The sequence below is a fragment of the Diabrotica undecimpunctata genome, chromosome 10, assembly GCF_040954645.1.
Source record: "Diabrotica undecimpunctata isolate CICGRU chromosome 10, icDiaUnde3, whole genome shotgun sequence".
Classification (NCBI taxonomy): domain Eukaryota; kingdom Metazoa; phylum Arthropoda; class Insecta; order Coleoptera; family Chrysomelidae; genus Diabrotica; species Diabrotica undecimpunctata.
This window is the reverse complement of record NC_092812.1, coordinates 18,032,349-18,320,706: the sequence shown is the minus strand read 5'-3', so window position 1 is coordinate 18,320,706 and position 288,358 is coordinate 18,032,349. Positions and strand designations below refer to the sequence as shown.

Here is a 288,358-nt window from a genome sequence, read left to right as displayed (position 1 = left end):
GGTGCTGGAAATATATGAAAATGTACGGTGTAGTCAGGAGAGTAGGAAAAAGATAGTTTTGGCTGAAACTAACCTGCAAAGAACAAGTTTTAAAATGAAAGGTGTACTAAACTGACTATATATTTCCATTGTCACAAAAATCTATTTCCTATTAAAAAGTGAATATATAAAAATAAACAGAAAATATGAGCAACTTGATTAATTAAGTCGGTGTAATTTAGAAAGCAGCTTAGAAAATATTTGACTTCCCGACACAAAACAATTTCCTTTGAGACTTATAAATGATAGTCCCAAGTATCAGAAAATTACTTTTCTGTGAGTGTTTATCGTAGGACCACCCTTTGCATCGCGATGTTATCCATCCCTGTCTTCGTCCTTTAACCGCTTTACTTTGCTCCTCGCTTATGTGTATCGCTTTGCATTATGTACATTTTTCACTTGTTCTTATCGGAGGGTTTAATTAAAAAGTCATTATGAATTATAACTGGAAACCATGCACTTGGGGATTTCTGATAAATTACCTTCACCAAAACATCCTAAGATATTATCTTGAATTCACTTTATAAATTTTTTACAGGAAATTCTCGACACCTTTTGGGGTGGGTAATATCGATAACCAAACATTCACTCTACTTTAGACGATACTTCATGAACGTTTCTTTTTATACAGACTTTATTTATTAAATTATAATAAAATATGTTAAATTAAATTAAATTATATTAAATTATATTAAATTATATTAAATTATATTAAAGTATATTAAATTATATTAAATTATATTAAATTATATTAAATTATATTAAATTATATTAAATTATATTAAATTATATTAAATTATATTAAGTTATATTAAATTATATTAAACATATAATAAATTATATTAAATGACCTCTTAATTAGACCTAAATAATGTGATTTTCATTGAAATTGAAACTAAATTTTAGTGGAAACTTACAAATTAAATCTATACAATTATTTAATAAACTAGTCGGCAAAAACCAAACTTATTTTAAATCACTTGTAATAAAAATATTGTTTAATAAAAAAGTGTTAAAAAATCGAAATTTCATTAGTAGCCCTTGACATGCTACCGAATGCATTTTCTAAAGTTCTCCTTATTCCTTGAACCCTTTCCAGGGTGTGGTGATACTCTAAATATTATTAGCTTGCTGTCTCCATTGACGGCTTCATGTAAGGATTTTCCTATCAGTGTCTTCATTTGGTCTGCCCATCGTGTTGGAGATGTTCCTGTTGATCCTCGGCCTTCTGTCTTTCCTTCTACTACCAATAGTTCGCCGTATGTTTCCGTTCTTCTAGCTATGTGGCCGAAATAAATTAGGTATGCTTGATTTACTTTTATATAAAGCTCTTCCAGAATTGACAAATTGGTCGTTGGTTCTATGTTCTGGAAAAAATAGGGTATTGACCAACCTGAGCTTAGTATTACTTGTTATTGTTCGATCTTTTCATATTTTAATTAATTTAGCTGTTGCGATGTGGGCCATTTCTAATATATGCATAATTTCTAAGGAGCAATCGCCATTTTTGGTTAACAGGGAGCCCAAGTATACAAATCTGTCTACCACTTCGAAATTCGCTAATTGGTGTATGTGCGCAGATTCTTATTTGCTCTGTCTAGGATCATTAGTTTTGTTTTTCTGGTGTTGATCTGAATTCCGAATTCTTCGCTTATCCGACTTAGTTGTTCAGTGATGGTACCTATTGTGACTTTGTACCTATGTGTACCTATTTGCTGCTAATATCAGTGTGTCATCTAGTATTTTTCTCATATTATTTTCAGAAACGGGGTGGTTAGGTGCTCCCATATTTCCATTATATTTTACTGAATCTAAAACCATTGTGTAATTTAGAAAACAGATCAACATCGGCTGTATTTGGAAGTAGAAAGTTCTTTAGCCGTTCATTAATTATATGTAACAGGATTTTGCTTGCATAAGGAATAAGGGCAAAAGTTCTGTAACTGCTGCAAATGGTTAGTGATTCTTTTTATGGATAAAGATTAAGGTTGATTCGTACCACTCATCAGGCCATTCACCTAAGATCCATCATGTTGCACGTATTCAGTATTATATCTACACCAATATTGCCCATTGCTTTTAGAGTTCCGCTGATATGCCATTGATCCCTGAGGATTTTTTGTTTCTTAGTTGGTTGAGAGCCATAGTATGCTCCAGACATAGCTTTTACATTTAATACTGAGGTTTGCCATCTTTTCCTTACCAGCATGTAGGCGATTTGATTTTTATATTCTTTATTTGGACTAGTCCATGTTTAGAGCCTTCTTGGGTTTATTATTACTATATTGTTTTCATTGGCAAACTGTAGGAAACGTTTTCCTCTGTTGTTTTGAATGCCAAAGATAAATGACTCGACAATATCTCTCATTTTAAGTTTTTCTCACCTAGGCGTTAAAGTCGACAATAATATATACTGGCTCTTTTTGTGGAATTTTCTTCAAGATGCTTATTGGTTTTACTTCTAATGTTATTTTTATGAATCTGTCGTTTATTGTTTCATATTGACTTAAATATTTCGATATTCTATTATTTATAAGTATGGCTACTCCATTGTATCCTGTGTTTTCAGATTCTGATATGTAGATAGTGTGGTTTTTTGTTTTACTCTGAGCAAGGTTGGTCTCTTGAGGTGGAGGCATTAACTTCCTCGTTAATTGTCAGACAGTTACAATATTGACCGAAGATCACCCATTATCAGCAATACAGGATAGTTTGAACTATGTATCACCAATCATTATATAAAAATTCTTGTACCGGCATGTAAGTAGTATTTTGTTTATTTCTAATTTATTACAATTCAATAGATTATCTCTTACTAATTTGTGGGTTGTTACTTTATCTGCTAAATCAATTGTATGCATATTAATAAACACAGACATGTAATATTGGCATAATTATTATAACTTTTTTCATCTATATCTTTATAAGACAGCACCCTAATATGGGCTTTTGATAATTTCAGCATTTAATTTACTTTGTACCGCTTGACCTGAAGATGCTTTGCAAATTTTAGAAAGTGAAACCGGTCGTTTTGGGTAGTAACATTAAATTGATTGTGAGTAAGTCTAATTTATTTGTTTTACCTATTTAATAATTATGAATTCACAACCAATTGTTTTGTTTCTGATATAGTATTATGTATAACCTAGAATTCTTATATGACTACATTTTCTGTGATGATTTTAAAACATAATTTTACTTAAATGTTTGTCTCTAAAAGTTTTTTAAATATGTATTTTGTGTAAAAACTTTTAAAACAAACAATTTTTTGGATAGTTTTCGTCATTATTTGTAGGAGCTAGATGAGTTCTTTATTCCATTTACTTAACACCATGAGACCTAACCTCAATTAGTGTAAGATACAAAATATTCCTTATTCTGTAATTTGTACTAATTTTCTTTATTGTAGCACCTTGATGATGCAAATAAAGATTTGCGAAAACTTGGTAAACTAAAAAGGGTAGGTACTTTATTGTCCTGTCTTCCGCTGCATACCCAAATAGTTGTGTTTGTAGGATATATATATATATATATATATATATATATATATATATATATATATATATATATATATATATATATATATATATATATATATATATATGATATGGCAAAAAAGGTGGTTCATTGGGTTAGCATCTGAATATTAAAAGCCCTTATCAACGATGTCGTTATATTTTGTTAGATTTCGTTATCTTCAGTAATTAGTCTAAAATAAAAAGGTTTTGTTTATTTTGAAATACTATTTTATAAACATCTTTTTATTTGAAAGTTGAGATATAAAAATTGGTTTAATTTTTATAATTTGTTTACAACAACTCAGTTTTCGAACAATTTTACCATATTATTTACTATTCTGGGAATATCTTTACTATAAGGAACCACTTACTACATTATTCCATTTACTATAATTAATCACAATTTCAGAACGATTTGCGAAGTGGAAATCGAAACATTACAATAAACGCATTTTTAACTGAAGAATAATATTTACAAGCCACAAGAAAATACTTTCAGCTTAATCGTACCATTATACTATTTAATTACTGGAAGCAGTGTTTATATTTACAAGCATTATTACCGCAGTAATCTTTCAAATATCTAGAGCAATTATGTTTCCATAAATTTCCGCCTAGATTGTGTCGATTTTTTAACGCTCTTGTGACTTTACCATGCATATATGGCAGTAAAGAGGACGAAAGAATGACAAGGAAAAAACCATCCATCTTGGTGAGATTAAGTGTCTGGCATCGAAGCATTATTCATGCCATTTTGTTGTTAGGTCGCCGTTGCCGTTTCCGTAAAATAATCTTGTCATACTTGAGACTCGTCCATCATGGGAGAAATCAAGCCGTTTCATCTTAAAAAATAAAACACTTCTCAACAGTCACTGCGTCTTTCTCTTTTCCCTTTGTCGGGTCTAGTTTTTAATATGAACTACGATATGTTTAATACTAGGCACTGAAAACGGTCAGAAAGTCCTCTACAGTGTGTCTCACTGTAATAAAAATATATAATAAATAAATAAATAAATAAATATATATATATATATATATATATATACAGTGAAAAGGAGATAATGCTGGGAGATACCCTTTTATCCCTGAGGAAGCAAAATAAAACTCGGGTGCTTCGTTAGATGTGCTTTTTAATTAATAGTCTAAGCTTTCGTCAATGATTATTGACATCATCAATAGAATTTCACTTCAAAAACACTACTTAAAAAACTTGACAGAATTGTGATACTGTTTAATTCTTTTAATATGCTTATCCTCCCTTTGGATTATTAGTAGACATTGAAAGAATTTAAATTTCGGGCCTTAATACACTGAATTACGGCGACTCCGAGTACAAATAATTGTTTCGTTAAATGTATCACAACCGCAAGGCATACACAAGTCACATAAATGTATTCAAATTTTAACAAATCCAATATTCTTAAGCAAATTTGGTATGGGTTTAAATTTGTTAAAATTAGCAAGCATTCTATTAACAAGGAGAGTGGAGTTCCAGGGGCGTATTGGGAGATATTCACTTATCTTTCTAGTTTTCACTGAATTTATTCGTCTTTCATTTGTATTTCCAATTATGTTTCGCTAAACCTAGTTTGCTAAATCTTATTTTTACGTTTACATACTTATTTAATATGAAGTACCATCACGTAAAAAACTTCCATAGATCATTTATTGTTACTATATTGGATTAATTTGTTCGGAATATTTTCAATCCCATATGTATCTTATTTGTTTCATCTTTGCATGATGCTACCACAACTGTCAGCTAGTTTCCTTATCTATTGTCTAATATTAACGAGTCTTATCTTCTCCAACATATCATCCACTGGATTTTTCAATAATACTCAAGCCATTTCCAAATAACCAAGCAATATTTTCTACCTGTAGGTTTCCATGTCGACATGATTTTTTGCACTTCACATATCTTGCTTTTTCTTCGTCAATGTTCAGACCAAGTTCAGAAGCTATTTATTTTAACTCTATAGATTTTTCGCTCAATATCCTTTTGGTGTAACTTACTTTGGTAATACAAAAGACACTGTTTACATTGGCTTTCTTTATTCATTTTTAATACCAAATATATGTGTCAGTTTAACCAAATTTTTTTAACTTCTTTTGTACGCTTGTTTGCTTTGTTTGATCGCTTGAGATATTGCACTTAAAACGTTTTTTATATACATGTAAATAACACAACGCCACTTACTTAATCTGAGAGAACAAGACATGTGCATAAATCACCTTTTTAATCAAGAAAAAATGCACACCTGGATGAGTAAACCTCTGCGTAGGAGACATTTCAATGAGATCAACCAAAAATATGTCGACAATAGAGCGTCGAATTATTGGTTGACATCAGGAAAGACTTTTCCCGAGACAGAGAGTTTCCTGCTTGCCATTCAGAATAAGGTTATTCCAACTAAAAATTACCTAAAATATATTGTCAGAGGCCCTCAAGTCCAAAACGATAAATGCCGATATGAATGTTAAGCCCAAGAAACTATCCAACATCTTACCGGGGGCTGCCGGGCGTATTTTGGTACTGATTATAAGGAACGCCATGACTCAAACTAACTGGGACTTGTCCAAACCGACCATATTCCTTATTATCAATACGTCAATATCAATAGTGACAACTATAAACTTTACTGGGACCGTTCTATGTTCATAAATCAACCAGTGGCACATAATAGACCGGATCTCATACTAGTTATTAAACTTACTAGACAGACAACACTAATAGATGTTGCGATACCCAGCAATAATAATCTGCCTGTTAAATACAACAAAAAAATCGCCAAGTACAGAGATCTAAAAATAAAAATAAGGAGACAATGGAGAATGAAAAGTACCCAGATGATACCTATTATTCTCTTTACTGCTGAAGTTAATCCGAAGAGCCTATTACAGAACATAAAACAGCTGGGTCTTAATGAACATATCTTTAAGATCATGCAGAAAACAGTAGTGCTCTCAACATCTAGATGTGTAAGAAAATGTTTGGGAGATACTCCGACGTACCAAGTCACCTAGGGCTCGATAACACGGAAAGAGTCCCACTATAGCTCAATTTTTTTGATACCGTAAGTATCTGGAATAAGTGAATTTTTCCCTTAGAGGAAGTGTGATCCGTATGTCTAAATTTCGATAATAATAACTGGGACTCCAAACAAACCATTTTCCGTATTATTAATATATGCCAGAGATAATGCTCGAGAATGACAATTTCAAGCTATATTGAAACCGCACTGTGCTCACAGACCAAACAGTAGCAACCAGGCGTCATACTAGTTAATAAACTAACGAGGCAAACAATACTAATCGATATGGCAATACCTAACAACAATATTTTGCGTGTTAAATACAACGAAAAGATCGCCAAAGTACTGCGATCTGATCAGACAATACTTACTGGAGTCTACTACTGGAGTCATTCCAAAGAACCTCCCAGAATGCATAAAGAAGCTAGGTCTGAAAGAACAACTCTATAAGACCATGCAAAAAGATGTACTACTCTTAACATCGAGATGTGTACAAAAATTTTTGGGAGATACTCCAGCACACCAAGTCATCTAGAGTTCGATAAAACGGAAAGCTTCCCACCAGAGCTCCATCCTTTTGATACGGTAGGTATCTGGGATGAGTGTATTTTCCCCTTAGAGAGAGTGTAAGCCATGTGGCTAAATCTGGATAATAATAAAAATAAGAATTTTGCCTTTATAATTGTCGCAGACTCTTTTGTCCTCCTTCTTGTATATAGGAATTATGATTCCTAATTTATTGTCCTTTAGGATGACTTTACCATCTAAATGGGCAAACGAATGCATGAATACGTCCCCGTAGTATACATACCCCTTGCTTTATTAGTTCTGCAGTTATTCCGCTAATGTTATGGCACTTTGTTATTCTCTAGCCGCTTTATGAGATATACCCATTCAATTCTTTAATTACATACGTGATTATCATATGAGAATTTGAACAGAAAACTAGTTTGTTATATACGGCTGTCAAAAACTAATGTTGTATGCTCTCGACACAATTTATCCAGCCTCGTATATAAAGTATAAGAGGCGGTATAATAAAATTCCTTTTTATGGATGATCTATCGCTAAAAAATTATGCAAAGTTGGTTTCAAACGTCGCGTCGTAATTAACAGGAAAGTAGTGTAACCAACGGAATTTGAACGTGCTTTTATTTTTATTAAAGTTGATCCACCTTAAAGATAGCCAAAAATCGAAATTTCAGAAAAAAATATCGAAAAAATAAAGAATGGAGCCTCAGAACCTATGAGATTAGATACAAAGTAAAGATTGTAAGCATCTTAAAATGATAAAAGTTAATTTAAATATGAAGTTACTACTACAAACAAAATAAAAAAACTTTAAATGGTAAAATGATTGAAAAGTTATAGTTTCAGATATCTAACATTGGTATTACAGATTAATGGGGACATATAAATAGATCAAGATCTGCGCAACAGAGTTAGAACGAGATGGATGAAATAGAATGCAATCGATGGCACGTTGTGTGGCATAATAATTCTCGTGAAACTAGAAGAAAAATTATATTCTTCTTCTTCTTAAAGTGCCTATCCGTTCCGGATGTTGGTGATCATCACGGCTATCTTTACTTTGTTTATTGCAGCGCGGAACGGTTCAGTGGTAGTCGTGTTATACCACTTTCGTAAATTTTGAAGCCAGGAAATGCGTCTTCTTCCCGGTCCTCTCTTACCATTTACCTTCCCTTGGAGAATCAGCTGGAGAAGGCCGTAACGTTCTTGATTTCTCATTACATGTTAGATATTCCAACTTTTTAGTTTTGACGGTCATGAGAATTTCACATTCTTTCCCCATTCTACGCAGAACCTCCACATTAGTAACTCTGTCGACCCAGGATAGCCAAAATTATATAAAGGTGCTATAAAATTAGCTATGGCGTACGGCACAAAATGTTGGCAGAACAAAGATCAACTAATCCATGTGGTGGAAATGAGAAAGCTTAAATGGATAAGTGGAGTAACAATAAAGGATTTTAAAAGTGGATATATTAGGAGAAGACTAGGGGCCGTACCAACTGATGCTAAGTTATATTCAACGTCGAAATGATAATAAACTAATTTAAAGAATTGCTAAGTTTTAAGTTCCTACAGGAAAAGATAAACGGAGACATGGTGGAAGAAGCTTAGGCAGGCCATGACAATGAAGGAGGTAGATATTGGTAGGGTGCGGGTAAGGGTACTGCATCATAGGCCTTCTCTAAGTCGACAAACAGTAAATGAGTCGGTATATTTCTGGCTGCTCTTTTCTCTATAATTTGTTGAAGTACAAATATATTGTCTACACAAGGTCTGCCAACACGGAATCCACTCTGATCTTCTATTTTTTCCTATTCGTTTTCGATTCGTTCTTTTATCAATCGGCCGTACAACCTCCTCAAGAAGCTAATACCGCTTATACCTCTGTATTATTTGCATTTCTTTTTTTCTTTTTCAATTAGACATTTATTAAACATCTCCTCCAACAATTCTATTAGTATATTGAAGGTCCGAGCTTTATTAATTTAATTGGGGTGCTTCCAGGCCCTGTGGCTTTTCCGCTTTTCATTTGCTTTAAGGTTCGTCTTATCTCATCCACACTGATTGATTGTACTTCGTCTTCGTCTATTGGATCTGTTCCGAAGTCTCTGTAATTTATTTCGCAATGTGCTCTTGTTTCGTGAATAGAGATTTGTAATATTCTTCCCACTCTGACATAGTTATGGGGTTTAACCTCCCAATTCCTTTTTGATCTTTTTTGGGGTTTCCTATAAACGTCCATGCTTGGTATGACCCAAGATAAAAACTATAAGGATGCCAACTTAACTTAGGGATGAAAGCAAACAGAATTATAATAAGTCTTGATTTCTGATCTACCATCCAATAGTCAGGATATTTAGTTGATGACGTAAATGTTTTCTGTTGATGAAGATACTGCCACCAGAATTCAAGTATTTTATTTCTTTTTGATGTGGTAGGTCCGATATAAATAGAATAATTCATTGCAAGTAGGAAAGAGTACACGAAGGAAAAATTTTTCTAAGAGAAGTTTTTCTATTCTTGGCTTTAAAAATTGCTGTCGATTGTAAATTAACATAAATATTCTGTCAATGATGTATAATAATGAATTATGTGCTCACATATATTTAAATATAAGGAAAGGGAGTGAAAGAGATAAAGAAAGTACAATATTAGAACGTTTTCTAATCAGACTGATGCAGAATTGGTTTTTTTTAGAAATTTTTTAGTTATCTACATATATTATAAGAGGGAAGCAAAGATTATAGTATTATAAAAACATTTTTTTAAATAGAGTAAACACATTAACAATACTTTGAATCTAGTTTTACTAAAATTCTAACAAATATCGATCTACACCTTTATTTTATTTTTTATACAATAATACAACGGACAAATTTTAGTCTCAAATAATATTGCTCCGTCTCTGAACGAATCCAAAATCTTGTATAGTATGTAAATAAGCCGCCTCTCCGCTAACTACCTTAGACAATTACCCTAATACTGATATGCATTTGAATTAAAGTGAGAAGGGGTAAAATTTTGAGTTGCCGCCTCTCGCTATTCCGTGTAATTTGACTATTTTGTCTCTAAATAGACACCCCTTGTTGTTGAATTTTTGACAACAATAGAAGCCCTAGCTACGATTGTATTTTAAATGCAAACAAATTTTCTGTTTGCGCCTTTTCTGTTTTTTTTTGTACAGAAAGATTTGGAAGAAGTTTTTTAATCGAAAACAAATGTAGAAAAATACAAAAAATAGTAAAATAAATATTAATTCTTCAGTACTTCTCTTTCCCATTTATTTTTCTTTCTTCTTCCTTTTTTTTTCTCTTTATAAGAAATTCTGCTTGTTCATTGGGGAATTGATACCTCAATGGAAGGTTGTCACTTCATCTTTTGCGCGGTCGTCCTTCTTTTGCCGATTGTTTATTTATCACTATTTTGACTAAAGCCCCAGGAGAAGATGGAATTGTAATAGAAGCTGTTTAATCTATGTTTGCAGCAAAGATAGGTGCCCAAAAAATGGAACAATGCTATAACCATCATTTTGCATAAAAAAGGAGATAGAACGGACCTAGAAAATTAAAGACCTATTAGCCTGTTGAACCACATATACTTACAAGCTCTTCACTAGGTTAGTGACATCAAGATTGGAGAAAAAATTAGATTTCTACCAACCAAGAGAAGTATGCAGGATTCCGTTTAAATTATGGGGCCAATGATCACCTCCACACAGTAAAGGCACTCATTGAAAAGTCTATAGAATACAATAAACCTCTTTTTCCTCACTTTCATAGATTTTTAAAAAGCGTTCGATACGATCTAAATAGACAGCCTTATATGTAGAAGCAATGCATGACAGCAGGATTGACCATAAGTATAGTGAACTTATTTACAATATTTACAAAAATGCCACTATGACTGTTAAGATGCACGATAAAACCCGACTAATAAAAATAAAACGTGGGATAAGGCAAGGAGATACATTGTCACCGAAATTATTCATAACGGAATTAGAGTAGGCCTTTAAGATGGTCAATTGGGACCACAGATGAGTAACAATAGACGGCGAAAAGCTTACCCATCTCCGTTTCGCAGATGATATTGTCCTTATCACAGATAATTTAGGAGAAGCCATAGATATGTTAAGTGAATTGGCCTTTGCATGTTCAAAGGTGGGCCTCAGAATGGACTTGACCAAAACTAAGTTTATGACAAATATGGTCCCCCATAACCATTTAAGTATTCAAGACAAAGTGATAGAACTGGTAGAGATATATATGTATTTGGGTCATAAAATTAGAATCAGCACGGGGTAACCCAACATGCGAAATGGACTAGTAAAATTATAAATTGGAGGCCAAGAGCAGACAAACGTAGTAGAGGAAGACCACCTACACGTTGGGCTGTCGACATCAGGCGTATCACCAAAAATTGACAACAAAAAGCACACAATCGTAAAGAATGGAGAAATTTTAGGAAGGCCTATGTCCAGCAGTGGACGTGATAAATGAAGGCTGGATGATGATGATGACGGGTTTCCCCCATTCTGCTCTTGTGGTTATTCCATTATTTTTTCTATTTAGTGTCCATTGGTTTATACACTGTACACTGTACGTTAAATTCTTCTAATGTCTCCACTCCTCTTTCAGCGTATTTCTAGTAATTCTTCTCAGTACTCTTCTATCTGCCGTTTCCAGTAGTATTGGTGTTGTGACTGGGTCAGGTCTTGTTTCTGATGAATATGTCATTATTGGTGTTATACTCGTTTTATAAATTCTTGACTTCATCTCAGTGTTAATATGTCGGTTTTGTCATTTTGTCATATAGTGTTGTGTGTGTGTGTGTGTGTGTGTGTGTGTGTGTGACTGTGCGTGTGAAAAAATTGGATGGTATTAGAACATGTCTATTTGCCACAAATATTTGTATATTTTTGTTTATAAAACATACTTGAATAAAATATTGAGTATTTCTTTCCCTTGCTGTGCTAATAAAGTAGGAATGTTAGTTAATAGAATTTTTCAGTTCTTGGTGCAGCATATCTGTATGTGTCTATGCAGTATATTTTTGACATTCTAATAAAACTTGATTTATATTACCTAATTTTTTTCTAGGCAGTGATGACAAAACGGAGAATCTAAAATACCAATTTGAAACAGATGTGCTAGAAAGCATCCATGATTCAGTTTCAAACGTGATATAATAGATGACTTATACCTATTATAATCCCACGAATTTATGTGAGGAATGTTTGTCGATAAAACCGGATGAATTTTAAAATAGGGACTCTCTGATGTAGTTGAAGATTTTCTGTACTGAACTTCCCTTCTAACTTTAACATCAGCCTTCACTTCTTCTTCTTTTCTTCTTAGCCTTCTGTCGGCCTCTTCCAACTCCTTCCATCGGTCTCTATCCTGAGCAACATATTTCCAATTTGTTCCGGCTATTCTTTTAATGTCATCAACCCATCTCATCTGTAGTCTTCCTCTTGGTCGTTTACTTTCGTAAGGTCTCCAATGTTGTATTGTAGTATTCCAACGTTGGTCTTTTTGCCTAGCAGTGTGGCCCGCGAAGCTCCATTTAAGTTTGACAATTTTTGTTGCTATGTCCTCGACTTTTGTTTTGGATCTTACCCAGTCGTTCCTCTTTTTATCTGACAGTCGTATACCTAACATTGCTCTTTCCATTTTTCTTTCTGTTGTGGCTAGTTTATTCATGTTTGCCTTGGTTAGGGTCCAGGTTTGACATCCATATGTCATGATAGGAAGGATGCATTGGTTTAACACTTTGCTCCTCAAGTATTGGGTAATTTGCGGTTCTTAAGTATCTAACTAAGGTTTCCAAATCCTGCCCATGCTAGTCTTGCTCTTCTAGTAATTTACGCACTTTGGTTCTCTTTGTCAAGTCTCAGGATTTGGCCTAGGTAAATATATTCCTGGATTTGTTCCATCTCACTGCCATTTATAGTTATACGTCTGGGGTCATCTGTGTTTGTCATTATTTTTGTCTTTTTTATATTCATTTTTAGGCCGACGTATTAACAGCTAGCTGCTAGTTCCCCATCATAATTTGCAGTTCCTCTAATGTGCTCGCTATAATCACTAGCCTTATATAAATTAATAATATCTGACGAGTTGCACATGTTTACTCTCAATTCTGAGGAAAGTGCTTTTTTAGCTGCAAGATTAACTGCTTCATTCCCAGTAATCCCTTAATGACCTCTTACCCAGACTAATGTAACTGCTACACCATACTCTTGCAGTTTATATATACCATTTTTTATAGATAGTATAGTATGGTTTTTATAATGATTCAAAGGAGGGCTTTTAATGGCAGGAAAAACTGAAAGAGAATTTGACAATTACCACGGATAAACGTAAATAAATCTCACACCAATCTCATCATCATCATCATCATCATCATTTAACCCGGATCTATCCACTGCTGGATATAGGTCTCCCTCAGTCTTTTCCATGTATTTCTGTTTTGTGCTGTTTGCATCCAATTTTTGTCGATCCGTTTTATGTCATCAGACCATCTTGTTGGTGGACGACCTCTACTTCGATGTGCTTCTTGTCTCGGTCTCCACTGTATTATTCGCTGTGTCCATCTGTTATCCGATATTCTAGCTATGTGCCCCGCCCAGTTCCACTTAAGGGTTATAATTCTTTCTATGGCATATGTCACTCCTGTTCTCCTTGTTCGTGATCCGATCCCTACGAGAAATGCCTAACATCGATCGTTAGATGGCTCTTTGGGTAACACAAATTTTATTTCTTACTTTCTTGGTTAGTATTAATGTCTGTGCACCATATGTAAGTACTGGCAACACGCACTGATTAAAGACTTTTCTTTTAAGACACATAGGCAGTTCTGATTTAAGAACATAGCTTAGCTTGCCGAATGCCACCCAAGTGAGTCCTATGCGGCGGCTTAGTTCGCACGTTTGATTATCTCTTCCTGTGCGTATCTCATGTCCTAAGTACTTATATGAGGTGGTTTCTTCAATATGCATGCCATTTACTAAAATCTTTTCGCTTAACACAAGATTTGTCATGATTTGTGTTTTTGTGTGGTTGATTTTTAATCCTACTTGTAGGGAGGCTAACACACCAATCTAAAGCTTTCCTAATAGCAGAGCTTCTGCACTAAAAATTAATAAATAATGTGGGACTTGATATTGCTCAACATGGTTAATATTAGAAATTAAGAATGCACAGCCTGTTTTAAATTTCGTTTTTGGTCCATCCATATTTTTTTAAAGATGATTATTTTATTCTCTCCTAAATTACACAGTATAGATTTGAAAATTAATTTTGATAGAAATATATTAAACGGATATTTTGGAAGTATAATGATTGGTTTAAATATTGTGATTTCAAAAATAATTTCGTAAACAGGATATTTTGTTTGGCCATGTATTTTTATATTTTATTATATATTTTATAATTTTTTAATTAACATTTTTTAATTTTATATTTTATACGTACCAAATATTTGCCAAATAAAACAGTATAAATATAATTTATTTAATGATTTTTTAAGTTCTTATCCTGATGTAATGACCCCTGTTCTTTCAATTGAAAAAATGAACTATAGGTCAGGTAAGTAAAAGTAAAGATGTCAAGGTTAATTTAGATGCAACGACTCAATTTTCTTGACCCTCGCATTTTGGCCGCCCTTCTTTTGCTGAGTGGCCTTTTCCACAGACGTAAAACATCCCAAGGGATGATATTCAATATTATTGCTAGACAGGAAACCTAATCAGCCTCTATTGAAGCTGATATATCTCGATATGTGGTGGTGGAAAGTTTTTATGAATGTTGTCAGCCAGAAATACTGCGTTCATTGAAAATGTTAAATAAACACAAAGTTCTCTTGCCGATTTCATATTTTGTTCCTAGTGTTTCATTGGTATGTTACTTCGCTATATATATATATATATATATATATATATATATATATATATATATATATATATATATATATATATAGCGAAGTAATAATTAATTATATTTATATATATATTTATATATATATATATAAATATAATTAATTGCTTTGTCAGAAGACTGAATAAGACACTCCTTTTATGAGTTATAGGTGTGTTGGTATTAAAATTTAAATATCGTCCAGACCAAACATCTTTTGTAGACAAGAAAATTAAGTTTTTCATTGTAAACTTTTCTGACATGTACTTGTATTAGATAAAGATTTCTCTTTGTCGTTACTAATATATGGAATAAAAAAAAATATTAACAAAAAAATTATGTCTCAACAAAATAAAAAAAAAATAAGTGCATAACACCTTCATCCACTGTAAAATTATAGAAAAAGTGAAATAACAACTACTGTTTTATGGAAGAATCATGTGTTAAAGGAAAACTCATTCAACAAGATAATATTGCTTAATATAAGATAACAGTTTAAGATACATTATTTGTTTTTTAAAATTGGTTCATAAAAATATCAATATTCTGGTTTTACACACTTGTTTTATAAAGATGTTCTTGGAGATTTTTTTTTTCTCTTGTGCCTTTTCCTGGGACAACTCCCGCTTGCTCTTCTGATATTTGAGGCAATAGAGAAGCTTTTAGTCTTTTATGTATTACATGAAGTATAACCTCGCTTGCATGTGATATTAGGGTTACCGTTCTGTAGTTGCTGCAATCTAGCGGAGTTTCTTTTTTGAATATAGGGATGAAAGTGGATGTTGTCCAGTCGTTGGGCCACTCTCCGGTTTCCCAAATCTTTTTGCAGATCATATGCATAACATTTACAAAAAAATATTATATAATGCGGTATTTTGCGCCTATAACACCTTCTTTCACTGTTCGCTGAAAATCATGTAACATAACTCATTAATATATTAAAAAACCTAGACTTGTGTTACGAATTTTAGAATTTTTATAGAGCCACGTGATAAATAGGTACAAAAGACCTTCATCCTTTAAAAAAACGGTTTTTAGAAAAATGTTACATAGCACCTTTATCCACTCGTGTCTTTAATTATTTAGTTATAAATTTATTATGTTACTAATGTTATGTTATATACAGATTGAACGAATTTAAAACGGAACATACGAAATCAATGTATTTCGGCTCAACTCCGCTCTAGGTGGTTGGCCAACAAAAGGTTGTCAAATAATTATATTATAAAAATCCAATACTTCAGCGGGCTGCTGGATTCTGAATTCATTCAAGAACAAGTCAAAACTCCACCCAAATAGGTTGCCTAGAATCACTGAAAAAACTAGACTACACAAGCAGTTATTATGCTGTCAAACCACTTATCGCTTCCTTATAGTCCAAGAGATAGAGCCGAAATTTTGAACTGATCAGTAATATGACATTTCTCTATTGGAATATATTCATTGTAACTGGGTTAAGACTTTGTCTTACAGGCGGACGCCCCTCGTGGTACAGGGGGTGGCTATACAGGGATGAAGTTGTAATTTTTTTCGGAAAAATTAACGATCGATAATATGGCTGAAAATTTGCCCAGAGTAAGATCTTGGTATAACGAGACGAAATGCCAAAGGGCGGACGCGAGAGTGAATACATAAGGGGGGCGGACAGGGGTGAAGTTGCAATTTTTTGGGGAAAAATTAACGATAAGTAATATGTCCGCCATTTTCATGGCTCATTATTTAGCCCCTAAAAACTCTAAATCCAAAAGGGCGGACAGCTGGGTTGGTACATAGAGCCATAAAACGGGGTCAAATGTACCACTTGCCTGCGCATTTTAGGTCTCGGTAACAATTTTTAAACTGATTTTATTATGATATTTTTATACCGATTGATTTGAAAATTTGTATGCTCACTTCTGTTACTATTCTGAGAAGCGTCAAGTAGAGTTTTCCTCAAAATTTTCCAAAAAAATTTCCGTAAATGAGAATTTTCGTAAAGGTAAAATCTAATTTGTAGAATCCTTTCGATTTTCTGTATGTTTTTTTTACAAACTAAAGTCATATTTACTTTACAAATCACATTTTTTTCTTAAATATAAATATTTTACGAATGAATTTTTAATTGAATAAATGTTTGATATTTGATATTTTATTAAATTAAAGTAATTTTATAATGTTAAGTATTAAATATTTTTAGTATAACAAATAGTAATTTTACTTATTTTTTATTACAATAAAAAGGTTTTTAAATTTATATTGCATAAATAATGGTTGTTCAGATATAAGAAAAATTTGATTTATTATTACATTAATAATCAAATACAAAATATATTATTTCTATTTATCAATAGGTAAAATTCAATTTGTAGAATTCCTTTAACATTTTACAAATAATTATTAATAAAAATCAATTTAATAGTGGAATTATCAATTTTTGAAATTTACTTTGTAGATATTTTCAATATTTTTTTTAACTTTTAAATTGATTGAATTTTTTTTTTCATTAGTTAATTATAATTTTACAAATTCTGTTTGGACATTAATTTTGCATCATTATTATTTTAAAATATTAAAATAATAATGATGCGCGTTCCATTTAGATCAGTAATTCTAGACGCATGCGCTAAATGTAATAAGTATCAAGATGCTTTTATCCAACTTGGTAAAACTGACTTCGATTGTAATGAAGTTTTTGAAACCTTAGAAACTTTCATATGTCATTTATATGGAACAGGACTGACGAGAACAATTCCAAAAAGAAAAGTAAACGATGTCAGATTTTCACTATTTAACCGGCAGTATAAGTTGCATGATGTAAACGAGCCTTTAAAAAAAAAACTAAAAAATTTCGATGCTTCAAGCTTACCACCATGTCAAGATGAATTACACCAACATCTACTGCGAGCCCATTATATTTCAAATATTTGGACAAATGCTCATAAAAAAGTACCAACAGAATTGATTGTTGAAGAACATGGTTGGGAGTTTGAAGATGAAACATATAAATTCAAATGATTTAGTGGACCTCAGATGCCAGAATCAGTTCGAGAAGTAGTGATTGAAAATGAAGCAGATAATGAATGTGATATTATTGAAAGTGAAAGTGACGAAGATGATGAATGTGATGACATCAATGAGAGTGAGAAAAATGACGAAATTTTTAAAGTTTTTCTAAATTTTTTTTTCTTATCGGAAAAATCGTTTGAAAATTTTTGGAAAAAAATCATGGTAGAACTGACAGAAAATCGAAAGGATTCTACAAATTAGATTTTACCTCAAAAAATTACGAAAATTTTCATTTGCCGAAATTTTTTTGGAAAATTTTGAGGAAAACTCTACTTGACGCTTTTCAGAATAGTAACAGAAGTGAGCATACAACTTTTCAAATCAATCGGTATAAAAATATCATAATAAAATCAGTTTGAAAATTGTTACCGAGACCTAAAATGGGCAGGCAAGTGGTACATTTGACCCCGTTTTATGGCTCTCTGTACCAACCCAGCTGTCCGCTCTTTTGGATTTAGAGTTTTTAGGGGCTAAATAATGAGCCATGAAAATGGCGGACATATTACTTATCGTTAATTTTTCCCCAAAAAATTGCAATTTCACCCCTGTCCGCCACCCCTTGTGTATCCACTCTCGCGTCCGCCCTTTGGGATTTCGTCTAGTTATACCAAGATCTTACTCTGGGCAAATTTTCAGCCATATTATCGATCGTTAATTTTTCCGAAAAAAATTACAACTTCATCCCTGTATAGCCACCCCCTGTACCACGAGGGGCGTCCGCCTGTAAGGCAAAGTCTTAACCCAGTTACAATGAATATATTCCAATAGAGAAATGTCATATTACTGATCATTCCAAAATTTCGGCTCTATCTCTCCGACTATTAGGCAAGCTCCTCTTTCCTTTAAAGGAGACAGATAGTTGAACGATATTTTATACAATGTCTATCACTGGGTATGGATTTATTTTTGTCCAAGTTTTATATTGGTCCACTATTTCAAATGCAGTTCAAACAGACATATATTAAATTGTATGTTCCGTTTTAAATTCGTTCAATTTGTACATATATTTGTATTAATAATAAGTTAATTCACTTTGTATAATAAATAATAAAGTTATTTGCCTGTATGTTGCCTATATATAAATGGCTGAGTCATCGATACAAAGTAGGTCGTTACTGAAATCCTCACTTATGATTGATTTATTTAATTATACATTTACCAAAATATTCTACTGTTCTATATTTTAAAAGTATCACCATATCCTACCTGTTATCAACCGTTACTTCATCTCAAATTTCAAAGCAATAAACTTTAAACCTTGAAAATATTTTATCCTTCCTGGTATACTCTCATTTTCTAGAACACACGACCAGAACGGTCTTCGCAAATCATGATGCTTTTGATATAATGTGTAATTCAGAAGTAGGTACCTAATTAAAAAAACCCTTCATGGAAGGACACCTCAAAAGAAATATTACGCCACGGACGGATGATCTGATAAAGCCCTTTTTGACTGTTATAATGGGTGTTGCAACAACCTGACGCATGGGCGGCTCGCTTTGATAGTGGGGTAGAAAAATGAAATTGTGAATTAATTTAGTTGTTTAAAAGGAACCAGATTTTTCTGGACTATAGTGTTGTATATTATATATATATATATATATATATATATATATATATATATATATATATATATATATATATATATATATATTCACCTATATATAATCTTATGTTTTATGTTTAAGACATCTCAATGATTTTAATTACAGATACCAAATTGTAAATTAGATATTCATTGTATTAGATTGTAAATTAGATATTTCTTTTCAGGGTTCTTATGTGGCTTCAGAAATAATTTAATAAAAAAAATGCCAAAGTATTTAATACCATTACATATAATGATAAAATCCCTTGAAAAAATTTATTTACACTTATAAACCACTCAATCATAAATAATAATCAATTGCTATCCTGGGAACTGAAGCTGCGCTGTCCAAATTAAATTCGTTTTACTAAATAACATGTACTACTTTACAGAAATTATGAAAAACAACTTTATAAACTACATTTTTTCTGTTCCGTTTCAAAAACTTTATATCTCTATATTATTGTTCTCCAAATTTAACAAAACCTATAAAACTTTTAATTAATTCCAATTATAAAATTTACCCAGATATTCTATTGTCAAACTCGCTAGTAAACTCCTTCCCTGGTTCTGCTCACAAAACAGAATCTAGATCACACATTCTAACAATTCTCATATCTCCTTTTAGATACCAATTCTCCTAGCCTAAGCTTCTGTTGATGCAAGTAATAATTTATTTGTACTTACAAATATTCTTCTTCTTTAGATGCAAATGTTAGCGATCACATTTTCCATTAATTCTCTATTTCTTGCAATATGTATCAGAGATTGTATGTCGTTAATCCCTGTCCATTGCCTTATGTTTCGGAGCCAGGACATTTTCTTGCGTCCCATTCCTCTCTTGCCTTCAATTTTACCCTCGATTATAAGTTGGAGGAACTGGTATTTTTCATTTCGCATGATGTGACCTAGATACGCCGTTTTCCTTTTCTTGATGGTTTCGAAAAGTTGGCGTTCTTGGTTTATTCTTTTAAGGACATCTATATTTGTGATTTTCGCTGTCCATGGTATTTTTAGGATACGGCGATAGAGCCACATTTCGAAAGCTTCTAATCTGTTTATATCCCTCGTTTTGAGTGTCCAGCCCTCTACGCCATATAGCAGCACTGACCACACGTAGCACTTAGTAAACCTTAGTCTCAGTTGAAGATCGAACTCTGAACAAGTCAGTACCTTCTTGAATTTTACGAAAGCTTGTCGAGCTTGCTCAATGCGACATTTTACTTCCCTGTCCGATGCCCAGTCTTCAAAAAGCCACGATCCCAGGTATTTAAATTTACTCACTCTTTCAATGGACTTAGTATTCAGTGTTATGGTGGAGTTTTCAAGTGCATCCAAGTTTCTGGAGATGATCATAAATTTGGTTTTTTTGGTATTAATCTCTAATCCCATTCGCTTACTGTATTCTCCGATTATAGTGACAAGTTGTTGAAGATCGACTATGTTGTCACAAATTAAGACACCATCATCAGCATATCGTATGTTGTTGATCAGTACTCCATTCATTTTGATTCCCATCTTTGCATCCTCCAGAGACTCTTGAAATATGGCTTCCGAATAAATGTTAAATAAAAGAGGGGAAAGCACACATCCCTGTCGAACGTCCCTTCTTATATGTATGGGTTTGGATATAGAATTGTCTATTTTTAACTGTGCCGTTTGATGCCAGTACAAGTTTTCAATGCATCTTATGTCTTTTTGGTCTATATCAACTTTCTTGAGGATCTGCATTAACTTGTGGTGTTGGACACGATCAAACGCTTTTTGGTAATCTAAAAAGCATAGGAACACATCCTTCTTCTGATCGTAACAATTTTGGACCAGCACCTGTGTTGCTACTATTGCTTCTCATGTTCCTAAACCTTGCCTAAACCCGAACTGGGAGTCACTGATGTCCCATTCACATTTTTTGTATACTCTTTGATGTAGTATTTTTAAGAATATCTTTAAAGTGTGACTCATCAGGCTAATGAGTCTGTGATCCTCACATCTTTTTGCATTGACTTTCTTGGGCAGGGGAATAAAGGTAGAGCGTAACCACTGTTGAGGATAGCAACCAGTTTCATAAATTAAGTTAAATATTTTGTGTAGTGCTGAAATTCCCCTTTCATCCAGTAATTTGAGTATTTCTGACGGGATTTCATCTGGTCCAGGTGCCTTATTGTTTTTTAAATTGAATATTGCCTTTTCTATCTCCTCTTTGTTGATTGAAGAGCCAGTCAGCTGGTCGTCTGTATAAACTTCACTCATGGGTCTTTCGTCATGGAAGAGCTCCTGGATATAATTTTCGCATATATCAATTTTTTCCTTTTCACCCAGCACTATCTGGTTATCCTGATTAACTATGGTGGTTGGTCTTCGTTTTCTGTATATTCCAGCAGTCTCCTTAAGCTTTTTATGTAAATTACGGTCGTCGTGCTGTCGTTGTAAATGTTCTAGATCGATACATTGTTGCTTAAGCCATTCATTTTTTGCTATTTTTATTTTTGCTTTTATTTGCCTGTTAATGTTTTCATACATATTGCTGCCATCTTGTTTATTCTTGTGTCTTTGTCGTTCTTCCATTAGTAATAGTATTTCGTCTGTCATCCATTTTTGCCTCTTGTTATTTCGTTTGTACCCTAAGTTGTTTTTCATGATGTCTGTTACAGCACTTGTAATCGTATTCCATGTTGGTGTTAGATCTTCGGCAATGTTTGTCGTCAATATTTGAATTTGTGCGTTTATTTCATTGCTTATTTCTGCTTGTATCATTGGGTCTTTCAGTGCTATATGTTGTTGAGTTTCAGGCTTGTTCTTGCATGAAAGAGCGATCTTTATGACGGCCACTAATAGTACGTGGTCAGAAGGGACATCTGTTCCAGGGTATGTGCAAGCTCTTTTGACAGTTGTGCTGAATCTACCGTTGATAAGAATGAAGTCTATTTGATTTCTTATTATGTTCTGAGCTCTATCGGCTGGAGATTTCCAAGTATAAAGGCGACAGGGGTGGAGTTGGAACCATGTGTTGGTAACTCTCATGTTTTCTTCTTGACAAAATTGTATAAGTCGGTCGCCCCTTTCGTTCCTTGTTCCAAGACCATAGGGTCCAACTACGTCTTCAAAGCTGCCCTTCCCTATTTTGGAATTAAAATCTCCCATAATTATGTTGACATCATGTTTCTTTGTCAATTTAAGTAGTTCTTTGATTTCACTATAAAAGTTTTCCACTACTTCATCTGATGTGTCTGTAGTTGGTGCATAAACCTGTATGATGTTGAAATTATTTGGCTTCGCTTCAAGTTTTACTAAGGCTGTGCGGTCGGAATATGGTACAAACTCTGTGACAGCTCTCACCAATCTTTTAGTTATCATAATCCCGACGCCTTTTCTATGATCGCGGTCATCATTGCCTGAGTAAAAGAATGTTCCGCTTTCTGTAGTGCATTTACCGGATCCAGGCCACCAGGTTTCTGAGATCCCAAGGATATCTAGATCAAATCTGCTCATTTCTTGAGTTAGGTTAGCCAGCTTCCCGGCTTCAAATAAGCTGCGTGTATTCCAGGTGCCTATCTTTAATGTCTTTCTTAAGTTTGCTCGTACGTTTGAAACATTCAAGACCGCTCCCCCCGGAGATCCGATTGGGGAACTATTTATACCTCCGGATAATTTTGAGTTGAATGTATTCATGTGATTGTCTTGGGAAATATAATGAAGGTGGTATCCCGTTGCCTTCCTTCATGCCGCTTCAGGGCTTAGTTTTCAGCCGCCCACTATGGAACAGACGCCGTTTGCAACCGCCCATTCTGGGTACAGACGTTGCTATTTTCACCATATCTGGCTACCCTCACTTAGTTTAGCCTGCAGACCAATGCAGTTGCCCAGGGTGTGGCACGTGGAGTCATAAGTGAGAGTTGGGTGTCTTATGAGGACCAGTTATCAAGAACCATCTCCCGTCTATGACGCTCGATGTGGTCGTTCCGATGAAAGGTACTACCTCTATAACACAACCCTACAACCCTTACAAATATTGCAAACATTAATTTCTGCACTTTTCCCAATCAGCATCTATGGAACAGCCACTGCTACCACTTCTTCAACAAATTACTTTTACTTCGCACAAATTACTTTTTCGCTGTTTAAAACTACCGGCACGCGATTTCCTTATCAGTATTAGATGTTTTTTCTCTCACGGACAACAAACGATTCTCTTTTTCTTCTGCTCCAAAATATCTGTCAAACATACAAATATTTCTTCCCCTCTCTATTTTCAACTAATAATATCAGTATTTTAAACAAACAAGCAGAATTCCCAGTTCCTACGAAATCCATCAAATTTATATTTTTGTTCATAAAATCATATTTTTAGAAAAACTGTATATATGACTAAAAAAATTTAATAACTGATGATTGCATTTTAGCTAAAAATAAAAGAGATTTCCATGTAGTGCAGACTGAATTGGACCATATGGGAAACTTTTTTATTTTTAATTTTATTAGAAAAAGTTAGTCTTAAAAAGATATGAACAATAAGGAATACGACCGTCCACTAGTACTGCTTTTTGTTGATTTCCAAAAGGTTTTCGATACGATAGAATCAAACAGAATAAACAGGGCTCTAACCCAGTGTCATGTGGATTATAGATTCAGTCGCTTAATTTTTAAGGTCTACAAAAAATCAACAGCAAGTGTGTAACTCCATGAAAAAACTAATAGGTTTCCATTGGAGAGAGGTGTTGGACAAGGAGACACGATCTCAGCCAAGCTCTTCACTGGAGTTCTGGAGTTTACTTTTAAAAAACTCAATTTGTACAAGACCGGGATAACTATCGATGGAAAAATGCATAACAACCTTCCATTTGTCGATGAACTTGTCCTCATTGCTGATGATTTACACAAAGCCGAAGTAATTCTTAATGAACTTTTCCAGGTAACCAAAGAAGTGGGATTGATCTCATGTGAAGATTTCTTATCTTTTCTCAGCGGTAATATATTGTCAGTACGTAATAAAAAATGGTCACTCCTACTGCTTGCTCCTCTGCTAGCTTTTGACTTTTAATTCTCTTTTAAAAAGAAAAATAGTTTTGCATGACATGGTACAAGCATATTTTTGATAAAAAATACCAAGATATAAAGAAATGCGTGAAAATACTTTGAAAAATTCTTTCTTGAAAATCTATCCTTGACGTCGCTATTTTTTTGTACAAAAATGTTCAGTAGAAACTTTTAGATAATTGAATATCAAATTGCACAATTCTTATGAAAGCTGTCAGACCGCGGCCATTTGCAAATTTTCAAAAAGTTCACTTTGCTGCATTGAGATAGCGCTTTATAACCGGTTATACGAAATATGTGCTCTGTATGGACATGTCTTGTATAAATACTTTAAAATAAGATTTGATCTCTATCGGTTAGGTATATAACTAATTATTGTGCCATATATGACCCACTATGCAGTAAGGGGTTAATTTATTTTGCGTGAAAGTTATGTTAGGTAAAAAACACCGAATAAATACAATGTGTCCGGTTTGCCGATTATTAGCGTTTCTTATAAAATATTAGTAATTTTGCCGTATTCTTCAAAGTATAGAAATTGTTCTAGTGACCATAGTTTACGCAAGTACTTAAGATTATACAGAACATTTTATGTTTCTAGGCACTTTAAATGGTAATTTGCTTATAAATGTAATTTTAATCGTATTTAAATTTTAATTGTAATTAAATAATATTAGGTTTGTATATAGATATTAGATTAATTATTAGATGGAGTTATAATGAGATTAATATAATTATAATATATAAAATAAATTAAAACTTGGAATTCCTGTATAGATTTACTGCAATTACAATAATTTTATATTACACCGAAAAGTCAATTTTAATTATTTTTTAAATATGAATTACCCAGCTCCTTTCAAAGAGTGAATTTTTAAAATAGTCGATTTTGAAAACTTAAAATTATTAAAATCGCAGTCAACAAATATTTTTTCTAAAGTTCCCGTTAATTGTATATTTGTTACGCCGCTGACTGGAGAAAGCATCAGGTAAAAGATAGCATTATTTTAAATTGTTTAAATTTAGGGCTGTGGCAAATATAGAAACCATAACAACTCTTTTAGGACAGTGTCCTACAATTTTAAGTAAAGATAAGACTGGAGTATAACACGAAAAGATAAGGTTTTTACAAAGTATGTAAATTTCGAAACTCTTTTACATATTTATCTCTTTATCTTTTGTAATTTAGAAGTAACAACAAAAGACTTCTGTTTTTTTAGTTTCAACTGTAAGCTGGTAGAAAATATAACATTTAATTTTTGTATAAAATATAAAATAAAACTATAAAGCAGAAGAAATGACCGGAAGATGAAAAGAAAGAGAATGAGGTCGGCTGCAATAGTTGAAGAGATAAAATAAAAAGAGTAGGTATATACTGGAATACCACAACATGTGTTAAAAGAATACAACAAAACAAGATAATTAAATAAAAAAAGAGATGTAAAAGGAATTACAAAAAGAAGAGGAGGTCTACCTTTTAAATAGAGTTTACTATACAGATTGAACGAATTTAAAACGGAACATACGAAATCAATGTATTTCGGCTCAACTCCGCTCTAGGTGGTTGGCCAACAAAAGGTTGTCAAATAATTATATTATAAAAATCCAATACTTCAGCGGGCTGCTGGATTCTGAATTCATTCAAGAACAAGTCAAAACTCCACCCAAATAGGTTGCCTAGAATCACTGTGAAAGCTAGACTACACAAGCAGTTATTATGCTGTCAAACCACTTATCGCTTTCTTATAGTCCAAGAGATAGAGCCGAAATTTTGAACTGATCAGTAATATGATATTTCTCTATTGGAATATATTCATTGTAACTGGGTTAAGACTTTGCCTTACATGCGGACGCCCCTCGTGGTACAGGGGGTGGCTATACAGGGATGAAGTTGTAATTTTTTTCGGAAAAATTAACGATCGATAATATGGCTGAAAATTTGCCCAGAGTAAGATCTTGGTATAACTAGACGAAATCCCAAAGGGCGGACGCGAGAGTAGATACATAAGGGGTGGCGGACAGGGATGAAATTGCAATTTTTTGGGGAAAAATTAACGATAAGTAATATGTCCGCCATTTTCATGGCTTATTATTTAGCCCCTAAAAACTCTAAATCCAAAAGAGCGGACAGCTGGGTTGGTACAGAGAGCCATAAAACGGGGTCAAATGTACCACTTGCCTGCGCATTTTAGGTCTCGGTAACAATTTTCAAACTGATGTTATTATGATATTTTTATACCGATTGATTTGAAAATTTGTATGCTCACTTCTGTTACTATTCTGAGAAGCGTCAAGTAGAGTTTTCCTCAAAATTTTCCAAAAAAATTTCCGTAAATGAAAATTTTCGTAATTTTTTGAGGTAAAATCTAATTTGTAGAATCCTTTCGATTTTTTGTCAGTTATACCATGAATTTTTCCAAAAATTTTCAAACGATTTTTCCGATAAGAAAAAAAAATTTAGAAAAACTTTAAAAATTTCGTCATTTTTCTCACTCTCACTGATGTCATCACATTCATCATCTTCGTCACTTTCACTTTCAATAATATCACATTCATTATCTGCTTCATTTTCAATCACTACTTCTCGAATTGATTCTGGCATCTGAGGTCCACTAAAGCATTTGAATTTATATGTTTCATCTTCAAACTCCCAACCATGTTCTTCAACAATCAATTCTGTTGGTACTTTTTTATGAGCATTTGTCCAAATATTTGAAATATAATGGGCTCGCAGTAGATGTTGGTGTAATTCATCTTGACATGGTGGTAAGCTTGAAGCATCGAAATTTTTTAGTTTTTTTTTTAAAGGCTCGTTCATATCATGCAACTTATACTGCTGGTTAAATAGTGAAAATCTGACATCGTTTACTTTTCTTTTTGGAATTGTTCTCGTCAGTCCTGTTCCATATAAGAGACATATGAAAGTTTCTAAGGTTTCAAAAACTTCATTACAGCCAGTTTCACCAAGTTGGATAAAAGCATCTTGATACTTATTATATTTAGCGCATGCGTCTAGAATTACTGATCTAAATGAAACGCGCATAATTATTATTTTAATATTTTAAAATAATAATGATGCAAAATTAATGTCCAAACAGAATTTGTAAAATTATAATTAACTAATGAAAAAAAAATTCAATCAATTTGAAAGTTAAAAAAAATATTGAAAATATCTAAGTACAAAGTAAATTTCAAAACTTAAAAAATTGATAATTCCACTATTAAATTGATTTTTATTAATAATTATTTGTAAAATGTTAAAGGAATTCTACAAATTGAATATTACCTATTGATAAATAGAAATAATATATTTTGTATTTGATTATTAATGTAATAATAAATCAAATTTTTCTTATATCTGAACAACCATTATTTATGCAATATAAATTTAAAAACCTTTTTATTGTAATAAAAAATAAGTAAAATTACTATTTGTTATACCAAAAATATTTAATAGTTAACATTATAAAATTACTTTAATTTAATAAAATATCAAATATCAAACATTTATTCAATTAAAAATTAATTCGTAAAATATTTATATTTAAGAAAAAAATGTGATTTGTAAAGTAAATATGACTTTAGTTTGAAAAAAAAACATTATCATAATATAATTTTAAAACTACAAAATATTCTATAAAAGATTCAAACGATGACGTAGAGTTTTATCAAATGTTTTAGAAAAGTTTTTCTAATTTTTTTTTCTTATCGGAAAAATTGTTTGAAAATTTTTGGAAAAAAATCATGGTATAACTTACAGAAAATCGAAAGGATTCTATAAATTAGATTTTACCTCAAAAAATTACGAAAATTTTCATTTACGGAAATTTTTTTGGAAAATTTTGAGGAAAACTCTACTTGACGCTTCTCAGAATAGTAACAGAAGTGAGCATACATATTTTCAAATCAATCGGTATAAAAATATCATAATAAAATCAGTTTAAAAATTGTTACCGAGACCTAAAATGCGCAGGCAAGTGGTACATTTGACCCCGTTTTATGGCTCTCTGTACCAACCCAGCTGTCCGCTCTTTTGGATTTAGAGTTTTTAGGGGCTAAATAATGAGCCATGAAAATGGCGGACATATTACTTATCGTTAATTTTTCCCCAAAAAATTGCAATTTCATCCCTGTCCGCCACCCCTTATGTATCCACTCTCGCGTCCGCCCTTTAGGATTTCGTCTAGTTATACCAAGATCTTACTCTGGGCAAATTTTCAGCCATATTATCGATCGTTAATTTTTCCGAAAAAAATTACAACTTCATCCCTGTATAGCCACCCCCTGTACCACGAGGGGCGTCCGCCTGTAAGGCAAAGTCTTAACCCAGTTACAATGAATATATTCCAATAGAGAAATGTCATATTACTGATCAGTTCAAAATTTCGGCTCTATCTCTCCGACTATTAGGCAAGCTCCTCTTTCCTTTAAAGGAGACAGATAGTTGAACGATATTTTATACAATGTCTATCACCGGGTATGGATTTATTTTTGTCCAAGTTTTATATTGGTCCACTATTTCAAATGCAGTTCAAACAGACATATATTAAATTGTATGTTCCGTTTTAAATTCGTTCAATCTGTATGTGCTTGTCTTATTACTCTTAGGAAATGGTCTACTCTTCAACAAATGTGTTCGATCGCATTAAGAACAAATCCAAATTTTAATAAATTTTTACTTGCTAGAAGTTTATTGTTTATAAGAGTTTATTGTTCCAGTTTTTATTTTTGTTGTTAGTTTCTCCCGAAATTAGAAACGAGATTGACGTAGCTAGAGGTAGTGGATTATCTAAATAGCTATGACTCATTAATGCGCAAAGTTCAAGTACCGTTTTGTTGGTTCAAATTAAAAATGCAATTATTCAATCTATTTATAATTATCTTTTGTAATCACAAACTGGTTTTTTAATTAATTATTATTTTTAATAAAACTTTTTTGTCTCAACATGGTCTAAAGGTACGTTTATACTAGAGATTTTATTCCTTACATTTCTCTTTGCAATAAAGTATATCAAATGTAAGCCTTGGTGATAGAAGGTAGCCGAGATTTATTCAAATAGCTGAGAGAAAATGATCGAGACAAAATGTCGTAAATGTAAACAACGCTGAGACAAGTCTCAACTAGCTTCTGATAGATCTCGCAGGAGTTGGCCGGCCGTCTAGTTTTTAACAGTCTCTCGGGATACTTTGTGCTGTTTATTTTACATCGTAGAATGTTTACAATAGGTAAAATGTCCGATAATAAAAAAGAATGGACACGTGCAGAAGTGACCGATTTAATTGCTTGCTATGAACAACTCCCTTGATTGTGAAATGTATTTTCCAATGAAAATAAAAATAAAATAATAAAATCCGATGCCTTTAAAAAATTAAGTGAAAAATTCTGGACCAGTGTAGAAGAAATTACGAGAAAAATCCATAACCTCCGGAACCAATTTAATACGGAATTAAAGAATATTAATTCTAAGAAATAAGGACAAGGAAGTGATGACAATTATGAAACAAAATGGCATTATTTCAAAAATTTATTGTTTATAAAAACCAGTTTACAGACACGACAAACAACTGGAAATATGGTAAGTACATATGTTATTTTTTGCAAATATGTAGTACTCTGGGCTACTTACAGATTTTTCTCCTTTTCTACATACACCTTCTATTTTTAGGAACAATGTAATGAAGGGGAAAAAGCTCTCTCAGCATCTTTGGAGAATATAAATGAAGAAATCACGTCTGACTCCATCAAAGAAAAAACCCAAAAAACCAGTCAGCCGGTGAAAGAGAAAGCGAACAGAGACGATAAGGAGGAATTACTTGCGAAAGCACGAAGCGCACTTTCAAATGATAAGTATGATAACTTTGGTTCGTTTATTGCTGGTGAACTTAGGGCATTGCGTCACGATTTTTTTTAAAAGAAAATTAAAGAGAGGGATTCAGAAACTGGCTTTGGAAATTGCAGAGGAGGATGAAGAAATGAGTATCTTGGTACAATTTTCAAATAACCCATCGACTTCCACTACATCAACTTTTGACTACAATCTTCCATCCAATTTAAGTCAGAGCTCTGTGTATACTTCACCAAATGAGTATACTGATCTCTAATTTATTACATCAATAATAATTGATTCTACTAAGCAATTAATGTAGAATCCATTTAGTTTAATAAAGGTTTCTTTAATTTAAAATCACTAACCTTTAAATAATCCTTTAAGCCAATGACAATGGCTTGACACACTTCATAAACTATACCCGATATTGCAGACTTTGATATGCGAAATAGATAGCTCAATCTAATGCAGCTGTCACCTAAAATTTATTGTTTTTTCGTTTCTGCTATCACAGAAAACTAAAACTTTTATACCTGTCGCTAAATATCTTAAGATGACAAGCACCCTTTCATTAACTGAAATTGCTTCTCTCATTTTGGTGTCATTTTTTTGGATCAATGGCCCCACCAAATTTATTAAATTATCGATATCTGTTGACGACATTCTCGCGAAATTTTGTAGCTGTATTGGATCTTCAACTTTTAGCTCATTAATTAACCCAGTGTAAGCCCCTGCAGTACTTCTTCTCAACAACCAGTTCTTCACCCACACTTTTTACTTCCTTTTTTATCGTCCAATAATAAAATTATTATTGCAGCAGCCTGACGTTTACTACAAGCCATATTAAAATTTTAACTAAAACTAGACGGTAGACGGACAGAAAAAGTATCGAGAGATCTTAATTCTCTTATGTGTCTAAACAGAACAGCAATTTATATCAGAATTTCCTCTCAACTAGAGGTATCAGGTATTTTATTGCGTGACACTTATGTCGTAGTGAAAACCTGCAAGGAAATTTATTTCTCGATACCTGAGATATTTATAATGATATAAATCTCTAGTATGAGGGAGTTTTTGTAACTACCTAACGTAACGTATCTCCCTATACGTAAAGAACTAACGTATCGAAGAATATGAACGTTAAATTGAGAGTAAAAGTTCTGCACACAACGTAACGATGATGTTGCCTCATCGAATTAGTGATTAACTAATAAATTGTCAGTGCCAGTCTTGTCCTTGTCATTTAACCCTATTTTTGATATTCAAAATAAATAACAAATATTTTTTTAAACAATTCTTAATTTTTGAGATGGACGCGATATTAAATGTAGGTGCCTTTATTGATGATGAAGAAGACGAAGACATAGAAGATGCCCTTCTTCTCCACATCTTGTAACGATATATTTTGCCTACCATAGAAGTATTAATACAAGGGGTAGAAGATGGGGGATAGAAATTCTTGGGGCGAAGGTAGGGTAAGCAAAATAAACGCTACTTGTGCGAACGGGCACTCAGGGGTTAGTTGGAGAGCTGGGGTCGTGGATAAGTAAAAAACAGGGCATGTCGAATTGGGGCAACTACAAAAAAATGAAATAAAGGGTCATAAATCTCTTGGGACAAACAAAAACAAAACGAACAGGAAACACCTCAAGAAATTTAATATAGGGCGCCACTTGAGGTGCCTAATTATACCTATTACAACCAGCTAGTTGTAACTGGAGATATAATTATTAAACATAAAAAAATATATCTTTTCCAAATGGAAACTCAAAAAAAGGGTTAGTTAAAAAAATAAACAAATGTTAAGAAACAAAATTTAACATTTATTTTTGTGTCACCACAAACAGTTACAAAACATTGAGAACACAAGAATGCTCAAAAAAGACATTACAACAATATAATAATAGCTGCAAAATACAAAAATACAAAAAAAACTTACATGTGTCATCTGTTTACAATTTCCAGGAGTTGGAGATACAACAAAAACTTACAAAATTTACATGTAAGCTAACTTTTCTTTAAAAAAAAAACAAAACAAATCAAAAATGCTAAAACGGGCTGTCATAAATTAACATTAAATTTAAAAAAAAACTGAACAAATAAATTGACAGCTAAAGTCAAACCATAAAATTTACTACTTAAAATCTTACAAATTCTTTTTTGTATGAAAGCAATTATTACTTTTTTTTTAAAAATGTCTGCTTTACTTTAAATTTACACAAAAAAATGTTACCTGGATTTCACTATTTCGCACATAACTCTGAAACTTGTTACATCTCTGGACTGAAACTGCAAGAACGAAACTCTGGAACAAAGGGAAGCCAACTCCATAATCTGGAACGAAAATCTGACGTGGATGGAGTTGAATCCTGGACACGAACACGCGAACAAAAGGGACTGGATCTCACACTGCAAATTGGATCGACCATTTGAGGCCGCAGCCGGCACTGAGCACAAAACTTATGACTCTGCCTCTGATTAACTGCTACTAAAATTGATTTCCATAACGAAAGACGAAGATTTCCCTGAAAAGGGACAAAAACAGAAAACTACAAATTCAATACATGACGCTGGCCGCTCTTCACCGCGACTCCAACGAAAGTGACGAAATTATCTTTAAAAATTGCTCGCATAAGTTAGAACACACAAAGCACTTAGGGTATAAACAATAAAATGATTCATGATCGGCGGCGGCGACCTAAAAGAAAGAAAGAACGAAAGATTATATGGGTTTTAAACTGAAGGATACGAACTAAGAAACATTGAAAAAATTCTTCGTTATTTTGATGCATATATAAGGGGATTTCAATTAACACATATACGAGGGGATTCCAATAAATTTCAAATGCTACAATCTTGCTTGACTATACGGCCGCTTTAATTTTGATACCATTAAAAATATCTTTTGCTTTTGAATTAAATTCTACCTATCTGGATGGTCGCAAGGGTTCCTGTCTACGACGTCCTTCAACAAGAACAAATCATCTTCATTGCTGAAGTGAAGTCGTTTTCTACTGCTTTCCATTATTTATAAAAATCAAAACAAATATACTTAACCACAAATGTAAAAATACACGTACCACGTGTGCTTATGAAATGTGGATGTTGAAATTTTGGTAATGGGGTAAAATTCCCTTGCGCATTCGATTACCTTCGGCTCGATAGGGATGCGTATGAACGTAACGTACCAGCCCGTTACGTTAGGTAATACGTATCTAGATACGTTAGTTCCATCATTAATGCGCATGCTCATATGTCAAAAAGATACGTTACGTATACGTATTTGCTTGCACAAAAACTCTCTATTAACGTACCTTAAGTAGTGGGCCACCTTGAGACAAATCCCAAACAAAAAATTTGTTATATATTTCAAAATATCAAATGACATATACACATAAACTTTAAAAAACGAGTTAAATCAAAATTCTCAACGAATGTCTATATTATCGAATTTGAAGCCGAATGAAATAAAGTACTTCAGACGTTTTGTACCTCCGCAATTAAGAATTCATTCCCAGATCACTGGTAACGGTTTTTGAAAGAAATGGAACATGATTTTTACGGTCTGCAAAGGGAAATATGGTGCTTCATAAGAGGTCAAAGAACTGAGATAAAGGAACTAATAGAACCAAAACACAGAAACGGATAAGTGAATTGACTACCTAAAAAAGCTCTATGCAGAGGAAGAAGAAACGACGCTAGAACCGGATACACCAGAAATTACCACAAATAAAGAACTTAATATAACAGTAAGTTCAGAAAATACTTGAAAAGCCAAAGAACAGAGTAGCAGCAGGTAAAGACGGGATACCTAACGAATTACTGAAATATTGTAGAGCAGCAATTACAGAAAAATTAACAACATTAATTAATTAAATGATAAAACACAATAAAATACCGGAAGAATGCAGAACGAGCGAACTAATTCTACTATTCAAAAAAGGGGATAAACACAGCCAGAAAACTACAGAAGTATAAACTTGTTAAATACTACGCTAAAACTTACAACCACAATTTTAAGTGCTAATAAATCAGAGGATAAATTTTGATGATGAACAACAGGGTTTTCGTAGTGGAAGATCGTGTACAGATGCAATATTCGTTATAAAGCAAATTACTCAGAAATCACTAGAGTATAATAGACCAGCATTTCTGTGTCTGATTGACCTAAAGAAAGCGTTTGACAGAGTAAGACTCAAATATGTAATCCATCTTCTGTATAATAGAGAAGCTCCTATAAAAATTATAAAAAATATCGAAAACATCTACCAAAAAAACAAAATGGAAGTCAGAATAGATGGACAACTTACAAAACCTGTAGAAATATGCAGCGGAATAAGACAAGGGGATTCATTGAGACCCATGCTCTTCAATTTGATCATGGATGAAATCATCAAAAGATGAAGATAGTCTGCAAAGAATGGTCCACAGATTTAACATAAGAGCAAAAGAATTTTATATCTCAGAAAACTAAAACAATGTCAGTAAAGAACCAGCCAAATGTAAAATAGAAATTGAGTATTGAAAAAGTAATGGGAATAAAATCCAGACGATAAATTCCAGACGATTGGAATTTGGCCCACATTAGCCCCATTTATAAAAAGGGAGACAGAAAAGAATGCGGAAATTATAGAGGCATTAGCGTAACTAGCTCGCTGGGAAGGTTATATGGTCGTATATTGAAAAGAAGAATAGAAGAGGAGTATAAAGAAATTGAAGAACAAAGCGGCTTCAGAGCAGGAAGATCGTGCGTGGACAACACATTTACCCTTCAACAAGTAATTGAAAAACGAACAGCTCGAAACCTCCCTACGCATCTGGTATTTATAGATCTGTAGAAGGCTTATAATACAGTTCCTTTAAAACTCTTATTTAGTGTCTTGACGAAAACGGACCTTAGTAAAACATATCTAAAAGCAATACTGAACATCTATAAATGTCCTCAAAGCACTGTAAAAACAGGAAATACTTTCTCAAGGGTATTTACAGTAACGAAAGGCTTGAGACAAGGATGTTGTCTTTCCCCCGCCCTATTCAAAATATATATCCAAGAAGCACTGCACCAGTGGAGACAAAAATGTGCGGGAATGGGGTTGAAGCTTAACAACCATTATCTGACAACGCTGTTCTTTGCAGATGATCAAGTACTAATTGCAAGCTGTGAAGAAGATGCAGATTATATGCTTAGAAAGCTCAAAGATGAATACGAAAAATGGGGGATGAGTATGAATATGTCTAAAACAGAATATATGCGAATAGGCAGTGAAGACGAAGACCCGGATTTGGAAATTAGACAAATGAAAAGGTGCTACGAATACAAATATTTGGGAAGTATTATCTGCAGTAAAGGAACAACGGAACGAGATATAGACTATAGAGTGCAACAAGGCAGGAAGAGTGTTCAAATTCCGAATTCGATACTTTGATCCAACAAAGCTACTATGGGAACTAAAATGACTATCTACAAAGTAATTGTAGAGCCCATTTTTACATATGGAGCAGAATGTTGGCAAATGACAGTAAAAGGAAAGAAAAAAGTTGACACGGTTGAAATGGACTACCTGAGAAGAGCTTGCCGTATATCAAGAGTAGAACGTATACCTAATTCTGAAATAAGAAGAAAAACAGATAGAGTACATACAACTTCTGAAAGAATAGAAACTAGACAGTTAATATGGTATGGACACGTACAGAGGATGGACGACAACAGATGGCCAAAAAGAGCTATGGAATACAATCCAAGTAATAGAAAGAAACGACGAAGACCAGCCAAGTCTTGGATACAAGGTGTTATGGAAACCATGAAAGACAGAGCCATTGATGAAGACACCTGGAGAGATAGAAAAAGATGGCGATCGAAATGCGGAAAGCAGCAGAAGCTGTAGGATCCCCGCTTATATATATATATATATATATATATATATATATATATATATATATATATATATATATATATATATATATATATATATATAATGGAAATAAAATACCTGGGAATTACAGTGTGTAGCTATGGAGACCTGGACAAAGAAGTGAGAGATTAAGTACAAAAAGCAAATAGACTGGCAGGATGCCTTAATAACACTATATGGCGAAACAGACACATTGACACTGAGATGAAGTCAAGAATTTATAAAGTCAGTGTAAGACCAATAATGACATATGCCTCAGAAACAAGACCCAACACAGCCACATCGCAAAAGATACTGGAAACGGTAGAGATGAGAGTACTGAGAAGAATTACAGGAAATACGCTGAGAGATCGACAGAGAAGTGAAGACATTAGAAGAAAATGTAACATACAGTGTATAAATGAATGGACACAAAATAGAAAAAAAGAATGGAATAACCACATAAGCAGAATGAAGGAGACCTGTGTCGACAAAATAGCAAGAGATAAGTCACCAATCAGCAGAAGTATCGGACGACCGCGCAAAAGATGGAGTGACAACCTTCATTAGAGATATTAATCCGCCAATGAACAAGCAGAATTGCTTATAAAGAGGAAGAAGAAGAATTAAGAATTGGTGGCAGTACATATCTAACGTCACTTTTTGATAACATGTGATGATTTTTGTTGTGCAATTTTCATTGCTTTGTGATTCTCTAGACGAGGTTGTATTGCTTTATAGTTGTTACATAGTACTTATTTGCAAGGTAATGGTATTTTCTTGTGAATTTTATTTTCTCATCGAAGATCTGCTCAGTTTACTTGATTTTAGGAACGGATTATCTATGTCCTTCACGATTTGCACATTGTCGTTTATCCTATATCACAATTAAATGTTTTATTCATCACGAAAATTGTTTATGGGACGCCTATGAATTTAATTGCTGGTACTTTTTATAGAACACTGATAATTAATATTATTAATTAATGATTAACGATATAGTTTTGAACTAGAACTGTTTACTTAATATTTTTGAATTAAAAATAATTAATTTATGTGACCGTCTCGAATTAGACAAGTACTCCAGTCACTGTGGAGGAAAAAAGGTCAATACCTCTAAATTTTTTATAACTGAATCGATTTTGCTAATAATTTGGAATTAGGCTTATCTTACCTCCTTCTTCAAAAGTTATATATGCGATAGGTGAGCTTTTTATTTTTAAGGGGTGAAATCACCCCTTATTGAAAATAATGAAAAAAATTTATATTAAAGCATTTTATGGATTTAAATCGTGTTAAATTAGGTAATTGAAATATTGTCAATTATATTAATGGATATTTTGTACATTCTCAACCCTTAAATAATCTTAAAAACAACCCCTTTTATTAAAAATTATTGTAAAAAATCGTTTAACAGGTTCAAACGCTTTTGTAGTGCATTTATATCATCTACAATGTAATTCTCTGCTTATATAAAATAATTTTGGTTGATTGCAACACTTCAACCCTTAAAAACTACCCCCTATGTCAAAATATATAAAAAAATCTTTTTCAACAACTTCAAAAGTTTTTAATGTACATTTATATTCAAAAAATCCTTTCTTATCAATAAAATATTTTTTGATTGGTTGCTTATTTTCAACCCTTAAAAACCACCTCTATGCTCACGAAACAAATTCCCCTTTGGTAAATGTCTAAATAAAAAAATTAAGTATACTCATGATGTTTTTATTGTAAAAAATTATGCATGAAAATACTTTACATTAGAAAGTATACAAAATATATTTACAAAAATAAAAATTATTTACAATATATCAAATTATTCATTGTCTGAAGCGTCATTCTCGTCGTGTTCAACTCCACCTCTTCGTCTATTGCAGGACAGTTTTGACAATTGTCGCCAGAGCATGTTCCACACGTAGCATTGCAAAATAGACCTAGTCTACGACAGCTACACGCTGAGCCGCAACCCTTTTTGCAATTGCAAAAAATCAGTTTCAATAGTTCTTCTGGTGCAGGTGAACTTTTCATTTTTATTGGTTGTAAAATATCATCACTCTTGAACCATCCCCAATCCGTTATATCAATTTCTTTGTTTCCAAGCCATATCTGAGTTTGTAAATAAACTCTTTTGATATCCTCATTCAGGGCACTTACAGTTGGTACACGAGATGATAATTTAACTGCACTATTTTTAGTTGTGGCTTTAATAAACGATTCGTATCGCATTTGTTCAAGTAATGATGAATAATCTTCGACCTTATTCATTTTGTTTATGTAGGTGTCTTTGGCAAGGCCATACAGCAAAATTGTACAGTATCTCCCAGCTTCTAAAATGTCTTCGACATCTGAAGTACTCCTGTCATTGGCACTCATTGGCGGCTTGCCCACGCAACTTCAAAGGAGTGTCGCTTCTCTGTGTTCGTTAGTTCTCTGAAGCAAATGTTCAGTTTAGAGGTGCCTATATTATATACATAACATATATATATATATATATATATATATATATATATATATATATATATATATATATATATATATATATATATATATATGTATGTATGTATTATATACATATTTGTGTGAGTGTTAGTGTGTCTGTTACCAGCTTTTAGAATATACTTGAATAAAACATTTATATATACAGAAAATAAGTTGATGCTCCAAAATATACATGCTCCAAAATTTTTTTAGAATAACTCCGTTAATTTTTAAGCTACAGTGTCCATTAAAAAAATATTTTGAAGGTAATTTCAAAAGCTACGAGACTAAGTAGATTAAAATATGTTAAAATTCTTTCTTTTTAAATAGTAAAGGGCCAAAGTGCTGATTACAGGTGTGTCAGCCGCTGTATCTCAAACTTTAATTGGCTATATCTCTATTATTTTTCGAGCTACAACAAAAATAAAAAATCAAAATTTTTGTTAAGAAAAAAACTACATTTTGGTATAGAACCATTTTTCACGTATCTCTTATAGTTTTAGGTTTATTTTGAAAAAATGTAAACTTTTAGATAATTATAAAAAAAGATTTTTTAATTTAAACATGATTTTTTCAAAAAATACGCATTTTAAACAGGCTAAACTTTTAAAACTTATAAATAACACTAAAATAAAATGAATTGTAAAAGATATACGTTTAATTTCAATTCTGATTGAAATAGTGTTACTTATACTGCTCGTTTTTTTTTAAAACGCTAGAGTAATTCAAATTCTTTCCTTCGTATTTCGCTTTGTTTTAATTAAAATGGCTTTTAACATAGCTCATTTTATAGGTTTTCTCTAGCTCTTTAAAAAGTGTTGTATGAGTTTTTATCAAAAAAGATGTCCATTTTCCGATATTTGATGTTAAATGCATCGAGTATAGTATCCCAAAAATAAAAAGTCATCTTCAAACAATTATAAATCGCTTAGTATTGTACTTATAAAACTTAATAAAAAACAATCTCTTTGTTTTTTTATAAGCTTTATTTTTGTTCATTATAGATTTTTCAATAAAACGCTTTGTTTTTGAGTTATTCGTACAAAATCATTGAAAAACATGTTCTTTTTTGCGAAAAGTTTACTTTTTCAAGTGCGTATAACTCAAAAAGTATTAATTTAGCGAAAAAAATTTATATGACATTTTTTTGTTTAAAATTTTATTCTATATCAATTCCCGGGGTTATTTTGAGTGTAAAAAGTTCAACCTCCTAGATGGGGTGCCAACCACCCCAGGGGTAGAAGCACACATCGGCACCATATAACTTATGTTTTTTGAGTAATTTACTATCCACTGTAAAAATTTCAGATAAATCGGTGCAGTTATAAAAAATTTAAAGGGTAAATGCCACAGTAACTGGACTAAAGGCTATAAACTCGAGTTCTTTCAGAAAAATATTCCCATGAGATTTTTTTGCATATTCACTTTCATGAGATACCCCAAAATAAGGTTCAAAAGGTCGCCCAAGCGAAAAGTTGTTCAAATTTTTTTAATGAAGCGCGTATGGGAGTGCAGGCGCTCATTTATACAATTTAAACTAGCAGGAGAATTTAAACTAGCAAAAATTTGTGCCATATTATCATGTTTCTCTCTCTTATATATGCCGCAGCCCGAGCGCCCGTCTTGTCATAAGCGCTTGATTAACAATTAAAAAACTATGTTTTAAAAAAATTAAAATTAAATAAGCCCAATATACTGATCGGGAAATGGTAAAACAAGATTTGGACTTGAATTCAAAAATAATATTTTTTAATTGTGGTTTTGAGTTTTGAAAAACGTAATTTTGCGTTTTTTTCAGTTTTAAATTGTTTATAACTCGAAAACGATCAAGTTTATAGAAAAATTACAAGTAACCTATTTTGCTTAAAATAGTCCAAAAAATTTTTAAAAAATGTGTGGACCAAAAAATTGATTGTTACTTGTTTTAAAAAAAATTGTTTAACAACTTTTCGCCTGTATAATTATAGTAGATAAGTATATTGATATAGATACTATCATGATTAATTAGTTAATCGTGTCCACGGCTGGACATAGGTGCCCCTCAATCCTTCCTACCACTAAATCCATTTTTACTAGTGTATTTTGTGTCTTCTGGTATTTATTTGACTTCCTTCGGAAATAAAAGTATTGTAAAATAAAATTTCTAAGGCAAAATTCATATTTACATGTAAATCTGGTGATAATAGCAAATTACATCGGCATGAATATGGTAATAACAGAAATCATATGCCATAAATAGCTTGATTACCGTTGACGTTGTAGTAGAGCAGTTTAAACTGTACTAAGGAAGAAGAAACTGAACATTCCAACTGGTATTTTCAACGACTGAATGAATACGTAATGTTATTCACATTTGTTTCTGTCGACCCTCTCGTTGCCGATCTGCAGGGTTGGTTATGGGGGAGAGAGCCCTACAGACAAATGTCATTCTTTTACCTAATTCAAATTTACTACTCTTTTATTAGTAAAGAAATAAATGAGTTGCAAATATAAAGAAATTCTTAAAAAATATATCAGAAGGTATTATTTTGTTACATTTTAGTGCCCGAGTACGTTTTGATAAAATGGCGTAAAGCAGAAAACACAAATGATTATGTGAAAGCCATAAATGGGGCCCTAATCTAACCTCTTTTAAAGAACATTGTTAAGTTACAGAAGAGCTTATACCTGCACAAAAGTGTAATGTATTAAACCATCTGGAAAAGAAGAGATACTTAGTGAAAGAAACAAAAAGCTCATTAAAGAAAGAAAAAGTTAAAGAGGGGAGCAGAAAAGTGACTCAGCTGAACTTAAGAGCTTAAACGCAGAGATTTCAAAAGAGCAATTCGTAAAGATCAGAGAAAGTAAAATTCTTGGAAAATATGAAGATAAGAAAATAGTTACTGAAAAAAATGGAAATATGGAGATACTCCAAAGAAAGCTTTATGATGGTAAAAAGGAAATTATTTAACTGAACGATAAGGAAGGTAATATAACAACAAATAGAGGGAAAATACTTGATATAACAAAAAGTTTCTATCAAAACTATATAAAAAGCAGTTAACAGAAGAGAAAAAAATCACATATTAGAGAACACACAGTAATAAATCAAGGATCCAAACTTCCGCCTAACATAACGATTAAGGAAATCAAACACACCCTAAAGCAAATGAAAAACAACAAAGCTTCGAGAGACGACTAAATAGTAATAGAAGCTGTTAAAACAGGAGGCGAGAAGTTGCTGGAAGTAATAACTTAACTATTTAATCTATGTCTACACCCACTATCCTAATACACAACCTCTGTTAAACTCCATGACTTCAGCTCTGAAATATGCGTTTAAGGAACTAGATTGGGCTAAAAAAGTAATAAATATTAATGATGAATACTTAAGTCACTTGTGTTTTGCAGATAATGATATTACAGTTAAGAGTTTAATAGATTACCACGTAAACAAATATGACAATCTTCCTCATTAGAAACTAGCGCCTTGTAGCAAAAAAGTTGGTGATGAGTTTACCTATCTGCGGTGATGAGTTTACGGGTATCCAAAAGATGCCGGTGACCACTTTGCTACATCTCGGAGGGTCCAATAATTTTATGGGGGGCTATAAAGTAATGACTCCGTACACTTCCTAAAAATTTCGGCAAATCTTTACGAATATAATACATGATTGAGCATATTGTGACATACGCGCCTCCACTATTTTGCTTGATCCGTATTGTCTCAGTTTGAGTTTAACTATGTATTTATAGGTTGTAGCAGCCTTGCGAGCATTTATTATTGTTTACTATTTATTTATTGTGTGTCTCACCTAGAAATGTCTTCACGTCAAAAAGTACAAAAGACTAATAAATTAAAGAAATAATTGATATTTTGAACCGCTTAAATCTTAGCGAAGCTCTCAGCAGTCCAGCTAGTGAATATGGCGTAGGTCGATCTACAATTTATGACATTAAAAAGAACTAAGAGAACATTAAAACCTTAGTATCAAGTACTGACTGTCGGCCAGACAAAACACTTAAGCGAGCTGAACATCCAGAGCTACATGTGGTTTCTTTAGGAAGGAAACAGACATGTATCCATTTTGAAATCCTTGTTGGTCATGAAGTTTGTTTACATAGAAATAATGAAAAAATATGACTTTGAGACATTTTTAAAAGTTATGACATACGTTTATTGCCTATTATGGTAGAGAAACTTTCTTATAATACATAAAGACATAAAAAATAAAAGATTTAGATATTGGCACATTACAGGCTTTTTGTCGTGTGATACCTAGATTAGATCAGATTATGTGAGGTCGTTAAGGCCATGCAGCCTCACCCTACTTCAACCTGTAGAGATCTTTTGTGCATAGCTTAATCTAGTTGAACTCTAGGATACCAATACTTCTGATGAAGTTGATTAGTTTCCTAGGTGACTTGTTTCCTATGTCAGAGGGAGCTAGACTGACCTCTCCTAGAAATTTTAGTCATTTGTAGAACAGTGCTGAGCAGGCATAGTATGTGTTCTGCCATTTCTTTTTCGTTGTCAGAAAAAGGACAGTTCTCACTATGTAATTTGCCCATTTTTTTAGATGATACTTCAGAGGGCAGTGACCAGTGAGAAGACCAGTGTCCATTTTGATATTTTTCTACCCATTTAGAGAAGGTGGTTTGTTGCAGTAGGCGACGCATTTATGAGCCTTTTTGCTTGCCTTTATCCTGGCGTGTTAAACCAATGTAATCTTAGTGGATTGAGTTCCCAGGTCCGGAGTTCCTCTTTGGTCCGACTATTCGATAGTCCTGAGCCCTGGAATAAAGTATTTGCCCCACTTTTGCAAGGCTCTCAGCTTCTTCATTTTCTGCAATTCTCTTGAGACCTGGTACCCACGTGAAAGTTACTTTGTTGCATTCCGTCAGAGTCTTGAGGGATTGTTTACAGCCCCAAACCAGCAAAAGGTAGTTATTGCGTTTCCAAGATATTTGGATAGCATGAAATTGGGCCCAGTAACTCCCACTCCTACCCTTTCATCTATCTTAGATCCATCCGTATACCATACGAGTGTCGGTTTACCTTCTTCACTGATTTGGTGGTTTCTTATGACCACTTTGATCACAAAGGGTGTTTCGAAGTCGAATTTGACTGGCATGGCATCTGTCGACCTGTCCCTAGAGTCCAATGGAATTTCTTCCAAACTTTTAGGTGGCCAACTTGATCTCCAAGTTTCATTATTTGAGTTTTTCGCAGTTTTAAGGGGGTGGTTACTGTCTCCAGTAACCGACTGCTTATTAATCTGACCGATAATGAGCTATGAATGTGGATATTTAGGATGGAAGAAAACAGGATTCCAAAAAAACCGTTGAATGCAAGAATGCAGGGAAAGAGACCTATTGGAAGATCGAGAAAGCGATGGGAGGATAATGTGCACGAAAACGCTAGAAATCTCCTTGGTAGTCGATCGTGGAGGAGAATGGCTACTGATTGTAACGGATAAAGAGGTTTAATGAGGCTGAGGCAGAAATACTGCCTCCCTGCTTATTCAGAACTGCAAGGGAGCAAGGTTCAGCATCGTCTCTAGACATTTCTCCTGTGCCCTCCTTCGAGCACCAACTTTCAATTTCATTAGAGCAGTTTGCGTGAGACTAGAAATAATATGGTCATCCATGATCAGAGGCAACAGTAGAGGCCATAGTACTCCCCCTTAAGAGCACCCCTTTACCGCTGTCACGGTCACAGTCTTCCAATACTAGCAGTGATGATTCTGGTTTTTAGCATTTATTAAATCCATTGTATTAGTGAGGCTTCTATCCGTGTTAGTTACTTTCGACTATAGAGTTTAGAGCATTTATAGTGGATTTGACGGTCTGGTATGTAAATTGATGTTTCCCTTTTGTGTAGTAGTCTACCAGTTTTTCCATTGTTTTGGAAGAAAGGACGTGAGGCGTATGGAGTGATAAGACTTCGGCTTGTCCTTAGGGCGTTTGCCTGTCTTTGGTATAAATACTACTTTTGCGTCCCTTCTAGTTTTTGGAATGTGACCTAACACAGTTACCTGCTAGAACTGTTGAGGCTCCTTGAAGCCTCTGCCAGCTGGATACTTTGCGGTTCATTTTCTATTTTTTGTTGATAGCCAGGAAAACGAGTCTTTAACAGCTCTCTAAAAGTTTTCATTAGGCTCTTAGTATAGTCACCATTTGGCTTTTTGATCAGTGCAATACCTAACCAAATTATGCACCTAGACGCAAGATCAGTAAAGATATCATATTATCATGAACTAACACTGCGCATACATACATTGTTAGAAAACCTAATAAACCAGGTGCATTTAAAAACAATGATTTAACTGTACACTCTTTCGAACAAAAAAGTGCATGGTTGCGATATGTTAAAACAGGGTTAAAAGATCATAATTTGCTTCAAAAGGCATTATGGCTTCTTAGTAATGCTCTCGGTCATCCATCTGAATAAGAACTAACAATAGAAGATACACGCATTATGCATCACTGCGATGTTTTTTCGACCAAAGTGTACTGTACTGATTCAACAAATGAATCAGCGTATTAGTCAGTTTGTCAAGCAAGATTACAAGAAAAACCTGCTTCAGAGAGCCGTATCAAAGAAACAGCCTATAAAAAAAGCGTTTTTCGCGTTTTGTTCTTAGAGAAATTGACCTTGCATCAAGTTACGGACAAATCCATTACTTATCTAAACGCCGATATCATGAATAAAATCGAGGCGTTTGAGATGTGGTTGTATCGAAGGATACTAAAAATTCCATGGACTAGCAGAACCAGAAACGAAGAAGTTCTTCGAAGAATGGGACATCAACGAACTCTATTAAATATTATTAAGAGACGTAAACTAGAATATCTTGGACATATAATCAGAGGACCAAGATATGAGTTCCTTCGGCTAATTCTCAACGGTAAAATCGAAGGAAAGAAATGGATAGGACGGAAGAAACTCTCTTGGTTGAGGAATTTGCGGCAGTGGACAGGCTTGACAGCGGACCAATTGCTACACGTAGCGCAAGACCGAGATCAGTATAAAAATATTATAAGCATGGTAGTCGCCGACGTTCCGTAGGGATGTGGCACTCTAAGAAGAAGAAGATCTATAGCAAAAAAACGTTAAAAAAACTCAAAATAAAAAATTTCTGTTCTTGTTTTTGTTCTTTGTCAATCTTGGAATACTTTGCCCCTATCAACTGTTACAATGCTATAGAAAAACTTATTGCCCCATATTGTCATCACTCATAACAACGATGTACAAATCAGCGTTATTTCAGAAATAATCGACCAAGTTGCTATCAAAACACAGATAATTTCGGGGGGTTTGGAAATCTAGTGCAGTAGAATGGATAAAGAAAGAAGAAAATATGTCTTATATGAAATGTCTGACGACGAGATTATCAACTATTTTTCTAGTTTCTAGGTGGAATTTTCCGGATTACAAAATACTCTTTTTTAAAAAATCCGGGCTATAGGATGTCTCTTAGGGAGTATATAATCCGACAAATTCGATGGTTCGATTTCGGGGATTCACTGTATGCAAATATGAAAACTGTAAGGAGCGAAGACGAAACTTTTAGAAACACACGTGAAGACGAAATTTTTCACGTTACTAGAGAAATATATAATAATTATATTGAACTAAAATGAGTATAAATTGATATTGCATTAAATAAATTTGGTAAAAAATGTAATTTTTTCACTATGAAGCGAGAAGAAATTCCTTCCTCAAATAATTAAAAGAACCTTATCTATGTTTTTAAAAAATACGATATCTAAAAAAAGATCAAAAATATTTATCTAACACCGACCCTGTCCTTATATTGGGGTTGCTTGCGCTTATTCGCATTATCTCACAAAATTGCATTTTAAAGGATGGTCCAACATATGTTTCTGATAAAAGAATGTTTGTTTCTAGCGTATCTTATAATGATGAGGACTTCTTTCCACCGATCCTGCCATTTTTCATCTGTCTGCCTTTGATTTATCGTTACAAGCCGTAATAACTTTCATTTCAATACAAATGGAAAATGGAAAATGCGCTTCTGGCTATTGCTAGCAGATAACAGCATATTTCCTGCTTATGTTTATGATGCACGCTCATTGCCGATAACGGTACAAAAAATAAATGCTTAGTTGAGTTGCTAAATAATCTTCCAATCAAAACTAACACGTCAAATTGTTTAATTTATATAATTATATGAATGCAAATAAAAAAAATGTAAACTAAATTATAACCAAAAGTTGGGCTTACCCAATAATTTGAGAAAGAAATTTACTAACCGTCTACCTATTTTCAATAGTTAAACAACTACTTTATTAATGTAGATAGACTTATAAACGCAACAATTAAAGCAAAATGGTTTGGAAATTAAAAGCACTTTATTTAATTGATTAGACTCTAAGGCGGCGATTACATTGGATAAGAATTCGTACGAAAGTGTATTCGTACGAATTCGTAGGAATCAGTTCTTACGAATTTAAGAGGCGTGTGTGGTTACACTAGACGAGTTTATTTTAATAATGAACAGTGTGAAGTATGAAGTATATCTCAGAATTGTATGTTTTTGAAACACAACCATTAGTGGAATATTTGTTAATAAAAAAAAATAGAAGCAAATGGGTAGATAACTATTTTTGGTACAGAAATAAAAAAGGAGGGTTTGGAAGGTCATAAGAAGAATTGAAAAGAAACGATGAAAAATTTTTCGAATACAAGAGAATGATACAATCCACATTCCACTATATATTAGAGAATATTTAGAGTCACATTTCGATGAACTCGAATTTTCGAGAGTGCATATCCCCAAAGCATAAATTGATATTAACATTAATGTAAGTAAAAATTAATTGTTTTAGAAACGTATATTTTTATGCACAAATTGTGCAAAATCATTTGGCAGAAAGTTAATTACGTATCCTGCAGCAGTACCATCAGTACAATTATTTAAAAAATTTGAACCTGTATGGAAGTTAGACTCCTTTGGTTCCTGTGCAGTCGTCAGTGGCTGTAAATACTCTGTTGACTTCTCACTTCTTCTTCTTAAGGTGTCGTGCATTTCTGCGTAGGCGTCCACCGTACATCGTCTTGTCAGGTGAGATATTAAATAGTCAGGATTAAATAATTCTGTTTTTAGCAGCATTGCGAAGCCTTTCATAGCTGTGGATTCCTGTCCATTGTCGAATATTGCGCAGCCATGACATTTTTTTACGTCCCAGACCTTTCCTACACTCTATCTTCCCTTCGAGTATCAGTTGCTGAAAAGTATATCTTTCTCCTCGTAATATGTGTCCCAAGTATGCAGTCTTTTTACTTTTTACATAACTAAAAAGTTCCCTATCCTTTAAGCCCGCTCTTCTGAGTACTTCCTCATTTCTGACCCTGTCCGTCCATAATATTCTAAGCATTCGACGCAGGCACCACATTTCAAACACTTCAAGTTTGTTAATGGAACTGGCCTTTAACGTCCATGCTTTCATTCCGTACAAGAGAACAGGCCACACGCAACACTTAAGCATCTTGTGTCGGAGGTTGAGGTCCAATTTGCGGTCAGTCAGAAACTTACGAAGCCTCAAAAAAGCATTTCTGGCTTGTTCAACTCTGCTCTTTATTTCATTCTCGGGATCCCAACCCTCGTTCAGCAAACAACTATTTAAATTGCCTGACCTGTTCGATTTCTTCTCCAGAGACATATATCCTTGCGTTGGGGTAATCATTTCTACTTATAATCATTGTTTTTGTCCTCTTGATATTTATTTTCAAACCCCGAGTTTCACTTGCAAGAGTTAGATCATTTAAAAGGCATTAAAGATCTTCGATGTTATCTGCCACTATGGCTGTATCATGGGCATACCTGATGTTATTAATAAATACGCCGTTAACTTTAATACCCTTATTAGAGTCTGCCACTGCTTCTGCGAAGGCTTTTTCTACGTATAAATTGAACAGCATTGGAGACAGTATACAACCTTGCCTTACTCCTTTTTTAATGGAGAAATCTTCAGTTTCGTTGAAATTTTGAAGACGTACCGTTGCTGTCTGATTCCAATACAGATTGGCGATAATTCTTATATCCTTGTCGTCCAATTACAACTCTTGTAGGTATTTTATCATCAATTCGTGTTTTACATTATCGAATGCTTTTTCATAATCGATGAAATAGACAAAAACATCCTTTCTTTGATCTAAACAATTCTGTATTAATATTTGCATACTAAAGATCGCTTTTCTCGTGCCAAGTCCATTTTTGAAACCAAACTGACTCCATCCACTGACCTCTTCACATTTCTTAACAATCTAGTGTGCAGTATTCTCGCAGTATACTTCTCACTATGTACCGGTAATGGAGTTAAAAGCGAAATAAATTGACCAGTTGATTGGTGATGACTTGCAGGTAAAGAAACGGCATTTGCAGGCGTCGGTGGCTGTGAATACTCTGTTGAGGTGGCACTATGTACCGGTGTTGGAGTTTGGATTGAAATGAATTGACCAGAAGTTGATTTGTGATGAGTTGCAGGTAAAAAAATTGCTTCATGTTCCTGCATAACCAACTGTAAAATTTTGAATCTAAGAGACAGCTTTCTATACACTAGTAGGGATTGCATATATGGGATAAGACTTAGTAGAAAGTAAGTGTCATCATCCTGCTTATACCCGAAGTGCTGCTCAAAATGTTACAATTTTTCTTTTTTAATATGAATAAGTTCTTGAATAGCGCCATCAGTTACAATTTTTGATTTTTTTTGTGGGAGATTAATTGCGTTTGATTTTTTCTGATTTATTGCTGACCTCTTTCTATCGTTGGAGGAGAATGGATTATTGGCAGTTTCTGTTTGTCGATTGCTTTTAGTCGTGTCATTGGAGGAGGACGGAGTAATTAAAGTTTCGCTTTGTTGGCTCATTTCACTTTGATTTTCTAGCTGGAAATATTCGTTAATCATCATTGGACTTAATGTTACCTCATCTTCCGTCTCATCATAGGTGAAAGCATCTTGTACAGCATTTTCAATGTTACCTCTAGTTTTTCTGGGTGTAAACTGAACTTTTAAAAAGCCCATATTTTGGAAATAGTGCCACTTTGACTGTGGTTCATTATCAGCACCATCTCCATTCCTTTTTTGGTTGTTTAGAAATTTCCTTTCTAAAGGAAATTTCTAATCCACGCCATTTTTGACGCACAGCATCATCTAAAAAAAATTATGAGTTTTTATTTTTTACCAACTGCATGATTTTGTTTTAGGTATCTTGCAACTGGCGCTTCTTGTAGATCATTGGCCTTTTCATTCCAAATGTCACATACAACTATTCGAAAATGGTTTATGAAACCTTTGAGGCAATATGAAATAGTTTTCACGAAAAGCGTATACCTTTTTAAACCGAATTAATTTTGTTTGGTCGATTGCTGAACAGTTTTATAGAAAAAGGAAATTTCCTAATTGTGTAGGAGCCATTGTCGGAAAGCATATTAGAATTAAATGTCGTGTGAAATCCGGGTCATTCTATTTCAATTATAAAAAATATTTTTCGATTGTGCTTCAAGGTTTGGTAGATGCGCAATTTAAGTTTATATGTGTTGAAGTTGGAAGTTATGGAAAGCAGAGTGATGGTGGTATTTTCATTACGTCATCACTGTACTACAATCTTGATCAAAATTTATTCTATGTACCTGAACCTAAAATATTGCCGAATACAAATATTATTGTTCCACGCGTTTTCGTAGGAGATGCAGCCCATCCATTAAAGCACTATCTAATGAGACATTTCTCTGGACAAAATTTGTCACAAGAACAAGAAAACTTTAAATTTAAATTGAAATTGTTCCTGATAAAGTCGATTTAATTGTAAAATGTATTTGCTCGTTACACAATATAATTATTGATTTAGAGGAGGCCCAGGGATCATTAAAGATATTGTGAACCTCCAAACAACCAGCGATAAAAACGATGGAACACAAAATTTTAACAGTGATACTTCGCAATCCATCTCAAAATACAAGAAAACGCAAATTTGTCGTACGAAAAACTATTATAAAACAAAATATTTTGGTCGTATTGAAAACACGTACGAACTTGTACGAATTCTTACCAAATTGTCGTAAGCAATATAACCACAAGCATTTCAATATATTGATTTGTTTACTTCTGACGATTTCCATGTTTATCCAATGTAACCGCCGCCTAAGCCGCTTTAAGCGGCCACTATACTACTCGCGAAGTTGATCGAAGTTTAGTAAGTACGAGAGTGTAGACAGGTACTTCACGCGACTTCGCTTCGCCTCGTTCTACTTCCGTTCTGTGTCGGTTTTTTACTTCAGAGTCAAAGGGCTCGAAGTTCGAATACGAAGTGTCACACTACATTACTCGACTTCACGAGTATGTAGAGAGTCACCTCGCCTTAATTCACTTCACCTCGTCCGAGAACTTCGATCGAGAGTGTAGACGGCGTTTAAGGACAAAATTTAAAAGCAACTTCAGAAATTAATCGTCGATGACCTTGGGTTGTAGAAACACTGCTTAATAAAGATGATAAAACTGTATTTTAGATGGTTACAACTAACAATTCAAAACTGATATTAGCCTAAAGTACATTGATTTAGCAAATTCCCATCAGTAAATGTGAGCACGTGTTGATATTCGCCGTCTCATTCGTCAAGAGGCTATTAAATATAATTTATTACCTTAAGCCAGCCAGATTCTCATGGTACAGATCCCAACTTGCGAGCATTTTAAATTCAAATTGTATCGTGTTGATTTTTAAGTTAATATATTGTGTTATATTTATGTTATTAGTTATTGTTAAGTTATTTACTGGTCGTGTTATTTTTTAGAGTTTGGTTTAATTGTGATATAATGATTAAATTTCAAGAAATTCTTACACTATCAGTTTCAAAAGTAAATATTTTTAAAAATCATATGATACATAGGTCGTATATCAGTACGACCCTGTTTGGCTTACACGTGGTTCTATTGACGATTGGGAATTTGTAAAATGAATAGGGTTTAGAAGCTTTTTGAATGCAGTTATGAAATTGTAGTGTCAACATTCATTCAGTTTATTATAGTTTAGTTTACCAGCGAAAGAGAATAATTTTAGTTAATCTTTAACCCTTTAAATAAAAATAACATTATGTTTTCTAGTTACCAGATTTTTTTTCTTTAATTTATGTTATTTAGGTTTTAATAGTTTGTTACGACACTATCAAAATACTTAAAGTCCTATTTAAATTTTGACAGTGGCGTAACACAGTGAGTCTTGTCATTATTACTGCCATAAGACACGTCAGTTTAATATTATTTGAAGAGCTTAATGTGAAACAATGACAAGCCATACATGAGTTCAAAAAGAGTTAGTGCTATGCTCGGTTAAAGTAATAGTATAACAAGCCACTAAAAGTTTATTTCAGCCTTTCGTTAATAGATGGCGCGATAAACCTATGGTAACACTGTTGCATAGGTCTAATTTCTCTTAGTATCTACTTGACATAATGACACGCCACATCAAAATGGCGAACATGGACGGAAGCAATTCGGATATTTCTGTGAGTTTTGACGATTCGAGCAAGAAAGATACTGAATTTGAGTCGACGTTTGATGACAGTGACCGTGATCCTGACTATGTACCATCTAGAAGTAAGTCAAGTGGTGAAAACACAGCGGTATGTAACTTTTTTGTTAAATGTGGCTTATCCCATTATTACCATTCAAGATTAAAGTATGATTGTAGTGGCTTGTAACATGACTTGTTACATTATTGCATTTTTTGTAGGATAATGAACAAGGTTCGTCAAGAAAAAGGACAATTAAATTATAAAATTATTAAATTTTACACTTTAATTACACTTTATAATAATTGTCTTACTGAAGGGATTTTCCCAGATGTATTAAAAGTACCAAAAGTGCTACCAGTGTACAAAAAGTGAGCTTTAGATGAAATTGGAAATTATCGTCCCATCTCAATCATTCCCATTTTCGGCAAAATTTTTGAGAGTATTAAAATATTTCGTATCAAATATTCGTTTGATAGAATATCTAGAAAAACACAAAATACTTCACTCTAATTAATATGGCTTTAGAAAAAAGTGGAGCACTACACTAGCTATACAAAAAATTGTAAGAGATATAGTTGATGGCTTGGAGGAAGGTCTTTGACATTGTATGACTTATCCAAAGCTTTTGACTGTGTTTCGTATGAATTACTGTAAAAATGCATAAATACGGTATTAGGGGAACTCTAATCTATTTAATCTAATCTAAACAGGCAGTTTTTCTTAATAACAGCTATTCTGAGTTTAACACTGTTGAATATGGGGTTCCTGAAGGTTTGATATTAGGACCCACTTTGTTTCTTATTAATCTGAACGATTTATTTCACTATACTTTTCCTACAAAATGTGTTTGCTTCGCAGATGATACAACTCTCATTAATACTCATATTAATCAGCATATTTAAAAATTAAACTAGATAGTGATACCCAGAAAGCAAAAAACTGGTTTGTACATAATAGGCTGAAGCTAAATGAAGAGAAAAATCAGAATTTGATTTTTGGTTCCGATTGGAAGTATATCTCAAGAAATAGTGTTAAATTATTAGGAACCTTTCTAGATGATAATTTGGATTGGAGTGCTCATACAGATTACTTAAGTTCTAGACTTGCTACAAGTATATTTTTAATACGCAACTTAGTTTATATGATTCCTAAAATTACCCTAAGAATGTGTTACTTTTCAATATTCCGTAGCCATTTACAGTACGAAATAACTATTTGGGGTAATTCTTCTCACACAGATCTAATTTCTAAACTATGAAAAAAAGTAGTGAGGATACTTGCAAGAGCAGAGTATAGAGCACATTGTAAACCTTTATTTATGGATTTAGGTATTATGCCACTACCTTCACTCTTTATATATGAGACGCTGATTTTGCCAGATGAAGTAAAAAGTCTTCACTTGTTATCGTTTAAGATTAAAATCAAATCACACTTTTTGAAACATTGTTTCTATTTAAAAACGGAGTACTTAAGTACAGCTTTTACTCAATAGTACTAGTTTGGTCGGGGTATTTGCCTATTATGATAATATTTCATGTTTTTATATTTTTATTTAGTGTGTTTATCGTTTCTTAAGTTGTTAATATTAAATATCTGTTTGTAATGTTTAAATTCGCAAAAAAAAAAATTATATGTATGTATGTAAATTGTCACTATTTCTTTGACTTGTCAAAAACAAAACTATTTTTGTATATTGACTGAATAAATTCTATTCTATTCTGTATATTATAGTCATTAAATAGTAGGCCTGTGGATTAAAGGTACACCCATAGCACTTTAATTACAGACCAACAGAACAGATATGTCAAATCCTCGATAACTTGTTAGCATATGCTTTAAAATGTTTCCTTGTCAATATTTACCGACACTGTGACACTTTTAGAGCACCCCACACCCGAAACCCCTTTTTTCTCGCCAATAATTTCAGTTCAAAACCAAAATCTCCCGAAGTGAATCAATAAAATCGCCTACATCGTGAATGGTGGTAGTGGCCAGGGCCTCCCCATGTTATTATTTGACGAACAAGGAAGTAGTAATCTTAAATTGGCCCTAACGAATCCTATTGAATATATTCGGTAGTATACTTTTGCTATAAGTGGACAAGTGACAGAGGCGTGCATATATTTATCAGCAATATTAATCATTACCTTATCTATAATTAAATCACACAATAGAAAAATGTAGACACTCTTAAGATAAAATAAATTATATTAAATCTTTATGATTTAATATTTATATTTTATAACAAAATTATCTATAATACTAACATATAAATTATGTATTTTTTATTATTATTATTATATTATTTTAAAATGATAAACATCAACAATTATTACAACTAAATTACCCTTAATTTAAAGTTGGACCACATTTGAATAATTTTCCGAAGCAATATATCTGGACTCGAAGGCTAAGTCACCGTCGAAGACAATAGTACATTGCATTTTATCGATTGCCGTCTAAAATGCTTGGTAATACCTTAATTGTCTAAGGTTTGAATAATGCAATTATCTTAATATAATAAAGCGGGCCTTATAGTAGAATAAGTGATGTAGAAAATCTCCTAAACAATCTAAGAAATCATTTGTTTTGGCTTAAAAACGTTGTTGTCCTTGTGAATGTAGACTGAAGTGTAGAATCGTAAGGACATCTAGCAAACTTTGTATCCCACGAATAAACGACATCTTTTGTGACTAACACTTGGAACTTGGAACCCTCGAACGACCCATCAGAAATATAACTTCTGAAATTTGGGAGCCCATGTATAACAATTAAACTCACAACTTTCTTTGGGAACCAATTGTTAGGAGCATCGTCTAGCTCAGTCTTTCAGGTGTTAAAACGTCTTATCTTAAATCTGAAAAATGGTTTTGGCTGGGACAAAAAAAAACAAAGATATTAACTAATTATATTTATTCTACAAAAAAAATGAAGTGTTCATATTAAATAAAAACAAATCCTGACTGTAGCTTTGCATAAAAATTTTAAATTGATACTTATGATACTATTGGCTTTATGCAGGTGACTCGATAACTTGTTGGTGACTTGTAATGCTGGTTGGACGGATTGTAGCTGAATGACTAGATTTCAAGTTGGTGGAGATTCTGGGGATCTAATGCATTGTAGTTCCAAGCAGCTATGGAGTTCTGCATGATATCTGCTATTCTGCTGAAGTTTTCATCCCATATGTGGTGCATCACGAGGCTTCAAGAAGTTCCACCCAACAAGGAGGAACAATAAAAATTTATTAAATTCATTTTTTTCTTTATTACAAAAAATATTGTTTGGATTAAACAATTTAAATAACTTAATAAACTAATCAATGAATCACTGTGACATTTTTATAACATTTTTATCACTACAAGACTCAACTTGCTACCCAATATCAAGGACGGTGGTCCATTTTTACAATAGTTATTAACAGTTATTGAAAATTAAGAACTCTTAGGTTTTTACAGTTTTCTATGCAACAATTTAGAAAATGAACAGTCAAAAATTGATAGTTTAAAGCTTAAAACGTGTTTTATCAAATAGTTACCTGAAATTTCGTTTAAAATGGTTTACTTGTCACTGGTAGACGAAGGTACTTAACAGGGTGCATTTGCAACATTTTTTTTATAGTTAATATATTAAATTATTTCTAATCCCTTTACCTCCGTTGCTGATACGCCCATGGTCGTATTCGCAAATAGGTTGTTAAATTTTATTGGAAACCACCGAAATATTACGGAAGAATCTACCCACTTATTTAAAGGCGCCGGTTTGGTTGATCCTTAGTTAATCTCTTTTCGGTTTCGCGTCTGTTGGTAGATTTGTTAAATATCGTCGAAAGCACGTCTATAGTAATTTTTCTGTAAAAACCTAATTCCGAAGATTTTATTTTCGTCACGTTTCAAGTTACTAGTACCGTATATTTACCTCGAACTTTCCGATAGTCGTTAGAACTTTACCTTCTTAGAAATGGATATTGTCCTATCATTTTTAAGTGGGAGATATCACTTCTTTTTATCTTCTATCGTTACCTTACCGTCTCTGTGCATTTTCTTTCTAAGTGTGTATACACTTATATATTTGAGTTATTTTAATCTAACATCATATTAGATAAAATATTGGTATAAAGTACCTTTTAATTTAAATCACTTTAGTGCTTGATACAAGTATAGTATATAGCTTCAGTGCAGTGTAGCAGTCATCGAGAATTACTGTAAGTTATCATAATCATAGTATCTTTAATTATCTGGGCGAATAATATGGTATGGTTATGGTATCATATTATCTTCAATTATCTGGGCGAATCTACGTTCATCCATATCTTCACCTGTAGTTAAGAGTAACTACTGATTTTTGCATCCAATTTAAAGAACATTCAATATTCTCCGTTGATCATTAAACAACAGTGCGAACAGATAATTAACTTAACCAGTGCGGGTTGGTTAAATTTTTATTTCTGTAATCTTGTATTCTTTGAATTTAACTTTAATTAACTTTGTGTTATTTATTATTCATTTTTTATTTACTATACACAGTATCTCAAGATATGCCCATTAAACAGCAAAGAGCGACTTTCTTTAATCAACTTTAGTTGAATATTTTTATATAGCATCAGACTTTCTTCGCTGATAATTTAATTTGTCTATGATTCCATTATATTGTATTTGTAAAGGTATTTATCAATCATAATACTGTTTATTTTTTATATGTATACCACCATTTAATAATTGACGGTGTATTTTTATTACTTGAGTGTACATTCAGCCGCCTATATCATTGTGTTGTCGAATATATTGTTTTTGTTTTATGTATGAATTTTATTTGTCCACTTCTAACAAGTTTCCTGATAACATAATAGCTCTGAATATTTGCTTATTATATTAAAATATTATTATACCTTCGACCAGAAGAAAGATCAAGCTGATTAAGTTTCGTAGGTAAGTAGGTAGACGGAGTCCACCTAATATATTTATTATTTGTTTATATAGTGTGTTGACCAAATTTATTTAATAATTCTTCTTCTTCTTAAAGTGCCCTCTCCTCAATGGAGGTTGGCTACTACAATTTTAAAATCTTCTCTATCTTCAGCTGTTCTTATTAGCTGTTCAAAATTTAGCCCTGTCCATTGTCGGATGTTGGATGTTTTAATTTGGATGATTTAATAATTAACTGTTGGTATCTTTCCTTGGATTTGGTCTCAGAACCAAAATATTTTTCCTTATCTTTTTTCTTTTCTAAGGTTTCTTAATTTTCTCCTTAAACCCCAAAAAATTAAGTGGTGCCCTGTTCCTATCTTATCTTATCTTTGGTAATTTTACCCATCTATCTTTTTGTTTATTTCGGTACCTTTTCTAATACGTCTTATCCTGTCATATCTTTACTTATTTCGTCCGTTGGACCCATTCCCGGTTCCAAAAGCTAGTTTCGAACCCACGACTCGCTCTCCACCAACTATCTAGCTGCCGTCAGCAGTGTCTCCATTGGTGATCTTTCTAGCACCATCCAAAAAAGGTTTCCGAGGTTACACATTTCTGCCCTCAAATTGTTAATTATTTAAAAAATCTACTTGACTCACTACAGGAAACATTAAGGTTTTAGTTATTGAGGTTTATAAAACTCAAAAACTTACCTGGCCGTGTCAAAGTTCCCAACAGGGTACTTTTTACCTTACATATTTCTATGTACTATATTGTATAGAAATAGAGTCAATGATAATAATCTTCTTGTTTAAGAAATGGGCCTATTGTTTTTCAATAAAACGATTACTTTGAACACCACCAGCTACCTTTAAACCAATGTGATTCGATAGCTGAAATTGGATCTATATTTTTTCCACCTTTAGAAAGAGAAAGACTGCTTTGATATCTACAATCTACAATCTACAATCTATCTATAGAAGCCTGCTTTAAACTAGAAATAAATATTAAACAAAAAGCAAAAGTTTTTGTATACGCTAAAGGCGCGTCCACACTGGAGCAACATTTGGCAACTTGTAGCAATTTTATGTTGCAATAAGTTGCTAAATGTTTAATTCATTAAACTTTTGACAAAAAAAACTATACTCACTAGTGTGACAATGCTAATGAATGTTTGCACTTTTGTCGAATCTCTAATTTAGTTGAGTGCAACATTCTGTCCATACTATTGCAGTTTTGTGACACGATGGAGAAAGACTTATTAACTGCTGCCGCGTGCTTTCCAATTTTGGATGGTGATTCAGGAAAACAGAAGCGTAAATGTTGGGTCTATCCAATTTTGAAGAAAAGGAAAGAATATGGTTAAAGGAAATTATTAACGTATTTAAATAAAGATGATTTTTTATTAGAACTTCGAACCGATGGGTGCTCCAAAAATTTTTTGCACATGAGTAGTTCAGGTATGGAATTATTGCTGCAAAAAATTGCACCAGTGATAAGAAAAGCAGATATTAATTGTAGAAAGGCTACACCTTCACAAGAACGATTAACTGTAACATTGCGCTTTCTGGTAACTGATACCTTCTGGTAAAATACCTCCATATGGATAAAAAGCTCCAGTACCTTTATTTGTCTAGTACAAAAATTATGCTTGTACACTAAACCTCATATAACAAATTTGAATCATCTGGCTCGCTGATGTACAAATTGCTCTATTACTTTTTCAGTGTCTACTTTAATATATTAGGAAACATTAAGAAGGCAAAGACCCGTGAGTCAAGTTTCCCCTATCCTTGTCCTCAGACAAGTTTTCACTCTACTTAACGTAGAGAAAGACCTCTTTGCTGTATCCATATTGACTAAAAATAATGTAAAATTAACTTCTCTAATATTCTTCTGGGCCACCTGAATGATTGCTCTCTTATTCTTTTTTTTTATGAAAGGGGGGGGTGGTCCAAATGTTCGAAACATACCTCGATTCTAGAAGGTGGGCAGAACCGCTCGGTTATGCAGGGTTATTCGGACACCATCGCCATCAGTGCCAGAAAAATATCTGCTAAAAAAACATTCTCCTTAGCGGTGAATTACCGGCCGGATCGGCCAGATTGGGAAGCAACATCGGCATGGCATTCACATGCTCTCTTAGTCTGTCTACCCACAAATATAGGTAACTTCACTTCAACATCCAATTCGTCTGGTAATTTTTTAACTTCAGTAAAGATCTTACTAAAACTTTCTTTGCAATTAGATCTTCTATCTTTCAAAGTCGACATATTATTGAAAACAGCCTCAGTCGCCAGGTGAGCATCAAAAGATTTTGTTTGTAGACGTCGACATCATTGACACTAGAAACTCAAATGTGCCTAAATAATTAAGCCAGAGCAAGTGTAGCAGTCTTGGAATTCCTCCATGTTGAGATAGATATTAGTGCTTAAATTATGTAAAATGCCAGATCTGAACTGGATTACGCTTTCATGGCGCTCTTGTTTCGCATAAACTTGGTTTATATCAAATAGCTATCACTTATTATTATGCATTAAGTGTTTCAATACAATATATTTTTTTCAGATCAACAATGAGTGAATCTCGTGCTAAAGAAATGGTCATGTTGGCACTAAATAAAAAGACTAAGAAGAGCTTTACTTCGCAGAGTTCCAAAAGCTTGGTAAGATACCATAACGACCCAGATTATATACACAACGCAAGTAGGTGACTTTTCAAGTGACTCTGAATTTGAAGAAAAGGAAATTAGTACGCCTAAAAAGTAGCCAGATAGTATAATTTCAGAAAAAAGTACTCAAATCGTTTTTTCAAGCTCCGAGCTAACAGAACTGCAGCCGTTACCGGTAGAGCAATTTGGAGAGGCAGCTTATGAATCTGTAAATTCTGAAGAAGTTCTTAAAAGTCCCGAGCTGAACCACTAGTCAATACAGTAATATTGAAGCCTAACTTTAGTAACGAAACCAGTGAAAATATGGAACTAGAATTTTTTTTAAATCCTGAATTAACAAAAAATGAGAGTAGTGCTACGCCTAGTACAACTGTTTAACCACTAGTCCAAGGTGTAGTTATTGAGCCTAACCCCAGCAATGTAACTAATAAAAACTTGGAATTAGAACTCCCTTTAGAAAATGAATATAGTGTTAGGCCTACTACAACTGATCAATACAACAAAAAAGGTACAATCCGAAAAAGAAAAAAAATATAACTTAACAGTAGATGAAATGAAGAAACATGTAATGGTGGAAAAACATTCAGTAAAACCAGGTTATATTAATCCTGAATGCCTTTACAAGTGTTCCCAAAAAGTTAGTGAGGAAAGGATGCAGTTTTTGAATGAATCTTTTTAGAAGATTAATAATCAAAATAAAAGAAAATCTTTCATTCTTCACCATGTATCAAATGTACCTTTAAAGCAAAAAACCGTTGTTTGAACATTTTCAAAAGCAACAGGAACTCTGTAGTTTCTCAAAAAGACTCAAGATGTACGAAAGAACCTCACAACAAGATTAATAGCGACCTAATCAAACAGCACATCAATTCTTTTGGACCCTCGATCGCTCATTATCGCAGGGAGCATACTCCTAATCTCCTAATGGTTCATATCTTACCAGCAAATTGAGCTTCACTTGTATGTTTAAAGACTTGAAAAAATCCTTTTTTTGTGTGTTTATATAAAAAGTATAGAAAAGTAGCTAAAGACATGAATATATCAATTGTTAAACTTGGCCACGAGGAGTGTGAGTTGTGTCAGGAATTTAATGAACATGACAAAACCCATGATAAAGAAAACCTGGATGAGTCATCTGAGAGTTGCACTAAATGAAAAGCTCACACGGACAAGTCAAATAAATCAAGAAAATTATGCACTGAAGACAAAGAAAAGGAAGAAAATGTAAAGTCCATAGTTTATTGCGCAGACATGGAAAAAGTAATTATGCTCCCCAGGCTAGAGATGTTTAAATGTGCCATATTTACACATAGAGTATCTGTGTACAATGAAACATTTGTACTAGTGGGAAAAAAGCAAAAACATTGCGAACCTTTTGCTGTTGTGTGGCACGATAGCCTGTTTGGTCGGATCAAAGACGAGTTAATCAGTACTTTTAACCAATTTCTTTTGTTTAAAAGGGATGTGGAAAACATAACAATATGGTTAGATAACTGTTCATCTCAAAACAAAAACTGGTCTCTATTTTTTGCTTTGCTGTATCTAATAAATTCAGATCTGTCAGAGCTGTCCATGACACGCATGGGAAACAGATTATATGACTGCAATCAAAAATGCATCAATTGGAACTGATGTTCATGTCTTGTACTTAAAAAAATTTCTTGTTTGGGATGACTTCTCATCTTAATACAAACTCAACAAAATTGTACCATGACCGCACCTGCATGACATGGTAGAAGTAGTTTTTTTAAGAGGTAAACAGTCAATTAAATACAAAAATGACTTTGATGAAAAGGAGTAAAAGGAGTACAAGGAAATCAATTTTCTAAACTCAAAAATCACAAAAAAAACACATTTTCCCTAAACCGAAATCTCAATTAACTTATAACGGAATATCTACTGAAAAGAAGAACAACATAATCAAAAACCTAGGAGGAATCATAGGAAAACCATGGATGAAGTTTTGGGAAAATTTTCCAGTGTCTGATTAGAACGGTTAATTTGTGGGAAAGTTTTTTTTTTGCTTTAACTGAGTGTGTAAAACATTAAAAAAGGACTGTTTAATAAATTTTTCAATTTTATAAAAAAAGTTTTGCTATTTAATTAAATCTTTATTGAATTCAGCCTATTGTTGGTTTCTGTACTTTATTAAGATAATTATTTTGGTAAATGTGTTTAAGTTTCAAGTGTTCAGAAAACTCCCTTAAAACTAATTAATAGTGTTAGCACTAAAAAGGTATCACATTGACTGAATTGTTTTCGATAGAAATGCCTTTAGTGATGATTAGTGACATTTATGACATACTAAGCACAAAAGGCTTATCTCATTGTTTGGTTATATATAGTAACAAATTTTAAAAAATTCATTAATCTAAAATATAATTGTATTATAAAACACACTTTAAGGCAGTTAAAATTAAGAAAATATTGAAAAAGTGTGAGTGCTGATGAAAATATAACAAAAGTGTGAATTGTGAAAATTTAGGTTTTTTTAAAATACGCCTTTTTGGCTAAGGAAGGCAGTATATTTCTTACCGCAACTATTCCTGCATACACTCTCGAAATCGTTCAATCCGCCTATATCACCGTTAACATGACTTAAAAATGTATTAGGATCATCGAAATCGTATAAACTTGGAATATAAACTGATAAACAAAAATTATTTATGAATTTTTAAAATACTGTTAATCTTAATAAAAGTAAATTATTACCCATTTCGAAATTACAGCAAGTGACGTTGGCATACGTTTCATATCCAATCACATGTCGATGTGAAAAATCCGGTCACTTGTTCCCTCGCACTGATAGGCTTTCCATTGAGGTATGCACTAGTTATTTAACACATCATTGCATCCACTACATCTTCCAAAGAAATCAAATATATTCCGTATGAGACAGCTCAAATGCTGCCATCTATTTTGTGTAAATGACGCTTCTTATGGTCGATTAGCCGGACCATATATATCTAGGAATGATTGATGCCGATGAATTAAATGGCTTTTCCATTTAAAAATCTTATTGCATGAGGATTTTAACGCCGCCAGCAGTCGTGTTTATGTGATTTATGGAATTAAAATGGATAATAAAATAATAAATCAAAGATAATATTGACAATTATTTATTTCGTTCTGAAACATTTTCTTTTTAGTTTAGTTTATCTGCTACATTTGTACGTATTATAATATATACGATATATCAATAAAACGATTAAAATATTATGTATTTATGGTTGCGGTTAGTGTTCATAATCATACTGGACCAGATTATAAATAGCATCAAAAAGTGAAAACTAATATTATATATGGACCGGCCCTGAACATGGTAATACAAATTGTGTTTACATTTCTGTCCCGAAAAATTGTCTTTTCTAAAATAATCTATGTCGAAATAAACTAAAGCAATAAGTGATCGTATACAGTGCAGCTACGTTACGGAATACAACAGTCAGTTGTTATCAGAATCATTTCTTGTTTTATAACTGATTTAATTAAGTACTAATGAGTTTATCCAATGATATCAGATCCGACCTTAAAAATTTGTCAACAGCCATGACAATCTCAAAACAAAACTTCATACACTGTTGTGCTTAATAATACTTCAATTCAGTTTCCTGCTAAGAATCAATCATTTTTATTTAATGCGCATACTAAAATAGAAGAGTACTTAATACCTCTAGGTGAAGTTGTTCATCCACGGAATATTTTATTTTCATCAAGACAATCAAATAACAGAATATGTATCTATCTCTCCAGCGAATCCTTGGTTGAAAATTTTATGTCCAATTCTTATATTTACCACCTTTTATTGGAACTTCAATCAAGATATATACGCATGTTTTATTGACTATAATAAAGCATTCGATAAAGTACGACATGAACATTTAATGAATGTCCTGAAATCAAAGAAGATTGACTACAACGACCTCAGGATCATATCAAATTTATACTATAAACAGCGAGCAAAAGTACGTGTTAACGAACAGCTGTCAGAAGAAATTGAAATTAGATGTGGAGTAAGACAGGGATGCGTATTGTCGCCAATTCTTTTCAACGCCTACTCCGAAGAGGTCCTGAAAAAAGCTCTTGAGGGTGAAACAGCTGGAATAAAGGTAAATGGAGTTCCCATTAACAACATTAGATATGCGGACGACACTGTGATTTTAGCCGAAAACATTGAAGATCTTCAGAGACTGGTGACCAGAATAGCAGAGTATGGAAAAGAGTATGGTCTAACAATGAATGTCAAGAAGACGAAATTTATGAGAATATCGAAAACTCAAAGAAATAACGAGAGTCTTCTAATAAACGAAACCAACGTCGAACAAGTGGACAAATATGCATACCTGGGAACAATGATTAACTCCACAAATGATTACAATCAGGAGATAAAAATAAGAATAGAAAAGGCTAGAGCAAATTTCAACAAAATGAGAAGAGTTCTATGTACCAGGGATTTAAAACTGGAACTAAGAGTTAGGTTGGCGAGGTGCTATGTTTTTTCGACCTTATTTTATGGAATGGAATCTTGGACCTTGAATGCTACATCAACGAAAAAACTGGAATCATTTGAGCTGTGGGTGTACAGAAGAATTCTGAAAATATCATGGACAGAACACGTCACAAACAAAGAGGTTCTGAGAAGGATGAACAAAGAAATGGAAATTTTAAATTCAATAAAAACAAAAAAATTGGAATATCTCGGCATATTACACGTGGAGAGAAATACACCTTGCTCCAACTGATCATGCAGGGAAAGATCCAAGGAAAGAGAAGCATAGGGAGGCGTAGAATGTCATGGCTGCGCAACCTGAGAGAGTGGTACGGATGTACATCAAATGAACTTTTCAGAGCAGCCGTCTCAAAAGTTCGAATAGCTATGATGATTGCCGACCTCCGCCGCGGAGATGGCACTTGAAGAAGAAGAAGAAGGAGCTTTTATCCATATGCTTCCTTTTCTTCCTCTTACACATTTTTTTCACGTGTGTTCTCTTTGCTTTATATTTATTTCTATTTTCGTCACTTGGTTTGTCCATATATTTTAGTCTTGCCTTGTTTCGTTTGCTAATGCTTTTCTTGAAATCGTCATCAAACCATTCTTTATCTCTCCCCTTATTTACATGATCTAACCTCTTTTGAGCTGCTTCCTTCATAGCTTTTTCTACTAATCCCCATTCTATTTCGATTTTTGATTTTCTTTAAAGTAGTTTTGCTGTCACCGGAAGTTGTCAGCGGCGTCGTTGTTCCTTAATTTGGCGGCGTCATATTTTTTATACGATATTCTCTGTTCTCTGGCCTTTGGGTTTCCCTTAATCTGGTGATCATTAGTATATGATCGGAATCCGGGTCTTCATCTTTAGTATTTAAAGTCAAAAAGTGATCTTACATTGTTTATAAGTATGTAACATTTTTTTAAATAATTAAAATATTAAATAATTTTTAATCCTTTTACCCCTGTTGTTGAGACGCCGATGGCTGTATTTGCAAATATTATACATATAGGGGATCGTTTACCATTAGGAAATTCCAATGGAATCTACCGACTATCTCAAAACACGGAAGGTCCGACTTATTATTCTCGTTAATCCACGGTTAATTCTTTCTGGCCAGGCGGGTTCTTTTTTGATAAATTTGATAAACATCAGAACTCAGAAGAGAGAACTTAATCCAAAAGTATTTAGCTTTCATCACGTTTCTAGCTAGAAAAGTACCGTTATTTTCGATATCGTTAGAACTTTTTACATTCTTAGAAATACATACCGGCTGACCTGTCATTTTTAAATGGGGGATATGCCACCTATTTTTGGGGAAACTTGTGAAATTTTGAGAGAAAGAACGGCACTTCTGGCAGGGCAATCTTTGCGTAAAGCCGCTTGCTGATATAACTGTCTCTGTGTTATGTTACCGTATCTGTGAATTTTTTCTTTAAGTGTGTATACACTTATTATTTCAGTTTCTTAATCTAATACCATATTAGATTAAAGATTGGTATAAACTACCTTTAAGTTAATTAACTTCAGTGTTTAATACAAGTAAAGTATTTAGCTTCAGTGAAGAGTGCAGCAGTCATCCGGACTTATCGTAAGTTATCATAATCTTTTTATCTTCAACTATCTGGGCGAATCTCCGTCGACTATTTCTTCTCCTGCAGTTAAGGTTAACTACTGAGTTAACATTCAATCAATAAACATTTAATATTTTAATACGAACTTTTAATCAGCTATTAAGAACTTCTAAATTACGAACATTTAATTTTAATTGTCAGTGAATCATTAAAAAACAGTGCGATATAGATAATTTTCTTGAAACCAAGTGCGGGTGGTTTGTTTTTGTAATACAGAATTCTTGAAATCCTTTTTGAATTCTTTAGAATTTAAATTTAATCATTTTGTTATTTGCTATAATTGTTAAACATTTTTAACCCATTATCTCGAGATAAGCCCATAAACAGCAAACAGAGATTTATATCAGCTTTAGTTGAATACTATTAAATACTATCAGGATCTCTTCGCTGATAATTTAATTTGTGCCTAATTTTATTATACTGCATTTGTAAAGGTATTTCCTAATTTAACATCTTTATCAACGTCTGGCTATGTCTTGCAATTTTTAGAAGGCTCCAGATTAAGGCAGTTATCTGAATTGTGTTTCGAAACTATTTTACGGATTTAATATCAGATGTCGCTATTGCGTCCGTTTCGAAGCCATTTTATCGTTGCTTCCCAAAGACAGAAAAGATTAATTTTCACGTTGAGAACGCCTATGACTAACTGTTCTGATGAGCTTTATTAAAGCGAAATACGTATCAACAAATACATAGACGATTTGTACGTGAAATGAAGTCTTGACTGTCTTTTTAATTTTATATTTCCTAATTATAATACTGTTTATTGTTATATGTATACCACCATTCAATAATTGATGGTGCATTTTTTTACATGTGTGCACATTCAGCTGCCTATATCATAGTGGTGTTGAATATATTGTTTTGTTTTATCAATGAATTTTATTTCTCGACTCCTAATACGTTTCCTGATATAACAATACCTCTGAATGTTTGTTTATTATATTAAATAATTATTATACCTATATACTATAGAGAAGAAAGATCAGGCTGATTAAGTTTTGTATGTAAGTAGGTGGACGGAGTCCACCTAATATATTTATTATTGGTTTATATAGTGTGTTGACCGAATTTATTTAATAATTAACTGTCGATATCTTTCCTTGGATTTGGTCTCAGAACCTAAATATCTTTTCTTACCTCTTTTCTTTTCTAAGGTTTCTTAATTTTCTCCTTGAACCCAAAAGTTAAGTGGCGCCCTGTTTCTATCTTATCTTATTTTTGGTAATTTTACCCGTCTATCTTTTTGTTTATTTCTATATCTTTTCTAATATCTATTATCCTGTTCTACCTTTACTTATTTCGTCCGTTGGACCCATTCCCGGTTCCAAAAGCTAGTTTCGAATCCACGACTCGCTCTCCACCAACCATCTCGCTGCCGTCCGCAGTGTCTCCATTGGTGACCTTTCTAGCATCATCCAAAAAAGGTTTCCGAGGTTACAAGTAAAAAATGACGTTTCATCTTTTGTTAATTACATATTATTATCACCAGATTTATCAAAAGCAGTTGTTTGATACCTGTATCAAAGAGTGTCCCGAAAAAGGCTTACTTGCTAATTTATCTGGTCACTCTTAGAATTCTTCCAATTTCTAACACAATTAACACTTATAAAAGTTGACTGTTTGCACATGCAAGTCTTTTGTGATGGCAAGCCTTGTTTGGAACTGAACGTTATAAATGGGAAATTACAACATTATGTTTTTACTAGATGAATTATCAATGGTCAAAATTCTCTGTCTGTTAATTTTTTTTTAAATATAATTAAGTCAAAAATATGAATAGCAAAAAATATAAATTTTCGATATCTGCTACCTTTCACAAAATCGGTTCAAAATATTACGCAGAAATTAAAAATAGGGAGTTTTTATCAAAATTGATAACGACTTCCTGTTTCCTAGAAGTGATAGTGAGCTGTAAATATCTTAGACGTGTAGATGCTGTTATGCCAAATTGCAAATTTTCAAATTTGAAATCAGATTATTTTTTGAATGATCTGAAGTAATTCCTTGATATTAAAAAATATATATGAGAATTCTTTATTCGACATTCATTTTGGTGAAAGCATCCCTTGCTATTGAATTCAAATCTGTCCGATATTCTAAATGCGGAGAACCCTAAACAATCCCTTAGCGATGCCAGGCGCGATAAAGGCAAAATGGCATTTACGACGATGGAGTTGCTGCAAGAGATAACATTATCTCAATTCTGCTAATTGAAAGGTAATTGAGGAACTCAAGCAATTAAGAGAAAACAACCGTTCGCCTGTAGCAGATCTCAGAATTAGTTCGGCAACTCGTGTGTGGCGAAAATTTTGCCGCTGGCATTGATAAAAAGACAGTTATGGTTGAAATTACAGCACAAATTACCTGTTTTTGCAGTTAATTTTGGTTTAAGCGATTTACGGAACCCTACTTTGTGGTTTAGCTCCTGTCTATATAAATGTGGCCATTAGACTCGAATAAAGTTAACTGGAGATATCTGGAGATAATTTGCAGCTAATAACAACTCTAAATATTCACTTTGATCGCAGTCATTTCTTAACAAGTGAGAATGCAAGCTACAATAGGGCAAAAGAGGATGAAAAGAATATACAAAGGTTTGGAAAACTAACTGTTTCGCTGTTAGTTATGCTCAAGCATGTTTTTGTATTTCTTTGCGCAAATAAGAAAATATTCTACGCATTTTAATATAAAAACATATAGACAACTAGACGTTGTTTACTAGATAGAAAAAAAAACAAATATTTATCATCTAAGATTGATGTTTTGTATTTAAAAACATGTCCTTTCCATTAAGATGTTGCACATATGTACAGAGGGTCTTAGTAATGATATCCACCGAATATATCTTAAAAACTAAAACTGATAGAGTGTCGGAAAAGAAAATGTCATAGCTAAATCGACAAAGATCAATTTAAAGAAATTTATTTATACTTCCAAATATGACCGTTAGGGGCGCAGGGTGCAGGGTAAACAATATAAATGAATTTTTTGCGTAAATGTGCTAATATTTGTTGTAACCTTCATTATTCATGGAAATTGTGAGGTGGAGTTTTGGGTAGTTTCTCAGTCAAAACTACTTACCACCTAATAGACTTCAACATGTCAACCTATATTATGTATTCTTGAGCCTGATGGCTCAGCACCCCATTATAAATTCAAAAATGGGTCCGAAACACCAGAAGCTCGTTCAAAAAATGAAAGCGACTCTTAACTATATTACAAAAAGTCTCTTATCCAGGGATTTATCAATTTTTTGTGGAAATATTTTTACTCATTATTTTAAGCGTAATTTAAAAACTTGTGATTGACACACTCTTAAATGAATTTCCCCCTATACAAGGTGCCAGACAAAAATGTATACCGTCTCCACAAGTATTTAATATACATGAGAGCATATAATGAGTAGAGCGCATGAAGGATGGGAAAGAGCATCTCAATAAATGGCTGAAAAATAAACAACCCACGTTTTGCAGACGACACAGCCCTTCTTGTAAATAGTCAATAAATGATAATTGATCTTTCCAATGAAGCAAATTTGTGACGTATATAATAATAACACTTTTTTTGTTTTTGTAGGTCGATTTTTTTGGCACCGATTCATAATTATCTGTATGGTTAGTTTTGTAGAATATTTGGCCAAACGAAGAGTACTTAAAAGAACAAACATCACTAACTAGAGGATCTCCAGTTGTACGACCAGGTCTTATAGATAAATAAAATTGAATTTCTTTAAATTCAGAAAAGTTCATGTATTTAACATTGTAAGGCTGTGCTCTTCTTGCTTCCTTGCAAACAGCAATGTAATCATAAGGTACATAAATATCACGATTTTTGAACCGTCTTTCAATTGTGCTCTGGACTGAGTCGACTTCCATCTGGGTATGACCCATGTGGAGATAATTCTGAGTAATATGAACGTTGTTTTCCATACAAAATTGAAATAGAGAATTTGAAAGTATTAAATTTTTGTTTTGATACCCACTGTATATGATAAATTCTTCTGTTGATTTATTTTCTGAATGGTAATTGAAGAAGAACTCTGTAAGGAGAGTGGCGAAAATATTAGCTTCAAGACCGCCTTCGGCTTCATCCCAGTGGTAACAGATTACATCTTTAGTAGCCATATTGTAGACAGTATAATTATGAACACAAAGTTTTGTCTTATAATAGATGGCACTGGCTTGCAAAACAGGAGACAACTTTACAGCTTGTACAATCTATACAAAAAGCCGTGATTTCTTTGGGGTGACTAACAGCTTTCTCTTTATCTTTCATTTTCAAACGCCTTGCTTGTTTTTTTTTCTTGATGTTTCATGTATTCTTCATCTGAAATATTTTCCAATCCGTGGGAAATACACAAATCGCATTGGTCTTTTCGTGGCTTGTAGATTTTTATGTTAGATTTGTTCATTTCTTCTAAAAAAATTGTTTTAGAAAGACAATTTGTAATTTGTCTTTTTTTTCTCAGTTCCATTTTTTAAGTAGTAATGGAGAGTGCTACTTCTTCGAGATCCTTCTACTTTACGTTTGCTAGAAACAACATCGACCATTGAACTTAAAAATGCCTTTTTCATATCCCATGATAATTGCCAAAATGAATCAAAAATTGCTTTTCTGTCTTGCTCCACAAATTCATTACAAAATATTGTCTTTGATGTTTGACATTTCCGAGAGTTACATCCAGGTTTTAAAGTGCGTTTGTTTTTATTAACCATCAACCTATAATGCCCATCATCATCTTTATTTAACCCCAAATACTCTTTTCCAAGCATTCTAGCTTTTTTATTTTCATTTCTGGCTCTTCTTGTTTGATTACGCTTTCTGTTCTCATCTGTTCTTCCATTTTGATTACTTTCTTCTTCGACTAAACTGCTGGCTTCATCTTTGCTCTCTGAGCTCGAGTCTTTGTCATCAAAATCTGGATCTTTGTCATCTATAATATCCACCTCTGTTTCCGCACCATTTTGATTGATCACGTCAAGGTTTGCATTTTCAAGTCACTTTTCCTCACTGTCTAGATTTTTTTTATTATTTATTGTTGGCACAGTTATTTGAATATTATCAATATTGTGGCTTAAGTTGATTTTATTTAAAACACCGATCTGAGTTTTTGGCTTAAAATCTAGTTGATTGCTCTTTACCTCTGGTAAGCAGATTCCAAGTTTTTCTAACTCTATTATTTCATTTATTTAATTAGGTTCTTCACTGGCTTTTTGGTCCTGATTATTTGTTGACTTGAAAGATTCTTGTTCCTTCACAGAGGTCTGAAAAATCGACAAAGCTTTTTTTACCATCAGTTTGTTTCTGGATAGACCACTCGACCCTGCTATATCCATAGTACAAAACCTCGTATTTGCAAAATCTGAAAAAAAAATATATAAACATCGTATTAATATTACAATTACTAAAAAGTGACTGGGTTGCACTTTTGATTTAAATACATCCTGAATGGTATTATTATATAAAATAAGTTTCGTCTCACACAAATGCATGCAATAAAATACAAAACAAGTTTAACCATAACTCAACTTTTTTGTAAAAATAAACAATAATAATAACAAGTTTTTTTTGTAAAAATAAACTAATTACAAAACTTACCATGAATAATATTCGGTCTTTGACCATTTATCAGTTTTTATTTTCGAGAGATTATAAAACTCTAGAAAAATCACGAAAAAACTACCAAAAAAAAAAGAAGGAAAACATCCACGGCGCTTTATGACATTTCTGACGAACAAAACTTCATATTTGCAAGTGGCCGCCTTATACGCGGTTTTGTACGGCAAATAAACTATTCAACTAAAATACGAGATATTGCATATCGTCAAAAAGATAAGATCGAAATAACTTAGACATACAAGGTTTTGTGCATATACAGGGTGTTTCAAAAAAAGGTAACCCCGTCTCTAGGGTAGGTGAAAAACTAAAACATAATTGGGGTTTGCTTAGTAAAAAATTTTTGTAACGCCATCCGTTTTCTAGATACAGGGCGTTGAAGAAAAAAAAATTTACGCATTTTTTACGATTATGCCGAAACTACTGGCAACATTGTAATGAAATTTTATACGAATATGTTTTGGAAGCTGATACATCCCATGAATTTGTTTTTATATCTGATTCTCATAGAGGGCGCTAGTTACACGGATCGTACTAAGTATTAGTCAATATAACTTTTTTAAGAGTATAATTATTAATCAAAATTTCAAGTAAACTTAAACATCATTCAATTTTACACGAAAAAGGTATTCTTGATAAAACTCGATACTGTGTACCGTTTTCGGAATATTTTGATTTGAAAATTATGAAGTAATAATTGATGCTGGTATAAAATAGTTAGTAATTAAACAAAACTCACAAGAAGCAAATTAAATTAATGACTAAGAACATAAAATAAAATTCAATTACAGTAAGTGTTCAAAATGCCCTCCGTTTTCGCGAATACACAAGTCTATTCTTTTTTCTAAAGATTCCATTAACCTTCTAAACGGTAGGGGATCAGCTATGATGTCACTAAATTGACGTTGAATTCTTTCTTCCAATTCTTGGCATGAATTTACCTCTGTAGCATAGACTTTTTCCTTAATATACGACCAAACTGCGTAGTCCAAAGGGTTAAAATCGCATAACCGAGGAGGCCAATGAATCGGAGCTTCTGCACCTCTACCAATCCATCGATTCGGAAAATGATTACTCAACCAATTACGACACCTTATATCAAAGTGTGGTGGAGCTCCATCCTCCGTGCATAAAAAATAAAGATCTTCGCTCGTTTAGCGTTAAATCTTCTAATATTTTGAATAAGGAATTGTTTAAAAAATCAAGATACATATCACCATTTAAATTTCCAGGTAGAATATGATAACCTATTAATTTGTTACCTAAAGTTGCTGCCCAAACATTAACTTTAAATGAGTGTTGGTAATGTGATACCCTTTTGTCTCGTGGATTCTCATCACACCAGTAGTGTGCATTATGGGAGTTAAACATACCTTGTCGCGTAAAGGTGGCCTCGTGCGTAAAAAGAATGCATTTTAAAAAATTTGGATTGTGGGCTGTCCTTTGTTACATTGTTTCACAAAAATCCACTCTAACCGGAAGATCATCTGGCAAGAGCTCTTGGACTTTTCTGTAATGATAAGGATGTAATTGCTGTTCTTTCAGTATCCGCCAAGTACTTGAAGAAGAAGTATTTGTTTGTCTTGCTATATTGCTTACGCTAACTGTTGGATCTTGATCAAGTAAATTTAAAATATTATTTTCTTTGTTAATTGTTCTTGTTGTTCTTGGTCTACCAGAATTTATTTTATTTGGTCTCACATTCCCAGTTTCTCGACAACGTCGTTCAACAACTCTAAATGTTTGTTTACTTGGTAAGTTTCTTTTAGGAAACTTTTCTGCATAACGTGTCACAGCTGCACTAGAACATCTTAAACATTCGCCTAAGGTTAATAACATGTCAGTGAATTCAACATTTGACTACATTTTGATTTGATTTTACAAATAACAAGGTTTCAAAACTCTAATTATTGTTGATTTATCGTCATAACAATCAATAAATGTCAGATTTCCATGGCACACTTGGAGAAAATAGAGGTATACCTATTAGAACTTTATCATTACTACCAGCATCAATTATTACTTCATAATTTTCAAATCAAAATATTCCGAAAACGGTACACAGTATCTAGTTTTACCAAGAGTATCTTTTTCGTGTAAAATTGAATGATGTTTAAGTTTACTTGAAATTTTGAATAATAATTATACTCTTAAAAAAGTTATATTGACTAATACTTAGTACGATCTGTGTAACTAGCGCCCTCTATGAGAATCAGATATAAAAACAAATTCATGGGATGTATCAGCTTCCAAAACATATTCGTATAAAATTTCATTACAATGTTGCCAGTAGTTTCGGCAAAATCGTAAAAAATGCGTAAAATTTTTTTTCTTCAACGCCCTGTATCTTGAAAACGGATGGCGTTACAAAAATTTTTTACTAAGCAAACCACAATTATTTTTCAGTTTTTTACCTACCCTAGAGACGGGGTTATCTTTTTTTGAAACACCCTGTATGTGCAGGCAAGCACTGTTCTAAGTAACATGATGAAATGAATTCTGTCAAAATTGCAAATACGAGGTCTTGCACTTTTACAGACGATATAATATAATTAATACATATTATATAGAAATACAAATTTAATTTAAAATTTTTATAAAAAATTCTATAATTGGATAGTCATTGCAGAGTATAGTTTTTTTAATATTAGTTCAAGTTACAAATATCATTTTATTATCTGGCAGTGTATAATTAAAAAATTTGATTTGAAGATTTGTTTTCAAATAAAAATTTTTTATGAAAAAACCTTTTAGAAAACGTTCAAAGGGTAGATATTTATTTCTTTAGTTACGAAATAGCTATAAAATAAGCAATTGAGCAAAACAATAAGAAATCTCCATTAATTTCTACTTCCGTCTGAATTTGAATGAGCAACGGAACGAAACTGAGCAATAACATATTAGGCTGAGGGTCAAGCCCGTCGCCACTGAGATACAAATTAAGATATTCTAATTACTCGCCCAACAAGAACCCAAAGCCCCATTCCAGTCCCGATGGCATCCCGTTCCATCCCACACCAGCGTCAGGCGAGTGTTTCTTTTCACTTTCAGAAACAAGTCAACAAACTTCTGGATGGCCCTGCCTCTGATATAACTGTAAATAACCGGTTAAGTCTGAAAAAAATTGAAAATAAATATTTAATTACAAATAAAGAAAAATTACAAATAGGGGTTAAATTACATGGACAAGCTGTTAAATCATATAGAAGCTTTGTCTGTTGTCTATTGATTTTCAAAAAACATCTGAACAACATGAAACACTTAACTTTCAGAAAAAACATAAACTTAGCTTATCAATAAATACGAGCAAGACTATTGAGAAAACGAAATCTCGACAGATTAAGATCAAATAGTAAATGAACTGCAGAAATATGAAAAAACATTCTTATTAAACAACTTCAAAAGTTAATACAGATCCACAAGGAAACTTAATTCCTGTGGTTGGCTGGAAAATTCCTTTATAAAAGAAATAATAATATAAAAACCCTATCGGGCTACATCACAAAACTTTTTAGGAATAACTATTACATCATCAGTGCTATCCTAAAATAAGTATAACCACTTTAATTAAAGCAAACATGAAAGTTAAAATATTTACCAAGGTTATTACAAAAATTTGGTTTAATCCTTGCTGGATTTACATATTTGAAGCCACTAAATATATAGGTAAAAACTATCCGTTACAAATGTTTGCAATCTTTATCTTATCTGCAGCAGCGCGGAAATGCCGCACATATGTTGTATTGAACCAGATTCTGAGGTTCTTTAACCAAGATGTTCTTCTTCTTCCTGGACCTCGTTTTCCAAATATTTTTCCTTGTAGGATGGCTTGAAGGAGAGCATATCTGGATTCATTTCGCATAATATGTCCGAAGAACTGTAACTTTCGAGATTTGATGGTGGTCAGTACCTCTCGCTTCTTATTTATTCTTCTGAGGACCTCCTCATTTATGACTCGGTTAGTCCACGAGATCTTAAGAATTCTTCGATATAGCCACATCTCAAATGCTTCCAGTTTTCTGCACATATCTTCGTTCAACATCCATGACTCAACACCATAAAAAAGGACAGAGAGGACGTAGCATCGCAGCATTCTTACTTTTGTATCAAGAGAGAGGTTGTGACTCTTGAAGACGGCAACCATCTGATTGAAAGTGGATCTAGCCCTTCCGATGCGTGCTCTAATCTCCTGGTTGTTGGTCCATTCTTCATTTATTATGGTGCAGAGGTAATTCTAGGGCGTCACTCTTTCTACAGGTGATTGGTTGACGTAGAGTTGACCTTGTGTTATCCTTTTCTTGTTAATTATCATTAATAAAGCTTTGTCTTTTTAACGCTTATGTTGAGTCCATATTATTGACTGTAATACGTGATTTTGTTCATAAGAACTTGTAGGTCTTTAAGTTGTCCGCAAGTACTATGGTGTCATCTGCATATCTGATGTTGTTTAGCCGGTAACCATTTAGTAGAATACCTTTTTCAGTTTCGTGCAAAGCTTCAATAAATATTCTTTCAAAGTACAGATTGATGATTAGGGGAGACAAAATACAGCCTTGCCTCACTCCACGCATGATTTTCACATAGTCAGTGTCTTTACGTTCAACTCTGAGATTTGCTGTCTGATTCCATTAAAGATTTCTAATTATTTTCAGATCTTGGTTGTTAATTCCTGTTTCTTTTAGTATTTGCATCATCTTGGCGTGCTGTACTCGATAACACTTTGAACTGTGAATTACATCTTTGATATTATAAAACTAGGGTTGCTGATAAACTTAAGATGTCTTCATGGATTTGGAGATATAAATTACTATTTATTTTGGAATACTCTTTTATTAAGGCTTTTTGTCTTCGTAGAACGGGCGGAGGTATATGAAGGTATTAAGATAGTAAGCCAATATAGTGGAGTAATCTTTAGTCTACTAGTATTCTCATTGCTATATTAAGCTGCGTATCCACTATCTTCACTTGGCGACTATTTAGCAAGACCGGTGCACAGTACTTTGCCACAGAGTAAACCTAACTTAGCACAGATATTCGTAGTTTTTCGGCAGATGCACCCCAGATAGTACCACAAGAGATTCTGAATACAGTTATTTCTAGTACTTACTTTTTGAGCAGTTATTTGTAGATGTTTTTAAAACGACAGAGTCCTATCTTATATAATTATCAGATACTTTTAGGTAAGGTTGGTATGGTAGTGCGTTCCTTATTTTGGCCTCTAATTCTTGGTTTGGTTCTCTAAGTTTAAAAGCATCGTGGCAAGGACTGATCCTTGGGTAGTCCAATATTTAATTTTCTCTATTTGCTTATGCCATCAAAACAAGACGTCTTGCCAGTTGTTATGTCTCGGAGGACTGATGTTATTTCTTAGGTGGTCAGTTCATGAAAGAGTTTAGAGTTATTTCGGGCTGTTTGTCGTAAATTATTGAGATTTTTTTTTATATATCTTGTGCGTTCTTTATCAGGTGTAACCCTAGATAGGGTCACTATTCTGCTAGCTATTTTTTAAAGTAGGCTCCAAACTGTCTGCTCGACCTTTTAAAGTCCATTTTCTCTGTTGTTTTTATCCATTTATCTTTCCGAGGTTCGTTTAACGTTAAATGAATTATAAACTACGTCTGGGTCACCATTTTTTATATAATCATTGTAAAGTTCTTCACATTCATTATTCCAGCATGGGATATACTCTTTGCAGTAACCTCTTGGTAGACACTTTTTTCTAGTTAATATTACAGAACCTACAAATCTATCGTAGCTTTCAGATGTAGCTGGGACCCATCTTACAACTTTTTCAAGTTCGGTAGAAAATTTTAGGCAGTCTGCATTCTGAAAGTTCCATCTTCGTCTGGGAATGAATCGGATTATCGGAATCTGGATACCTACTTCATATACCTATTATTGGTCGATGTCGGCTGTATAAGAAATTCTGGAAGAACATGGAACATATTTCTAAGAACATGGAACATATATTGACCTACCCAAACTGCCCATCTCGATTACTTATGGCTTATCAAGCAGAATGCGTTGGACGTGGCTCAAAACTGAGGTGAAATGCTTGAAATTCCAAAATCGAAAAAGTAAAATAAGTGTATTTACAAGCATCCAACGAATCTGGCATATTTGCCGTGCATAATAGAATTTGGGAGCTCAGAAAAAAAACCTTACATTCTTCATCAAAATACCTCTCTAATAAAATTGCACGATTGGTATATTTACCATTTAAAATTAAAGGGTTGTAGAATTGTAAAGGAGGGCGCAAAAATCACAGATGTATGTGTCTTTAAAAAATATCTTCTTCTTCTTACGATGACTATCCGTTCCGGATGTTGGCGATCAACATGGCTATCCTAACTTTGCTTGGTGCCATTCTGAATAGTCCGGTTGTCGATGTATTAAACCACTTTCTCAGGTTTTGAAGCCAAGATATTCTTCTTCTCCCTGGTCCTCTCTTTCCAAATACCTTGCCCTGAAGAATGAGTTGCAACAAGCCGTATCTCTGTTCGTTCCTCATAACATGGCCAAGATATTCTAGTTTGCGCTCTTTGATGGTGTTAATAATCTCGCATTCCTTGCCTATTCTACCTAGGACCTCAACATTAGTCCCACGATCCACCCATGAAATTCTTAAAATACGTCTGTAACACCACATCTCGAATGCCTCGAGTTTTCTTAAAGAAGCTTCGGAAAGTGTCCAGGCCTCTACTCCGTATAATAACGTAGAAAATACATAGCATCTAATGAGAGAGATTTTGGTAGCAAGTGGTAAATCGTGACTTCTGAAAAGAGACTTCATCATTATGAACGCCGATCTCGCTTTTCCTATGCGTTGTTTTATTTGACTGGAGTGATCCCATTGGCTGTTAATGTTGGTACCAAGGTATGTGTAGCTGTCAACTCTGTCAATTGGATGTTGGTTAACCAAAAGCTGTGTATTTAATATTTCGCGTTTACTGACTACCATGTACTTTGTTTTCTTCGTATTAAGATCAAGTCCGTGTTCTCTACTTATATCTGATATACGCGACATTATTCTTTGCAAACCGTCCAGACTATCTGCAAAAACTACTGCGTCGTCGGCATATCTAATGTTGTTTAGACGTATTCCGTTGACTAATACGCCTTCTTGTAGTTCGCCTAGCGCTTGCTCGAAGATATATTCAGAGTATATATTAAATAACACCGGGGACAGAATGCATCCTTGCCTCACTCCTCTATCTATGGAGACTGCCTCTGTCAATTGGTCATCCACTTTAATATTGGCTGTTTGGTTGTAATATAAATTATAGATGATTCTTAAGTCCCTATTATCTAACCCCACTTCTTTCAAGATGTTTATAAGTTTATCATGCTTTACTCTATCAAACGCCTTTTTGTAGTCGATAAAACAAATATACACATCACAGTTAACATCCCTGCATCTTTGCATAAGCACTTGGACAGCGAATAGAGCCTCTCGGGTGCCTAAGGAATCGCGGAATCCAAACTGCGTCCATGATACTTGTTCTAATATCTACTTACGCATAAAAATCAAACTGCTTCAGCATGTATACAAAATATTTTCAAATATTAGGGTGAACTTTTTTCAGTGGCCTATTTAAAGTTTAGTTAAATTTGGTTAGATCAAACTGAAGATTATTTTAGTGGGACTAAATTGTAATTAAAAAACACAGTTTTTATTATTTATACAAAAACAAGGTACTTTTTATGTAATGTTAATATAAAAACCATGCCTATTTAAATAACGTTACTCTATGGTTTAAAGTTGGTGAACATCCTTTGAACACCCTATATATATTTTAATATATTCCGTTTACGGAATATGAGACACGATGAATCTGATAGTGATTGTGCTCTTCCGGTACGTCGTACAGATATGAACGATGGTCCATGAATGTACTTCCTAGAAAGGGTTGAATTACATCCAAATGTTAAAATTTCATATCTATTTTCTGAATCTGTATGAGGGGTCGTGTTAGATGGGTGCTCGTTAAATGTTTCTGATTTCGTGGCGTGGTGGCGTCTTGTAGGATGTTATGTGCGACGTGTGTGCGTGTATGACTATATAAAATTGTGTTTATATACAGCGCACTGCACTAACTAGACTTGCTACAAAGTTTGCTACTGAAGTTTTGAGGCTGAAAAGCACAAAAAATATATAATTATCATCAATTTAGTAGTAATTAATTATGTAGCATTTTGTTTTATATACGTATTTACTGTAGTCATTATTTATATAAAGAAACTTGTAGATACGTTTTTTAACCAACTTTTGAAGCCATTTGGTCAATCCAAACTTCAAAACATGCCTTTTAACGTCATCAACATTGAACCTGCAATTTATTTTAAGAAAGAGGAATGAAACGAAGATATTTAATATCAAATAATATCAAATCTGAGTTGAACATGTTTTAAATGCTCAAAATACCTCAATACCTTAATAATTCAAAAGTTTATAGGTATATACAAGTGCTACAGGGCTTATAGGCCCCTGGCTTCCAAAAACTTCGTTATTTCCCTCCATTTTTTTCAGTTCCTCACTTTCTCTCCAATCTTTCACACCTATTTCTGACAAGTCTTGCTTTACTGCTTCCAACCATTTCTTCTTTGGACATCCTCTTCTTTTTTCCCCATTTGCTTTATTTTCTTCTTTTTCCAAATTATTAGTGTCAAAATAAATATTCTTTCCTTTAATCTTTCGCTAGCTTGCTTAAAAATCTCATCTGAGATACCACTTTCGCTTGCACTTTTGTTATATTTTAGTCTGAGTCTCTTCATTTAAACTTGGTTCCTCACACGTCCCTTCTTTAAATTCTTGCAAATTCATATTTCCCCTGAGTTCCTCTTGTTGGTCTGTATTTAATAGATCTTTGAAGTATTCCGCTCCTCTGTTTAATTTTTCTGTTGTTTCTCCTAGAAGTAAACCTTCTGTGTTTCTGCAATACTATGGATAATTCTTTTTAGCTTCTCTGGATTTCTTGTTTTTCTGAAGTTCTGGGTAGAAATAATTTTGCACCTCTTCTTCTATGTTTTTCAATTGCTTTTCTAGCTGTTCTCTGTTCTTTTTTCTGCAAATTCTTTTAACTTCTTTCTTCTCGCCACATAGTTTTCGATGGCATTTTGGATATTTTCTCTATCTCTTTGAAGTTTTGCCCTGTTTCCTCTTGCCAAAACATTCCTACATTCTTCATCGAACCAGTCTTATCTTCTCTTTATATACACTCTTCCTATTCACTTCTCCGCTGCTTCCGACTTCGACTTCCGACTGTCTGCATGGTGTGCCAATGTTCTTCTATTTCCTGTTTGACTGAATTTTTTTACTTTTTATTTATTTCTTCCTCTAGTATATGTACTAACTGCTTCTTTTGAAGCCGCTCTAATTGGTAATTTAATCTATCTCTAACAGGTTTTGGAATTATTGGTAGTTCTTGTTTTAATTTTGCTATTATTAGTGTATGGTCATGTTGGTATCTGCCCTTTGTAACTCCTTCAATCGACTATTGTCTTATCATGTTTACTTTCTATTAGGACATGATCTATCCGATTTTTTACTTTTCCATCGGGAGAAGTCCATGTTACCTTATGAATGTGTTTATGATCAAAACTTATGCTAGTCTTCATTTTGTTCTCTGTAGCAAATTTTATTACCTTCTTCCCATTTTCATTTGATTCTTTAGGTAAACTTCGTCCCCCGGTTATTTTTCTATACATTTCCCCTTTTCCGACTTTCGTATTTACGCCACCAACGATTATTTTTATATCATATTTCTGTATATTTTCTATTAGGGTGCTTAACTTTTCGTAGAACTCTGTTTTGGTTTCTAAATCTTTATCTTCAGTGGGCACATGTATATGACTGAGATTTATCTTCCTATACTTTCCTTTTACTCTTAAGTAACATATTCGGTCTGATATTGGTTGAAAATCCACAACTGCTTTGTTTACTTTTGTGAAGACCATATCTCTTGGTCCCCCCACTCTTGAACAGTGTGTTGTTTCCTATTTTTATAATTTCGTTCCCCAGTTGTTCCGTTTCTTGCAGGGCAAGGATATCTATTCTGTATTTTCCATAATTTGGTCTAAGTTTCTTAAAAATCCTTGCTCATAAGTACATCTCACATTCCATGCCCCAATTTTTATTACTTCCTTGAATTTTTGCTTTCTTTTGTGTTTATTTTTCATTTTTCCATGGTCGCATTCCTTTTTTTTTGCCGTTTCAGTATCATAATTCCTTAGTTTTTTTCTTCTGTCAGTTTTTTGGTAATTTTACTCTCATATTTTCTTTTAGTTGTTGTTTTTTTTTTATCCCATATCCATTCTTTCCCATTCCCGATCAACTTCTTATAGCCTATTTTGTCTGTTTTCCTTTACTTTTTTCTTCTTTTGTCATTTTAACTATTTCTATCTGTATTATTTCCTTTTCTTTTGATGTCAGATCATTATTTATATAAATGCAATCTTTATGGTGCAATCTTTATGGTACTTCATCTTACTTTTCTTATTTAATATCATAATTTTATCCGTTTGTGATATGAATGTTTTCATGCTTTCTTTTAGTTTCTTATCATCATTTGTATCAATTTTTAAACCGAATATAATCAAACTTTTCTTTTTACTTGTTTCCTCCAGTTGTTCCATTCTGTGTTGTAATTGTTTCTCGTTATTTTTTAATTTTTTGCTTTTCCTCCTTTATCTGTTTTAGTTTTTTATTACTTTCCATTTGTTCTTTCCTTATTTGCCTTATGTCATTTATCATTTCTTCATTTTTTTCATTAATTGTTGCATCATTTGAATCATGACATCCTCTTTCTCTTACTTTCTCTACGTGTCACTTTTAGAAGGTGTTTACTTTGTCTTTTAACTTCTTCTAAAATATTCATCCTGGTCTCTTCTCTTGTGTTTCGTTTCTTTATCTGTATCTTTTTTTCTTCCTGTTCCTTTGTCACTTCTATTCATTTTCCTATTTTAATAAAACTTTTATATTACAATGTCAATGTCTGATGTTATTACATTTAGAGACTACTATCACCTGCACCTATGTACTAACTTTTAACACTTATTTTTGAACTCTGTTGAATTTTCTAACTTGTAATTCCCAAATGATTTAAAGTTTATTTCGCTTATGCAGCGAAAATCGACGGAACTACTATTGCCACTTTCAGGGACAAGGTTAATGTATCAATTCAAAGGTTATGGATTATAAATTTTATCAGTTTTATTAATATTATTGACGTGCTACCTAATACAATTTCTTATAGTTTTTGCAAAATTCATTTTCATGACGTTATGATATAACGGAAAAACTTTGACACATTATCTAAACATAGACGTTGAGTTTAATTTTAAAGAGGTGTAAGACTTTCAATAAATTAATACTTTTCTCAAAAATGGACATGTCTGTTTTCCTTTACTTTTTTCTTCTTTTGTCATTTTAACTATTTCTATCTGTATTATTTCCTTTTCTTTTGATGTCAGATCATTATTTATATAAATGCAATCTTTATGGTGCAATCTTTATGGTACTTCATCTTACTTTTCTTATTTAATATCATAATTTTATCCGTTTGTGATATGAATGTTTTCATGCTTTCTTTTAGTTTCTTATCATCATTTGTATCAATTTTTAAACCGAATATAATCAAACTTTTCTTTTTACTTGTTTCCTCCAGTTGTTCCATTCTGTGTTGTAATTGTTTCTCGTTATTTTTTAATTTTTTGCTTTTCCTCCTTTATCTGTTTTAGTTTTTTATTACTTTCCATTTGTTCTTTCCTTATTTGCCTTATGTCATTTATCATTTCTTCATTTTTTTCATTAATTGTTGCATCATTTGAATCATGACATCCTCTTTCTCTTACTTTCTCTACGTGTCACTTTTAGAAGGTGTTTACTTTGTCTTTTAACTTCTTCTAAAATATTCATCCTGGTCTCTTCTCTTGTGTTTCGTTTCTTTATCTGTATCTTTTTTTCTTCCTGTTCCTTTGTCACTTCTATTCATTTTCCTATTTTAATAAAACTTTTATATTACAATGTCAATGTCTGATGTTATTACATTTAGAGACTACTATCACCTGCACCTATGTACTAACTTTTAACACTTATTTTTGAACTCTGTTGAATTTTCTAACTTGTAATTCCCAAATGATTTAAAGTTTATTTCGCTTATGCAGCGAAAATCGACGGAACTACTATTGCCACTTTCAGGGACAAGGTTAATGTATCAATTCAAAGGTTATGGATTATAAATTTTATCAGTTTTATTAATATTATTGACGTGCTACCTAATACAATTTCTTATAGTTTTTGCAAAATTCATTTTCATGACGTTATGATATAACGGAAAAACTTTGACACATTATCTAAACATAGACGTTGAGTTTAATTTTAAAGAGGTGTAAGACTTTCAATAAATTAATACTTTTCTCAAAAATGGACATAGAATGGAGTATATTTAAAATTAAGCGATTGTGCCACTTGAAAAATGGGGGTTAATAAATAAAAGATGTATGGATCATGTATCGTTAAAACGTATCTCTCTTGGAAAAAAAATCGACCTATTTCGGAATTTTCACAAAATATAATGAATATTACTAAATATCAGTAAGGAATCTTTTCAGTGATCCACTTTATTTTTTTGTAAAGTTTACATCAATGTATTTTATTTGCTTCAGTTTACTCTTTTGTCAAGTTGTTAATGGTACTTATAGGCGAGCGGTTTACCCCTCAAAAGACGCTTAGAAACAGAATATACCGACTAAAATTCTTTTTGTATTTCTAATGCACCAAACGCTTTTTATTCGATTCTATATATTTTTCCAAGATGAAATGTATATTTTTTTTTATTTTTACAAGTGGGCCGGCAATTGTTATTAACAAATAACTAATACAAAAAAGCAGTTTCACCGAATTGCTTCGGAATCAATTTTTTTTGGTGTATCTCATCAAAATAAACACTTTTTCTCTCCTGATAATTTTTCGAAAAATGCTTCCTTTTCGAGTTATTTGCATTTTTTTGTTGAAAAAATGCCTTAATTAGTGATTTTTGGGATTTTTTTTCTAAAAAACTACTAAATAAATTGCAATTCTACAAATAGCTTTATAATCTTTAAACCGTCGAGTACAAGTAATAATATTTTGACAAAGATAATTTTTTTCTCTCTTGCTAAAAACGTGGACCCAAATATTTCGAATATGCCTTTCGAGCAGTCTACCGCTAAGTGTGTACAGCGGTTGCGGCGATACAGGCGTGCGGCACGTAGAAATATTTGTTTAAATTTAAAAAATTAATTCAATACAAATATTACAATTTAAAAAAAAAAAGATATTTCTAATTATTTTTATATAGACATATTATAATTAAAACAATTAAAATTAATTTTTTACAATGCTATAATAATGTAATTTTTCTTTTAATATACGTGGTGACTATATCATTGAATGTTTTATTACAGTGAAATACATTAAGCAATATATAATTAATTTTCATTGAAAAATATAATAAAATTAAAATTTAATATTAATTATACATCGTTTTCATTGTCAATAATTTGAAAATTTTCGTCAACAGCAACAGGATTTCCATCTAATAAGCTGATTTCATTGTCTTCAATAAAGTCGTTTTTAATATTTTTACAATTCTCTGGTGTACATGCACATACTGCGCAGCATTCTAAATTATAGGAAATACAATCACAATTTTTCGAGGAACATTTTCCGGTACATGAGCAGAAATACTTTTGTAACATATCTAAACTAGTTTCGCCTTCAAAATAATTAAAATCGAAACAATTATTTTCCATTGTCCAACCATGGGTTAATGGATCAAGAGATGAAATAATATTGTTTTTTGCTTAAATCCATTCATTTATTTGCCACTTTGCTCTTAAGTAATGTTGTAATAATGCTGGTTTCGAAGGTGGTAATTTTTCATTATTATGCATTTTTTTTAGCGCCTACAGCACCTCAACCACTGTACACGCTTAGCGGGATACTCTCGAAAGGCATATTCGAAATATTTGGGTCCACGTTTTTAGCGAGATAGAAACCATTTATCCTTGTCAAAATATTCTAACTTGTACTCGACGGTTTAAAGATTATAAAGCTATTTGTAAAATTGTAATTCATTTAGTAGTTTTTTAGAAAAAAAATCCCAAAAATCACTAATTACGGCATTTTTTCAACAAAAAAATGCAAATAACTCGAAAAGGAAGCATTTTTCGAAAAATTATCAAGAAAAAAAAAGTGTTTATTTTGATGAGATACACCTAAAAAAATTAATTCCGAAGCAATTCGGTGAAATTGCTTTTTTGTATAAGTTATTTGTTAATAACAATTGCCGGCCCACTTGTAAAAATTTAAAAAAAATACATTTCATCTTGGAAAAATATATAGAATCGAATAAAAAAGGTTTGGTGCATTAGAAATGCAAAAAGAATTTTAGTCGGTTGATGCTCTGCTTATAGGGGTAAACCGCTCGCCTATTACAGATTCTTTTCGATATCTAGCTGTTTTAATCGCCTTTAATCACTTTTAAGTTAGCAGTATCATCAGCCAAAGTTTTTATTGTGGTTATTAGAAAATAATAAATAATAATAATCGATAAAAAAATGATATAGGTCTAAGTAGGCTACCTTGTAACACTCCTGCTCTAATTTCATTAAAATCAAAATATGCATCTTCGTCTTTGATTCAGAAATAGTTTCTATTTATAAATGGTTTAAGGAAAAGGTTCCTGAAAGGTAATTTAAAATGGAACATTTGAATAAACTGGTGCTCTTCTTTAGGTATATTATGCATACAGCGTATAAAGGGTCAGTACTAAGCTACATGTTGCACTTTACCATGCGAAGTCATATTTGTTATACAGTATACAGACTTTAAACTTTCCTGTATTTGTATTTCAACTTTATAACTACAGTTGGTACAGTATAAATTCCGATGCACGTCATTATCTACGTCAGAGATCTAAGTTGACATTGTTTTCAAATTAAAAAAAAATTCCTGAATTAATTTTAAATCAAATATATCACATAATTATTGCAAAAGTGGATTATACAACAAAACAAATGGATATTCTATGTAAATAAATAAAAAAATTAGAAATAGAAAACAAGAATTAAGTAATAATCTTACGTTAAAAAACAATTTCAGCTGCTTATATACCTAGTATTAAGAAGTAAAATAGAATAAAAAAAAACAACACATGTTTCATAATTTACTTTAGTTTTATTTATGTTTCAGTTTTCATCACAATGTTGATACATCACAATTGTGCATATGATGGTTTTATATAATTTGTGAACAATGTAAAAAAATACACACTAGTACATTCTTCTGTTTCCAGATTTTAGTCTTTCTTATACTTTTTTCATCCATCTTATAGAAAATACTATAGAAATACTTTATTTCATCATCAGTTTAAACCTATAAAAATTAAAGCTTAATGGTAATGCTAAAAGAGTCATAAGATGCTTTACTTACCAATTACTGTATATGTCACAGCTGCTACTGGAATCGCTGTCACCGTTTATATTAATTATAATAGGTAGAATTTCCTGTTTTTCTAGTATATGCTCTCAGTCATATCACTTTTTAATTACATTTTCTGTATGATTAATAGAATTTTACTTTATCTGGAGTGTAACAGTTTGTCGAGCTTCTTTCCACTTGTTTAAAGCATCACATTCTTTATAGCAATCTCTACTAATATGTCGGTTATAATAGTTTTTGACAATTCCCTATATTAATTTTATAGCATTGAAAATACAGTCGTATGGTGACAGACGTAATACTTTATGGCCATATTGTTCTGCTAAATCATCAACAATGTATTTTGGAGGTGGCTTGTTTCTAAAAATAAATATTGATAACCTGAACTGAACTCTCATTAGGTTTACTGGGCCATTGTTGAATAATTCCCTTACTAGCTCACTTTTATGGTGAATAGTACGTTTATTTTGTGACTTCGTGGCTCGACGGATTTCTTCTCTGGTGAAAGAAATCTTTAAGTCGTAGTAAAGTATTTGATTACTTACGTACCATGGTGCATCCACTATCGATCTTAGCACTTTAGGCTGGAATCTTTGGATAATATTCAGCGAGGTTGGATTTGCACAACCCCATAGGTGCAGTCCGTAGAATCAGATAGGTTTTAGTACGGCTTTGTATAGAAGAATTTTGTTTTGGATGTTAAGTTTTGATTTACGTCTAAGAAGCCAATACATTTTGCCGGAATTTTAAGTCGAGCTGCCTTCTTTTGGTCTGGATATGTTTCTTCCAAGTGAGACGTTGGTCAAGATGGAGGCCAAGGTATCTAGCGTCTGTTACTGTGGGTATTCTTACATTTTCCATCCTTACAAGTGGGCATATCTTGTGACGGTTGGTAAATGTTATTTGGGTTGATTTTGTTTTATTTACTTTTGTTCTCCATTTCGTATACCAATCACTGAGTATGTTCAGATGATGTTGCAGGTTTTGTGAGGCTTGTATGGGATCTTCATTTACAGCTAGTATTGCTACGTCGTCAGTAAAGGAAGCGATTGTAGCGTTATTAGTCTCTGGTATATCAATATGAATAAATTATTGTTTTCCATCAGTATTAATAGATTTTACACTTCTTTTATTCTCATCTTGCCATGAGCGACATATAGATCCATTCTGAAAAATCCGAGTTTCATCTATAAAAACAAACTTATATAGATCTTTATGTTTATATTCTTAATATAATCTCAAAAATTCTGCTCTCTTCACAGCAATATGAGACTGTTCCATTATTCCTCGCTTTGGATCATCTTTTAGCCATTTAAAATTAATGTCTTTCAGTACAATACTGGGTGACATACGACAACCATTAATCAGTTTTTTCCTTTAATTGAATCCATAAAGAGGTCAAAGTCACATACTTAAAACAGCTAAATTTGATTTCATATTAAATAAATATTTTTAACTTAAGTAATTCACTTTATGACATCTAATGAAAAGTATAGGTACTTACTTCGTACATACATACTGTAAATTGTATTACAAATTTCGTTTGTATTTATTATTTCAGTATTGGTAATTTTCTTAAGCCTAGTATGTTTTTTGGGTGACAATGTTAATTAATAATAGATAATAAAAACAAATCTGAAGTGTTAATACCGCAACTGTCAAATAAGTGTTACCAATTTATGCCAAAATGTCACCTTTGTTCGATCGCAGTTAAAGTGTGATTCTAGTTTTCGGTGTACCCAGCAAAACATACCAATTTGGGACACCCTGTACATTTAAAATTATACTTAAAAGGCGAATAATTATATATAAAAGTTAAAAGACAGAAATAATTGTATTCCATAAGTGATTTTCACCCTATATATATATATATATATATATATATATATATATATATATATATATATATATATATATATATATATATATATATATATATATATATATATATATATATAGCTGGCTGTTAGTTGAAAATATATACGGGGCGGTAATGTATTAAGTCCAATCAATACCTATGAGGCCAAGTTGCTCCGGCCCTGACCGTCTCTATAGTCCGCCTTCACCCTGAACTCTAATCGAATTCCTTTAGGGAGTTGCAATCTGCATTACAAACGCAAGATTGCCGTCAATGATAAATTGAATAAAGAAAAAATTCCTGTTGGACATCCTCATGTTATCCAATTTAGTCTTGACCGGTACTAAGTAATCGATTAGTCACAAAGACGCCTTTTGCAATATGAAACTGAAAGAGGGTGTGTTATGCGATTTATTTTCTCTGCGCATGAAAGCAAAAGTAAGCGTCTACGTAATATATTAATAATTTATTTTTATCTATGTCTGCAGCTTAACTTTCGCTAAGAATAATTTATTTTTTTTAATTCGAGATTGTTCTGAGTTTTGTTTTATTGAAACATGCTACGACAAGAGAAAAGACATATTTATAGCCAATAAAAGCTGCTAAAAGGCATTTGACAATACTAGAGAACTTATATTGGGGCCAAACTGCAAAATGATGCTTTAATAAAATGTATGTTGTTCAATATTATACAAAGAGAATATTTTCGAACCAGAACAATCAAACACAAGGAATAAAATTGAATGGAATACCAATAAAAATAATTTATATTTCGACTATGATATAGTCATACCGGTGGATAATATAAGGATCTTAAAAATCTTTTAACCAAAATAAACAACATGAACAAATATTACGACCTAAAAGTGAACAGAAATAATTCCGAATGGATGATCATGTGCATATAGGATTCAAATCAAATGCAACTAGAAAACTAACTAAATCTTTAATAATAGACAAGAAACACATGATATACAGTTGGTACAGTATAACTTTCGATGCACGTCATCCACGTCATAGTAAGTGACGTCACGAACACAAAATATTTAGTCGTAGGTCTATTTCTTCTTCGAATCTTTTATCCAAATACTGCGGAATTACAGCCACTGGACATATTTAGTTATACTTATACACATAGAAATAATATTTGAAGATTTCTTATTTTGATATTTGAAGAAGTAGTTAAGATGTCATGACTTCTTTTTTCGTTAAAATAACGATTGTTCAATCAAATCATCAATAGCTCTTAACATTAGTCAGGTACAGGGCGATTATTGAAAAATGTCGAAAACAACAGAGTTATATATCTCCTTTATTAGAAAAAAATTTAAAAAACTTTATTAGAACTTTTGATAGATATATTATAGAAGGGTTGAGTGGCGTACAAGAATATTTTTTAGGTGGTCTTACTATAGAAATATGATACCAACTTATGTTTTTTATACGGGACACCCTATATATTTTGACAATTTTCAGTTATATTTTTAAATCTCTTTCACCTAATATGGCATACTATATATCTTTTTTCAGTTGTTTCGATCTACTCTGCAAATAAAATTTTTATAGCCCATGTTAGACATCACGTTATAGACACATTCTAACAGTTTATTAGTAATAAAATTAATCAACTTAAAAAATATGAATTACAACTTTGCCAACAACAAAAAACTACCTAACAACCAGAACTCATTTTACAAAAATATTATTATTATTATAAACCCAACACAACAATAATAAATAATGTAAAAACTAGAAAAAAATTTTACAAAAATATGAAAATTATAATAAATGTTCTAAATGCCCCCGTTTTGTTTTAACCCTTAACTGGTGACCCTATTTTTAATTACATAAATGGTGACCATGAGTCTGACAGACTCCTGGCTAAACAAAGCTGTTTTTGTCAAGCTGGCACCTAAAAAATGCAATAAAACAGCTTTTAATAATAAAACAATTTTGTAATGTCATTTTTATTTAGTGAAAAAAAAATCAAACTGTAGGACTTGTAGAACAAAATCAGAGAAAATGGTAACATGTTTTATAACACAAAATTTTTAAAGTCATATTCCAAAAAAAATTAAACATATACAACCAAATATAATATTATGTATATTTAAAGATAGGTACATTTTATATAAAAAAATGTTAAAATCAACATAATTGCAATTCTTCACAAAACCTGCAAATCACAAAAAAACGTTAAAAATCTCTCCTACCTTGGTACAATTTATACAAATTTTTCGAGAACATTGCAAACATATGGGTTTTTGACACGTTGTGCATAAATATGCAGTCTTTCTTCTGAATTTGGATGAACAGATGTAGCAATATTTTCTTATTTCAAGCTTTTCTTCTTCGTTAGCCTTATTTTCGGGAACATCAAGGATACTTCCGCTCAGTTCTTTCAGCTGCCTTTGTAATGTTGGCGTTTCATATCTTGTATGCAAATGTGAGGAAACGAGTTCATCGGCCAGGGTTTCTATAAATTTGAATCTAGTCCAATTACATATTTTCGGGAATCAAAGTAAATATAATGTATGAATTTACTCCACATGCATCTACTATTTTATAAAAAATAGCCATGGGCTATCTATAGCCATCTACGTGTTCTATGGCTACAGGAATATTTTACACACTTTTCATCCATCGCGTCTACACCCCCTTTGGTCAAGTTGTAAAAAGAATTTATTTCTGGTAGTCCATTATCTGCATCTACTTCTATGGAATGATGGATTGATGAATGATCATCGAATGATGATCACAGCTTTATTTTTCTTAGTTGTACGGGATAAAAGTGTTAAGTCTTTGGTAAATCCATACAAAGTGTCGCCTTCATTATGATTTGGTCGCGGAAGGAATTGTGGAGGAATTTCTTTTTTATTTCTTCGCATTGTGCCAATGTAAGTGAGTTTATGTTGTTGTAGAAGATGTACTAAATCAACTGAACTAAACCAGTTATCGCCAATTACATTTCCATTAGTATTGTAAAGATGTTTGACTAATCTTATAACTGCTTAAGTAGGTATGCTCATTCTTCTTTCTTCATTTGTGAGGCTAAATCCATCTGAACCTTTCCCAGCATAAATGGAAGCATTATGCAAATACCCAGTTCGTGCATCAGTCATTTTTATCCCATATTTACAGGATTTGCTGAGAATATACATTTTAAAGCGACATCTGCCTCTAAAGCCTACCAGCATTTCGTCTACACACACATTTTTCCCAACCGTATATGCATCTTTTGAATTGCTTACAAATAAGTTAAAGAATTTTTGGATAGCAGCAGCTGAATTATCCCTTGCTCTTTGTTCTCGGTCCGAGGCATCGTCAATACTTAAGGCGGCCATCAGGGTCAGGAAACGTTTCTGCGACATAACTGCTCTAAATATAAAACGTTCTTTCCCGTTCGTAGAAAACAGACTTCGTACATCCTCATGATTTGACTTATAAATAGAAGTATAAAGACGCAGTCCCAAGAAAGCTCTCAATTCTATTTCATCAGTATCCGCCAACTCGGATTTGTTCTTTTTTATATTGTTGATATTTTGGCCGAAAAGTTGCGAGTTTTTCGTTAGTTCTCTTGACAACAAGACTACATATCTGGTGAAAACAAATTATTAAAATAATAAACGGGACTCGTTGACTTTTCTACTTTTGAACGGATTGATGTACAACAATATTCTGAGCAGGCGTACGGACGTTTCTAGTTGGCTTCTATTTACTCCACTTATACCTATTCTTTCCATAGTAATAATTGCTGGAATTTACACACTCTTCTTCATCTTCGCTAGATATCATTTCTGAGTCTTGTTGTTGTTCATTTTCACTTAGTTCTTGTTCACTGCCCGTAAAATGATCACTTTCTATATAATATCCTTCTTCCGCATCATCATCACTAATGTCACTCTTCGCCTCATTATACCATTTTGTGCACACTTATTCGAAATCATCGTCTAATACTCTCACAGCTTTACGAGAACTATCCATATTAAAATAGCACTAATGGTGACCTTGAGTCTAGTAGACTCCGCGACGTAAATGTAAGGTACACCAAATTACAGGTTACTGCGTATTTGTGGCGAGAAACGCAGATGCGTTAATAAACGTGCGGAGTCTATGAGACGCATGGTCACCAGTTAAGGATTAATAATGATTGACACCTTTTGTTTACAGATTTTACACAATTGAGTATATGCACTGGCTTTATTTTTTTATTTTTCTAAATGCTTACTTAATGAATGCTTTGTAATAATTCTTCCTTAGTGTTAAAGTTAGTTTTATAAATATTGTCTTTTAAAAATCCTCAAATAAAAAAATCAGGAGGATTTAGTTCTGGTGAACGAGGGGCCACCTAATACGACCATAGGTTCCAATCCACCGATTACGAAATTTTTTATTTAAATAATTTTCAACAAATTCAGCATTATGGGCTGGGGGTTCATCTTGTTGAAATCAAAATATGTTCCTTTCAGCCAAATATTCCTTATCAAAAATGTCATTTAAATTCGTTTCTAAGATATCACCATATTATCCGGTAGTAGTTAGTTCGTTATCGTCAAATACATCATAAACTAATTTCTTATGCAAGAACTAACAAAACAACTAACGGTAAAACCGAATCTTCCTTGCCGCCTGATACCCTAAACTTAGTGTGAATTTGAGTAATTTCAATATAGTTCATTGTGTTGGTTAAAGATTCCTGCAGTGGAAATACGAGCTTCATCTCTAAATTTTACCTTAGAATAAAAGTTTGGATTTTCATTAGATTTTCTTATATAACATTCTGCAAATCGTATCCTTCTCAAATAATCATTTGGATATAATTTTTGTCTGACAGATGTATGATACGGTCTAAATTTATGTTTCCTTAAAAATGTCTCAGCACTTGTCTTTGGAATACAGATTTCCTTCTCAATTTGGCGTAAGGAAATTTTATGGTATGCTTGCATATACCTAACGTATTTACAACTCTTGTTTCATTATTTTTTTTACACTGACGCTGTGGTTTTACGAAACATCCATACTGTATGTAATAAATTTGAATAAATTTTTTTAAAAATTCCCTTTTCTGGTTGCCTTCTCTCTGGATAAGACGCGGCAATAACATTCTTTTAACATTTAAGATATGCCAAATGCATAATTTTTTTTTTATAATTTTCAAAATTCATGTTTTTGTTGACAATACTTCACGTTACAACAATAATTGTGATAGGTTATGAGAAAGGTTTAGTGTTAGATATTTTCCATTCTAACATTGCCAAAGCCTGCTCGATGAAATTAGTATTCTTACAAGATGTACCAAAATGTCATTTAAGATGAAAAAAAATAGAAGACAATAATATTATATAGGGTAAAAAAATTATAAATGGAAACGAAAAAGATAATAAATTACAGTGTGTTCTATTTCGTGATAATATCGGTACTAACATCTAACATATCGGTACGTTACATTAAAATAATTTAATAAATTGTTATGTTTGTTCCTAACGCCACCTGCTAATGTATCAACAAAGTTCCGGTGTATATTTCGTCTGCATTTTTGCCAAGCATACTTTGCTTACTTTTGATAGATCCGTCAACCTCAGACTATAATTAATAAAGTAATAATAAAATATAAATAATATATCCTTACATTGTTTGGTTGTTTGCATTTTGTGTTATTTGTGTTGTTTTACGGTTTAGTTGCGTCAATTTGATACGCACTTATTTATCAATTACTGATGACTAAGATAAGGAAATTATACCACTTACAAATGTAATAACGTTCTTATTGTAATATATCTGCAGGAGACAGAATGAGTTCTAAGAGGGAATATAAAAGTGGTTGAGAAAAGCGAAAGCTACGTGCTTAAAAATCCGAACAAAAACAAAAATTACCAAAAATTTCTTCATTTTTTGTGACAACTGGTGAATTAAAACAGCAGCCTAGTGAAGCTGGTGAAGCATTAATAGATTCAGTTGGTCTAATCAGGAAATAATAATTACTAATCATACTCAAAATGAAAATGACAACCCAGAAGTAGAATTGGACGTCGAGCAGATTAATTACGCTTATTGTAGTTCCAGGTAACGTTTCATTTTTATTTGGGTATATAGACTAATAATTAAAAAAATGCTTTTAGTTCCCATGAAGTGTATCACTGGTCCGATAAGGGGTTGTATAAAAACAATATTGAAGATTTTGCTATAAAAAAAAAACAAATACTACAGCAGGGGCCACCTAAACCTAAAGGGCCATTCCCTAAAGACGCCAATAACCGTTCTTTTTCGGAAAACTTTTATTGTTTTAAATCTCCTGCTGGAACTGAATTACCGCGTTACTGGTTGTGCTACTCGCCAAAAACCGATGTTGCATATTGCGAGCCTTGCTGGCTTTTTGCCGATAGAACAGCACAGTCACATAATTCCGCATGGATTAAAGGAGTGAAGGATTGACAGGGTCTTTCAAAAGAAATTAAGGTTATGAAAAATCTTTAATTCACCTCCACGCCTCGGTTGTTTATGACATGAACAAAAATAACAAATCTTTAGAGTATTGTACGGAGAGTGAATTTAGAAGAAAAAAATCTTTTTGGATAAACATTTTAATTATTATAGTAGATATAATTTTAAATTTAACGCTTATGAATATACGATTTAGAGGACATAGGGAAATCGTAAGTGATGCAAATAGTGGTAGTTTTCTAGGAATAGTTAATTTATTGGCTAAATACGACAATTTCTTAGGCGAATTAATACAAAAACCGAAATATCAAACAAGATATTTAAGTCAATTAGAGATTCTCTTATAATTAATATTCAAAAAAGCTTATTTTTTTCTATATTATTAAATACAACGCGGGACATTTCTAAAACAGATCAATTATCAGTCATAATTAGGTACGTTTCTATTGAAAGAGATCCAATTACTGATGTTCCTAGTAATATAAAAATTAATGAATCATTCTTAGGTTTCTGTGATATACATAGCCAAACTGGAGAAGATATTTCAAATTTAATTTTATCTTTCTTAAAAAAATATAGCATATCAGTTGCAAAGTATCGCGGACAGGGTTATGACGGTGCAGCAAATATGAGTGGCCATTACTGCGGAGTGCAAAAGAAAATTAAAGCCGCAATTAAAAGAAAATTAAAACCCCAAGCTGCATACATCCATTGTGCATCTCATAATTTAAATTTGGTGTTGCAGGACGCAAGCAATAATATATTAGAAGTTCGCGATTATTACGATACCATACTATAATTTTTTCGGCAAAAGTATTAAAAGATAGTATCATTTGCTAACAATGCAGAAAAATTTCCAACCAAAATCACTTACTCTAAAAACGTTATCGGTGACTAGGTGGTCATCCAGATTTCAAACTGTGCTTGGTGTAAATCAGAACTACATAACAATTTTAAAAACACTGTCTAAAATAATATTACCTACCACAGATCGTGAGGAGAGAATGACAGCTAATAATTTAAACAGTAAAATGGAGCAGTTTGAATTTGTCTTTCTAACTATTTTACAAAATAAAGTTTTGGAATCTCTAAATTTATCTGTCACTCTTTTGCAGTCCAAAAATATGGATCTCTCACGCGCAACAGTACTTTTACATAACTCTAAAGAATTTTTATCAAATCTTAGGCAAAACTATACGTCATTTTTACAAGAATCGAAAGATTTTGCTACTAATTGTGGCTTGCCCTGTACTTTTAAAATCAAAAGGTTTGGTAGAGTTAAGAAGCATTTCGATGAATTATTACAAGATCAACGCATCTCAAACCCTGAAGAAAGATATAGAATAGGCGTTTTTTGTCGGAAATCTGGATGTAGTCATTCAACAAATTCAAGCTAGGTTTTTAAGTATGTACAAAATAAACGACGATTTTAAAGTCTTAGATCCTAGAAGTGGATATCTTTTCAAATCGGATCCAGAATTTTTTGCCCAAGTCAGTAAATTAGTTGCTGCGTACCCGTCAGATTTAAGTAATTAGTTTTTGGAGCAACTGCAATTTGTTAGAAAATCAATAAGGACACAGTTGGAATCGGCAAACTCTATTTATGATGCAGCCAAAATTATTCTCATAGATTTTCATTGCACTAGAGCTTGCATACCAGAAGTGTGTCATGCGTTCATCTTATTTTTAACTTTACCCGTCACGACCGCTAGTTCAGAGAGATCTTTTTCTAAACTTAAATTAATAAAATCATATCTTCGTAGTACAATGTCAGAAGCACGGTTATCTTCTCTAGCGCTTATAAGTATCGAAAATAAGGTTGTCCATCAGATAGATATTATTAAAATTGTAGATATATTCGCTGATAGTAGTGCACGAAGAAAGTTGTTCATCTCATAGAATAATATTATGTAATAATGTAATCATTTATTAATTTTTGTTCTATTTTATTCTATACCAATAAAGATGAAAAATGTTAGTTGTTATAAACAGTGCATCAATACACTAACACATAATTATAAGTTTTTGTTACACAAGTCGCATTTAGTAATTTTTTAAAGGGGGCCCCATTTATAATTTTGCGGGGAGTCCTGACGGAGTTTGTTACGCCACTGATTATTAACTTTATTTTCAAGTTAGGTATGTACCTATTCTATTTTTGCTAAATAAAACTGTCAGGGATTAGTAAGCTCATAATAAAATGTTATAATATGCTACCGAGTGTTTTATTTTTAAGTGCCTTTAATTAACATGAGATCAACATTTTATCTCCAACGACTGAAAGTAGATATATAATATGTTATATCAGGTGAAGGAGATTTAAAAATGTAAACGAAAAATGTTAAAACATATAGGGTGTACCATATAAAAAAACATAAATTGGTATCATATTTCTGTAGTGAGATCCCCTAAAAAAATTCTTGTACGCCACCAAACCCTTCTATAATATATCTATCAAAAGTTTTATTAAAGTTTTTTAAAAAATTTCCTATTAAAGAAGATATATAACTCTGTCGTTTTCGACATTTTTCAATAATCGTCCCGTATCTGGCTAATGTTGGGAGTTATTGATGATTTGATTGCACAATCGTTACTTTAACGAAAAAAGAAGTCATGACATCTTGACTACTTTTTTTCTATCACCTCCAATTTTCGGTATACCCTGCAAAACATACCAATTTGGGACACTCTGTACAGGGTGACTCACGCAAGTCTAGCATAGTGTAAAAGCTTTATTTTTAATGAAACACCTTGTATATTTGTATATTTTAAAAGCTCCTTAACAACGTGATCTCAACGAACTATATCATGTAGGGTCTATTATAAATTGTTTCTGTCCCTATTTAGAAAATTATAAAAAATACTGGGACATCAACCTTTAAATTCAAATGTGCGCTTTTTAAACATAAATTTAAATGTACAGGAGGATTCAGGTAATACTAGCATAACATATCATCTTTATTTTTAATGGATCACCCTGTTTTTAAAATCTCCTTAACAACCCAATCTTAATGTAGGATCTATTGTGAATACTGCACGGTAAAATTTTGAAATTACGTATAATTTTCATTAAAAAAAAAATCAAGTCTGTATTTAGCTAATTTAAAAAAAATACATTATTTTTAAAGTGTGATAAATTATTATTTTCAAAATTGTGTGTATTTAGTGTCTTGACGAAAATTATACATAGCTTCAAAATTTCATCTTGAATTATTCATAATAGAGTCTACATAATATTCTTTTTTTAGATGAGTTTGTTAAGTAACTCCTGAAAACATAAAATATACAGGGTGTTTTACTAAAATTAAATATATACGACTATGCTAGACTCACGGGAATCACCCTGTACATTTAAATTTATCCTTCAAAATCGCACATTTGAATTTAAATTGATGGTTTCCAGCGTTTTCCACGATTTTGTAGAATAAGCACACAAACAATTTTATTCCATAAGTGGTTTCCATTTTGTTTTTATAGTGTTTGTTTGTAAAATCGTTAATTTAAAAGATACAGCCACAGAACAGAAAAGATATTAATTTAATTTTAAAAGTGTTCAAAATTACCTCTCCCTTACTGTATACAGGCTCTACATCCTACATTGTTTTAACAATTAATAGGTAAAGTTTGTTTAGCAGAAAATGGTTGACTTCAATTAGTGCGGTCGTAAATATTATTAAATTTATCTGACTTGTCCCATTGTTAAGACCGGTCCAGAGCGATAAGCAAACGAGGTAGACAGAGTCGGGCTTTTGACAATTAACACTGACTAGACGGTACTCCTATAATAAAGCAAAGGATCCACAAAATTTACAATAATTACGATGACAAAAACAAAAAAACCGATGTAAAATATATTGCTTTGCCTTATATACCCGAAATTAATGTTTTCAAATGCGTTTTAAAATAAATTAAATCTATTTTAATTGTTAAGATTATAGAAAAACAAACATTAATAATAATTTGTGGTTTTGAAAAGAACCGTTTTTTTTTTAATCGTTAGATTTGTAGATTTGATGACAGTATCACTTCACACATAGTTCATACTGTTAATACAGTTAAGCTGTTACAAGATTTAATACAGTCTGGCAAGTCGTTAATAAATAAAATAAAGAGCAATGGTCCTAGTTTGCTCCCCTGTGGGATTCCTGAGGATGATACATATTGGTGAGAAAAGCTATTACCTACTTTTACTGTTTTCTTTTTATCTGACAAATAAGATTTTAATAAATTAAAAGCTTTTCTTGAGAAACCAAATTGTACCAGTTTATTTAAAAAAATACAGTAATTTACCTTATCAAATGCTTTTTCGCAATCAGTATACAGAACGTCCAACTGTTCCCCTGCCTTAATAGCCTTAGCAATATGTTCAGAGAGAACACAGAGATTAGTTACTGTTGATTTGTCTCTTACAAAACCGTGCTGGAATTTGCTGATTTTACTCTTAACATGCTCATATTATCAATAAAGAATACTTTCAAAAATCTTTTGATGATCTGACTTTTGAATGTCATTTTTTTATCTTTTTATGTATTGGAGAAACTGTTGCCACTTTTAAAATATCTGAAAAATATTCTTGTTCAATCGACATTTTAAACAAAACACAAGAGGTTTAGCCAAGGGTTCGGCCATTCCCTTATAGATATAGGGTGGTATTTCATCAGGGCCTATAGATTTTTTGGGTTTAAGTTTTTTAATACTATTTACAACATCTAATTCTGTGATATATTTAAAGGTAAAAGAACCCCACTCAGTACTTTGAGAATGACAATGTGTGCAGTCAGATGTATCATACACTGATGCAAAATATTTAGCAAAGGCACTCGCAATATCAAAAGGTGTATTAAACTTGGAGTTGTTTAATGTCATTTCTACGGGAATTCCACTATTCTTATATTTTGACTTAAAGAAAGTCCAGAATTTGTTGTCCAAGTAGATGGTTTTCAAGTGAACGTTTGTATAAGTTATGCTCATATTTGGTTTGGTTTTTAAAATTAGTTTCCCTGAGGCTTTATTTAAACACAAACGATGGAGACTATTTTTCTTTTTAATTTTATGGATCAAATCTTTAGAGAACCAGTTTGGAAACCTGAAAGTAGAGTTGCTGGCCCTTTTTTTGGCTTTAGGAATAGAACAATGTAAAAAGGTGTACATTTGACTATAAAAAACATTAAAATCATTTTTAATATCCTTATTAGAATAATGAGGACCAGTTACACTGAAAAATTAAATGATAAAGATGCCAGTAGTTACCTTGAGCATAGTTGTATGTATATACCTTTTTGTTGCCTGGTAAATCAGCTATTTCACTTACTCTGATAATGAAGATGAGAGCGGGGTGATACGAATCTTCAGCCACTAATGGACAGTCAGACCTTGCCACAGTACAAACATCTATATTAGTCAGAGCAAAATCTAAAAAACCTATTCATACAATTAGGAATATTATTTATCTGTTGCGAGTTGTTAATATTAAGAAACTGCTGCATCAGCACATTTTTATCACAATCCAAAAAGCTATTATCATTAAAATGGGGTAAATTGAAATCTCCTAGTAATATCACATTTGAGTTTTTTAATAATAAAATATTCTCAAACAAATTAAAATAATTGTCATACATCACAACATGAGTTTTAGGTATAAAATACACAACGGAAACATAAAGGGTAAAGTTTTTTTAATTTATCTTAAGTATTACAGAATTACTATCACAGGTAACATTAACAAGTTCATAAGGTTTTTTTTTTCATTTTTTCATTGCATTTCATTCATTTTTTATTGCTAAAAGTACTCCTCCACCTCACAGCCTTTGGTCTGACCTATCTTTCCTAAACACTGTGTACCTATTGTCGAAAAGTTCAGAATCAAAAATACCTTCAATCAGCCATGTCTCAGTAAAGGCAATTATGTCATAGTTTTCAGTTAGAGCTTCAGCATATTATATTGTATTGGTTTTGGTTCTTAAACCGCGTACATTTTGATAGTATATTAACATCAGTTTCTTTGGTGTATTAATGTTTATATTACTTACTATTTGTGTTAATTGAGAGGGTTCGTTTATTTTTCTGTCGGCACCCTCCTCTTCATAAAAAGCCGGGAAACTACTGCACCACTAGGCCACACTTCTCTATTCCAAACCTTTTTGAAATTATCTTGGTTAACAGTGACCTTCATTGAGGAATAAATGTCTGGGTGTTTCGACTCAACAGACTCGAGTTTGGTGTTAGGAGCCAATCTTCTAACATGCAGAAATGCTGATTTAGGAACCGTCTGAATGTTGATAGATTCAGATCCACGTTCAACCACAAATCTTCTACGACGATTAGCCTTGGGGCCCACAGACACCCATTCACTCACATTATTTTTTCCTTCCAAATTTTGAATATTATGCATGATATTTTGTTGCTAAACCTGCAAAACTGCTGCATTGACTTCATGGACCGAAATCACAGGAAACTGCGCTGTTGGCGAATTTTCTCCATTTTTTTGTTCATCTCTGTTTTGATTTGTGTTTGTTTGCATTGTTAAAATTTGGGGGTTATTGTTTGACTTTGACTGCTGCAGCTTCGTCTTCTCTGTATATGTCAAACCATCAGCTGCTTCAATATTATTTGGTATGATTCAGGAAAATTGTTTGTTTAATTGCAGTATATTGATAAAAGCGGTCTTTTTTTCTGCACCTGAGGTAAATAATTTGAAGGTCTTTCAGAGATTTTTGCTCTTATGCAATAAATAAAAAAAGACCGTTGCTCTTTTTTGTTCTTTTTTATGTTCAATATGTATTACATATGTACATCGTTTTATTTTATTTAGTTTTTCTATGCCCCTTTTATATAACAATTATGTTTGTATGCATCTGTATTGTTTATACCTACTTTGAAAACATTAAAATACATATTTACAAAAAATTGTGTGTATAGTTTAAATAAAAAAAAAGATAATTCTTTTGATATACATGCCGGAATTAAATCAACATTAGGCTGGAATAACCAATAACACAGGCCGACATGATTTTTGGTGTTTTGAGTTTGACATGTGTCCTTAGCTAATATGAATTCGGTTTAAGCCCATCACGTCAAAATTTTTCACAAAATTAAAAAAAACCTTGTGAGATATTATATACTAGTGCAAACAAGTATCTTATTGGTGCTTGTAAAGTTTGGTGATGAGAACAAACCTTGAGCTCTACACAAAGTGTGATTTCAATGTGTCGAACTACTGAGAAAATAGACAAAAGGTACATGTAACTCTTTACCCTTCGGCATTCCTATGGTATGAAGAAAATTACAGTAATACAGAAAATTCAATATCCGGATTTACCTTCTGCTAAACGACCTGTATCTCATGAACCAGGAATCCCTATTCCTCCAACTTTTTTTCATGCCATCCAACAGCAATCATCAGACGAAAGTTCAGACGAAAAAACCGATGGAGATGAATTCAATCCTGAGATAGATCAACCTCAAAATGTTATCCAAGCTGAACTAAATAACTTAGTGAGAGACTTGGGCCTATCGAAGAATGTGCACAAATCTTAGTATCACGACTGAAAAATAAACAATTATTGGTTCCAGGTACCACATTTTCATGGTATAGGCATGGTGAAGAAAAGTTCGCGCAATATTTTTCTCAAGAGGGCTCACAGGTGTATGGAGAATATTTCTAAAGTAGGCATGAAACTGGGAGCTGACAATTACGATTCCACATCATGGCGGTTATTTAATGATTCTTCTAAGAGAACTCTGAAGAGTGTTTTGTTGCACAATGGTAATACTTGTGCCTCAGTGCCTGTTGCTAACTCCGTGCATCTGAAAGAAACATATAATAATCTTGAGCTGTTGCTAAATAAAATAAAGTATAGCGAATATTGTTGGCAACTCTGTGGATATCTCAAAATAATATCCATGCTTTTGGGTCAGCAATCTGGATTCACAAAGTATCCATGTTTCTTATGCGACTGGGACACTCGAGTACGAAATTTACATTACGTTAAGAAAGAGTGGCCACTCAGAGAAAGACTAGTACCGGGACAAAAAAATGTGCAACGTGATACACTAGTTGACCTAAAATTAGTTCTTTTGCCTTCTCTTCACATAAAGTTAGGATTGATGAAGTAGTTTGACAAAGCTTTAGATAAACAATTTGACTGCTTTAAATATCTGTGCGACAAATTTCCTGCACTTTCTGAAGTTGTAGACCCTCAAATTCGAATCTTACAATCGGACAGATTGTTCCAGAATACAATGACCCCCGATGAATCTGAAGCATAAAGTTCTTTCGTAGAACTCATAGACGGTTTCTTTGGAAACAAGAAGTCTCCAAACTATAAAGAAATTGTAGCTAACATGGTCGAAAATTTAGTGTAACAAAGTGAAAAATAAACTAATACAAATAGACTACAGTGAATTCAGACCGACGGCTGTTCTTCCGATAAAAATATTTCGTCAAAATTCAGCAGATATCAGTGAGTAAGCATTGCAAAAAGCACAATAACCTCTTTATACAATTAATAAACAATAGACAAAAACATCCCGATAAGAGCTGAAGTGCTGTCTGAAATAAAAGCGACGTTGCCGGCTATTGAAAAATTTCTGCATTAAAGCCGAATCATTATTACGAAAATCCAAATCTGAGTATAACTCTAAAGTGCTGAGAAGGGTTGAAGCTCCGGCAAGTCGATTGGGCAGACACCCTTACCGCGGTACAATGGAGCAAATACTAGAAAAATTAGAGAAAATCGACGAAAGAAATGTAAGAATCGAAAGCAAAATAGATAAAATGCAAGTAGACCTGGATAAATTAAATAAAGAAAACGAACAGTTAAAGGCAGATAACAAAGCAATGAGAACTAAAATCACAGAACAAGAAGTTAGAATCGAAATACTGGAAAGACAAGCTAGAAGAAAAAACATAGTAATACAGGGGGTCGAAGAAAACCAAACAGAAAGCGAACAAGAGACGATAAATAAGATAAAGGGGATAATGAAAAAAATCGGCTTACAAACCAACCTAGATGAAGAACTGGTAGAGATGAGAAGAATAGGCAGACAAGGTGATCCCCAAAATGTACCCAGACCCATCATATTAGAAATGAAAAAGGAAGCTACGAGAATGGAAATTCTGAAGGCTGCTAAAAACCTAAGAGGAACTAAAATATATATCAATGAGGACTTCCCGAAGAAAATACTACAAGAAAGGAAGCATCTTCTTCAGCTCATGAAAATGGTACGCCAGGAAGGACACACAGCCGCATTAAAATACAACAAATTATGGATAAATGGTGAACCGTTCTCACTGGAGCAACTAGAAGGCATAGATGTAAATTATTGGAAGAAACCTGAAGAGAAGAAGGGTAACGCTAGGACAATAAACGACAGATCTCCCATATCTGATAATATAGATCCAAGAGGAAAATTGATGAAAATGGCGTCAAAAAACTGACAAAAAATATAACAAAAGACGGCGACAGTATAACGGAGTTGGCAATGAATACGGACATGAAACCGTTTTGTAAGAAAAGACGCAAAAACAAAATAAAACAAAATAAAGCAAAAAATAAAAATAGAAAAATAAGAATAGGAACGTGGAATATCAAAACACTTCTAAGACCAGGCAAAATGGAAGAGTTGGCAAAAGAAATGATAAAATACAAGATGGGAATACTAGCACTACAAGAAATAAGGTGGGCAGGAGAAGGGATGATTGCTAGAAGAAATTACACAATGTACTACGTAGGAGAAAGCAAACAGGGGCGCAATGGAACTGCCTTTCTAGTTAGTAAGAGCGTAAGAGACAAGATTATTAACTTTAAAGCGGTTGATGGAAGAATATCATATATTAGAATGAAAAATAAACAAGCAAATTTAACATTTGCCAACATATATGCCCCTACTGAGAATGCTCCTGAAGAAGAAAAGAATGAATTCTATGAGAAACTTGAAGAATTGTACGAAGAAATACCAAAGAACGACATACTAATCCTGCTAGGAGACTTCAACGCAAAGATAGGAAAAGAAGACACGAACAGAGAAATCGCAGGAAAAGAAACGATCCATCAAAATACGAATAACAATGGCAGGAGAATATGTAATCTAGCAGCAGCAACCAATACTTTTATTATTAGCACTCAATTCAAGCACAAAAAAGAGCTCAAAGTAACGTGGCTAATACCTGGAACAACAGATGGAAACCAAATAGACCACATCCTAATCTCAAAAAAATGGAGAACAATTGTACAGAATGTAAGGTCATATAGGGGAGCCAATGCTGATTCGGATCACATTTTGGTGATAGGCGACATGAAATTGAAGATACTTAAAGATAAAAACGACAGAAAGAAAAGAAAGAGGTGGAATCGGTCGAAACTAAATACAGATAATGCAAACAGAAAATTCTGCACTAAATTAGAAGAAAAACTACTAGTCCTAAAACCATCAAACATAGATAAAACATGGGAAGACATAAAAGATAGTATCTTAACAACAGCAGAGGAGACGATAGGACTAATGGAAGACAATAAAAGAAAGGATTGGTACGATGAAGAATGCGAGCAAGCTAGTAAAGACAAGGACAAAGCAAGACACAGGTGGGTGGCCACAGGGAAACAAGAAGATCTCCTACACTATAAAGAGAAGAAGAAAGAGTCAGACAAATGCTGCAAAACAAAAAAGAAGAAATGGATCGAAGAATTACTGCAGGAACTCGAAGCCAATAGTAATGACAATGCAAGACTATACAAATACATAAAATCACAGAGAAAAAAAGAGATACCGGCAAATATTGGAAAAATGGAATGGGAAACACACTATAGAGAACTGTTTAAAAAGAAAGACGAGGCTGAAAATGCAGAAAATGAAGAACAAACAGAAAATAGGAATGGAGAAGAATCAGAGCCTCCCTCATACAGCGAAGTATTGGCGACCATAAACAGATTAAAGACAAGGAAAGCAGCAGGACCAGACGACATTATAAATGAGTTCTTCAAGAAAGGGGAAGAGTAACTAGCCCACAGAATCCACAACCTAATAGAACGAATATGGGAAGAAGAACGCATGCCGAACGACTGGAATTGTGGTCTGATAACACCAATCCCTAAAAAAGGCGACAAGACGAAATGCACTAACTACAGGGGAATCACGTTATTAAATACAATGTACAAAATATTAACTAATTTGATCAGACAAAGAATAGAAAAAGAAACTAGAACAAAAATAGGTGAATATCAACATGGATTCAGGGAAGGTAAGTCAACAATAGATGCAATACACATTGTAACGCAAATCGTCGAAAAAAGTTACGAGCACGGAATAGATCTACATATACTGTTTATTGACTACAAGCAAGCTTTTGACAGTGTAATAAGGGAGGAGCTAATTAAGGATATGAATCAATTAGGCATCCAAGAAAAACTAAGTCTCACGAAAATGACGATGAAGGAATCCAAGGCACGAATCTTAACAAGGGAAGGCCCGTCAGATGAAGTACAAATGGAGGTAGGTGTCAGACAGGGAGACTCCCTGTCAACAACATTATTTAACATTGCCATAGAGGGGGCAGTAAGAGCAGCCAAAATTACGGGAACGATTATCGAATCTTCAGCCCAACTGATAGCGTATGCAGACGATATTGCACTGGTTACTAGAGATTTAAAAACCATGCAGAACATAATATTAATACTAGATAAAGAAGCAAAGAAGAGAGGGCTAGTAATAAACCAAAGCAAAACGAAATACCTCAAGTGTTCAAGAGAGAATACGAACATAGAGAAAGAAATTAAGCTTGGTGCATATACATTTGAAAGAGTACACCGTTTCAAATACCTGGGAGTGATGGTGAATGACAGAAATGATAGAACGGATGAAATAAATGAACGCATCCTACTGGGTAATAAAACCTACTGGAATTACCAAAAATTCCTGAAAGAAAAGTACATTAGTAAGAAAACCAAATTAAAAATTTACAAGACTGCAATCAGGCCAGTGATCACCTATGGTGCAGAGACGATGTGCCTAACACAAAAAGATGAAATGAGGTTGGAAATCCTAGAGAGAAAGATAATTCGACGAATAATGGGACCGGTGAGAATAAGTGTAGGCGAATTTAGAAGATTAACCAATGAAGAAATTAAAGAAGTCATCGAGGGTGAAGACATAATCAAGTTCGTGAAGACGCAAAGGCTCAGGTGGCTGGGACACACAGAAAGAGCTAACCCAGACTCTACCCTAAAGCGAATAACTGGATGGAGACCAACAACAAAGAGACCAAAGGGGAGACCCAAAACAAGATGGAGAGATCAAGTCTTAGGAGACATAAAGAAGCTGAGAATCTACAATTGGAAGGAGCGCTGTAAGGACCGGAAAGAATGGAGGAAAATTGTAGACAGGGCCAAGTCACACACGCTGCTATAATAATAAAAAAAAAACAACAGCGGACTGATTCTCCGCAATAAATAAATCAGAGAGCCCAAAAGGGCGGCAAACACTCCGCCAGGAGTGAATAAGCCATGATGATGATGATGAGGATGCAATGTGAGCGTCAAACTTCGTTTTTTGAATTGCCACGTTGACTATTTTTCCGAAAATCTTGGAGATGTCAGAGAGGAGCTGGAAGACAGGTTCCATCAAGATGTAAAGGAGATGGAATGATGGCTGATTACTGCTGGACCTTGAAGAGGGACTCGATCACAAAAATCCATAAAAATAAGACCACAAAATGCATTTTCATGGAAAACAAGAACGGTTTTATTAAAAAAAAAAACAAATATTGTCTAACGTAGGTTATACTGAATTCTTTTTTTTTTAAGAACAACTCAATTTTGCAGTTTAATTTTATATTAAATAAGGTTTCAATAAATATTTGCTCAGTATTTTTGGCAGTTTCTATGAAAAATTTCAAACACACTTTTCTTGAAAACCTGACGAGCTGGAAAAAACTAAGTACAGATTCTAGATCAGCACATCCCATTTTTCTATAGGACACCTATTCAACTTAAAATACTTTTTCATGAAAATAAAAATGTAGGCCTGTGTAATTTTTCAATATAGACCGGAATTAAAATTTTTTGCATTTTAGTGAAAACATTTTTTTTGTCAAATAAAAAACACATTTTTTTTATTAATTATTTTGATTAAAAAACATCAAGCTATCAAATATACTTTAAATCCATTTTCACTATTATTTTTTTTTTCCTTAATTTTTTACGTCTAAAGTTAAATATTCCTTAAGTGGGTCGTTATTAGGTCGGTTTGCCTGAACTCTTATTTTGTTAATATTGTTCTGAAGCTATTTTCTTGTGGCATTTTAAATTAATTTATATTTAACTGGGAATAAGCCACAATTAAAGGTTAAAATACGTTTATTGACGTATTTAAAAATATATATACAAAAAACAAAATTTGTTTAATTTACTAATGTTTGTATTTTGAGAACGATTTCCGAAGTGGAAATTGAAACGTCAATAAACGTATTTTAACCTTTAATTGTGGCTTATTCCCAGTTAAATATAAATTAATCTTATTTTGTTATTAAAACAAGTAGGGGAATTTAAAAAAATGTTACTGCACATTATAATGCAGACACAGTTAGGTGGAAAAAAATAAAGAGCTATATGATAACCTCTTCCAAGCCATCAAAAACTGCCTATTACAATAATAATAAGTGTGAATTAGTAATATTTTAAACGAATATGACACTTGTAAGAAAAGTTTTGATTCAAAAAATATTTTTTTAATAAATTAAGCCTGTTACAAGTGTCTGAAACGTGGTAAAGGTAAAGAACGATAACAATATCGACTGTAATATTACACGAAGTGTATATCGATTTCGTAATTAGAGGAGACAGAAATGTCGAAGAATATTTAATAAATATTCAAGAAGCATTGTGAGACTCACTTCCTTGATCGAACAACACTCCCGTCATCAATCGTCGGATCCTCAACTTCCCAAAGTCGACGTCCTGTATACATTAAAATCATAGATCGCTAAGGTTCCTGGACAACCAACTTTACATAAAAGTTAACATCCTCGGTGTATTGGCTACTTGTTGATGCCCACCGTCGCGGCTTCTTGGGGCGGGCTCCCGAGCGAATGGCATGCCTCGGCGAAGGTGAGTTGCGTAAAAGCCCGCCAACCACGTCGCAGTTCGCACGCCCGCATACGCCCACACGAATCTCTTGTCTCCTTACTCACTACTCATTAGTCACTAGTGTCTGAAGAGGCAGTAGAACAGTGAGAAGCAGCACGTGAGTGAGTGTCGCGATTTTTGCGATTTCGATCGTACACGTTTTTAGTGTTAGTGATTATAATAAGTATAGTGATTGCGGACGCAAAGACATGCTGCCGTACCAGGCTGTCGCTATGGACTATGCAGTGTCTTCCAGCTTCCAGAGACATCAGCCTTCCTTAGGATTAGGAGTCAACCTTAATCCAGCCTTCACACACTCCTGGTTCGTACCAGCGGATCTGTGTGTTTCCTACAAACAGACTCCTCTCCTCGAACCAGGGCATGTCAACTTATTATCTCTGCTTTATATATTTTTATTGCTTTTTTTGCTATTACTTTTATTTATCACGCGAATTATGTCACCAAATTAAATGTTTTTATACTCGCTTACCTTTACACCTAATTCACTAAATAACCGAACTATTTATGAACTTTTCATATTCACCCGTTAATCATGTTTAATCATTAGATCTAATTAAACAAAGTAAATTTTCTTTTAACGGAAAAATGTAAATAATCATTTATATTTAACATTTGGTTACAGTGGATATATATAAACTAATTAATAATTGTTTTCGATAAAAAAAGTGTTTATTAGCTGCTTCAGTCGTATTATAAATATAGTTTTTTTAATATATTTAGGAGAAAACCACAAATTGTGATACAAATTATGTATTATTAACGTTTCGACGTCTAGATCAGAGCTTGGTATTAAAATATAATTTTAAAATAAAAGATATATCTTATTTTGTCAAGAAGGCAAAAATCACGTAAGTCCTATCACATTATTTCATTAACTGCCTTCAATATACTATAAACAAATTGGACAGTTTATGACATAGTTTTAAGTCCTTAAATTGTTGTTAGTATTTTTTAAGTGCTTAAGCTTTTGACAGCTTTCTTTAAGAACAGTTTATTTGAATTCTGGTCTATATTAATAACATCCTTAAGGTAATTTCTCTGTGAATATTAAGAAAAACAAGTTATCTTGAAATGTAATTAAATTCGTGTTAAATACTTTTTTTAATATAAATATCCGTCAGGAGTTTTTGATACGTAAGTAAGTGCGAGAGTTTATTTAAAGCACTATTCGATGTTCTGAAAGTTTTTTTTGTACTTATGTGATATAAATCAGATTATAATGAAAGTGTATAATCTGAAAATTTATTTTTTCTTAAATTACAACACATTTTCAAACACGTAACGGGCGTAACGGGATTGTGTAATTTTTAAAATACAAACATTTAAGTAGTTATGAATCTTCTACTAATTTTTTTGTAGAAACTCTAAATTACTGAGAGTGTCCATCTACTATTTCTCTAAATAAACAATACCCGCCAAGTGTTTAATACTAATAAATCAAAATTAGAGAACAGAGAAATAAAAATTCAGCCACTTTAATTATACGAATTATAATGAACCGTTTTTTTTTGTTAAATTCACTTTATTTTCTTTTGGTTTATATTAGTATTATTTTAGTTTACATTTACAGAAATAGTTTCAATGCAGATTATATTCTTCTCTACTACTAAATTTCTATACATTAATAAATAATTTCATCAGTCTCAATTCATAGTAACTAAATGTTTTCCAAAATTTTTATAATATTAATAACATAATTTGATTGATCCCATGCATTTTTGTATCCATTTTTCAAAGCAATTTTTATAGCTGTTAACTTTGTCAATTTTTATTATCCTAAAAACATTCCTATGCTATAATTATATACTTAAATATATATTCAAATATAAAAGTTATATAATCAAAATGATCAAACAAGTTTACTTTGCTCTTTTTTCTTTCTAATATTGTCGATATCAGATAGGTACCTATGCCACACTAGATTTTGTGTCGTTCGTTTAATACCAGATCCTTTTCAAGCTTTAATTAAAACAATTAAACATTTTTTCTTTTCCGTATTTTATCTTAACTTGTTGTGTCTCGTTTTTACAATATAAGCTTTCTTGGTACATTTTGCTGTTTGACGATACCTTTTAAGTTTCCCTCCCTTTCAGAGATCCAAGGAAAGATTAAAGATTATATATTTTACCAGCAAAAATTTGTATTTTGAAGAGAAGCGCCACCAATATTTTGAATTTTTAGATTACCAACCATATCTCCTGTTTTTATCGCACAATTTTTATTTGTATTTACTTTTAACTATTTTTATAGTTTGATGTATGTGCTTTTTATTGTCTAAAATTTTCTCCGCGATAAAAGTTTTCTTTGGAACAGCTAGATTTAAAAAGGATTTCTTCTATTTGTTTAAGTTCGTAGTTTTTGCTTCGGTAAACGTTAGAGTTTAGTTTGATTTGTATATTGTTATCACAACACTGCTAAAACACAAAAAAAATATAAAATATACCTGCGGTCTTTTAAATTGACTATGTGTGGTTATTTCATACGTGTCCCTTCACTGCTTCATCCAGTGCGTCTCTAAAAGGTGAGCAGCCATAAACACCGATAAACAAAAGGCTCCTCTACTTGCTTCTTAATCTATTATGTTACTGGTAACTATTATTTGGTTTTATTTTGGTCAAGAATTATGTTTAAAGTAATCAAATCATCTACATTATGGTCTCGCTCTCGCATGCTCATGATTTGACAGTCTTAAATATTATTTCAAATATCACCAATTTGTTTCAGGGTATTATCAACGAATTTTTATGTAAGTTGAGCTATTTTTGCTGATATATTTCTTACTTAAAACTATTTGGTACCTGTCATTCTATCCCTATTTGTATTTTAGATATATATTAATCTTTAATCTTTTTATCTTCCAAGTTTGAGACGGGCGTAATATATATATATATATATATATATATATATATATATATATATATATATATATATATATATATATATATATATATATATATATATGTTACACTTAAAATTTCCGTTTGCGATAATGAGCTTTCTCTGGTTTTCCGGGTTTCCGGCGTAACGTCGTCAAAAGCGAAAAGAGTTCGTTTAATGGATTATTGAACATCAATACGTGATGCTGATTTTTCGAGCAAAATCATTGTAATCGATAAAATACATTTTCACTTTGATGGCTCTGTTAATCATCAAAATTGGAGTTCTGAAAACCCACACATGACTGTCGAAAAAATGCATTCACAACGTGTCAATGTTTGGTGCGGATATTGGGCTGAAGGCATCATTGGACCATAGTTCTTTGAAAATGAAGATAACAATACGATAACAGAGCTCTTCCTAGCTAAATTATATGATATTGATGTGAATGACATGTAGTTTCAACAAGACGGTGTCACATGCGATACATCTCTTGAAAGAATTCAATTACTGGATGGGACATTTCCTGGTCGTATACTATCGTTTCGGTAATCAGAATTGGCCTTCGAGATCGTGTGATTTTATACCATTGGATTTATTATTTGAAGTCAAAGGTCTATGCCAACAAGTCTTCAACCACCCGTACATTTATGCAAAATGGTTAGCGTCTTTATAACAATTTTGAAAAATTAAAATATTTTGGACATGTTATGAGAGCAGACACAGAAAACATGAAAAGACTTATTATCCAAGGAAAGGTAGAAGGCTGAAGATCACAAGAAATATCTCCAAGAAGACGGATCGACCAAATTACGGGAATATACAAAAGACCTATAAAAGTTAAAAGAAATAACCAGAGGCAGGGACCTTTGGAGACGGACCATACATAACATTACGATGACCACTAAACTCCCTCCCGGGGGTTAGGACTGAGGAGAAGTCATAAAAAATTTCAACAAAGAAGAACATGTGCCAGCAAAGTCGTGAAGGCCATTTGCCTGATGTGCTATTTCATACATAACCCTATCTTATGCACTTAACGATTTAAAAAAAAATACAATCTAAAGAAAAAAAACAGTGTTTTTTTTCTTCTTCTTTGGCTTCTTCCCATTATGAAATCGCCGTTTTCACCCTCCACTGCACTCTGTTCTCCCAATCCAAATACCAACAAGACCACTATACACATTTTACCACCAAGTCCCGGCGTACAAATGTGCCATCTACTCTGATGGCCATAAACGAAAACAATTTATTTATTACGGTTTTCTGTCCTTTGCGCTAAACGAAATGTACAAAATATATCTTCCAGGAAAGGTCTCTGTAGCTTAGATATATGTAGTGATCATCAGAGATATGGCACCTTTTTAAGCTGTCACTTAGGTGAAGAAATATTAAGAGACGTTTTGTTGATCTTTGGATTTGAGTTAGTATATACTTGGACATGCCTGATAATTGGAAATAACCTTGAAATGGCCATAGCATTCTGGTGTTTAATGCAAAAGTTTACGATTTCGCTATCGCTTGGATGAATTAAAACGCCAAATTATGTGCCGCAAGAGCACAATTCGTCAAAACTTCTGTGTATGAATCGGTATCAATAGTCTTATAACGTCTCAGAACGGTCAGTCAATATCTCTTGGTCATTTCCCACTTTAAGTGGATAGCTGCAAAAGTGCCATCTACTCTGATGGCTATAAACAAAAACGATTTAAAAATATCGTTTTCTGTCATTTGAGAAATTTGCAAAAGTTTACGATTTCTACTTCTACGAGTTTTAATATATATAATATTATATATTATACATATATTTATTATATATATATATATATATATATATATATATATATAAACATTAAGAAAGATTTTTTTTAATATTCATCCCGGCATCTTAATCAGAAAGTGTGAATTTTAAGACAGCGCAAAGCTGTAACGGTTAAATTATATTCCCCTTTTAATAGTCAATTTCGACAAGGAGCTTTTAATGTTTATACACGGTGAGTCATTTGCAATCCAATTTCTATCCCAGTTTCTGTTCGACTTTATGTCTGTCAAGCTAATTGGAATAACGATACTTTTCTCTCGCGTTTAATTCCAGAGGGCTGGCTTGGCTTGCTCTGCATCCCTAAACGTTTGTCCTTGGCATAGAAATTCGGTTAGGGGACACACTTTCCACGCATCGTAGGTCCAAGGTCACATTTAATATTCCATTACTGATATGGGGTTTCCTATACTTCTGTCTTGTTTTTATCGATTTGTCTCCATGGTCCATAAACATTTTGCGAGGGGCTTGGCAACATTGTTAATGACAAATAATTATACGACATAAAATAATTAATCATGGTAAAATTTAAAAAAAAGCTCTGCTCGAATCTGGTCAACAGACACAAAATAGTATATTTAGATAACATGTGAAATTTTCTTTATGAAATCACGAAATCATAAAAATCATTATTTGTGGTGAGTTTAATTAAGCTCACATATTTTATTGATCTTTCCCCATACAGGTGTTTTCAAATTTGTAATATTGCAATTTTTTTTAGCAAAAATAATGGATAGATTTTAAACTGAAGATAAAAATAAATGACAATCACAACTCTTTCTGCTTGTGCGCATACTTCAGTGTAGCTACCAAACATCTAGGTTGTACAATAGCCTGAGATGAAAATATGGACCAAACAAATGAACAAAGAATGACTCAATAAACGATTATATTCCCCAACAACATAAACAAAAACATTTAGCAAATAATAGTCGTTATTAGAGCGCCAAGAAAAAATTTTATTATAGAAAAAGTACCAACGGGTACGAGTATAGATTTTTGAATCCATGGTAAATCTAGACAGGAAATTTTGATCATTAATAGGACAGAAATCATCAAAATAAAAACCAAGACCTAAAACAGAAAAAAAAACAGAAAACAAATCATATATCGACTAAAATATGAAGGATGAGGACTTTGAATAATTCTTATTATTACTTAAATTAAAGTATTTCATTATTTGACAATGAAAAACTTCAAACATTGTTGAAATATTAAAAAACATGTTTTAATCAAATAAATATTTGAATTTTCAAAACCAAAATCCAGATAATTGGCCAAATATATGCCTTCTACAATTTTCAAAGAAAAACAAAAGATGAATGGACTGACATGGGGAATCTAAATTTGCATTCCACAATATATCAATTCATCTAGGTAAATAAAATTATAGAAAAAAAACAGTTAAGAACTGATTTCAGTACAGTGCGTTCACTCTTCGCTTCTACGTATTTCGTTCTATCAGGACTCCTCAGAGTAACTTTTTAGAAGCTATAAACGTGAAATTAAATCTTTTCGGTCCAAAGAAGCAATTACAAAAATAACTAGATACGGAAGCTATCGCGACATCTAAGAACAGACAGTAAAAAATCGAAGATTTCTTAGTTTTCGAAATCAAAATGCAGTATTTATCATCAATATTTAATATAAATTAATGTCGAGTATCACGATAAAGTAGCATAAAATTATTATAATATTAGAATATGTAATAGTTGAAAGAATTGTTTAGCCAACTATAACATATTTATTAACTAAACTTTATTTGGTATTGAGAGAGAAAGAGCAAGAAATCACTGTCAATTTGTCATTCCTTACGCGTACCTTTTTATGGGCCTCATAATCTGTGACCACTGACAGCCCATGAAGATCCATGGTCGCTCGTTGAGATTTCTTGGCTCTAAAGTTTTAGATAGTGTGGAGGCAAACCACAAGCATAACTCCTCAAAAAGTGCAGCGTCTTATATCTCAAATCGTTACTTCCTATGAAGAGATCTATTTAGTGTCATGTATATTTTGCTTCCTTGAATATAGTTGACCATGTTTTTCTTTTCTTTGCTTGTTTTTCCCATTCTCATATTCCTAGTTCTTTTAACTCCTGGTTAATACCATCAATCCATTTTTTTATCTGCCTACCTCTCGATCTTTTTCCGTTTAATTCTTGTCTAAGTAATATTCTTTCGACTTATCCCAACCAATTCAATCGTTTATTTCGTATTTCTTTTGTGATACTTGGCCTTTTAAATATTCTATTTATTTCGTGGTTCATTCTTATACGCTATTTCCTATTCTCCTGTATAAGTCCATATATTTTCCATTAAATGTGTTTTATTCCCATCTAAGAAGTTGTTCCTCTAGTTCACTAGTCAAAGTCCATGTTTCCGATACATTCGTTATAATGGGTCTCATAACTGTTGTATATATTTTTATTTTTAGTTAATAGATACTAATTTTGACTTTATCTTATTGTGTACACTGTAGACGCATTTGTTTCCAAGTGAAATTTTCGCTGTTACCTCATCACTATTTTTTTTTCTTCTGCAACTATTGATCCTAAATAATATTTAAAATGGTCTACTCTTTCAAATTTTTGCTTGCTTAAAGATAGATGAGTGCCTTTCCTTTGTACTTTTTTCGAGTTGTTTTTATGTACTTTGTATTTGAGACAAATCTTTTCTAGGTCTCTTAATATCCAGCTAATTATGTTTATATCATCTGCGTAAGCTATAATTTGGTTGATCTTTGTAAATATTGTATCTTCTCTATCCATAGGAGTTTTCCTGATAACTTGTTCCAACGCAAAGTTTAAAAGTGTTATGGATAGCGCATCTCCTTTTGTTAGGCCTTTGTTGATGTTAAATTCATCGGACAGTTGATTTTGGATTCTTATTTTTGCTTTGGTGTTTGTTAGGCATAGTTATACTACTCATCTGATTAGTTTTTTTGGCACATTTAACTCTTGTATTGCGCTATATAATTCCTTTCTAATTATTCAATCGTACGCTTGTTTGAAATCTACAAAAAGATTATGTAGTTCGGTATTCCGTTAGTAGAATTTTCCAGCGTTTATCTTATTGTAAATATTTGATCTATAGTTGACCTACCTTTTCTGAATCCCTCCTTGATAATTCCCTGCTGTTTGTTGAATTATATTGTATAGCCTTCCTTCTAATATTTTGCTAAATATTTTGTATCCAAAGTTTAGTAGATTATTGCAGTCTAACTTGTCTTACTTCTTATACTTATGTATAGGGCATATCACTGAATTTTTCCATCATTCCGGCATTATTTTTGTATTCCATATATCTAATATCATCTATGTTCTCCAGATTTTAACATTTCTACGGTCATTGTATAGTATTCTGGAGCCTTGTTATTTTTAATTTTTTCATTACATCTTTTATTTCTTCTTCTGGTGCATATAGATCTGCATCAGCATCTCCGACTAATCTTAGCTCTTTTATTACTTAACGTTGATTTTGTTTATTCAACAGTTCTTCGAAATATTCTCTCCACCAGTTTTAGCACTGCTTTTTCGTGTGCTATTAGTTCACCACTTTTGTCTTTGCATAATTTTGTTCTTGGTTGGAAACCTTTTTTCTGGAAATTTATTTCCTTATAGAATTGTTTCATATTGTTCAATTACAAATTAATCCCTTAATTTGTAATCTCACATTATTCTTAACTTCTTAACTTTTTATAGTTTAACCGTGTATAATTGAAACATTGTGAAACATACCGAGTAATATTTTAATAATTAGAGTCTATTCAACCTGCAAATCTGCACTTAATAAATTGCCAAATAATATATTTTCTGTTGCAATAAGTGTTGCAATAACGGCCTAGATTTAATTGTATTGTAAGCTCATAGTTCAAAGTTTGTTAGTATGATAGAAGCATTAACCTCTGTGCTGAGGTATACATTATTTGTGAAATTATAAATTGGGGATTTGAGCTCATTTGAGCGCAGTCTATTATAGAAAGTTACCTAACCAACAACTAGAGTGTAATTATCAGTAGCTGTCAATAAAACTATAATTTTTACTCCACACTTCAACCATTTATTTACCATCGTCGATCGAGAAAAATCGGACAAAGGGTCATTAGAAAACAATTCGATCCTGATATTTACATCGAATCTGTTTAATATCATTATTATGTTTACATTCTTCTAGCCTTTTTATCTTTTCTTTTAACATTTTAAGCCTAGCTTGATTTTTTATTCCATTAGCCTCCGACAGTCATTGGTAGATAGGTTTTTGCTTTCCCCCGCTACTTCTTTTGCAGCTGTTTTAACTACTTCTTTTAAAACCGTCCACTTTTTTCGACCTAATTTTCATTTACTTCATTACATTGTTCAATCATGTTTTCTGTTTTCGGTTAATATCTTGCTCTTTTTTTATCATTAGAGACCAATATATCTGAAGCATATTTGATCCTGTTTCCTTGGCGTTAACTTTTTGTTTATATTGACCCTCTATGACTTCTCGCTTCTTAAATGTCTGAAGCATGTCTTGCTTCTATGAAGACGTGGTCGATCTAATTTCTTGTATTCATATCTGGAGAAACCCATGTTTCTTTGTTGATATTTTTCACCATTTTTTGTCTGCTGCGAAAATCTGTAACTATCTGTCAGTTGTCGTTACCTATTTCATGCAGGCTATGTTTACCTATTGTTCCCTGATACAATTCCTTTCTTGCTACTTCTAATCTTTGTTAGTTCTTGATCTAATCTGGCATAAAAATTGTCCTTTTCTTCTGCTTCTTTGTCTTCTGTAGGAGCGTGCACGTTAATGAGATTTACATCAAAGAACCTTCCTTTCATTTTCAGAATAAATATCCTTCTGTTAATGTTAGTAAAACTTTTTACCGCGTGCTTGTATCTTTCGCTTATTATGAAACCTATCCCCCTTGGCCACCTCGTAAATTGCCGTGACATATTTGGTATTTTCCATATTCCTAGATGCCTTGGTTCTTCCATTTCATTTCTTGCACGCTAAAATATTTATTTTGTGGATATAAACCTTATTCAATAAGGTTTTGTAGTTCTCCTATTTCTCCGAATGTTCTTATATTCCACGTTCCAATTAAATTTTTTTCACTTTTCTTATTTCTCTTTTTCCTGTTGTACTTATTTATAGTTTTATTTGTTTTATCAGGTTAACTAGTCTCTGCTTTACAGTCTCTTTTTGTCACCATTGTGGCCCCTTTCTGTTTCAGCGTTATTTCGGGCCTTAATTTAGTCAAATTAAGTTAAAAAAATTCTGTGATGTGCCTTCAGCGGTTAACTGATGATGACAGTTATGTTCAATAATCTTAGCTCCCTTATTGCCCCAATTAATTATATACATTGATTTATTATTGCAGTTTAATCATTTTTCTGACTTACCTTTACAATCATATTATCTTTACCCTTATCGTTAGATTAAAGGCAACATTAATATTAAAATCAAAATTATAAAAAGTTCTTATAAAAAAAATCACCATTATTTTTCTCATAACATAACTTTAATTATTTTCACCCTCAATTTTATGGGCGTACAGTTTATTATATAAATGTTTGCGATTAATTTTCACATTTTCGAAGAGATAGTTTTGATAAGCTTACCATTTAGGAAAAAGTCGAAGGTAAAAGAAGTATATGCAAATCTCCCACAAGATAAAAGTACCACATTGTCGCAACCACTGTGTTCCGCTGTCAGAATGTGTCAGAATGACAGAAGATAGAGAGAAATGGTAGAACGTCGAAAATATCAACTCATGAAGTCGTCAGAATGCCTGTAACAAATTAACGACTAAGAACATACTGCATTACAACTTTAGAACTAAATAATAATTAACTATTTCAGGATAAAAGTGCCGACGGAAAATATTTCTCATAAAATATAGTCAGCTTCTGCGAAATGGCTGATAGATACTGTACAAATATTTGAAGAAAAAGAAAGGGTATAAACTGGGTATTATTCATATTTGACAGGATTATAAGATTAAAATCATTATTATTCATTATTTAAAATGATTCTTGGAAAAAATGTTTAATTTAGACTTTTCATTTCTTCGCTACTCTGTAATTATCTAATTATCACACTGTCGATCAACCTATCCGAGAACATTTTCTAAAACAGTCTACTTCATATCTAAGTTTTTTTTTGTGGTGGTAAAAATGGAACAGGGCAGTTCATTAGATTACATTTCAGATAAAAATATATATTAAAACTTATTCATAGTAAGAGCTATATGATAATTATATAAAGTAAAATGAAATCTCACCGTAAATGAGGTAATCGGTCAAGGACAAAGAAAAAATGAAAATACTAGTTCAATCTTTTAATAGAAAACGTTTCGTGCTGTATTTCTGCACAAATCATACATCCTTAACGCTAATCCCTGTACAAGGTTATGTTTGAGTCTTTTATTCAAGGAAATCACTGCTAGCAACGCTCTTTCTGAACCCTTTGGTTCTTAGGATATTGTCAAAACCTCGTACAATTAACATATCAAGGAAGGGAATGATGTTGTTTACCGCTATCTCACATGTAAATTGTAATTGGGGAATCTATTCATTAAAAACGGAAAGGGTGTTCCTAATTTGATCAGTGGGTATAACCAGGATCAAGTCGTGCAAATACCTTTTCTTCTTCTTCTTCTTAACGTGCCCCATCCCTAAGGACATTGGCAATCATCATGGCCCATTTGGCCCTATCTGCAGCCGTTCTGAAAATTTCTATTGACGATGGGTTATGTAACAGTATGTAATGCACTACCGAGCATAACAATCTTCTTACACTTGCCCTAGATCCGCAAAAGATCTTCTTCTCTTTTGTGCAGCCATCCTGAGATTTCGCCGTAATTCCACACAAGGAAACGCATACTCTACTCTATTCGTTCTTTCTATGTAGTGATCTCTAACTCTTTTAGTTTTCGCGGCATCACTAACAAAACCGTTTGATAACACTCATTTATAGTGTAACACGGTCTCTATTTACCCTTCCTTTTAATGCCTCTTACATTCTAGCGATGGTCAAGACTGTTAGATCATTAGCATAGTCCAAACGCTGGACACACAGCCAGCACCTCATCGTAGTATATGATCTACAAGGTTCGTCTCAAGACAGACTCCTGCGGAACACCCGCACTAACATTGAGCCAACCTCCTATCCTTAAGCTTAGGATAATTTCCGCCCTTGAGCTAAGTCGAAGCTGATGTTTACAGTCAGTTCCACTAGAACCCAATAACTTTCCACAATTACAATTTATGAATTAACATATATAATAAATTGTTTGTTGTTTGGTTCTTTATTTTATTAGTTGCCTGTCATAATAAATATAATATAATGTCAGACCATTCAAATACACTTCTCAAAATGATCAAATCTTACTAAGAGTCATATCAGTTTTTTTAGGAACCAGGTGTACGTCGTGTACCAACATTCGCTACCTTAGAAATTTCGTTCATTCTAAATATTGCAGGCACTGTTGATCCATCTTGACGAAAGCTATAATTTCTTTTAGACAGATCCCTTACTCTCTTCATCTACCTTAGCAGTGTTTCGAATAAACAGCCTTTGCACACATTTTTTATTACGTTTATCGAGCAGAGTGGTCTACATTTAGGTTTTTTTCTCTGCTTTGCTTTTTTCTCGATGAGAACAACTAATTCCGTCTTTCCACACCTTCTGAAAAGTAACATCCGACAACAAGTTGCCATCCAAATGCATTATCGGTTTTATACAGACCACTACTAATACCTCAGGTGATAACCTATTTCGTCTAGGTGCCCTTTCTATTTTCCGACGGATATCGGTAACTAGCAGTTCCTGTTCAGTTGGATTAGGAATATTATCCTATAGAAAACTTAGTTACTGGACACAAAATTTCTGTTGGCAAAAACCGACAGTTAAGAAAAACGCATATTGGATATGATAAAAGTTTTGGTAAGGTGATTTAATAGGGCTTCATTCGACATCAACCGAGACCTCCCTTGAAGATACGATTATAGATGGATTTGAATAATATTTTTTTCAAGTGGTCAAGAAGATTATTCAAGAAAATATTGTAAAAGTCGTCCACAATACCACATATTTCTCGCGATTAACAGAAAAACTTACACAACAATATCTTAAACAGAAGTTGATATTAGAAACTGTTGTACCGAAAAAGAAATGTACTTAAAGATGCCATTTTGAAACAAATTTCCAATTTAGTAAAATTATTATCGATAAAATTGCTAAAGGCAGCGGAATAAAAGTGACTTAAATACCATCTAGTTAATATGGGCACAAATGAAATGTTATGTTGCTACAAATCATACGTTCTTCATTTCTGCCCACAATTGTCTGGTATTTGATTCTCTGTGCCATGTTGTATCTGCTTGTTTCTTTATGTCATAGACCTATCTTAAGTTTGGACGTCGTCTTCGTCTCTTAATGCCTCTTGGATATCACAGTGTAATTCTAGTGGACCATCTGTTGTCAGTTCTTCGCTCTAAATCCCGCCCACTGCCATTTTGGAGATTTGATTTTGTGGATTAAATCAGTGACCTGGGTTTTCTGTCTGATCCATTCTATTATTTTGCGACCTTTCTTTGTTATGTCTAACATGCATCGCTTCATTAACATTTGAGTGAGTGAGTTTTGCTATTATGTCTTCCTTTGCTGTCCAAGATTCGCAGCTGTATATCATGATTGGTAGTATATACTGATCGAATGCTATTTTCCTTCAGGTGTAGTGGCATTCTGGATTTGAATATTACAGCATTTATACCAAAAGATACCAAGCCAGTTTCATTCCCCTGTTGATTTGTGGAAGTAAGGTGTCAGATTTATATATTAATTGTTCCAGGTATACATACTCGTCTACTGTCTCAAGTGCAGTTTTGTTTATTATTACATATTGGACATCCACTAGCTCATTTTACATCGTTTTGGTTTTGCCAAGTTCATTTTTAGGCCAGTTTCATTGCTACCTGCATAAGTACTTGTAGTTCTGTAGAATTTTTTACTTTTCTATATATATCCACTAGAGTACTAGAGTCTCTATGTATGGTTAGTCAATGCCTTGGTTGGTCAAAGCTTCTATTAGTGCCTTGGGATATAAAAAATCGAAAGTTTCCTCGAAGTCTATGAAGATTAAGGCTAGTAGTATTTAATATTCTTTAGCTCTACTCATTGGTTCTCGAAGCGTATAGGTACTGTATGGGGAAATCCAGGGTACTGCATCCAGATATGTTGCTATATAATAATTAACCATATAGGTATACGGTATACAGTGTGTAAAAGCCAAATGGAATAAGTTCATTATTTAGGTTACTGTACATATTTATAAAAAATCCCGAAACACGTCAAATTTAAATTATAACTTGACATTCTTTAACGTGAAAATGCAACCCCTACCTTCAACCCCCTTAGAATGGCAGGTACAACCCCCAATTTTTAAAATAGGAAGTATAGGCTTGTGATATATCGTTTGAAAGGTCTTTTCATTCTCCATTCAAAAATGTTGTCGCTTTCAAGTTACCGAAATTGTTTGGTTCGCTCGAAATTGGCTACAATAAAATCAAAAACTAAAATGTAATGCAAAACGTAATAAAATGTAGAACACGAAAAAGAACTATGAATGTTAATGAAGTAGATGTTCAAAATGTTCACCGCGAACGTCTTGGCAACATCCTAATCTCAAATAAAACTGTCTTCTAACATTATTTAACATAACAGGTGTGACCGACCTAATCGCAAGCGTTATTCGTTCTTTTACGTCATTTAAACCAGAAGGTTTAGTTTTGTACACATGGCTCTTCACATATCCCCATAAAAAGAAATCTAATAATGTAAGATCAGGTGATCGCGCTGGCCATTCAATCGATCCTCGCCTCCCTATCCACCGATTGGGAAATATTGTATCGAGGTACTGCCGGACATTAAGTTGGTAATGTGGTGGTGCTCCATCCTGCTGAAACCATATCGTATTCGCTGGAACTTGAGGGTTTCCTGGATCAGGATATAAATTTGCCAACGTTGGAATGACATCATTTTGAAGTAGTGCCAAATAATTGTTGCCATTCAAGTTGCCCTCAATGAAAAAGGGACCAATGATATTGTTTCCTACAATCCCTGCCCAAACATTAACCTTTTGAGGGTATTGAGTGTGTTCTTCTCTCATCCAGTGAGGATTTTCCGTGGCCCAGTAGCGGCAATTTTGCCGATTAGCATGACCGTTAAGTGAAAAAGTACACTCATCAGAAAACATAACGTCTTCTAATTGGATAATATTGTTATCCAACATGTCCATCATTTGCTCACAAAAAAAAGTTCTTCTATCAAAATCGTCTTCCATGAGCTCCTGAGTAGGTATCATCTTATAGGGATGCAATTTATTTTCTTTTAATATGTTTACTATCGATGTATGGCTAGCATTGAATGTAGTGGATGCCTGTCTACTCGATGTATGTGGATTTTCCTGAAACTCAAGCAACACATCTAATTTGAGTTCATCACTCAGTGCATTGGCAGCTGCTTTTTTTATCTGCCTTACATGACCAAACTCGCGAAATTGCTTCTCTATTTTACTTATTGTTCCTTGGGACATAGGCGGTAAATTAGAAAATTTCTCATGAAATAGACGAGTTACTTCCTGTTGTGTTCGGGTGTTATCTTCGTAACCAATCATTTGTAAAACTGTTATTTTATGCATTTCCGTTAATCTAACCATTTTTCAGAATTGAATTGAACGAACTTTTTACTTAAATTAAAATACTGACAACTTAAATAAAACAATTTACTAATGCGTGTTAAAATAACGTTGTCACGGAAATTCTTTAAAGTTTTTTAATGGTTACCATCTAAAAACCACATTGCTATGGTTTTTATTCACTTTCTCATTATCAAGACCCAAACGGGAAATAAGTTTTGAGTATATTTTAGCGAATTTCGGTAACCACATGATTTTAATTTATTTTATTTTAATTAATCTTAGTAAACTTGAAAGCGACAACATTTTTGAATGGAGAATGAAAAGACCTTTCAAACGATATATCACAAGCCTATACTTCCTATTTTAAAAACTGGGGGTTGTACCTGTCATTTTAATGGGGTTGAAGGTAGGGGTTGCATTTTCACGTTAAAGAATGTCAAAAGTTATAATTTAAATTTGACGTGTTTTGGGATTTTTTATAAATATGTACAGTAACCTAAATAATGAATTTATTCCATTTGGCTTTTACACACTGTATATACGGTGTGGTATATATGGTTGATTATGAACTAATGATGCACTCATTGACAATGATAACTGCAGAAAACTGGTAGAGAAACTATTAAACTATAGTATATATTGATTTTAATATTGATTTAACAATGAATGGTGAATCCGCTGACTGAATATTGTATAATAAATTATCTTATACCTTCAGATTAAGCACTGTTTCAAATGTTTTCGTTTATCATGTATTTTAAGCGATGTTTAAACTTTAATCCTATGTTGTATTTTGGACTACAGTGAGAAGAATGTGGGTATTTACTTTTTAAATTGTTAGAATCATCCTATCAGAAAAATACTCCTTTTAAATATATAATGAGACTATCGCTGTCAGATAAATATTAAGAAATTCGGTATGGTATAATAATTTATTATAAAAACAAATAGATACGTAATAGAAAACCTGGTTAAAATTGGGATACACAACTATATCAACAAATAAAACTGCTTACGCCGAAATCTGAGCCATCTAAAATTAAAAAAGCAAGCAAATAAATTATTCGTGAACAATTCTACTTCCATAGCACAAATATTACCACAATTAATAGCCACACGAATAGGGAATATGTATATAAACTCATTAAATTAATTTCAATATTCAAAACATGCCTCAATATATTAAAAAAAACAACAAATTGGCAAGTAAAGAAATGAATATATTCCTTATTTTATTCTGTATAAACCTTGTAGATTGTTCTGTATTTTTATTGTTTTTATTGTATAGTAGCAAACGCTGCAAGTGTTTTAAAAGAAATACTTTTACATTTTATATGTATTGAACCACTGTGCAAGAACACCGTAGATATTTCCACGACTGACTGAAAACTTTCATTTTCGAGACCGTATTCGATCAGAGGGAGTCAGGGAATAAATTCAACAACCAAAAAGGATTCCGTTGTTGATGATGATGTCAGTAAAAGAGGACTATTCGCCAGAGTGCTGACTGGCAGCAACGAGTAACTGGCTTTATGGGCCTCGCTACGTGGGATCGTGTCGTGCTAATGATTGTAAGTCTCTGGGGGCGGAAAAAGCCCATTTGAACCGATATGAAGCAAGGAAAACCGTAAGGAAATTGCACGTGTATACATCAAGGGCAAAAGAGCATTTTTATCATCGGTACAATCGTTCTAAAGAGGAATGGTCATCAAGTTACTTTTCTACCTGCCTAACCAAATCAGATTCTTTGAAAACAAAAATTTTAGTGTTATAACGTAATGAAAAAGTGATAATTTAACTTCAAATAATATATATATATATATATATATATATATATATATATATATATATATATATATATATATATATATATATATATATATATATAGTAGTAGTTTAGAAAGTTTTACTACTTTTTATAATAGAATATGTTTTAATTCTCATCGTGAAAGAGCACAAGTATTAAAAATTATACAAAATCTCGTCAAATAGCTAAAAAATTTTGCAACTCGTGATGATACCAGAAGCAAAGGAAAAAGTTTTACAAAAAACGGATTCTTGTTCAAAAATGTCCCCTTTAAACAAATCTGAAGGGTGCCGGGCAAAATTTTTGGACAGGAACTGTTTAAACAATTTTTTTAAATTCCAAATATTACCTTTTTTGGTCCGAAAAACATTATTGTAGTTTCCTGTGTCATTTTTAACAAAAAAAGTTTCCCTGTCATTTTTCTTTACAGTTGACAGTTTTCAAGTTATAAGCGATTTAAAATCCGAAAAATGGCTTGAAAACTCTATTCAAATTGTTATTTTTGAGATTGCGTAGTGCCTAAATTGAAGTTTAATAATTTAGTTTCAAGATTCTGTAGAGCAATCGGAGCTTTTTTCAAATTAGATCGTTGTTTTTCAATGGACTACCTAAGCTCTGACGTCACAATGGGCGGGAATTTTAAAAATATTTCCAAACATTTATAATTTGTGTGTATTTGTCCCATAAGAAGTTGGAAATATTGGTTTTCTAGTCGTTTGAAGAATAAATAAGGACTTGGTTATGAACATTTATTCTGTGCGATTGATATTATTTGTTGTTCGTAATATTTAAATTATAGTTTTAATCTTTTTTAAGTGCTAGTGATTTTCTCCCCTAAAAGACTAAATATATTTGTTTTCTCGCTGTTTAAATAGTTAATAGTAGTTTGGTTGTAATTACTGAAAAATTCAGTAATACTGGATATCTTCAACACATGTTTACTAGCCATTATATGCCCAGATCTAAAAAATAAACTCAAAAACTATTACAACATTCAAAAAACATTTTTTTAACACTTATTATGGCAATTTGACAGAAAGGTTTTTATAGAATGTTATGTTAGAATTTAAACTACGAGAAAACGAATATCTTTAGTATTTAACAGAATAAAATCACTGGCAACGAAAAAAGAATAAAACATTAATTTCAATATTTTTCAACTTCGTAAATAAATTTAATGATTTATTGATTTATTTTGAAATAATCCTGATAAAAAGAACAACAAAATATCTTAAAGTGCAGCAAGAAAATAATTCAAATTTTCATCATACAAAAACATAACCCTTTTTTTCGCATAAATACGTCTAATATGTATAAGTGTGACAGAGACGCACTATCACTTATAACTCTAAAACTATAAAGTTTAAATAAAAATTACAAGGGATCTTTTTTGGTTAAAATGAGAAAAAAATCTAAAAAAATGGAGCAAATTTTTCGTAGCAAAAAAGGTGATTTTTGGAATTATTAAAAAACATTGTTTAAACAATTTCTGCCCATAAATTTTGCCCGGAGCCCTTCATATTTGTTTAAAGAGGACATTTTTGAACAAGAATCTGCAAAGAAACTGAATCAGAAACATTTTTGTTACGGGAGCGTAATATCCACAGAAATCTTCCGTCGGCAAACCTGCTGACAATATAGTTGGCCCAAAATGTATGACGTAGTTTATCTACTGATGGATTGAGTTTAGTATGTATTATGTACATAACTCTATTGAAATTTTTGTAAGATTTAAAATTGCAAGAGAAAAACAATAAGATCGAAGTGGATCGAATATTATAGGAGGTCTTAGCCATTTCAAGAAAAATCCAATTGGATTTTTGTGCTGATCTGCTAAGATAAACTAAACGTCGATGCACTGCTTTACCTCTTCTTCTTTCAATGGTACTACAGTCCAAATGGAACTTAACGACCTCAATTTTTTGTCTTCAACATTGTTGGTCTCGCGCCACTCACTTCCAAGTTCTGACGTTCATCACATTTTGCGCGTTAGTTGCCACTACTCTCTTCTATATTTTCCGTGACCTCCCGTTTGGTCTTCCGCTCTACATTTTATTATGTAGGGCTCTTCCTGGCAATTCGTCATCATCGATTTGCTATATGAGCAGCTCGTCGAAGTCTCCGGGAAATTTTGAGATAACTGTTTTTTTTTTAAGTTGGTAACATTATAAATGTAGATCTTCTTATCCTATTTTCTCCATTCGCGATATATGTAACGCTTTTGAATTTTTTTTAATTTCTGCCTCCTTCATTTCTTCTGTATACAGTTTTTTGTGTTGTTTTTGTCTTTTACATGTTTATCTGCAGTCTAATCTATACAGTTGTTCTTTTCAGTTGTGAATATAGTTCAGCCGCCTTGTCCTCTCTGCGGAGGATTGTCATTGGAAAGCAAGTTAGACTGATTTGTTTATTCTGAGATTGACTCTTCCGATATTAAGCTCTTTTATAACATTTTTAAGAATAAGATTGAACAATGTTGGAGCCAGCTCATCGCCCTGTTTTAGCTCTTTGACTGCTTGAAAGTATTATTAATAGCAATATTTAAATAGTGATATCTTTCTTTAAGATTCTGCTCCTATATTTTTTCTGTGCCAATAAATGATTAGATCCATAACATGTTACCCTTCTACATATAGAATGTGTATGGTGGTCATGTTGGTTATCAATAAGTCATAAAGACAAATAACATTAAGCTTATTAATCGATTCTTCTGCCGAATAAAATAAAATAGTCGTATACACCTTGATAAAATAGCACGGTTTAGCAGGTAGAGGTTGGTTCCCTTGCAATGAGGATATCAAGGAAAATTGATTTCACGAGAAAGATTATGTCCAGTTCGTTTTGCAATTTTAAAAGAAATTGTTTAGATTAATATCTGCTACAATTACAGCCAATTATTAAAAAATATTAAGCACACACTTCTGAAATTGCTTAAAATAGTGTAAGTAAAAATACTGATTTGTAGACTTCTTTCACCAGAAAATCTTGTATTTTTAAAAGTTTAAAACGGCATTATTTATATAGAACTTCATTATACTTTATGTGTTGATTCGTCATTTATTCTTCCGTCTTTTTTAAATAGTTTAATAAACATTCATATTTTTATTTTGTATAGTATTTTGACACTACAGCGAACTATTAAACATCCTGTAGAGTGTAAAATTATCCACTTCAAAGTAAATTTACACCAATTGCAGAAGCTTCTCTGAAATTTCAGAAGAAGCAAAAGAGTAGATAATATAAAGGGAAGAAGGTGGTCATCCCAAGGGAACACGCGTCTTTACGAAAGAGGTGTCGTCAGGTCTGGGGATGATTCAGTGATGGACTTCCGCAGGAAAAGTTTGAATCGGAAATGATATAAAAAAAGTTAACTCAAAGAAACAAAGTAAAGTTGTAATGTTAGAATAAAATACATAAAAGGAATATATATATATATATATATATATATATATATATATATATATATATATATATATATAATGAACCAGAAGTATTTGCTGACGACGTAAGGAAGTAAACGTTAAATATTGGGTTTGCAGCAATAAAAAATGAAACGTGTAATTAAGTTTGTAAATAGTGAATTTTTTAATTAATTATACCAACGCCAATAATTTATTCATCACATTTGTAGCTCTCTGATGAAGGACATAACCAATGTCCGAAAGCTTGGAATAAAAATTTAGAAGAGTACACGTTTCATTTTTTATTGCTGCAAACCCAATATTTAACGTTTACTTCATATATATATATATATATATATATATATATATATATATATATATATATATATATATATATTATATATATATATATATTATATATATATATTATATAGGTACATATATGTATATTAAAACAATCACATCAATCTGTTTCTAATAATTTATTTATATTGTAATTCTTGTTTTGTTCTTCTAAGAGAATATATGTTAAAATGTCTCTACTAGAGACATTATATATATATATATATATATATATATATATATATATATATATTAAAACAATCACATCAATCTGTTTCTAATAATTTATTTATATTGTAATTCTTGTTTTGTTCTTCTAAGAGAATATATGTTAAAATGTCTCTACTAGAGACATTTTAACATATTTTTTTTTGATTATTCTAGTATGGTCGATAAAATCAATTAAATTATCTACTAGACTCAATATAAACTATATCTATTTCTTTTTTGGGTGCCGTACGCTATGCCGTAAAGAAATCTTTCTTCCACTATTCTTATTATCCTACTGATATCAGGTATGCTGTAGAAGTTTCTTATGTCCATTAAACCAAAAATGTTGCTTTCGGTCCGAACCTATTCAACCTTCAGCTTTATCCATTAAGATGACATATCGAAGATTATATTTGTTATTTCATGTTTTCGTAGAATATGGCATAAGTATAAAAAGTTTCCCTGCTGAAAGAAATCTATCAATTCTCTTTGGACATTAGCTCTTCGTATGACCGCATCATTTGTTTCATGATCCACCCATAGAATTCTAAGCAGCCTTCTGGAACACCACATTTTGAAAGCTTCCACTCGATTTAGAGATGATTTTACTCTAGGTAAGTCTCAGTTCAGTTCAGTTCAGTACATGAGAATGGACTATATGTAGCATTTCAAGACCGAGATTGTAAGGGTTAGAGGAACTTCACCGTGAAGGAAGGATTAAGAAGGAGGATTTAACGAAGGCATTTATAGCCATTGTGACTGTTAACTTCACTTCCAGGTCATAGTCCCACTTTCTGTTTAATGTAGCTCTAAGGTATTGAAATCTTTGAGCCTGTTCAATAGCTCTATTATTTATATTCAACTGAGCTTCCATACAGCGCCGGTTTAACAAGGGATCTTTTCGGTGCTGCAGCACCGGCCGGTAGAAGGTTCCAGGGCGGTACGCGCGAAGCGCCTGCTTTTCCGAAATTATAAGGTTACGGTAACACAAAATTTGCATACAAATCCACGAGATATAATAATAAAATTTTTTTGTGTTTTATCATTAATTTTGAAACTTATAAATAAATTTATAAATAAATTATTATTATTAACGTCGACGTATATGATTTATACACGGTGTTTAGTTTATGTTATCTAAATGTCAGATAATGCACAAACATGCACAAATTATATCATTTTACAGCGTTTAAGAAGAATTTGCGAACACCGCAAAATAACCCAAGTTTGGGTTTGGCGGGCGACGGATTGAATTGCAGAAAGATAAAAGTTTGGATATTTTATACATCCTGCCTGACGGGCGCCGTGCCGATAAGTATTATGAGGTAATTATAATATAAAACATTAATATAATAAATATTCAATAGAAAAATATGGAAGGGCGGAAACAATCTGGATCTTTCTGGCTTAAAAGGAAACAAGAAAAGCAGGAAAGGCAAAATAAAATTTTGAAAGGTATACCCAAAATGACAGCATTTTTTACAACGGATGGAAATCAAGAAGACGACACTACAAATATTTCCCAACCTGGTCCTAGTTCTAGTGCTACTAGTGATAAATGTATTCACGTTCGACCACATGAACCTATTTTCGAACCTTCAGAATCAGTGCCAGAGCACTTAGTATCACCTGTTTCAAAGGTATTAGAAGATGAAGCAACCACCAGTAACTCGGGTAAGGCATATTTAAATCTTTTGTGACGAGGCTAAAATGCAAAAAGATAACGGTGCCTTTACAAATGGTAATTAAAACAGGACAATCACAAACAATTTTTTTTTGTTTCTTTTCAAATCCAAAATAGGATTTACTTAATTTTAAAGATCACTTTGGCAAGATTGTCATAATTATGCAGAAATGATTCTATAAAAATGGGTAAAACAGAATCTTACAGATATGGACTTTTCAATGTCAAAAATAAATTTCGGCCAACAAAACAGGTATGCCAGTAAGCAAATATTTTATAAAAAACTGGTTAATGGAGAAGTGGTTCGCTGCGATTGGGCAATTTACTCCGAGAGCACTGGCAATATATTTTGTCTTTATTGTGTCTTATTTGAAAAAAAAAACAACCAATTTAAAACAGGATTTTCATTATGGAATAAATGTAAGGAAAGATTTAACGAACATAAAAGATCCAATGATAATATAGATAATCTGAAAATTTATACCACTCGATTATTAAAACAAGGAAGAGTTGATGTAGAACTCGAAAAGGAAGTTAGCACTGCGAAAGAATATTGGGTTAAAGTACTAGAAAGAATCATAAGTGTAATAAAGTTCCTGGCTACCAGGGAATTGGCATTTAGAGGTACTCATGAAAGAATTGGCGAAAAACGGAATGAAAACTACTTAGGTTTACTGGAACTATTGTCAAAATATGATCCATTTTTAAAAGATCATATCAATAAACGAGCAAATTTAGGTAAGGGCAAAACGTCATATCTATCAAAAGATATATTTAACGAATAATTGAATATTTTATCCAATCGAGTCATTAATGAAATTGTTAGGCAAATTAAGGCAAAAAAATACTATTCTATAAGTGTAGATTCAACACCTGACATAACACACCATGACCAACTTCCAGTGATTTTGAGATATTGTAACAATAAAGGGAATCCCGTGGAAAGATTCGTGGGATTTTATAAAAATACTGGGCATAGCTCACAAGAACTTGAGGAAACAGTTATAGGGATGTTAGAATCTTTGAAATTAGAGATTAAGAACTGTAGAGGCAAGTCTTACGACAATGCCAGTAATATGAGTGGCAAGTGTTCTGGTTTGCAAGCACGTATTAAAGTTTACAATGATTTAGCTCTCTTTGTGCCGTGTGCTGCTCACTCTTCTGCTGCTGGAGTACTTCGGACATGTAATGAGAGGTGCCAAATATAGATTGCTACAAAATATTATGGAAGAGAAAATAACAAGCAAATGCAGTGCAGGACGAAGAAAGTCTTCTTGGTTAAAGAACTTGCGAGTTTGGTATGATATTGACACAAGCATGCCATTTAGGGTGGCAATGAATAAAATTAAGATAGCTATGATGGTAACCAACTTTTAAAAGGACATGATACATGATACAAGAAGAAGAAGAAGAAGGTCTCAAACTGGGCAGACATACTCTTCCGTTGAAAAAAATATTGAGCGTCAGTTTTTTTAAAAGCGTTTCTGATATTTTACATTATGACAATGATGCTTATACGTCAGAGGTCTGTTCAACGTGACTTCTAGGTATTTAGGCTTGTTCATTTACATTTAAATATAAAGTGCTTACTTGTGTTTTCTCTGAATTCGGCTGAAGTAGTTTTTGTTGTCGTATTGTGAATATAGTGTTTAGGGCAGGTTCTGCAATTGTTCGGCAATCTTTTTAAATACACTGCCTTCTGGATACGTTATATGATTACCCTTTATCAAATTTTAGTTGAAATAAGTAGCACAGCAAGGAGATTGGAGATTAGTTGATTAGTGTTTTAGGATGTTTTCCTGATTTATGTAGAGCTACTATTTTTGCTTACGTCGTAGTAAATTTTAAAAAATTTAGTTACTTTAGTTTTATGAGGTTTACCTTCCTGGGAATTAATTCAGCTAAAACTGCAATAGATACAACAGAGAAACTGATGACCGATTAGAATTTAGCATAAAAAGTTATCTGGAAAAAAATTATGAAACCGAATGTCCCTTAGTTTTATACGACCTATCTGTTCGACGATTAGTGTAACCAAAATTGGAATAGGTACAGAAAACTGATGCTAAATTTGGATTCAGCATGAAAGTTATATTCTGGAAAATTAGCAAACTGAAAGTTTTTAATTCCAGTTCTGAGAAAACTAGAAAAACAAAATTAATCATAGAATATAATGGCCAGATTATACAGTGTGTCCGTAAAATATGGAATAAATTCGATATTTTCTAAATGAAAAGCCTTTTTAAAAAAATCTAAAACACGTCAAGTTTTAAATTTAATGTTCTACATTATGCAATAAAATTTCATTATACAAGGAGATACACATTACAGCGATGACGTCATCGGCTCTTTTTTTAGATGTAACACCCTGTATTTTAGGACATTTTTAGATCGATAAAAATGAGCTGATTTCAAAAAAGTATAATACTCGGGTCTAATGGATATAATTTGAAAGATATGCGCTTAGAAAATAAATTATTTATTATCAATTGCAAAAAAGTAGCCTACTTCTAGTTTTTGGTAAACTAATTATTTTTAGTAACGTTCAATAACAATTAAGTAGTACAATATTTGTATTAATTCGTGAATGTTCTGTATTATTGCTTAGAACTAATTTTAAGTAGAAATGAATTTGAGTGTAAAGCAAAGAATTTAAATACTCATGATGATTGTGTATGGAGACAAATCGCGAACTCAGATGGAAGTGTGTAATTTATTTAATGATAAATATCCAGAAATACCCATCACGCAGTCAACAGTAAGAAAGATTGAAAAGAAATTTCGAGAAACTGGTACGGTTGAAAATGCACACAAATCCCTCTGTAAATTATATTACAACATTAGATGTTGTTGCTTTTGAAGAAGATGCGCACACTTCTGTTCGTAAGGTTAGTAGTGATCTCGATGTTTGCAAAACAACGGTACACAAAGTACGTAAAAGTAAGTAAAGTAAGTAAAATGCACAGTTGTACAGGAATTAAACGAGGATGATCTAGATAAAAGAATACAATTTTGCGAAATAATGATGGATAACAGCCACCCAAACCCTCTCTTGGTTCAAAATATTATTTTTTCTGATAAGGCTACATTCAAATTAAATGGCGAGGTCAACCGTCAGAATTATAGATACTGGGCAAAAGAAAACTCCAACTGGATACGGGAACATCATACACAATACCCGCAAAAGGTAAACTTATGGGTTGGCATTGTAAGAAATAAAATCATTGGACCTTACTATTTCGAAGGTAATTTAAACGGGCCAGCATACCTTTAGTTTTTAATTGGGTATCTCGTACCTACTTTAGTTAATTTATTCCACAGTACAATTAATCTTGGAGGATTTGATAAAAGTTTATGGTTTCAAGAGGATGGTGCGCCTCCGCATTATTCTTCAGATATTCGAAGGAGCCTAAACGAAATTTTTCCGAATAGGTTGATTCGAAGAGGTGGACATATTGAATGGCCAGCGAGGTCGCCAGACCTTAATCTTTTGGATTATTTTATGTGGGGATATTTAAAGAATGTTGTTTATAAAACGAAACCTGCAAATATTGGATACTTAAAAACAAGAATTCGTAAAGAAATAAACAATATTTCTCAAGAAAGCATAAACAAGGTTCTACAAGAATTTGTACAACGTTTGGGTTACTGTCAAATACAACAAGGGCTACAATTCGAACATTTAAGATTAAGTCATGTATTAATTACTAAATTACTTTCAAGTTATTTATTATAATTTATTTATAATTTATTCATATTATAAATCAATAAAAATTAATTTTCCAAGCGCATAACTTTCAAATTATATCCGTATTATACTTTTTTGGAATCCCTTGGCTCATTTTTATCGATCTAAAAATGTCTTATAATACAGGGTGTTACATTTAAAAAAAGAGCCGATGACGTCATCACTGTAATGTGTATTACTCTGTATAATGAAATTTTATTGTAAAATGTAGAACATTAAATTTAAAAATCGACGTGTTTTAGATTTTTTTAAAAAGGCTTTTCATTTAGGAAATATCGAATTTATTCCATACTTTACGGATACACTGTATGTATTACTCATATAAATAATCTTACGTCAAATTGCAGTATGGAAATGGCTAAGTAGAAGTAGACACCTTGAAAATCTATTGGGTCATTTCCGCATACGCACACGTTCAAATGCGGTTTTGAGCTTAAACTTTTTTTATTTTTAATACTATATAATATATTTAAGAATAAAATTAAAATTAACTACAGCAAAACTAAAAAACTATGATAGTCAGAACACTATTGATAGCGCTTAATATGATTCATCATCGACATATATACTCTGGCAAAGAAATAATGAAATGGGTCATACGCGCGATATCGTAAGTTATCGTATAATTAAGCTGTTCTTATGAGTTGTACCACGAAGCGTATCAGTAGCGGAGAATTTATTTTTCTATTTAGCGTATGACATATTAAGAACACATAATTAAAAGCAATATTTTAATAAAAAACGTTAAATGGTGTATTACAAACAAATATCTAATATATCAATATAATCTAAAACATTTTCGGTCTCATTCAGGAATGCCATCTTCTAAGTTTTTCTTGCTGTTCTGTCAATATATTACCCTCTTTATCTCTTCACTTTTTTTGTTTGAATTCCTTTTTGTTTTTGTTCAGTTTCTGGTAAAATTTTCTCGCCTCTACTGGCTTACTTAGATCTTATAGTTCTTGACGTTCTTTGTTTATAGTTTCTCTCTTCTTTGTGCGATGGATTTTCTTTTCTTCCTTGTGTAGTTATTTATATTTCTCCTCTGCTTGTCGGGATCCGTGCCCCTGTTGCATCATTAAATATGCTCTGTTTTTTCTTTCTATTATAATCTGATATTCTTCGTCAAAACACTCATTCGCTCTTGTTCTTATTTGTTTACTTTTCATGCTTAGTAATTCTTTAGCTGCTTCTTTCATGATGTTTCTGCACCCTTTCCTTTCTTCATTTATGTTTTCGTGTTTTAGTCTGTTTTCTAGTGTGATGTTTATATTTTGTTTATATTCTCTATTTTTGTTTGTATTTTTAACGCCTTCTTCATTGTATCGTTCATGTTTAGAATCCATTAACTTTTTTACACGTTTAAAATTCTGGCCATTACCCTGCTTTTGATCCAATAGTGATCAGAACCCGGATTTGCTTCTCTTCTGGTGAGAACATTTATTATATTGCATTGGTGTCTTGAGTCTTGAGTCTTGGTGTCTGATTTCTGTTCTTCCTTTGATGGAATTCTTAGTTTTTTATTGACGCCTATAAAATTAAAGTATTTGCTTCGTTGTGTAGTTGCGGCAATCTGCTGATTCATCTGTTATGTTTTTATTTTGATGTGTAAACACATTTCGACATAAAGTCAGAACATTGATTAATTCCGTTCTTGATAATTGCATTTCGTTCTGTTTACTGCCATAACCGCAATACGTAGAATTAATTGCGGGGAGTATTGTAGTTGTAACAATATGATTCATTTCATGAATAACTCGATGTATAACTTCTTCCAAATAAACACGTTTTGGCATGTTTTGAAAAAGACATTATGTATATAAAAACCAAACAAGCATATGTGGTTGCTAGCACTCTTTCTATTGACAGACTAAACAATTGAATATCGTTTTGAAATAAAAACAATATACTAATTTGAGTATTTTACATTTTTAAATATAAAGTTGACTTCCGCACGTCCGCTAAGCCTACACATTATTAATGTGAATGAAAACTTATTTTATAAACTAGATCTAACGTGTACACTACTACAATGTAAAGTGACCAGCAAGGAAACATATTTTCGTACGCGCCGCCAATGATCGAATTCAAAATTTCCGAGAATGCATGATAGAAATGTGATTTCGGCTACTTTTGAGTACTTACGACGCGTGATTTGTGATTTATAGTTTCATTTAATATTTGCCAGACTATATATGTCTTTTTTATTTGTTCTTATGGCCGGCATTTATCATCACTTTATATTATCTGATAGATCGATAAAATTCTTATTTATTATTTGACCCTGTAGTTTTTATAAAACAACATTTTTAATCGTCTGCCATTGGGCGTTAGGACGGAATGTTAAGACTTCGGGGACGCCTAGACTGTAGAAGGCTCTTTCTGATGGATAACCTAATAATCGTCGTACGGAGGGGCAGCTACTCCCTCAGGACTGAAATGATGGTCGGTTCAAGTAGCATAGACCAACTTGAAGCAATTTTCCGAAAGTTCACGTTAATTTTGTTTTCGCTCCTGCTGAATGCTCGTCCGATCTGCCGTGCCAATTACCGATCGCACAGGACGTGAGGAAAACTATTTTTATACGAAACGGTGTACATTTAGAACATTTAATTTATTTTCTGCAAATAATATCTTATTATAGTACATTTTAAAATGATTGATAGCACCAATTTTAGAGCAAAGGTCTAAATACAGGGTTGGCCAATGTAGAAACAACGTAATAATTGATACTTCTTATCTGAACTTTCAGTCGACTTTGATATGACCACCCCGACAAACCTCAAGTACAATACATCATAAAATGCAAATAAGCAAACCCTGAGGAATTAAGGAATAACTAAAAGTCTCAGTAATGGAGAACATAAAATTACTTTAATATAAAAAACTAAAATGTCAATATTACGTGCCCACATTAATTTTTATAAAAATACCTACTAAATATTGGCTTACGGCATTTTCTTACAATTTAATAATAAATATATTTCGGATACTAGCGTCATATAAACTTATAATTAGTAACATAAATATATAATTATATACCTAAATACACAAGTTATCTTATATAAGGACATATTTTACGAGAAACTGGAAAGCACTTACAGACAATGTCAGAACAACGACATAAAAATTATTATTGGTGATTTTAACGCTAAAGTCAGCCAAGAGACTATTTACCGACCCACGATCGGCGAGCATAGTCTTCATGCTGTCAGCAACCAAAATGGTTTACGCCTGATTGAACTCGCAGCATAATTGGGAATGGTGGTAGTAAGTACATGTTTTCCTCACAAAAATATCCACAAAGCCACATGGCAATCACCAGACGGTCAAACAAAAAACCAAATTGACCATGTACTAATTGATAGTCGACATTTTTCGGACGTACTAGATGTAAGAGCATGTAGAGGTGCTAATATAGACTCTGAACACCACCTTGTAAGAACAAAAACTCAGGGCTAGTTTATCAAGTGCTAATAAGAGCCAGAGCACAAAATCTACGAAATATAATACTGAAGCTGCTAAAATCTGAAGACGCTAGGGATAACTACAGGAAAATTTTAATTGAAGAACTGACAAGAATTGACGAAAATTCAAGTATAGAAGAACACTCGACCAAATGCAAGGAAGCTATCCAGCGGCTAAAGGCTTTTTAAAACCTAATCAGGTTAAAATAAACGAAGATTGGTTTGACGAAGAATGTAGATCCATTAACCAACAAAAAAATGAAGCATATAAGAGACTTCAGCAGCGTAGAACGAGATCAAACCTGGAAGACTATGAAAATCTTAGACGAGAAGAAAAAAGGACGTTTAGAAGAAAAAAGAAAGAGCTATACGAAATCGCTCTAAACGAGATTGTTAACCACCACAATAGGAAAGACTCGCAAAAATTCTACCAGACAATAAACAGCTGCAGAAAAGAATTCAAACCTAGAATAAATAACAGCATGTAAAGACAGAGATCGTTCTATAATTAGTGACAAAGAACAGATACTAAACAGGTGGGCGAATCATTTTAAAGAACTGCTTAGCGACAGTCATGAAGAAGACCAAATAGAAATTACTTTGTCTCAAATGGATGAAAACGCTCAAGAGCAGCCCCCCACCGAAGAAGAAATCATAAAACGATTTCAAAACTGACAAATAACAAAGCCCCCGGCTTGGACAATCTTCCTGTCGAACTCTTTAAAAATGGTGGTGACACCCTTTTTAAACACATGCATAAATTATTAACCGAAATCTGGCAACGGAAGGAAACGCCCGCGGACTGGAAATAAGGTGTAATGCACCCTCTTCACAAAAAGGGAGATATGATGGTGTATGATAATTATAGAGGCATCACCCTACTTAACGTGGCATATAAAGTATTGTCCAACGTATTGTACAGAACATTGATCCCCTATGCTGAAGAAATAGTTGGGAACTACCAGTGCGGTTTCCGACCCAATAAATCAACAACGGGTCAAATTTTCACAGTCAGGCAGATTCTTGAGAAAACGCTTGAGTTCAGAGTCGACACCCATCACATATTCGTGGATTTCAAAGCCGGCTACGACTCAGTCAACAGACAAAAACTTCTACAGGTTATGGTGGAATTTCAAACGTCGCTTCATCTTGTTCAACCAACGGAACTTACACTCACAGGCGTAGACAGTCTAGTCAGAATCCAAAACGACTTTTAAAGACCCTTCCATTGTAAAAATGGACTAAGACAGGGAGATGGACTGTCGTGTCTCTTATTTAACCTTGCACTACTGGCTGTATGGCAAACTGCCGAAGCCATAAAAAAAAAAAAAAAAAAAAACCTTGCACTAGAAAAAGTAATTCGAGAATGCCTTATTAATACGAATGGCCATCTTTAATAAATCTGTACAAGTGGTCGGATATGCAGATGACATAGACATTATTGCTAGGTCCACAGAATCTCTGATCGAAGCATTTCGATTACTAAGGGCGTCTGCACTGAGAATAGGATTAAAAATAAACGCACAGAAAACCAAGTATATGTGAAGTGTTTTAACTTCTGTATGTTCTGTATGTTTTTTTTTCAGTCTTACATTCTCTGTAATGTAAATGCCAATGATTTTTAAGTTTTTGTCTACTAATGGTGTCAATATCTGTCGTTGGAATTAAATTTTTGTTTACTTTTTCTCCAAGCCTATATACTGATTTAGCAAAATTGTCAACGATTTTATTGCCTTTTATTCCCGAATTGCCCTTGATCCATGTAATTATTACATTTAATCCTGATTGCATAGTTTCATACAGAATTTGAAGAATTTTCAGTTCAATGTGGTTTATGTGTTTGACTGTTTGAATGTTGTTAAATCTGTCGACCACGCTTTTACTGTCAGTAAAATCTTTAAAATTTCAAAGTAAGGTCAGTAAAATTTTTCATCTTTGTTTGAGGAAAAATGCCTTAAAAAAATGTTTAATTTCTTCATAATTTTCATTTAAAGATTTCACAGCATCAGAACGAGCAGACCACCGAGTGTCACAAATAGGCGTTTTGTAATGCATTCCACCTATGTGTAGAACTTGAAAAAAATATGTACAATTCCTGAACGATATTAAAAAAAGGAAATTTTCATTTTCCTCGAAAATTTCGGCAGCGGATACGAAATGGACAGAAAAATATGTTTTATTTTGGATTGGAGTGTCTTGTATTTGACACTTGGCACATTAAACGAATTATAATAACGCTCTCCCCGACAGTTAGTGATGGAGTTAATGTGGTCACTGGAGTTTTCATACTCTGACAATATTTTATGTACATTTTTCCAATCATTCGTCCCTTTTGTCATCGGCGTTGTTTGATTGGAAAATAATTTAGAGACGTAACAGTAGAATAAGTTGTTGGTTTATAAGCTCTTTTAACTTTTTCCCCGTTATTAATTGTTCTGAATAAGGAAAAATATTTAACTCTCTTATTAATTTGTTTTGAACCTTCGTTACATTGAATAGATGATACCAATGCTATGTTTATTGATTTTGGTAAATATTTTTTATATAATTCTCGAATATTGACTATAATAAAGCATTCGATAAAGTACGACATGAACATTTAATGAATGTCCTGAAATCAAAGAAGATTGACTACAACGACCTCAGGATCATATCAAATTTATACTATAAACAGCGAGCAAAAGTACGTGTTAACGAACAGCTGTCAGAAGAAATTGAAATTAGATGTGGAGTAAGACAGGGATGCGTATTGTCGCCAATTCTTTTCAACGCCTACTCCGAAGAGGTCCTGAAAAAAGCTCTTGAGGGTGAAACAGCTGGAATAAAGGTAAATGGAGTTCCCATTAACAACATTAGATATGCGGACGACACTGTGATTTTAGCCGAAAACATTGAAGATCTTCAGAGACTGGTGACCAGAATAGCAGAGTATGGAAAAGAGTATGGTCTAACAATGAATGTCAAGAAGACGAAATTTATGAGAATATCGAAAACTCAAAGAAATAACGAGAGTCTTCTAATAAACGAAACCAACGTCGAACAAGTGGACAAATATGCATACCTGGGAACAATGATTAACTCCACAAATGATTACAATCAGGAGATAAAAATAAGAATAGAAAAGGCTAGAGCAAATTTCAACAAAATGAGAAGAGTTCTATGTACCAGGGATTTAAAACTGGAACTAAGAGTTAGGTTGGCGAGGTGCTATGTTTTTTCGACCTTATTCTATGGAATGGAATCTTGGACCTTGAATGCTACATCAATGAAAAACTGGAATCATTTGAGCTGTGGGTGTACAGAAGAGTTCTGAAAATATCATGGACAGAACACGTCACAAACAAAGAGGTTCTGAGAAGGATGAACAAAGAAATGGAAATTTTAAATTCAATAAAAATAAAAAAATTGGAATATCTCGGACATATTACACGTGGAGAGAAATACACCTTGCTCCAACTGATCATGTAGGGAAAGATCCAAGGAAAGAGAAGCATAGGGAGGCGTAGAATGTCATGGCTGCGCAACCTGAGAGAGTGGTACGGATGTACATCAAATGAACTTTTCAGAGCAGCCGTCTCAAAAGTTCGAATAGCTATGATGATTGCCGACCTCCGCCGCGGAGATGGCACTTGAAGAAGAAGAAGATATAATTCTCTCGCATAGTGTCTGTTAAATATTCTGGCTATAATGCAATATCGTTTACAAAACTCTTAGTTTTATCATTACTTTGAGATGATTTTAAATTTATATTGTCTCCTTTTGTTTCATCTTCGCAATCGGAATTGCTTGGTGTTTCCTGCAGGTGTTTTTGCAGAATAGTTTCGGCCACAAGTGATGTTTCTGGAGTTTGAGCATGTGAAATCTGTGAAAATGATAACGATTGCTGTAATTGTTTTCCATCTCCAGTTAAACATTTGTCCAAGATCTTCTTATTTGTTTTGCCACTTTATCTCGATTTTCTTTTCATTTTCTTTTTTTACTTAAATTATCCTTAATTAATGTAGTTTATCTGGCGCCGTTTCTCTCATCCTAATTTCCAGCGTGTTCTGTCGAGCAATGTTCAGTTTTTAAATCTTTGACGGTCATTTCATCTTCGACATCTTCTATCCATGACCGTCTTGGTCTACCTCGTTTTCTTCTAGTGGGCGGAGTCTTTTTGGCCATATATTTTCAGGCATCCTCTGCAGGTGTCTATACCAGTTTAGTCTTTTGGGTTCGTAAGCTATCTATTATGTCAGCTCAATTTCCATTTTTCTCCTAATGTCTACGTTCCTCGTCCTATCAAGTCTAGTGTGATATTATATATTATTTTAATTAAATATTGTAACACTTTTTATAAAAAACTTAAATAAACTTAATTTGGACACGTTTCAGCAATAATTATGAATATTACGTTTTCCTGTTAAATAAAAACAAAAATTAAATATAAAAATTAAAAACCTAATTTTCGGGCCCCAAAAATTACGGGCAATAGATATAAATAAATATATATATATATATATATATATATATATATATATATATATATATATATATATATATATATATATATAAATATATATATATATATATATATAAATATATATAAATATATATATATATATATATATATAAATATATATATATATATATATATATATATATATATATATATATATTTATATATATATATATATATATATATATATATTTATATATATATATATATATATATATATATTTATATATATATATATATATATATATATATATATTGATTTATAGTATCAGCAATCGGTCTGTAGGAAATAAAACTCTATTTGTTCTGTCTCAATATTTCGTCACGATTTTGTGACTTCTTCAGGAGAAAACTGTAAATTTATTACAATAATTAATTATTATATGTAAACAAAGTGAATATTGCAATACTTACAACTATAAGAATAAAAATTTAAATTTTTTTAACATGACATTTTTGTTTGATTTTTATTTAGGAGTTATGGTAACCGCAACATTTTATAGAGTGAATTCCCATTGTACAATTTTTAGTGAATAAGTTTGAAATATATATATATATATATATATATATATATATATATATATATATATATATATATATATATATAGAATAGCTTATTAAAGTCAATTAAAAATACGAGACGTATTTCAAAAAGTCTAAAAAAGTGAAATCCAGGCGATATAAATGGTGACTCATATTTCCGCATACAAGTGGTATACTGTGTACTTTCTGTTTCAAAAGAAATCAAAGCAAATAAATGACAAAACCGATTCGAAAATACTGTGATTTATTTGAACGTGGTGAAATGAACATCTGATTGAAATATCCACAAGGGGCATCGGAATAGCGAACAGCTTCATATCTACGAAATCAGCACAATTGTACTTGTTTTCATTTTATTTTAACACCGTTCCCTCGCGAGAAGCTATTCTGTATAATCCCATTACCGTCATCATCCCTACATATAGCCAAAAAAACCATAACTATTGATTATAAAGAAAATAGATTCGAGTACAGATTCGGACTGTAGAATTTTCTAAACAAAAAAATCACGGAAAATCAATTAGGGGTAGTTTGCGTGTCTCCAATATTATATTATATTTTTAAATTATAATATATATATATATATATACATATATATATATATATATATATATATATATATATATATATATATATATATATATATATATATATATATATAAGATTTCTTCCGTTTTCCGATACAAATCTTCCGTGTATGACTTGGTATCAATATAATGTTATAATTCATGGGCTACGTATTTAACACGCTATTATACGGTGTAGAGGCCTAGACTTTCAAACAGAACAACATAAAAAATATTGAAAGTTTCGACATGTGGTGCTACCGTCGAATGCTGAAGATAAGTTGGGTTGAAAGAGTCACAAACTTTGAAGTAATGCGAAGGATAGGAAAAGACCCAGAAATTTTGTCAACGATCAAACGAAGAAAACTCGAATATTTGGGTCACCTGATGAGAGGACATAAATATGCATTACTTCAAAATATAATGCAAGGAAAAATAGAAGGAAAACGGAATCCAGGCCGTAGAAAAAAGTCATGGTTGCCTAATTTGAGAGAGTGGTTTGGCTGTACCACTAATGAACTCTTTAGGTCAGCTGTAAACAAAGGTCAGGATAGCCTTGATGATTTCCAATCTCCGATAGGAGTGGCACAAGAAGAAGAAGAAGAAGAATGTTATAACGTTATTTCTTTATTCTGTACGTCTTCAGACAGTCGGGTGGGTACAAAATCCTACACGGAAAGCCAGCGAATTGTCCTGTTATTTCCCATTTCTTGAGTGATAAACTGCAAAAAGCAGTTTATCACCAAAAAACCGCATCTATTTTTATGGCTCTAAAACAAACGATTTACTACTATGGCTTTCTGTCTTTTTAAACTCAAAAGAATTAAATATAGATAACTGCGATCAAGATTACAGTTTAGTGAGGTAATGATGAATAAAATTGTAACTGACGAGAACTTCATTAATAAGATATGTTTTTCTAACGATGCAATATTTGCACTATGTGCGAATGTAAATTGCCAAATTTTAAGGTATTGTAGTGAGGTAAATTCGCACTGGATACGTGAAAACCATACTCAAAGACCACAAGATCTAAATGTATGGTCGGGTATAGCTGGTACTCACTTAATTGGACCGTTTTGTATAGAAGACACTTTAACAGGCGATAGTTATGAAATACCACTTAGAAATGAAATTGTACCTGCCCTGAAAAGTAAGTTTGGAGCCAATTGTAATGAGATATGGTTTCAACAAGACGGAGCTCCAGCTCATTTTGGTGTAAATGTTCGGCGTTATTTAGATCAGACATTTCCCGAACGATGGATTGGTATCAATGGATAACAGAGTATCCAGATATCAGTACTCATCGATTAAGTCTGGTAATAGGATTAAGCCAATCGTCTGTTTTTAGAATATTGAAGAGGGAAAGACTGCATCCATATCATTACCTCTCCTGTTTAGAATTTACCGTCAAGATTTACCTGCACCTCTAGAATTTGCTCAATTTTTACAAGATAAAAAAAATATCAACCCAGATTTTCTAGATACAATTTTTTTTACTGATGAGGCAAGACTAGGAATATTTAATTGAAAAAATAATCATTTATGGAATTCTGAAAATTCTCTTTCTAAGAGAGACACCCATTTTCAACACGACTTGAAGGTTAACATTTGATGTGCTGTAATATCTATGTGACCACTTAATAGATCCTTTTGAACTGCCAACCAATTTAAATGGTCCTCTGTGTTTAGATTTTCTTTAAGAAAATTTACACGACTTATGGATGGATTGGTCGTGTAAGGAGTTTGCTTGGCCACCAAGATGTCCTGATTTCAAACCGTTGGATTCTTCAATTTGATTGCAAATGAAGGCATTAGTTTACAACACAAGAATTAATTACCTTTTAGCATTGTGACAGAAAACAGAAGCCCCGACTGTGATTAAGCAAATAATAGACAATGGTTATTTGATATTAAGAGATCTTTGCGAAATCTGATCTCAACATTTACTTTAAAGTTTTCTGTTTTTTACTCCTATTACTTTACCTTGTTATTGTTACACATTTGAAAAAAATTTTATTGTAAAATTAAAATTCATTGGACTATTTCGAAGCAAATAATCGAATTACATGAATCAATTTACAAGAGTATTTGTTTGTAGAATTATATTATATAACGCTTTTTCATATTTGTCTATTATTTTACTCATGGTTCACCCGAAAAAAAAATTGCTTTGATTTACTAATATAACCAAGTGTAACTAGAGTAGTGTTGCCCAAATGCAAGAACAAGACGAGACTTAGACAGTCTTGGTCTTGGTCTTGCGCCAATACACCTGGTCTTGGTCTTGGTATTGCACTCCCGGTCTTGGTCTTGGTCTTGGTCTTGGTCTTGCAGCAAGAGACTTGCAAGTCTTGCAGTTACCCATTAGCCTATTGCTATTTATTAAACGTTACTAGGAAAGTTTGAAGCCATGATCTAAGCGATCCGTGCCTATGCTCCAACTAACCCAGCTATCTACCATGCCCCCACGAAAGTCAATCAAACATGGTTAAAACACAAAAAAACCAAATTAATGACATAAACTTGACTGTATTTTAAAGAACATTTTCTGTCTAGAAAGGTATTGATGGACCTCCACCATATATAAAATGGAAATCTTAAAAAAGATTGGTACGTGGCAAAAATCCACATACAGGTATCAAGGCCACATATTCTTTAGGTGATAAGATAACAAACTATAATCCACTTATTAAAGCAACATAAATGTTGTTAACAATCTTAGCTCTACTTTTATATAAAAAAATAACTTGAAAAAATAAAGAATAGGTAAGAAAGCAATGATAATCAAAAGAAGTTATTTTAAATTTAGGAGATATCTACTTAATAAATACATTAATTTACCAAAATAAAGTAGTAGGAACATTTTTTTAGGAACCAGAATTTTGGTTTTTCAGGAAGAAATATTTGTAATTATTTTTTGTGAAAAGATATTAGATGCTTCCTTAAACCTCAAGTGTTTCTGTTTTTCATTTTCATTTTAACCTTTCTATGTAGGCACAATTTAAACAAAGCAATTTGGGATGCATTATTTCGAATAACTCATCAAATTTGCTTCTAGGTCTTTTAGATCTATAATTCCAACGCTCACTACTCCGACTAAAACTATTTGAATCTTTGTCCCCCATGTCAAATTGTAAACTTGTCAAATGAAGTTTAGTGATGTCGAAAAAGTTACTACTACTATAAATGTCCGTTACTATTCAATACACTAAGTATGTAATAACAAACCGAGAATTATATATCGTTACTTCGTTATTCTAAATATTTCGGTATTTTGTTTACACGATAAGTGACATTATCTGTTATTAATAAACATTTGAATATTAGTCGCGCTCTTTCAGCAAATTTGGTTTAAACGAATGATCTCATCGCACACTCAGCAGAAACAATGTTTAGTCTTAGGCCGATAAGATTTGTTTATTTAGATTCCTCCTAACTAAATTATAATGGGAAAAAATTGAATTATTAAGTGGGTGTCCGTAATAATAAGTGTTATATTTTTTATTAGCTAAGGTGACATATTTTTAAAAAATTTCGATACAATATTACTGTCGGCGTAGCGATGCAAGATTATTTTATAATTAGAGGGCGGCTATTCTCAAAATCTGGACAATTAATTTCAGAGCGAAGAAGTCGTAACGCAAGAACAAGACCAAGACTGCAAGACCAAGACCGACTTTGGGCAACACTTAACTAGAGCCATCTATTAGCAATGCTAAATTAGAGTCTAAATTAGCAATTGTCATTTTTAAATAAAAATTGTGAAAACTTACTGTATACAAAAATAAAAATGTAAAAACAATAAAGAACATTGACAATAGTTTTTATTGTGATGTTTTTTAATTATATTTAAAAAACAACCCTCATATTTGACATCGGTCGTTTGGTTTAGCCCTAAACTCAAATCTAAACCACAAATTTCGATCGGCACTGGACTGTGGCCAGGCCTATTGCGATGTCCCTCGGGAACCGATTCGATAATTCAACCAAAGAATTGTTTCTGTCGGCATCTGCGTTTGTCCAATTTACGGTCTAAGGATGAAGATCTCTAAGAATAAAAAACGTATAAAATATAGAGTATTTTCGCTTTATTGTCAAAGGGGCTTCAATATAAAGTACATAAAGAATGACTGTTTTGTTTTAAAAATGTTTTTAAGCAGAGTGAACAATGTTTGTGTGGAGTTTTTAGTAGATGTTTTTTATTTATTTATTGCAACTTAAAATATATTTAACAAATACATACAACCATAAGTAAATATGCTGTAAGGAGGGTTTGACTCGCTTGTATCATCCAATATGTTGTACATGGTTCACTGTAAATATCTTAAGTCTCCTTTCTAGACTTTTAAATCTTCTTCATAGTCCTAAAGTATTCTTTCTACTGGTTGGAGGGATCTGTAATGTGCTGCTGATATATGTATATTTGCATTAAGTGTTATTACTTTTTTTTAGTTACTTATAGTATGTTTAGATTATGTAGAGTTTAGTTTGAGACATACCAGAAGAAAGGCACCAAGTTATTATTCTGAGCATTTTTGATTGGAAAATTTAAAGGATCTTTGTGTTGGATATTTTACTGCACACCCATAGTTATATGCTGTATGTCCACATTGGTTTTAAGATTGTCCTGTAGATGGTTCTTTTGTTATTTTTATGTTTTAGCCTCATGCTTTAAATTAGATTAAGTTGAGGTCTCTTAGTTTTATATGTGTTTTCCACGTTAATTTCTCATTAAAATGACGTCCTAGATATTTGACTTATGTCAATTACATGTTGTTGTAATTATTACATGTGCTGACTTAGCTGAGTTTACTTTTATTTTCCATTTTCCTAGCCTATGATGTGGTAGGTTAAGATGATTTTAAAAAGTGGCTCAGTGGCTCTTATTGAATAAGCGTCTGAGGACAAACGTCATCGGTTAGAAGAACATTAGTTAGAAGAACAACAGTATTTAATAAATAAAGTACAAGCATAAGTTTCAAGTACCCTGCAGTGCGATACTTCTTCCGTATACAGTGATGAGTGTCTTACCACCCGGCTTTTTAACTTAAGAGATAGAAAACACAGTTACCTTGTGAAATAAAAAGAGATGAAACTCGTAGAGGTGAGAAATAATCGGAAAAACCTATAATTGATATTACATTACATTACCACTATCGATAGTCTCACACCTTTAGACGTTAGATTCGAGCTAAATCACCTCGGTCATAATTATTATGAGTAACGTCGAATGTGTGACGTAATTCCATTTTTTAATTTCGCATAAAGTAAAAACTGATTGACCACAATAAAGCAAAAATGTGAATAAAATAATTTAATTAATAGTGATTATTTAATCTAAACTTTTAAATTATTAACCAAGAATAATTTCTACTATGATTTGAGGAGTTTCATACACTCTTGTCACGGAATAATTATAAATCCTTCGTGGATTAGTAGTAAGAATTCGACATTGCGATACAGATATCGCAGACGATGAGAGTTCAAAACCCACATGTGGTTTTCTTTTTTTTTTTTTAATAATTTGAAATTATGCAAAGATCGTTTTGCTTTGAATCACTAAAGAAAACTAAACAAAAACTAAAGTTAAAACAAAAAATCTTATTGACAAAACAGTATCGTCGTACTTTCGAAAATAAAGTAAAAACTTTTAAAGAATGTTTAAATAAGTAAAAATTCTACAAAAATAAAAAAATATCCGTGGCCACTAATCAATCGATTAGGAAAAGTCGCACTGAGATATTCACTGACGATGCGAGAATTATGTGCAGGACAACCATCGTGTTGAAACCATATGGAATCGAAAGGTATTGGTAAATTACAAAGGGCTGGGACAATTTCATTTTGCAGAAGTTCCGTATTTCCGCCCAGTCAACATACCGTCTATAAAAAATGGACCAATGACATGATTCCCTATTATGCCTCCCCAAACATTTACTTTTCGAAGACGCTGGGTAGGAGCGACATAAATCTGACGAGGATTTCCTCGAGATCAATACTTAGCATTGATTGAATTGTGACGGCCCTGCAATGAAAACGTACATTCATCGGTGAACAAAACGTTCTCTAAAAAATGTTCATCTTGATGTGACATTTCCATTGCAGTTTGACAAAATTCTAACGTCTATATTGATCCCCAGGGAATTGTTCGTTGGATTTATGAAGTTTATAGGGACGGTATCGATGTCTTTACAAAATTTCACCTACTCTAAATCTTGGAATTCCACATTGTTCTCCGAGACGAGGTGTTGATTGGGTAGGATTTTGCTCAATACTTGCACAAATCAAAGTGTCCCTTAGTTCCAAATCTGGATTTACCTCCCTTCGTCTGCGAACTCCTCTTGGATCGAACAAGGATCCATAAGTAAAAAAATTACGTATAATAGACTGAATTGTTGATCGTGCTGGAGCCGGCCTATTTGGAAACATATTTACAAATTGTTGTCTAATCATGTTGTCTGATAATCCATTCACATGCCAGACAACAATTCGCACTTTTTCCTTGATCGTTAAAATCCTTTTCACGAATTGTGTTTTCAATAAAAAGTTTCTGTTTACCGTAAAAAACACTTCTCGATGTGTTATTATTTGATAACTTGAAGGTTTAATGATTTGGTTAGCTATAAAGCAGGTAGCTGTTCGCGCGCATCCATTCCAATGTCGTCAATTGTTTTGAAAATCATTACGTGTACAGAGGAATTGATATTAACACTGAGAATTTAGTGATGGATTTGACATTAAACAGTCTTCAATGGATTATTTTCCATTCACAACTGAAGACTGTAAAACTGGAATTGAACTTGAAATATTTTGTATTTCTATTTTATAACATTGAAATAAGAATAAATTGTAAATAATGAGTTTTTCGAAAACTTGTTACTTAATATGTATAATATTTTCTATTATTTTTGATTGAGTAAAACAAAAATTTTACCCTTGTGTGAATTGAAACCCAGTCTTCTTATCAATAGACAACGTCTCTAACTATTACGCCAACTCCACATACAACAATTGTTTTCGGACTGATCATACCTATTTAGTTTATTCAAATATTTCAGTTGAGTTATTTTTATTATTAAATAAACTTAAAGATTTATAATTTAAAATCGCTACTAATTAATGTTTTTTACTATAATATATCTTAATATATTTAATCATTTATTCTAACATCAGAAATTATTAAAATAAATATTTTCGAGGTCATCCGTATAATTATGACTGAAGTCAAATAGACACGTCTAATAACTAGCCTTATCTCGTACTATCTCACAACTTAATCTGTCTTCCATCCTTTCCGCTATTTTGCCGGGTGGTAAGACACTCATCACTGTATATTCTGAGTATTCAACACTTTTAATATGGAGCGTACACAGTTGATCAAAATTATTTGCCAAAACCCCGGTACACTGCATGCTGCTGAACTCTTGTCTAACGGCCCCTCTGCCAAGCGCTTCCCATTTCCTTTGAGCCGAAAAAAGCCTAAGCTCTTTTATTTCCTTGTCGAACAAGAGACGTTGTCATCAGATAATTTAACAGCGACATTAACTTGAAAATAACGCTCGTGAAGGTATGTTTTTAAGATTAGATATAGTTCATCTGACAAACGCTGTTTTAATTTGTACAATAATCCTGTATGTCAAACTTAGTCAAAAGCTTGGTGTATGTCAAGAAATATTAGGGTAAACATTTTTTTGTTTTTACGCTTGCTTTGATTTTATTGAAGATTCTGTGACATTGTTGAATTATAGAGTGGTTTCTGGAAATCTGAATTGGTGAGATGGGATGAAATTCTCTAACTGCAGTGTGTCTTGTATTCTGTTGAATAGAAGTCATCAGCTACAGCCCAATAACAACAACTACTACAAGTGAGCCAAACAACAACAAGAATTCCATTCGCTGAAGCTGCTGCGCTAGCAGCAGCTGCGCAGATGGCAACATCATATAGACTGTGTCTATAAACGAAAACATTTTGCGCTTCTATTACAAAGTGACGAACCTCGGTCGAGACACGATTGACTATCGACAAACATCTGTATGTCAGATTTTGCAGGAAGTACCCAGAGATTAAATTATGTGAACAGCCAATAGCAGATCAATACCAGATAATTATAAGAAATATTCTTAACCGAGAGACTTGACGCGATACCATCAGAAGCGAAGTCGAACGGAGGATTCATAACCAAGAGCTATTTGTAGATCAAATCCCCAATGTGTATTAATTCCTAAGCTTATCATACACTAAACTCAACCTGTTAATACGGAGCATTACAACGAGTTGTCCTGCTCGAGAATGGGACGAACTCACTTAGCAAACTACCCTTACCAAAAATAAACTCTTGTAAGTAACTACGAGTGCTTGAACTAGAAGCCCATATATTATAATATTTGCATATGCTGATTTACGGATCAACAACAGCAATTGCTAATATTATGTGCATTAAGATCAGAACACGATGGGTTACTAATATCGGAAGGACTGAAAACAGAATAGCACCCTGGGAAAAACGACTGCTGAGGAAAATTGAATTATTGTGCAGGGTTACTGGACAAATTACAGAATATATTTGAGGAGTAAGAAGTCGAAAAGTAATTAAGAGAGATAATGAAATAATTCTAAACTCTACAAGACACTCATAATATAATCCGGAAAACAACATAGCTCAACACTGCCTGGACACATTAAAATAAACACTCTCCGTTTATTCAGGTTGCCTAAGAAGATACAACGAGCAACAACTGGAAATGCGACAATATACTTTTTGAGCATGCATAGAAGGCTTTCTATAGAAAACTGAATTTCACTGTAGAAAATAAAAATAAATCCTACTCAAGCTAAAAAGAAATTCATAAGTTTTGGGAAAACCAATTTTTGACGCCAGCTACTTATAATAAAAATGCTGGATGGATTAAAGACACGACAAACAACTGTCAACACTACAGTAATATATTCCTTATACGCTTTTCACCTCTGAAGAAGTCTTGAACATTATCAAAGAGTTTCCAAAGAACAGAAGATAACTGAAAATCTCCTGGACAAGACGAAGTTCAAAACTTCTAGCTAAAGAAGTTTTGGAGTGTTCATGAGCTGTTAACAATATTAATCAATCATGTTATTTCCAATTCGCAGGAAATACCATCATATCTTACTCAGGGAACAGCTTATCTAATACCGAAGGATCATAATAACACCCAAGATCCAGCCAAGTACCGCCCAATTACTTGTCTTTCATGTTGTGTAGCCCAGCGTATCTACCAACACTGTTTGCTGGACTCTGAGGTGTCCTTTGGTTTTTTACATGTTTTTATATCATGTGATTACCTGTATTTAATGCAGTTAAACGGCTTGATGCAATAAAATTTTGAGTGGCCATAATCTTGGCATCTTGTGCATTGTACAATGATATTTTTGTGTATTGATGCTTCGATTCCAATTTTTTAGTATTGCAAGAATTCCAATTTAAAGATTTCTTTGTTATTGTAATGAAGTTTCAGATCAACAATGAATAAAGATAATTTCTTTGTTGATTCGTATGAAGCAAGACTCTGATTACTATTATGTAAGCTCTCCTTTGATTTCTTTTTTGGTACGTGTAGTGGTATCATCTCTAACGTGGTGAATTGTTTTCCTAATGGGTGTCTTTGGAATGATTTTTATTCTGTTATTTGGTAAAGTTCTAATGTGGTAAGTTTACTTTTCAAAAGATACGAAAATATTCCCAATAAAGGTTTTACCAGAAAGGTACACTATTTTCTATATAATATTTTTAATTAATTTAAACTTTTTGCAGATGTTAATAATTTTACTTCAATAGTTTGGTGAAGACGCACTTAATTATGTATTATAGTTTTGACGAATTGTCTAAAACAAAACTTTTAAAATATTGGTGGAGGTGATCGTCAGTTTTTTAGCCAATTATGTATTTACATATTTATATTGGTTAAAGGTGGTGCTTCGTATTAATTTCAGAGGTGTTTGGCAACTAATTTTAATTTTTCTATCCTTTTCTACCAACGCAACGACTTAATCTCGTATTGTTGCATGTTTAAACGTAATTATTACGTCGCCAATTGCCACTGTCCCCTGGCCACTTCTGGTTCTCTTCCAAGTCTCTCACTCTCCCAACTTATCACTTAGATCCTTCTATAGAATTTTTCATACAAAAATCATGTTACGTCATTCAATATTTACGACTTCACAACTCCACAGGGTTGCCAAAACATCTGAATAGTTAATAACTGAGGAATTTGCAGAATCTCAACTATTTAATAATATACTAGTAATTGGATTTTTAAAATGAAGAAAATAGTCATATTTTTAAAATTTCTTTTTTTACTTTTCGGTAATGTGGAAAACGAGATACGTTTAAATCATAATGTTATAAAAGATCACATAAAAATGTATAATTTTAAATAAAATAAATCAATAACTTTCGTTGTGTAATAATTACATCTAAATTGGGGAGAATTCAATGTGACATTAAAAAGGGCTGGGAAAGCAAGTGTGATAAAAAGGAAATATAAAGTGGTATATAAAAGAAAGAAGAAATATTGTGAAATGAATGGACAGAATTGCTAGAGTGTAAAATGGACAGAAAGCTCAACTGGTTTAAAGATTTCAGGAATGAATTGGATGACTTTCAGGAGTACCCAATCGAATTGCATTGTGAAGGGGCCCTCCAAAAGAAGCTAAAGAATACACCAAAAGCTAATAGTCGGTCTCGAGGTATAAACTACCATTTTGTAAAGGTATCTCAACTTATAAAATAAACAGAAATAATAAAACTTATACATCAATATTCTTATTATCCAGATACATCCACATAGTAAAGAAAATCCACACATAATATACATATTTACATTGAATTAAAAAAATACAATTATTTATTTATTAACGGGTATCACATAATTATATATAAAACATTATAAAATGATAAATTATTGTTGTTTGTTTTTTTTATAAAATGATAAATTATACTAAAAACTATGCAAGCAATAATAAATTACAAATTGAAAACCGTCAACAAAAAAGAGGGTCAAAATACGAAAGGTAGCAATAAAAGGGATCGAAGATGAAAACAAAAATAAAGATTACCAAGAAATATTTAACAACAGACAATAAAATAAAGCAAGGCATGAAAATAAATGTGAGGAATGGGAAACATGAAAAAAGCCATAAAATATGCAATCAAAGAACTACTAAGCATGGAGAAAAAGCAAAAAAGAAAACACATCTATTTTATATATCCTTGTGATATGACGATTTGTAATTCCACATTTTTAAATATTTTGCTACAAAGATGGCAGACTCCTTAGAGAATTTCAGAGTTTATTGAACTAGATAGAGTACATGAATCTGCAATTTCTTGCTAAAACGAACTCTTAATAATAATAATATCTAACGAATGGACAAATATGACTAACCTTTTACCATCTGTTGTTGTAGTTTTGACACTTCTTTTGTCTTTATTTTGCCATGAACGACATACTATACCATTTTGGATGATCCATGTGTCATCAATTAAAACAAACTTATACAAAGAAGCTTCTTTCTATGCAATATAATTTTTTAAAATAAAGTTTTATTACTGCAATATTAGGAATTTCTATAAGTCCTGTAATAATAGTCCATCATTATAATAATCTCCATAATGATATATAATGGACACCTAAAACATCTGCTTCTTAACCAAGATGTGTCTTAATAATCTTAAAATTACATGTTTTTCTACAAAGAAAACACTATAGTTAATAAATATTTCTTAAGAACAATCATTCTGTCTCCATTTGTAAATTTCTCAAAGTTCTTACTTGTTTTGTACTTGTCGTAAATAAATTTACGAATACCACTGACATTTAACTTCTGTTTCAGTTTTTGTCTTTTTTTTAAAGGAAAAAAGGCCATTTTTTCTTTATTGATCAAAAAAACCAATAAAAAGCCACCAGCTCTCTACAGCGACTATTCAGTTGTTTTGGCATTTTTCAAACACAATCATAACATACAACAATAACTAGTTTTTAAAGCTGTTAAGCTATATTTAATATGTATTTATAAATACAGTTATACAAAGAAGTATATTGCGGATCTTGACAAACAGATCAAAACAAACATGAACACAATTCGTACTATAACATTATAAACTATTGATTACCACACCGATCATTGAACACTGCAAACCTGTTTGCCAATCCATCACCATATCATTTAAACGTCAAGTTGTCCCATATCAATGGCATACTATTGTCGAATCTATTTAATTAAAATGATTATATATTATTCAAATAATAAAATAAATTAGACAATAAGTTATATAAAAATATATAAAAATTAATCTCTAAAATTGACACGAACAAGCTGAATTTTGCTTAAAATGTTCATTTTAGGACCCCAAAAGACAGGCAAAAAAGTTTTCCACTCATACACCTGGGCTTCTCCCTAAAACCCTTTTGCGGGAGGGAAAACATATATTTTCCGTCCGAAAAAAATGTTTATTAGCACTTTGTAAAATAAACCGTTCTCTTAGAAACAACACTTAAAGCAACCGGCAATTTTAACAGTCAGTTACGCGGGCGAAATCTATTTTTGAAAATATCGTTTGATTAAGTGTCCTATTGACAAAACCAAAATACGTTTTAAAGGTGAAGGTGCAGCATTTGTGTGCAATTTTTGCATTTTGTCGTAAATAAAGTCAGTTTTTATAAAGCTGTTAAATAAATAAACGTTGCGCGATTTTTGCCACTTTTTACGATTATCATGATGTCAACAAAATATATCACTTCAATTGACGAGTCACTATAGAATTTTCTTTGTTAGAGCCCAATCTTCAGAACCTATAACATACAATGTCGATTAAAAGTTTTGGCTACAAACAGGTATTTAAAATATGCCTAAAAAACGCTGCATTTAAACTTTCACATAACAAACAATCTAATACGTTTTAAACTGCCTTTTTTTGATTGCACAAGTATATAGTTCGAAACGGCACAACTTCAGCTACAAATTCCACCTAATCCAATCTTTCTGGAAGCATTTCCAATGATGTTAGGTCATAGTATCGTAAAAGTTTAAATTCAGCCTTTCTTAGGCACATTTCAAATGCCTCACGTTTGTTGTTAAAAATCGAGCAACTTTTCTTTATGTAACAGCTTTTGCAACAAAGCAAAAATTGCACAAAAAAGATGTGGCTTTAACACCTTTAAAACGCATTTTGATGGTAGGGCACTTTGATCAAAATAAATCTAATTTTTGGTCGAGTTAATACAAATTTCATTTAAAGAATTGATTTCGCGCGTACGTGACATTTAAAATCGCCGCTCGCTCCAAGCTTTGTTTCTGAGAGAACGAGTCATTCTACAGAAAAAGTACCAATAAAAATTTTTTTTAATTATTTCAGCTACATTTTTTGTTTGAATTTTTTTTCTACAGCATGCAGATTTTTGGTAACTTGATTTTCCCCCCTACGAGGGAAGTGTTAGGGGGAAGCTTGGGTGTAGGAGTCGCTCTTACTTTTTTTCATATCTTTTTGGGCTCTCAAAATTGACATTCCAAGCAAAATTTAGCTAATTTGTGTCGTTTTTAGAGATCAAATCTCTCACGACTAGACATGATGCGAATTAATACTTAGATCGGTTGGATTTTTATTTTTAATTTTATTTAATTCTCCCAAATTTAATTTTAAACGTTTCATATTTGTATTATTTTTAATAAATTGTTCTATTTTAGCTTAGTGAATTTTTCCTTTGCCGTTTTTCATATTTTTTCTTAATAGTTTTTTGAATTCTATGAATTCTATTTTGTTTCCATTTTTCAACTAATATTTTTCTTTTGGTCATTTCGTTACTTAAGACGTATCATTTAATACAAACTTTTATAATATTTATGAAAGTAAAAGCCGTATAAAATATTTGCAATAGTCCTAAAATATAAATTAGTGGACCCTAGGAAACATTATAACTTCTGTAGAATCAAACAGTGTTTCCTTTCTGGTGTGTTTCGATCCCACCTCAGTTCATTACTTTTCACTTTATTCATCCTATGGGACCGTTGTCCCATACGTAGAATCTAAATTTCAGCTTCTTTCACTCGAAACTCGCCCTATGGGAACACTGATTTCAACTGCTTTTACCGTTATCGCTGATAAAAAGTTAAATAGTGTACCCCATTCAACATTAGTAATATTGTTTTTGTTTATTTGCGTATAGGGTTCACGTAACGAAAAAATAAAGGTTTGTTTTCTAATATAGTGAATAATTTAAGTTGCTAAAACCTTAAAATTTTACCAGATTTACTGAAAGTTGACTCTGTGACATTGCCGTGAAAAAGATTGTCCAAAAATACCAAAAAGAAACTACAGTTCTTTTTATCTCTTACGTTTATTCTCTTTACTTGGCACATTTAGTTTAATTTCTTATAATACAATATTTGTATCAAAAATAATATATGCGAGCGAACAAATACATCAATAAACAATACACTAAACGCGATGAGAGAACAAATTAAACTCAAAATGAAGCATTTGAAGAATGTGACAGGAAAACCAAGATTGGACCAAATAACAAATGAAAATATCAAAAAGAACAATAATAATAATGAAATCCAAAAGCTGTACAAAAAGCAAAAAAAGATGACGGATAAAAGATGGATAAACTAGATCATAGGTATAGAAGGAAAAACCATATCAACAGATAAAAAATTGTGGGAAGACCTGAACAACTTGAAAAGATGAGGAGTTAGAAAATATAAGAAAAATATAATTTGAAGGAAAGAAATCTTCTCATAAAAATCTTAAAATTCGCTTGAGAATAAATTAGTATATATATATATATATATATATATATATATATATATATATATATATATATTAAGAAATTGACTTCCGTGGGCATGGTAGATAGCTGAGTTAGTTAGAGCATAGGCACGGATCTCTTAGATCGTGGCTTCAAACCCTAACCGGTGTCAGTTTTTTAGACATTTATTAATTTGGTTGGTCTTTATTATGGCTATGTTAATTCAAGCTTAAAACGCACTTGTTCTGTTACGTTGTTCTAAGATTGAAAGGAACTTTTAATAAATAACAATAGGCAAGGGGTAACTGCAAGACTTGCAAGACTCTTGCTGCAAGACCAAGACCGGGAGTGCAATACCAAGACCAAGACCTAGACCAGGTGTATTGGCGCAAGACCAAGACCAAGACTGTCTAAGTCTCGTCTTGTTCTTGCATTTGGGCAACACTAAATCAATGACAAAAAAGATACACAGAATCTAAATAAAATATATTTTAATCTGATTTAAATATATATCAAATGTAATATTACTTATTGCCTAAACCCAAGAAATACTAATTTTATATTATATATATATATATATATATATATATATATATATATTTAGTGGATTTTCTTGGGTTTAGGTTCATAAAAAAATTTTTATTTGATATTAAGACATTTTAACACAAACTACAAACACTACAAAATATATTTGACATTAACTGACAATAAATTGTTTTGATGTAATTTTTCCATAGCCATCTCTGGATTTAACGTAATTTTGAAAAAATCATAACATAACTGAATGCATAGTCAAGGTTTGGTGAAATTTTTTTTATTGTTGAAAATAAATAAAAAACCATAAATATACAGGATGGTTAAAATGTTTTATTGTTTATACAGTAAAATTAATTTATATTATTCAGAATTTTATAGTTAATATTGCTTAACTGCCCCGTGTCTACCTTGTTATTTATTGACTCTTTTTCTTTATTGATTGAAAAAAGATTGTTTTTGGAAATGTGCCACATCAATAAAGAAAAAGAGTTATGATAATATTGCTACAAAAGCGATATTTTAAATGATATATAATTACAAATCGTAAATAATATTGTTTTCTACAACAAACATAATCTATTGATGTCATAAGGATAATCAAAATATGTAAAAATTAGTGACAACTAAATAATGGGACAAAATGAAGTAACTGCTAAAATCCACACAAAATACGACAATTAGGCCACGAAAGAAATACATAGAATTCTATGGGTACAAAGAGTTGCTAATGTTGAGGTACTTCGTCGCAGGTGTAAACAAAAAGAGTTGAAACTAAGAATAATCAAAGAGAGGAAAATGCAATACTTGGGTTATGTGTTGAGTGGCGAAAGATACGAATTATTCAAGTTATAGTGTGAATCTTATTATTTCAATAAAATGTTGCGTGGTATCTCTACAAATTCAAAAATTCATGAGTTGGTGATTAAAAATCATTGCCGCAATAAAACAATTCCTGACGTGTCCAATGAAAGTAATATTCATAAAACTACAGCGTTCAATATAATTAAGCATTATGAGGAAACATAAAGTACCTTAAATAAAAAATATAAATGCCCCGGTCGTGTAAAACTAGTTTCTGCTAAGAATAGGAGAATATTAGTAAAATGTTGTAAAAAAGGTGGAAGAAATCCTCTTTGAAGTTAAAGTGAAATTACTAATCAGTTATGCATTGATTAATGATCAGTGTAGTAGTGTCTGGGTGCTCGGGAGACTGAGACCTCGGAAGACCTGACATGATGACCAGATAGTCAGAAATACGTATTTACGATTGCCTTCCACCTTGTACACCTATTTTGTTGCGAGATTTCCTTATTTTAAATATAACTTCCTGTATTTTATAACAGATTTCGATAGAACAGTTCTTTTTCATTCCCTCGATATAGGATTTTGCTACCATATACTGAGTGTTTTACGAGATATGACCAATTCTATTTTGAAGCAGTGTCCGATTTGACACCCTGTATCTTTATAAATAATAAAATTTTAAACATTTTGTTTAGTAAACATTTTTTTAACAGTGTTTAATTTACACAGTACTTTTGCAAACCTATTTTACAATATTTAATATAAACTTTTTAATCGTTTAATTATGTGATTTGATAAAATAAACCTTTTTATTCAATTTAATGCTTTCAGAATTTATATAGACCCTAACATATATGTCTTTACTAGATATAGCATCAAACTTACAAATATAAAGATGTCCAGCAGAGCATATTAATTTTATATATTTATGTATCTGAACCATAAGACACTATGTCCACTTTTTTGTTAAAATGAATATTTTATGAATCCTGACGTACTTTTGGTTCAGTACTTGTATGGCAGAATGAATTGGCACCAGAAGTGTGGGTAAAGGGAATAATATTTTCGTTGTATAAAAAGGGTGATCAACTGGAGTGTAAGAACTATAGAGACATTACTCTGTTAGCATCTGCGTATAAAATCTTCGGCAATGTATTGTTTCAAAGACAAACATTTTACAAAGGATATTGTAGGTCAATATCAATGCGGATTTACTGCTGAAAAGTCAAGTACACATCAAATTCTAACACATAAGCAGATTCTAGGAAAGTCACTCGAATATAACATAGAAACACACCATTTCTTCGTGGACTTCAAAGCAGCCTATGAAAGGTTGAAAAGAACTGCATAATACATAATAGACTTTAGGATCCCACCTAAGTTAGTTAAGTTGATTCAACTAACAATGCAAAACGTAAGCTCATGCGTTAGAATTGAAGAAAAAAACTCTACACTCTTTGACATTAATAATGGTCTAAGACAGGGTGAAGCGCTAGCGTGTCTCCTCTTTAACATTGCCTTTAGAATTAGAATTAGAATGAATGGAACTATTTTTAATAGATCGATGCAAATTCTCGCATTCGCTGATGATATAGTTATAGAGGGCAGAAGTATGGGAGACACGGTGCAGTGTTTTACAAGTGAATTAGGACTTTTGGTAAACGAGGAAAAACGCAAATATATGTTAGTTTCTAAAAACCGAAAACCCGAAATATCTAACAGAGAATTCAAATTAACAACCATACCTTTGAGCAAGTCAAAGAATTCACATATCTTGAATCGCTAGTAAACGCAACAAACACGACAAGCGACGAAATAAAAAGACGCATAGCAATAGCAAACAGAACTGTTCACGGTCTCCAAAAACATTTAAAAAATAAAAATCTAAAACGTGCAGTAAATGCTCAATATATACAAGACCTTAATAAGACCGGTTTTGACGAAATGTGGACCTTATCTCAAAATGATGAAAGACTTCTTGGTATTTTGAGAGAAAAATTATTAGAAAGATTTTTGGGGCCGTAAATGAAAATGGGCTATGGCGTCGAAGATACAACTTTGAACTATATCAGTTATACATCGATCCAGATATAGTGAAATTCGTTAAAGTGCAGAGACTTAGATGGGCTGGACACATTAATACACGAAGAGATTAACATTTTCGAAGAAGTAGAGGACGACCACCAAGGAGATGGATTGATGATGTGGAAGAAGACCTACAGTTTCTAAGGGTCAGAAGATATAGGGAAATTGCCAGGAATCTATAGGAGTGGTGACTTCTTTGTGAGTAGGCCAAGATCCACAACTGATTGTCGAGCCACTTATGAGGATAGTGTACTTTTAATACTGTTTCCAGAGATATATGGCACTATGTCCTAGCTCCACTAGAATCTATATTATACCAAAGATTAAAACATTATGTGCCTTCTCTAGATGGAGGCATACAACACTATAAATACTTAGTCTCTTATGCTCCTAAAGTAACAAAAAATTTCACACCCGTTTAACAACGTTATGTCCACATGTTAAAATTAAACTAGAATTTGACAACAAACATTAACGGTATGACCGCTTTTGTTGATTACAATTTTTGTATTTTAAGCGTTTTTTTCGATAATTAATAGAGTTCCCGGGCTAAAAAACTTGAGACAATTTGTGCAATATTGCATAGATGTCAAAGATTAGCACGTTTTAGAAGCAGAGAAAATCTGAGGCGAAAAATTCTACTCTGATTTATAGTTTTAATTTTATAAACGACAAGATTAATGTTTTTAAGGCAATGTTCTTGAATATTCTTTGTATTTCAAACATTGCTGTTGTTAAGACAATAAAAAACGCCTGAAAGTGGGTCTTATTCAACCCAATATAAGAGGAAAACAGGTAACAGCAACTAAAACACCTAAACTGGTTAAGAAAAGTGTCAGGATGCATATTGCATATATTCTAGTATATGAGAGTCTTTGCAGTAGAGAAAAAAAGAAATTATGAAGGCCCTGAATTGACTATAAACAAACTATATAAATTGTATGTGCAATCATGTATTGAACAAAAAGTAGAGAGTGAGTGGCTAAAAAGCGGCTATACAGAAAGATCTTTAATACATAATTTAATTTATCTTTTTAACTACCAGAGGTAGACACGTGCGATGAGTGCGACACTTTTTACGCTAAACTGAAAAGTGGTTTGTCTGATGAAAAATGCTGATAGTGATTTAGTAAATTCAGCAATACAAGTGCTGTTAAGCATGAATTTATAGATGTGTCTTTCAATACCCTTACTATCATGTGGTTTAACATTTTATAAGAGAAAGCTTAACTTCACTATCCGCAATGCTTCCTGTATGATGCGGGCCGAAAGTAAAGGTGGCCGCCGGGGGAACGAGTTGGCCTCTGAGCTTATATTTGCAATAATATTGGCAGTATTGAAGAAATCACTATATGGTCTGATAACTGTTGCGACCAGAACAAAAACATGGCGCAGTACACTAATTCCTGCATCCTGATAACACGCATTACCAGTACCCCCTACCAGGCGCAGATGTTGAGGTCGACGTAATAGAACCAAATTATTAGTTCTAAGCTTTATTGCTCGTATTACCAGACACAGGTAGTATATTTTATTATATGAACGTTTATAATATTTATAAATAACGATAAAAATGTCGTTTTAAAGTTATACAAAAAAAATTTAACCGAAACTACTGTCAGGTATAGTACAACTATTTAGTACATTATCTTACTAATAAAATACCAATTTTCAAAACTTGGAAAATATAATACCAAGGGTGACAAAAACATTTTTTGCTCTTTACCAACGTTTTTATTTATGTGACATGGTGCCTTATGGTTCCGATGTACCGATATGTAATTGCCACTTTGAACTTTAAGTGTATAGTTATTAGTTACCATATTTACAAGTACTACTTTATAAAAATTTGTCAACAAACTAAAATATATTAATCGTTGTTTCTTTTTCTATTACAGTATACTGGAATTACGAAAAGAAAAAAGTCGGGACGCAGCGAGATCACGTCGAGGAAAGGAAAATTACGAATTCTACGAATTGGCGAAAATGCTCCCTCTTCCTGCCGCTATCACCTCTCAATTAGATAAGGCTAGCATCATAAGACTGACCATTTCATATCTCAAATTAAGGGACTTCTCAGGACACGGCGAACCGCCATGGAGTAGGGATGGACCGCCTACGAACAAATCTTTAAAAGGTAAGTCATTTTGAAATTATGTAAATCATAATATTTATGTACCGCTCCTTCTACTTGTTGGATTGACGTTAATAAAAGAATGGGTGTTTTCGTAAGGTGTAGCAAATCCATACGTCTATAAATTTCAATATTTAGTGTCAGTCATCTCTGACAGATTGAGATTTAACACTGTGTTAAGCCAAAAATTTGCAGAATTTAGGATAGTAAGTGATTGATAATTACTAACTTCCCTTTAATCACTTTCGGTATAAGCCACATTTCACCACCATATAGATCATGATCATTCTGGTTTTACAACCCTGCGTTGGTCCTAGCCTCTTCCAGAATTTCTCTCCAGTCGTCCCTATACATCGCCTTTCTCCGCCAAGTACGTATTCCCATATTTCTCATGTCTTCATCGATGTTATCAAAGAACCTTGTTCTGGGTCTTCCTCTTCTTCTCTGGCCAAAGGGTCTATCAAGGAGCGTATTTCTAACTGGATCATTTTGTTCCATCCGCATTACATGCTCTAACCTGGTATATTCTATAAAGTTCGAAGTTGTATCGTCTTCTCCACACTCCATTGTCATTCACTGCTCCATAGATTCGCCTGTTTTCATTATTTTTTGTCCAGGTCTCTGAACCATATGTTAGGAATGGGCGTATTATTGTTTTGTAAAGTTTTATTTTTGTATTTCTTGATATAATTGTAGATTTAAGGTGGAGATTAAACCCAAAATAGCATCTGTTGACCGTGCAAATTCTGCGGTTTACCTCTGCGGTAGTATTATTTTCAATATTAGCGCTCCCAGGTATACAAATTCGTTCACTGCTTCGATGACGTCGTTTTCTATAACAAGTGGAAGTACGTTTTGTGGCTGCGTGCTTTTTTTATATACTTCGTTTTGTTGGTGTTTATTATTACACCCGTTTTTATAGCTTGTAACCGTTTCAAAAGATAAAAGAAAATCATTATAAATTTCAATAATTTTTTTTTAAATAAAACTAATAGCCCCATCTATCTGTCAAGTACCTACCTGTAGCCGACTCAAGGATTCTTCTGTAATTCCCAAATATATCCGGTAGATGAGCATATTTTTCAACTTGTCACTCACGCCCAATTTCCAGATTCAGGCGCCATGACAGCGCTTCGCTCTTTTCTGTTAAGACCGTCCAACCGTTAAGACGTGTTTCCAAAGTGGGTCTCAATTCAGAGGTGAGTTAATAAATCCTTTTCTTGTCCATATTTCAGTTCAGATAGATATATTATTTTTTTAGACCCTTATTGGAGAGGCTATAATGCTGATATTATATTTCTAATACTCGTCGCAAGATAGTATTGCTATGGAGTTATTCCAGATCATGGCCCAGTAGCAGCATCTTTTTATGGAATCCCTAACCCCTCTTATCTAGGATGGTGGTGATTTGATATAGTACGTAGCTGAATCAATTTGGTGACTGATTAAATAAGAAGAGAAACAGAGCAGATTAAGGTTGTACCAATTTTTATTATACCTACTTTCAAGACAACAGAAATGATTATGAACTCAAAAAAAAATGAAAATATAGTGAAGTGTTCTAATTTAATTTAAAGGTTTATTTTCTTCATTGTTGCTAGTTGATAAATAACTATATTATTTTCAATGTAAACAAATTTCGAAATTTGGGGTTAATATATATATATATATACATTCATTTTCTTTATAACCAATTCTTAATTTAATACGATACAAAGATTTTTTGTTTATGATAATGTTAACATAAAATAATATTTTGGAATCCCTTTGGGATAACGTAACTTTTAATGTTTTCTTTTTGTTCAATACTAAGAAATAATAAAGAATAGTTTTCTTGTAAACTTTCAATAAATCTTAATTTTTTTTGCTCTTCCCCTTCGAGGATAAACCAGGGGTGGCGTCCAATAATAAATTATAATTTCATATTATCTAATTGTGCTTGAATTTAAAATACGATATAGTTTCTATAACCCCGCCCTAATTCTCTTCGACAACGAGCGATTCTGGCCTTGTAATATTATTGTAGCACGGCAAGTGTTACAAAAATGGCGCCCTCCGACGTGGGGCATGTATTAGATTTGCTCCATTTGTACCTTCGTTACAAAATGGCGCGCCAATCGTGGAGCGTGTATCTTCATTATAAAAACAACGTAATATGTTTATGATTTCTGTTTACATTTCGTATTTTAGACTCAAGTTGTTTGTGTATTTGCTTTTACCCAATTTTTGTTTAATCAGTTTAGAATTTTTTCTGTAAAGTATTTATATGTATTCGTTTTTAATCTTCGTAAAATTGCGTAGAAATATTCTCGTCGTATTTTTAATTTTGTGAAATACATAATACGTATTTGGAATGTTTATTACGTGTGCATTTTAATGGTCGTATTTTGAATGGTAAGATAATCGTCTGTTTATTCCCCGTTTGCCTAAGGTAAACATTCCATAAGTGAAAAATGAACTTTGTTTATTTCTTTTTTTAGTGTTCAGATTGATTGAAACCTTGAAATTATTCCGGCTAATATGTCTCGACAATTTGTATAGTCCTCAATTCTTTTTCCTTGCAGTTCAGTCTTTTTGTTTATAGGAACCATAATAATTATATTCCTCAATGTGTTTATTTTAAATAAACGAAATGGCTATTAGCGTTTGTTATTTGAAAAATCAATTAAGTGAATTTTATTTCTTGACCTTGATTCATGGTTTCTATTTACGGCAAACAGTTGGGAATTATAAATATCTATATACAGGCTGTCCCGACCTACCTAATTTTAAAATATGTTATCTGGATTTTTGCAGAATACTTTTTTGGGTGTTTTTGATATAATATCTGTTATCTGTTAAATTTTCTTTTTAATTTGTTTTTCGTTTATTTTAAAAATTTATTTTTTCATAGTTTAACTTTTTCGTACTTTGAAAAGAAAATTTTATTTCCTGAAAAGGAAAATGCTTTCTATATTTTACAGTCCATGGTTCTTTTGTTTTGCCAGTATAAGGAAGTAATGATATGACTTCGTTTCTCTCTGCCTAAGGCGTCTTTGTTGAGAATATAGAGCGGAAATATTGTTACTCTCCTTCTGTTATGTTAATTTTATGTCTTTGTGTGGTCAGATGTAGTAGAAGTATGTTTTTGGTACTGGAACTTATTGTTATTTGTGGTTTTACCTTTTTTTTTCTCGAGATGTCCTGTAGGACGTACAGGCACGTGACCTGTATTATTGTATCTTGAGTTATTTGTGTGATGTCAGACTACTGGTATACCCAGCAGCTTTCTTTTTTTTTTGTCGTTGACATTTTTGCGGTCTTCTAATAGTTTATTAGACCACGTATATCTTTTTGCTTTGAGACTTTTGGCTAAGGCTCGAAAGCTTTCATTTATTATCTTGTGTTCACGATATGGTACAAGTGAAGGTTGGAGTAGTTTACTGTTGTCTATTGTGACTCTTTGTATAAACAGAGGTGAAACAACCCGCTGCCGCCTATTGTGAATTTATCTTTTATCTTTATGTTGACGTTAAGACCACGTTTGTTTAACAATTAAAATAGTTCTGGTACTACCGTTAAATGACCCACTGAGAATTAAAAGTTTATATTATTTTGACTCTATTGGAGTTCTGCTAAAGAATGGTAAACATTTCTTTGTGATTTGTATGACGACCATATTGGATTCAATTAGGTGTCAAAAATGTTTTACTGTTCAACCTTTTTTTATTGTTGTGGTGTGTTACATCCAACATCATGATTTTTTCATTATTGACGATGGACTGTAATATTTTTCTATTTCTTTGGAAGATTGTAATGATTCTTCCGTTCCTTTTAAGTCTTATCGTAAGTTTTTGTTTCGTGGAAGACTCTTATGATTTTTTTTTGTTTCTTTTGGAAACATCAGTCTTAGACTGAACTGTTTGTGTAGCGATTGTGGCTTGTATGCCATATACCCATTTTTCTTTCTTCTTCTCCAAGATTATGTATTAACGGTTTGGATTTATTTTCTTCTTTTGTCCTTTTGCCAGTCTTCTTGCTTGGAAATTTTCCACTGTGATCAATCCCAGAGGATATTCTTATGGAACTATTGGCCATCCTGCCTTTCTTCTAAAATGTTCAGTCCGTTCTTAATTTTTAATTTTTTAGTTGATTCCCTTTACGCCTTTGCGTACTTAATCTTTGCTACCTTCTCCAGCGACTATTCAATCCCTCCGTGGCCCGTGTACAGGAAGAGTTGCGCTAACGCGAACTTTATCCTGGAGAGGATTCGTTTCCTTCCCAAATTTTTTTGGCGTGGGGTCAGTACAGCACTGATACCCTAGTACTTAGTACATTGAATACCACTTTGCTTCGGCAAATCTGTCCCTTAGTGCTTCTTTCCCTTCAGGAAGTTGACACGTTTCAATTTTTTTTTTGAGCTGTCTCGACAACCCTTGTTTTATGTCGGTGGTGTTGACTATTAGTCAGGGAGCATCCTGCTATAGTCAAGTGGATTAGTGGACCTATCCCTATTCCAATTAATAATTTTGTGTATCTCAGATGTTGTCGCAAAGAGACGAGCCTCTGGAAGTAGTGTAGGAGACTCCGCACGTCGATCTCCAGAGCAACTCAGTTTGGCTCGCACCCCAGTTCGTTGAACTGTTTTACTTTTTATTATTATAATATTGATCATTTATTGTGTTCAATATGTCTATATATATATTATATATATATATATATATATATATATATATATATATATATATGTATATATGTCGTATTTCTTTTCGACATAAATTTTATTTTTATCTTATCTTATTCTACTTCGGTATTATTCTCTCTCTAGTTTCTATTGATCGAGATCTTGAGTTTGTGCTACCCCGACCAAGAACCTATATTGATTTTAAGGGTGTTTGCAAAATTTAATCTCATTTTATTTTTAGAATGCCTTGGTAGAATGTGATATTTTTATGCTTATGTTAGTTTATATTACAATAAATTGTACATACCTTTAGTTGTCTTCAAGTGGATACAAAATTCAATTTATCTTATTTTACGGATTTATAAATCCAAGTAATTTTTTTGGTATCTATACCAAGGATATCAAGATTCCTCTGTCTAGTTACCAATGATAGTTCATTATAGTATCTGTTCATTTTGCCTAAGTTTTACTCTTAGTGTGAAGACCTTAGAATTTCGACTCTCTATTCGAAACCCCCCAAAATAATGTTTGAAAAGATTATTGCTGTCTAACATCCTATATTCTGAATGGCCAGACACTGAGGAAGGCTAGGGATGAAGTAAGCGGATTCCCGCTAGTTGACTCGTCGGAATGATAAGCCATTCATAATTTTATTTCAGTAATAAATCTAGAATAACAGCCTCCCGCGTCAGGAAACTTTTTTAGTTCTCCAATACTTGTTTAGTTATGTAATCTAGAATTATTTAGACCCTACCCGGAGTTGACCCTACCCGAAGTTGACCCTACCCGAAGTTGACCTACCAATGTTGTCCCTATTATAGGCGGATGATACACGTTAGTTATCACAAATTCTAGTTGTCATACTAATAACTAAACATCAGCCTTTTTTTTGTTTCTAAATATAGATGTGTCTTACAGAAATTCTGATGTCTACCTTTCCCAGTAAACTTATTAAGGCTTGTCTTTGTAGAACTTTAATGTACCCAATTTTGAACTATTAGTAACTCTTTCCTTTTATTTGTGTATTTCTAAATGTGTCTATAATGACGCGCTGCGTTATTACCTTATGTTATTCGTGGATTAAGTCATAGATGAAAGACTCTATGCTTCCGAACAAACGATGACACATTTGTATTTTGTATTTTATGGCGTTAATGATACGATTGTATTATTATTCTTATGTTATTCGTGGATTAAGTCATAGATGAAAGACTCTACGCTTCCGAACAAACGATAACATTATTTTTTTTTGTGTTTTATTGTGTTAGGTCTCATAACGACTACGCAGTAAATTATCTGTTTTGTATCTTGGTGACAACACTAGTATGTTTTGCTTTATATTACTTATGAAATTTCAAATAATAATATCTTAATTATATTGTTTCGATTGAATGCGAGCATTTGGTCTCAAATAATGATTTGTAGATATGTTTTGTTTTATTCCGCTTTGTTCATGATATTGGTTATAGGTGAAATACCCTATGCATTTTGAGAGTGAGCATGCAATTTTTTTTTGTTTACATTTTTATAGTTGAGTCATTTCTATGCGTTCTGTTTCGCTTTGTTCTGAAATCTTTGAGTTGTTACCACGTGAGTTGTGAAAGAAGGATTCTGTGAGTCCAGATTGTAGCTACATTTGTCCATTCTGTTTGTCTTACCTCTCCGTATATCTATTTCCACTTTTGAAAAGGTTAGTATGGTGTGCCACCATGCCTAGTCCGATTCCACGCTGGTACCCAGTTGAAATCGTGGGGAGGGCTGTGTAACCGTTTCAAAAGATAAAAGAAAATCATTATAAATTTCAATAATTTTTTTTTAAATAAAACTAATAGCCCCATCTATCTGTCAAGTACCTACCTGTAGCCGACTCAAGGATTCTTCTGTAATTCCCAAATATATCCGGTAGATGAGCATATTTTTCAACTTGTCACTCACGCCCAATTTCCAGATTCAGGCGCCATGACAGCGCTTCGCTCTTTTCTGTTAAGACCGTCCAACCGTTAAGACGTGTTTCCAAAGTGGGTCTCAATTCAGAGGTGAGTTAATAAATCCTTTTCTTGTCCATATTTCAGTTCAGATAGATATATTATTTTTTTAGACCCTTATTGGAGAGGCTATAATGCTGATATTATATTTCTAATACTCGTCGCAAGATAGTATTGCTATGGAGTTATTCCAGATCATGGCCCAGTAGCAGCATCTTTTTATGGAATCCCTAACCCCTCTTATCTAGGATGGTGGTGATTTGATATAGTACGTAGCTGAATCAATTTGGTGACTGATTAAATAAGAAGAGAAACAGAGCAGATTAAGGTTGTACCAATTTTTATTATACCTACTTTCAAGACAACAGAAATGATTATGAACTCAAAAAAAAATGAAAATATAGTGAAGTGTTCTAATTTAATTTAAAGGTTTATTTTCTTCATTGTTGCTAGTTGATAAATAACTATATTATTTTCAATGTAAACAAATTTCGAAATTTGGGGTTAATATATATATATATACATTCATTTTCTTTATAACCAATTCTTAATTTAATACGATACAAAGATTTTTTGTTTATGATAATGTTAACATAAAATAATATTTTGGAATCCCTTTGGGATAACGTAACTTTTAATGTTTTCTTTTTGTTCAATACTAAGAAATAATAAAGAATAGTTTTCTTGTAAACTTTCAATAAATCTTAATTTTTTTTGCTCTTCCCCTTCGAGGATAAACCAGGGGTGGCGTCCAATAATAAATTATAATTTCATATTATCTAATTGTGCTTGAATTTAAAATACGATATAGTTTCTATAACCCCGCCCTAATTCTCTTCGACAACGAGCGATTCTGGCCTTGTAATATTATTGTAGCACGGCAAGTGTTACAAGCTGACTCTTTCAATGCTACATACGCCTCTCGAACAGCGTTTTCCGTTCTCCCAACAATATTGATATCATCAGCATAGGCCAGGATTTGCAATGATTTATTTATTATATATTGAACCAGTGGTTGTGATTTGTGACATACGTATTACTTTTTCCAAAGCCAGATTGAACAGTATACAAGAGAGAGGGTCTCCCTGGCGCAGCCCATTATTTGTTTTAAAAGGTTCAGATAGTTCTCCTTGAATTCGGACTCTACATTCAACTTTTTCAAGAGTTAGTTTTTTTAAATTTACCAACTGATTTGGTATCCCTAGCTCTTTCATTGCTTTGAACATTTCTCTTCTATTCACAGAGCAGTAGGCTGCTTTGTAGTCTATAAATATGTGATGAGTATCAATACCATATTCCAGTGTTTTTTCCAAAATTTGTTTCAGTGTTGCAATCTGATCAATTGTCGATTTACCACCTCTGAAACCAGCCTGGTATCTTCTTGCTATCCGTTCTGCATATGGTGCCATACGGTGACATAGTACTGTGGAAAATATTTTATACGTGGTTAGAGCATTCAAAGATATCTCCTTTTTTGTATATGGTGCAAAGTATTCCAATATTCCAATCATTGGGGAGGGATTTATGTGTCCATATTTCTTTTATAAGCTGATGTAATGCCATTATGGTATCATTTTCACCTTCCTTATATAGTTCAGCTGGAAGATTATCTATTCTGGGTGATTTGTTTCTGGCTAGTTTTTTAACTGCATCTTTAACTTCAAAAATCGTTGGTGGAATCGTTTCACCACCATATAGAAAAGCAGATACTTTACTTTACTTTAAAATAAATGTTATTGCTGTCAATTTTTTAAACGCTTTTCTTTGAGCTTTTTTGAAAGCTGAGGCTGACAACAATCTCAGCGAAGTGATGTCCATCTTGTGTAGCTCTTAAAGTGAATGCGAGTGCAAACCAGTTCAATCTCTTATGTTTCTTAACCACGATTATTTGCGTCTTCATACTCCTCTTTTCCTTCTATTTCCCATTCGATAATTAACTTCAAAAGCATTGCAATACTGCTTTTTAACATGGCCAAGGTATGAGGTTTTCCTTTTTATTAAATTACAAATCATCTCTTTTTCTTTATTGACCCTTTACTGGAGAGAAGAAGAAGAATTTCCTCGTTAAGTACATGATTCGTTTAAGGTATTTACTTTGAGTGTCTACGTTTCACAGCCATGTGAGAGAAGTTAGTAAACATACCAGTGAACGAAACGTAAGTGTATATTACTGGTAAATAAATACCAGAGTGATTGGTAAAATAATAGATTTCTTATTGTGTTAAAAATGCTAATCTGGACGCTGTTCTATTCGAGCTCTAACATCTATATTAGTAGCCCAAGCGGTAGAGAAAAAAGTCCAATAATTAGTGAATTTTTGAAACCAGCACAGCGTTATTAAGGGCAATGCCTGTAGTAACAGTGTTTGCAATTCCAAACTGTTGATTATTATTTTTTTATGGCAGTTTTAATGTGCAAAAACGGTGTTTTCTGATTATTTTTATTTTTATTGTATCGTATCAAAATTTTAGTGTAAAATGCATGCAATATTTTAAAAGTACGTATAAAAGCTTTAATTTGAGCTATGTTACATTAAATTTGACCGAATAGTTTATGGAAAATTGATGAGTTAAAGTTCAAAAACTTCATTTCACCATTTTTTATTTTTGTAATTTGTAAATTTTTGTAAACATTTTTTTATGCAAAAAGCGTTATATTGAAGCCCTTTTAATTGCAAATCGAATGAGACTTTGTAAAATCCGATCGGTCAATTCCTTTTCGTTGTAGATAAAAGCTTTCTGGGACAAACAATATCAATTTTGCAATAACTGGCAAATAAAACTTTTTTAAATTATAGCTGAATACATGTGATATTGTCCCTATTATTTACTATATTATTAAAACTATTAATAATTTAAAAAAAAATCGACTTCTAAAACTATTTTTGCAATAATTAACCAACAAATTAACAAAAATAACTACAAACTATAATTTTTAAGAATTTTCAGTAAAATTATTTCACTTTTTCGTATAATTTACCGGTCTTCACCTTTAGTATACCATACGGTTAATAGAAGAACAGCAAATTGGAATATTGGTCGACTTATTCAATACAATATACCGTACAGGAATCATTCCCAGAGATTGGCTGATGTCAACGTTCATAACACTACCAAAAAAACCAAATGCAAAAGAATGCCAAGACCACCGAATAATAAGTTTAATGAGTCATACGCTCAAAATATTTTTAAAAATTATACACCGGAGAATACACAACAAACTTGAGCAGGACATAAGCGATATACAATTTGGATTTAGAAATGCACTGGGAACGAGGGAATGTACTTGTGCAAAGGCCTTCTTCTTCTTCAAGTGCCCTCTCTGCTACGGAGTTTGGCAATCATCATTGCTATTCGTATCTTTGAAGCTGTTGCTCTAAATAATTTGTTAGATGTGCACTGGAACCAGTCTCTTAAATTACGCAGCCAAGATATACGTCGTCTCCCCACGCTTCGTTTGCCCTGAATCTTTCCTTGGATAATAATTAACTGGAGCAATCGGTACTTTTTCCCTCTCATCACATGACCAAGATATTCCAACTTTCTTTTCTTGATGGTGATCAACAGCTCCCGTTCTTTGTTCATTCTTCGAAGAACTACACTATTTGTTATTTTGTCTGTCCAATGTATTTGTTCCACATTTCGAAGGCCTCTAATTTATCGGTATTGCTCTTGTTTAAAGTCCAAGTCTCTACTCCGTACAGCAGTATCGAGAAGATGTAGCATCTGACTAATCTCATTTTCAGGTTTAAGTTAATGTCATGACTTCCCAGAATGTCCTTCATATTAACAAAAGCAGCTCGAGCCTTTCGAATTCTAGTTTTTATTTCTTCTGTAATGTCATTGTTGTTATTAACGCTTGTTCCCAAATATTTATATTTGTGCACCCGTTCGATTTCGTTATTGTGAATATACAGGTTTGCATTCAATCTTTGTTTTTTTGAAATAATCATGAATTTCGTCTTCTTGACGTTCATTGTTAACCCTTTCTCTTCACTAGCTGCGACTACCTTGTTTAAAATGGCTTGCAGGTCTTCTACTGTCTCCGTCATTAAAGCCGTATCATCTGCATATCTAATATTATTAATTGGTTGGCCGTTAACTTTTATCCCAATCTCTTCTTCCTCCAATGCTTTCTTCATAATTTCTTCCGAATAGAGATTAAATAGCATTGGTGACAGCACACATCCTTGTCTAACTCCTTTTTTATTTTGAATTTCATTTGTTGTGCTATTTTCGATGCGTGCGACTGCCTTCTGATTATAATACAGAGTAGATATTATTCTTATATCGCGAGTGTCTAACTGTTTAGCTTCCAAGATCTCTAAAAGTTGGTCATGCTTGACGTTATCAAACGTCTTGTTGTAATCAATGAAACAACAAAGGTGCATGGATGTTAATCAGCCAGTATATATGTGTTTCTTGGATTACGACAAAGCCTTCGATAAGGTCAGACATAACCGTCTTATCGAATTACTTAAAAAGAAAAACTTATTATGAGACATCAGGATCATTAGTGCTATTTATTATAATCAAATCGCTGTGGTAAAAGAGAACAACGTCTTTTCAAATGAAATACAGATTGAGAGGGGCGTCAGGCAGGGCTGTGTCCTGTCTCCTACTTTGTTCAATTTTTATTCAGACGAAATATTCCAGGAAGCACTAGAAGAACTAACTATGGGAATAAAAGTAAATGGCCGATCAATCAATAATATACGGTTTGCCGGCGACACTATTTTATTATATAGCGGAATGTATTGAGGATTTACAACAAATGGTTGACAGAGTGGCAGAAGTCAGTGAAGAAAACGGACTGTCCCTAAACACAAAAAAAACACAATTTATGGTAATTACAAAAGCCCAACAGCGCCAAGAAAACATAACAATACATAGAGAACAAATTAAAAAAGTTGAAAAATATAAATATCTGGGTACAATAATTAACGAAAATAATGAGTACACAGAAGAGATTAAGGCAAGAATAGGACAGGCAAGAAATTCTTTCAACAAACTGAAAAAAGTACTCTGCAGCAGGGACATTTCAATTTCGTTAAAGATAAGACTTCTGAGATGCTACGTGTTCTCCAGATTATTTTATGGGTTGGAGGCTTGGACATTAAAGAAAGATGTTTCGGACAGATTAGAAGCCTTCGAGTTATGGGCCTACAGAAGGATGTTAAGAATAAGTTGAGTGGATAGAGTCACGAATGTCGAGGTGTTGAGAAGAATGGGAAAAGATAAAGAGGTTAAATACAATTTTAAAGTCAGAAAACTGCAATATCTGGGACATGTCATGAGGGGCGAGCGTTATAACTTGTTGCAATTAATAATGCATGAAAGAATACAGGGTAGAAGGAGTCGCGGAAGAAGACGCATCTCCTGGTTAAACAATTTGAGAGCTTGGATTAACTGCATTTCTGCTGACCTCTTTAGAGCAGCGGTATCGAAAATGCGAATTGCCATGATTGTCGCCAACCTTCTTAGAGGAGATGGCACACATTGTTTATTACATATTGCCCACCAAAATTCTCATAAGCTGTTGTTTGATACCTGTATCAAACAGTGTCACGAAAAAGTCTTTTTAGTTGCTAATTTTTCTGGTCTAATAGTTAAATATAGGTCAAACTGGCAACATGTGTATGTTTTCAAAAACTTGATAGTGTGTAAAAATTTTATTAAACTCAGCTAGGTAAGTACTTACAGCATGTAACATGCCATCTTTAGAGCTTCCTATAAAGAACAATACTTGAAGAGTATTTTTATATTAATTTTTAATCAAATTATTAGTTGTAGTTTACCGTCTTACGCAAATTTCGTGACGATTTTGTCAAATTCAGATTAGAGTTAAAATTTCTCGTGGTAAATGTTATATTGGAAACACAAACGTATTGTCGAACCACGACACGCCCTCCATCATCAAATGACGATGTTGTCACATCTCATTAATTTATTGTACCTAGGTTTTTACAAAGTTTTTATCATACATATAAACGAAAAATCAAAATCTGGTATATAATACAAAATTTAAAAATATATTATTAGTTGTGTATATATATATTAATAGTAATGCATATAAAATAAATACAAAAATAACAATAAATTTTTGCAAAAACGGTATTCTCAGAGTGCTGTCCAATAGTTGATTCGCGTTTAAACTGTCCAATCATGGGTTACAAAAATTCATACTCTAGCTAAGAAGCAAAATATGTACGTTACAAAAAAGTAATTAAAAAATGTATTTAAAAAAAATACAAATCTGCCATTCTTGACTTCTGAGCTCAGACCAGTTCTACAGTTAACCTCAGAAAGTAATTTTAAAAGCACGGGTATAGTGTCCTTGTTATCATAATACACCAGGATAAGAGGAATAGCTTCTTCTGATTTAAATTTAGAGAAACCAGACAAGTCGCTACCATACCATTTAAACATCGTAGAATCGGCAATTGAAACTTATATACAAATCCTACATACTGAAAAACTACCACTAATCATTATCCATCATAATAAGGCGAGCTTTCTCAGATTGGATCAAACAAATCTACTTTTTTAAGTTGATTCTAAAATGATCGAATTGATAATTCATCAGACGTTAAGCCTTCATTTGATACCAAGTAACTTATTTTTATTCTCTATGATTAAAAAATTTATAATTTGGCTTTTTTCGATAACTAAAAAAGCAGTTTAAATATTCAAAACGTATATTTTGTAGTTGGTTTTGAAAAAGTGGAATCTAACTTAAGTTAACGAGAAGTTAAAGACGAGAACTAACATCATGGAGGAAGTCTGTAGCTCGATATAGGGATCATCGGCATCCTCACTCGAGATCTTAACCATGTCACTGCCATACGTTGGCAGACTCAAAACGTTGACAAAAAAACAGAAAAATACTTAAAAATAGAGAATTACCCATAAAAAACTCTATTAAAGGTGCCAACAAAAATTGGCACTAGAAAATTACCAACAAAAACGGCTAAAGCAACTAAATTTAAAACATTCAAAGGAAAATACGAAAAGCTTTGATCAAAAACGAATGCCGAAACTAAATACAAAACATTTAAAGTGAATTGCCTTGAATAAATGAAAGCCTTCCTGGCTTGAACTTACTACGCAGATTCTGTGTACACTAAACTGCACCAGTGCTCAACACGATCAATGTGCATGTCTACTTTTCTTTCTCTGGAAGCAGTCTGTTTTACACCGGTCTGACTCGTATACCTAGGACTCTGGTATACAGGATACATCTACTCTACTCTATTGAAGGTTCGCATGTAGGAACCTGATTATGTCATTGACACCTATTTGAAGCAGAGGCAGAATCCGCGACCTGTCTCTTCTTTGCTCATTTTCTTTACATTGATATTTGTAGACTCATTTATTTCTGAATCCCCTTTTAGGTTATTTCTGTTTGTCTTCGTATCTTTTTTGGAAATAAATGTAGTGTGCCCATGTCATGGCAAAGCTATAGTCAGACAGAGTTCGCCAGCTTTCTGAGACATCTCTTAAGAACCTCTTGTACCTTGCATCTCTTGGTCACGATCATCTTACAGTTTGGGTTTGTTCCACCGTATGATGTGTCATGGTGCGGCTGTGTAGCGATTTTTCAATTGAATATGGCGTAGGTGTCAATATGTATATATATTTTGCGTTTTTAGTGTGTGCATGTATGAGCTTGTGTCATCAATCAATCAAAAAATCTGTAGTTACAGTCTCCACGATAAATTCTCAATTGATTCGCAGGTGATAATGTAATTATACCTTATATACAACTCTCCCATTGTCCTATATATCCATAGGACATTTTCTATTAGCCAGATATTGATATTTACTTATAATATTTAACTAAAATATTGTTTGATATAGAGTAAATGTCATTCTATACTGACTACTATATTCTTCTGCCAGTAAACCGAAATAATTGTAATTAAAGATACATATTTCGACATTTGTACATCCAGTCCAGAAGTCGATCTTAAAAAATATGAATAATCTATATAAATAAGTATTGCCTTCTATCAATATTCACTTACAAATATGTATATATTGTATATAGGTTATGGCACCTTTTGAGAATAATTTTCTGACTGGATATCGAAATATTCAATTTTAATTTCAAATATTGTGGCATAGAAAAAATATATTATTTAATGTAAAACATCATCATTCAGCCTTCATTTATCACGTCCACTGCTGGACATTGTGCTCTTTGTTGCCAATTTTTGGTGATACGCCTGATGTCGTCAGCCCAACGTGTAGATAGTCTTCCTCTACTACGTTTGTCTGCTCTTGGCCTCCAATGTGTAATTTTTCTCGTCCATCGTGAGCCATGCATTCTCGCTACATGGCCTGCCCAATTCCATTTTGCAGAGGGCACCTCTCTTTGCTGCAAACATAGATTAAACAGTTTCCTTAATTGATTTAATAGCATATCTCCTCCATTTACGATAGCTTCTATTAAAATTTCATCCTCTCCTGGGGCTTTGTTATTTTTCATTTTTCTTAACGCTTGTCGAATCTCATCTACCTTTATTTCTGGCATTAGTTTGGAACCTTGATTCATGATCTTCTTTGAAATGGCTGTTTGTATTCCTGTTTGATCTTCTCGTCTACTTCCATATAATTCCTCGTAAAGCTCTTTGACGACCTGTATTAGCTCGTCTCTACGTGATGTTATTTCATTTTGCTTGTTTATTAATTTATGAATTCCGCATTTCCTATTCGTTAGCTTTCTACGTAGAACTTTTAGACTGTTATTTTCCTGTATAGTACATTTAATATTATCGGTTTTAAATTTCCTTAAATCTTTCCTGATTGCCTTCAAAACAGTCTGTAAACAGAAATGTAAAACATACAACAAGGAAATGGCTTCATAGCCATCATTTTATAGCTACAAAAATACTCTAAATAAAAATAGGTGGAAAAAGTCTTTAGAAAATTAATTTAAATGCATTTAAAAATATTAATATTTTATAAAATATAAAATCCGTTTTTATGATGCTAAATATTAGTTTTAACTTCTCATACATTTTAAATAAAAACTCCTTTTAGTTTGGATTTGTCTCCTAATATCGAGAAGCCATGATAATAAATATATGTGTATGATAATTTCCTAAAATTAAATTATACTCTAATATCTCTTTTTATCTTTAATATTTAATTATCTGGCAACCCCGCGTAAATGACTAGATAGTGGGGGAACGACTAAAGGTTTCTATACAATATGACATGTATGTTGATTGAAAGTGTGTCATCCCACTAACTCTGTCTCGTTGTTCCAGCCCCTCAACATTGAAATCTAATAATGAACCCCTCTGGCAAATTTGTAAATCCAATTCTGGGCTGTTCCCGACTGAGAGTGATAAAATTAGCTCTTGCTTATTGTAAACCAAACTCGGAAAATTTTCCAGCGTAATTCGCCAATTGTGGCTGGGGCGGTTGCTTCTACTGGTTGAAGACGTACCACAAACGTGGAGGAAAGGGATTCACTTTTTCACGATAACGTTTAAACAGTTATTTTGTTAATTCTTTAATATTTCATTTCACTATTTCAGTTTTCTTAAAATTTGTTCGTTAGATGGACCACGCATAATCCTCCCTCGTTATCTGAGCTTGTGAACCAGCAGTCGTTATAAACCGTTAACTATACTTATTAAATATTAGCAACAAACACCAGAATGTAAGTATAATTCGGCTTAGTAAGTATAGTAATCGTCAGCTAGAAAGAAACAGTATTTCCGAAATTTACCAAAAAGCGTTTAAATGATACAAAGTGTCGTGCGGTTTATAACGGTTCGGGTGTGAACACTAGTGAACAGTGTAACGTTAAATTTTTACTCACGTTACATTGTTACTCTGTGTGTTACAATTTCTTTCTTCCAGTTCTTTCTGTGTTGAGCTTTTTGCAGCCAATTCCCAGCGATTTTTTGATATCATCTGTCCATCGTGTAGGTGGTCTACCTTTGCTTCCTTTGTCTGCTCGTGGCTCCATACTGTAATTTTTTGGGTCCACCGCCCACCGCTCACTCTGACTACATGGCCCGTCTAGTTCCACTTCAGCTATGCTATGCACTCTATGACATCTGTGACACCTGTGCTTCTTCTTATTTCTTCGTTTCTAAACCTGAGTTGTTCCACATCTCCAACCCTATTCAAAATATATTTAGAGAAGCCTTGACTACGTGAAAAAGAAAATGCGAAGGCATGGGAGTACTGGTACGAAAGGAATACCTATATACGCTATAGGATATCAATCGCTATAACGTTTTGCAGACGATAAAGTAGTGATTGTACAAGACCTAGAAGACCTCAGTTACATGATAAAGAAACTGCAAGAAGAATATACCAAGGCTGGCCTAAATATTAATCTCGCGAAAACAGAGTACCTATCTACAAGTGAAGAAGACATAGAAGATCTACAGAGTGATGACAACGTAACAATCAAAGGAAAGGATAAATTAAAATACCTGAGGTTTATAATCACGAAAAAGGCAACAACAGAGGAAGAAATTAAGGAAAGATTAGGACAAACAAGAACAGCAGTCCGATAACTTAACTCAGTATGGTGGGATAGACACCTAAATATGAAGACAAAAACACAGATTTATAAAACATTAGTGCGAAGTATTATGACATATGGGGCTGAAAATTGGATTATAAACAAGAAAAACAGCAGTAAGATAGTAGCAACAGAGATGAAATGCCTGCGAAGATACTGCAGAGTAACCAGAATGGATAGGAGAAGTAATGACGAAATAAAGCAAAGAACATCAATAGAAACAGACATACTAACATATATATAGAACAAAAAAGACTATAGTGGTATGGACATTTAAGAAGAACTAGCAACAGCAGATGGATAAAGCGAATAATCGAATGGAGCCCCATAGGAAGGAGGAAAAGAAGACGACCCCGAAGGTCCTGAAAGAACGAAGTAGATGACGCCATGAGTAAGAGAGGTATAAGCGATGGAGAATGGGACAACAGAGAGAGATGGAAACGGAGAAACGGAGAGAAATGGTATATATATATATATATATATATATATATATATATATATATATATATATATATATATATATATATATATATATGTTTTATAGTCTTTGTGTTTTCGCCGTATCTGCTCTTATTTCCGCTGTGTATGTCATTATTGTTGATTTATATATCCTGGTTTTCGTTTCCGTTGTGAGGTATTTGTTTCTCCAGATTGTGTTGTTGAGACATCCTGCTGCTCTGTTTGCCATGTTCACTTGTTTTTGTACTTCTTCTTCCACTTTTCCGTAGCTTGACAGTTTTATTCCCAAGTATTCAGTTTTCATCACTTGTTCTATTATTTTGTTATTTACGACTAGTTTACATCTTCTCGGTTCCGCTGATATCACTATAGCTTTAGTTGTCTCTGTTGAGATCTCCATGTTGTATATGAGCGCCGTATCTTCGAATTCTTTAATTAATCTTTGTAGGTCATCTTCATTTTCAGCTGTTATTATGGCGTCGTCGGCGTAGCATATTATCCTTATTTCTTTTTCTCCCATTCTATATCCTCTTCTTTTTTTAACTTTCTTTATGATTTCATCCATTATCAGATTAAATATTAATGGGCTCAGCGAATCTCCTTGTCTAATGCCAGTTTCATATTTGATAGGTTGCGATAGTTTTCCTTTACTTCTTATCATAGCTATGTTATCTTTATATATATATATAGTAAGAAAAAGTAGTCCAAAATTTTTTGACTAGTTTGGAAAAAATATATGTAAATACTTTTTTCTTTTTGGGTGTGGTAGTCAATAAAAACAGAGCTTTGCTAAGGCGTACTATTTATTCTGAATCCAAGCTTTCGGTGGTTTTTTGCCACCTTTATCAAGGTCTACAAAGAAAATTACTATGTTGTAACAGTTTGAATGGTGCCAAAAAAAGGCTATAAAAAACTTACCCGAATGTAAGATTCGTGGCAGAAACAACAACGTTAAATAACATGATATACTGAAGTTGCAATTACACTTTAAAAATTATTGTTAAAAAAAACACTTTAAAATTACTAAATACGTTAAAAGTTAAAAACAAAATGAAGGACGGCATGTTAAAACAGTCGTCGCTGCAGGCTTGATTTCAGTCACATTTCACGAGCAGAAAGAGAACGTGGGTGGACAATTATTGTTTAAATAGTTAGGAGAAAATACAAAAAACAACTTTGAAATTAACGTCTCACAAAATACTGTTTATGAATTTTGAGTACTACCAACTGTATTACCAACTTAAAAATAAGCGGGAAGTTAAAAATGTTATTTATGACATAAGCAATCGAAAGAAAATAGTATTTAGTAAATAGGTTTAGAAAAAATAATAACTCAAACAAAACAAAACTAAATTAGTAACTGAAGTTTGATCACAAGTATTCAATTAATACTGAAATTTTTAACAAAAGAAAAGAACAAAGAAAACTCTGAGATGCAAAATAGCTCAGTCAAAAGTCAATATAAAATTGTAAATTTTGCTAAGATTCTGGATCTCAGATCTCTTATTAAGATTGTTATTATCACTCTTGCTGATATGTACCATCTCTAAGAAAGTTCTCTTAAATTTATTTTTCTCTCTGGCTAATATTTTTACATTGTTGAAATCTATCTTATGGTCTAGATCGATAGTATGCTCTGCCAAAGCACAAGTAGGTTTGTTTAATCTACAATCACTCTTATGAGAAATAATACGGCTAGACAGATTCCTTCCAGTTTCACCAATGTACGTGGATGGACATTCAGTACATTGAATGCAATAAACAACATCTGTAGTCTCTAGAGTGGTTAGGGGTTGTTTTATTTTGTTATACAGCTGACATATGGTTTTGATGTTCTTGTTAGCTATTTTGATATTCTTAAAGTCTTTAAAAATCTTAGTGAGTTCAACGGTTAGTTTTGGAATATATGGAAGGGCATAAAAATACACACTTGTTGAAGCTGAATTATTTTGTGCTGAGGGCACTGATTGTAACATAGTAAGTCTGTTGTTTCTATTAACAAAGGGAACATTAAAAATTAATTTATTAATCAGTCTTAGAGGATATGAATTTTCAACAAAAATATTACGTAAGAGGTTGAGATCATGTTGGAGATAATCCGGATGAGATAACCTTTTGACACGTTCTTTCATCGCTAGGACTAAATTAGTTTTCATCCTCGGAGGATGGTGAGAGTGGTAGCTTATGAATCTATTGCTACATATGGGTTTTCTATACCATTGTGTTTTCACAACATTATCCTCACATCTATGCAATCTCATGTCAAGGAAAGGCAAAGATCCCTCCCGCTCCTCCTCGCACGTGAATTGCAAGTGTGGGTTTTGTTGGTTGAACACATTTAACGTAGAATGTATGGAGTCTGCAGGTAGTGCCAAGATTAAGTCATCCACATATCTCTTTATGAACGGTATTTCAAAATTGATTTGTTGCAAACAATCTTCAATCAAGTCATCTAAGACATAATTGCACAGTATTGGTGAAATAGTGGAACCCATTGGAGTACCAAAGACTTGTTTGTAGTAACAGTCATTAAAAATAAACACATTAGAGTCAAAAACAAAAGAAATGAGTTTTTTGATATTATCTAAGTTAAGGGTTGTGTGCATTGATATGTCATCCCAGTGTTTCTCAACGCTAACCAATATTGTGTGTAATGGTAAATTAGTGAACAGAGACACTACATCAAAACTAACGAGCTTATAGTTAATGGGTAATTTTAAGTTATTAATAAAGGAACTGAAACTGAAAGAGTCCTGAATGCAAAACTCATTGTTATTATTGTATGTTTCTGTGAGAATATTAGATTATTATATATATATATATATATATATATATATATATATATATATATATATATATATATATTCTCAATGGTTTTTACTAAACCCAGTGATATTCCCTTTTCATATAAATTTTTTTTATTTAAATAAAGTTTTTTTATTTCCATTAGAGCTATTTATTTTAGTTTAATAAATTGGTTTGTTAATTTTATGTAGGAGTTTATTAATAAGAGTAATAAAGAAAACAAAAAATGACAAATGAAAACTCAATAAAAAATTTGGTTATTTTATAACATTGTACACCCTGTTTTAATTCATATCTCCGTCACTGTGATCAGTTGGTTTTAACCGAAATAATTATGAGAATTAGAGTGAGCGCGAAGAATCTTATACTTTGGATTAACTAATGAATTGAAATTGATCTAGAGGGTTACCAGCGCGGTTTTGTTTCAATGCTCAAATCAAATTTGCTTAACGTTTTCGTTAACTTCGTCAAATAGATTATGACATTTAATGCTACAATTTTGCAAGTGGGGTTAGATTTATTTACTTTTACATTTAGTGTTGGTACAGGAATGTAATGAATATAGTTTTGAATGAGAACGACTATTAGAAGATTTTCTTGTGCTATCAAAAATATGAAGGTGGCTGATGTAGTGGACAATGTAACAAAAATAGAAGAAAATGTAACAAGAATAACACAACATAAAATGTTTGAGACTTTATGGAGCTTGGCTATACCGGAGAATAACCAATTTACACTCAAGAAAGGATGCAGGTAAAAGACAGTTACCTAGAAACGAATGCAAAAAACAGATGATGACAATGATGGTCGAACGAGAAAAAGAGTACTGAAATAAGGAACTTGCTAAAATATATCGTGGGCACCAGGAAAGTATTAACGTTACTCCCCGAAGCATCTTATAGTGCTGTAAGAGTTTCTTAAGTAATTTCTAAAGCTGTAAAAAAGATGAGGTACTAATAAAACATATATTATGTACAACCCAATTTAATCCCTACTTAGTTCTAGTAAATATACAGATACAAATTAAGTTTACCCTTTATAAAAGTTACCTGTTATGGTATACATGAATAAAATAATAAATTATAATGATAGTAATGTCTGGGATAATTTGAGTAAGGTGTCGGGCACAACGGCGCACCGCACATCTCATAGTACAACTCACAGCACAATACCTTGCACCTAGCTTAGCATTTGCTTTGCATATTAGTGGCCGTATTGACGCACCATGTATCGCACATTTTTGTGTTATCCGACGCTGAAAACATTTTTTAAATTTAAATTTTAAGACATGGTGTTTATGCAAAGAACAAACAAAAATTGCTGTGCGTCCTCTAAATAAGAAGCGAATTTACTATGGCAAATTTCACCACCTCTATCAAGACATTCTCAGCCCTTTTTGAATACATAAGAAAGAGATCAAATGCGTTTGATTATATTTTAAACAAATTTGAAGGAAAAATAAATATTACTTTAAAAAATTGCCATGTATTGTCCAACCCATACCAGCTAAAGAAAGACTTAACATTACGGTAAGTTAAAAAAAGTTTTAAATAACCATTTTATTGAAAAAAATCTAATACAAATTAGTGTAAAAGGTGCATGTCATCAAAAATTTTTGTCATACTTGGGCGCTGAAAAGGCAGGTTTCCTGACGGAGCAAGTGGGTTCACGAATAAACACATAACTAATTAATTTGTCTTTATCCATCACTAGAATAATCACTGTGCGAAGATCAGAAAATACTAAGCTCAATTTACGTAGGCGAGGCATTGGTACCCTGCGATGTGCAAAGGAAGGACCGTTGCGTCGTTGTGGCCACGTGCATTTACGGCAATGCTTGTATTTACTTTGCTTCAGCGAGGCTTTGGTCAAGGGTAGGTGCGGTGCCATGTGCTGTGCGCCGTTGTGGCCATCACTTTAGGTGAGGTCTTGGGATTTCTTTCTTGGAAAATTGTCTTGGCAAATTCTGTTCATTTTCCAGTCTGTAGTTGCTACTCTCTTACTCCTGCGTTTCGTAGGTCTTCTTCAATTTCTTGCGGCTACTGTGATCTTGGTCTTAAACTTTTCTCTTTTCATCTTCTTCTACACCATCGTTAGTAGATTCCACTACTTAACCTCTTGCTCGCCAGATGTGACCTACCCATCTAGTTCTGAGTTGTTTTATTTTGGTCACGATATCCTCTAGTACTTTATTAATCTCTGTAGGTATTCTGCTTCTATATGCATGTAGATCTGTTTTGATTGGTCCGAGTATGGTTCTCATGATCTTTCTTTTAACAATTCGTAAGTTTTCAACATATTTTTTATGCATTGTAATTGTTTCTGCTACGTATAATAATATTGGTCTAATTATTATGTTATTATGTATATATATATATATATATATATATATATATATATATATATATATCCATCTCAATTTGCCTGCTCAGTATTTTGCTCTTAAGTAATCTTTTATTTGCAAAATAAGCTTTAATCGCTGCTAATATTTTTCCTTATATTTCTTGCATTCTTTTTCCGGTTTTGCTTATTGTCATTGCCAGTTATTTTACAAGTTTATAGTTTATTACATTTAAATAATCTACAAATAAATGTTATCTTGTTTAAGAAACGTACTCGTATTTCTTCAGGGGGTTCACATAAAATCTATAAATTTCGCGTTTTAAAAAGGTTTTTGCCTTATTGGACTTGTGTACTATCGTGTTTTGATGAAATTAAATTTGTTAACTGATTTAAGTCAATACCATTTAATTAATGGTAATGAAAATCATCATTACTTGTAGACATGAATGTGGGTTTTAACGCCGAATAAATCGACCTGGGTAATGATGATTTTAGATATTTTTTATAGGATTAATTGAACTTAAAATGTGTAAAGCCGGGGATTATGAAATATATGCAGTAATATGGAATACCATATTTGCGTCAAAACTACTAGTGCCCTCTATTACAGTGTCTATTAATGTCATTCCAATTAGTTGAAACTTCACCCACAAGAGTGTTTAGTTTAGGGCCATTAAGCGTTTGGTTGTTCTGACAGTTGATGTGATTTCGGTGCACATAATATTTTTAGGCAAGTACATTAAAGTTTTACTTCACACTTTTGAATTAATGTATATAAGATTTAAGGTATGGATACCGCTAATTTTAGATATCTTGTTTTTTTTTTCCGGTCTAACCTTTAAATTAATATAGGCGGCAATTAGAAAATAGTATTCCATTTTACCCGACTAAAAATTTAAATCCTAAAATTCGTTTCTATTTTAGAAATGCCTCGAATCATTAACAAAATGAAAAAGAATGCGACAACCACATCACCACAACGTAAGAAGTGGAATGTGGAAGCCATGAAAAAAGCAGTGATATCAGTTAGAAGCAAAAGAATGGGTTATTTGAAGGCATGCAAAACATTCAACGTGGCTCGTACCACTCTTTTTAGGCCTTGTAAGAAAGATGGTGCTGCTAGTGAGGTATGCCAAACAAAACTAGGGAAAAACCTATTTTAACAGATCATCTGGAAAATGAGCTAGTGAAACATTGTCTGGACATTGAGAAAACCTATTACGGATTATCCATACGGGATGTCTGTAATCATGCATTCTATTTAGTCAGAAGAAATAAAATTCAAAATTCTTTCTCATTGCTTAAAAGATAGATTAAGGCATAAAGACGTGTTAAGCCTACGAAAGCCTGCGAGAACTTCGTTTTCACGGGCACTGGGCTTTAACAAGAATAATGTTTTTGGTCGGGTTATTTGGTCTGTTAGAAAAATAAATATAAGAAAAAAACTTTTCAGCTAATAAAATATTTAATGGCAAAGTCTTAGCATAGTTCAGTCAAAGTGTACTGAGGTTTTTCACAAAGGGGAAAGCGGCAAATAGGAGGGCTGATGTCTGCAAAGCGAGGGTCTCTGATTACTTGCGTTTTGTGTATGAGTGCAAGTGAGAATTATGTGCCCCCTTTGCTTATATTCCCTCGCAAGAATGCCAACGAATTGTTAAAGAAGGGAGCTCCACCTGGAAGTATTTTTGCCTTCCATCTATCAGGGTGGATTCAAACCACACACATTTTTACGCAATGGTTTAATCACTTTATCAATAATTATGTAAAACCAAGTGCCGAAAACCTTACACGTTTCGTTTTGGACGGGCATCACTCGCACACGAGAAACCTAGATGTTCTTATCGCTGCTAGGGAAAACCACGTAACTTTATTCTGCTTAAAGCCTCACTACATGCAACCGCTCGACAAAATCCGTAATGGGGACTTTAAAAATTTTCTACAGTGAAGAAATTCGTCAATTTTTTAAGGCAAAATAATCGCCCAATATCTCATTTTGACATCAGGTGACCTGCTTGGTAAAGCTTACTTAAAGATCCACACTGGCGAAAGGGCAGTCAATGGATTTCTACAAATAGATATCTTTCCAGTAAACACCCCGAGATGACAACTGATGGGGAAAAATTCTTGAATATGGACATTAACCCAAAAGATGATACAGAATGTTTTTTCTCTTCAGGGCGTTTCACGGGTGATTTTGAGGGGAAAAATGTAGGTACAGTGTATATTTGCGATTTTTGTCGTTAGAAGAATATTTCATATATATATATATATATATATATATATATATATATATATATATATATATATATATATATATATATATATATATATAATGGCTATACACCCCAGTGTGGGGTTAAACCGCAAATGCTTTCTAGATCCGATTTCTTAAGTGGATCAGTCTTTTTTGTTTATCTTATCTTCTTGACAATATCTCTCCATTTTTTCCTGTCTCTAGTTCTTCCTCTCCATTCTCTGACTCCTGCCCTTTGGAGGTCTTCTTCAACTTCTTGCAGCCACTTTGATCTAGGTCTTCCCCTTCTCTTTTTTCCTCCTGGATTCCATTCCATCATTGCGTATGTCACTGCCTCATCGCCTGCTCGCCAAATGTGACCTAACCATCTAACTCTGCATTGCTTTATTTTAGTTACGATGTCTTCCTTAAGTTCTTCCTTAATTTCTGCATTTGTTCTGCTTCTATATTCATTTTGCTCTGTTCTGATTGGTCCTAGTATGGTTCTCATAATCTTTCTCTCTGCTATTCTTAAGTCTTCTTCATCTTTTTTAACCATCGTCACTGTTTCTCCTGCATATAATAATATTGGCCTAATTATGGTGTTATAAATGCTCATCTTACTTTTTTTAGTCAGTGTTTTGCTTTTAAGTAATGTTTTGTTTGCAAAATAAGCTTTATTCGCCGCTAATATTTTTTCTTTTATTTCGGATTTCCTTTCTCCGGATTTACTTATTGTAACTCCTAGGTATTTGAAGTATTCTACTTCTTCAAACTCAGAACTTCCTATTTTGATTTTTTCTTTCATTGGTTTTTTCCCTAATCTTAATATTTTTGTCTTTTCTTGATTTAATCTTAGCCCCATTACCTCCCCTTTCTCTCTTATTTCTTCTAGCATTTCTTTCATTATTTTTCTGTTCTTTGCAATAATAGCAATATCGTCTGCATATGCAATTATTTGACCACCTCTTGTTCTGAGATTTCCTTTATTTATATTTCGTAGTACATATTCTAATGCTAGATTAAATAGCGTTGTTGATAAGGCATCTCCTTGTTTCATCCCTTTATTTATAATGAATTCCTCTGTCTCTCCTCTTTGTGTCTTTATGCTTATTTTTGTAGTTCTCATTGTCATTTCTATTAATTTTCTGAGTTTATGTGGAATTTTTAATTTTTTAAGTGCTATCATTAATCCGTTCCTTTTAATTGAATCAAATGCCTGTTTGAAGTCTATGAATAACATTTCCAATTCTAATTTATACTCGTTTGCTTTTTCCATTATTTGTTTTATTGTGTGTATTGCATCTATTGTAGATCTTCCTTCTGTGAATCCACATTGGTACTGTCCTACTGTCTTCTTTGTGATCTTTGACAACCTCTTTTTTATTATTGATGTCAATATTTTATATGTTGTATTTAGTAACGTTATTCCTCTATAATTTTCACAGATTTGTTGGTCTCCCTTTTTATGTACTGTTATGATCTGCCCTACCTCCCAGTCCGCTGGCATTTTCTCTTCTTTCCATATATTTTTCAATAGTGCCAGTATTTTTCCTCTTAGTTCCCTTCCCCCGTATTTTATTAGTTCCATATTAATGCCATCTTTACCAGGGGCTTTTCCATTTTTGCTTCTCTGTATTACTTCATCCAATTCCTCTAATGTTGGTTCTTTTGAAATTTCGATATCTACTTCATCTGCTTCTTCTTCGTGCACCATTTCCTCCTCATTATGCATTTCTTCTTCTGTTATTTCCTCCGTCAAGAGCTCTCTGTAGTAATCTCTCCATACTTGTTTGTATTCTTGGTCCTCTATTATCAGTATTCCCTCTCTATTTTTTATTCCGTTTGTTTTGCCCTTGTATTTTTTGTTTTGTTCTTTAATTTTTTTGTAAAAACTTTTCGTATTTCTGTTTGTTCTTTCCTGCTCTATTTCCTGCATTTTTTTGTCTACCCATCTTCTTTTATTTTGCCTTATCACTTTCTTAGCATTCCTTCTTAATTTTTCATATTCTTCTCTGTCTTCCTCTTTATCTGTTCTTAGCCATTTATTTCTGGCTTGCACTTTTTTTCCTGTTATTTCTCTACATTCTTGGTTATACCATTCGTTTTTTGTTTTAGCCTGACTTTTACCTATCTGCATATTTGCACCTTCTTCTATTGATTTTTTGATCGTCTCCCATTCTGTGCTTATATCTTCTGCTTTATATTTCTCTTTTATTTGAACTGTTACTGCCTCTTCATATTTTTTTCTTACTTCTTCATTACTCATTTTATTGACATTCCATTTTTTATGTTGGTTTTTTTGTTTTGTTTCAATTTTAACTTTTTGTCTTATAGTGGCTGTGACCATGTAGTGGTCTGAATCTGCACACGCACCTCTGAACGTTCTTACATCTTTTATTGACGATTGCTTTCGTTTATTAATCATTATGTGATCAATTTGACTATATGTTTTCTGATCTGGTGACCTCCATGTTACCTTATGTATTTTAGGGTGTTCAAATTTTGTTGAGCTTATTAACAAATTTGTTCTTGTTGCTAGGTTACATAGTCTTTGCCCATTGTCATTCGTGTTTTCGTGTATTGTATGCTTTCCTGCAATTTGTTGTAAAAAGTCCTCTTTTCCAATCTGGGCGTTGAGGTCTCCTAGTACAAATATGACATCTTCTTTGGGTATTTTTTCTATCTCCTCTTCGACCCTATCATTTTAGTATTTCCTATCCTATTTCATAGTATTCCATATTACCTCATATATGTATTTCATGTTACACGACCATTTTTTTGGTAAACTAAAATATTTTTTTTTTTTCAAAAACACAAAATATATTTTGATTTATGTATTTTTTTAAGTTTGTTACAATAATTCGGAATAATAACCCTTTTGGCCAGGCCTTTATCATTTTTTTTATTTCAATACTTTTCGAAATAATTGTATAAATAAAAATGGTATTCCATAATCCCCGACTTTACTATTTATGTTTTCAATTCAATATTTTTTATTCTGTTTCATTTTTCTTCCACATTTATTTCTTTTTTCTATTGTCAATCTTTTGACAAATATAGAAATTATAAAATTAAACATCGACATCCTTTCTTAATTAACTTCTACGAGAAAGATCGATACATCTCTTTTTTTCGGACACTTGATTGATTCGGAACAAACCGCTTCCGCAAATAACATTTTTCAACAGAGTTGTTAAGGAACAAAACCACAAGGTGAAATCACTCTGTATTCGATGGTAACGAAGTAAATTGGGGGGCTATAATCGAATTACCTTACAAAGAATACTGACCAGTAAATGAAGAGGCGTCCAGAACGGCCCATGCAGGGGCGTATTTGTATTTTTAAGTCCGATAAAACTAGTTTTGTTTGGTAAAAGCGTTAGAATATTTCTTATCTAAAATTTTACAGTAAATCTAAACAAATTACCGACATAGATCATTTCAATTAGAAGAAAATATAGAAAATAAGTTAAGAGTTAAAGGACTGAAATTAAAGAAAATAAATTAGTAGTTATTACAATCATCCACAAAATATCCAGCGGCTTCTATTTCTACAATTAGCTGTAATTGTTAAAGATATAACAAATAATACTTTATGACAAATATTTGGAATAGAATAGAAATATGCTTTATTGTCATTTAAAATTGTACAATTTTATTTACAAAGCTTACAAAAAGTCAAAAAAATAACAATAACAATTTAAAATTTACTAAAATTACATAAATCGTCAATATTACAAAATAAAAAAAGTTGCTTGTACCTAAACGTACTGTTCCAATTTACGGAACTTAAGAAAAGAAGTTGTAGATTTAAGTTGCAAAGGGAGATGGTTTTATAATTTTTTTGCCGAATATAATATAAATTTCTTTGCTTACTCAGTGGAAGAAATCGGTAAATATACATCAAAGGTTGAATTTCTGGTGGAGTAGTCATGATTGAGTCTTGCTGGAAAAGCATGTAGGTGTTTACGAATTAAGCAAACAGTTTCTAAAATATATAAAGAGTGAAGAGTCAAAATCCCGTGATTTTTGAAGTAACTTCTGCAATGTGTTATTCTACTGAGGCCATAAAGATACCGTATTGCTCTTTTTTGTAATTTAAAAATAACATCAGATTGGGCAACTGTACTAGAACCCCAAAAAGGAAGGTCATATCTAAGATACGACTAGAACAAATAAAAATATGACCAAGAGTTGCAATATTAAAGTTTCTCTGGGTATTACTGGTATCATAAGCAAAAACTTTGGCATAGTCACAAAACAGTGGCAGTGCAAAGATTATTGTTTAGTGTTTGATAGACCTCATGTAGTACAGAAAACATAGCATCACTGGTCCATTTATTAGATAACCGAACTGACTTTGTGATAAAATGTTGTTTTCAACGAGAAAGGCTTTTATAAGTCTCTCAATAATTTTGAATAGGCTCGGTAGTAAGGCAATAGGTGTATAGTTGCAGACATTCAATTTTTTACCACCCTTATGAAGAGAAATAATAGTGGCTGTCTTTAGGCACTCTGGAAATATACCTTTTTCAAAGGAATCGGTAATTAGTGAGACCAGGACTTCCAACACATGTTTTAGGATATTTGAAAAACTTTTTATGGATAGTCCATCAGTACTACAGGAAGATTTGCTTTTGATACTACTGATTGTTTGGATCAGTTCAGATTTATCAACTGGTCTTGTAAAGAATGAATTCGAGAATTCGAATCGGTAATTAGTGAGACCAGGACTTCCAACACATGTTTTGGGATATTTGAAAAACTTTTTATGGATATTCCATCAGTACTACAGGAATATTTGCTTTTGATACTACTGATTGTTTGGATCAGTTCAGATTTATCAACTGGTCTTGTAAAGAATGAATTCGAGACCTTTTTTAAATTGGGGAGATAGAACAGAAGATCTTGTTGTGGCAAATAGTTGATGTTATATTTTTATTCACATTAACGAAGTATTCATTTAGATTTTCAGGGTTTAAAAGAGAAAATGTTTGAGCTGTTTTAGTTTTATTTCGAAGATCGTTTATTATGGACCAAGATTCTCTTGCAACATTTTTAGAGCTTCCCAGACGATTCTGATAGTACATTTTTATAGCTGTTTTGAAAAGAAAAACATTAATCTTTAACATAATGTATATATATATATATATATATATATATATATATATATATATATATGTATATGTATATGTATGTGTACATATATTTGTGTGTGTGTGTTTTGTTAAGCAGCACGAGTGGTCAGTCGTTGTGTTTAAATTGGTAATTGGTACACTATCGCGATTTTAAGGTTGTTTCTTATCATCAGGCATGCGTAGATGTATACGAACACAAATAATAAAATGATAAAATGAACATAAAAACGTATAGTATACTGACTTAATAATATTTCACATAAGTCAAAACTTAAGATATTTTAGCCTTCTTTCTTTATATTTTTAAACTCCTGGATATATTTTTTTACTTACTTTACTTACTTTGCTTTCCTGACTGGTTGTCTTCAGGAACCACCTGGTTACACCCTGATTAAATGGTCAATCAGTCTGTGTTTTTCTCCGTATGCAATTTTTATCGATGATGTCTCTGGTCTTAAGAAGCTTCTTCTTGTGGCTTGGTGGAAGAAGTATCTTGTCCTGTTCTCAGCCACCCCCCTTAGCAGTGTGCACTGGAGCCTTTCTTGGATGGTTGCATTTGTAATTTTGTCCTGCCATGTCGCTCTGTCGAGTAATCGATAGCAGGACGTTTCAGTTCTTTCTTCCAGTTAGATTCTGCTGTATAACTTTAAACTGGGACTGCATACATCACCGATCTCACATAGTTCTGGTACAACTGTATCTTCTTGGCCTTAGATATAGAGCTGAATCTGAAAATATATGGTTGAATTACTCTTTTTGTTATAATCGCTTTTTCCTTGATTTATTGATTATTCTTCGTGAAATTTAATCTTCTATCGGTGGATTTTGCTGCTGTATAAAGATGATAAACTGCGTCTTTTCCGCGTTTTTTATTTTCCATTTATCCGTGAAGTCCGAAATTCTTTCTAAATGATTTTCTAATGCTTCGACAATTCTATCTTTTTTCCTGCTATATACACTGCTATATTGATTAACTAAGGATTACATGAAGCCGAACAACTAGCCCAGGACAGGGAAGAATGGAGGGAAATCGTGAAAAAACTGTAAAGGTCTGATGGTGTCACCACATCCCAAAACGGATTAGGACTGAGGAGGATACACGTGTCATCTGCATCCCTTCAAGAACTTCTTGAATCCTAGACATATTTTGATCGCCTGAAACTTAAAATGTTCTATTAGTTAAATCAGTGTCACGTATATTAACTAAATAGTGAGAAATCTAGCTATTTTTACAGACAGTATCGTACGCTTTTTCTTTTTCGAGAATAGCCTGTTTTTTTATTTCTGTTGAAGCGAATTTTCGTGTCGCTTACCACTCTTCCTAGCTGTAGCTCGAAATTTCTACCTTTTCTGAATCAAAATTGGTCTTCCTTATGATTCTTCTTCGTTCTGCATATTTTATTAGACTTTTGAAGCCTTTTGAATGATTACAGTAGGGTAATTGGTCTGTAACTTTCTGGTCATTTCACAAGCTAGTGTTATCGTTATCAAAACAATTGACAATGATGTTTTTTTCAAAATTTGCTTTTAAAATATTATGCTTTCTTTCTATGTGTGTATAAATGTTTATAAATAGAAAAACTTTTTTCTACATGAACAGAAGTTATTGATATATTTTTAAAATTGTTTATGTTGGAAGGCAGTAGTTAAATATCTGGTACAGGATCACCTTGATGAACTTTCACAACTTTCTCCAAAATAGAAAATCTTAAGTTTGTATTTAAATCCTATTGCAATTTATTTCCTACAGATATGCCTACGTTCCTTTAATCATAAGAAATGATTCCTTAGCATGATAAATCAAATCGACTGATTCGTAAATAGTCAAATTTTGTTTTTCAAGTTTTTTTATGTCCTCAAAAAGAAATTGAAAATTTAAGCTCATATGGGCTAGATTCTGAGGTAAGTTGTAAACAAGGCGTTTACGTTCCTCCAGAGCTGCTGAAATAGAATCTGTTAGTTGTAGCAATTTAAATAATTATCAACAATAATCAACATTACTTACATTGAGTTTGATCTTTAAACAAAACAGAATTCAAAATTTTGGTTATGTACCAAATTACAGAAAAGGATAATACTGACTGTCATAATATATGTCGAAATGAAATATCAAACCTTTTTGAAATATTAATTAAATATTAAAGTTAACTTTATTTAAAAGAATATGACAATTAGCTGATCCACAAAACTTATATTTATTTATAATTTTTTATTTTTGTCATGAAAGCAAATCTTTGCATATATTAATGAAAAAATATGTTTTACTTAGAAAAATTTTAACAAAAATTACCTTGTATCACTGGCTGGTATATTTTTTTTAAGAAAGTTCTTGGGATTGGACACAAATCAAACACACTGTCCCACACAAACTGCAAATGGTCTGGGGTGACCCATGGAAGTACAAAATGGACAAATCTTAGGGAGGTCAAATATTGAATTGGGCTTCGGCTTATCCTGGATGATAACAAAATGTATTCTTCAAAACTCGGCCTTAATTCTTACTTAAAACCATGTGGACTTCATAAAATGTTGCAAAGGCTGTTTTACAAATTCCTCACATAGGATACAGCACAACAAATCGGCGATTAACTAACTCACTGAACAAAGACTGCCAAATAGCATTTTGAGTTTAAATTCACCTCTTAACTCATAAAATCAAGCAAAAAATTGCTAGTTTTGAAAAACTACATGCCGAGAGCTTACCTCTTCCGAATCCAAACTGCCTCTCCTAACTTGTACTACACTTTACACTATTTTCTGATGTCAAAAGCGAATAACGAATAACCATAATGAATTTTAAAAAATCCGGACCCAAAACAATGAAACCGACTGATTTTGGCAGCGGTTCCACCGAGAGTGATCTCGTCTTTCCAACTAGGTATAAAAAAAAACGGAAAGACTCATATTTATTTGCAACGCAATATTCAAGCGGAATCAAGATCAAAAGAAATACCAATCTGTGCTATATAAACAAACTAAAAATATTTATATTAATAATCTCAGCGACGCAAAAAGAGAATATTTTTCGGTGTTTTAAGATATTTGAGGTAAATCGAAATGCTACATAGTTATATAATAAAACTATTTATTCCTTAAAAATACTGCACATATAAAAATAATGCTTGAAACCAACTACCCCACTTTGTGATAAAGGGTAAAGAAGTTAATGGAATATTAGAAAGACGTTGTTTCTAAAATAAAACTCGTAATGGTGATTTTAAAACAACTTTTTTGACATTATTTATCAGATCATTCACATGTGAATAATTTCGTCTTATTTCTTCGGCGACAAGGTTAAGCCAATGAGATAGACATGTTACATGAATTGAATAGCTTACATTTACAATATTTCTGCAAAAATGAGGTAAAAGTGACATTGTTCACTTTTGAAATTAGAATTCTTGAAGTTAACAAGACATCGCAAAGGTCTTGGTCAAACAGTTGCTGTTCGGTTTTTGAGTCTCTAATCACTGCGTCATTGTTAATTGCACTTTTAAATTGAGCCGTTTAAGAGTATTTTCACACTTTTTAAAGTGAGAAAAATTTTCATCAGGAGAAATCTGAAATAGAAAGCACGTTTTATTTTATCGAAACATGCTTTGACAATCGCTTGAAAACAGTTATTTACAATTTTAGAGCTAGCTCGACAAAATACTTTTTCTCCATCCAACTTTAATTCAGGATATGGCTGAATCCAAGTACTTAGTGTTGACATTACGATATAAAAAAATTAATGAAGGCACGGGTTACGTAATAAAATTACACTATAAATGTATTTTTAAAATGTGCCTCAATACCTACGTTTACACTGTAAATGTAAATGAATAAAGTATAATACAATTTTTTATTCGACTTCTTACAAAAATTATTGAATTTTATGTATATTTCAACTACATTTTACTCGGACTACGTTTTCTTTTGTTCATATTAATTTAGTCTCTCATATTTATACTTACCGTGTATATAATATGGTTACTATGATCAGTACGCGCCTGCCCTTTATGTCCGAAGGACACAACTCATAGAAGGGCGAGAGTAGACCTAAAATATGATTTCTGGACATCGGGCCCTGAGACAGTTGTAATGAAAAATGCTGTTTTGCTGTTTCTGCAGGCACCTAACGTGCCCCGGAATCAATAAATTAATATTTTACTCCAGGGACTAACAAGTGTGTGGAAATTGGCCGAAGGAATTAAGTCTTTTGGGGATATCGGTGAAAAATTTCGCAAGCTTTCTTCTTTCTCGCAGATGGGAAATTCGGGTAGTAACATTATTATAAATAGAAACAATAATCTTAATTTCAGAAAATCCTTACATTTTGAACATATATTTTTAAAATATTTGTTATTATATTAAATAACTCAGTAAGTTTCTTATATTACAGAATATGTTGAAAATTATTTATAAATACAGCGTTCGAATTTTTTCGAAGTTTTTGTTATTCTTTCTTACCTCTTTCCGACTTCTCTCTTTTCTATTTTAGATCTGTTTTCAACTACATTTCGAACTGCCAACTCTTCATATTTATCAGACCTGATTTACTGTTATAACATGCGAATATACCAGACAAATTAACAAATAAATAAAAAGCCTTTTTCGTGACACTCTTCGATACAGGTATCTAAAACTGCTTTTGATCAATTTGGTGATAATAATATGTAATTAATAAAATATTCGAAAGATTAAACGTCATTCTTTACTTATAAACAATAAAAGATCGCTATTTAATTAGATTGGATTAAATTTGATTTAAATACTAAAGGTGAAGACCGGTAAATTATATGGAAAAGTGACACAATTTTACTGAAAAAGCATAGAAAATGGTTTAAAATGAAAGATATTTTTGTTAATTTGTTATTTAATCATTGCAAAAATAGCTTCAAAAGTCAATTTTTTCAAAAGTATTAATAATTTTTCTTAAAATCCACAAAAACTTTAATTTCGCGTAATAATACGGACAATATCACATGTCACAGGCAACATTGAAATTATTTATCCCAGAAAGCTTTTACCTTCAACTTTATTATGAACTATTAGGTCTACATGAACGGTGAAAGCACCAAATTACAGACTAAGGCTTATTTTATCAAATTAACGAATAAAAAATGTATGTTAAATAACGTAAAATAGGTTATACTACTGTGATTTTAAGCTTATAAACAGTTAAAATAAGTCAGACAACTCAACATTATAGTAAGATTTTTTATTCGAAATGTGTGCATTTATACAGGAATTTACGTAAAAATACAATGTCCTACGTCGCTTAGAACCCAAGTTTTTATTTCTCCATTTTACTATTTCTATAACTTTATTTATAAAAGTCGCAATATCTCCGGTACTAATTAACGAAATTATGTTTTTTTTTTGTTTTGAGTACTTCATTGCATAGATTATAAAAATTTAAGTAGTTAATTTAAAAATTGTATATTTAATGAAGTAATTTATTTAAACAAGTTAAAATAAATATTTATTTTGCAAAATTTTACTTCTCTCTTATTATTAGTAGTAGAAAAGGTTGTGAAATGATAGGTTCTTGCAGGTTCTTGACAGGAGCTTGCAGGAAGATACAACAATATATATATATATATATATATATATATATATATATATATATATATATATATATATATATATATATACTGGGTGTTTTAAAAACGTATGTCATAAATTAAATCACGCATTCCGGGGACAAAAATAAATTAATTTAATCCAATTTACCTTCGTACAAAAGTGTACACAAAAAAGTTACAGCCCTTTGAAGTTACAAAATAAAAATTGTTTTTTTGCATTATCTCCTAAAATACTTGACATTTCATAATAAAAATGGACACGTTACTTTCTTGTTCTGAAAGCATTTTTCATAAAAAAGAAACAACAAAATCTAAGCGCACAAAAAAATTTTAAGGGGGGTGTGCAGCCCTAAATCCCCCCAAACTATTAAGTACGTTCAAATCAAATGAATTTTGTGGCATCATTAGTTTAACACATTATTTTTAAAAATTTTTTGCCTCATCACTTTTTTCAAAAAACAGTTTTTATTGAGTTACGGCCCTTTTAATTAACCTTTAAAAAATTACGTGCAACTAAATAAATGGCTTAAATGAATTAACAAGTACAAAAAATGTTTATAACCTCTATAAATATTATATTACAATAAATGTTCAAAATGACCCCATTTTCTTCAGTACACATTCGGTATCGTTTTAATAAGGAAAACCTAATGCGCTGAAAAATCATATTTTTCTTACGAAATTGATTTGCAGCTTCAATTATTCTAACCCTCAATTGTTGTTCGTCCTCTATTGTTACAGAATACATTTTCTCTTTCATAAACCCCCAAAAGCAAAAGTCCATGGGGTTAAGACCTGGACGTCTGGGTGGCCAAGAAATAGGTGCGTCACGACCCCTTCCAATCCACCGACCAGGATACTGCCTGCAAAGGTATTCCCGGACTTCATTACTGTAATGCGGTGAAGCGCCATCTTGTACAAACCACATCTTTTGCCTTATTGCAATATTCACTTCTTCATAATACTCTTGTAAATCGTTTGCCAAGAACTGCACATAATTCTCACCATTTAAATTGTTGGGAACAAATACTGGGCCTATTAGATTGTTATCCACAATTCCTGCCCAAACATTCACTTTGAAAGTTATTTGATGATGAGTCGTTTTTTGGCGTGAGGATTTTCGTCGGCCCAAATGTGCTCATTATGATGGTTTGTTATTCCATTTCTATTTAAGGTAGCTTCGTCGGTAAACAAAATATTTCTAATAAAATTAACATTTCGAATGTTTTTCATTAACAACCAATGTGGCATATGAGTAGCACATATGTGCATAATAAGGCTAAGAACAAAAAATTACCTACTTACAATTCAGGAAGCTAGTAATACTTGACTACCTCAAAATTTTACACTAATCAAGAGAAGTCAGGCAAAACCCACAACACATTATCCCAGAAAAAAAAACAAAAAAAAACGAATAAGGTGCCAAATTTGCTCCTCAAAAGAGAAAAGAAACCTGACATTTTTTGTATGGGAAAACTGTAAGATAAAAATGGGAAAATTATTGGGTTATGTGTGGACCATGTTTCGAGAATACCATGAAGGCAGCGAGTAGACACTTTTTACTTTTTTTTACATAATCATATGTTTTTGAGCTTGTGAACTTTATGTTTTTTTCTTTCTAGTGTTGTGTACATGATGTCATAGCTTTTTTTGTTTGTTTCAGCTGGAAGAAGCAGAACGCAGGGTGGTTTAGCTATGGAAATATTTGAACAACATCAAGGGACACATATATTACAGGTAATAATAAATATTACATAAGCTTAAACCATGCAAAACTTCCTCAACAAAATTAATTGTGTATGTCCATTTTAATAATACTTTCTTTCTTTTATATTTCAGTCCTTAGATGGATTCGCCTTGGCTGTGGCTTCTGACGGTCGATTTTTGTACATTTCTGAAACAGTATCAATTTACTTAGGACTTTCACAGGTAAGTTAGTTTACAATACAAACCATATAACACAAATCATCATGTAAAAGAGCTATTTTTATCGTTTTTGTTTGTCCTTCTTCCTAGATGTTAGCAAATGAGTTATCTTTGCACGGTCAAAAAATTTTGTAGATGGATAAAGCAACAATTGGCCATGACATGATATTCCAATTATTTTTTTATGATTTTTCTGACAACAAAAATCTCTCATTGCAGTATATTCCAGATGTGAAGCCTAGTTCAATGTCGATGATAATTTTGTTTGTTATAATTAGAGTTCGGACATTGTTTTAAACAATGGTTCGGATTTAAAAGTATAAAGAAACACAAAAAACGCTTAAAAAGCTTAACGACATTATGAAAAAAGGATTTTGTTATGCAAAAAAGCATGAAAATAAGCATATTAATTTTGACAAACCATTTTTTACGAAAATTCGCCTATAATAAAACATAATATATAATAATTTCTAAGCTTAGCTTAAGAGATTATTATTAGAATAAACAAAAAATAGATAACTGAAACAAAAAGGCTTTAACCTGATTTTTATCGACACACCTTAGATAAAGGGAAGTCATTTTTTTAAGCATAAAATAACTAAATACGTATTTAAATGTTCCGTCGTAAAATTTCGGCGCCTGTCACTCAAAACATTTTTATAATCTAAAAGCGTCTTGCAACGTCCACATTGGTTATCGGTGCATACTTTTACTTTTCCACTACTGTCGGACCAATATTTATATCTTCAACGTGTTTTCCTTTAATTAAAAACGTTTTCTTCATCTTTTGAAATCCTTCGTCTTCTGTTAATACATCTCTGAGTTTTGTAAATACTATCTGACCAATTTTTCCAGAGATAACTTATATCTTTTTTTCAAAACTGTTGATTTTTTGAATAGACTCAACTAATGAAATTTGCTGTTTCTCCAAAAATTTATTGTTTCACCCACAAAACAATAATTGTTTTTGATAAAATCAAGATTGTTTTGTAATTCTGTTTCACCTTATACATCCTGACAATCTTTTATCGATTTGCTAGCAGTATAATATTGCACTTACAATACAAAGCTTTTAAAATTTTCGATATATTCGGCGTAGTATAAAGCTGCATCTAAACCTGTACTCCACCCAGTTAACACTGGTCCAGGTGGTAATGGAGTATTGGGTGGTAATGGAAAAAAAATTTCCCATTGTTTATCAACTCATTAACAAGTGGAAATTGTAGCCGTATACTGCAATGCGATTCAGGCCGTCGGCTGGGCACGTACAGTGTATTAGGTTTGGATAAAACACTTTAAGATTTGATGTGGTTTTGATCATATATGGTGCAGCGTCGGAAAGCGTTAGTACTAATTTATTGGTGGGTATAGCCTCGTGAAGATAAAAATTTGTTAAAGCTTCATTTACGAATTTTTACACTGTATTGTTATTTGTTGCTTCCAGATCTTTTGTTGCTTCCACACTAAATAACCCTTCGTCAAGATTTCTTCGGGAAGTACGTTTATCATTAAATTAGCGACGTACCTTCCACAACTATCTGTAGTGTCGTCCATATATCAAACCAAATGTAATTGTTCCCCACTATTGTTTTTACTTACTTTTATTTTGCAATTTATTTGTGGGATATCAGAGTCCACTATGGCACTGCATAGTTTAAAATTAAATGTGTGCTGTTCGCTATATCCCGAAGTTGCATGTAAGGATTCTGCAATTGTTTGTGGCTTACATTTATTAATACGAAGCAAGATGCCATAAAAGTTGTGACTTCTTTTAAGTCCATCTTTGCCGTAAATTTTTGAAAATATTCCCTAATTTAAAATAACGTACAGCGATTAGCTTAAATCGAAATGTCTTGAGAAGTTATTCATGTTTATTTTAATATCTGACTTATCTGTTCATTTATTAATATTTTGTACTTCTGTTTTAAATGGAATTTCTCGCTTGAATTTTCTCTTCAAATCTAATCTTCTATTTATTCAAATAACATGTAGCACAAATGTTTTAAAAATGTCTTTATTTTCGAAGCTTTTTCTGTCTGTTATATTTACTAATTGTATTTTTAAAAATACTACTTTATTGGTTAAACCATGTCAAACGTCACATAATATACGATCTCATTGTTTTGCTATTGTCACCATTGTTTTCATCTTCCTTTATTATTGTACTGGAAACTGTTACTTTTTTTATTAATTTATAAATTTTCTTTCTGGAATAAGAATGATTCTTACATCTATTCTAAAAAATCTGCATACATAATTGATTTTGGAAAGTGTACTATTAACTTTTATTCATTAGAGAAACCCATCGTTGAACAGTATATATGGAAAGTACACCTAAATTCTTTAGTAGTAATCAGTGTGTAATTTAAACTTAGTATGCGTCGCCAAATCATCACGAAAGTTGGATAAAATAATAAGGATTCAATGCGAGTACTGTTAAGAAATCGTTTTGTACAAATCCGATACAGTTATATAACCTCAAAACAATACATCGCTAGTCGCAAGGCTTATTCTCAGTTACCAAAATATTTTGGGAATATAAAACGTAAATTTGGAGCTTATCTAGGTCAATGTACCTTACAGCAAGTGTTTAAATTATATTATATATATATATATATATATATATATATATATATATATATATATATATATTATATATATAGCTTTATTGAGTTTCTTGATCCATACTATATTTAATATAAAATTAGTATTTCTTGGGTTTAGGTTCAATAAGTAATATTAAGATTAAATGATTCTAAAATGTGCAGGACAAAAAGTTATTATAAAATATATAAAAAAACTTACCAAAACGTAAAACGGGACACTGACATTGATGAATTGACAGAAGTAAAAATTGATTGTAGAGTAAATCTTGACAAAGGCAAAGGTTGCCTACCGAATCGTTGATACGGCAGGCAACCTACAAGAAATACTAATTTTATATTATATATATATATATATATATATATATATATATATATATATATATATATGTATATGTCTGGTATATTATTAATCAAAATTACTAGAAAACTATCTGTTGCTAAATTCGCTTTGTCGAATAGTCCATTTCACTGAAAACAACTTACAAAGGAGAGTTTCGATGGTATTGAAATAAGAACGATCATTATTAAGTTTATCAGATTTATTGGGCTTTCTCGTCAATAGGGTATAGCCAGCTGGAGATAAAGGTAGCAAGGTAGCAGGTGGCAAGGTCACTCCAGTGGTGCCTGGTTTTGAACGAGAAGGAGATGATGTTCCTCATCTCTGATCTTAGTTTATGCAGACAGTTTACTTGTTTTTGGAGAGGTGTTAGGAAGTAAACCTGGAAGTAGGTTTACTTGTCTTCTATTCAACATTGCCCTAGAGAAAGCTAGTAGAGAATCTGTAATAACAACAAAGAGGACCATTATTAATAGGAGTGTACAAATACTAGCGTATGAGGATGACATCGATATTGTAGCAAAAAGAAAGGCGGACCACCTGGTCCAATCGTTCATGGCATTGGAAGCAGTAGCAATTAAGAATGGGGCTACACGTTAATAGTTGTAAAATTAGGTATATAAAAGTAACAAATAAGAAGCAAGTAGAAAAACCAGAAGATCTAATTGTTAGAACATATATTTTCAAAGCAGTAAGAGAGTTTATACCATACGCTGGAATAAGTGTTATCCCTAGTAACTTATTTATTTTTAACACGTAAGCAAAACGAACGGATAGTTCGATTCTTAAAATATTCTTAGTATATTATAGCATCAATGTTTCGAACTTTACGCGATACCTCTTCACCTGTCAGTCATAACTTTGTTTTTTTTAATGGGAGAGTACATCATGTGACACCTTATTTAAAAGCTTTTGAAACACTAAATTTCAAAAATGTATACTACTTTGGTTCAAAAATTTACAGAAATTAAATTATACGAGAAACAATTGTAATACATTCCTTGCAACAATTTAATGACTTTTTGTTCGTTTAGATTAATCGTTTTTAGATGGTAGAAGAGATTTTGTTTTAAATAGAAGTCAAAAATATTTATTACAGTCTAAATTATTACAACTAATTTAATGATTCAAGATACGTAAAGAATTGAAAGTGACAGCTAAAATATTTCTCATTTACTTCTTGGCAGTAATACAATATATTTCTTGTTTCTTCTCTAACTTTTTGCAACACCATCACATAGTACGGCATTCAGAGATAATTCTTTGGCGTAGTTGGTCAATTGTATCGGGTTGTATCTGATTAAGTAACCCAATAAAAAAAATCTAATGGAGGTAAGTCAGGAGATCTTGGTGACCACTCTATATGTCCCCGTCAGCCAATCGATCTTGCCGGAAAAACATTGTCTAGATAATTTCGCACCCTGGTGACATAGTGGGTCGTAGCTCCGCCTTGCTGAAATATGACGTTTTGAGGTAACCCTTGCGGATGTTTTGTAATTGTATCATTGATTGCCAGCGTGATCTCGGTCTCCAACATATTTAAGTAAGTTTATGTGGAAATTGGTTTGACCTTTTCGAAATAATCTGGGATTTTCATCAGACCAGTATCTAATATTTTGACGATGAACGTAACTATTCAAAAAAAATTTCACTTCGTCACTAAAACAAATGTGTTGAAGATAATCTAACATTTTGACGATGAACGTAACTATTTAAAAAAATGTCACTTCGTCACTAAAACAAATGTGTTGAAGATAATAAGGATTCTGTGCAATATTATTTATCATGATTTTGCAATATTCCATCCGTCTATCTGGGTCATCCTCTGTTAATTCTTGAACCATTTTTATTTTGTAAGGATGAAATTTATTTCTCTTCAGAATCTTTAAAATTGTTTTCTCATCTGCTTCACAAACGTGAGCAACAAGTTTATTAGAAGTAGGCGGATTAACCACAAACTGACTTAACACAGAAATCTGTACCATTTTTAAAATTCACATAAACAAATTTCCTTTAAAATAGCAACAAAATTAAAGTTAATAATACTATTTATTTATGATAGCTGTCAAAAATAATTTAGTTGCTATGCAACGAAAGAAGATGATTAGGTAAGTTTTTGACCAGATCTAGAGGTACGTAGGTACGTTGAAACTCTTTCTCGCATAATTTAGATTCTATAAATTTTCGAATTAAAGTATTATACATTTTTAAAATCAGTATTTCAAAAGCTTTTAAATGGGGTGTTACATGATCTACTTTCTCATTTAAAAAAATCAAAGTTATGACTGGCCCTGAAGAGACAATCGCGTAATTATACGAGACATCACCGTGCTTCGGAGGGCACGTAACGCCGTAGGTCCCGGCTACATACGTGGTCGTTGAGTCATGTTAGGGGCGCTTGCGTGACTGAAAACCCTAACACCAGACCTTAGTCAGAAGGTTACACGAACTTATATATTATTAACTAGAAGTAAGAATCTGGTGAGCTTCGTCCTTCGCAACTTTTTACTTAGCGGGGATAAGTCAGACACCTTGGAGTTATATTAAACCAACAGTTCATTGGGGTTTTACAGATCTTGAAGAAGGAGATCTTGGGCAAAGGTACATCTAAAATGTTTCTTGTATCTTGGGCGCACGTGTTGGAATTTCGGTTGTATGTAGTTCCTTCATATTTTTCTTAATGAATACCTCTTAATACCTTCCGAATCATATTTAGACTAAGAGATTAAAATAAAAAATAGTAATAAAAAGAATAGGCAAGTTTGGTAAGAGTCAACATATTTATTGTATAGTACATTAAATTTCACAGAAAAATGACAAGTAAAGCCGACTTAGACCTTGGCAATAACAAAGACTTTAAGTTTAACTTTGTTCAAAATCAGTCGAACTTTTTTGTTTTATAATCTGCAGATGATAATAAGTGAATTATCGAAACATCTTATATAAGAAATTTAACACACAGTCCTATGTTGTCCTTTTCATCGTGAAAATCCCAGAAAAAATTCATTTTAGATCTGGTAGTTTCTCGACATGTACGGTATACATTTTATCCGCTCACCGCCTCCCGAAGCAGCAACCGCCTCGTTGGAGAATGCTCCTCACGTACTCCTCTGCAGCAGCGTGCCTGCCATTCATAATAGGACTGGCGGGGCCCATAATCAATAGAGTATTTGCAACTGCAGGGAAAATGGCCGACCTTAGAAGAATACGCACATGTTATCACCTACGAGAAATACCTGCCGACTTACTTCATATTTTCACAAAATTTCTCTAACGCTCCCTATTATTGACAACTTTTCTTTACTTCTATTCAAATCACAGCTGATATGATCTCTTCCCGTCGATATTTAATCTTGATTTTGAACAAGTGCGACCGATACTCTAGTGTATGTTTTATTAACTTGTTATAAAAGAAAAAATTCTGACTTATTCGACCTTGTCGATGTATGTGGTTATTGTCCGATAAAACATGGTCATATATGTATGGTCGAAAGTGCCAACCTTATAATACTTAAGTTTGAGGATAAAAGCGATGATAAATTATCCATATTATAGTAAATTTATTGCCGAAACATACTGCACAATAATTTTACTATTCAAGCCACGAGGTACACTATTATTTTGTAATACTTTTAATTCACGGCTCACTTTTATGCGGTCAATAGAAGAAATAAAAATAAAGCAACTTTTCATTATTAGGTTTATAAAAATGTAGGAGAAAATAAAATGTCACGTGGATAAACAAACGGTCAACAAGGAAATGAATACAGTCATAAAAAGTCTTAAGAAAACTGAGAATAACTAAACCTTCTAATTCTCAAAACTTAGACGGTATACCATAAGGTAACTTGAACATGCAACGACATTTTCTGTTACTATAGTGCAACTGAGTCTTAAAAATGAAACAATATTTGATTCCTAAAAAATTATATTACACAACAAAAATATTTTATGATTCACCATCTCACCCATACTCCTGTGAGTTGGTTGGTGAGTAATATATGTGTGAGATAGTGGACTAAAAAATATGAACGGCATTACATTTTTTTGTGTTAAAGTCAGAATTTTCCACAAATATCACAATTATTCTTTCCGTATCTCGTACAGTCTTCGTGTAACCAACGCTGACACCGATCACACTTTATACAGTCAACAACTTTTTTAGTATATTTATATTCTTCACACATCCAATACAGTAGTCATTATCGTCTTCTTCCACTTTATCAACATCGTCATCGTCCAGTTCTGGATCACTTTTCCCACTGATGTGTGAGACATATCTAGTTTCGTTGTTTTGGCATTGGTTTTTGACTTCTTTCTTAGTTGCTTACTCTTTGTTTTTTCTATCTTCTTGCATTTCTGTTGAACTTTTTTATTTCGATTTTTTATATTGCTCTTTCTATTTAGAACCGAAACTAACTTTCTTGACCTTTTGCGAACCGCTTCAACGCGAGGAGTGTAGGTACTGGAGAAATGTTTTCCGATATTTTTCCCGGTTTAATGTCATCATTTGGGTTAGTTGAAACTTGCAGATCCCTGTAAGTTTCGGATCTTGGTTGTAATAAGTCAGATGAAGAGATATTTGATGGCAGTTTCACGAGAAACATTTAGTAGATGCCTGATGAAAAAGGCTTGGTTGGAGAATATTTGCAACCGTTCTGGTAGGTACCTGATAGGACTGACCTGGTTGAATATTATCCGCCTGTGACTGAACATTTACCAAAAGCGCATAATCTGGAATGATATAAGAGTTAAATGGTACGATACGGAGGCGCGAAATCCGGAGATCCCATTGCCTACAGTTATTGCTTTTAACCAAGCCTCATTTAATAGTCTGCCAAATGCGGGCCTGTTTATTTTCCTTGTAGAATTAGCTTTCATAAATAATTATCATCATCATCTAGCCTTCATTTATCACGTTCACTGCTGGATATAGGCCTCCCTTAAATTCCTTCATTCTTTACGATTTTGTGCTCTTTGTAGCCAATTTTAGGTGATACGCCTGATGTCGTCAGCCCAACGTGTAGGTAGTCTTCCTCTAGTACATTTGTCTGCTCTTGGCCTCTAATTTTTAATTTTGCTCGTCCATCGTGAGTCATGCATTCTCGCTACATGGCCTGCCCAGTTCCATTGACATGAACATGTTCCGTACATAAAATATAATAAACTGACAAAATAAAAGGGAAAATCCCAGTGTGTACCATAGTTACAGAGAAGGAAAGACTTCTAGTCCTTTAATAATAAAATAGTTAAAATTTATCTAAATGATTACAAACTTTTCAAGACGTTTTCTGTCCAGTCGGACCATCATCAGTAAAACCTAAAAGCAGCTTCCAATTTTTGTTCGACCACTTCAAACCTTAAATCTTGGGCTCTGATGCCGTCTGGATGCCGCAATGTGAAGTCGTCTGGGTATAAGAAGTTTCTAGTAAAAGTTAGAGTTGGTTTGATTATTGATGTATGGGTTGAAAAGCATAGGTGCTAGTACGCTACCTTGAGCCAAGCCGTTTGTTTTGGGTTTGCCAGCGACTTTTTCTCCCAACAAACATAGAATCGTCTATTTTACAGTAGTAATTTCACTATTTTGACTAGTTGGTAGTCATTAAGAATGGAGTTGACTTTTTGCAGCAAGCTTCCGTAGTTGACGGTACCGTACGCAGCGCTCAGGTCGACGAGAGATAGACCTGTTATCTTTTTTCTTCAAATACGTTCCCGATGTGTTCCGTCAGAGCTATAACTTGTCTGGTGCAGGTTCTCCCAGGTCTGAAACCATACTGTTGTTGTGATTTTGGAGTCAATTGCTTTTTATAACCTCCCGCGGTGCAGGATAAGTCTTTCAGCTTATATAGGTGGCAAAAAAGCGATATATAGGGCGGTAAATCTTTGGTATTTCTGGGTCTTTCCCATCTTTTAGTATAGCTATGACTTTTACTTTCCTCAACAGTTTTCGACTGCACATGGATGAATTTGGATTGCACAATAAACATCAAGCTGCTTTACAATATATTGCAAAGACAAAAAGAAAAAGTTTTTTAGGACCAATAGAAGTGGAGCTTAATTTGTTTACAAAAATCACATCTGCTCTATTTAAAAAAATTAAGAATTTAAATTGTTGCCATTCAATAGTCAATATACACAACTGTAGCAAAGACAGAAGAATCTTTAAAAAAAAATTTAGGACTTGTGTTGGTTAAACCAAACATTGCAGCACGAACTTTAACTGAGACGTTGCATAGAGATCTGAGCCAGACTGTCGAAAAATATGGGGGTATTCTAATACCTGATCCAGAGCATCCAGATCCTCCACCAAACAAAAAGGTATACTGCAAATATTGCAAAAGGCGTAAAACTTTTGCAAATTGTGTAAGAGCCGACTTTGTCTGGAGCATATTACATCCTGGAGTGTCTAACCGGTTAAAAAATTTTGTTATAGTAAAAAAAGGCGTTATTGGTTTTTAAATACAAATATGTCAAAAAGTTTTATGTATTTTTGAGTATTTTAAAGTATTTTGGCCCAACCAAAACCGAGCCGATTCGATTACTCGAAAAAAGTCAACACTACTCATGTGTTTGACTATAAATAGCAGTTTTTTAATAAAAATTATATTTTCATAAAATATAGACTTTTAACTATCGAATGGCGCCAATTTTAATTCTTTATTGTTATAAACACAGCAGCTGTGTGTGTTTTTTTTTTAATTAAGGTAACTCCACTGTCATTAGTCGTAGAAAACTTTTTTTTAATCTTTGTCTTGACTTCAGATATAAGAATCATTAAGTGAAAAATGTGTGTGCTGCATAGAAAACGTTGTAGCTTAATTAGTGTATACATAAAAATATAATTAACCACCAAGAGAATCTGTGAAAAAGGATGGAAATTCAATAGAACTACCCATAATCTCTTCATAGATTTCCAGCAAGCGTACGACAGCATTAAAAGGGATCGGATGTGGAATGCAATGACAGAACTTTCAGTTCCAAAAAAACTTATCCAGCTTGTTAAGGTATGTGTGAATAGCTGTAGATCCAGAGTACGGATAGGTAACAAACTCTCAGAATCTTTTGAAATAAGCAGTGGCCTGAAACAAGAAGATGCGCTGTCACCTCTCCTCTTTAATATCATCCTGGAGAAAGTAGTAAGAGCAGCACAACTTAAAACAGAATTACTGACAGTAAATGGACCAAAATTACTACTAGCATACGCAGATGACATTGACATTGTGGGAAACACAGTCACCAATGTGAAGGAGACTTTTAATAAATTGGAGGTAGAGGCAAAGAAAACTGGTTTAAGGTAAACGAAGAGAAAACCAAATATATGTGCATCAACAGACAAAAGGGACGAGATAGAATAGGGCAAAATGTTACAATAGACCCATATAACTTTGAGTGGAGAGTTTTAAATATCTCGGAGCAACAATCACTGCAGATAACGATATCGCGAAAGAGATTAAAGGAGGAATTCAGGCAGCAAACAGATGTATGTACAGCCTTCACAATACTGTTAAATCTAAAAGCCTAACACGAACATCAAAGATTAGAATATATAAAACGGTGATTAGACCGGTGCTCGTGTATGGGTGTGAGACGTGGACCCTGACCAAAGAAACTGAAAGAAAACTTAGATGTTTTGAGAGGAAAATCCTCAGAAGAATCTTTGGGCCTTATCACGACATTAATAGCAACCAATACCGAATGAGAACAAATGTTGAGGTCAAGCAGATGTATAGAGCGAGCGATATAGTCCAAGAGATTAAATTCCAACGTCTAAGATGGGCTGGCCATGTCCATAGACTCCCTAATAACCGCCTTGCCAAGTTAATAATGGAGGAATCCCCCACAGGAAGATAGACCTTAACACGTCCACGAATGCGATGGAGAGACAATATATGGTCAGATCTAAGAACAATGGGGCTACCCACTGACCCAACTATTATGGACGACCGTTCAAGATGGAAGCAAGTTGTGCAGTCAGTCAAAACCCACCCCGGGTTTTAGTGCTACGAGAAGAAGAAGAAGAAGAAGAATCCGTTTAATATTATCTTTATTTTTTTAGAAAAAAGTTCTAGCACTGTAAACTTTATAAAAATTTAAGAATTTTTATAGACAATTTATATAAAATTGACTGATCAGATGGTAAAAATGCTTTTTTTGTATAAAAAAAGAATTTTTACAACAGTTATTTTTTCAAAAATTAAAAATGGCGGAAGTTCACATTTTTGGAATTCAATCATTAATTTTGCAACTATTGGGTCACATTTAATGTAGTATAGCTCAAATTAAAGCTTTTTTGTGTACATTAATTTAATATTATGCTTATTTTACACTAAGATATTGATTTGATACAATAAAAATAAAATTAATCAATTAAAACCGTTTTTTGCACCTTAAAAGTGCCATAAAAAAAATTATAACCAACAGTATGGAGTTGCAAACACTTAAAGGTTACTCCAGGCATTGTCTTTTATAGCACTGTTTTCCTGTTTCAAAAATTCACTAATTAATGTACGTTGTTTTTTTACAGCTTGGAATATCATGTCGAGAGATCTAAAACGTTATCATGTTGAAAAATAAAAATATTTATTCCAAATTAAATAACTATTTATTGGAGTTTCCTTGTTATGTATCATTTATTTTTAAATTAATATTACACGACATAATAATAATAAAACAAGAAATATATTATAAACCAAATTTGTTTGACAATTTGACGTTTTATTTTACTATTTTTTGTGTTAAAGTATTGAATGAGTTGGTAAATGTTTACGAATTTTCTTGTTATTAGGTTGAGATGACTGGAAGTAGTATATTTGACTACATTCATCATCAGGATCATTCGGAAATTGCCGAACAGTTAGGATTAGGTCTTTCACAAAACCAAAATTTGGCTTCACCGGAAAGCGGCTCGGAAGAGAGTACTTCCACGGCAGGAACAAACAACCCCGACGGTAAGTAGCATCGAGTATTTTTCGTTGTGTTTGCCTCTTAATTGTACAATATGTTGTCTCGAAACATTCAAAATATGCTTTACAAATGAAGAAAAATACATGTTTTACAATATAATTTTTTTTTTAATTTCATTAAACATTTTAGAGTTATTCTGTTAATTTTTTTATATTTATTATCAGAGACGCGTATACTGGTATTTTAATGACCAAGTTACTGTTTTATTTTGCTGTATTTTGTTTTACTCTCTGTATTGTTTGTCTAATACAAAAACAGATGTATCTGTTTATTTTAATACATTGGTTTATTGGCCTAGATTGGTCTAAAATGTATTTTCTCCTTTTTTGGACCAAAGTTTTCATGCTTGCATGCATGCAATTTAAAACCATTATTAAAATTTAAAGCTCACTGTCAATCGATTTATTTTCAGTTTTGATTTTTTAAACGCTTTCATCTTCATTATTGTTTCATGATTTAAAAAAGGTTAAGTTTCAAATAGTTCTTTTTCAATGGACTACATAAACACAATCTAGAAGTTTTTATTATATACCTACACTCAGATGCAAAAAAAACGTAACGGAGAAAATTTTGGTCAAATTCAAAGTATTTAAATTTTTTTATTTTTAGCCTTATTTTGATGATTTTTTCAGCACACTCTGTATAAATTTATAAATTTTAATTTGGTGTAGTCAGTTTTTTGATAAAATTTTATTTTTTACTTATTGTACGGGGTTAATTAAAACGTGGTTTTATTATCCTAACTTTGAAACATCCTGTGGAATAATTCTATTTGCGAATTTTCATATAACCTTATTTTTCGATTGCAACCATGTCTCCTAAGCATTGTGTTTTTTGTTTCATGTCAAGGTATGTCTTGGTTCATTTTTTAGAGCCAAATGAATTTGCCACCCACAATTTAGGACTTTTTTAATCATGATTATTTTGGAGTTATTTTGTAATACTACGAGGTGGTTTTGGTGACTGTTATCATTATATCATATTGACACTTACATTTTGTTTACTCATGATTGATCGTGGTTCTTAGTAGCCAAGATTGTGCGAAAGTCGTTGCTCTGGTTAAAGATGGTCGAAATTATGAATATGTGGCTAGAGTACTACAAACTCATCGCTCTACCATCCAAAGGGTAGTGGAACTTTTTTTACGAACTGGAACAAACAAGCGTAAAGCGGGAAATGGCAGAAAGCGCAAAACTACCACTTCAGATGATCGTTTTATACGAGTCAACGCTTTGCGGGATCGTCTTTTAACAGCGGTGCAAACAAGAAATCTGCTTCAAGAGGTTCGAGGCAATAATGTAAGTGTATTTACAGTTTGTCAAAGATTACATGAATTTGGTTTGCAAAGTTTCAGACCAGCAACTGGGCCCAAATTACTTCCACGGCACAAAGTGACTAGACTACAATTTTCCAGGGAACATTTACATTAGAACTTAGGATAATGGAATAATGTTCTTTTTACGGATGAGTCGAGATACTGTTTTCACTCATCAGATGGGAGAGAACGAGTATGGCGTAGAACTAGAGAGAGATTTGCGGAGTGCGCTTTCAATTCCCGCGTTAGCCATGGAGAGGTTTCGGTGATGGTATGGGCAGGAATATCCTGAGAAGCGCACACTGAATTGGTATTTATTGAGGGTTCGTTAACTGCACACCGGTATATGGAGGAAATTTTAGCGAATCACGTAGTACCCTTTTCTCAATATATCGGCGATGATTTTCTATTAATGCAAGATAATGCGCGACCCCACTCTGCAATGTGTGTCACGCAATATTTAGAGGAAGTTGATATTAATAAAATAAACTGGCCAGCGTGTTCGTCACATCTGAACACAATAGCGCACGTTTGGGACATGCTTGGTAGAAATATTAGAGGTCGCGAAGTCGCACCAGCGTCAATTAACGAACTTCGCTTGGCTTTAGAAGATCAATGACAAAACTTCCAGCCAGATTATATTCGCAACCTCATAGACAGCATGAGCCGACGTGTATAGGCAGTTACAGAGGCTAGTTATTTGCGTACTTAGGTTAAGTTACATTTAAGTTGATTTTTTTATGTTTTGTTATTGTTATCATTGTTCATTAAAACCAAGATCATGTCGTTGCTTTTAATCATTATCTCATTATTTAAATACACTGCTTCTGGAATGTCGACATGACATTCCTTCGATATCAGTCACCAAAGCCCCCAACGTCGTATTACAAATTAATACAAAAGATAATGGTAATAATAGGAAAAGTCGTAAATTGTGGGTGGCAAAGTCATTTCTCTCCTAAAAATGAACCAATCCATATTTTCACATGAAACAAAAAACATAATACTTAGAAGACATGGTTGCAACCGAAAAACAAGGTTTTACGAAAATCCGCTAATGAAATTATTCCACAGGATATTTCAAAGTTAGGATAAAAAACCACCTTCTGTGTGTATTAGTTTAATTTTTCTCTTTTTGTGAACGTAAGTTTTTACCTGAAGCTATATCATTAAAATAGAATTAGTAATAATAAATATTAGTGATCAATAAAAACGAAAAAAAAAATAAAACAAGTGCTAGTTTTATCCGCCAAAATATTTAATTCTGATAAGGAATAAACGACAATATGTAAAGCGGGAAGGACTATTCCAGATATCAAATAAATAATGTGATCAGATCTCCAATAAAAAAAAATCAGTTTCAGAAGATAAAAATACTATTAACTGGCGGAAAGCTTTCTTTTATGAACTATTTTTATACTTATTTTTCGCTGAAAATCAAGAGGAAATATGGAAAACTGTTTAATCTCACAAAAGCACAAGAAATGACAGCCCTGAAGCTGTTAAACAACGAATGCCAACAATAATACGCAATTAATGGATTAAAACATCTACACCAATGTCTAATAGATTTGATGGCTCATATGAACTACCTGATAAGACTAACCAATCTGGAACTAGCAATGATAGAAAGCATTCAACCCCCACCTAGATTTGTTACAGATGTAGGCAATATACAATCTCTTGTATTTATTATAAACAATAGCCTCAATGGAATATTTCATCAAATGGCTCTATATCGACCAAGTAAAAATCTAGTCCACAACTTCTAACCTTTACCGAAACATTATGAAAGCACTCAATAAGAAACAAACTCACTATTACACCTACCAAATAAAGGAAGAAAGAATATTGCCAGTTGTCTTTCGTAATACGCACCAGACAACAGATAAAGATGCATTCAAATGTTCGTTAGGAAAAATGGGACACGAGATAACCAGCATAGCTAATATATAAAAAAATGGATCCAAGACGGTGCTTCCATTTTTTTATGTAAAAAAACTAGATTAAATAATAAAGATATAAAACCTCCTTAAAACTGTTTGCCAAAAGAAGTGCTAAAAGTCCAAGAAGAGGATAGCACGAGACGAAGAAAATAAAATGATAGTATTCCAAAAAACAATGATTCTATCCTTCGAACTACCTCATTTTAAACGTCAGGTACCCCAATGCACCAATCGTCAACGCTACATCCACACAAAAACTTTTGACACCTGCCTACAAGAGGCGTAAAGTTTGTAAGTAATGATTACACTTCAAACTGTCCACCACAAAAAGAACGAAGCAATAGCGTTCAGTATGTACTTTATATGGGAAACCAGCCAAAATAAGGGCTGCAGATTATACAAACAAATGAAAAAAAGAAAAATTTCCCAACTAAGAAAAGGTGCGTATCCAAAATTTGGCCTCAATGGATATTCTTTACCCCAAAAAGATAATGTAAAATATCTAGGCATCCACCTGGAGAAACCATTAACATGGGCGAAACATATATGGATAACGCAAGCTCTAGACAATATGTGTTATGATACTTTGGTCACTGGGCCTTATGCCTCTCTGACATTGTAAAGACACACAATTTTACGTATTGCTTTTAAATGAAACAGATTCTAAAAGTTCTTGGATATTAATAAAAAAACATTTGAAGGGGAAAAACCAGGTAAGTCAATTTTTGTCAAAACTGAGAAAAAACATTTTTAATGTTCAAAACCATACAGAATACGCATAAATACTAATACCGGAGTAAGTTATACAAATAACTGGACTTTTATGTGTCAAAAAAGTAAATAAAATAGAAAAAACCCAAAGGGTGTTGTCAGATCACTGGATTGTCACAAAAACCATGAAAGTGTCCAACCTGAAAATAACACGCATATTAATAAGTAAATAAAAATAAAGCAAAAAATAATTATTGTGATTGACAGAATGTGTTTACGTATAAATATTATTATGTTAACCTACATTTACTTAATCATGGGGTAGTTGATGAAAGAATGCGACAGTAGCGGGCGCACAAAACTTCATTAGGGTTTGCAAATCTTTAAATTTTGCACTCGAAATTGGCAGGAGGCCTGGAAAGAATATTATTGTATAGAAATTTGTTAGAAAACTTGTAATGGTTAATTCAGTAAAATTATTTTTATTATTAATACATACCATTGTATGCTGGAGGGGAAGTTCAAACAACCCTTCTTCTAATGATAACAGACAATGCCGTGGTAGCCTTATAATGCCAGTGAATATTGGTCCATTGTATGTGGTGCGATATTCTATCAAGCGGCTATGACTGGTTGAACAATGTATAAATCCGATAGGCTGTATTTTAAACGGACATTTAGCAATGTACTTTAATTCCAACATTTTCTTCCAATCCAGCACAATTGTTTGAAAAACACTGATTACAGTAAATGGGGATGGTTTCGTCCGTGATAATTTCACCATTTCTTCGAATTCCTTAGGTGTTTCCATCAACGTTTTTGTGTTCCACAAACCAACGTTTTTATCACACTCCAAATAGGAGTGTCCACGAATAGGAAATGTAATTTTGATATCCGTAAGGCCATGAACTTTATTGTTCGAGATATAGTGAATAAATTTAAATATGATGTAATTTTTGTTCTGTCCTCCTGCAGAATCGCAAACAATTTCCAATTCTTCTACTTCATCGTCCAAATAATTCATAATGAAGTGAAATAGAAATGAAGCCACTTTATTCGGTCCTTTTTTAGCAATAGCTTCATGATACACGTAAAAAAAGGATTCACCAGTTGACAGAACGTGAACATTAAAAGAATAAAAGAATATATAGCAAGCTGTCGTTTGTAATAAACGTCGTTGGTCGCTATATTCGGCAAGGAGACATTTTAGGCAAAATCTACGCATATGGCTTCTTTTTTCTTATTTTGTCTTGCTCCAATTTTTGATTTCTTTTTGAGGTTATAAAAAGTCTCTGCGCGTTTTTTATGAAGAGTATTCATTACTATTAGCTGATGAATCTGCTGTGCATCTTTTTCCACAGACAAAGCTTTAACCTTTGCTGTATATTCATCACACACTGCACAAGTATCCGAACGCGGATATCCAAAAGAAATATTAAATTTTGTGTTAAAAATTACCCTGTAAGTGTCGTAGGATACAACTGCAGCAGGATGTAATTCTTTAAAAAGGTTGTACATTTTCCTGATGTTAAGACTTTCTGGTAAGTAAGTTTTGGTTGAGTCCTTAAGACTACAGTGACTCTGGCGACCTTTGAAACTCTTAATATAACGACTATCAATTAAAGCAGCAGTGACCTCATTGTGCTGTCTGTGTTTCTTGAAATGCTTACCCCTTTTATCCATAGGTGCAGATCCTGTCGATTTCAAACTTTGCTGTAGATAGCTGAGTTTATTTTTACTGATTCCAAGAAATGAGCAAAACGCTTTTGCACATATACCAATATCTACCACTTCTCCGTTGTCTTCAGTTATTTGAACTCTGTAGGCAAAACTAGCTTCTCGTAACTTTGCCTCCTCTTCACAATGTCGAGGTCTTCTCTGTGCCACAGGTATCACGGTGATTAATCCAGTCAAGTACATGTTTTGCTCATTATGAGACGGTAGTTGATTAAAGTAACTCAATATCTTTTTTCTATTGTATTCAGAAGTTACATTATAACATTTATATCTTTTACAATGGCAAGCAGGACCAGCTTCATGTGTCGCAAGTCTTAACTTTTCATTTACCTCAGACATCCGACCGGTTTTCTTCCTCTTTTTTGGCTCACTATATAACTTAATACCTTCATCCGAGCTTCCTTCATCCGAGCTTGACATAGCGATAATAATATTATTTAGCATTGCAAACTGTAGCAATGCACTGATGACTGATGCGTTCGCAGATATCGATAACGTGGCCATCGCGCGACGGCAAAGTCGAGTGAATTTGTTGACTTGCCTGGTTCTTTTCCCGTTTCACTTGACTTACCTGCTTTTTTCCCCTTATATCAAAACTTTGGCTCTGTATATCTTGTGAGTTACTTGTATTTTTCCAAGTTTCGGACTTTTGAAAGATACATATGTTCACTGTGTACCGAATACAGCCGATAACTCGATCAATATTGAAAAAAATTGACTTACCTGGTTTTTTCCCCTGACCCTTCATTTAAAGCTTAATGAACTTGTGCCAAATTCTCCTGTATGTATTTCTAACGGTATTCAAATTATAACTGACTTATGATCTTCCCGATCTTCTATTTATGCAATTAAAAACATATTTTTGTTAATGTGAAGGTCATACCATATTTTAATTTTAAGTAATTCGTAATAGAAGGACAAAACGGTCACTTCATATGTAATAAAATAAAACATTTTAAATCCCACACTGTAACAAAGTACAGTTTTGTCAAATTGATATGAGTCACTGTTAATGTATTTAGCTTTCGTAAAAGGTAGGCATTCAAAATGAAGGATGATTTAAGTCATGACACGTACTAGAACGTAAATATAAAATTTGTAAGCAAATACTGGCCACATCTACCGGGGTTCAGCGGTAATCATTCTGACGCTTGTCTTAATACACCTGAAATGTTTTGAATGTTATTGGTTGATTTATCACGGCCATTATCCTTTTTATAGTTTATATAAATTGTTTTCTGTTTATTACGCACTTAAAAAGGATCTATTTATGAGTTTTTCTTTCGGTAAAAACAATTTTCGCATTGCATTATATTTTATTAATAACACTTTTGCTGTTCAGGGTTACAAACTTTTAATATTGACATAATATTAAAAGACATTTTAATTCTCGGTACCAAAATATTTATCAAAATCCCTATTCTTTAAAAAAATCTGAAAGTATCGTACCTTTTGTCATCTCAACAACGCAACCAACTTATGCTGTTGGTACTATCAACTCGATTCCTAAACATATTACTGAGTTTAAAAAAATGAGACTGGCTAATACCTTCAATGTTAGAAGAAGATACAGAAACCCTTTTTCAGTATTATTTATCGCTCAAGCATTAAAAAGTCATATAGGTTATATCTTCATAATCTTGTGCTATCACTAGTGGATCATCTGCAAATGACAAAGTGTATATGCTATTGTTGTTAATCGGCACTCCCATATTTCTACATTTGCGCTACCACAATTTTAGAGCTTGTTCTAGATAGATTTTAAATGATGTAGGAGAGAGACAGCAGCCCTGTTTAAGACCTTTATTCATTTGGAATCCACTTGACAGATTATTTCCAACCTTTACCTTTGAGTTTGCCTTAGGGTACAGTTCCTTCGTCGCATTTATTAAATTCATGCTTATGTTTGTTTTCTATAACGCTCCCTATAATTTATAATGTGGTTCGTTATCATAAGCCTTTCGTAGGTCTACATACAATAAATGTACTTCTTGATTAACGGCTATTTTCTTTTCAATAATCTGTGTAATGCAAAACAAATGGTCAACACTAGATCTACCTGCCCTAAATCCTGCCTGTTCCTCAGCCTCTAAGCCTTATATTCACTTTCTATTCTGTTTTTAATTACTTTTCCGTATATTCTACTGATCGAGTTTGTCACCGCAATGCCTCTGTAATTGTCACTTTGTGGATATGAATGATGTCTTCCACTCCTCTGGAGTTGTCATTCCATTAATGCAGTTTTGGAACAGTTTGGCTAAACTTGTATATAGTTTGATTGTACCGTGTTTAATAACCTCTGCAGGGATGTTACCTGGACCCGGTGCTTTGTTATTTTTTAGAGATCTACATACATCTCCCACATCTTTCGTTGTTATTCGTATGGGCGAAGTTAAAATATTTATATTTTGTGTTTCGTTGCTGTCTTTAAATTGTAGTCTATCTTCCCTTGGAAGTTTCTCAAAATATTGGTCCCAGTTATCCATTTTTATTGTTGACACTATGTCTCTCTTCTTATCTTGTCGTAAAGATTTTAAGACTCTCCAACTTTATGTGCTTCTTCGTCCTCCTAGATGTGAATTTATCATGTTACACTTTTGTTGCCATGCTTCATTTTTCTTCCGACATAATATTTTTCGTACTTTAGCTTGAGACTTCTTGTAGATTATTTTGTCCGTTATATTCTTTGTATTTAAGAATTTTTGACATTGGTCTCTTTTCTTCTTTATTTCTGGTTCTATTTTTTCGTCAAACCAATATGGAAGTTTTCTTTGATTCTGGAATTGGCATCCAATGGCTTCTGTTGCTGCCTCCTGGAGACACCTTTTTATGTGAGTGTACTGTTCTTCATTATTATTAAATTGATTATTTTCCAACTTTTGATTTAATCTATTTCTATATAATTCTCTCACGCTTCCTTGTTCTAAGCTGATTAGGTTATACCACTTCTGTATTTCTTTCTCCCTTTCATTTCCTTCTTTTTCTTCTTTAGGTTTATTTACTCCAAATGTGATCTTAGCTTTTAATAAGTGATGATCGCTTCCACAGATAGCTCCTCTCAATACTCTTACATCTTGTACAATCATATTTGTCTTTTGTCGTATGACTGTGTAATCTATGATTGATTTTAACTCTCTCGTATTTTGCGTCCATGTGTATTTGTGTATGTATCTATGTTGAAAAAATCCATTTGCAATTTTCATTTCATTTTGTTCGCATAATGCTATTAGTCTGGTACCATTATCATTTACGTGGTCCTCTCCGAATTGACCTAAACTGCGTTATGGTGTTTTTTTACAGTTCTGCTGTTTAAGTCTCCCAATATGATAATTTCTCGAGATGTGCCGGCTTTTGCAACCTTTAAATTCAATTTCACAAAAAAAAAAAACGTTTTTAATGTTTACTGGTGCGTCATCATTTACTGCATATACACCCAAGATTGTGCATTTGTGTCCTCTAATCATAAGGTTCATTTTTATCATTCTCTCGTTTATGGCCTCCCAAGTAATTATGTATTTCCTTAGCTTCTTACGTATTAATATGGCAACATCTTGTTAAGCGCTTTTCTCCTTTGGTACCCCGCCGTAAAAGTGATCATATTCTTCGAGGTTTTCTGATCCTTGGCCCTTTCGTTTTGTTTCGGTGATTACTGTGATGTCCAATTTCAGCTTACTTATTTCATACATTATTTCATTTATTTTAGGTCTAAAGCCTTGCACGTTCCAAGTTCCGAAATTCATACTCCTTTTTCGTAGCGTACGTCGTCGTTTGTTGATCGATTCATTCCGAGGCGTTTTGCTGAGTTTTTTAACATTTTATTTTTTCTGAGTAACGGGGAGTTAGCCCGATGCCTCAACCCCCGACTTGGAGGGCCAGGGTTTAATTTTGAAGTTTTCCTTCTCCTAGACAATTTGCTTTCACTGCAGCTTAAGAGCATCATCTACCCTTCGTCTGTAATCCTAGACAAGGAGCCCTTATAGGGTGCTATCAACCGGGCCAGTTGAACCCTGGTTTTTTTAGAGGTGTTACTCCTCTGTCCCTCTTTTTTATCCGGCCTTGGGACCGGCTGCATCGGTTATAGAGCTACTCAATTCACCCCATACCAATACAGGCAGAGTAAGTGATTTTATTATTTATTTATTATTTGTATAGATTTAAAAAAAATTAAAAAATTAGCATGTTGTATAACGGTAACCCCTCGTCACGTAAATGAACTCTTCCAATTGTTTACTGTGACTACTATTTCGTAATTTTGTATAAAGCCATTGTTAATTGTTATTAATTATGTCTGTATCAAAAAGAAGTAGTTCTTTAAATTTCACAAAAAGGGGAACTTTTGCTTATTGAGGCAGTATCCAAATATAAATCCAGTATAGAAACCAAGATAAAATATTAACGACAACTAAAAATTGAATATAATTAAAACAAAAATATGCTCAAGAAAATTTATAATAAATTATATGCTTCTTCTTCTACTTCTTCTTCTTGCTTGCTTCTTGTATGTAGGCTTTAAATCTTGTTTCTTCTTCAATATTACCCCCCTAAATTGTTTAAATCTTTTTCTTGGTCTGCCAATGCTTTTCGTCCATTTGGTGACTTATCTCGTGACTATCCTATCCTCTTCCATTCTACTAATGTGTTAGTTCCACTTCTGTTTCCGTTTTGTCACCCATCCATTTATGTCTTTTATATTGAATGCTCTTCTTATTTTTTCGCTTCTCTCCCTATCCAACAGACTTTTCCCTGATATTCGTCGGAGTATTTTCATCTCTGTTGTTTCTAGTAGTCGTCTCGTTTTAGATGTGTCAGATCTTGTCTCCGCTGTGTATGTTAATATAGGTCTAATTGCTGCTTTACAGATTCTTGTTTTTGTGTCTAGTCTTTGGTGTTTGTTGTTCCAGATTGTGTCATTAAGAGATCCCGCCGCTTTACTTGCTTTTAAGTTTTGTTGTCATACGTCTTCTTCAACATCTCCATAACTAGTTATATCTGTGCCCAGATATCTAAACCTTGCTTCCTGCTTTCTTATTTTCCCATCAATTTTGCATCGTAGTGGGTATTTAGATGTTGTCATACATTTGGTTTTTTCTGCTGATATTATTATATTGTATTTCTTGGCAGTTGTATTGAAGATGTGTGTTAATCTTTGGAGCTCGTCTTCTGTTTCGGCGATTAATGCGGCGTCGTCTGCATAACATAATATTTGGATTTCTTTGTTCCCCATTCTGTAACCGTGACCTTTATGTACTGCTTGTATTACTTCGTCCATTATTATATTAAAGAGAAGTGGGCTTAACGAGTCAACCTGTCTGACTCAGTTTTGTACTGATATACACTGTGTTAGTTTTCCATTTATCTTTACCTGTATTCGATTATGGAAGCAGATGTTTTTGATGGTTTGTATAATATTGATTATTATGTTTCTTTTATACAGTAGGTGTAAGACGTCTACGACTTGGATGCGATCGAAAGCCTTTGTAAGGTCTATAAAACATATGCTGGTTTATTGTACTCAATGGCCTTTTCTGTGATTTGTCTTAGTAAAAATACGGCGTCTACGCAGGATCTTCCGAATCGAAATCCTTGTTGTTCATCTGATAAAGTTGTTAGTTTATTGATTTTGTTGGTTAGGACTTTTGTGGTAAGCTTAAGTGCGGTGTTCAGTAGATTTATACCTCTATAATTGTTGGGGTCTTCTTTATCTCCTTTCTTGAACGTCGGTATCATTATGCTGTTTCTTTATGCGTCTGGTATCTTGCAGTGCAATATTAGTTTTGTTATCCCTAGTGTTATACTTTCTCCTCCGTGTTTTAGAAGCTCGTTGGTTAGCTTAGGTTAGAAGTCCATGTAGAAGTGGACTTTTAATTTATTTAATTTTATGATTTCGGGCGTGATTAAACAGGCGATTTTATATTGTTGTTAATTGTATGGGCTGAAATTTAGGACTTTTGACATTTATAATGAATTTTGACGTTCGAGAATCGTTACCAATCGAATTTAAGGATCGATATTTTATTTCCTGTTTGTTTTACTATCTTCTATTGACATATGAGGAGGTGTCAATCAAAATCAATCATGTCCACCTTAAGAAGTTTTAGGCAAATCGCAAAAAACGTATTAGTAAATAACCTTACATGAAAAATCGGATAAATTAGCATATATCATTTTATTTATTGAAATTAACTGACTCTTAGTAAATATTTCAAATCTGAAGGTATAAATAAACCTGTAAATACATTTTAAAAAAAGGACATGTTCTTATTTGAGTGGACTTCATGGACGTTGATAGAAGGGGTTGATAAAAAAACTCTTAGACTACTTAAAATATCTATTGTATTGTTACAAAAAATATCTTGAAAAATGGCTAACATTTACCAACGACACTTTCCACAAAATATAAATGTTTAAATGTGTAGTCCAATGTCAGGTTCTAGACAATCACAGGATTCGTCCACTTCGTCAGCATCAATTTCGTCGTCCTGGACTTCCACTATTATGGTCTTATACCAAGATAAAAAGTCATGTTTCTGCCAGTCATCACCATACATTTTCACAAGTAACGTCTCCACGTCCTTCTTCTTAGCTGCTTTCACTATATTGCTCAGTGGAAGTGACTGAGACTGACTACAGGAGTTGAGAACGACCTTGCAGAATGCCAGCCTTTTTTTTTGAGGCTTGTTGTAGGTTTCAAAATCACTTTCAAACCTAAAATTCTGTGCCGATTTCACTTTGATAACAGTAAGTTCTTGTCCATTGCGGTTGACAGCTTTCTCTTTCCTCACAAAAATCCTCTTCTTTTCAGATATCATTTCAATGTTTTTAAATCGTGTAGCCAAACTTTTAGCATCAATCAATCCCCAATCCTCTCCAAGTTTCCATACTTCTCCAACAGAACTATATACATTGTAGTACTCTTTCTTTGTTGCAATGGTAGGCTGCTTCCTGAGTAACTTTTCAACCCTTCCGAACACCCGATCAGCGGGGAGGAAGCTATACCCGCGAACAGGGTATGTTAGAACAATCTCCTCTAAAGCATTTTGCACTGATCCTAAGTAATACACTAATGTGTGAACAACGGCATTGTTTTTGTTTTGACCGGCACACCCATCACAGAACAGATTCAGTCTTGTTACATTTGAAAAATTAGCGGAGTTCAAGAAATTTATAAGTGCAGATGAAACTTCGGTCGCACCCCTTCCTGCAAGTTCTTCAGTCCATACGTAAAATATGGGGTTTTGTGCGTTTGATGCTACAATGCAAAAAGAGTAAAAACTTAATTGTCTTTTGTAGAACGCGTCTTGAATAGGAGTTTTGGGAAGTGCTTGAATTTGCTGGAGATCAAAACAGAAAGTAACCTCATTTTCTTTGTTTTCCTTTAAGAGCCCATAAAAAGCATTAGCTCTTAATCTGTGTATTCTTTTTTTCATCATAAATTGGTTGACCACTACCAAGTCTTTCACAGCTTTAGCCTTCTCAATTTTCAGCTGAAGATCTATTTTATTGCATGTACTGCAAACGTCAGAAGCTGGTGATGAAAATCCGATATTTAATTCATTGAAAACTCTCCTAAACATAGATTTCTTAACTTTAAGATTATCAAGTACAGAACCATTGTATATTAGCCACAACTTCTTAATGTTTAAGTCTGCACCAAGATAAATCCTTTTCGATTTTTTTCGATTATAGTGGCTTTCTTTTCCTCTTAAATTTCTCAAAAAAAGGCGGACTGATTCCTTGTTCGCAGCAGATTTGTGACTCTTCCTATCGCCACCTCTCTGATCCTTAACAGCCTTTCCCTCTTTCACCCTTTTAGAAATATTAGTCAATCTTGTTCCCTTCACCATGGTAATATGCATGAAAAGTTTCCTACACACAGGTATAACTTTACCGGTTGATGAAAGTATAGAATATTGTACACTAAAACTTTTAGCCTTTGATTTTTCAGAGGTAGGCCTAGGCCTTCGCCGCTTTATGTTACGTTGATTTATCCAACTGGCAATGGTGTTATCTTGCGTGTTTTTGTCAGGTATTTTGTAGAGGATATTTCGAACAAAAATAGCATCTATAGGCCTAACTAATGCACATTTCATACCTTTGTTCATGTGTTTACATGGAACAAACACACGACATCCCACTGGAGTACTGTATCGCTTAAGCTTGGCTCTAGTTTTTTTTATCCACAGTCTTTTTATTTTTACGAGATCCTTCATTGGCATCGCCCACTCTCACTAAGTTTTCTTCATCCATGGAAAATTTCAATTTTATTTAATAAAAACTACTATAATAATATTAAAATTAAACCACAGTGCAATACAAACTCAATACTCGCTATCGACATAACCTAGAGGGAAAACACAGACAATGTGTTGACATGGTCAAATCACATGACCAAATCGGGGCACTCCTATTAGCTGAATGGACATGTGGTGGTATGATTGAAACCAACTGTGGACATGATTGCATTTGATTTGGGAACCTAATATTGTGTATTCATTTTAAACAGGACATGATTTTTTTTAACCGAAACCGAAAACACCATAGAATAGGATTCACTCTTTATATTATGAAACAGCTGCTAACTCATTTTTTGATTTTTATGGACATGATTGATTTTGATTGACACCTCCTCAAATATACTTTTAATTTTTTACTTTTCATTTAATATCTATATTTTGTTAGTTATTTTTCAAGCAGTTTTTAATTTAAACCTGCTTAGTGTAAATATATGATGACTATAAACGAATTGATCGAGAATAGTGAATCAATGTGAAAACCAGCTATTCCATGACGCTACCCGTGACGACTGCATTTTGTGACGCTAGTTCCATGACATTAAGGCAATGAACAACGATCAGTCTTTAGCAAGATTTTTATTTTATAAAAGTTTTACGACTAGCATGAACGTTCTGATCGTTATTAAAATTAATTCTAAAGAAATTCAGACCTCCCTGAGCATTTTTCTCGATCTTTGTTCGGGAGATGTTAATCCATACCATGTGACACCATGTATATTTATTAGCCTGCACTTTTACTTTTACTAAATTTTGTAACAGTACCATCTCAAACTCATTGAGATGTTGCGACCGTTTGTGTATGAAGGTCTAAGTTATAAAAGGAAAAAAAATCGTGAGAAAGTCTTGTTGCTCGCATAATTGGAGTATAGTTCAGATGCATTTTGGTTTACATCATGAATGAAACTGACTAGAAGGTCGGTACTCCCATGAAACAATTCATTCTGATGACACTCGAGATAAGCGTTGTTATGCTTTCAGACTGTACATCCTTTAGTAAGGGTTAAGACTACCTGAAATAAATTTGGTACGTGAAGAAGATTTCAACTTAACTTTCTGACATCTTAATAAAAATATTATAGGAAGTTTTATCAATTTTCCAAATTCAGATATAAAAAGAACACCACATATTATATATCGTTTAAGTTTTTTTCTTTTTTCTCTTTTGTTTTTCTCTTTTATTTATTGCAGTTCTAGTAGTTGTAAAGTGTTTATTTGATGTGTTCATTATTTGTCTTCTGTTGTTGTGGTTTCTTCCTTTGTCTTCTAGTCTGTTACGTTATTAATTTTTAATTAGTTGGTAACTTGTTAATAAGTTATGGTAAAGGTACCACTTATGGCTACTCAATACAATTTTTACTTTCGAATCAGCTCTACTAGGAGATAAGCTGATTATAAATATTCAATTCATAATGAAAATATTACAACGTTTTATATTTTGAACCACAAAAATCGCTGGTTTTGGCCATCTGTCTCTACATTTGGCCATATAATTTCCCCACTTTTGGTCATCCAAAAACTAGTTAAAAATAGTAATACAAGTTGATTGTATATGCTGAAATATTTATTGGACTACAAAAATAGGTAAAACAAAATAAATTTCTGGTAACATAAATGAGTAAAAAGCATTGAAAAACTTTGTAAATAGTGTTTATGATTTGATGTTTGTTCATAAATGTCTAGTTGTCCTGGAAAAATAGTCTTAAATTTTCTTCCTGGGCTTGGGTAGTTTTTCCAAAATGTCGCCTTAATCTATACTGCAAACATCATTTTCTATAGGACAAAACACAGTTTTCTTTTTATTAGCACGTTTAAAACATTGTATCTCATACTCTTCTGGTGAAAGCATATCTATAATTTTGGCAACATATTTATATGTTTTCATCGATCTTTTACGCAGTTGCTTAAATCTGGCAAGCACAAAGTCTCCCAATTTGGGATCATCGCTATCGAACATTTCAATATTTTCTTGTTCTGGTTCCACGAAGTCAACATCGTCTTCACTACGACCTCTTTCTTATCAGTCCTCCTGTTCTTTTGAATAATAGCCTGAATCTAGATCTTGTTTTTAGGTTTCGTCATTTTAAGTTTTCTTGCCTTCAATTTTTTCGACTTTTTTGAGCCTTCTGAACCAGAAACTGTAAAACATGTAATAATTATATGATTGTGAGGAGACACACGAAACGAAACAGAGAAACCAAGAGGAGACACACCAAGCAAAAGACCTGTACAAACTTCTACAGGGTTTAAAGATTATATATTGGGTATAGGAAATAACAATGGACAGCAAACACAATAAATTTCAGCTTCAGTGAAAATGGAGTTCCTCTAGATCAGACAAGACCAGGTAAAAAATTTCGGAAGTAAATAATATTTGTATCTTTATTTTTTCGGAGAATATCTCTCTGGTCGTAAAAATGTTCTAACCAAACCGAGATTGTTTTCAAGGCCTTTCTATATTTGTTATCCTGTTTAAAACTTTTCTCTGCAGTTTTTGTTGGCTACCTAATGACTTTCTCTATCGTCATTTTAGCTCTTCTCATATAAATATTGACATAAAAAATTTGTCCTGGCTATTAAACTACTATTAACATTCTTTGGTCTAAATCATTGCTACAGATTAAATTACAGTTTTGTTTCGTTGGCGTAGGTACTTCTACGTTTTATAATTTTGTCCTACTAATGATATGAATACTGTTCTAAAACCCAACACAATACATTAATTAGACTCGAAAAAAAAATTTTACAATAAATACGACAAAAATTACAAAACTATAACCGCCATTAGCAAAATGAAGTTGTAATCGGCAGAAAGGTATATCAGAAGAAAAATTGCTTCATATTTATAATGGCTGTCTTTTTTGGAAGTATAGAAATTTGAATTGGAATAAAACAAAGACGATTTTTTAAATATCCAACTGCTGTGCACGATGGTGGATAGATTGATTCGGGTCTTCCTCTATGCTACTTTCTACATTAGCAACAACTTCTTCTATACGCACTGAACTATGTCACTGTGAATGTGTATTATTATTAAGAGTAAATGTGGTGCGAAAACATTCTATGATTAATTGAATTAATTCCTCTGATGGACGATTAGGTTGACCATAAAATGGATGTAGTGCGCGATATGTATTTCGAACAGAACCATGATTTTCAAAATAAATTTGCACAATTTGAAAGCGTTGTTCAGGCGTCAGCCTATTCATTCTAAAATGCCAAACCAAACTAAACATAAATCACTTGACAGCTCTCATAATGGCCGCCAGTTAAAAAAGTTTTGCCAACTTACATTTCAATACCTCTAAAAAAACACCGTTTATAAATAATTCACTATTACAAAGTTAATTACGATGGAAAACCTCACCACTTTGCAGATGAATCAAAACATTAGTCTAAACTGTGTAAATGCTCGAATGCTTTTGGCACCGAACCAAAGATAACGGCCGGAATTACTATCGGCTGGAAAAATTATAGTAGTGTCTTTTGGATTCAAAGATAACGAGAATACTGCGGGTCTCTTTTTGACGATTAAGTTAAAAAGTCTGGTTTCCAAGAAAAAATTACTCTTTCACAAAAATAACGCACTCGAAAATAAAGTTGCTCATACTAACTCACTATTCATCAGAAATAGCTGCTTATTACACTTCTCTATTAGAAATATTAAAAAATGTGTAGCTGAAATAGTTTTATGACAAATAAAGAGATTTTAGTAATGATTAATGGTAAATTAGAAGATTTTTAAGAATCATACTTTAAAAAAATACAAAAATTTAAAGTAACAAAAACACCCGACTTATTTTAAAAATCAATTAATATGTTTTGAAGATGTGGTATTGTATAAATCTTGGGTGATTCACATACAAAGTTAAGGTAGCAGGTGTGTTAACTGCTGAAGAGTTACAGTGTTTCGTTTGTGTGTATCTAATACAGCCTGAAGTTGATCTCAACCATGCTCGTGAATGATAGCGGCGTAAAAATTTGAAATACAATTTTTGACGACTTTCTATTTATAAATCACGGATCATATTGATATTCAAATGTTCTATCTCCATTAGAATTACATCCCACGCACACTCTAACAGAAATAGACAAATATTCTAGAAAGTGACGACTTTGAGGTGCTAACAGATTGATTAAAATACATACATGTCGACTATGAGAATAGCTTCGAAAAGGAGACTTATGGGTCGCCATAAGTCTCCAGATTTCCATTATATATATATATATATATATATATATATATATATATATATATATACACCGGTATTTAGGCGTCACGCCCATTGAGGAGTATCAGCAAGCAGCAAGCCCTTATCTCTTGCCGTACTGCTCCACCATAGGCCGATCAGACACCAGCATATTCTAGTCTAAGCCGCAGATTCATCTAGAATTTCAAACTGCTGCGTTAGCCTTTTTAATTTTTCTGTACACCGAGCTGGGGCTCGAACCCGCATACACTGAACCATTCGACAGTGAAGCGAATGAGAATCGGCCGCCTAGCCCGCTTGGCTATCTGACCGACTATCCCAGTCAAATTCGATGTTTCGGAGCGTAACGCAGTCTATCGAGATTGATTTTAGAGCTGATCTAGTGGCGCTCTTCAAAACTAATAGAGTAATGTAACTGTGTTGGGTGAGCGTAGTAATCCCGGACCTTCCATTTAGAACCATTTAAGTTGTAGGATTAAGTAATCGACAGAGTACACTTCGCGATGTATTCAAATATTTATCTATATCCACTTATCTATCACCAGCATTAGTTATACCGATGGTCACGTCGATCTTTACTTCCGTTTTAGAAACACTCTATATTAGAATTAAAAATTTCAAAATTCTTACGATACTTGATAAAATTCAATAACAGCTAAAACATGTAACAACTCATATCTTTATGACTAAAAAAGCACGTCAAGCATGACAAAAATTGTTAATGTCAAGTGTGTAATTTAAATAGTAGCAATATACGTAACTTTTGACGAGCAGCTGAAATTCACTGTTCAATTTAGACTCATTTTTCATTATCAGATCGAGAACTTTTTACCTGGCCCCCGTAACTAGATTTATACTATTATAAATCAAAAAGTAAAAATAATTGTTTTTTTTTTATTTTTCCTATTAAATAAATAAATATGCGTGTATACTTTTTATCCACACGTATATTACGATATTTATATTATTTCTAAATAACGATTTTTCCGGATAGAAAGCTTGTTCTTGTAAACAAAGAGTCGTAATGTTGATTAATAAATTTTATCAATTTTGGTGTTCCGAATAGTCCTTACAGGTTATGAACCATAGAGATGTATGATTCTGACAGGAAACTATGGTTTTAACATGCAGAAAGTGCCTTGTGTACGTGGTCAATTGTTATTCCAAGTTGTCACTACGTGTCACGCCCAGGAATGCCGGGTTGCTTGCTCCTGCTACTGCTTACTGCTCATTGTTGGCTCTTCATGCCGTTCCGTTGTTTTATTTTTTACATTTCTTTGTGTTATTTTTGGTTATTGATATTATACAACAAGCTAAGAAAGACATTGCTTGAAAATGTGGACATATATACAAGGCGTTTTAAAATGATTTTACAAATATATAAATATTTCATACTTTTTGTAAATATACATATACACACACACACACACATATATATATATATATATATATATATATATATATATATATATATATTATTTCCTTGGAAAGGGCTGTAGTGACTAGGTGATTATTAATATATATGGATATATTGGGTTTAGGTCAAATACTGGCCTTTAAGTAAAACTCTTTTAGGTTTGCTAAGTTTTCGAGTTTATTTAACTCTTTCTCAAAACATACTAAAAATTAAAACAAAAAACTACATTAGACAATGAAGTTGTTGTATCTTCAACAGGCGTACCGTTGTGAGAATTGTATTATAAAATTAGCAGAATTACTTAACATTTGACATTACATTATTTGATTTTCTTTTTCTTTCAGTCAAAACTATTACTATGGTTTCCATGTCTCTTCTATTTTTTATATTCATTTTAGGTTAGTTTGACAGAGGAAGTGTCTACGTTTATGCAAACCATCATTGCAAATTTTGAGATAATATGTAAAAATGTTTCGTTTGCACTTATTAAACAACCAACAGAGTTTATGTTACAAAAAAAAACCAAACACAAATAAAAAATAAATTTTATCTTATTTGAACTTGGAATAATTCCTTTAATCTTTGTAACTTTTAAAGACCTTTTATATAGTTGTTGTTCTTTCCTTTAAAAGGAGATTACTGTATATAGCACTAAGATTTTCAGTGTCTTCTCTTATGTTTAAGGTGTTTTGTGTAGTTTTAATTAAACACATTTCTAGAAACAGTCTTTCGTTGTAACTTCTTTCCCTTCTCAATATTTCTGTTTGTACATAGTTAGGCGTGTGGCCCATCGTAATAGAATGTTCACTGCACAAGCTTGTACTTTATTCAGATTAATCTTCCGGACAAATTTCTGGACGTTTCTCCAATATATATTCTATTGCAATTACTACACTGTAGAGAGTACTCTACATTGGAACTTTCTTTAATATTTAAAGGTATTTTAAGTTTGGTGTGTAATTTCGATATTGTTTTTATATTTCTGGTTCCAATTTTGATATTAGGTACTTCTCTAAATGTATATAATAGTCTATTTGTTAAACCTGGAATATATGGTAAAGAGTACAATGTATTTTGGTTGTTTGTTGAAACTTCTGTTTGTTCTGATGTCGTTATGACTTGTGAGACACCAAAAATAAGTCTATTTAGAAGGTAGCGAACCTACATCACTTATATATATGTCACTTCAAACAGTTCCTCGGGAGCAATCGGATGGACTTTTCCAAAATATTCTGGGCTATATCCGGTTACAAAGTGATCTGTTTTATTTCATTTATCTATACATTCGTCGGCTATTTTTGTCCATGCTCTAATTCTCATTTTATTTTGCTTATATCTTATTCTGTTCACTAATGTTTGATTTAGGACATTCGAGAATGGACAGTCTACTGCTATAAAGATTGATTGAATAGTTGAGTTTTTCATATGATTTCTAAATATTTTGGAATTAATTCCAGAATAGTGATCTGTTAATAATGTTTTTATGGGGTGTTTATCTTAAAAAATTGGCAATTAATTTCATGAAATCATCTGTCGTTTGATTTTTAGAAGTAATTGAAAACGCATATCAATTAAAGTGGTCTACAAGTATGTGGAGTAATTTTTTGACGAACGATTGCCTTCACGTCCTCCTATTGCATCCAATGACATTATCTCGAAAGGTTCTTTTGGCAGACACAATTGTGACAAAAGACCATATTTTGGAACTATTCTTGTTTTATTTTCACAGCAGATTTCACAGCATTTTTGGCAGATATCTTATGTTAGTGAATCCATATTCTTAATGTGGTGGAAATTTCTAATTTTGTTTTTTACTTTACCAGCACAAATATGACCATACAATTTGTTTATTTTTGTTACCTCTATTTCAAAATATTTGGATAATTTTTTTTTATTCTTCCTTAATTTATAAAATATATCTTTTTTTATATTACTCCTGTACGGTTTTTGTATACTATACTGCTATCTGGTCACAAATGACCAATTATCACTTATTTTCTGGCCTAAATTAATAAACAGCAAATACTTAAATCTAAGGGCTTACCCCATTGCTTACTCTTATTTTATCTATCAACTAAGCACTACAACTAACATGCAATATTATCACAGCACTATACTCTGCTTTTTGCACTAAACTGTTACACATGGACACTAACTCAAATGGTTTTGTCCTTATGAATCTTTTCTTTAGTTCAATGTTGTGAAGAATCTGGATTTTCTCGACATTCACATGACTATGCAGCCTCTACTCGTGACTTGCTGTTGTTTACTTCGGTCACAGTTTCCATACCTAGGTCCTGGTTTAGGTTGCTGTTACGGATATACTAAGGAGCATCAACAATGTTCCTCAGTACTTTGTTTTGAAATCTCTGGATAATATGTAGATTACTAGCTTCGGAACAGCCCCAGAGCTGGCACCCATATACACATACTGGCCTCAGTACTTGCCTGCAAATCTATAATTTATTATGAATGGATAATGTTGATTTTTTTCCAATCAGCTAATACAATTTTTTATATCTAATATCAAGCTCCCATCTTTTCTTTTTGACATGGACTTTCCAGCGCAGCCTCGCGTCTAGGGTGATACCCATGGTATGTTGCTGATGTTGCATAAGGAATTTGGGTATCATTTATTCTAACTGGAAAATTTTCTATTTTTTATTTGTAAAGTTAATGTCTGCAGATTTAGTTTCATTTAATTTTTTTACTGATATTTACTGATAGTTGCAACTTATCAGTCGCTTCTTCACTAGTGTCTCCTATCGCTAGTATGACTGTATCATCCGCGAAGGTGGCAATAGGGTTTTGTTCTAGGTCTGGAATGTCACACGTATAAAATAGGTAAAGGACACCAAGTAAAATACACTCCCTTGTAGCATGGCAGCTTTGATCGCCTTAAATCGGTGTAGACTTCTTCTTGTTTTACTCTGAAATATCTATTCACAATGTATGATTATAAGATTTCTGAATACCGTTTAGGCATGAACGTTTTTAGTTTATAGTTTAAACCCTCATGGCAGACTTTATCAAACGCCTGTGCTTACGTCCAAAAAGATTGTAGAGCAGACTTTCTTTTCTTCTAATGTTTTTTCTATTATATTCGTTATAGTGTGAACTTGATCTATAGTGGAATGTTTATTTCTGAAACCAAATTGATGATTTGGTATAAGATTTTTTCTTTCTATTATTGGTTTAAATCTTTTTAATAGAAGTTTTTCAAATAGTTTTGACATCAACGAAAGGGGTGGTATTGGTCGAAAGGATATCAGTTTACTAGGTTTACCTGATTTGGCGATCATAATGACTTCGGCTACTTTATACAGTCTGGGAACATAATCTCAATCTAAAAGCAGCATTTATTAGGTGTGTCAGCTTAACTTTAGCTTTTCTTGGTAGATTTTTTAATAGTTTTCCTGTTATGAGATCATATCCAGGAGCTTTCTTAGGATTTATATTCTCTTTTATATCTGTTGATACTTCTCTAAATGATGTCAACGTTATTCTTTTTCCGGTTTGGAATAGTTCTTCCCATCTCAGTTCTTCACCATCATTGTCGTTGGGTTTGAACGTGCTTTCTAAATGACTTGCAAATCGTTCTGCTTTCTGTTCGTTACTTCTAGCCCAGTTGTCGTTTTCCAACTTGATAGGAGGAGAATGAATAATTAGTCTCTTCATTATTTGTGTTTCCTTCCATAACGAATAATCTGTGTTCTGGACAGCTGTTAAATTACTTAAAAAAATCGGTTGCCTGTAAAGTCGGTTTTACGGGCGAAGATTTTACGTGACAACGTCTTTTTCTCGGTAGAATATTTATTGATATGAATATTATTAAATTGCACAATAGTTGTTTGCAGTTGAAACGCGCTGTTTCTTCTCAATCGACTGAATTACGATTGATTGCAGAGTGATTTAAACTAATAATTTACTTAACACTATCAACATTTGTCAATAGTATGACATAACCTATAAACTCAGTTTCTCAACTTTTGTGTCAATTTAACAATTAATCAATCAATCATAGTTTACGATAATGAAATATTAGTGTACAATTATTTACCTTTATTGTTGTAGTTGTTGTAAATGACGAATCTAAGCACTCCACATTTTCACTACAGACACAGCTGACGATACTTTAACCACACGTGTGAACTTGTATTATGACGCTTTCTCGGTTTTCCAACGCCAAGAACGCTCGAGAAAGACAGAGACACAAGCACACAAGGGAGAGAGACGCAAGGCATTCGCCGGTCCGGCGGGCCTCTCTCTCGTTCGGTGACTCATCGTAACAGACGTGAGCGGGCGTTACACTTTTTCATGAGTGACTCCGAGCCACAACCTAATTTAAGACGTTGTCACGTCAAAAGGAATCAATTGTTGAATGAATTTTTTATATTCTGTATCTCCCTTTTTAGTTTTTGTGTAGCATTATTTAGACTAGTTTTGTTTCGTGGAGCTCTGTATTGCTACCATTTTTTTCTTAACTTTCTTTTTTCTACTATGAGTTCTCTGAATTTTTGCTGATAGTTGTTCCCTTTTGTTCTAGAAGTAATTGTGGAAGTATTTTCTCAGGCTACCTGATGGATATTTTTATAAAAACTTCTAATTTGTCATCAAGTTGACTCGTGTATCTCAATTGCACAACAAGATTAATTTTGTGTTCAAGGTTTATTTTAAAGCTCTCCCAGTCAGTTTTTTTATTAGTCAATATTGGATTGTACTCTATTTGATCACTGTATTACTCATAGTTAAAATTATCGATGAGTGATCAGAGTTCATGTTCCAGCCATCATTGATATCCAAATAGTTAGCTGAGATATTTTTGTAAATAAAGAAATCTATCAGGTCTGGAATTTTGTTCCTATCGGTAGGCCAGTATGTTGGTCTACCAGTAGATATTACTTCACCCTTTTATTTTTCAACGGCGGACAATAGTTCTTTTCCTTTAGTTGTAGTTAGCCTAAAGCCTCAGTGGGTATTCTTTGCATTAAAGTCGCCACCAGTGATGTATATTTTTTCTAAAGTGTTCATAAACTGGAAGGAAAAAGACAGTTAAGATTTGATTTTACGTTCATAAACTCTTTATATTGTTTCCTTTTAATGGAGTGTCTAGGAGGACAATATATTGAACTTATATTTACGGTATGTGTTTTCATCTTCACACATACTGTTGCAGCTTGTATGTGCATATTTTAATTCCTCATGATGCAAGATGTTATCTTTAATTATGCTAGCGCTTCCTCCTTTATCTGCATTATCTGGGTGTACAGTAGAATATAATCTATACCCCCTAAATTTTATATATGACTGTTTAGTGAAATGTGTTTCAGAAACACATTCAGAAAAAAATACGTGCAGCAAAAATTATAAAAAGTGTTTTTGATTCAATAAATAGTTTAATACGAATTTTTATTAAGAAATCCAAATTTACAAAAAGTTTAAAATGAAAAGATGAACAGAGAATCTTATTTTAAAATCCCAATCTGAAGATTACGAGACCTCGATAAAATAAACGTATCTCCTAAACTACGCAACCCCTCATTACGCAGCCCTGCTAATATATGATTATTTTCGCCGTTTTTACAATAGCCGTCCCTTAAATTATCTCTTCTTTTTGTTACAGTGTCCACGCAAATGACGTTAGGTTCCAACCCACCCTATAAGGGACTAGACAGAGCGTTTTGCGTCAGAATGAAGTCGACGTTAACTAAAAGAGGTTGTCACTTCAAATCCTCAGGTTATAGGGTAAGTCCCACGATCAGATAGAGAGTTTTTAAGAAATTTTCAAAATGAGACAAATTTGGAAATTTGTTGGTAAGGGTTTGGGTAAATAACTACAATAACTATAACTAATGTAAATAAGATACAAAATTATGAATATATGCAAAGTTTGAATAAAAGCCTTAATTCAAATTTAATTTACAACCAAAGATTACTTAAGAAAACCATACCCTCATGAGAAAACCTTGTAACTCCATATTTTTGTGAATTTGACCTTTTGGTATCACCTGTTGAAAAAGGACTGTGCATACATAATGCCAAAGTCGTCCATCTCCAGTAGTTTTTAATACTGTTATAAAACCAACTTCTTCTCTAGTTTTGATATGTAAAGTTTTGATACAAATTATGTAGCACTATATTTCTAGCAGAAATATGTTTTTGTAAGAATTTGTTGTTGTCTTTGGGGTTGTTACTATTAATAACATTAATAATATATTAATTAACTATTTAAACCAAAGATTCCCTGGACTTGCATCCTCGAGAAATGAAAATAGAATTTATGCTTACTTTTAAGAACCTGTTGAAATCGAAGTCTCGCTATTGTGGGGTCAGGACGACCAAACTGTATCTTGAGCCATTGTGAACTTTAAAGTCCCAACGTTAACGACTCTATACTGATAGGTAGTGTCCAGAGAAAAACATAGAACTATTATTTTTGACATTATTTTTAATTAAATTCGATGACAGGAACCAAAGTATTTTCGCACCAAAAAAAGATGAATATACTATTTGTGTGGCTCAAAAATTTATGTAGGTAATTTTAATGAAGCTGAGTAGCAGCTACACTGAAAGAGGAAAGTAGAAGTTAGAGACAAGAAACAGAAAAATAAAAAAACTGAGAAACATAAAGTTTACACAATGGATTTGCTGTCTGTCCAATGTCCTAAATCAATAGTTTCACTTCTCTATTAAAAAATGAAGTTGGTTGTACACAAATTACCTATATTTAATATAAAAACAAAGATGTCTATCGTTTTATTTGAATAAAACCAAAGGTGGCATAGGTTCTAAGTTAAAAATTCTGGCTTAAATGAAGAGAAAGAAGAAAATAAAAATAACCAAATAAAAATAGAGGCCAGTTCGATGCATGCTACAATTCAAAGAAAATAAAAAAATAAAAAATAAACGTGCCAGCTGATTATGTCGCGGTGTGTCTTGGCGGAGACAAAATCCCAAACTTATGTAGTCAAATATTTAACTCATGAGATTTTTAATGACGTTTCATATCTTCTTCTTCTTCAACTTCTGCTTTTGCCATTATAAGTTCGTTGTTTTCGTCCTCCACATCACTCTACATTTCTACTCACCTTCTCTGAGGTATCTATCATAGCATCTCCTATGTAATGTTTTCCATCTTGTAGCAGGTCTTTCTCTCCGTCTTCTTCCAGTACAATATTCGTTTTGGCCACCTGTACTCTGGCATTCTTTTTACTTGCCCGTATGACTGCAGGGTTCTGTTTTCCAATTTTTTTGTAATTGCGCATTCTACTTTTATTCTGTTTCATATTTCCTCTGTTCTTATTCTATACGCTCTAGTGATTTTTAGACATCTTCTCATAAGTCATATTGATGTTGTCGTTGGCCATACTTCCGCTTCAATATTCAATATTCATCACTGTGCTCTAAAAGATCCTTTTTGTTTCCTTTGGTTAGAGCTTTTCTCATTGCTTTCCATAGGTGTTTCCTCGGTACACTCTATCATATGTTTTCTCCAAGTGGAAAAAGGTCATATGTGTTTTAATATTTTTCTTTTTGTTCTTTTCTATCGCCTATCTCATGATGAATATATTATCTAGACACGATCTTGCTTTTAGAAATCCGGATTGTTCTTTGCCATAATGGCCCATGTGTTGTTTTATTATTTCGTTTATTACTGTGAAAAAGATTTTTGCTATTGAAGGTATTACTCTGATCCCTCTATAGTTATTTTGTGTTAAACATTACCATTTCCATATCACTACATGCCCTTCATTTTTTAAATGGGAGGATATATGATAGATCCCACTCCTCTGGAATCTCCTCTCCTGCGTCGATTTTATTGAGCAATACTCATACAAATGATACGATACTTGCGCCTCCATATTTCAGCAGTGCCAATTTTATATTCTCTGGACCTGCTGCTTTGTTGTGTTTGGCTTTCTTTCGTGCTTTAGTTATATCTTCCACCTGTAGTCTTTCATTCTTGCAACATGTCTCACGTATCTCCATTTTTTTTTGTAGCATAACTCTGGCTTCTCCCTAAGTCATCTGTTATAAGAACGGTGTAATCGGCATATCAGAGGTAAGTTAGTTTCTGTCCATCGATGTTGATACCCTTTAAGATCCACTCCATACCCATGCCCTCTGATAGCCTAAGGCCGTTTAAATGCGTAGTCCATGACTGCTATAAATAATTTTGTCGACAAAATATCTCCCTGCTGCACCCCTCTGCCAATTTTCTACTCATCATGCAATTAAGGGTTACAGTTGTTGTTGCATCTTTGGATATATTTTAAAGAATATTCTGGTGGTGCTTTTAAGATAACGACTGTTTCCACTGCGCCAAATTCTTTATGGAAGTGAACAAAAATAAGAACCAGTGGTCTATTATATTTGATAGACTTTTCGACTAGTTTTAAGGCAATGCAGATGATCATTTGTTCCCTGGCCAGATCGAAAAGCATAAAGCTTATTAGTAATATACTTTAAAATATTTCAGATGACTTTTGTTTTTAATGCTTAAATTTAATGAGTTGCCATTTTTTAAATTTAGGTGGATCATCAATGCTGGCAGGTAAGTTTTTTTTGGGAAATATTTTAACAGTTTTAGGGTTTCTATGGACTACATAACCTTTACATCTATTTTTAACTTAATGATGTGTAATTTTATCAAATTCCTTTGGTATAGTAGCAAGAACAGACGAAAATAACTATTTTATTATTTGTTAAGTAGTATGTATATACGCTATGTAATGTTCATGTAATAATTTCAGAATATGAGTGTATGAATGATTTCTTTTACAGGTTGTCTTAATCTTAAGCAGGTTAAGGCCGCAGTACACCTTTTCGCACACAAGGAAATCGCAACCGCCCCTTTTAGGTATGGTTGCCCTTGCCATAGCTCTTCCACCCCCTAGTGTACACGAAATAAGACTTGAATCGGACATGTTTGTGACTAGAATAAACTTTGACTTTAAAATAGCGCACTGCGAACCCCGGGTGCTGGATCTCCTTGACTATACACCCGAAGAACTGACTGGCAGAAATCTGTATTCTTTGTGCCATGGAGAAGATGCTAGTAAACTAAGAAAATGTCACGTTGATCGTAAGTTTTCTACATTTTTATAAAATAATATAAATTTTTATCATATACTTGATCTTTCCCACAGATCTTTTGTTTTCCACTTTTGGTTTCATAAATATATATCATTCTTATATGTTTATGCATCAATTAAATTTATTTGTAAATGTTTCTTATATACGTTTCAAAATATTTTGTCCAAAATATCACTAATAATTGGATTTTATATTTAAAGTAAGACTCTAGAAGATTGAAAAATCTTTTATCTGCAAATTTCTGAAAATTTGGAAACGGAAATTTCTGAAAACTTAAATACTCATCTCCATTTACCCTTCTAGTTTTTTGACGATCTGATCAAGAACATTTACATAATATTACCTATTAGTGGTTGATGTTTTTGAAGGTCAAGCCATAGTCTTTCCAGCTGATGCAATTTTCTTTGCATGGTCTATGCAAATCCACTGTTTGGATTGTTATTTTGATTCAGTTGTAAAATAGTGAACCCACGTTTTATCTATTAAAATTAGCAGAAAAATATGAGTAGGATTAGTTTTAAAATAATATACATACTGCTGAGAAACTAGATTTCTCATTTATTTGTAATCAAAATTTAACAAATATTCTGCACACATATTTCCCATAGCAATTTCTTCGAATATAATGCACAGAATATATTTTTCTTATATTTTGCTTCTCTCTACTATATCCTACTGTAATACATAGTAGCAGAAGGACTTATTCTTGCTTTATACAGTGATAAGGGCCCTAAGAACGGCCAAAATAACGCAAAAGATAGAAAACATAACACGTTGTAAAATAAAAAAGAGATAAAACTAGTAGAGGTGGGAAATTATCGATAGAAACCTATAATTTACATTATATTACCTTAGGAGTATCGATAGTTTCCCAACTTTAGACGTTAGTTTATGAGCTAGTGGACTTCAGCCATAATTATACGAATGAAATTTTTTAAATTGGAGTCCTTTCACTTGAAATATTCAATTTACAATATTTTTTTAAAAAGAACTTAAGTTTTCATTGGATAATTTTAAAAGCGGTATATTTGAAGAAATTCACGCAAATATGCACGCACAAGTCTTCATTAAAAGTATGTTGTTTGTTTCCTTGTTTTGAAGTAGACCGAAAAGACTTAATAACAGAAAAGAAAAGAAACAGAAGCTTGATATATCTGAAATGTCTTTTCGCATGCAAACTATAATAGATTTTTTAACATAAAAAACTACAGTTAGGACCGATTTCATTATAATCTTAAACTAAAGGCATCCATAAAAGAAATTCCATTCAAATAACTGCACGATTATTGCATGGCAGTCACTGATATTTCAGCAATAGTAATAATATGTATTTTATACTAAAATATACATAAATAGGTATTGGTATTATATTAAAATTTTATTATATTATTCCCATTTTATTAACATTAATTTACGCAATCATTAAAATATTTTAAATAACATGTCAAATATAGAAAAGTAATAAATATTTAGTACTTACAATTTTGTCACAAACTGAACAATAAACTTTGTCCATATTCATAGATAAGGTTTGTCCATCTTTGTAAGATTTAATACTAGTAGCGACACTAGTTATTTTTGACATTTTAAACTCAAAATAGTTAACAAATTAAACAAGCTAACGTCAAGATCAGATATATATTTTTAAATGCTTACCTCTTAATCATTACCAAAACTGCTACTTTTTCAATGTTAAGAATAGTATGTATTTGTTAAAATATATTTCTTTTTACAGTAATCAATAAAGGACAAGTGCTTACACACTATTATAGGATAATGAACAAAACTGGTGGATACACCTGGATACAAACGTGTGCCACTGTAGTATGTAATTCGAAAAACGCAGAAGAACAAAACATTATTTGTGTAAATTATGTGATAAGGTGAGGCTATATGTTTATTATTTATTGCTTAACTATTTAGTGATACCAAAACCTGACAGGTTATCTGAATATTTTGTAATAACTATTTCTTCCAGATATATCAGATTGCATAGATTGATATATCAGATTGCAATCTTTATCTTATCTGCAGCTGCGCGGAAAAGCTGCACAGATGTTGTATTGAACCAGATTCTGAGGTTCTTTAACCAAGATGTTCTTCTTTTTCCTGGACCTCGTTTTCCAAATATTTTTCCTTGCAGGATGGCTTGAAGGAGAGCATATCTGGATTCATTTCGCATAATATGTCCGAAGAATTGTAACTTTCGAGATTTGATGGTGGTCAGTACCTCTCGGTTCTTATTCATTCTTCTGAGGACCTCCTCATTTGTGACTCGGTCAGTCCATGGGAGCTTAAGTATTCTCCGATATAGCCACATCTCAAATGCTTCCAGTTTTCTGCAGATATCTTCGTTCAAGGTCCACGATTCAACATAAAAAAGGACAGAGAAGACATAGCATCGCAGCATTCTTACTTTTGTATCAAGAGAGAGGTTGTGACTCTTGAAGAAAGCCCCCATCCAATTGAAGGTGGATCTAGCTTTTCCGATGCGTGCTCTAATCCCCTGGTTGTTGGTCCATTCTTCATTTATTATGGTGCTGAGATAGTTGTAGTGCGTCACTCTTTCTACAGAGGATTGGTTGACGTAGTGTTGACCTTCTGTTACCCTTCGCAAGTTCTAGGTACCTGAATAAGTACGTGGACGGCATATCGCTGGTTAAGCGAATCTATGTAGAGGCAGCTTATCTTAATTGGAATAATGACCACTGAGAAAATGTTATGTTTACGGAGTAATCACGATTTAATGTTCATTTTCCAACTGGTAGGAAGCGTCTTTGAAGGCGAACTGGTGAAAGATTTATGGACTGTACTTTTAAGCTCCTGGGTTAGTCACGGAGGAGGATGCCCTAATTACATCGGCTGGAATATTAATGGAAAATCGTACTCAGGTGGTTTTTGTTGAGGATAGTGCGGCGATAGCAAGACAAATCCATTAATATTTTAGCCAACCACACAGTGATATATTCACAATTTTAACGAATTTCATATCACGTAAGACAATGCGAGATCACATTCCTCCAGTTGTGTTACAGAATACCTAATATAAGTTGGAATAGTGAAATTAAATTGGCCAGCATGCTTTAGGAGTGTATTCGAATGCTGATTAGTGGAATGTCTCGAAAAATGGACGTGATTTCAATGATTTCATCAACTTTTTTCTAGATGTAGATTCCTCTGGATTGCAGTCTCTCTTGAGGTTCCAGAGTTAGGCAGCAGCCATCATAGTAGTATTCCACCTGCCTTGATGACGTTGCTACATTAACTTAATATCTTGAAACCTTACCCCCTGTTCTTCGCTGTAATCTCCTAAATTATCGTTAAAATAGTCCAGATGTTAGTGAAGAAAATGAAGTTTTACACTTATAAGATAATCTAGATTTTTGGAAACTTCTTAACAAGCCATTTACTTCTTCTTTGTAATTGGGACTTTTTTATTTCCCAAAAAACCCCTTAACAACCGATTTAAAGCTCCTTCATGAATTTTTTTCCTTAGTATCCATGCATTTTTCAACGTCAGTGTCGATCAATAGTTGGCGAATTTGAGGACTTTTGAGGACATTTAGTAAATCCATTTTGCAAACCTACAAAATACCGATAATTTTGAAATTTCCACAATTTAACCAGTTTTTCTCTCGTATTCAATATTTTTCAAGAGAATATTTACATTGCCGTACGTTTCTTTTAAATGAACGGAGTGAGCTATTGCAATTGAAGCATATTTGTTTCCATTATGTAAATAAACAGCTTTCAAACTAGATTTTTGGTGAATTTATAAAGGTTCTTCATTCAGCAGGTTTACAGTAAATTCTATGATATTCCATCACTGATTGAATGTTATTAGAGAAAACCATTGCATCTCTTTCTTGAAAATCGTCGCAAGGAGATTTTTTGATTTCAATCTAGATCAAACAACTTCTGCAGCATCCTTTGGGAGATTTAAATCTCTAACAAAATCATTTAATTCTTCTTATTCAGGTTCATAATCCTCATCACAAACATTGTTTTCATTGTCACGACTTTCACAGTAACAGTCATCACTAACATCTTTTATATTACTAGGAGGGGCAGTAATAGGTATAGTGTCGCTATGAGCTACTAATGGCAGAAGGTAAGTTAGGATAAACAATAGATTTCTTGTTCTTAACTGAGAAGCCACATATGTTAGTCAGATAAAAGTAACAATCATCCACATGATTTGATGGTTCTCTTTAGACCATTGATATTTCAAAGGACACAGCTTTCTTTTTACCTGTTAACCATAGTTGCAATGCCTCGACACAAACAGTATGAGGGGCGTATGCTTTGTATTAAATGTCAAGTTTTACACTAAAATATGAAAAGTACACATTTTCTACAAATTTGATAATATTATGTTGTCTCTGTTTTACAACCACAAAACACCCACGAGGATAACAAAACCCATTAGGACTATTTACACACGATCTCCGAGATTGATTCATGTTATAACAAATAATCGTCATGTCGTTCATCTGATGTCGTATTCATACAACATGACAGTAGAATTAAAACTGACACGGTTTCTGTCATTGGAATCCTAATACTTTCCGCCATAATTAGCAGAGTTGGCAAATGTATACAGATAAACTTGGCCGTCGACTAGGTACTTTATCAATACTTCGAAATAATTACCTATTACACTCATAAACATTAATATTCTTGAAAAAGTCAAAACAATTGCATCACCAGATGACGAAACCTTCGGTCAAATTTCTAAACAAAATGCATATTTATGCAATCTTATAGCAAAAAAACTAAACGTGTTAGGAAAAAATCTTAACGGATTTGGATTCAGCGCCAAAAATACTCTAGAAAAACACTTTTGTTTCTAAACATCAAAATTTTGCAGCACCTTGTAATCATTTTATTTATTTTTCGTAGTATTACTAATGTAAAATAAACAAAAAAAAATAATATACATCTTTTAGGTTTTGAAATATTTTATGAAATCTACAAAAAATAAAAACTTGATATATTTAACATTGTATAAACCACTTTTGTTGTGCTTATTTCTATAAACTCATGCTATAAATTCATCACTCACTAATCTCAGCATATGGTAAGAGACGAACTAAGTTCACGGTTCAGCGTGCTATATCATTTTCAATTTCTGAAAAGAAATTAAAAAGAATTAAAAGTTGTATGGAAGTGGCTTGAAAAGGGAGCAAAGCAACAATAAACGAGGGTGTGCTAGCAAGAGGGTAAACTTGTTGGGGTAGGTAGAAAGAGCCCACAGGGACCTCTTCGTCGCGGCTGTGACCCCGTGCCTCCAGTTTTAACTTACATTTAGAGTACATAAGGTTTTATTTTTAGAAGTCATATTTTTTTCCAATACTACATTAATTTGTAACTTTAAGAAATCAAAAAACCAGATTGTTCAATATCAAAATTAATTAATTTTTTGTCATCGAATTTGACTTCATTCTTATGCCGTTTTTGCAACAGATTTAGGGTTCTGTATGTTGTATAAGACATTTCGTCCCAGTTGTTATTTCCTTTCTACTTTTAGTTACTTATTTGGTATTTTGTTTCTCCTTTTATCTCCTTTTTCCCCTATTGCATTTATTTGATATTTCTAGGTTTTCCTCTGGCTCATTTTTCTTATTGGTATCCTTTTTAATATTGTATCTGCATGAATTTATGATTAAGTTGCATGCATTAAGTGTTTTTAAAAAAGAAAGTAATTTAAAAAAAGTTTGACATTTGAAAAATGTGGTATGAGATATAACAAAGAGACCCTCCTCTAGGGATTCATCAATTTGTTAGTAGAAATATTTTTAACTAAACAATCTTCAAACTTATTATTTTGCTCATAATTTATAAACTTGTCTATTGATAGATTTGACGTTAACAGACAACTTTTTCAGAAAACAAGATACACAAAATGAGATATGCTAAATTAAAATCGGATAATAAACAAAAGAGTTATTGCAAAAAATTGTTTGAAAAATGAACCAATTTCTAAGGCTGGTCTAGATAATTTGGCTAAATGGATCTCAATAATCCGTGATTTTCTCAACGCAGTGGTTTTTGTTTTGACCTGGGCAGTTGTCAGAAAACAGTTCTTACCTAGTTCTTTTACATCTGTTCCAATATATTTTTCAATATAATCTAATAGAAAGCTGCAGACTTCATTCGGGCTTTTTCGTGCTTCTGCTTCGTGTTAAATATAAAGAACGGATTTTCGTGACTTAATATTGGTGATGCAAAAAACATTAACGGTAAGATGAGACAGATAAAATAGTTCTTGTACAGGAATTGCAGGAAGTTAAAGGTTCTGCATAAAATCGAAGGCGATTGCTTCTACATCATCTGTTTGAATGCATTTCTCCCTTTATCTGTAGGTATCAAACCACATACTACCACAAGTCTTGGTGTGAATACTAAAAAAGCACCTTCGCATATCTTTTTTTTTAGTCTGATCAACATTAAGAAAGAGTAACTTCTTGTTCTATCTTTACCTTCTTCATTACGTTTTCTTCTTCTAGACACCTCCATTACTTCTAATAATCTTTCTAGACATATGTCCTGTTCGTTTTTTGTTGTCATATCGTAAAAGCTGTCAAAAATAATGTTCCTTTGATCTTCGTTCACTTTTTCAAAACGTTTGAGTAGACACCTAAAAAATGTATTTTACACACTCAAAAATATTATATTTTTATTGTCTTATTTGCATTAAGTTCCTATTTGCTTTGCTTTCATGGCCTTATTTTTGTAGCTAATATATGTTTGCCCTTTAACTCTAGAGTTTCTGATAACATTACGCTGATATTCCCCCGATTTCCTAATTCCCTTACGTCTTTTAGTAGCAGGTGCTCCATCCTCAGCGTTTTCATCAATGGTGGTTGGTTGATCGTTGATTCATTCAGTCAAATTATCTGGACCAGCCTTAGAAATTAACCCATTTTTCAAAAAACTTATAAACAAATTAAATTTCGCAAAAACTATTTAACCGATCTAATTCAGGTACATTTAAATAAATTTTAATAAATAGTAAAAAAACGGATTAACGATATTCAAAAACAGCGATTTTGTTGTTCATTTTGCAATTACTGATATTAATTTAGCATATCTTATTTGTGTATCTTTTTTTCTCAAAAAGGTGTCTGTTGACGTCAAATTTTTAAATAGACAAGTTTTATAGTTATGAGGAAAATAATGAGCTTCACGTTTTGATTGTTTATTTAAAAATATCCCTATCTCTAGATGAGAGTCTTTTTGTAATTTGTAATATCTCGACCTACACATTTGAACTGTCAAACCCACCTTTATAGTAGTTGTAACGAAGAAACGGTTATTTCTTACAACTTATTGGTCTATAGCCCAACAACATTTGCTAATGATATATCTCTATTGCTTTATCAACTTTATGTTGTCTAAATGTGACGTTTTTCTGAAGTAAAATATGAACGACAACGTTTACAAACACTCGTTAACTAAATATATTAGTTCAGTCCTGGCACGCCTCCGTTATACCTCAACACAATAAAAATTCGACTGAACCCGGTATGCACACGTTTCGTTCGCAACGTGGTCTCAGGGCCGGCGTTTACCTTTTCTAACCTTTCGACACACGGAAAAGCAGTAAAATCGATTCATAAAATCAATTTGGCAGCAATCCCCAAGCAGCATACTTAAATATGGTCTACGTGTCTTACTTTTGAAATGGACCTATGGCATCTCACATCGAGCGAAGAAGAACCTACGTGAGCTTTTCGAATACTCCAGTCATGGACGGAGTTCTCTTCGTCAGAGTCAGACGCTAGTCTATAGGTCATCCGATATTCCTGTACAGCTGTGTCACGTCTACATACGTGTTCGGGGTGCTACTGGTCTTATAATATCCTACCCCTTCGATCCAACACAGATATACTTGTATCACGTGTCCTTCACTTATGGGTCAAATTACTTCTTTATTAAAATCGCCTAGACAAGGAAACAAGGATTTCCTTATTTGCTTATACAGGGTGCATCAAAAATTATTTAAAAAAACTTCATTCAAAATTAAATAACGTTTAATTATATATAAGAATCTTTAGGCCTATAATAAATATAAATTACTGGACAATAAAGCATCGCTAGCATTTTTAAAAACATTTAGAGACATTAAAAATAATACTATTGCATTAGAAATGGTAATTTTTACAATGTACAAGCTGGCGTTCATCAAAGTAGGCTTTGATCGTTACCTGCAATTACAAACACTATTTTATTTTAAGATTACAACCTCTTTCTACCAACATCAGTTCAAAAATACTGATTTAACGACTAAGTTATTAAGCTCATTTTTCTAAAGGTTGATACGTTGGAGGATGCTGTACGAGTATTAACCCTTCTAAGTGAGATATGCATTGTATTATGTTACCAGTGGAAAATAATAAGAAACGTATAAGGAAGAAATATTGTCGGCATAATTATATGGTTAGATGATCTTAACGAAAGAGGATCTCCATAATTGAAAGCCACGTCAAAGGATAATCGTTTTCTGATTTTTGAGAAAATCCGTGCTTAGAAACCGGACATTTAGTAGTAATGTTTTAAAAAATAAGTTATTAGCAGTTAGTAATGTTGAAATATGATCTCAATAAATCAGAAGAGGAAAAAAATTAACTGAACTTAAGAAGCAGCAGACCAATAAACCAAAACATTATTGATTCTAACTCAGTTCTGAAAAAACTGATAGTGGTTTATTGATAAGTTTCTAAACACTGCGCGGTGAGATACTATACTCTATGCTGGAGATATGTTGTTAAAGATATGTACAGTATATTGAATGCACAACATTTTTCTCTTCTTCTTCTTCTTCCTCTTTATAAGCAAATTCTGCTTGTTCATTGGCGGATTAATACCTCTATGGAAGGTTGTCACTCCATCTTTTGCGCGGTCATCCGATACTTCTTTTGCCGATTGGTGACTTATCTCTTGCTATTTTGACGATACGGGTTTCCTCCATTCTGCTAATGTGGTTATTCCATTCTTTTTTCTATTTTGTGTCCATTCATTTATACACTGTACGTTACATTTTCTTCTAATGACTTCACTTCTCTTTCGATCTCTCAGCGTATTTCCTGTAATTCTTCTCAGTACCCTCATCTCTGCCGTTTCCAGTAGCCTTTGCGTTGTGGCTGTCTCGGGTCCTGTTTCTGAGGCATATGTCATTATTGATCTTACACTGGCTTTATAAATTCTTGACTTCATCTCAGTGTTAATAAGTTTGTTTTGCCATATAGTGTTATTAAGGCATCCTGCCAGTCTATTTGCTTTTTGTACTTGATCTCTCACTTCTTTGTCCGGGTTTCCATAGCTGGACAGTGTAATTCCCAAGTATTCTATTTCCATTGCGTGTTCAATACTGATGCTATTATTTTCTATTTTTATTTCTATTTCTCCGAATTTTTAAACTATATAAATATTGAGTTAAAATGTATTGATCTGTTTCAATCACTACACAAAAATGATAAAAACAATTTTGTTCTTAGAAACGAAATGTTTACGTTTTGAAACAAAATAATAAATAAAAAATTGAAACCATTGAAAGGATCAGAATTAAAGGTAAAGTTAAAACGATCCGGTTTAGCAAGTACTGGAACAAAAGTTTAGAAGTGGTACTGAGTGCTAACGAAGTCTCAGAGGAACTGCATTGCTATTAGGATAGAAATATGGCCCATAAAGGACTTACATCAAACATGGTACAATACTGGTACTCTGGCACTGGCTAAATATAATATCCAAACATTATTAAATCTTCGCTTGTCCACTGCTGGACATAGATCTTCTTCATAATTTTCCATCTGTTTCGATCTTGTGCCTCTTGCATCAAATTTTTATGGTAGCGTTTTAGATCGTCAGTACAACGTATTGGTGGACGACCTCTGCTTCGGTAGGCATCATCTCTCGGTCTTCATTTAAGTATCCGCTTTGTCCATCTGTTATCTGTCATTCAAGCCATGTGACCTGCTCAGTTCCACTTCACATCAGCCTCTCCTGATCTTCGTCGTAGCTGGCGGTTTGGGATCTTATCTCGCAATGAAACGCCCAACATAGTACGCTCCATCGCCCTTTGAGTCATACGGATCTTTTTCACTATTCTCCTTGTCATAGTAAAGGTTTCCGCTTCGTGAGTCATCATCATCATCATCATCTTGGTGCTACAGCCCTTAGAGGGCCTCGACCTTCTCAAGCTTTCTAACCCATTGTGTTCTGTCCCTTGCTTGCATTTTCCAGTTGCCGACTCCGATCTTCTTGGCATCTTGTGTTACCCCGTCCATTTATAGGTCATTACCTGGCATGTATCTAAAGATTTTGTATATCTTCGCTGACTACAAGATTTGTCATCATCTGGGCTTTAGATATATTTATTTTCAATCCCCCTTCTAGCGAAAAAAGGTAAAGCTGATTTAAAAGCTTTTTGGCCTCATCTATCCTATCAGCTATTAGCACAATATCATTTTTCTTTTCTCCATTTATTTTTATGCCTTTGTCGGTCAGTTTTTCCCTTTTTTCAATATATATTCCAAAATCGTAGTGAATAGTTTTGGTGATAGTCATACCGATTCAGCCAAGGCTTCCAACATGTTTTGTTGATTGATGGTGTCAAAGACGTTTTCATAATCCACACATATTAAAGTAAGTGGTTTATTATATTTACTACATTTTTCTTTAAGATTTTTTTATTACCAATGGTCTGTTCCACGAGCAAATAAAATTCCAATTTACTTTCTAATGATTTCATAATTATTTTTGTAAACAGTTTATAAACATGGGAATGTATACTTATGGGCTTGTAGTTTCTGAGGTCGATAGCATTGCCTTTTTTATGAAGTAGGATCATTTCTGCGTCATGCCACTGAGTTGGTGTTACTGCTTACTGCAGACATCTAGTGAATAGTTTGACAAGGATCTACCATAATCTTTTTCCAGCTACTTTCAAGGCATCTACCACTATTTCATCGCCTCCGGGGAACTCATTGTTTTTCATTTCTTGCACTGAACTTCGAACTTCGTTGGGTGTTATATCCGGTAAAATTTCAGATCCCTGATTAATTATCTATTACCTTATCTGGTAATGATCTACACCAGATACACGGTTGTTCTTTGTATAGTTGGCTATAAAAACTCTTTATAGTCTTTACAGTTTCATAATATGATCGTTCATAATTTAATCTCGATCCTCAATGATTTGCCCCTGTTAATTTCTTAATTTATGGATGTTTTTTCTTCCAACGGACATGTTCTGTCTGAGTACTTTCAAGCTTTTGTTTTCTTTGATTATTCTAGTTATTTCCATCGTATTGTATCGTCTCACATCCTTTCTAACCACATTTTTATTTTCTTATATCAAGATTCTTAGTTCATTTCTTCTTTTCTCTAGAAGATCTTTTGTGCTGGGGCTAAATTTTTTGTTTTTGTTTTCAGAACAGTTGACAGTATTTATGTTCGGCTTCTTTCAATGTTTGAATAATATTATTGTTCATATCATTAATGATGATATTTTTTAAGTCATGTATAGCCAATCTAGTCTTAATGTTTTCTTCATAAAGTGTTACATCTTCTAGGAACATCCATCTTCCACTCTTTTTTTTACGATCATTTTTGTTCTTTCAACTTCGTTGTTAAAAGTAGTTTTTGCTCTAATTAATATATGGTCACTCTCTGTTAAAAATGTATTCAATACAGTTACATCTTAAAATATATCTTTCCAATTTGATATTATGAAATCAATCTCAAGTTTTGTTCTTTGGTTTGGACTTTTCCAGGTCCACTTACATTGGGAGTTCTTTCTGAAGAATGAGTTTATCACAAAGAAATTCTCCTAAGGTAAGAAGTTCATAAGCCTGTTACCTCTCTCATTTCTCTCACCAAATCCAAAGTTTCCCATAGCGAATTCTGCCTCATATTGTTTGAATCCCAATTTGGCGTTCAAATCTTTCATTATCATTGTATAATGGGCTTTTGAAGTTTGTATAGCTGCTCTGATATCTTCATAAAATGTATCAAACTTCTTCATCTGAGTGGCTCGTACTTGGTGCGTAAGCCTTTATAATTTTTAGTTTGTATCTTGGATTTAATTGAATGAAAGATAAATGACTTTGATCTATACACTTTTTATTGTAATTATGTTTGGTGCCCACTTATATGGATTACAAAACTAACTCCTTCGACAGATGACTCTTCATTTCCTCTAAATATTATTTGGTCTCCTCCTGGAGTATTATTTGGTCTTTAGCACCAAATATAACATATTATTTCATCAGTGTGAGGCGGTCAGCTTACACTGCTTTCATCTTATCCTTCACTTTCATCCTGAGATATCTTTTTCGTTCTGCTCTTAACATTATGCTTATAGCATTATAGTATCAATTTTCTTATAGCATTTTACTCTATTGAATATTCTATAATGAGAACTAACCACAATCAGTCAACAAATGAGACTGTTTTGTTTGTGGTGTGGGTCTCTAGGTTAGGGTTTTGAAAATGCTACTTTTGAAACATCTGTAATAACGCTGGAGAAAGAATGCATTATTTGGCAGCAGATGTTAATTATTATCAAAATTATGGATTCAAGGAAAAATAAGTTACATCTTTATTTGACCAAGTCAAATAAGTAAAAAGTAGACTATTCAAATTACCCTATTGCTTACTAGGTAGATCGTAGACACAATAGTCATGACATTTTATATTTAGATTAATATAAGTAATATAAACAATAAGTAGATATTTGTATAAAGCAAAATTTTTACCCTAATAATAATAGTTTTATATTTATATAGTATATAATATTATAACATATAATAATATGTTATATTATTTAATCCTAATCTACTATTTACTGAATTTTTCAAAATATTACTCTTTATCAGACTACACCTTCTCTCTGATAGTTTAAGATTGTTTTATTATCAAATTTACAAAATGAAAAAAATCTCATTATATAGAATATTTTATAAGGAGTATGTGTGATTCCTTGTGACAAGGAAGAGTCTGGTATGGAGGCCAAGGAGTGGTAAACGCCGTCAGGACAGACCTCCCACTCGCCGGTCAGATGACTTGAAGAGAACGATGAATTGGGTCGCAAAAGTTATTTAAACAACATAAACAATGTGTATTACTTACTTATCTTACACTTTCTCTTTTATTAATTACTGCAATTAAAAAATATTTTATTTAAGGTTAAATTTACATATGCTCCCCTCCATAGGTTTGTTTTGTTTTATTTTCAAAATTTACTATATCATTATAGAATAGAAAGCCAATGCGCATCCGCTAGGAAAAATATTCTGATTCGTTTTTTTGCACAATCTTACTCAAAAAGGACTCCTTTTAACAAATTTGCATGTTACTAGGTCAAAAATTGTTTAATCAATTTTCTTTAAACAAAATGCAAAAATCGGTCTTTTCGCCTTAAAGTTTTTTGTGGTTTTTGGTTCATTGCAAACAAAAAAAGTTCATAGTAACTTTTCTCTAAGTTGCACAATTTTCGAGTAACAAACGATTTAAGTTAGGAAAAATCGCAAAAATGGCCATTTTCAACACCAAAAAACAATATGAAAAAAAAGAAAATTTTGACGTTTTCAAAGGTTACAAATATTCTTTGAATATCTATTTACAGGATCCTGAAGCATTTTATTATTGCAGTCAAACGTACGATTTTTATATAACACGAAAGTACTACAATCATTAATATAATTTTATTGAAAAATATTTACAAATAAATTGAATAAATTACAAGATAAAAATAAGTTTATATTTCTCACAAATAAAAAATGCAGAATTTAATGTTTTACATTTCAAACGATCACACGTCATGTGAAATGCCTCCAAGAAGACGGTTTTGTGTGTAGTTTATAGCAAAAGTTTAGTTTTTTTGAAAAAATAACTAACTTTGGTACGAATTTAATTGAAAAAAAATCAAAGTTTTAAACATTTTAGATTGTTTGTTATGTGAAAGTTTAAATTCAGCGTTTTTTAAGCATATTTCGAATGCTTCATACTTTTGCCAAAACTTAAAACTAAAATTTCATGCTATGGGTTTTGAAGGTTAGGCTCTAGTAATCGAAACTTTATAGTTGCCAGTCAATAAGAGGGAGAGATTGTTTTGATCTCATAAAAAATCGCGCCTTATTTAACACCTTTATAAAATCTAAGTTAATTTGCGGCAAAATACAAAAATTGCATACGAAAGCCAAACTCCTTACCTTTAAACCGCATCTTGATTTTTGTCGATAGAACACTCGAATCAAAAGATATCGAATTTTTACCGTCGAGCTGATATAAATTTTATTGAACATTGATTTCGCGCGCGTAACTGACATTCAAAATCGACGGTCGCTTCAAGCGTTGTTTGTGAGAGAACGGCTCATTCTACATAAAAAGTGCTTATAAAAAATTTTTGTTTAGAATTATGTTCTTGGTAAATCGATATTATTGCGTTTTTACCCCCCTACAAGGGGAGTTTTAGGGGGAAGCTTGAGGGTAAAAGTGGTAATCTTTTTGCACCTTTTTGGGGTTCCAAAGTTAATATTCTCGGCAAAATTTAGCTTGTTCGTATGATTTTTAGAAGTTCAGTGGCATTTTCGACTCTGATGACTGGAGTATTATAAATCATATTTTAATTATTGTCTTCATTTACAAATGGCACTTATTTGTTCTCAAACGCCTCTTAATCACAGCCATACAGAGTTATACAGTGTCAATTAACCTGCGAGCATCATCAGCTGTTTCACCATTTTTCCCAAGTAATTGTAAATATAAATCTTCCAGTATTTTGAACTGTTCATAATTGAAATACTCGTAATGAGTACCTAAGGTATTCAGCACAACTAATTACAATACAACATATTTTTTATCAAGAGATAGACTAATCGCAGATGAAATCTAATGCTTTCTTCTTTGTCCCTATTTGGTTGTTGTGTCGCATCCAGTAAAAGCATGTAAAGCCGGCAAAATTATATGCGATAATAAAAGAGTTTCAATTTAACGTAGCAAATTAAAAGATTAAAAAAATAAATACTTTTTAAATATAGATACCTAAGCAAGAATAAAATGTACTTACCTTACTAATATAAACGCCAGGAAGGTATATATACTCAGCATGAGTGCGAGAGAGATGCGGTATATAGGAACACTGCGCGCGGCAGAGGGTAATCATTGAACATGCGCTGGATTAAAGTTAAAAAACTAAGGTTTAAATTAATATTATGTACTAAAATGCTTCAGGACTTTGTTGATGAATATTTGAAGAATATTTGTGACCTTTGACAATATCAATCCTTTTTTCATATTGTTCTGAAGCTATTTTCTTGTGGCATTTTAAATTAATTACTATTTAAATGGGAATAAGCCACAATTAAAGGTTAAAATACGTTTATTGACGTTTTAATTTCCACTTCGGAAATCGTTCTCAAAATACAAACATTAGTAAATTAAATAAATTTTGTTTTTTGTTACTTAGTGAAAAATTCTTCTAATAATTTAATTTTATCTGACTCATCTATATTGACAATTCAGACATATATTATACATTTTAAAGTAGACGACTTTAAAATAATATTGCCAATATTGTTGAGTTGCATTCCTGGGACGACTTTACTTATAAGATAGTTCATTCGATTACATGAAATCAACTTTAACTTGAGAATATCTGTCATAAAAAATCATAACATGTAATTCATCTTTAAAAAGACGAATACATGCCATGATGACAGTAAAATTCTCCTGTTAGTGATTCCATAGTAAATTATGAGGGAAAAACCAGGAAAAAAAATCTCATAATACTATCCCGACATGGTAAGTATTTGATCGTGCATTTAGTTTACCTTCAATAAACACCAAATTCCGATTTTATATGTTTGTTATTTAAAAAACATAAATGATGTATTCTCTATATGTTACTGACTTACCAATACTGGTATTTTCCTTTTAATAACTTCCTCTTTCAATATGGGTAACCAGATCCTACTACATTCTGCCGAGGAATTCGCGACACAATTGGTCTTATTTAGCATAATTAGAGCCGCTTCTTTGATTTTTCTCTTTTTACCATCCGATTCTTTTAGGACTATATTTGAATCATTCCATTGAACCCTATGTTCATTATCCCATGCGTGTTTACATATTTGAGATCTATGAAATTCTCTATTTTTAATATAGGATTGATGTTCACTTATTCTAACATTTAATGGCCTTGATGTTTCACCTAAATAAAACTGATCGCATTCAGAAGGTATTTTATAAATGCAATTCCTTGTCCTTTCTTGTTCATTGTTAGGTTTTATTTTGGACAAAATAGATTAGATTAGATAAAAGGATTATCGGAAAAGCTTAAAAGGATAGGAAATAAATTCAACATTTCAACAACATTCAAAACAACAAACACGTTCACTAAGTAACAAAAAACAAAATTTGTTTAATTTACCAATGTTTGTATTTTGAGAACGATTTCCGAAGTGGAAATTGAAACGTCAATAAACGTATTTTAACCTTTAATTTTAAATAGTAATTAATTTTTTCATATTGTTTTTCGGAGTTGAAAATGGCCATTTTTGCGATTCTTCATAACTTAAATCGTTTATAATTCGAAAATGGCACATCTTAGAGAAAAGCTACTTAGAACCTTTTTTATTCAGAATGACCCAAAAATTTAAAAAAACCAACCCTTTGTCCGTGGCGAAAAGATCTATTTTTGTAATTTGTTAAAAAAATTGTTTGAACCATTTTTGACGCAATTTTGGACCTGGAAATATGCAAATTTGTTAAAAGGGGTCCTTTTTTAGTAAGATTTACCAAAAAAACCAATCAGAATATTTTTCCTAGAGGATGTGCAGCGACTTCCTGGACTATTCTTTTTATGAACTCCTCCTTCTATAACCTTTTTTAAAATAAGTATTGGTTCTATGTTTTAGTACCTTCTTTTCTCTACAGCGTGTCTATACTGTTACTAACGATAGATCTAGAGATAAAATACTCATCAATTTTACAAATAGACCACATTATTTATTGTCATAGAAATTTACATCCTTGGAAAGAAAAACTTTGATATATTTTTCTAATCATCGCTATCTTTTTCTACGTGTTTTTATAGACAATGCTCCAATTACAGACGAATGATACTCAAATATATTTTGCGCAATGAAATGATTGCATGCAATGTAAACAAAAATAACGACAATTGCCAATTATTGATCAGTTTATAAGAAAAAACCAATGAACGTTTTTTGAATAAATCAAAATTTATTTCTAAAATGTATTTGATTCGATTTCTTTGCAGATTTCTGTTCAAAAATGTCCCCTTTAAAAAAATCTGAAGGTTGCGTAATTTTCGGGCAGAAATTATTTAAATAATTTGTTTAAACAAATGCCAAAAATTCAATAATAAAATATTTTTTTAGATTTATTTGGTCATTTAAATAAAAAGGACCATTGTCATTTTTCTCTAAATCTGATAGTTGTCGAGTTATAAGGGATTTAAAATCTGAAAAATACGAAAATACGCGTTTTCGAGGCTTGAAAAAACTCATATGTTGTTATTATTATCCTTGAAGTTGCCAAGAGTCTGAATTAAAGTTTAAACATTCAATTTCCAGATTCTGAAGAGTAATCGCGACTTATTTCAATTAAGACCGTTTTTAATTCTTAATAATTCGCGTCCACTCGATTTTTAAACCGCCGCACTATATGGTGCATATCTGTTGCACTTATACATAAATTATACGTAGGGGAAGAGGGGGCACAGTGTTACATAAATGTTTTTATTTGATGTCATTTTGACAGGATTTCATTAAAAATAAAATTTTTAATATTTTAGAACTCGTTTGGATTTGACGCATACTATTATACAATCAACTATAGGAAAAACTTACATGACTAGTCGGTAAAAACGATTTTGTAGAGAAAATACAATTGTAACATTGTGCCCCACTAGTGGGGAACAGTGTTATATACTATGGGGTACACTGTTACACAAGGAATACTGAAGTGATTAATGAGAATTTTATATTAAATACCATTTATTTGTCGTAACTCTACATACAAATAATATAAAATTTATTTTAATACATTATAATAATTTTGAAAATCTACGGGAAACACCAGCATTTCACTTCTGCGTGCTGTCTGGCCTGAAGGTTTGGGAGTTGGTAATTTTAAAACAACTTGGGAGACATTAAATACGTAGTTTTCATTGGAGGAAATAAATGTGAACTTGGGAAATAAACGACGGATATAGGTAACTTTCACTGTAGTTTCAGTTTTGCCAATAATATGTCCTATAGACAATATTTCTATGCCTTTTGAGATACCTTCTTTAATGAGAACATAATCGCCAACGTTTATTTCTTTATTATCGTCGTAATCCATTTGGGATATCTCTTCGTCATGACTTATAAACGATCCCATACTTGATTCACTATCAGCACAAGAGAAAGATTCTTCCGATTTCTCTGAGTCAGAAGAATCTTCCATATCTTGAAGTTTACGTGTATTTGATTGAAAAACGTTTCTTTTTACAACTTCTTTTCGCTTTCTGTCATTTTCATCTTTATTAGGCGACTCTTCGTCTTCTGACGCTGATGTCTGTTTCTGAATCCTTTTATGTAAGACAGACATTTTTGTTTTACCACATTTTTTTGACGTGTTTATTTCACCGCGTTTTCTAGTTGCGTTCTTCTCATGCCTTACTTTTAGATCAGCAATTAGTGCGTCTTTAATAGGTGTATTTGTTAATATTTGACTTTTACGTTTTCGGTTCTTTCCTCTTCCTTCTTTTCTATCTTCTGCTCGAGGAAAAGGGCGAACTTGTTCTGGAGAGACTAGCGATGACAACCATGATGAAGTTGACGGAACTTCTGAGGATATTGCCGAACATGAAGGCAGCTGAAATGATGCAGTTGCCACAGGCATTATCTCAGGTATTTGATGTGTTTTTATCTCAGCAGTTTCATTATTGACTAGCTGTGGTGCCATATCAGGCGTTTCAGTAACGACTTGTTTTATTGGTAACGTAGCTGTTTCATTTGTCATCTGCTCTACGGGAAACGGTCGGTCAGTTACTGCAGATGCTAGAAAATCGTCTTCAGAGAAGATCTGCCGATTCAATGGCCAAATTCCAGTTGACTTAAATCCACTAATAATGTTGTTTGGAATAAACGCAAGTGGATATGCTTTGCCCAAGAGTTCAGCTATTTCATAGATAGTTATTGTTTTGCCAGGATTAGTTATCATCCAATCATTGCAGGCTTTATTAAAGTGAGTTTTTAATGACTTGTATAATGCTTTATCTAAAGGTTGAAGTTTTCCGCTTGTGTGTGGGGGTAAAGTTAAAAGTATAATTCCGTTAGACTTACAAAATTCCAATGAAGCAATTGTAATGTGCGACTCATGGTTATCCAAAATTAGTAGTATGGGAGATTCTGAAGATGATTTTGTAAAATGATGGAGATGTCTCAATATGTCGATGAAGACTTCTCCGTTGACCCAACCTGTTTTTACTGCTGCTCCTGCAGATCCAGGAGGTGCTCCCTTCAACATTCTGTCCTTAAAATGAACTCTGGGAAATACAAGGAAGGGCGGTACAGAATTACCTATTGCATTAATAAAACAGCATACCGTCACCAATACCCCTCTTTCACCTGAAGTTACTTGTCCAATTTGTTTTAAGCCTTTCGGACCTACTACATTTGGAGGATTGTGAACAGTGGTAAGTGCTGTCTCATCCAAATTGTAGATATTTTCTGGACTTGGACCATTGCGAAATTTTTTAAAAGCACTTACCAAATTGTCAAAAAATTCGTTAATATTTGTTTTGTTGAAACTGGTTGCACGACTCAGACTAGTCGCCTCAGGTTTTCTTATGGATAGCTGGGAGTATCGTTTCATATAACCGTACAACCAGTCTACTCCAGCCTGTTTATTTTCGTTCCATGAATTTGGAAACTTAAGATTATTTTTCACAGCCAATTCATATGCAAACTGCATTACATTCTTTCTGGTTAAGCCATGGTGCATTTTACAAGCTATAATCAAATAATCTCTTAGTTGATCTTCTAGCTCTTTCGAGAAAACTTGATTTATTTCATAGTTTGGCGTAAATCTGAAATTTACTCGCTCTTCTTCAGACAAAGCTTTGTATTTATCAACATATCTTTTTAGAGTCATATGAATTATATTAGCTTGAATGGCTGCTGCCCTTACTGACCATCCGTTATTAACTACATTAAGAACGGCCGTTTTCATTGTATCATGGGTAAATGAGGCTATTTTTCTGATGGATTTTCTGTTACGAACCATTTTGATTCTGAAATAAAAATACAAAAGTAAATAAAACATCTTACTACTACCATATGCAATTTAGTACAAAATTAGTATTGTACATCATGCATATTTTCATTGTTTTTCTAGCAAAAAATGAAATATCACACTGTTCCCCACGCCTAAGTAGTGTAACACTGTACCCCTTCATAAGTTGTAACTCTGTGCCCCGAACGACGTTTTTACATTCAAATAATATTTTTGCCGAGTCACGAATTTTTGGGGTTATGTTAGTCCTACGAGTGTGTAGCTACAAGACGCATTTATAGTAATATATATCAATACAATGTGTAATATTTATTTACTAAGAGTTAAAACAGTTTTTAATACGTATCATTTACTTACTTTGGTGGTACAAAAACAGAAAAACACTTATATTTTCACTCAAATGTACAGTGACGGTCTACAAACACACCTACTGTTAACAAATAACGGAAAGTAACTACGACGACGACGGTACGGTTTTAAGTTCAACTTTAAGAAGATGGCGGAGAATTTAACATTGTACCCCGTGTAACACTGTGCCCCCTCTTCCCCTACTTTGTGTATTTTGACATGTAAAATTTGAATATAACCTCACTATTGCGTTAGTTGTACATCTCTTTTTTACTTTTTGTGGAACCATAAATTTGTACGTACCTGTATTTTATTTTTAAGATAGAAGATTTAAGAACCCATCATTTTGTTGTAGAAGTCCCTATGAACAACCATTCTCCAGATATTTTGTTAACCTAATCGCTTCACGTTATTTAAAGTTAAGGAATATTTTTAAAAAATGTTTAAAAATTTTAGACCAATTTTCGTAAAAAAAATGGTTTGTCAAAATTTATATGCTTATTTTCATGATTTTTTTTCCTATAATAAAATAATGATAACTCTTTCTTTACGATAAATAATGATAAGCAGATTTTGACATCACAAAATGCATTAAAAATCTAATGGACATTGAAGATTAATAACCTTTCAATTAGTTATTATTAAGACCATAATAAATCATTTTGTTGTAATTATTTAACCAAAATTATTAGCTTACATCTTTTTCGTAAGCAAGAGCAAGAAAGAATCGAGTGGCGTCAAATCGGGAGATCGTGGAGGTCAAAAAATACAGATATTCGATGTATAACTATTCCATTTTCAAGGAATATTGTCTTATATTTAACATACTGTTACATACTTAATACTTAAATGCTAAAATGTTACAATACAGACATTAACTAATTGAAAGGTTATTAATCTTCAATGTTCTTGAGATGTTTAATAAATTTTTGTTGGGTGAAAATTTGATTGTAACTTTTTCTCGGGACATAAGAGTTATCATATTTGTAATAAATAAAACTGAAGTCGGTATCGGTAATTTGAGAAAAATATATAAACATTTTTTTTTTAATTAGAAGGATGTAATTGCATATTTAAACATTTTAATTCCAAACGACTTTTCATAATATCAATTTTCGATTTAGTAAAATACTCGTATAAAGGTATAAGATTGATAAAATTTTATATGTGATGGTTGCATCTTGGGTTTTAGACAATGCAGAACTTTTTATGAAGACTAACTTTTTTCGTAAAGTTAATAATAAACTTAAGTAGACACTTTATATATAAATTTATATATATATATATATATATATATATATATATATATATATATATATATATATATATATATATATATATGTAAAATACATATGTTTTTTCCACTCTGATTTTATGATTCAATAATGATTCAGTTTTGAAAACAGAAGGTTAGACCTAAGTAATATTTAAATATAACTACTGAACGTAGGATGGCTTTGAAATGTTATTTTTGTAATATAATCACTTTATATCCCAACTGATAATATAGAGCACTTGTTTATAAATAGTTAACTTGATTTCGTCGTGAAATAAAATTTAACAAGTTTCTGTTGCAGTCGGCGGGAGTACGAGTCTGTCGTCATGGACTGCTGCCAGCTGGACGACCAGAACCACGTGGTAAAGAGAGAGGAAGCGAGCAACAATGATCCAGAGAATGGATCACCAGACGCCGAACGTGGAGGTACGTTGACGTACCACCAATGCTAGTATATATATTCTAACTGATTCTGTGGTCAGATGACCTGAATGGCGGAGGCCTCACCAACCCACCCCAGGACTCCAGTCAGGACTTGGAGGACGCTACCTGTGAGGGTAATGCTACCGAGAACGACACGCCCACGACGCAAGAGCCTGGAGATCTTCGTTCCCATCGCCTAGACCTTGTGACGCAACTTCAAGCTACTCCGATCGTCAATGTCAACAAAGACCATCGTAAGTCATTTCCTGCTCGCCGGACATCCAAAAGAAAAAACACGTCATCCGATGAAAATGAAGAAGAAGAAGCTACTCCGGCCCATCGTAGTTCAGCGATAAGTCCAGCTTCCTCTTGCCATTCCACCAATGGTACCCATCCCTTAACATCTGATGTCAGCGGCGAGACGAGTCCTAAGAAGCTGGATGATACCGTTAGCAGCGTTACGTCAGTGAAAGACCTCGAGAACGCCATGTCAAAACATCTCCCTGCCTGCAAGTCGCCAATTAACCAACCAACAGATTTCAGCACAGACGCTTTGCTAAAACAACAACAGAAGACCACTATCCAGTGGATCGGAGCTCATCACCAGCAGCTACAACAACAAGGCCCATTACCTGCTTCAGCTCTCTTGAGGCAGCTCTACGCCAATAGGGAAAGTGTGATTCGTGCGAACGTACAGGGCAGCAGCAGATCTGGTAGCTCTCCCGGCTACTATCCTAATGACAATCAAGTTGGTGTGGGTGCGTTACCTACATCTCCCACCAGCGAAGGATCCTCATCATATAGTGACCACCAATTCTTACTATCACAACATCAAAATTATCCCACTAGTTATTATATGGACTATCATTCCATGACTCCCCCTTCTAGTGTGTCTCCCCGTGACAAACAGCAATTACACGGTGGTGTTGCATTTGACTCAACAGTACCCTATCAAGATGTTTTAAGGCATCAATATCCAGATAGTCCCCTACCTTTAAAACCGCAAGTGTATTCGTATGTAGATCAACCACAATTTTATCACCACGGGTCAACGGGGACGGGGTTCCATTTGTATCATTCTAGTAAAAACACCCCGAGTACTCCTTCAAACTGGTATCCACCGTCATAGTAAAAATAGATTATACTATGGACATTTAATTATCAATTTTTCAATACGATATGATGCCAACCTTTGAAATAATGCTTGAGTTGTCTGGTACTTTTCAGATGCAGGTAGTGAGAAACTTCACGCAATAGTGTGTCTGTTCAACTATTTTTAAACCAAAGAAAAACGAAATAATACAAAATAACATGAACCAATCTATAGTTGGACTTATTTAATAACGACTTAATGCAAATATTGTAGTATACCGAGTATATCTAGTACCTATTATGTTAATATAATGTACATATTACAATACATGTTATTTAGTATTATTCGACCTGAACAGTGTCATTGTCCGCATGTTTTATATTCTTTTAAAACAGTCCATTACAATTTAAGCCAACACCATCATATATAACATAATTGTTAACTGTTAAAACACAATATTCTTTATTTACTATAATAGGCTTTGTTGCAATTTTATAAAAAGGCAATTTAGGAATTTTTTAAAAATTTTATGTATCCAATTAATTAATTTATATTTAATTTATCGTTTATATCAACAGCACAACAGGTTCTGCAAGCTCAAGGCTTACGTAACAATGTTTTACCACTCTTTTTAGTTGCTGCCTTTCTATTCTATTCCCCGGCATTTTGCATTTTTGACTCGTATTCTATGGAAGTTTAATAATCTTTGGTCTTCTTCGTTTTTTCTTATCATGCCATTATTTCTACCAATTTTTTTTGTCTCTCTCTCCAGCCACTTTATGATTTTCGATGGTAATTGCACATTATAAAAATTTATCTGCATATACTTTCAAACGAGACTATTAATAAATCTAGAAGAAAAGAAAAGAAATTTATTAACAAATAATATTTAATATAATTCTGACTTTCGTCTTATTAGTAAATAACTAAGTTTTAGTTCTGCAATTGAATTATATTACAGATTACTGAGTAATTTTTAATTAATCAGGCGAACAGAGATAAACAGGCGAATAGAGATTGCCAGATTAGCATTTATACGAATGAAGCCACTCCTAACGTAAAAAATCTAAATTTGGAGATCAGACTACGTACCATTCGCTGTTATATATTTTCAATATTATTATATGGAGCTGAGCCTTGGACATTAAAAAAATGCAATTTAAAAAGAATCGAGGCTTTCGAACTCTGGTTATACCGCGAGTATTAAAAACATCATGGACTGATAGAATTACAAATAAAGAAGTACTGGACAGGGTTGGTAAAGAAACAGAACTAATCACCACTATACAAACCAAAAAACTGGAATACCTAGGCCATGTGATGAGGGGACCAAAATATGAAATTTTGAGACTCATAATACAGGGAAAGATTCAAGGAAGAAGATCTGTTGGCCGAAGGTAGAACTCATGGTTGAAGAATCTATGTGATCGGTATCAATGCAGATCGATTGTTTTGTTTAGAACAGCAAGTTCAAAAATAAAAATAGCCATTTTCGTGCAAATGGTACAGTCTAGGTGGTACATATCCTCTTTATGTCGTCAGTCCATCTCGTGGGTGGTCTTCCCAAGTTTCGCCTATTCGCTCTTAGTCTCCATTCCAAGATTTTTTTTGGTCTACATATCTATTATTTTTCAATCTAAAAATGTGTCCTATCTACTTCCATTTAATTTTAGCTATGCATTTTATAATATCCTGTATACCACTTCCTCTACGAATTTCTTCATTTCTTACCCTATCTCTCACCATTATGCCCAACAATGATCTTTCCATTCTACGTTGCGTCTCTTGTAATTTACGTGCATATGTCCTTGAGAGAATAAGTGTTTCTGCGCTATATGTAAGAATAGGTAGGATACATTGATTAAAGGCTCTTCTTTATTATCTGATAGGTACGTCACCTTAAAAAATATCACGAAATCTTCCATATTATGCTGCCTATCCTAGAGTTATTCTCCTTAACAGCTCAGCAGTTTGAGTATCTCTGCTAATTCTTACCATATGTTTAAGGTATATGTAGCTGCCAACAACTTAAATTTCGACGTCTTCTACTTTCAAAGGATGGCTCAAAACTAAATTCGTCATCAATTTTGTCTTTTGGTAATTAATATTCAGACCTACTTTCCCTGTTGCGTCGCTGAGTTCATTTAACACATCACTGGCAATTTTTAGGTCATCTGAAGTAAGGAGAATGTCGTCTGCCAATCATACATAACTAAGCATCTCTCCATCGATATTTATTCCTTTATTTGCCCATTCCAATGACTTCAGAGCATATTGAAGTAAAGGGATGATAAAGTCACTTTGGTGACTTAGAAGCGTGCAGATTTATAGTTGTTGTAGTATTGCTAAATATATTTTCTATAATGTTGGCGTCCTCCTCCTCCTCCTCCTCTATCCTTTATCCTTCGTAAGGATGTGGTGACGTTATGGTATTTGGTTACAGAGAGTAACCGGTAGCGCACTTTATTTGGTCTGACCATCGGAGTGGCGATCTTCCTCGGGTTCTTTTACCATCTACCTTGCCTTCAACCACCAACCTCTTCATGCCTTCCATTCGTCTGGTAATGAGTCCAAAGTACCTCAATATATTTTGGTTGATGATTGTGGTAAGCCTAGTATTGATGTCGAGTTCTGGATGTGCTGTCCAGGGTATGCGCATCATTCTACGATTGATGTATCAATTGACCAATGTTGTTAAATGTTGGTGTATCTATGACCAATTCGATACTCTTCTAGTGCCCTTAGAAGTGAGCGTAGTTCAATAGTACGAAACTCTTTATGGAAGTCTACAAACGTTAAAGGTAGAGGTCTATTGTATTCTACAGATTTTTTAATCAAGACTTTTATGCACTGTAGGTGGTCATTTGTACCGTAGTTGGGGCGAAAACCAGCCTGTTTTCTTGGCTGATACAGTTGAAATTTTGTTTCCAAGAGATTACTTACTATTCTGGTGTTCATTTTGTATATATGATTGAGTAGAGAAGTTGCACTGCACTTCGCTAAGTTCATGTGGTCACCACTTTTATGCAGAAAAATTTTAGTGGAGTTATTCCAATTTATAGGGATTTTGTTACTATACAAGCAGAGATTGAAGAGGTCTTGTATTTTCTTCAGAAGATATTTATATCTTCTGTAACTATTTTTTCATCTCCCGGGGCCCTACGGTTTTTCATTTTTTTAAATGCATATTGTGTCTTATCTTGACTAATTTCTGGAATATCCTCAAATCCCTGGTTTTAAACCTTTTGTGTATCGTTTTGATTTATTGTTGGTGTGTTGTGTGTACAATCTAGTATTCCTACTATTTTCTGTCTGTTGTCACATTGCCCTTTTTATCCCTATGTTCGAGAATTTTTCGTCTTTCGAAGCTATTCGAACCTTCATGCTCCTGTTTTGCTCGGTAGTCCGTACAATTTTTTTATGTTTAAATTCCCTAATACATTTTTTCACAACTTTCGAAATGTCTTTATTAAGTACTCTTATGCGTTATCAGTCAATGTTCCTATCACTTTGTAACTGCCTTCTTTCTATTATTTTGAGTTGTGTTTATAAAGTTTTGTTCGAAAATTTGTGTTTCTTCGTATGAAATGGTTAGACAATATCTATAAACAATTAATTTTGTTTAACATAAGTAAAATTTACTTATTTTTCTTTTTTGTTTCTTGTTTTTATTAATTTTTTTTTATTTATTTCTCTCAGTATATACAATCAACTATAATGTGTCTGCATAATACAATCTAAGGGACGTCACTGTCTATTTACAATAAATGGGGTTTATGAGAAATTGATAACTGTAAAGTGTTATATTAAGTCTCTAAAAATTGTATCTATTTTTTTATCCATAATAGTCCATTATTTGCAAAGATGGCAAGTTTCGATTTTAGAAAAGTTTACAAGAAGCACAATTCATATATTGATCTTAACCTTTAACCTCTACCATTAAAAAATGTTACCTTACCCCTAGGTGCATTTAGGTCGCTTATAAGCTCTTGTAGTTCTTGTAGTAATCAGACCAATTTTTGCTCTGATTAGTCTATGGTCACTGCGTGTTTGGAATTTATTTATTACACTGACATCTTTTATAATTGCATTCTTATTGGTTAGAATGAAGACAATTTTGTTCTTAGTGGTTCCATTTGGTACTACCCAAGTCCATTTTCTGTTCGATTTTTTGAATGTTTAGAATGTTTGAATTTTTAGAATGTACGAGTATTTCTAATAGGCATATTTTGGTAGTGTGCAAACTGAACCAGTCTTTCTCCCCTTTCATTTCTCTCACTGAATCCATACTTTCCTATGACTTGTTTCTTACCGTTTCTCTTTCCCACTTTGTTATTAAAGTCACCAATTAAATACTTGAAGTGACTATTATTAGTATTTAATGCTTCAGTTATGTTACTGTAGAGTTCCTCTATTTCTTCGTCAGCGTGAGTAATCGTTGGGGCTTATATTCATATAGTTTGTATATTGTATCTCCTTGATAGTTGTTAGGTTAAGCTAGCTACTCTGTCCGAGGTACTAGTTATTTTTACTACTCCTTGTTTCCATTTTTTGTTGATTACGAATCCGATAGCGCCTGATCTGTCCATTGATGTTTCTCGATAGTAGAATGTGTCTCCTGGCGCTAATTCTAATATGACATTTTATATTTTCAGTTTTACAAGTCTGGATTGATTTGATAGTGAGCAGCAGTTTAGACTCAGCAGATTATTAGCACCCTCTGCCATCCTGGCTTTATCCCGAAAGCTACCCAGTTCAGGGCCATCTGGGCCTATAGAGAATGAGGGCCATGATTTGAATGTATCTTTCATGTTAGGGGTTGTAAGGCGTACCTTACTACGCTGTCTCAGTGCGGGTTCGTAAGGGTTCGCTGGTGTGTTCTGATTATAAGGAGCCGAAACCCGCTTTTCACCCTATTCCTTCTGCTATATAACGTACTCCCATAATACGCTATATATTGCCGGGATTACATGACTTATGTCTTTGTGGACGTAGGAGGTAGGATTCATTGGCAGAGCTGGCTGACCTTTTAGACCAGCTAGGACCCAATCGTCACTATCAGTTAGGTAATTAACGGAGATTTTTAATGGTTTGCTCTTGCCAGCAAAAGAACAACCCCTCCGATTCCTATACCAACACTTCATATCCATTATTTATATATACAACAGGATGAGACATTGCGAGAGTATATCGATAATATTTGACATGATTTAAATGAATCGGTTGGTGATTTTTTATTAAACCTCTTTCTTCGCGTACTTACCGTACTTACTGTAAACTCTCATCATTTTTATCAATTAGATATGAAAAAGTCTAAATGAATAACTGCCAACCTTTAAGCCTAAAAAAATAATATTATGTATAATGATGGTGTCAGTTTCAATGCAAATTTAACTTGTTTAAATCTTTTGATTTCATTTTGATTATTTATGTATACTGACTCGATATGATACAACATTATGATACAGAATCGTAGGTAAAAAGTTTGTAAATATGAATTTGTTAAATTGATGTTATTATCGGCAGCTAGGGTATGACTGATCACGAACAAGTTTTAAATCCTTAGTATGAAGTGTTTTGCAATTGTTTGTATACAGCATTTTCTTAATACTTTATTGTAATGGTAAAAATATTTTCAATATAATAATATATTAGTGAAAGAAATATGTTAAATATTGTTTAAAATGTGGTTACTTACCAAATTACATCGTATGTTTATTATCATAATCTCTGTTTAGACGTATAGTAAAACAGTAAATCACAGATATCCTTTGTAGAATTTAAGAAAGTTTATTGTAATTTGTAACAGCTGCCATATGGAAAATTCGATTGATTTATAGACGAAGGAATTGAAAATCCATTTCGTCCACTTTTGGTGAAGTGGAACATCGTTAAAAGAATGATTTAATTTAAAAAAAAAAAGCTTCAAACATTTGACGATGGGCTTTTCTTTTTTTGCTGTTCAACGATTTTAAAAACGTTAATTTGAGACCTGTTAAGGCCCGTTTTCACACTACGTCTTATTGTACGTTTTGTGGGTCATATCAAACGTACGACAAAATGTACGTTTTGTCCAGTGTATACACACTACGTTTTTCCTTCCGTTTTCTACCTCATTTCTAATTCAGAGTCTTGAGTTGTGTGAAGTTTGTTTAGTGTTTTTTTTTATTATGGAGGAAACACGGCTGCTTTCTTTTATTTTTTCAACTATAAATATACTACGACTGAGGAAAAAGGGGATGAAGAGGGAAAAGACAAGATGGTCAAGAGAGTGGGTTTCTAAAAAGAAGCCAGTATTCCCACGTCTCGTTACTAAAAGAGGCGAACCAGATGACTGGCGCAATTATTTGCGATGGACACCTCAGCCTATTGTCAATTGCTAGAGTTGGTAACACCATACGTATTGAAATAAGACACCTCATGAGAAAAGCCATTACACCCCATGAAAGACTCACAGCCACTCTCAGATATCTTACAACAGGACGCATCGTCAAGGACTTGGAGTTCACAATCATAATATCCAAACCAGCGTTAAGCCAAATAATTCCTGAAACCTGTAATGCAATCTACTTGGTTTTAAAACATAACTACTTAAAAACTTTTATACAATTCAATAAATTCCCCGAGAAAATCGTGGGTGCATTGCCGCAAATCTGACATTATTAGGCTTTTTTTATGAAAAATGAAACGAACTGCAGTGGAACTAGTCGTCAAATAAGTCAAGATCGGACGACTTGTCTGAACATGTATTTTCACGTAACGTTTCATCCTATCAGTTCTCGCAAAACTATGCTTCTCCCATCATTTCTACGATCTGACCTTGGATTTCATTTCTATTCGACAAGACGTACGTTTTGCTGTTTACATGCCACGTTTTATTGTATAGGATTTGTCCTATCCAACAAAACGTACAATAAGACGTAGCGTGAAAACCGGCCTTTAAACTGAAATTGGTTTTTATATTTTCAAAAAACCAATTAAAATATATACAATTTCTAGTATTTTTCATCGCTTAAAAAAACATATAAAGGATTGAAACAAAAAAATTTGATTAAAAAATATTAATTTGTGTACTTACGAGATATTTATTCGTTTATTATTATATGTATTCGTTTATTAAAAAATATTTATAGTAGAAGTTGTAGAAGGCTCACCGGGATCTCCGTTTTAATCCCTAGGGATTATTGCTAACACCAGAGCGTTTTAAAAATCCTATTCCGAGATGTGACGAATTATTTTTCTTCGTCATTTGATTAGAAGTCGGACCCCTAGAAGCGATTTGATACGGTTTGAAGCAAATTGAGTCTTTTGTTGCATGTAAGCGCCAAATGTTGTATGTGCTTTTTCCAGGAAAGGTTTTGATCCAACCACATACCGAGAAATTTCACGGAGTTTCGAAGGGAATGGCGCTGTTGTGAAAATAAAGGACTTGTACAATGGGTGATTGTATCGAAAAAATCCTACTAATTGTCTTTGTAGCGGAGAACTCAAATCCTGTACTAGCTGTTCATCCATCTAACTGGGTTAAAAATGTCTCTGCTATTCTGCACATGGAGGGTTTTTGTGCTCTTTTAATATACTCCACTAAATAGTCTGCATAGAGGCGAGCTTTGTGAAGTTTATCTATCTATCTATAGCCCAAAATCTATTCATGTGTTGAATATAGGCCTCTGCCATTTGTCTCCATTTGTCTCTGTCTTCTGTTTGTCTTTTCCACATTGGACCTGCGCTTTGCTCAATGTCATCTTTCCATCTCATTTGCGGTCGACCTCTTGACCTTTTTGCAGTATATGGTCTCCAGCGGCCAATTTCTTTATTCCATCTTCCATCCTGATATCTTTCGTTATGCCCAGCCCATTTCCATTTTAATTTCAATGCATGTTGAATGTTGTGAAGTTTAGGTAATTTAATTAGTATGTTGTTTATGGCAACTAGGAATAGGGTAGGACTCAGTACTGAGCCTTCTGGGGTACTGTTTTGTGCCGTATAAAAATCTGAATAATCGTTGTTAACGCTTACTTGGATCAAAATTCTTTAAAAAAAATTTGATATAGGCTAAGACGTGTCCTCAAAACTGTTTTTTTTACTGTAACACTTTTAAAACGTTATTTTCTCTTTCTCTTTGCCTTCACTTCTATGTGGGGTCGGCTTCAATACTTACATTTTTCCATAAAGTTTAATCGTGATATACTCTTCGTCTGCTACACTTGTAAGAGGTAAACTTTCTAATTACATTTTTTTTGATACTGAATACTTCATATTGATTGTAGCGTAGATCATGCAAGGTAAATATAAATTGGTTCTGATCAATTAATATTCAATTTAAACACAACTGATACGCGAATTATTAATATTTCATCGAGTTATCCCACTAAACATCAAAATAAATCCATAATTCACAGAGACCCATCGAATTTTTAACCGAGATACTTTGAAAACTCCAAATCGACTTTTGGAGCATGCATGAGTGATGATTCATGAGTTGTTCTCGTAGATCTGCATCCCACTGCAGTGGGTGTTGCCGATGGGTAATAAGATACACATTTTTGTTTAAAGTTTCAAGCGGATACATGTTTTTAAAGGAATTAAAAATACTTGAAATTTTCGAAACTTTGATCGGTTTTTTGTAATTGTTTAAAAATTTCTTGATAAACCAATTTCAATTTAGCAGATATCAAATTACCTGTTTTGAGGTTTTTGAAAAGAATAAAAAATCGTCATCGCCCGTCGTCAAATGCCTCCGAGCTACCTTGGAAAGAGAAGATCTTTGCGTTTTTGTAGTACGAAAGCATTTTTAAATGTAGACGAAATGAATGCTCGTCTACTTCATCCATATATCAATGAAATTTTTGATATGACAAACTTACGAATTATCATAAATGTTCAAAAGTATTTTGATAATTCTACTGAATTACAACATCCAGCTGCAACTATGTAATATTCCAGAGCAATGCGCTTAAGCTGTTGGTTGTTTATTTTTCTCGTAGTATTGAAAAAAACTAAGAGGGCCTCTGCTTCCCTATTTGTTTGCATTTACGTGTACTCCTCAATAATACAAAATAGTGTTATTTATCTTTTTTTATTTATTCTGGCCAATAAAGCATTATAACATAACGGTCATTAGGACAAGGTGTTATTTTGTTTACTGGTTGAATTAACACTTCAAAATTAAATATAATTAGACAATTTAAATTATTTAAGTAATAGAAACTCAGAGGTGTTTTGTATTTTGGTTTAAATTTATATTATCCAGATTTAGCCATACGCTCACACTCCCTATAAGGGGAAAATTCACTCATCCCAGATACCTACGGTATCAAAAGGATTGAGTTCTGATGGGACTCTTTCCGTGTTATCGAGCCCTAGGTGACTTGGTATTCTGTAGTATCTACCAAAAATTTTTATACACATCTGGACGTCGCGAGGAGTACAGCTTTCTGCATGGCCTTATAAAGATGTTCATTTAGACCCAGCTGTTTTATGTTCGCTAGGAGGTTTTTGGGAATAACACAAGTAGTAGGTAGAATAATAGGTACTGTCTGGGTACCTTTCATTCTCCATTGTCTCCTGATTGTTTGTATTTCTAGATCCCTGTACTTGATGATCTTTTCGTTGCATTTAGCACGCAAATTATTGGTGTTAGGTATCGTCACATCAATAAGCGTTGTTTGCCTAGTACGTTTACTAACTAGTATGAGATCCGGTCTATTATGAGCCACTGGTTGGTCTGTAAGTACAGTGCGGTCCCAGTATAGCTTGTAGTTGTTATTTTCAAGTACTCTGTCAGGGACGTAATGATAGTAAGGAAGGTGGTCGGTTTGAAGAAGTCACAGTTTGTCAGCTAGTTCTTGGTGGATTATCTTTCCTACTGAATCATGGCGTTCTTTATAATCAGTACCGAGAAACGCCTGCCAGCCGGCAATATACTTCAGGTAATATTTAGTTGGAATAACCTGATCCTGAATTGGCAAGTAGGAATCCCTCAGTCTCGGGAAATATCTTTCATCATTGTTATCAACCAATAGTTCGACGCTGTATTGCTGACATATTCCTGGCTGATCTGATTGAGATGTCGCCCATGTAGAGGTTTACTCATCCAGGTGCGCATTTTTTCTTGCTTAGTCAGGTGGTTTATGTGCAAAATAGATGTCTCAGCCTGCACCTGAAAGTTCTTAAATTAGTAATCTGTTTATTCAGTTGCTCCAATTTATATTATAATTATATTTATATTTACTGGGTACTCATTTGATATCACGCGAATATCTTCAAATCCACTCTATTATTTTTTATTATTATTTTTTTGTTACTGTTTATTTTTCGGTAAATTCTTACGCTGTGAACTGTCCTTTGATAAACGTGATTCTTTATTTATTTTCTTCCCATCTTTTGCTAGAAGAGTTTAGGATACCCGTTGCTGCTGTTTGGTGCTTTAATTTATTTTTTCCTAATTTATTTTATCATGTTCATTAAATATTGTTGTGCAACCTTATCATATAGCAATAATTTTCTTTATCTTTTGTAGCCACTATTCAGTCATCTATCAGAAAGTGATGTAAAAATTGTGTGTTCAAAAAGGGACACTTTTCCTTCAAAATAAACTAAATGCCGAAAATTAAGATCAACAGTTATTAAAAAGGCATATTATGTATTAGAAATACCAATATTTTGAAACCAAGATGTTTTGCATGAGCTGATATACAAACGATGTAAAGTGGGTTGTCACAAATAATCATCACATCATTATCAGTGGCATTATGAGGCAAAGATCTTTTTAAAATATTCATCTATTATGATTCAGTCAAAGCATTCATTTATAAGAGACTTTATGCCATTCTCTATGTTGGATATTACCGCAACATAACACTGAACACTATGTGGAGTTTACCCTGTCTCATACCTCCACAACCTGCGCCGAAAAAGCTCTTTGACACTACGCCAACCAGTACTGAAGGGCACTTCAATCACAGGTTGGGGTGCCATAGGCAAAGTGGATGAGCCCTGTCTTACCAGGGCGTCAGCCCGATCGTTCCCTTCCACGCCTGTGTGTCCCGGTACTCATACTAAGTTAACCCTATTGGTCAACGCAACATCAGCAGGTGCTCTCTTGCACTAAAAAACCAGCTTAGAGCTGACATTGGGCGCTTCCAAAGCCCTTAGCGTTGCTTGACTCTCAGAGCAGATAAAGTTGATCCTGCCTAAGTAAGTGTTATCTTTTATCTCCTAAGCACATACCAGGGTCACAAAGATCTAAACCTGAAAAACTGATGCATAGGAGCCGAGAGCCTGGTCAGATTCAAATTCGATTCCGCTACCATATACTTCAGCACCTGCCCGCTCGCGCGTCCATTTTAGACCCATGCGTGAACCAAGTGAGCTCCCTTCGACGGATCAGTACCGGCTTTCGTTGCATCCACTCTTCCCTGTCAGGAAATTGAACCAAGAAGGAAGATAAGAATTCAAATTAGGGGCCATGCTGTCCTGTATCATAGAGAGCACAAGATAACAATTGAGGCCCTGTCTCCAAATGTCACAATGGCCTATCCGCCCATTCATTCTCAACCAGTATCCAGAACAGTTGAGATAATAGGCTGCCATTATGGTTTCGTATTCTACAATAAGATGTAGACTAGGTAAATTTAGCAGAGCCTCAAGAGTCGCTCTGTGAGTGGTCCTCAAGGTTCCACATAATTCCATGAAATCAATAATTATTTACAACAATTCAGCCTCGACTAGTTTAATTATTATTAAACAGATGTTTTCTCACTCATTTCTGTTCATCGTATCTTCTTCATCTAAACTTTCTCTTTCTAGTCATCTATCACACAGTCCTTTTATCTTCTCTTTGAATTCCTCTACCTCTCTTCCCATGAACTTTTTAATAGTTTTAATCCTTTGTCCCCGTAAAAGATGGATAGACGACGTAGAGAGGGATCTTAAAACCATGAACATCAGGCAGTGGCGAAGGAAAGTATCCGACAGGGCAGAATGGAAGAACATGGTTAAGCAGGCCAAGACTCACAAAGGGTTGTAGCGCCATTAGAAGAAGAAGAAGAAGAAGAATCCTTTGTCCCACATAATTTTTATTTCTACGTCTGACATAACCAAACCATTGCAGTCGTTGTTCTTGAAATCTTTTTGAGACTGTAGTCATCCCGGTTCTTTCCCTAATCAAGTTATTCCTGTGTCCCTTCTAGTCTTACCCAACAATCAACGTAACATTTTCATTTTAGCTACCTCCATCTGCTTGTCCTGAATCTTCTTTACAGGCCACATTTCACCGCCGCACGCTAACATAGATCTCACCAGACTCTTGTATATCGTTTCTTTCAGATATTCCTCGATTTTTCGATCACAGAGTATCCCGTTCATTCGCTTCCAGTTAAACCAACCAACCTGTATCCTGTGGGCAATTAAACATCATTTGCTGACTGGCCCAACATGTTTGTTCCTCTACTACATCTCTGAAGTTTCTGTATAACGAAGGGTTTCTTCTTCCCTAGCGTTTGTAATTGCTTTTGCTAAAGATGGATGCTTTCTTACTTTTAAAGTTATTTTAATTATCTCGTTCTTTAGATCATTTGTGAAGACCCTTACTGCAATCTTTCCCTTTACTTTGGCCAACATTTTTTCAGTTTGCCTTTGCTTTTCTCTAACCGAATCTTCATTGTTTCCTATGAATGGAATGAGGTTTTCTGCTGTTTTTAAATCAAACTTTTGTTTTTTCACAATACTTTTCACGACTTTTCATGACACGACTCACATCGTGTCCTGTCGTGTCTTCCTCTCACTTGATTACATGTCTGATCCACTTAAGGTGTACTATCTTAATAAACTTTAGGCTTCACATACTCACAAAGCCTTGGTCTTTCACTCCTAGATATATTATTCTTAGAACTTTTACTCGAAACACTTAAGCAGGTTCTATCCATTATGTGTAATTATCAACGTTCCTCCTAATCTATATGTTAACACAGGCCTTATTAGTGTTTTACAGATGGTCAGTTTAATTTTCATGGTTAATTTTGAAGCCTTTTGTTTTCTCTCAGGCCATAGTAAAACTAATTGGTGTAAATTATTCTTCTTTTAATTTCTTTGCTGACATTGTTAACTCGTCAGTAACGATACTAAATTGTGTACATACCCTCTAATTCCATTTCATCAATTTATTAACCTAGATATCTCATTACTTGACTTAGACACGCATGTATATTTCATTTTTTTTTTTGGTATTTATTTTTAATATTATTTAATAAGATGCCCTTAGCACTAGAATATCTACAAATCCTACAATCTAGGCTATGGAGAAAGATAAAAACGTAAGTGAAAGCCAATTTGGTTTCAGAAATGGTATGGGTACCAGAGATGCTTTATTCGCAATGCAAATATTGATCCAAAAAAGTCTCGATCGGTAGAGGAATGTCTTCGCATGTTTTAGAGATTTTGAGAAGGCGTTCGATAACGTGAAGCATGACAAATTTATAAATCAGCTCACATAAAACTCGAAAATATGACAACATGGGATATTTAAATTCTCAAGAGTCGGAAAGGCTATATACTGTTACCACCACTTTTGTTAAATTTATATTCTGAATCCATTTTGAAAGTCTGAATGCTCTATTCTGCAATAAAGACCTGAGTCTGACTACTCGATCTTCTTCTTCTTCAGGTGCCATCTCCACTACGAAGGTTGGCAATCATCATAGCTATTTTAATTTTTGAGGCAGTAAAAGTGTAGAAAAATAAGTATTGTGAACGTACACGCACCCACGGAGGAAAAATATATGAAAACTAAAGCCGAATTTTACGAAAAGCTAGCAGAAATAATGGAGAAAATACCGAAATACGACATAAAATTAACCCTGAGAGATTCAAGTGCAAAAATCGGTAGGGAAGAACTTTACAGGCAGATAACAAGAGGGAAAAGTACATCAAGAAAGTAACCAGAACGGGATAAAATTGATAGAATGTGCAATGGAGAATAAAATGAAGATAATCAGTACACAATTTGACCATAAAGACATATATAAAGTAACGTGGATATCCCAGATGGGCAGAGTAAAAACCAAATCGATCACATATTAATAGAAAATATCCATCAAGATCCATCTGTAAAACTAAATGTTTTAAAAGACAAAAAGAGATATAACGTGGCCTTACTTAAGGACCAACAAGGGGCAAAGAGGTTAGCAAATGAGATTAACGCAAGATTAGAGGAAGACAACTTAATGTCTGATACATTGGAAGAAAAATGGAGTAAAATTGAAACATCAATGACAAAAGCAGCTAATGTTTGCTTAGGCAATACAGGAGCAAAGAGAGAAGAAGACTGGTTCGACGAGAAATGTAAAAGAGCACTAATGCTAAGAAATAAGGCAAAGTTGAAAACAAAACGATAATAGAACCTAAGAAACAATTACAGAACATGAGACGAAAAGGAAAGAAGCTAAAAGAATCTGCAGGCAAAAAAAGAGAGAATATTTGGAAAGAAAATTAAAAACAATAGAGGAGCATGTGAACGTGTGATGTGTGTTGCATATGTATTGTGTATGATAGAGGACGATGTGTATACAGGGTTGCTAATTCCTCTATTGTTGGTACATTCTTTTTGGTGATTTCTTTAAGTATTGGCAGCCAAAGCCTGCTACATTCTTCTGATAGGTTTACTACACATTTTTCTTCATTGAATAGGATGAGGGCTGCTTCTTTGATTTTGTCTTTTTCTTGTCTATTTCTTTCATGATTATTGTTGCATCTTTCCATTGTACTCTATGTTTATTATCCCATGCATGTTTGCATATTTGTAATCTGTCGAAGTCCCTGTTTTTAATGTATCTCGTATACAAGTTGTTGCATTTACAGGGTATTTTATAGATGCAGTTCTTTGATCCCTTTGGTGTCTTGTTAGGTTTGGTTTTTGGACTGGATATATCTAAATAAAGAGTAATAATTACATACTGTCTTGTTGAATAATTTACTATTTTACTATAGTTCTATAATCGTGATTAAAAGATATAATTATTTAGGTCTTTGTAAAATGTTTTTATTACAAAATATTTCATTAAAAAATATGTTTTAGTTTTTATCTTTATTAACGCTATTGGCAAATTTCTTTTACAGGAAAGGGCAAAACGTAAGTATAATATTTTTTACATGTAGACTGTATATAGTTCCATCACTCAGTCTGTTTTTTAATTTTAATATTATCTATCAAAGTTTTGGTGTATTTCTGAACAGGAAGATCAAAACAACTACCAAAAAATGTAGTTACTATACCAGATTTTGTATATCTTACTTGATCTGGTCAGCAAGTAGATCTAAATTGTATTTATTTAGCGTATGGATTATAACAATACAATAAATACACATATCTTCTTAGTGAGACGTCTTCTAACGAAGGTTGTCGATCACTTCTTTAAACCTTTCCCTATCTTTTGCAACTTAAAATATCTGTTCAATAATCAGGTTGGTCGAATCTCTGATATTCCTCAGCCAAGATTTCTTCTGTCTTCCCCAGCCTTTTCTTCTCTCTACTCTTCCTTGCATGATGCTGTAGAAGAAAGTATTTATCGTTTCGAATTATGTGGCCCAGATTCGATGTTTTTCTTATTTTAATTGTGCTCATAAGCTTTCTGCCATGTCCAATTCGTCTTAACACTTCATCGTTTGAGAGTTTTGCAGTCCAAGGAATTTTAAGAATACGTCTATATACCTAGCCACATTTTGAATGCCTCCAATTTTTAGGGTTTCAGAGTATAAGCTTCTAGCCCATCTAGCAATTTAGACCATAGAAAACATTCGATGAACCTCAATTTTATAACCATACTCAATTTCTGATTTGTAAACATTGATTTTTATTTTATAAATCCTTTTCGAACTATTTTAATTCTAATCTTTACCTCCGCATCTTGATCTAATTGTGAGTTTGTAATTGCTCTAAGATATTTATACTTGTCGACTCTCTCTAACAGTTTATCCTTCAGTGTCAGGTATACGTTGTCAACAGGAATTTTCGAGATCACCATGTATTTGGTTTCATCTATATTCATTATTAGTCGCATGTTTTTGCTTTCTCTGTTAATGATTTCTATAATAATTTGTAAATAGTCTATATTTTCTGCTATGATTGCGTTATCGTCTGCAAATCTTATGTTAATAATAATGCTCTCTTCAATCCTTACACCTTCAGTTCTTTCCCATATTGCCTCCTGAAATAGTTGGGAGTACACATTAAATAATTGTGGCGGCAGCACACATTCCTGTCTGACTCCTCTTTGAATTTCTACTTGGTTTGTCTCACTATCTTCCACCCTTACGACCGCTGTTTGATTGAAGTATAGATTTTTGATTAAATTAATATCGTTGGGATCTTGGTGTATGTGTTTTAATGCATGTATGAGTTTACCATGTTGAACTCTGTCAAATGCTTTTTGAAATTCTATAGGTATAACATATAAATACGTTTTTATTGTATTCCCAGCATTTTTGTAATAGTATCGTCATTGCACACAACACCGCTCTTGTTCCCATTCCACCTCTCAATCCAAACTGTGTGATGTCTAATTGTTCTTCACATATTTTATATAGGTATACGCTGTTGAATAATTTGAGTAATATTTTTAAAGTATGGCTTATGAGGCTAATTAATCGGTATTCATCACAAGTTTTAGGATTATTTATGATAAGGGTAAAAAGATGTTGAGAAATTGAAACTATTTAAAATAATTTAATAAGACACTCAATATTTTCGTCATTCACGATTTCTAATATTTGTACTGGAATTTCATCAGGACCTGGCGCTTTACCACTTTTTGAGTTTTTAATTGTCTGTTTTAACTCTGATTTTAGAATTTACTAGCGGACCAACTCGACATCGAGTTATGATGTAAGTTTTGCTGATATTTAAGAGGGGCGGAGTCTAACGATCCATCGTTTCCGTCGCCTGGTGTAAATGTTCCAAAAATCCTAAAAATAAACTGTATCGACGCCAATTTTTTTAAATTGAAAATCGATACAGTAGTCTTTTAGGATTTTCAGGAAGATTTACATTAGGAAACGGAAACAATATGATTGTTAGACTTAAATAAAAAACGGAAGTAAAACCGAAAGTAACTTTTTTTTTGAATATTTTAGATTGTAAAATGCCACGTTTAAGAAAAAGAAGTCGGTTTGAGAACTCTAACTAACTAACTAAATTTATATTTAAATATTATTTAAATTTAAAAAATACAGAAAACAGTATGATGCTCCGCGCTACCGCCTACTGTTCCACTTTTTTGAGAATACGCCACAATTTTACTTTATAATAAGTTTATTTTTTATTTATTTAAAATAAACCTAATTTAAAGTAAAATTGTGGCTTATTCCCAACAAAATTAATAATATATTTCTAACTAATAAATTAAAAACAAAGTAATGCTTACCTCATTATTTAATTCTTCAAGTATTAAACTCAAAACGTAGTCTAAATCTCTAAATATCAATCACAACACCTCACACACACTGCACTTGTTGGAAACAGAATACTTTCTAACTAAACATAAAAATAAAAAAATACCAACTGATCAGATAGTGTAAAACAGACCCCATAAATTAAAATCGGAGACAGGAGGATCCCGAATTTTGAGTGGTCATTATCGTTATTCCTTAAGTGGAAACACTTGTTGGTGCATTCCAGCATTCGAGAATTGACGCGTTGTTGCATTGTGTATAATATTGAATTCCTATACTTTACTATAGGAAAAATTCATTTTATCGCCGCCATTTTTAAACCGGTTCGAATTTTTTAAATTTTAAACCTTAGGGGGAATCTACTCAACAATCAGTTTAATTATTCGAAAAAATTATTCTCCTATCTATCACCGTTTAGGAGGAGTATTGCGCACAAGAAAAGGGCTTAGCCTTTTAGTATATAAGATATATTTTCATTAGTTGGTAATGTTTCGTTAATGTCTTCTCTATTATCTGTAAATAATTTACCCCGCATAGAGATAAAGGCAAAGAATATGATAATGATGATTATCCGTAAATAAGTCCTTGATGTATTTCTCACAAGTTTGTTGTTTTTCTTCTTCTGATAATTGGAGATCTCAATTGGACTTTCTTATAACTTGTGGTATTCTCTTCCACGTATTACCAGTAATTTCTTTCAGTTTCTTATGTAGGTTATGTGTGTCGTGTGTCATAATAAATTCTTCTATTTCTTTGATCTTCCATGATCTGCGTTTCTACTAGTTTCTTCATTTGCTTGTATTTTTCTTCATTTGTATTTCTGTATTTTCTTTTTTCTTCTATAAGCTTTATGATATCTGGTGTCATCCAGTCATTTTTGGCATTTGGTTCTTTTCTACCCACACACGTTTTACCAGCGGTAAGTAAAGTTAAAGCGGTAAGATTAAGCCTCGCTCAGGTAGACCGGGGCAGATTTGTTCTGATCAAGCCTTGAGTTGGAGTGGATATCTGGACATAGTCTAATTACATTGTTGGCATCTATCTTGTTGACCATTACCAATGTATATCATAAGTATCACCAATTTTTCGGGTAGTTCTGATTGGAAGATTTCATTTCTAAATGTCAGTCGCCTGCTCTCTTTTGTGGTGCGTGCTATAGGGCGTAGATCTGGTGGAGCAATATTACTCAAAATAGGGAGCCATCTCACTGAGTTTAATTTTATTGTCCTTTTTTCTATTATTTTCCTATTATCCTCATGGTTTTATCGATTTGAATCGAAGTTGGACATCGATTTTGTTGTTACGTTCACTATTTAGTCATAATGGTGCACACTATTTAACCATACTGGTTCACATTATACTTCCACTGAAAAAACCAAAACTATCTCAGAGGTCCGAAATGTATCCGTAGAAGCACTCCTAGTTGTTCTAGTAAGTTTTGTTATTATATTGTTTCTTGTTCTCAGTTTACCAGCTGCGTTTGTAAGATGAATTTTGAATGTTGTTAGTGTTCTACCAAGTCTGATGACTAGATATTTGGGATTGTTGTTATGTTTGATAGCTGTGTCATTTGGAGTTACATTGAGTGTATCTCCCGCAAGTCGATTTGATAGGTGAAAGAGACAGGTTTCAGTTTTGCTTGTGTTAGGGCGTAAACGTCAGCTCTTAGTGTAGTTAGACTTTCGTTTACAGCTCCTGTTTCTTTACTTTTATCTTGGAAATCAATAGTTAGATCATCAGCATACGCGAATTTTCTTTTTCATATTGCAATTTTCAGATATGTCTGCCATATAAAGGTGGCTAACTAATAATAGAGCTAGCACTGAGCCTTGAGGTAAGCCGTTGTTTAGTTTTCTAACGGTATTCTGTGCATCATTCATGTATACCTGATACAGTCTGTTAGTGAGTAAATTGTTGATTAGCAAACAAGTTGCGAGATTTGAGGTCTATGAATGTTATGGCAAATTTTTTAGGTCTTTCAAAGAAAGCTTCGAAAAATGCACTTCCTCACAGCAGCTTTATTCTCTTTTAAAACCGACTTGCTCCATTGGTACAGCAACCTAAATAGTTTTACATATTCTGTTATATAAGAGTCGTTTCACTAGTTTATAACAGCTGAGTAAGGCAATAGGTCGATATCTTTCGGACAGCTTGTTGTCTTTGCCAGGCTTTGGGATTGCGATATTTTTGTTCTTTTGAATTCTGGAAATAGCACAACTGTAGTCACAATATCGCTGAATAATTTCTTGAACCACTGCCGTGTTTTTATACAGGTGTGGACTATAAATTCAGGATACATTCTATCAAAGCCAGCTGCTTTTCCTGTATTGGATTGGTTAAGTGCTTTGTTTATTTCATTCAATGAGAAGGCACGTGAGTATTCTGATGTTGCTAGAGTATTTGCTTTAAGTTGTTTTGGAGCCCCTCTTACAGCCGATGTATGAATTTTCTTAGATGGAACTCGGGAGTTCTTAATTATTCTGTTGTGCTCTACCTTGCTTCGCCTAGTTTGCAAATCAGTCCCCATGCCTTCCGACTGGATTGGAAGAAATCAATATGTTGTACTAAAGACTTCCATTTATTAAGTCCAGTTGAGTTCTGTGACTTCAGCAAATTGTCTCTAATTTCGAGATCCTCTTATTTCAAAAATTCGTCATATAATTTGTGACTTTCCTCCATCCAGCCTGGGGAGTACTCCTTTCGAAAGCCTGGGGGACATGTTGTTTGGCAATAGAGATAACTATTCCTAGAAAACGGTGATAATTGTTGGCCTTTGGGTCAATGATATATGAAACCTAAGAAGATCAATCAGTACAGTATAATAATTACATTGCAAGAATATGATGATTATGATAACAAAATATTTTAAAGATGATTTGTAATAATATCCTCTAAATTAGGTTACTTTAACATAATTTTTGCTCTGATCTTCCTGTTTTGAAAGATGTTAAATTTGAAAAGAGATACTTCATATCGAAAAATGGTGCCCAAAATGTAGAAATGTGATTTTTACTTCGATTTGTTAGTTTTAATTATCATTAGTATTATATTCGTTAGGGTTACCTACTTGTATCATATTGTTACATACTGTTCAGTACAAAGCACATTGCGATAGCTTTTTTAAATATGTTCGTAGTGTCTTCCTATGTGCAATATATACTTAATCAATTTCTGTACTAAATAAATGTTTATTAAAGTTTTTGTTAAGTATTGTAGTTTATTTATTAAACTCAAATAACTCCTTTAGTATTTTATTTATGTTATGACCATTAAAAAGTACTCACAGACTCACAGTACGCACAGGCTGACGAAAATATCAGTAATCAAATTCGTAAATAAATACAGGATTCGGAAACAGCATAATGATACCAATGTTCAAGAAGAGAGATAAAGAAGACAATTATAGAGGTACAAATCTACTGAAAACCGCACTTAAGCTTACCACAAAAGTCCTAACCAACAAAATCAATAAACTAACAACTTT

The 288,358-nt window shown here is 32.8% G+C and overlaps 2 protein-coding genes across 2 annotated transcripts; both read left to right on the top strand.

The window, feature by feature from the left end:
- Nucleotides 1-104,234: 104,234 nt before the first annotated feature.
- On the top strand, nt 104,235-104,969 carry LOC140451637 (uncharacterized). Its single transcript, XM_072545482.1, has one exon. The coding sequence runs from the start codon at nt 104,235-104,237 to the stop codon at nt 104,967-104,969; it is 735 nt and encodes a 244-aa protein (XP_072401583.1).
- Nucleotides 104,970-109,762: 4,793 nt separating this feature from the next.
- trh (PAS domain-containing protein trachealess) lies at nt 109,763-288,084 on the top strand. The gene is made up of 10 exons (XM_072545912.1): nt 109,763-110,029; nt 165,431-165,669; nt 203,080-203,153; nt 203,256-203,345; nt 215,071-215,233; nt 240,501-240,622; nt 243,662-243,962; nt 245,709-245,856; nt 266,212-266,336; nt 266,393-288,084. Exons 1-10 carry the CDS (start codon nt 109,860-109,862, stop codon nt 267,460-267,462), a joined length of 2,502 nt encoding a protein of 833 aa, XP_072402013.1. The 5' UTR covers nt 109,763-109,859; the 3' UTR covers nt 267,463-288,084.
- Nucleotides 288,085-288,358: the final 274 nt, after the last annotated feature.

Bases quoted from the DNA above. Each gene is read 5' to 3' on its own strand.
- LOC140451637 (XM_072545482.1), top strand. From the start codon at position 104,235: ATGGAGCAAATACTAGAAAAATTAGAGAAAATCGACGAAAGAAATGTA.
- trh (XM_072545912.1), top strand. From the start codon at position 109,860: ATGCTGCCGTACCAGGCTGTCGCTATGGACTATGCAGTGTCTTCCAGC. The intron at 110,030-165,430 runs GCATGTCAACTT...TTTCTATTACAG, and splicing joins ACTCCTCTCCTCGAACCAGG to TATACTGGAATTACGAAAAG. The intron at 245,857-266,211 runs GTGAGGCTATAT...TTTCTGTTGCAG, and splicing joins TGTGTAAATTATGTGATAAG to TCGGCGGGAGTACGAGTCTG.